The 283349-nt window shown below is 48.3% G+C and overlaps 7 protein-coding genes across 18 annotated transcripts; 2 read left to right on the top strand and 5 right to left on the bottom strand.

The window, feature by feature from the left end:
• Positions 1 to 50393: 50393 nt before the first annotated feature.
• SPRING1 (SREBF pathway regulator in golgi 1) lies at positions 50394 to 56926 on the bottom strand. 2 transcript variants are annotated; one of them, XR_012589725.1, is made up of 6 exons: positions 56603 to 56926; positions 55846 to 56002; positions 54444 to 54595; positions 53812 to 53925; positions 52542 to 52763; positions 50394 to 50634 (listed from the first exon to the last, which is right to left on the bottom strand). XR_012589725.1 is itself a non-coding variant. In XM_074605909.1 (5 exons), the coding sequence occupies exons 1-5, from the start codon at positions 56711 to 56713 to the stop codon at positions 52680 to 52682; spliced, it is 618 nt and encodes a 205-aa protein (XP_074462010.1). In that variant the 5' UTR covers positions 56714 to 56923; the 3' UTR covers positions 50394 to 52679. The 2 variants fall into 2 exon arrangements, 1 of the variants encoding a protein (XP_074462010.1); XM_074605909.1 differs by having other exon boundaries at positions 50394 to 52763; positions 56603 to 56923.
• Positions 56927 to 56937: 11 nt separating this feature from the next.
• Positions 56938 to 96560, top strand: RNFT2 (ring finger protein, transmembrane 2). 5 transcript variants are annotated; one of them, XM_074605906.1, is made up of 11 exons: positions 56938 to 57016; positions 57742 to 57929; positions 60140 to 60635; positions 63420 to 63898; positions 65051 to 65127; positions 66695 to 66795; positions 69544 to 69697; positions 80247 to 80396; positions 84841 to 84906; positions 85949 to 86050; positions 94153 to 96560. In XM_074605906.1, exons 3-11 carry the CDS (start codon positions 60553 to 60555, stop codon positions 94192 to 94194), a joined length of 1254 nt encoding a protein of 417 aa, XP_074462007.1. In that variant the 5' UTR covers positions 56938 to 57016; positions 57742 to 57929; positions 60140 to 60552; the 3' UTR covers positions 94195 to 96560. The 5 variants fall into 5 exon arrangements, with proteins under 5 accessions (XP_074462007.1, XP_074462004.1, XP_074462005.1 ...); XM_074605903.1 differs by lacking the exon at positions 94153 to 96560 and adding an exon at positions 90718 to 92124 and having other exon boundaries at positions 56945 to 57016; XM_074605904.1 differs by lacking the exon at positions 94153 to 96560 and adding an exon at positions 88084 to 92124 and having other exon boundaries at positions 56945 to 57016.
• Positions 96561 to 105716: 9156 nt separating this feature from the next.
• On the bottom strand, positions 105717 to 105893 carry HRK (harakiri, BCL2 interacting protein; the record flags this gene model as incomplete). The annotated part of the gene is made up of 1 exon (XM_074606898.1): positions 105717 to 105893. A coding segment is annotated over exon 1 (177 nt), but the record flags the coding sequence as incomplete, so codon positions are not given.
• A 3131-nt stretch (positions 105894 to 109024) lies between these two features.
• FBXW8 (F-box and WD repeat domain containing 8) lies at positions 109025 to 161319 on the top strand. Its single transcript, XM_074606011.1, has 11 exons — positions 109025 to 109359; positions 112321 to 112425; positions 119176 to 119340; positions 119941 to 120029; positions 133748 to 133905; positions 141306 to 141502; positions 143381 to 143590; positions 153867 to 153994; positions 157703 to 157876; positions 159602 to 159718; positions 160441 to 161319. The coding sequence occupies exons 1-11, from the start codon at positions 109051 to 109053 to the stop codon at positions 160583 to 160585; spliced, it is 1797 nt and encodes a 598-aa protein (XP_074462112.1). The 5' UTR covers positions 109025 to 109050; the 3' UTR covers positions 160586 to 161319.
• Positions 161320 to 168462: 7143 nt separating this feature from the next.
• Positions 168463 to 175912, bottom strand: TESC (tescalcin). Of its 4 annotated transcripts, none has more exons than XM_074605912.1 (9): positions 175406 to 175500; positions 173255 to 173428; positions 171085 to 171154; positions 170033 to 170113; positions 169664 to 169803; positions 169496 to 169557; positions 169317 to 169424; positions 168852 to 168899; positions 168463 to 168742 (listed from the first exon to the last, which is right to left on the bottom strand). In XM_074605912.1, the coding sequence occupies exons 1-9, from the start codon at positions 175461 to 175463 to the stop codon at positions 168665 to 168667; spliced, it is 819 nt and encodes a 272-aa protein (XP_074462013.1). In that variant the 5' UTR covers positions 175464 to 175500; the 3' UTR covers positions 168463 to 168664. The 4 variants fall into 4 exon arrangements, with proteins under 4 accessions (XP_074462013.1, XP_074462014.1, XP_074462015.1 ...); XM_074605913.1 differs by having other exon boundaries at positions 173327 to 173428; positions 175406 to 175498; XM_074605914.1 differs by lacking the exon at positions 173255 to 173428 and having other exon boundaries at positions 175406 to 175912.
• Positions 175913 to 180111: 4199 nt separating this feature from the next.
• Positions 180112 to 200302, bottom strand: FBXO21 (F-box protein 21). 2 transcript variants are annotated; one of them, XR_012589726.1, is made up of 13 exons: positions 200040 to 200300; positions 197074 to 197209; positions 195154 to 195248; positions 192854 to 192975; positions 190889 to 191035; positions 190029 to 190162; positions 189643 to 189779; positions 188637 to 188813; positions 187712 to 187844; positions 184933 to 185123; positions 183760 to 183917; positions 181063 to 181257; positions 180112 to 180770 (listed from the first exon to the last, which is right to left on the bottom strand). XR_012589726.1 is itself a non-coding variant. In XM_074605910.1 (12 exons), the coding sequence occupies exons 1-12, from the start codon at positions 200261 to 200263 to the stop codon at positions 180592 to 180594; spliced, it is 1833 nt and encodes a 610-aa protein (XP_074462011.1). In that variant the 5' UTR covers positions 200264 to 200302; the 3' UTR covers positions 180112 to 180591. The 2 variants fall into 2 exon arrangements, 1 of the variants encoding a protein (XP_074462011.1); XM_074605910.1 differs by lacking the exon at positions 181063 to 181257 and having other exon boundaries at positions 200040 to 200302.
• Positions 200303 to 207036: 6734 nt separating this feature from the next.
• On the bottom strand, positions 207037 to 267382 carry NOS1 (nitric oxide synthase 1). 3 transcript variants are annotated; one of them, XM_074606054.1, is made up of 29 exons: positions 267015 to 267382; positions 252088 to 253220; positions 242181 to 242313; positions 236200 to 236337; positions 235604 to 235749; positions 235091 to 235253; positions 233760 to 233851; positions 233067 to 233208; positions 232340 to 232479; positions 231734 to 231908; positions 229928 to 230029; positions 228954 to 229148; positions 227706 to 227791; positions 224577 to 224721; positions 223668 to 223772; positions 223162 to 223220; positions 219694 to 219810; positions 219283 to 219457; positions 218726 to 218864; positions 217856 to 217934; positions 217138 to 217331; positions 216327 to 216496; positions 215865 to 216075; positions 215011 to 215098; positions 214552 to 214673; positions 213834 to 213982; positions 212399 to 212593; positions 211345 to 211463; positions 207037 to 210356 (listed from the first exon to the last, which is right to left on the bottom strand). In XM_074606054.1, the coding sequence occupies exons 2-29, from the start codon at positions 252813 to 252815 to the stop codon at positions 210341 to 210343; spliced, it is 4323 nt and encodes a 1440-aa protein (XP_074462155.1). In that variant the 5' UTR covers positions 252816 to 253220; positions 267015 to 267382; the 3' UTR covers positions 207037 to 210340. The 3 variants fall into 3 exon arrangements, with proteins under 3 accessions (XP_074462155.1, XP_074462154.1, XP_074462156.1); XM_074606053.1 differs by lacking the exon at positions 267015 to 267382 and adding an exon at positions 264194 to 264423; XM_074606055.1 differs by lacking the exons at positions 252088 to 253220; positions 267015 to 267382 and adding an exon at positions 248803 to 248842.
• Positions 267383 to 283349: the final 15967 nt, after the last annotated feature.

The following is a 283349-nucleotide window of genomic DNA, read 5'->3' as shown; positions in this document are numbered from 1 at the left end:
TTAACCTGAACCGGTTTTAATCATTATGCACCGGGTGACTTTCATCCTACAGTGTGCTTTGTTCACGCCATTGCTAGATTCATTGCTGCCTCAGTACACTGTGGTTCACCTCCTACGTGTGAGACGAACATTAAGACCAAGGACACCACAGCCTCTGGAAAGAGAAGCAAGAGGGCAGCCCTGGGGAAAGAGAGCAGCACTAATAGAAACAACACAAATCTGCACGATCAGAAACACACAAACAAATAAAAGCATGTGCTGTTTCCTTCCCTACAGCCTCTCAGTCCTTTCCTCTCCCTGCCACAGGCACTGCAAATTTTGTGTGTTCACTGGGGAAGGAGGTTACTCCCTTTCCCGAGATCACAAGCGTATTTCACACAGGGCTGAACAAGCTCTTCAGAATAGAAGCCGCTGCCCCCAAATGTTCATCTCCTCCATCTGTACACAAGCCCTTCCTTCCAGCCCCCTTTAAATTTTCCAGTCAGGGAGATCAGGGTTGTTGGGTCTTTAATCTCCTCCTCACAGTTTCACATACAAACCTTGGCTTCAATATTTGGATACATTTCCTGCCTTTTTTTTTTTTTTAAATACTCTTTTGAAGCCAAGTTGCTGAGTGAATCGTAAAGGGAGAGAATTCCAAGAGCGTTAGCTTCTCTGCTGTTCCCAGGGCAGGTCTGGGCCAAAATAAACCCCCGCTGTGCCAGCAGCGGTTACTTACAGCCGAACACCAGGCATCACAGCACTCTGCAGACTCCCAGTCCCAACCAGCTCTCATTTCCCCTCATAGATAAAACCTCCGTAGAGATTTCCCACTTCGTCTCCAACTGCACTCCTTCCCATGTTCTCCTTGAGTCACAAAATAACCATCAGAAAAGAAAGTGGTGAGAAGGTAAATATTCTGTCTTGGATCCAGAAAGTCTCTGCCCAGAACACATCCTGCTTCGCTACAAAGCTTTTCCATTCCCACCCTCATTTCTAGTTCCTAAGAAAGGATTTGTTCCCATTTCAGAAACTAGTGGTTTACATTGTGCCTTCCCCTTCACCACTTCTGTTCACATGGAGAATTTAGATACCTAAATCAAATTCTTGATAAAGAATTCAAGGAACAAATGGCCACTGCTTCACTGATCTCAAGATTTCAGTCAGACAGGACCTTTCAAAACTTGACATCTGGGCAGAGATGTAAGACCAAAGTCAGTCACTAGACAAAAAGGATGGAATTATTTTTGCCTTCTGGAAAGAAACTTAATCTTAAAGCTTAAGCCACAGTAAGAAAGCTGTTTCAATGGCTATTTGATCAAATTAAAAATTATTCCAACTTTAAAGAATTTTATATCATTTTCTCAAAGATTTCACAATAGTTTTAAGAATTTTCACCATGTTTATTTCATTCTTCTACCCAATTTAGGTGAATCTGCACCAGTTGTGTTCACATCCATTTTACATAAGCACTTATACCACAAATTTTGGTAACTATCATGTCTGCAGAAAGTGAATTTCAATTGTTTATGGGCTAAAGCCTGTAGGGGAGATGTCTGAGCATTTGATCAAACAGTAAGCACAAACAATACCATGACAATTACAGTTTGATCATCACATAATAGCATAAAACTGTCCATAAGCAAGTCTGAGAGATCCAAAATTTCACAAATTTGGAAAGAAAAATAAAAAAGTCTTATCATTCATACTGCACAGACAACAAGTCGACCAAAGGAAACTGGATATATTAAAGGGGCAAATTATTCCCATAGTTGCCCACTCATCTTCAGTACAGATGGTGGGGAAGCCCCACACTCTAATTTGCATGAGGTATGCTTGTAAACATTCAGGAAAGTACCACTGTCAAACCTATCCAGAGACACTATTTCCCCATATATTTTCTTTTTTCAACATGCCTTCATACTCCTCTCCAAGACTAATAATTTCCTCCCCGGAAAGGCTGGTCTGAGAAACAAGAGTTGAACTGCTCTAGACTGCGGTGCCCCTTCCTTCGGAAAGAACCATCATTCAGATCATTTTTATTCTGAAACAGCATCTGAAAAACCTCAGGCTTTTACAACATTAAGGCATCAGGGAAAGCATCCTCCCTAGCATCATCAGAAAAACCCGATACTGTTTTGGTGCATTTGGTTGTGGACTGAAGCGTCCAAGCCTGAACAAGGCGGCAAAGCTGTTGACTCCTCGTTCTCTCACATGTATACAGCTCCTCCTTTATGCTTTCCTCTTCTCTGTATTTATTTCTTAGCATGCCTAGCTCCAAATACCAGCCACTGCAGCAAATCCTCCAGTTCTCAACTGCAGTAACAGCAGAAGAGACTTTTTCATTCAATAAAATTTCTAACAAGTCAGAGATTTATTTTTGTTTAATTAGCCTTTTCCATCCATGGTTTTTTTCTCATGGTTGCAGTCCCCTCTCACTTCCACCATGTTCCTTTTTTCTATTAATCTCTCTTCTCTATTTCTATATAAATCTGACTTTTCCTTTTCCTTGTTCACGTTCCAGCTCTCTGTCTCTCTCTCCCTGTGTCTCACAGTGGTGCTGGAACATGCAGCAGGAATATGATGGATGATCACCTGTCACAGCCTGTTTATTATAATTCAGACAATCAATTACACATCCCTAATGCTGGTTGTCCCGCTGGAAATTTACATGCTCGGCACAGACCAATGTGAAAATGGAATCTCATTTGCCAAATGTCTTTCTGTGGGTACAGCATGATGATTACAGTCTGGTTGTTTCAACAGTTGTGTATGTCTGACAATGTCATCACTTACTGCTTGCCACAGGTCACATTGCTCTAAGGCATTATTTATTGGGTTATGCAGGCAAGGCTTTCAGAGGACAAAGATGTTGTTAAAGGCACTATGCTCAAGGCAGGTGGGCAAGGTAGATCACACAGCAGGCACCCAGTTTCAGCACCCACCACCTGCCTTTGCTTCCACTGGTGAGAATGCTTGTACCCTCTCCACCTTCTTTTCTTTTCTTTTCTGGATGACTGCCTTGCGTTAAAGGGCTGGTGAGCTCTCGCACTGACAGGCAGGGCTCTGGCAGGGGGAAATGCTGTTGATGCAGTTAAATAATCCCAGGACAGCTAGTCATTTAACAAGGAGCAAAGAATTGCAGAAAAATGAGACAAGGGGGAAAGCAAGAAGGGCTTGTGTTTAGCTAAAAGGCTATGCAGTAGTAAGGTGCGGCACAGGCTGGAAAAGGGTGAAGTGCATTTTACCAACTAATTGAGCAGTAGGGTTCATTCTTCCATCTACGTAGAAAGGAGGTGGGAGACCCTACAGAAAAGAGGATGTAGAGTATGGACTGAGCAGCCCATCCTGGGCTTCAGACCAAGTACTGGATTTGATCTGAAGTAGCTAGAACTTCAGGAAAAGGAGGGAGGACTTAAATGTCACATGTTAACTGTGTTTATGAGCAGGTTTAAGAACACACAAGTTTCTGCAAATGTAGGTTTTAGAAATCCTATACGCGGGATGCTTCAACAACATGCCCAGCGATGCATAGAGACACCGACACATGAAAACATACGTAAGATATAAAGGAAGATTCCTCTCCCTTAACAGGGGAGAAAGGCAGGGAAAGGAAGACACCTTTCTTGACTAGGAGCCAAGGTTCTAACACCTTGCTGTCAAATGGAGAGAAGAACACAGGAACAGTCCCATTAAATCATCTTGCTGATTTAGACTTGCCGTTCTCTCACCCAGCTGCTTCCCTCCTCCTCTTTCTGCTCAACCCAGACAGACTGGTTTGGGTTTTGTGCCTAAATTGCCTAGGCTCTAAAGCACCCAACAAACTAGTCATTCCTGGAAGACTCAGGTCGCAGACAGAGAGTAAACTTACTAGACTCATTTTCTAAATGCCAGTCTCAGTTGAGGAGGTGGTTGAAATTTTTCAATAATCTGCCAAATTAACCACTTACTTAAAATTATTTTGAAGTATTCAACATCTAAATGGTTAATCTAAAGATCTGTGACCACAAAAATCTGCAGAAAAGCCATGACATTTATGGCATATAAAATAAAAACCTAGATTAAATAACAAGTTTCTACTCCTTCAGTGAACAGGACTAACCTTAAAGAGAGATGGGCCTGTTGGAGATGGAGGACAAGCAGTGAGTCTTCTCAGGCCGTGAAATGGTGTAGTAGTGATGACACTTTTTTAAGATCTTATGAGCCACCTACCAGTGTTTTTTCAGTTCTGTGTATGCATGAGGTCAGAGAAGAGGCCCTTTATTCTTCCTCACAAAATAGGGTAAAATAAAGTATTTAGCTTTCAGATGAGAGTTATGTTCCCTGTGTGAACAGATGTACGAGATGTAGTTGCCTGTGACAGCAGAGGACTGGAGCGGATGAATTGCGAAGACCCTCTGAAACCTTTGTTCTTAATGATACTGTCTGTATATCCGTGGGATAGGGTTCAGCAAGTCTGTGTGTAGCAGATCACATTGGTTATTTATTCATGTGTTAAAATCTCTGTCTCAGCAGCACCGTGAGAAGTAATATTGGTTGCAAATCCCCCTGAGTCAACCCAAATCATGACAAAGCACTCTCACTCTCTCTGCATATATATATACACACATAAGCATACAAACACACACACACACACGGATTGGCTATGGTGGTTTTGTTTTTAAATAACCTGTTTTTCAACAGAGGATCAGCTCACTTAGTACTGAGGCTACATGTGCATCTAATTTCACAAATGATACAAGAGCATGTGAAAGGGCTCAAGTCCTTCTTACATAGCAAAAAGCTTCCGGTGCTCCTGTGAGTTCTGTATGCGTTGGCACAAAAAAAGTCTGCTGAGGGGGTAGGAAGGAAATGGAGCAATCAAGTGTGTAAGGAGTCACTGCTACCCACGGAGGCAAATGTTATTCTGAAACTGGCTAAAGTGAATCATGTTGAACCCTCAACCTCTTTTTTTTTTTTTTTTTTTGCCTGCTCCCTTGTCTTCAGAAAGATGCATTAGTTACAATTAGGAAGAAAAGTAAACAAATATTAGCTCTTATTGCTATGAAATCCTAATTGTTATCAGACAGACAGCCTGGGATAAGGAAGGCCACATCTGTTGTGTTATATGTTGGACATGAAGCTGTGTTGAAACTTTCTGAAGGAGCGCTGCATCATCACCACTACCCGACCTGGCGTAATAGCAGGGCTGTGAGGGTCAAAATAGCGTGAGCTGTCTTCAGGTGCGTAGTGAAGCAAGATCTCAAGATGGACTCTGTAATACAAGGCAAGTTTGCGGACACTTCTAGTGAGGATACAACACTTCCCAGGCCCACTAATAATTGCAGACTGGCTTGAACAACTGCGGGAATATTCACAAACTGGGCTGCTGTCGTAGGCAGCCAACCCTGATGACTCCTGTGCCCGGGTCTGAGGCGAGGCAAGGGAAGACACTCACCAGCTTCAGTGCTTACATTAGGACACACAATGGTCCTTCTGTGCCAGATTCATAATTTGGTCTGTTCTGCCTGGAACGGGAAGTACACCTTGCCTCCAGGACAGGCAGAATACCTGAAGACAAGCACAGCTACATCAGTCAGGGAAGGCTTGTGTGCTCGCAGGGGAGCACTCTTTCTCACTCTTCTCCATCAACTACAAACTCTGGAGCTGCCACGAGACTCAATTCCAAACAGAGGTGCTGCCAGAAAATCCAATCAATTCAAGAACTTTTTCTTCCTAAACAGGCAAATGATAAAACTGTTACCCTGTAAAACAGTCAAATTCTCATGCTTAAAAGGAAAGTTCCTTTCCTGCTGCCCCCAACAACCTCGCTGCAACTGGAATTTTAGTTTGCTTATTGCAGTGGACTCAAATTACACCAGAGGTTTAATTCCTCCTCACTCTAACTGGTATTTTGCTGTTCATGCAAGTCCCACTGTGTTTTATAAAACAGATTCATTTTTACATTATTTTTGTTACTTACTTGTAGCACAGTAGTACTGAAAAGTTCTCCATGAATTCAATTTTTGACTGTTAGACGCTATACAATCACATGAAGCGTGACCACCTTTATATCAAAGAATTACAGTCAAAACAGACAATGCAGACAAAGGGCAGAAAATCGAGAGAGAGGCAGAGAGAGTTTGCTTGTCCAAGGTCAAAAGCAGAGCTGGTAATACAATCTTCCTATTCTTATTCCATTACTCAAACCACTAGGCAAAATTGTCTTCCAAGCCTCCCCTATGACCAGTTCCTATCCAGTCTTTAAAAACCCCCGACTCTGCAGTGTGTAAACATCCTACAAATCAGTAACACATGTGGAGAGGCCAAATGCTACCCCATGCAAAGGAGATAATGAACCTGTCTGGAAAAAGTGACTCAAGGTACGTATGAGACATTGCATATTGTCATCGGACTGAAGTATAAAAATGGCTTGGTTTGTTCTGTAAGGCTAATCTGGCAAGCACCGAATGCTCTCTGCTCCTACTGAAAGAGGCTCTCGTTCCCTACAGCACCCCAGCCTTGTATCAGGTTCTTTCTAGATGATTGAGTACTTCTACAGACATTATCAACTTAAGCACACAATATATTTCTGAAATAAAGACCATGTATTTGTTCCTTCTTTGTGGGCATGCTCCCCAGAGCAAATGACTCGTGTCACTTGAATCTAAACCCCTCTATCCATGCGAACGAGCATCTCTCTCTTCACTGGTCGCAGGGGGTAGCAGAGGGAACCCACTGTTTTGCCCGCAGCATTCCTAGTCTTGCTTGAGTGCACTTTGTGACTGTTAAGGCAGGAGATTTGCTGAGTCAGGCAGCTCCTCCAGCTGCTCACCGGAAACACAGCTGTTATGCAAAAATAACCATGAAGGGAAGGACTTGCACTTTTTAGAGAAAACAAAAACACACTGACCCGCAAACTCAACAACAGACTCCTGCAGCTATTTGATTAGATGCAATCTTACTTCATGCACTTCTCTTATTCTGGGCCAGAGTCTGTGCTGAGTGCTGTCCTGCTCCTTTTAGGCTGTGTCTGGGTGACAGGACAGGAGCCGGAGCCATCTCCCCTCCTGGTTTTGTTGGATCCAAACTGGGAAACCTGAGCTCACTGTTTAATTAGGAAAGGATGGGGGAGGGTGTCAGGCAGGTGGACCGCTAATAAGCACAACCCCATATTGCAGCCCATTGCCTGTATCAGGTTATGGAACAATATCAAACCAGCGCTGAACAAGCTGCTGTTCCCTTGCGCCTGTGTCCATGGCGTCCCCAGTTGTGCAGTGGCACCTGTTCCTCTGAATGCGAGCACAAGCTGTTCCCTCTGCGCTCCAGCACATACGAGTCACGACTCCCAGAGTCAGCAGCTACTTGGATAATGCCCCAGCTTCTTAAAGGGCTCCAGCTCCATTGCTGCTGGTTGACTCAGTATCACCCCACGCAGAAACAGCTCCAATAAAAGCTGAAGTCTGGGAGAAGGCAAAAAGCACAACACAGCAACAGAAAATGGGGGAAGCTGAGAGCTAACGAGGAGAAAGGGAACTGGCTTATTTAGGTAACCCGTGTAAGAACTGCAAAGGTTAGTTGGTCTTGAATGTGACCTGCACTTGGGCATTTACTACATGAAAGCATTTATCAAGGTTCCCCATGTTACAAAAAGGGTAGCAATTTACATGGAAATGCACAGCCCCCTCATCTGTCAGCTGGGGAAGAGGAGGAAGGACAGTGGCTCACCATCTCTTTCCTTAAAAGCAAATGCAGGTAAGTGCCCGCAGTTTGTTTTTTACATGGCATATGCTGGAGATGCACTAAACCCACCAAGCACCTTGGTATCCAGGTAATAGATCTGCAAAGACACCATTCAAGCCCTGGGCGCGCTGTGCTCTCTGCCTTCAAATTGGCCCATTAAAGGTCAGTCCTGAACAACCTTAATCTCATTTCACCTCTCCCCAGCCACTGAGAAGTGAGTTGCCCTTTCCCTCACCGTAAGGCCAGGCTGCCACCCAGGGAATTTCACTTTGCAGTCCCCATACCTTAATTAATTAACAGATTAATTCAGAGAGCCCCAAACTGACAGGCAAACAACGAATGTCCTGTGACAAGGCCCAGAAAGCAACATGTTAATGATGCCAGAAATCAAAAGGAAAGGGATAATTAAACATAGGCTGGGGAGGAGGGAGTAGACAGGAGGCAAAAAAAAAAAAGTTACAGTGGTCAGATCCCAAAAAGGCAGATAGCAGATATCAATTTGCATAATAATTCCGCAAACAACAATGGGTGCCCAGAAATTCTATTTAAAGGCTGTAATATTAATTTAATGGGGAAAATATCTAATACAATTCCCACTGAATTTTTCAATTAAATTAATATGATGGGCTTTAATGGATATCTTAAGCAGAGAGCATGATTAACAGAAATACTGCATAAATTACACTTATATATTTTATAAAAACTGGCACATAGCCTTGCCGTGCAAGGGACCTTATTCTAAACTCTGGCATCCAGTTGTATTTAAAAGAATTTCCCTGCTCAGAAATGCACCGTTTCCTTTGGAGATTTTTATCCTTCCCATAGTCTGGGCTAATAGCAATGTGATTCCAAAGAACCAGAAAGAAATGAAGACAGGAATTGTCCCAGGGTGGTTTTTTTCCCCTCTTTGTACAGTGTCTAGGGAAATCAGGTCTGGTCTGTGCATAGGACTTCAGAGTTGCTGCAATACACCTAACATATTATCACAAGCACTACCTGCAGGAGTAATACACCCTTCCATAGCTGGACACTGGGGAGTCCTGCAGTAACACAAAGCCTGGCAGTGTGGCAAGGAATACACTGCCCATCCCAACCATAGTCCCAGCACCACGAACACAAAACCCAAGGTTTTAAGGATGGTACAAATATAATCCCAGCATCCAACTCATTTCTCCATAGCATAATCTTAACTGACTTTCAGAAAGGCTTCCCAGGTTGTATAGTCCCAAACAAGCCCTGAACTATAAGGAAATAAGCTGTCAGGGCAATATTCCATCACTACCCATATTACATGTTCCCCTTCTCAACATCAGCCACCTCCCTGTTACCATCCATAGAATCACAGGAGGGGTTGGGTCAGAAGGGACCTTTAAAGGCCATCTAGTCCAACCCCCCTGCAGTGAGCAGGGACATCTTCCACTAGGATCAGGTTGCTCAGAGCCTCATCAAGCCTGGCCTTGAACATCTCCAGGGACGGGGCCTCCACCACCTCTCTGGGCAACCTGGGCCAGTGTCTCACCATAGCCCACACAACTGCACCCTCATCCTGAACAGCAGCCTCGGTGCCCGCCATTTCGACCAGCTGTATACACTGATGCTTTAATACAGTGTTGGTGAGGCGTTTCTAAAAATCACACTGTATTTCTTCCCCCTACTTTTTCCACTAGTGCGTAACAGAAAACAACACAGAGGTGTCCAGCTGCAGATGTGGCTATGCATTCTATTTAGTGACTTTTAATTCAGGCAAGAGTTGCAATAGTAGATACGGTCTATATAAGTGCAAGTGTGACGGGGGCATTGCATGCAGTTAGCGTTGATTGCTCAGAAGTAGCTTTGCAGTGTGCCAGAAGAACCATTGCTCTTGTGATTTCAGGTGGCTCAACGCCATATTAATTAGTGAGTGTTGTCATATAACTACATTACACGTTTTAAAATTTGATATGCAGAGGTAGGAAGAATTTTTTGGTGGAAGCTCAAAGTATGAGTTGTTGCAGTACAGCCACTTTTAGAAGCTGGGTATATCATACATCAGATGAGCTCAATGCAGTTGCACCCTTGATCTAATGTTTTTTTAGATTATACCCACACAGCAAGCTAAATTTTATCACAGAGATACCACACATACATTTCATACTTCCTCCCACATAATCCACACAGAGATGTATTCAACAAGCTTTATAAATATTTGAATGAGAAGAGGAACCTGCAAATAAAATAGATCCTAGTTTTACTCTCAGCTTAACTACTATAGAAGCCTGTTGTCCCTTTGATCAATTACTAGACATAAATTTTCTGCAGTAGTGTTTTCTCAGCTCATTCTTAATTTTGGAAAACTGTAGGCCCAACTCTTCAATTTCTTAGCAATTAACCCTTTCTGAAGAAAGTGGGAATGGGTATGCTCTGAACATCAGGACCCATTTCCCTTAAATTAAGCCTTCAAAAATGCTGATACTTTGAATTAATGGTACTTTTGAGTTATTAGACACACAACGATCAGCTTTCTAATTTGTAAACCCAGTTCAGTAAAAATTTACCAATTTCATAGTCATGGATCCTAATAAGCATCTCTCAGAAGCACTTTAAGATTGCTGGACAGCAGGTGTTAGTGAATGCTAGGTGTTATTATTTTCCTTGTGAAAATCCTATCAGCAACTCTGCGCTGTGATATCTGGAAGAACAGCTTCCAATGAAGAAAAATTGCTTGTCACTTGCCACCTCAAGATGCGAGATAGTTAAAGTTAAGCAGAAGCCATATTGCTGTGTTTTCAATTTCTTTCATAAAACACAAATAAAGTACCCTGTGGAAATATGTGAGCTGAAGTGACAGGCATCTTTTGAATGCTTTTAATTGCTGCCAAAAATAGTCTGAAGCGTTCACCAAAGTTAACACAGGCAAAATTTCCATGGAAAGCATCAGTTCCACGTGAAAAGAAGTTAGCTATTTCATCAGTTAAAGTAAAAACAGCTATTACACACTTTACCTCTTCTGTAAATTCCATTTTACCTTACAACAGAGAGATATACAGATAATACTGTGCTCACACCAGTGGAGAATGCAAGAACCTCAGAATGCCGTCTTATAGCACTATATAGTAACATCATCCCCTGCCACTAGTAGGCAGATTTTAATCACCATCTTTTCATTATTGTTACAATAGCGCCTAATAATGCCACTCAAGAACTAGAATCTCATTTGCTAAACTCAGCATAAAGACAAAATGCTCCCAGCATGTTCAACAACAGACATCTTTAAAATCATGCATTCAGAGCTTCTAAAACCTTATACCATTGATAAAAATTCAAGCTGAGTTAGCAGAAGATTCGCTCCCCAGTTACAAAAAAATTAATCCTCCTTCATTATAAATGTAATCAGTAAACGCCTCCCAGGCCAGACAAGAGGATCTCTCACTGACTGTTTGAAGTCGGATGCAGTATGGTGTCAGCCACATACGAGAGCTTTGGCCAAAGACATGAGTACTACTTTGACGGCTCATCTCACCAGTGTTAGCAGATCACAGTGTATCTCATGCTATAGCTAGGCAGAAAACAGCCTTCCTATCTCACAAAAGTTGCAATTACCTATCTCTTCATCTCATTTATCACCAGCTCTCAAAGGATGCATTTTTTTATTATTTCCCACTCTTTCTCTGAAACAGAAAGAGACTAAGATATCCAGGTACTCAAGGCATTCATGTGGAAAATTGTCACTGCCTGCTTCAGACCTGTGACCTGACCTAGATCTCGTAACAGCGCAGGTAAATTCTCCCAACATGCGCCTATTATCATTATGAGACAATATTCTGGGACAGGTCTCTCTTGTTTTAGCTAGAAGGATCTGCACCTGAGGGACTACCCTGACAGTGTTCCCCAACCACATTCTTGACAAAGACGACCCATTAATGGGTGTTTTCTGAAATAAAACTGTTAAAAAAAAGCCCAAACATCCTGACCAGCTGTAGCCTAAAACCTGTATTTCCTGAACACTGACAACTCCCAGTCCAGTCAATGAATCCACAAGTTGCAGGATCAAGCTCCTGCTCCTTGTGGTTAAAATTACTATTTTTCCAGTTTTCTTTATTTAAGTTTTATGTTCCCAGTATCCAGAACAAACATACATCAGTATGAAAAGAACCCATTAATGTGTCTAACGCTTTGCCCCTAAAACTACCATGATCTCACCACTTCCCAAGCCCAAAGGAAATAAAGCACAGCTCAAGAGGATGGGGATGAAGGATACAACTTAAAACCCAAGAAAGCTGGGAAATTTCTGTGCAAAGGCTGCAAATCTGGGCTTGGAAAGGAAAGAAGCTTACAATGAGCTGTAATAAAATTATTCCAGTCCGTAACCTGAAAAGAGAAAGCCTGCCATTCAGCAAACAGGAAATCCCAGAATTTATAGATGACCCTGTTACAAAGCAAATGTTTTGGAACAAATCGTTCTTTCCCTAGCGCCTGTTTTCCACTGTTTTCTCTCCTGTATTTTCCCCTATAACGCAAGGGCCAGAGCAGCACCGTCTGGCTGTCGCTGGTAGTGGCACTCCTCTGGCCTCCACCCACAAACACAAGATGAAGTGAGTAACCACACAAGGGACTCTGAGCCTGAAAGCACGTCTGGTTTTTTTTCAACTGTATCAGTTAGCATAATAAAAGGTATTACCCTCTCCCTATTAAACTTGCCTTTTTTTATTCCCATTGATCATTGTAAATGGAGTACAACTACTTTTCTACTAAAAAAACCCGAAGTTTGGAAAAGCTTGCGCATAGGTGTGTGACAAGTAGAACTTCTGTTCTCAGACAACGTTAAATTTCACACACTCCTTGTACGTATGTCAAAGGTGACTACACAAAGAAAAAAAGAGAAAAAGAAAAAAACAATTAAAACAACCTTACCAGCTTCTCTACTTTTCTTCTGCTCGTTATGTTTCAAAGATTCAAACGTACTGATGAGACAACAGATGCAAAAGAAAAAGGGGGGTGCTCTCATCACAGTAACCAAGGTGGCCAGGAAGGAGAAATGCAGCTGGGTGCCAGGCTAACCAAGACAAGAAAAGGAGGCGCTCATCTGCCCTCTTATCTCCACCACAGCCCTTCTCACTCCTTTGGGAGAGACATACAGAGTCAGGAAATGCTGAAAGAGCCATGAAGCACATCTCACTCAACCTTTGGTATCCACATCCCTGCTCTAGTGATATCAGCGTCATCCAGAAGTTTGCAGGACAGCTGGAGTAGCACTCCAGTATCGCCAAGTGCCATGTCCCCAGATGCCTGTCTTGGGAACTCCTCCTTCCTCACTAGCCTTAATTCAGCAGCTAGCAGGGCAGGCAGATCTTCCCTGCTGACATAGCAAGCATGTGTCCACACTTGTTTCAAGCAACAGGGTCATACAGCGGAGACTTTCTGTGGTATCTGTGGTTTTACAAAAGAGTAGGTGTGCCAAGGAAGGCCGGGCTCAGCTAAACCTGAGAAAGTGAAGCACGTGCTCCCAAAGGACAGTGGTCACTGTTCAGCATGACCTAAGGATTTAACTCCTGGCAAGACGGAAACCATCTATCAGAGAGAATCTTTCTTTTTTGTTCCTTTTCGTTCTCTCATCCTACCCCAGGACTGTTTAAGGTAACAAATAGAATGTAAAAAAAAAAGTATCATTTTTCCTCTGCAGCTATCAAATTGTCTGGATTCCTATACACTTTAAAAAACAGATATTGAATATATCTCTCCTCAGCAAATTTACTCTGTAGCATAAAGCATTCCCCACAGGAAGTCTGTGAGGCTCAATCACTATGACACAGTCAAGGGAAATTTAGACAGTCAAGGAAAATTTAGACTGATGTTTTAGAAGCCAGGACAAAAAGGATCAGCCCTTCTCAGGATGAAGAAAAGGTGCCTCAGCTAAGTGGGGCTGGCAGACCAGCGCTGAAATACTCTTCAGATATGCAATTACAGTTATCCCTAGGGGTTTTGCTTTTGTGGTGTTGTTTTTTAAAACCCTTCTCCAGAGTCAACAATTTGCCTGAATCGCTTCTTATTCATTTCATCTTCATGACTTCTGAAGGCATCTAATGAGGCACTTTGAAGTTTGCCTGAAAACAAAACAGAACAAAAAAAAAATAATAAAAAGCAACCACCCTGAGATGACATTAAACCTTTCTCCTGAAACCATAATCTTCAGGATTACAGCTCAGCTTTGTTTTGTGTTAACACTGTGCTGTTTTTGGATTAATGGGCTTTGTCCTTACTATGTTAAAGTATCTTGGGGACTAAAGTGTGGCACCTATGATATGGTTATGCAGGCTTGATTGGCTGTATAGAGGGTCATTTGACGTAAGCATATTGTTATTTCAGGTTTTGTTCAGAACAATGTCTTAGCCTAGTTAGTTCTTAAAACACTTCAGGTGGGATTGTGTGTAATTTACAGTGCGGCAATCTGGAGTCACTTGTGGTTTTCAGCAAAAGTTTAAAACTTAGAGTAGTTTGAGTATATAATCTGGTCTCACATCTCTTAGCCAAGCCCATATATACACACTCATAAAGCTACAGAAGCAAACACACCTAAAAATGTTATTTAACTTTACTCCCTAACTCCCTCCTGAATATCCCTCCACAAAGACACATAATTTTGTGTATTTTTTTAAAAGATGAAATCAAAGAAGTGGAATATCTACAGAGATGTGGCCAGTCTCTGCTGAGGCTGCAGCTTGCCAGATCAATCAGCTTTGTGATTATTGCCATGAGGTGAAGAATTTCTTTCTTCAAGGTAAAAAAGAAAAAGGAGAAAAAAAAAAAAAGCTTTCCTACTGTACTTTTGAAAAAAGCTATCAACATTTTGTTATACAAAAAAATTTGAGCTGTCTTGTGATGGGCCCAATTGTACTGTGAGCTTGTTCTTCCTGAAGGGAGTCTGCAGGGCTTCAGTCAGTTTATTCAATCATTTGTCCAAAGATTGATAATGTAGATGCGAGTAAGAGGCTGGAATTGTCAGGCTGTCTGAACGCTGACAGCTACAGACAGATTTTCAAAGCAGCTCAGCTCCCACATGTAAATGGCCGCCACTTTAAAACTGCCTTGCACATAAGAGGCCATCAGCATGTTGTTTGTTGAGCAATTTTTGAAATCCAGCCACACAGCGAGTATGCAGAGGTAGCCCGTCTGCACAGAGAGAATCCGTTTCAGATTATCACGTGGTATTGTGCCATCAGCACATCTGTTATGAGAGGAGTTTGTTTTTTCACTCCCTATTTTGCTAAAGCCAAATCCCAGGAAGGAAGCGAGTCTTGGCACGAATCAGAGGGTCCACATTGTTTCAAAATACGGGCAGGAATGGTAACTACTTATCTCACTATTTGCCTACATTTTTCTCTCTGCAACCACACACAGAAGGTAAGTTTGTACATTTTTCTGAGCGTGCCACACGTTCTGCTGTTTTAACTATTGAAGTTTGATAGGAGCAAGAATAGAGCTGATGGTGGGACAGTCTTCCTTCCACACAGGACCTCAACGTGTCTCCAGTCTGACACATGGATGGGATTAAATTTGATTTAGGCTCCTAAAACTGACATTTCTACCCCTTACTTCTACAAAGCAAGAGTCTGAAAGGGTCCTTCTCTTTGGCAGCACTTTCTCTTCTTGCTGAAGGTTAAGACCAAAATTTCTGGGCTCTTCTAGAGCACTTCCTAAATGAAAAAAAACCTTCGCTTCAGAATAGGTCTCATACAGAAGCTGACAGTGAGTTTGCCAGGAACTGGGAGTTTTAGTCAGTGCTGCGTGGTTTCTGTAAGCAGTTCTGATGTGAACAGCAACACATGTAACTGGTGAGTCACATAATGAAGCTTCAGTGCTTGAAGGCAAGGAGGGCACAGCAAGCCACACCTTTGACACTTTGCCCACACCTCTCTGCTCCTCACTCCAAAACATCGCTAGCTGTGCAGTTGCTGTTTGGAAAGATTTTCATAACTCCGTGACCCACCAATGTAATTTTTTGAGACAGCCTGTACCTAGACAGTACATACCTTTTATTCCCCGACGGTAAACTCAAAATTACTATCTGCAACCGCTATTCACCTTCAAGTTTCTCTCTGAATTCGTCTACTCTGAGGAAGCTGTACAGCATTAGGCACAAATCTTATTATAATTAAAATATCTTCCAAGGTATATAGGCCATATTACTGAAAGATGGAATAGGGACAAATGAAAAAAAATCATAAAGTTATTGTTTGCAAATGTGCACAAAAGATAAGTCGCTTTATGACAGCTCTCTCTTACCTGAAAGTAGCATTTTGGGGAGAGAAAAGTTCTTTCTTCTTCAAGACCTTGCTTTTCAAACACATAAATATAAGCTACTAATCCATTATTCTGATGTTGATAAGTAGGAAAACAACCTACGAGATTATTTATGTGCTTTAGATAGCTAATTTTGCTCTAAAAGTCTGCTAGAGAAGTAGCTATTTCATTTTCACAGCTGTTGGAGCCTGTTCTAAGACACACATACACTGAACTCTCTCTTGGGAGTTTTGTTACTATTTAACCTTAGATTTAAAAGGAAGCTTTTTAACAAGAATTTCTGAACCAAAACTGTATGTCTGTCCTTTGCATATTTAAAATAGAGCAACTGATAAACAACACGCACCACACTGCAAAGCAACTTCAGTGACAAGAACAACTGCTCCAGTACTACTAGGAAACTTAGCACAATACTACATTATAAGTTAAGAAACCACATAATAATACTTTCTCTATTGGGTAAAGACGTACTCTGAGCCCTACTTAAGTCCAAAGTGGATGATGGGGTTTGGTGGCCAAGTATCACACAACAGTTAGCAAGTCTACTTTTTTTTTTTTTTTACATTTTACCTGCCTTGGTAAAATGTAAAAGAGATAAAATAGGTAGGTAGTGGACTTGTTCACTACATTTGTGAAGTAGCAACCATTTAATGATCTATCCTAGTTAGGAGCAGCTCAATAGCAAGCTTTAGAACCAAGAAACTACAGGATTCATAGAGGAAATTCATATTTCAGTTGAGTTATTGCAATAAATAATAAATGATAACTTAAGAAGCTGACTGTACTGTGGAAGCCCAAGTCAGAGATAAGACAGAAACTTCTATGAGTGGAAAAGGGTGAAAAAACTCTTTTGTATGTTGATTTAAGCTCGAGAAACAGCAGGTACGTTGACTTTGAAGCTTAAAAGCAGAAGTCTGATTGAACTTTATTATGAAGATGCACTTAACTATTTTTTCTCTTCTTTGCAGTGTTACCAGTGATGCTTATTCAATTCAATACCTCTGCTGCTACCTTGTAAGTTTAATGAAGTGGCAAAATCACCCCAGCCATCAGCTTAAAAAGATTGGGGTAGCCAACAGTGTCTTCCCTTAATAAAATAAAGCCTGGATTTGCATAAAATCATGGTCTTCAAACACTTTCTCTGGCAAAAGATAAAATTAAGATAGTCGTACTTCCCTCAGGCCCATTTTAATTAAGGAAGAATCCTCAAGGATAAATGAACAACCTTAGCTCAGTTTGGAGTAGCTTTTTAATTGTGTACTGAACTCCATTGACAGGTGGGAAATCTCCTTGTCTCTAGTGAGACACTTACAGAGGGGATCACAGCATTGGTCAGAAGAGGTACTTGAGACCTTGAGAAAGATTCATATAGACCTGAAGTATGTCTTCAAGTCAAAACCCATACTCAAAGCATCACAAGATTCACCTGTCAGCACAACCTGAATTCTTAGATGCACTCTTCCTCTCATTTTCTTTTAGCATAGCTGAGAGAAGACTCCCAAAAATCTGAAAGTACAGCTGCATGGCAACTACAACATCCTGTTTATACCGAACATAGACAAACTGTGACCTAACATCATCCATATAAAGTGGTATGTACTTCAGGGAGACTACTAAAATAAATACAAATGCACATAACAATGACATCCTTAATTCCGTGGCATTCGAAACTCAACTTCACTTGCACCCCTGTGCCAGTAACTGAGAACTTGCAGATACATTAATCATGAAAAATGTGCATGATGCCTTTCTTCATGCATTTTGTTGGCACTGTCTTCAAGATAACTGAATGCATTTGGCCTTATTTTCACCCACAGCTGCACTGATTTAAGTGAAGAGTGACTTCAAACCCATTTAGTCAAATGTTGGCAAAAGTCTGTAAGATATATTTATTTTGGTTTAGCTAACATGGACTGGGAATACACAGTAAACGAAAGCTGAACATTAGTAAGACCCTCTTAAATTGAAATAAAGTTGTCGGCATTGTGAATGCTTAAGTAAAGCTAGTTTTAAATTCTGCTCCAACTGAATCAGCCTCACTTTCCCATCTAGATGAGGCCCCTGTTTCAAAGGCAATCTTTTTGCCTGTCAAGTGCAAGAGCAGTTCTGAGACAACTGCAGGCCACTAGATACTTTGGGGAAAAGATTTGTTAAGTACCCAAAAAAAAAGAAACTAACCCTTGTGTTCTGTTTAAAAGAAAAATAGTTTATAAACTGTAGATGAACCTCTTATCTGGTAAATCTCAAAATCCATGAATTGGCTTGGAAAACAGCAGTGCAGGGGAGGAAGGCATTATAAATCATCCAGAAGAAGAAATATAGACCAGAGTCCACCTCATTCTTGATGGGCAGAGCACATACACTTTTTTCCGGCTATTGAGTAATACCTTTTTTTTTTTTTTTTAACTTTTATGTAGGCAGTCACCACTGTATGTACTATATCAATCTAGTATCACTGGAGCAGAGTTGCAAGGGAAAGGGGGGGCAGAGGGAGGAAGAAAGAAGCTGCCAGCATTGGGCTGCAGCTCAGCCAATGCTTGATTGCAGGTATAAACATTACACGCTGTATCAGCAAAGCTGTAGAGAGCGAGCCATAAACCTCCCAGGAGGGGCTTTACAGGGAAGGCTGACAATGCAAGTTCAGAGTCAGCGTGTTATTTGGAGACATCCTGAGCAGCTAAAAATACATAGCAGTCTTTAAGAAGAAAGCAAAAGGGAAATATCTTCCTCTTTCCAGTACAAAGGGGTGGGGGGGAAAGGAAGGAAAGAAAGCATTTTCAAAAAACACACAGAACATCTAGCTTGGGGAAATCCTACATGTGTGTATGTAAGCAGGTAAGCCACCTGTGCTGCCAGTTGCAGCAGTAGGATCCTGAGGCTTGAAATTACTTTAAATGTGGGAAAGACTGTAGCCAGGGGCTTGCTCTAATCATCATTGTACTATCACCTTTAATAACTTGTCTCTGCTTGAGCAGATCCAGCACTCACATAGCAGCTATTAAAACAAAATTGCTTTCATTAATAGAATTTCCACATTTCCTCCATGTATGTATCCCGATGTCCTCTATAAACAAACGCTGAGCTTTACCATAAGAACTGACAGCAGAAAAACATCCCCATTTTATAAGTTGCGACAGAAGCAAGAGACTAGCAATGTTGGGGCTACAACACGTCATCAGGAGTGCTAGCTCATGTTTCATCCTACTATGTTCCTCCCATAAGCCGCCAGTATTTTGTTGAGATCCACAGTCTGAATGTGTAACTGGGCAAAAAATAGCGAAGCAGTTATGAAAGCAAGAACTTCAAAATGGGTCTTAAAACTGGAGCCACATTTTCAAATAATTCTCCTCTTGGTAGGACCCATTCAGAAAAAGTGTTGGCAATGGGCAGCTCTGCAAGCAGCCTGTGCAACTTTAAAATCCTGCCCTAAGGGGTGGGGTCTATGCCTAATTTGGCATCGGACTAGAAATATTCTGTAATGTAATGAATGACTGGCAGAGTGTTTACTGTTGCTAGTGATGAAGAAGCCAGAGGGAACCCACCTTGACTTTCAGATTCCATTTTGAATCTGCAGGACTGGGATTTTTTTGCACCTAGGGACTATTTTTTTTTAACCTGTAAATGAAGTGAAGCTGATCTGCAGTCACTGAAACAGACCTGGAATCTATAATGCTAGCTATCTAGCAAGATATATCTAATGAAATGCAAACTGTTAATTTTCAAAAGAGAAACATCCATTAGGACGAATGTTAAATCATTCACTAAAACAAGAAAGGCAGAAGTGGGATCAGCTGGTATTAGTTCTAAGGGGTTAAATTGCCCCCAGTGTCAGATGCCCTTTAGAAACGCATTTCTAGTTCCATCTGATTAAATAGGAGCTACATTTTCTAACCTTCTTCTAATGCCAATACAGTATGAAGCTGCCCCAAGGAATCTTTATTCTAGAACTGCCCAGTGTAAGACCTCAGTCATGCTGGGAACTCAGGTCAGGACTCAGAAAAGCTTTTTCTCCCCTGTTACCTGAATGAGAGTTACTCTGATCAGTAAAGTCAGGGGCAGGTGTCATAGGTGGCATTTCATATTCACGTGTGTGAATATCTCAGGATGATACTGTGAGAATAGACCTTGATTACACCTAACAATCAAGTGAGATTATGTAAATTCAGACTAAATTATCTGCATTATTTTAAAAGCCCCTACGATGTAGGATGAAGGTAGTGAATAACTAGGCTACAAACATAACCAAGTAAATGGAGTTAGTAATTCCACTGAGTAGAGATTCTGCAATGCCATAACTACTACAGAGAGACAAACTGCAATCTTGATATAAAAGGTAATTTAGAATGTGGCTCATGTTGTAACGTTGTCCTGGAAATAAGTTTAGAGCAGTTCCTAGTGCCAGGAGGAGTTGCTGCCTCTGCCGTAGATGTTATGTGACCCTGAATAAATTACTCAGGCTTCCAGTTTATCAGTCTATACCATAAGGATGACATGCATCTCAAAGGTGTTTAAAGAATTAACTCCTTAATGTTTGTAAAATGATTTCAGATCCCTCTCTAGACGGTGCTGTAGAAGGGCAGACTTATTACCGCAGCCATTATGGTTTTCAATAGATTTTAACTATGATAAGGAAAGCTCCTGCAGGAATGCATTGCTAGGAAGCTTAATGCAGCTATTAATTCTGGAAGGCTCTGATTTGCAGAACTAACTCCAGAATGTGCGGTTGGGCTTTGAATAAAAATGATCTTTTATATACATTCTCAAGCTTTTACTACTGTGAAACTATGGAGCATCACATATATTTCAAGTATAAAAGGAGCATTCATGCTCCCAGATGGCCAGCAGGTCACTCCACCAATTTGCCAGTTTTAGAAACAAGGCAAAAGCAAAAAGAAGGCTAACTGGCAAGCAGGGCTAAGGAAGGACCCAGGATTTGGAGTGCAGAACAAGACTGGGATTACTTAGCATGTGTAATAGCTATCAGAAGGTGAGAGGCCTTGATTTTCAGAAGGAATAAGTTTAATGAAGATCCAAACTAACTATCTGAATATTAATCTATTTTTGCCTTTTCTCCTTCCCGCCTGTATCATTTCCTTGGGGAAGATTTCAGTTCTTGTTCACCTCTGTTGTGATTCCCTTGAAGTCTCAGCTGTTCCAGGGAAAGTAAATAGGGTTCAAAATTAATTATCAATTAAAATGAGGTTAATCAGCACCAGGCTTGTCATCTATTATCCTTGTAAGTGAGACAATCCTGTCCTCCTGCAAAACCCCTACAAGGAACAAGGCCAATAAGACTCAGCAACAAAGCCTGTTCCCTGGTGACCTTTGCTATGTTTAGGAAGAACAGCTAAAATAAGCTCTAATCCTCAGCCAGGCCAAACACTGTTGAGAACAACTATATTTAACCCCTTTGATGCACTGTGTATGCAAAGTGTCTGGACAGCAGAACATGTTTATTATCCTATACAGCTTGTTGCTGTGTTAATTATAATATATTCACTGGATATGGCCTTCCACCATCCTAGCATGGAAGCAGTTAACTTCTCCAAAGCCCTTAGCCACGACATCAGAACACGTCATACTCTGGATTTTTTGGTCCTAATGGGATATGCTGGCTTATACATGCATTTACACAAGGCCTTTGTTTCAAATGCCTTCCACATCTACTATGGTGATCCCCCCATTCACATGAACAGGACTACACAGGCAACTTGCTAGAAAGCCAATTTTAAATCGTTAGAGAAGAAAGAAATCTCACCACTGACACATGCAATCTATGAAGTGTAACACTTTTCCAGACATATAGCAGATATATAGCATGCCTGAGCTCTGGCCTGTGCAAATGACTGATCTGCCTTTATATCCAAAAAAATCTTTTAAGGAACCACAGCATTTTTACCTGTCAGTTTCCATATCCATAAAGCAAGAAAGTATTTAACAAGGTAAAAAATTATATATATATATATATAATTAAGGAGAAAATATCTATGAATGCAGGATATACCTGCATTCATATTTACACATATTTCTATTAACCAGGGCATAGGCATAGACATGTGACAGGATGCCTTGTGTAGTGCCAGTGCTGCCTCAGAGGCATCCTCGTCTAATAACCCCTCTGAGTCCCCAAAGCTTTTCTTAGAATTGTATTGCTTGCTACAAACACGGAGAAGGAGACTTTCAGAGGCACAAGTGAGAGTTGAAAGAACTCAAATCCTGCTGAGTTGAAAAGACAACATGAGCACTTTGCTCCCCTTTGCACGTTTAAAATCTCCCAGAACCAGTTTTGGACTTTGGACCTTTAACACTGGATTAGAAAAGAACAATGATTTTTCTGAATCTGGGCATTGCCTGCTCTTCCTTACATTCAAGGCCACGAAACAGAACAGAAAGCTATGTGTCCCTTCTTTAGCCTCTCTCTGACCTCTATTTTCATCTGTTTTTTTTCTGTTCCTATTTTAAAGTAATTCAGTAGTGAGTATGTGTGTGCATGCACCAAACTTTACTCTCAAAATACGTATTTTTTAAAAACAAACAAACCACAAGAACAATTTGTTCCAATCTGCTTCTGCAAGTTGTTAAGGGGGAAGCTCAGCTGTCGCTGCCCTAATAGGCTTTATGCAAAGAGCTTCCTGCCAAGAACTGCCACAGAGCTCCAGCCTTTGCCTTTCCTAAGGCCTGCTGTGGGTCTTGAAATAAATGGAGTCGATCTATACGATCCGGAGAACAGCGTACCAGAGGATGCAAAAGCAATAGATTCCAAGACCCAGAAACCTCAATGCTCAGCTATGCAAAGGTGGACCTGGCCTCTATTTGTGACTAGGAGATGATACAGAGAAGCCCCGAGGAACAGAGCGCAAACAGAGGGGGCACACAATGGATATGGAGTCAATTAACAGGATAGGAAAGCAACAAGTTCTCTAGATTCCTTCAGTACAGTCCTTCAACCCTGACATAAAGAAGGCAAAGGCAGAAATGAAAGAAAGCAAACACGGTTGTGGCGAAGCTTCATGTGAGAACCAAACCTGTGTGAAGCCTCACATGAAAACATGTTTGCCTGCTGCAATTTTTTCTCTAAGGGAAACCTTTGATGTGATGTAGATATTTATACATGACTATAGGAAAATGGCCTTGCTGTTTGGCTATAATTTGTTAAAAGGAAACTTAAAAGAAACCTTGGCATGATAACATACAGTTACATGGTAGGAAAGAAAATAATTAGACTTTGCAGGGATTTACAGCAAAGAAATTCTGTAGAGCCCAGGATATCAGTGTCAATGGTTTCCCACAGGCAGGTTACTCAACTAACAGATTCCAGTCTAAGACCAGCTCATGGATAAGTTTTCCTGGGCCTGAGTGGGACACGTAAAGCATGTTGTTTCATGAATTTCTGCTGAAGATCCTCTATTCTTAGAATTTTTTCACTGACTAGCCACTGGGCCTGACCTGGCTGTCTCACTGGAGCCAGAGCTGTACACTGCTTCTTTGTAGACCATGCCTTAGTAAAATTATGTGGTAAAAGTTAATTCAGTATCTCTCTTCTCAGAAAACAGTGAGATATGGAAATGGGTCTATATTGTAGGGTAGTCTGCTCAATATCAGCAAATAGATATTACATTCATCATCTTTTGGGCACCCAAAAGCGGACCTCAAAATCTGCCTTTGGAGACAGACGCATATAACCACCTTCTAAAGATCTCAGCTAACCACCACTGCTCTGGGAAACACGAGGGCTGGGAGGCAGATGTGCACTCTCGGAATCCCACTGTGACTTGGATTTCTGTATCCAGTTACTGTCTCAACAAAGACATTTGTAAAATGAAGCTGTTTTCACCCTCCCCCTTCTCTCTTGCTGCATACTGGTATCTATTTTTGGTTGGGTTTTTTTTAAGTGTTCCACTTAGAACATTTCGCTATGTTCTTTGCCACAGTGCTTGAGACCTCAGGACATCCTGCACTCAGGATGCAGGCAGCATGTACCTGACTTCTTTCACGGAAAGCTGGAATCAGAAAAGGGCCCTCCTTGACTTACAAATTTCAGTCTTTTAAGTCTTAGTAAACTGAATAAAAGCACAGGAGAAAACCCCTGCTGATCTGGATGCTTTTATTTTGTGCAGTCTTTTGTACATACCAAATACGATATTGCTTTATTTATCTAGTCTAGTTAAAATGGTAACGTTCCCACCTGTTTATGTGTACATGTACACAGATCTATTTCCATTGGTATAATACTGAAGATTTATAATAACAACTGTTCCTGAACAGAAATGCTCTGTAATACTTTGGTACTGGTACAATAGTATTTACAGTACAGGCTGGATACATGTATTAGTATTTTATAAGGAAAATCACATCCTTATTCAATCAGTTTTACATACAGAAAACCTCCATGCAGAAAAAGCCCAGGGAGCAGAATGGAGTTGAGGGACCCTGCCTGCCTGCCCCTCCACCACCCTGGGATTTGCTGCTGGCTGTGGCCGTGTTGAGGTGTGGGATGCCCTCTAGTGATGCAATGGTCCCATCTTTGGAAATACATTTTTGCTTCCCGTGTGGCTTTTGAGGTCTCTGGACGAAATAGGGGCTTGTGGCCTAAGCAAAGCAAAGCAGTTAAAACCATTAGTGATAACACTACCACATCCTCGGCCTTGGGCAAAAAGAGGCACCGTACACATGTCACTTGGCTGCTGCGAGTCCCGCTTTTCTGACAGGACTGCGTGGATAGGGGTTGGCAGGCTGCAGAAGGAGCCTCACACGGAGCACCTCTGTCAGAAGGAATATCTCTGTTGACAGCTACTTAGCAGGAAGAAGGGAGACTGCATCCTCTTAACCTTTGGTTAATGACTGTCTCTGGTAGAAAGTCTTGTCTGGGAAGGTAAATTTTAAAGATGGGCCTCTGATGGGCAAGAATGTAAGAACAGAACCACGAGGTACAGGTAAGAAGGCCGGAGACAATATTACAAGAGAGAGGAAGCAGTGGCCCAGTGCTTGTGTGGTCAGTGGGGCACAGGCTCTAACTTCAAATCAGTCTTCAGTCTGTGGGGAGTATATGTGTACAAGGCTGTAATTTCTATTTGTTTATCATGTCTCTAGCTTCCACTAGACAGGTGATACTTACATGCACTGACAACTGCCAATCTAAGGACTTGGCTCATGTTGAAACCCATTTTCCTACTTCTTACGAATCCCCGGATCAGACCCTCCACCTGAGCTTGGAAAAGCAGTAGCTGTTAAGACAAGCCTCTCATCATTCTGCAGGCACAGAATGCAAACGACATTGATATATAATGGAAAGCAAGTACGAAGCATACTCCAGAGACTTTCTGCAGCATACTGACATCTGTGAGGATGCTGTCATTTCCCAGCAGCTAAGCAGGTATTCTTCAACAGAATCCCCTAAGGATACTAAGGCACTCCCAAACTGAGCTGTTGCTGTCAGTAGCAACTTCAGTAAATCCTAATTTCTTCTAATTGTTAAGGATCACAGGGTACTTGCCATACTGGAAGTGTGGTAAACCTGGCCAAATTAGAGGTAATGTACCTATCTTCATTTTCAGCTGAATATTTTCTTTTCAAGAGGTTTTAGAACAGCTTAGAAGAGCCAGGGCCAAGGCGGATGGAGCGTGCCCTTGTATGACTGGATCAGCTCCACCGCAATTATTTGATTCCACAAGAGGTCACTAACAATCTGTGCCCTGTACCTCTGCCAGGACACAGCAGAGAGCGGCCGCTGCCTCCTCTTTGGCACCAGAAGCAGCATCATGGTGCCAGACACAAAACAGAAGATCACTTCCTGAAAGGCAAGCTATAGCCAAGCGTCCAGCTGCACTGCCTTCAAAATGTATGAAAAACATGTAGCATTAGAAAAGCACTGTGGAAGATGGCAATTAAAGCTCCTCTAAGCACTAAGTAGGATTAAGTCAGTTTTAAGATACTACAGCCGAAGGAGATATGTACGCACAGACTTGCACTGAAATAATTATCAGAATAAATCAAAACAGATTTTTGTTAATTCCGTTCAAGGTGTAAGTAGACAAGCCCTTGCTTTTGGAACCACAGTAGAAGAAACAAATTAAACTTGCCTCCAAGTAAGATAAGCGGTAAATATTTTATATGCTCAGGATCCCACTAAACTAAGAGAACTGGAATTCACTAGGCAAACTCTTTTACATCATACAAATAATGGCAAAAAACTTGGTGACATTCATCATTTTCTTTTAAAATGTCAAACGAGTGCAAGACTGATAGCCCGGCAGCGCTGATGCTGCTGTCAGCAACTCATTTAATCAATGGAGATGTTAATTCTAATAATGTCCTGGACTCCATTTACTTTTGATTACATCATTGTTTTTTCTCAGTCAAATTGTGCACAGGTTTACAAATAAGTGCTTTATATTTGATATTGTCTTTCTCCATCTTGAATCTTCTTTGCCACTTAGACTTTCGCTTAGCTTATATATTACTTGGCTGAGATTTGAAAAGCTAAAGCCTCATATGCTCTGATACTGAAGATCCAACAGTATATTTAATTTTGAATAGCCATTTGCCCCAGATTCTTGGTTAAGATTTTGCCCATGGATAATATTCACGGCATGCTAGTTCCACTATCACCCTCTATCCCCTAGACATTGGTGCATTTCAGTGACACTGTCAAATATGAAATACTGCTATTCTTGACACATCTTCTATTCTTATTCTTTCAGGTCTTTTGATGCCCTACCATTTACATAGCTTCCTTACTTTAACACCATTAATCCAAACTAAACTACAGTGCAAGCCAATAAGGAAAACAGCTCCAGACCTTGTATAATAAGAAAAAATAAATTATTTGGTATCTTAGCTGTTCAGTGGCTTATCTGAAAGCAAATAAAACAATGTTACTCATTATTTGAAGCATAGCTGGCAATTCTTTTCAGAAGACAAGTTGCGAGTTATTGCTAGTGAAACGATAACTCTTCTTTAAGGGTCAGCAGCTCTTTCAGGGCCCTTCCCACCCCTCTCCACCCTGAATTAAACGGATTTTAAAACAGAAGATATAAAAATCTAATAATTCGTCTTGCTTGTATGAGTGAAATTATCCTCCAACATGAACACACAAATATGCTACAAACAAGTAGAATGTGGCCAGAAGGGATGAAAAACAAACGAAGAATTAAAATAAAAGCAAATGGAAAAAATGGGAAACTAGCAAATGTAACTTTTAAAATAGCTCCTGTGGTGATTGCAGGGCTTGAAAACCACTTGAATACAGCCAGAATGTTTATTACCTCTGAAGAAGCAATCTTGTGAAATGCAGGCCTGGTAGTTTTTTAATAGCAGATTGCTGAGTTTTTTAAATACCACTTCAGTAATTAAAAGTCCAGTTGTTTTATATAGGAGCAGATTAAGAGCGTTTCCATACTTGCTGCTTTGCTTCTAAAGCCAGAAGAATGACAACACTGTCAAAAACAGGTGTTACTGCAACAGTCTTCCTAGATTTCACTTGGACTTAAAAATTTATAGCTATTTACATTAATATTATGTTAATAATTTATCAGTTTTGCTAAAGACACATAAAACTTATACGTTATTTCCCAACACACATGAATATGTGGAAGTGGTCCCAAGGCTGAAATTCTGTATAATTGCCTTTGCGGCAGAGTTCATCCTTCTTACTCAGGTACTATAACTAATTTATTACATGCGTCTTATGTCTGAGCTTGTCAGCACTTAATTATATCCTAGAGAACCAGCTCATCTGTCCTGCCAAACTACTGCTCTCCATGTTGCTGTTGTTATTAAGACATGGAACACTCCTAGCTTAACATTATACAACCAGTAATGCAACAGCAAATAGCTCAGGATGGACTGCAGCCTCCTGGAAGCCAGAGCTGTGCCATCTAAATGGAGCGTAAGGTTTGGTCTCTGCAATGAGGTTCCCAAGAAACAGGAGCAGCTGGGACCCAAACCTTCATGTTAGGCAACCATCCAACGAGCAGGCAAACTCACTCACCAACCGTCAGGCTGGAAACTGTATTCACACAGGTACTTATATACTTACATACACATACTTACATACTCTCACGTTTAAAAACGTTCAGTCTCACCAAAACTCATGTAGTTTAAGGCCACTATGTACCTTTAAGTAACTTTATCTGACTTTTTAAAATAAGACAGTTGTGTTTCAGCCACTTATCTTACATATTTGATCCCAGTAACTTGTGTCTGGCTAAAGCATGTCTTTCCAGAAAGACTTGTAGTTTAGATTGATAACAAAGTGCCAGCTTTGGGACCCTGAGAATCAGTACAAGGCAACTTCATCTGAACAATGTTAAATTTTCAGTGGCTGCAACAATGCAATTGAAAACATACATGCCACTTTGCAAAATTATTCCGGTTTGTTTTGTTTAAGCTTTTCAACAGTAACTATTTTACTTCACTTTCAGCAGAGTTTTGTATTATGCAAGGATAGGGTCAATCTGTCCATTTTAAATTAGACAGAGTAAAGCCCTCAGTCCAGGGACGAATTACTTAAATTACTATTTGCTAAATATATTTTCTCCCACTCGTCCTTTTTTTTAAGCATCTAGTAATTTATTTTCTAACAATGTCATGCCACTGCCACTATGGACACCCCACTTTTCCATTTTCATCAGAATCAGACCCACCCTTTCCTTGAAGAGCTCCTCCCTGTAATGCCACATTTTCTGTGCCCCCCTCTTCCAAGGAAGCACTGAGATAGTAGGGAGGATCTACATGTTTGGGTTTCAGTGCTGTGACTTACTGGGAAAAAAGAAAGTGGACGTTCCTGCTTTGTGTGAAAACTTCCAGGCAGGCCACATACATGCAGGACCAGACACCAGAATATGCTTTGTCACATAAACTTCTATACACACAGCAGCACTGAAACTTTGAATAGTTCACACAGCCTGAAAGTGGCTTAGGGAAAGCACTTCTGGATAGCTTAACGTCTATGCCAATAAAGCCATTGGTTGAGCTGGACTTTTTAATGCTTTGTGTGCCTTGGAACACACTTTTACTACATGCAGTAGTGTATCTTTGAAAGCAGCAAAGCTTTGGGATTGGCACAGTTATAGCGCTGGGTGAATTGTAACATCCTGGAAAATCCCTTTTAAATGCCAGACTAGGACTTGGAACATACCCAAGCATTTGCAGCAGGCACAGCAAAACAGCTTTTGGAATTTAGCCTCCGCACTATGCAGACACTTAAAACGGTATAGACACATTCAGTAAAGCTAAGAGCACTTGAAGTAAAGCAGCACAAAATAACCCAGGACACTGGATTAACTGGTGTAAGATTCTGTATGGGGAAATTATGTGCTTGCCTGCTGTGTGAACAGGGGAGAGGGAGATTGCTTAGGAAGCTAAACCTCAGATTTATAATAAACACACTTACAGCAATATCAATTCTGCTGCAGTGGCTGGATAGGGATTTCTGGAGGAAGACTTTTCAACTAGGAGATGTTCCAGCTGTTTGCAGGGACTAGTGGTCTGAGTATCCCAAGTGCTAATTGATAATGAGAGCAGATCTCATCCCACAATGTGCTGCTTCTCATGCTAGTGTGAGAGCCCTCCTTTCTGGCTGCAGTCAGCTGGCTGCTCAACAGAAGGGCTGTTTCAGCTTCAGGCTGCCAGCTGGGAGGAAACTTTCGGATGATACCCTGCCATCAGCCATGGCCTGAGCAGGAACCCCTACAGCTATGAACTCATTTAGGATCTTCCCCAAAAATCAATAAGCCTGTAGCTAAACCTATAGCTACAGATCTCCAAATCTCTAAACCAGATCTGACTGGCTTACTGAAATTAAAACTAATGATATTTTACATTATGTTTCTGGCCCCTGCAAACAAACGATCAAGCTGCGGGCATTGCAAAGCAAGCTCAGTTTTTGTTAAGAACAGCTATATACCTTTAAAGCAGTCTTTGCTTTGGGAATACCTCACCCTTGCTGTTACACACTGTGTTATGCCATCATTAGCTAGCTCATTACTTTGAAGGGATATTGTCTGGTACACGTGGGCAACACTGGCAGGTTTTACCAGTATCTTGCATGCTAGTTTTTATAAGTATTTCTGAATCTCACTGTTTGAAGAATTGTCTTTGTAAGCGCTAAGCTACGGGTTTATAACAAATAGTGAGTCTGAATTAATAGCACTACTACTGCCATGCTCATTGTAATGCGAGTTTAGGGATAAGAATGTGTGCTCTGGTTTTAGACTCTTTCCTGATCTTCTGATGTCTCCTTTATTTGATGTTATCTTTGCAAGATGAGCCAATATTAAAGTGAATCCATACCCTTTACTTTTCTTTCCAGCATCCACACCTCAACGGGTATAGCAATAGCTTTAGGCACACGTCAATCACTTCTCATGGGTTCCTTTTTGTGACTTAAGGTAGTCATTACAGATCTTTTTCCAAGTGATCATATAAAAACTTGCTTTTCTTCTCTCCTTTGATTAAACTACAAAATAATAGAGAGGCCTGGAAATATTTCAGAGAGTTTTCTTCTCTAGATGGCACAGATCATAGCTGTTTGGTGATTTGAGCCCTTCCCATGCTTATGACTTTAGTATAGCTCAGTGCCTGTTACCCTGGGGCACTGTTATCACTGCTCATCTGAGATGCCACCAAAAAAGACAGACTGCTTTAAGCCAGCGCAGCACAAACTAATGGAAACAAGGAAGGCACAAACGCTTTTGCAGAGCTTTGAGAGCTTTACTTAAGAAAATTCACAAGAAGTAGATCACTAGTTATGGAGCCTTGGTGGTCTGTGATATTGGTACACAAATACAATCTTTCAAACATATATTTCATCATCCATGACTAAGTAACCTAAGAATAACACTAGAGAGAAAAGGAAGTTATTATATAAAGGACACTTCTGTGCTCACTAGAAGTTTTATACAAACTGTCTATGGAACATCTAGTATGATGCAAGCTTGTATTTAATGCAGTGTTAAGTGATTTAGGGTTGCATCTTGTGCAAGTCTCATGTCCCTAAAAGGCTAGGACGCCAGGGTTTCAGCAGCATATAAGGGAAAATGAGAAAAGCAAGCATGGATGTGACAGTGTGGATGAGCAACTGATGACAAACTGAGCAGCGTAAACCAGTTTTTTTACTGTGTTCTAAAAAAATCAAAAGTTCAGAGTCATCATCTCACCAGGAACAAATCTGGTTTTCCCCAGCTCCAAGGAAAGCTTGTTTTCCTATTTAATTCTACAACAGCTGTATCCCACTGGGACCATGAGATTCTATGATCCTATACAGGTGACATGCAGTGGGTGAGGCCTAACATAAGCCACAGTGAATATGAGGAAAAGACTCTGCTAGTGATCCTGGGAAATCAACATGGTGAGGCAGTGAGACACTATGTTGGTAGATGAACGGCTGCTTTTTATACACAAGGCAGGAACTGAAGGTCACAAATGCACGTGTCAAACCTCCATTTGTTGTGATACATCTTTTTGCCCACTTGCAACTGAATTTTTTGTGGCATTTATAACTATTCAGGTGCCAAAAGCACCTGTGATGTAAAAGATGAGATAGTAGCCACAGCAATAATACACAGGTTGAATAGGACACGAGACAAATCCCAGACTTACAGGAAACCATAGGTTGCAGAAGATGAAAATGAAAACTTGATGTGAAGAACCAGTATCCACCTGTTCTCTTTCACCCTGTCTGGTGTACAATGCTCCTAGGCATCCTAACCGTTCTGCTACAATTTCTGCTCATTGGTTAGACATATTTTTGAATTAAATATTTATACAGCCTGCTTAATATTTCCTTAGAGGATATGGGAAGCTTGAAGTCCATCAGCTTACTACATAGAATACTACTACTAGATTATTTTTTCCTGCATGTAGTACTTGATGCAAAGCCAAATGAATTTCATTTACTGTAATAATCATTGTCCCAGTGATTTACTTTGCATGGACATTACAAGCTCCATAGCTTTTATCCACAAATTTTGAAAGCTTATGGTTCATTTTTTCCAGGTCATTAATAAATTTAAGATGTCAATCTCAACAGCAAACCCTAGAATGCTCAATTATTATTTTTGTTTCACTGCAAGATGCTGTCATTCCTAACAATTATTTTCATTAATACTGCATTTTGTGTTGAAACCACACATTTAATCTCCTGTTCTAATTGTTATCATATAGGTGTTACCTTTGTGTCAAACAGTGAACATCCCAGAAAACGTGTAAATTCACACTACAGAATCCTCCTCAGTATTTGTTGAGGTTCTGGCTCCAAGAGGTCATCTGAAGATGCATTCACAAAAAAATACTGTTGGTCAAAATCAGAAATCATTCAAGAAAGAAAGCCCTGATATACTGGGGGTTTTATCTAGCAAGGGAGGATTAGCAGGAAATTTTCTATGGAAAATAATATATGGAGTGGTCTGCTGCAGCATTCTTACATCAGAGCGTCTTCAATGCCTGTGGTTGGAAATAGGATGTTTGCAATTGCTTATGTGACATACAAACTCCAAACGAATCCCAGTGGCTGCTTAGCATTTTCTGTGAAACTTGTAAAGGAGCCCTGAACAGAATGTCTGCTGGGGTCAGCCCATGCTGCAAAGTCAGAATTATAGACCTAGTTGGCAGTGGAAGAGACAACCTTCCAGACTGGCAGTCTCTCTCGGGTTTATGCCACTATGCAACCAAGTTGACAAAGTCACTTTATGGGGTTTGGGGCTTTAAATGGAAGCGTTTACTTTTGAAGTAACATAAAAGAAAGCCTCCAGAGTTTTTCCACTTTCCCTCCAAGAGGATTTTTAGGTCTTGACTAGCATATACAAACAAAAGATGATTGATGAGAATATTCATCCTCTGCTGCTTGTTTCATTTACTAAGCACTTGGGAAGCAGAGAAAAAATGTAAACCAAAACCAATTCCTAATATTTCATGAGCAGGAGAGGAAATTTTTTTCTGTAGAATGCTCTGATAGTCCTATAAAAATTTTATATCTGGAAAAATAACAGCAGCTCTTTGGGAAAGGGATTTGTTGTAGAAATGACTGATTTCCCAAATACTTCCTCAGAGTTCATGATTTGTATCTGTGAGCCCTCAGTCAGAAACTGAAGACATTCAGACAACTCATTACATTACAAGCACACCACTAGCAGGATATTACCAAGGTGTTTCATAGAGCACTCTTGGTCTGTTAATGGCAGAGGTTAGCACATGCTGACAGACAGTACTTCACTTCTCCTTCTTCACAGCACTAAAAGAGATTCCCACCAGGAAACCCTTAATACCTGATGCCATGAAGACACAAGTAAATGGACAATTTTTATAACCAAAAAAATAAATTTATTTCTCTTACACTCCATCCTAAGCTGCCAATGCTGCTTCATGCACAGGTACTCCACAACCACCCACTCACACAGAAGAGCAGCATGTAAGGTACAGTTTTTGCTGATGGACAGTTAGCTACCTCAGCAATGGGACAAGATTAAAACTTATTTATGCCAAATACTATGTCATTCTGAAAGATGCAATCCTGTTTACTCTTACTGCACTGGCAGCCAAGCTCCAACTGCCCCAGATAGAGCAGATTAATTTTGATGCGTTCCTCCTCTCAGAATGTCATTCACTGACCATGGCTCTGCAGTCCAAAAGCTTCACTTGTAACTCTATCAAGTCTCAGAAATTATGGTATTTATTAAATCTCATTCTACATTTGAGATTGGTAATAACTTAAAGAGTAGTGTTATATATATATTACAAGGTCAAAGAGAGTCATAAAACAATACAATAAACAAGGCTGGCTGTGCTCATCTTGAATCACGTGTCACTGGGGAAAAAGTGTCCCCAAGAAGGGAAGAGCAAACCAAGCGTATGGAAGGCAGAATTGGAGAGACCACTGCAAAACAAGCATATTCCATTTTCCCTTTAGAGGCCTCCCATCTGGAACAGTACAGAGAAGAAGAACAGTTCATATTGTTTGTGGCCCATTGCTAGCAGTAGCCTGCCATCTGCTGATCTACGCAGCTGTGTTTATAGCCTTCAAGGTAAAGCAATCATCCATCTTTTCTCACAGCCTGCTCTTATTTCAGTGTACACTGGTACATGAGAATATGAAATGCAGTGTCTAGTCATCTATGCTACAGTCAAGCAGAAGCCAAAGCCAAAACCACAGGATATCAAAGTGCAGCTGACCATTACATTAAGATGCTTGGATCTCTGTCAAAAAGCCATTCCCTAGACTTACAGCTTTGAACCATGACCAAAAAAAAATATAAAAAAAATACTATTTACCCTAAAGTAGCTTCCTGCAACCAACAGAAAGTGGTTCTTGATACAGGCCAGCAAACTGCTGCCTTTCCAAGTATTGCTCAAGCTGCTGAGGAGTTCCATAACCTAGCAGAGTTAACCCCTTCTTCCTATGCAGGCAGTCCCTACATTTGTGATGTGCAAATGTTTACTCTCCTCTGCTCAGAGCCAGCATTCTTCCAGCAATTCTTCCTGTGCACGGGTACTGACAGAGCATGTGGTAACTCCATTCGCTGCATGAGGCCAGCTGCACAATTCCATTATGCAAATGACAATGCTGATAATTAAAAGTGTTTATCAAGTAACCACAGAGGAACAGGGCTCTCCTCCATGACCAAGCCACACTCTTCATCATTGTGGGACTATACAATGTGCCTATCTGTTATCTTTGCTACAATTGTCTTAGCAGTTATCCAAGCCACTGGCTTATAGTCAGTCTTTTCCTAGGATATGACGGACTCTCACAGGATGTTCACAAAATAAAGGGTCTAGCATTTCATTTTGGCATTTAACATCTGGAATTTAGCTTTGAAAATCCAGCCTATTTCTCCCTCCTTTTCTAAAGAAATTCACTTCTGAAAGATGAGAGCTTCAGCTAGAAAAATGGAAGGGTATGCCTCTCCTAGTCATAGGCAGAAGAGAAGTTTCTATGAGATCTATTGCAATGTTGGTGTCTTCTCAGATCTCTGTCAAAAAAAAAGATAGACAAAACCCCACAGAAAATCATAAGTCAAAATGGCTTTTGAGTATCCACCAGTGATGTAAAGTTTTTTAAAAGGAAGAGGGAATAGAATGAATGAAGAACTAAAATTCTGAAACTGTTTGACTTTCACACAGGAATACGGCATCACAGATTTTTCACTGACCACCACTTTCTATAAAGGGAATTTAAGGGCAAAATTATGTGGAATTCATATGAAAGGAAAAATTGGAGAGAAAACAAAAATGGGAGCAAGTTCAGAAATTTTAGAGCAAACAAACCAAAGCAGGTCAACAAGCAGAGAAGTTCTGAGAGAGAAGGACTAGCTGGGGAGACTGGAAAACTTCGTGTCCTGTTTGACCATATTGCTTGTGCAGCCTGAGCAGTAAGTATTCATTCCATCAGCTGAGCTTATAGTTGAGTAACCAGATACCTTTCGAAGGAGATGATGTTCTACTTCACAGATCTATGAGAAATAATTCTAATTTATTTGATTATCCTTAAAGTTCCAGCTGGGATACAACAGCTGTTTCCTGGGGAAGAAAACTTTAACCTGCCAAGTGACCGTCAAGCACACCAAAAAGTTATCAGAGTAAAAAACCTATTATTTGTGACTCGGACTGCATTTAAGCTGGCACCTCTGAAGTTCATCAAAATTACCTTCTCAAAAATTACTAATTAACAATTTTCCAAAACTAAAACAAATTTAGCAATGCTTTTGATAACCCTGATAAGACTTTTCAAAAAAATGTTATGGTCAACATTTTCCAGATATCCTGTCTCTCAGCTGCTAGCACTTTAAAAATAACAAAGATCTAGAATCGATTTTTTTATTGTAAATAAGTTATTTTACTCCTACAAATACGATACACTATTTCCTATATTCATTTTGGGTTTTTTTAGGGGTTAAGAACAGTGACAACATCAGCATAACAACAAATAAGAGGGAACCAGTTGGGAACAGATTTAGAGACAAATTAGGAAAAGGTTCCCTAACCATCAGAGAGACGAGGTTCTCCAACAGCTTTCCAATTCTGCAGTGCTATCAAAATGGCACAACTGTTTGTTAAAAGAAGTCAGTAAATTTACTGAAGACACTGTATGCCCTGACATCAGGTGCCTGAACTTGATGACATTGGGTGACACAGCTAGAGCTAAAAACATGCAACGATTCTTCTTTACAGCCACACCATGGGTCTGATATTTGATCCTAGGCAACTGACTTAACTTTTGTATGGATCTCTCTTTCATAGGGATCTTGGAAAGCTTCACTGGATAATACTATAAGCAGGTTAGGACTCCTCAAGTATAAGTAAGGTGGGAGAAGAACAGATTTACTTACATGTATAAAAATACTTGACTAGTGCTGACAGCTGTTAATTGCCACCTCTATTATTTTTTCCCCTCCCATTAGAAAACACGGTTCTCAACAGAATTTAGTCAGAATTTATTGAATAATATTTTGAGGGGAGAGAGAGAGAAAAGGTGACAGAAAATGTTGCAATCACTTGCAACTGTTAAAATGTGTCTTGCTGGCAGCTTCATTTGGAGGAAAAATATAATCTCCAGTAAAAGTGATTTATCACAATGACACATCTCAACGCAGAGCTCAGCAAGAGATACTTAATACACACACAAAAATGAGAATGAGGCAGAACACAGAAGAGAACAAAAAAACCTGCATTTCTGATACCTTCAGAAATGACAGTCCTCTTCTCCATTTCCCAAAAAAAAGGTAGCCTTCTCACCAGGCTCCCAATCCAATCCTCTGTCAATTCCACATTATCCATTCATCTGATTTTTTTTCATTTCAAAGGACTAATTCTTTTATGTTTGTTTTTTATTCAGAGTAAGTTAAAAAAAAATAAATTGTATCACATAAAAATTTTAAGAAAAAAATACCAAATATTCTAAAGGTTTAGGTTTCTAATTAAATCACAATGGAAACATCTGGCTACCATTTTTTCTCCCGGAAATTAATATTCTTAATCCAAAACTGACTTTTCCCTTTAGCATTTTCATTTCATCAAAAAATCAATTTTCTTTGGAAAGAAAGGATAGACAGCTTTTGATGAGACATTTTTACGTAAAACAAATGTATTAGTAAGTCCTTACGAACTTCCCGGTTAACACTGTATTTGTCATGATGGCAATAACAGAAACACAAGCTTTGCTCTCGCGCGTAACAGCCAGTTTTCACGAGGTGTTAGCAGAGGAGGACCAGACACAGCTGAAGAGGTCTGACGGCACACAGAATGCTGAGGGACGCATACCATCCTTTGCACACCGTCTTCTGGTCACGCAACTCTAGCAACGCTGCTCCTGTCTAAAGACAGCGAGGGTAACGTCGTACAAAAATTACTAACTTTTCTCAGCACCTAGCACTCATACAACCTTTCCTTATGTAAAAGGAAGACACAAAAAGAAAGAACAATCTTTCCTTATGACATTGTCCAGGCTCACAAAAGCTTAGAGGGCGGCACAGTTAATGCAGTATACATCTGATTCTGTGATGCGCTCAGGGCCCAGACAGGACCGTTAGAGTGCTAAAATGAACTAGAAGTGTGAGACGAAAACATACTCACAGCTCCTTTCCCCTCTGTGAATGAGTTCATTAAAATATTTTTCAATGCAAGATGAAAACTGGCCAGATGACAACTCAGATTTAAGTCATCAGATGCTGTCAAGGCTTCTTAAGGGGAAAAAACCTCAGTTGTCATACTTATAAAGCTCAGCATCTTGCCAGGAATAAGATTCACTAGTATCCGACTACCTGCTAAAGAATCGCTCCATTCTCTCACCTGCAGCATAATCCTTACAACAAGGCCAGCTATTCAGTCTTGTGCCCTAAGTAAAATCATATAAAGGAAGACAGTTTTATTTGGCATCAGTTGCTATGGGTATCAGTGCATCTTGCTTTTAAATTAGCTCAGGTGTGGTTTAAACAGTAGAAATAAGGGATGTTGTGGAATTTTAGAAAGCCTGAGGACACAATTCCCTTCAGAGATCAGATTTACAGATGTTATATTCAACAGCATTTCCTAAAAAAGAATTCCTCAATAGACACAAACTCAGTTACTAGTTGCATTGGGATAAAATTACAGTAATTCCACAACCTTAAAAGTCCTTCTCAATTTAAATCACTAAAAAGATTGAGATTTATGCAGCTTGGTTCTAGATTTTCAGTTCTGTCAAAAAAAGCTGGGCAAAGAATAAAAATAGCAGCAAAGCTAAGCAGTGAACACTGTCTTTGTCTACTACTCTACAGGGTGCGCTAGTATAAAACAACAGAACTAGCAATAAGCAATCACAGAGCAGCAGCGTTTGTGGGAATTAAGTAAAACAAAGCACACAAACAAGGAAATCAGTAAAGCGTCAGAAAAAGCTGCTATTTGAATACTGCATAGTAAACACTTTCAATATAGTAATATACATTTATTTCTTCAAATAAATCATAAGTGACCAATAGCAAAATAAAGATCAATGAAGATCTTAATGGTATGCAACTGAAAATGACTGCAGTTGTATCTTTTGCTGCCTTGTATACAAAATACCGAAAGAATTGCCCAACAGATGCAAAAATAAACAAACTAACAAATGATTAAACAGCTCCCTGGCTGGGCTTTGTCTGCCAAATCTCTGCCTGGAGAGGACTTTTATGTCCATGTAATGAACCCTCAAAATTATGGACTTACAAAAGAAACAGCTGCTTAACCATAATGGTAATTACCCTGGTCAGATTGCAGAGCACCCAACCTTGAGGCTGTGGCTCAGGGCACCCGTCTCATGCAACACACGACGACACAGAGATGGGACTGAATTAGTGTCATTGCACAGATCTTGTAGCTGAGTCATCTGTATTGTTTGTCACAAGACAGGTTGAGGAACAGGACGAAGCAGTGTGTTTGGCTGATGGTGCGGCGGACGCTTCCAGGAAGCATTAAAGGCTGAGAGCGTGCTTGATACAGGCCACGTGGCACCATCGTAAGGCAGCGTGGGCTATCTGAAGCGATCTGTTGTGGCCCAACTCACACATTCTACAGCTTGTGGCAGTTTTTAGCTCACACAGAGCTAGTGGGGACCAAGTTCTTCTCCCACTGCCCTCTGAAGCTCACCCAAAAACCACACTGAGACACCACCTTAGGCTCCAGAAGGAAACGTACTCCCTAATACCTGCAGTATTAAGCTTGAAATTATCACTATTGCACTTCTGTCAGCCCAACATCCTATGGATCTTAAAGCAACTCTGGGTGCACTGCTGTTCATCGTACTGAGGAGTCTCATTGACCTCCACAGAAGGCAGTGCAGGCCCATCTGTTTCAGTAGCACTGGTTATTTGAAGAGACTGCAGAATGCGTCCTATCATGTGTACAATATGTCCTTCTCTAGCCAATGTTACAGTTGGGGCAAACCTAGATAAAAACTAGTTGAGTGTCTTTCTCATGGTCATCTGGCAACTTGGGAGTGGTCAAGCCTAGAGAGCATGAATCCTGACTCTCAGTTTTCTATTCAAGCTACCAGAAAAAACACTGCTTCCCACAAGTGCTATTTTCCATATTTATCTTGATTGCCTATATAACTATGAAGAGTCACAAATAGAACATGCCCTAAATTTTTCTTGTGCTCATGTTATGTTATCCAATAGATGGAAGCTGAGACTCCCATTACCACAGATCCTGCTCTAAGCAGTGGAAGCCACCGAACTGAATTGGACAAGTGCTCTGGCTTGCACAGAAATTATCATTTTGACACATATATACCTGAGATAAAATCATCAACTATTTATTCAGCAGCTGACAAAGGGTACCACTTGCTAACAACATCTGCCCTGTAATTCCATACTGGCATGACCATCTTTGGCTCAGTGATCTGCAGTGTTAACTGCACAGCACCACCTATGAAGTGCATCCACGGTGCACAGAAACGTTTACGCATAAACCTCTTATTCCAGCTAAAACAGTACTCAGGCTGTAGAAGTTGCTAAAATACTCATATTCACAATAGGGTGCTTTTAAGCATATCATCTGCCAAATACATTTTCTGACAGAAAGTGATTGCTGATATGATACTAGATAATTTCTGTCTGAATGGAGTTAAGCATGGCTTGTAAGAGACCAGGACAGCAGTATTTCAAGAAGCAGACAACAGATTAGAGACAAGTGACAAGGCTGATCTCTGCAGCTGCAATTAACTGTCTTTCCTTCAGTCTCTCTTGCACAGCTCTAAGAAGGGCTACGTTTTCCTCCTGCTGATGAAGGTTGATTAGCAGTCAGGTGGGGAGAGGCTCTGGGGATGGCATGACGCATTAATTAAATCACTTCTACCAGCTAAGTGATGACACTTTGATTTATAGCAGAGCTCATTCAACTAGACACTGGCATTTCCTGGGCACCAACATGAGGAAAAGCCAAGCTGGGAAGCAGGTGGGAGAAGAAGGGATGTGCACATAGAGGAAAAAGAACAAACTGTGAAGTAAATACCTGCAGCTGATAGAGACTGTTTTTGAAACAGAGTGCTTGCAGGAGCAGTAGGAACGACCATGAAACATGAGCTGAAAATTATTTAATTCACGTGGCTTATACAGAGAGTATTTCATTTTTTCTGCCTCTATAAGAAAAGCTGCTTTAGGATAGAGTCTTGTAAAAATCTCTCAAATCAAACACAATATGAATTATTTCATAAGGCACATTTCAACCTGACATACTCAGTTTGTGACTACAGACATGAGTCAGTGCTATCTTCAGGCATAACAGCAGCAATCTCAGAAAGAGGAGGTAGAAATCTCCAGAAGGCAGAGCAGGACAGCGATCCAGAGGCCAGTTTCAGATGCTGTGGCCCAGCCTGCTCCTGCTGCATCATCTGACAAGACTGATGTCTCCTTAACACTGTGTTTCAATTTCTCCCTCTGCCAAAGGGCAATAATGTTATTTCACCAACCTTTGTAAAGGGTTACCTTTATCCAACTTTATCTATTTTGTTTAGGATTTTGACATTTGAAAAGGCTAACTTGAACAGTCTTCCTATTAGAAAGCTTCTCTTTTGGTGACAAGTCTACATATTCTTCCTTGTGAACTCTGTGGTCAAAATCACAAACCCGCATAAGGGAGAAAATACTTCTGCACCCCTGAACCCAAAAGAGATAAAGCATATTATCATTATTATAATTTTTCACTCCCTCTTCTGAGTCAACCATGCTTTGGTAATTCTTGGATTATTTTTTTCTTTGAAAACCTAAAGCAAGCTTTTTAGAACATCTGGGGTCTAAAACATTCCACTATACGGGTCAGCAGTATTTTTTAGTAAGACATAAATTTATATTTTTTTTAAAACAAAGGAGGTTTGTTTGCTCACAACAGTCTGGGGTGACTTTTTTTTTTTATAAAAGCTTTTTAAAATACATGCAAATTTTCAGCAAGAGTTTCGTACCTCTTAAACTACACCAGGCTCTGTCTAGTTTCATACATGAAGAGGGAACATTTAAGGAAAACATCAAACAATGAGATTGATTCAGAGGATGCATTCCTTTTAGTCCGTATTACTATCTTTCTAGTTAACTTGTGTTGCTACAGCAGACAGTGGCCTCAGACAGGACTGAGGCCACATCATGGCAGCTGTTTATAAGATGATTTAATAAAAAGAGAATTCTTACTCTCTAAGCTTTCACTAATAAACAAACAAAAAAAACCCCACAAACAAACCACCTCTACTGATACAGCTTCCCCAGCAGTACCCAGTAGCAAAATAACTGCTCTTACTGTAAATCCAAATTCTGATCAGTAAGAGATCTCATGAGCCTCTTTGCTTGGTGCATGCATCATGTACACTTGTCTTATCTCATTAACTTTTGCTTATCTAAATTATATTTCTTCTTTCAGCTCAAAGCCTTATGTGTCTTCTATAAACAATTTCCACCTCTCTCTCAATGCTTCATCTCATTTATAGGTGCGATTACTGTTAGACTTGATATCTTGAACTTTCCTAGCACACCCCCTAGGACCTCCAAGTGCTTTATGGATAATTTATCGTGGGAGTCAGATATGACAAAAACCTCTCCAGAAGCAGCAGCAACACAGAAATTTGGGTCATAAAGGAACACTGTAGCACACCAGTACAAAGCTCAGTGTTTAACAAGGACAAATGATATTGGTTAGTGCTGTATAACAAATTTGGGTTTTTTTGCATCTTCAGCTCTTAATAACAAAAGACTTTATTTAACACTGAATTTGGTAGGTAACTAGGTGGGGGTTGGAAAAAAAGCTATCTTGCTTTTAAACAGATCCACATGCATCTCCTTTTCATCATTAGAATAAATTTCCAGAGAGGTGAGCAGAGGTTTAGCTGCATGACTCTCATTAATGTTAACTTTATTTCAGTAATGAGGTGAAAGTACAATCACTGGAGCTAATATAATCAGAGTGATGAGACAAGTCTGCTGCCGTAAATACTGCTGAAAAAGATGACATTGACAATACTGATAGGTAAGGAAAAATAGGTGTCAGCAGCAAAATGATGCAGTGAGGGTAAAGACCTTGCCTTTAGGTATAGCGGTAAAACTTAAAACTGAGAGGAACTGTTGCACTGATGTGGATGCGCTGACACTGCTCAGAAGACTGTCTGGCAAGACACCGAACACGCCAATACTCAGCTTTGCCAGTTCCTAGCAAAAACTGAGGAAGCAGGGGGCTAGACGTCCTGTGCCCTTAAAAGTCATTTAGGAAAGATAAGGAGGATTAATGTAGTAGCAAAAAGGGAACATTGAGATAAAAGAAAACAGCAGGTGCAGAAAATCAAAAGCTATTGGTGACAGCCCCAGAAGACAATCCCAGTAATATATTGCACTAGAAAGACCTAATATAATGAAAAGTGTGAAAAGCCATCATGCCATTGCACTCCATTACTTGTTAGCTAACAGAATGATCTGAACAGAACAAGGCTGGGAAGAATTTTATAGTAATTAGCAAACCTGTTACTGCCCATTTTTCTTCTGCACAACACACGAACAAAAGAAAAGCAGACACAGCTATTAAGGGAAACTCACAGGAAGGAAAAGTGGGAAGACAGACAACGAGTTGGGTACCTCTGCAGAAATGAAAAATAATAATTACTTTTTTTTTTATTACAAAATTGGTATACGAGGATTTTTAGCTTTACACTAGAAAAATACACTGCAATATGAACACTACTAAATATATAGCATGTAATCATCCAAATCCAAGTATTGCTGGTAGAGAATGAACAGAGGAAACATAATGTATTCATCCACTCCATATAATTCTTGCAACATTCAGTACCACTATAAGCAGCTCAGTATAACTTTATCCAGAAACCATAAACACGGGGTTTTTTAAATCATGTGGAACTGATCCATTGCAAGCTGTTTGTACTGAATTCATGATTTTAACCTTATAGCTACAAATGAAGTGTATTTATAATGACATGAACAAGATGTGCCCTTTTCACTTCATTTTGGTATCTTACTGACCCTTTGAAGACCGAAGCAGAATTGCTCTGAAATTGCTGATGCTCAGCAGCAAAGCTAGGTAGTAAGCCCTCTCACATTTTGGATTAAGACAAAGCATATTTGGTTTTGCCATCCTGGTTTGCGGCATTGCCCTCGTCATTGTTATTGCAGATAGCCAACCATAGCAAGAAGAGCCATGATCAATATGTCTTTGTTTTGTAGACCTGAATTAACTACATCTCACTTTCCTTTGACAGCGACACAGATCACATGCAGCTGCTGCTTCCACTATGAGAAACACGAATTCTAGAAAGCATATTCATTATCTGGTTGTTAAAAGCAACGGAGCATGCAAGCCTCACCCTGCCTGGGTTACCTGAGAAATCAACATCTCCATTTGATTAAGTGACTGCCAGCTAGTCACCTTCTCACTCTAACCTTGATGTGGCAGGACTGTGACAAGTGCATATAGTGTAACATCACAAAATGTTTCGCCAATGCTTACAAATAGATAGCTTAATTTGTTTTAATAGCCTGGTCCCTTGCAGCATTTCCACTGCAAACTCTGGTTTTGAGGACAGAATACATCAGCTCTTCACATGGAACCAACCTGAAAGCCAGCTGGGCAAGAAGCCAGGGAGAATCCTGATGAGGTCCAGAGCTCTCAGTCTTTACACAACTTACAGCACTTAATAAATTACAAAGGAATTCCACCTCCCTCACCCCCCCTTTTTTTTTTTTTTTAAGTTTTAGGACTCAGGATCAGAAAAAATGACTTTATAAAAATTACAGTTCCTTAACAGATCTTCTATAGCTGAGCATTAGTTATGTACCAAAAAAACCCCTGAATGAATTTCCATTTTACATACAGAAGCAACTAAATCCTTATAGGGTGAAGTTTGATTTTTATTTCACTCATGCTGCAGAAATAACAGGGCTGTCAGTCACCACAATGTTTTCATAGGTCTCATAATATTTGTTACTTTCTTCCATTTGCAGCTGCTGCAGTTAGGTGACCATATAGAAACCTCAGTCTTTACACGAGAAAGAAAAATGAAACCTCTACAGCTGTAGAGAAGAACTCAGAACTTTGAAACTTCATTAGTCCACCTTCAGATGATAAACAAGCACAGTTCTCACTTATTTTTAAATTTATTATGGTGTTATGAGTGAACCTGGCTCGTGATTGCTGAACACTTGGAGTTAGAACCCTCCACATTCAACACCGCTGTTGGGCTCATGTGTGACCAGTAAATCATCTCACCTCCAACTGCAAAGCTTTTTATAAACAGGAATATGCACGACAGAGATAGAAGCCAGCTTGAATTCACAAACTAGCAGGACAGGAAAAAAGCATGTTGAACACCGAGAACTAGTCTTCCCAGGTGCCACAAACCAAAGAAGGAGATCACTGTTTATATCTTTTTTTTTCAAATTACCTTTAAGCACAGGGCTGGGCTTCCATACAGTGAGATGAAGGTTCATGAGCACAACTCATCTGGGCTCATTTTGAGATAATAACAAAATTTTAAGTAACTACTCAAAAAAAAGTTTAACTGACATCAGAACAAATTCTAAATATAAACTTTTCACAATGAAAGACTGAGATCAAACAGCACGCACACCTTTGTTTTTCATAAGTCATATTTCTCCCGCAGCAAGCCTCATCTGCTGTTGGCAGCAAGCTAGGACATCGTAATTAGGACAAATGCTTTCTTCAACAACCTAGAGATCTTCAGTAACTTTCAAATAGATTTAGAACTCTTGTATGCTTATCAAAGCAAAACCCATATATTTGGGATGCATTTGCGTAACAGGATCCAGGTCCAAGATCTGAGTTCTTAAGGACAAAAACAACATAAATGGGAAGATTCATACTCCGCTCTCTAGCCTGGCTGACAGCGCAGGTACCGAGAAACACTTCTTTTGTCTCCTGAAATGTGGGATGGGTATGCCTTTTAACACGCACTGCAACCACGTTAGCATGAAATTTTGCATAAATATTCAAAGCAAAGGTGGACTGAGATGCTGGAAAGCTACAGCTAGCACCAGATTAAAGTGGGGGTGAAGAGAAACTGAGAAGGGGAGAAGAAGAGTAGAGAGACGTCCTATTACCTCAAAAGCAAGGGTGGCGTGCTACACTACCTCTCTTCACCAAGAAAAGCAAAGTTTCCCTCAAGAGGGTGAATTACTGCTATGCTATTTCAACCTTCAGTAACTGTGGCTGAGACAGATCCAAGGCAAAACAGTGGAAGGGGGTAAAGATATAGGGGCCTGAGGAGAGGAGGGACAAAAAAAAGGAGAAAAAAATAAAAAAAAAAGGAGAAACGAGAGCATTCAGTCACTCAGTGAGCTCAGAGAAGAAAAATGAGAGCAAGTTTAGGGGTGTCGGGAGGTTAAAAAGCAGAACCACAGAGCTCTAGGGGCGGCTGCAGCCTCCCACACGGCCACTCCCCGAGTACCAGGGACACAACAGGTTAAGACTTAATTACACGTTAAAATACGGCCTTGTGCACGTTCAGCAGCACCTCAGCATCGACACCCCCCCCGCCATGAGCCCTTCGCCGCCGGGACGCTGCCTTACCTTGCTTTCCCCTGTCACAGCCGCCACCTAGGAGCCACCAGGCGGGGAGAGGATGCTCCTCCGGCCGCGATCCGGACACGGTTATGGAGCTCCGTGAGCGGCAGGAGCCCGGCCTGAGCGCCCCGTCCCGGGGCCCGGTTCGTTACGACAGCGGCCGCCTCAGGCCGAGGCTCCCCTCGTCCCTAACGGGGGAGCTTCGTGAGGGGAAAAAGGCGGGAAGCGGTGCCGAGGGGCGGCGGCGCGGCCTGGGGGTGGTCGCTCCCCGCCAGCCCTCCTGAGCGAGCCGTGTCGCAGAAGGCCCGGCCTCGATGGCGGAGCCGTCCCTTCACACCTCCGGAGCCCAGCTGGGAGGGAGGAGCCTCGTTCACCGCGTTGTCAGAGCGCAGCTGCCCTGCAGCGTGAGGAAAGCCGCCATGACAGGCCAGCACAGGGCAGATCTCTCCCCCTACCGTGAGGGTCAGAGTTTTTTTAATTAGTATTATTATTTTAATACAACAGTTGTCAACCAGGTCGCCCCAGTACTGCGTCTGTTTTCCTTCATAGCACCTAGGCAGACCTCTGAGGTGAGTTTATTTTGTGGGTTTGGGTGGCCAGGCCAAGGGTGCGGCAGTAATTCCAGACAGACGCTCCACACGTTTTCCGGGAGCACTATAACGACTCGTATTCTGGACTTGCAGCCTTGCCTGCCTTTCGCCAAGTGAAATCCAGCTCTAAGGGCCAGCTGCCAGCCGGGCTCCACGGGGAGGAGCGTTTATCCACCTTTTATCCAAGTGCTGTGGTAACCTCTGCTGGATGATCGTCGCCATTACACGGGCTGAGACAGGCTGCTAGAAGTAAGCTTGCAGGCTGACACAAGAGTTGAGCATACAAAAAGACATCAGAAAAGGTATATTACATTCCCTTACTCATACTTTTCTGTGCATTTGCTACTACAGAGGATTATGTTTTTTTATTTTAATGTGTATTTTTACAGCATTAGCAATTTAGATAAATTAGGCGCCTGTTCATCCATGCATGAACATGTTTATTCTCTCAGCACAACTTCTATTACTAAGCGGGTCTGTAACTGTAGTTTGCAAATAATCTACACTTCTCAGTTTGAAGATGTGGATACAGCATACCCCATGTCATCTTACACAGATGATGGATACATTTTTACGCATATGACAACATCAATAGCCTAGGATGCTGATACAGTAGCTGGTGATACAGTAGCCTTGAACAGCACAAAACGCTGCGGTGGAAGGCTCCTCAGGCCTTACTGATACCCAGTTAAAAGGAACATATAGTTCCCTCCTTACTGGAATAACGTAGCTAACTTCTTTGAAATGCTTTGTAAGCGGATGGGTTAAACGTCTGCTGGGTTTAGTTGGATAAAAGGAAGTCTTGAGACATTGTATCCTTGAGTAGAATAGATAGGGAGAGATGCTAGAATAAGCTAGTTTTGTGAAAACAAGAGTTGTAAACTAAGCCAAAAGACGAAGTGAGTATGCGTGAAGACTGAGTTCCATCAGCAGACATGGTGAGGAAGACTCTCAACAACCACCAGAGGACCCTAGAAGACCACCAATGGACATGGACGCACATGCGTCAAGGACATTTACATATATTAATGAGTTCTAGGTGATAATATGAATATGTTAATCATTTCTGGGAAATGTAACGAATATGTATATTCTGATTGCTTATAACCTTTGTAGTTGAGCAACTCGGCGTGCACACTTGGCGGAGTGATCCCCTGTGCACTCAGTGCTGCAATAAAGAATGCCGGCTTTCTACCACTCCAAAATTGAGTCTTAGAGAGCCCTTATTTGCCGGCTTACAGTAACATGCTACTTTTTGGTGTTAAAGCAAACATGTCATACCTGTGACTTATACCCAACCTTATCCCGCTTCTTCAAATGGTGATATTTCATATCTATGTAAGACAGGTGTTACTCATATCAATAGGTACATTAAAGGCTCCAGGTGACGCCATGGTCAGAAGTAACAGGAACTACAAATGTAGAATTGTCTTTTTGCTCTGAGGAGTTTAAAATCTAAACAGATTTTGTGCAGGACAGGAACAGAGTGCAGACAATTGACATACGATTCCCATTCATCTTGATTCCTATTAGTGTGCCTTACTCTATAGGTGCATGCAGACAGACAGAAAACGCAGGATAAATGAGAGCTGGATTTTATTGGAAGCTTCCATTGAATTGGCAAGAAATCAGGTGCTAGTCCTCATTTCAACCATTGACAGTAGAAACAGATTGATTATAATCTCATCTATGGAAAACCTAACACTTGCCTCCCATTCCATTTGCACCTGTAGCTTGTGGTCTTCTATCCCCTTCATTGAAATACATACTAGAAAAGCTTCCACAAGGCAAGCTTTTCAGCCAGAATTTCTTAATTTTCTCTACTCTGCAACTTTGTGTTATTTTACCAAAACAGCAGACCACAACAACAAACATGCTTCAGTACGAAGGCATCCTGAGAAATCTTGCTTAAGACCTATACTTCTAGCCTACTAAGAGCCATGATTTCTAAGAAAAATCTGTGGCCATATGACTGCCTTGAAAATGAAAAACATCATATAGACAATATGCATGTTGCTACAAGTCAGACTTTATTTGACCAAAAACATTAGATAGGACTGCCTGTTTAATTAGACATGGATCAAAAATTAAGAACTAAGTACTTTCCCATCATTCCCTGCACGTTTTGAAGTTGGCATTTTTCCCCCTCTGCATATCGTTAGTTGTTTGCCTCAGGTTGTAAAGCAACGCAGAGCACTCTTCGTAAAGCACCAATAATTTGCTGAACTCCCATCTGTTGTGGAACTTGCTGAGTTAGAAAATTCCTTTTCACCTCCTACCCCCCATCTCTCCTTGACTAGAATAACTGAAGAAGAAATATCACAGTATGGTGCTAGGTTAAAGGATCTGGTGTGTTTGCAATTTAAGGGACTAGCACAAGACAGAGCAAATCCTAAAGCTCAAGCCTGTCCACCTAAAGGACAAGGGAACTTTAAAAAGCATTTGCTTATTAAGAGCGTATCAGAACAAAGACTCATGTTCAGGATTTTCATGCTCTAGTGAGAGATTGTAGGGTGTTTTGTTTTTTTTGTGTGTATGGTTGGACTCGGTGCTCTCAAAGGTCCTTTCCAACCATGAAGATTCTATGATTCGCAGTGCTTAATGCTTTATATTCTGAAAATTGACTACTAACATAGTTTCTTAGTTCTCCAGCAATTAGAGCCTGAACACATACATGAGATGTGTTTATGGGCCCCCACCTTCGCTGTGGGAGCAATCCCTGGACATTTGCAATTTTTGTGCCCAGCACCACAGTGAGTGGGGTAGGTGGGTTTGAGGCTGACGTGGCTAGGAAAGCCTGGTGCCCCACGGCTTGTGGGGCAAGGAAAGTGGTTCCCAGAAAGCTTGAGAACAAGCCACGGTTTTCGCTCCCAGAACCTTTGCTGGTGGAGCAATCCCTGGACGTTTGCAATTTTTGAGACTGGCCATAGGGAAAGAATTGCCACTACAATAAGTGAGATTCTGAGAATGCAGAAACCATGATCCCAACTCATCAACTGTCTAGTGTTGTCCTGAAGCCAGAAGGCTGCTTTTGCTTTTTCAGAACTCCAGCCCATTACAGTAAGAATTTTTATCCAATTCTCCATGTACCATCCCAATGGAGCAGCAGAGCAAGCCAAGTTGAAATCAAGCTAAGATTGCAGTTACTGCTTTGTCCTTCTGCCATAAATTACTCTTTCCAAATTGGTACAGCCAAATACTGTACCTGTTCCTCATTAGATGTCAGCTGCTGTCATTTTTCACTAGCATAATATTCTTGTAAACTACAGAAAGCAAGGAGCACAGAACCCCTTCAATTATCCCCAGCATTGACCTCAGTGCAGATAAGCAGAGATAGTTGCTCCATTGAGTGCTCTCATTAAATCTGCTGCCAAACAGAAGTCAACAACCTGAATCTCTTAGCTGACAAATAGAAAGGAGATGTTGGACAGCCACTAAGAACCACAGAATCACCAGGCTTTTTTGCTAGAGGGATGGACATCACTTAAACCACACAGAAGTATTACCAGCAAGCACAGATTTGGCATTCTCACTGTATCTTCACAACATGAAGCAATCATTTACTTTCCTTTCCCTGCTCAATCCACTTTTGCAAAGGGCCAGATCTTTCCATGCACCATTGATAGAAGCATGCGTTTTTTCTTAGATTGACATGAAATAGATCTCCTGTTTGCCTCTACTTGCTTGCCTTTATTACGCATATTCAAGTTAGTGTCCCTCTATGCTCCACTGCATTCTTCAAACTTACATTTTGGTACAGTTGTCTTGTAGTTCAAGGAAAGACATGAGAACAGGCAATATTTTGGAACACAGATAAGTTTTTAATGATTTAACATACAGTATAGGCACTAGTTGAACAGCTCAGCAACCACGGAAGGAGGATACAGTTTCTGTCCCATTGAATGGGCAGCGGTCACAATGCACTTCTGATCACATCCCATTTTTCTAGGGGAGAAAGGGGCCAAGAATTCCCACTAATGTTGTCCGAATTAGGTTGGTTCTTATGATTTCTTACAATTACTGCTTCAAGTGGTGGTATCACCTGCTAAGGAATTAATACCAAGTTGAAAAAGAAAGCAAGGGCAAGCTATCAGTATCTTGATCTCAGCAGTTGTGCAAAACCATGAAATGCTAGAATACATCTCAGCAGGAATGATATAATAGACCAGCCTGATGGCCTTCCCTGAGGAAAACAGTTATAAAGTGCTGGAACAGGGGTGAAGAATCTGTTAAACACTGAAAAGAGAAGTAACCTCTGCTACCCTCTGAAGACAGCGTTTCACACTGCATCTTCACGCTGTATCATGTCTGCTGCAGCAAGTTGCCATAGGATGGCAGCAAAGGGGAGACAGATTTTCAGCTGGATAAACTACTAACACTAAAGCTTTTAAGCTTTTGGAAAAAAAACAAGATTTTCAAGAGAATCTGCTGATGGAACCATTATCTCACTTGATGACTTCTGGGAAAGAACAATGAAAACAATGCAAGTGGATTTTAACAGATGGCTGATAACACTACTTTTTTTTATATCATATGTAATTCCAATAGCATTCTACAGATCTTTTGCACCAAGATACTCCACCACCGTGCTTGTTTGTTTTTATTAAAGCCTCTGTAGATTGTTTTATTTGAGTCAGGGAACAGGAAGTATCAGTTTAAACAAGGATACACAAAGTCAAAATCATGGAGGAGATGGATGGAGTTAAAAACAAGAGAAGTGAGGCTCTGTATATAGAAAAGAACAGCCCAGTTTTGTCTAGCGCTTGGACTTTGCCCAGCGACTTGCAGGACGAGCACAAATTCGGTCAGCATTTCACAGGTTCTCTACCCATCTTTGTTCAGTGGCCTTAAGAGGGAGACAGTTTAAATTGCCACTTTAGAGAGCTAGGAGAAATTGTTGGAGAACCAACCCTGTTCTAGTGCCGTTCTGATCAGACCAAAATTCCAGAGTAGCAAGTATGTCGAACAGCAAATCAAAAACATCATGGCTGTTTAACTGAACTCATGCAACACAGTTGTCCTCAGAGGAGGCTTGCACCATGTTCTGACATTCTAATTACTTCATACACAAGGACATCATTAAACTGAAATCCTAGAACAACTCCACCCTTCTGCCTCCTGCACAACCAGGAGTGAAGTACATTTGAATTACAGAAGGCCTGAACAAGTTCAAGCAAACAAATCTCCAGTGCTCCCTGTCAGAAAGGGGACAAGCAGAGAGCTGGCTGCAAGACTATGACTCCTCTTTGAGGAAACGGTTGCAGAGTAACAAGGAAAGAGTTTACAGACAATAAACATCCCATCCTAGGCAGATCCCTGCTCTTTTCTCGTGCTATGGGACTTAAAAAGAATAACAACTCCATTGGAGTTCTGAATGCTTTAAACTCACTAAGAGGAACATAAGCACTATAGTGACAAATCCCAATATAATTCCTTTAGACTAAGGAGGAAAACAAACAACCAATTTTAGTCAGGATCTAAAATATCCTTTCTACCTGACATAACAAAACAGGGACTGAAAGGCATCAACAACTAGCTATGCAAAGCATCAATAGTTTCAGCTAGTAATCCATATAAAATGAATAAATAATTCATAATTACATATGTAGCGTACACCATGCATGTCAAGAAGCGCTCCAGAGAGAGAAGCGCAACAGGCATGCTTTACTCTCTAAAAGCAAAAATCCTCCAATTATTACTGTCACTCTGGAAAGTCTTGCAGTCCAGAGACACAACTGAACCTCCGGGTAGAACTGCAAAGCTACATTAGATATTTTTCCTATGATGTTTTATAGCCTAGATCAACTCCATGCATCCTAAAATTTAGAGGAAGTATTCAAAGAACGTACTAGTACTCCAGTACAGTACTAGTACTCTAGTACTCCCAAGCAGGTGCATAACAAACTGAAGAAAGCAAGATTCAATCCCACAGAACTTAAGTCCCCCACTTACACTGTGCGCCTCTGGGTTTGTCCCCAGAAAGAACAAAAGCCATTTACACTGAGGCTCTTGTAAAGCAACAGCCGTCGTCTTGCTCTTTTGGTTTCTAGTCTCCAGTTCCTTCCCTTTGTTGCTTAGATCATGCAGCTTTCAAACAGGCAGAAGCTCGGGGGGATATTCGCCATAGCAGTATTTTGCAATTGGATCCCTATAGGTGTTTTCATGCTGCACACTCTGTCAGAAAGAGAAGGAGAAGCTTTAACAATACACACATAGTGAAACAATATAGCCCTTCCCTGAAGGCCAAAACACAAAGTGTTTATACATACGCAAAAAATTTCACAAGTTCTTCTACACATTAGAATATCATCTGTAATTAAACACCGCTGCACTCCCAATGTATAAAAGACAGTTGCTATGTAATAGCACTTTAATGTCGAACAATACCCAGAACCTCCTTTTCCAGAGACTACCCGAGAAGGTAGGAACAGATCCAATAGTTAAAAAAAAAAATAATATATATATATGCTTAGGCAGTATTGTCAAATGTGCTAAGCAAGCAAGGCATAATAAGTTGGTACTTGAGATGTGTGCATTTTTCTTGATAAAGCTAGAGTTCAGATACTATGGGGAAATTTAAAAAAAAAGAAACAAAACTAATTTTGGAGACATTTGGAACTATGTCCTTTGTTTGCAATCCATTCCTATTGCTATATTAAATACTTGAGCTGCATGACATCTCCAACAGCACTTTCTGAGAGGGACAACGCTTGCTTAGAACAAAACTTCTAATAAAATCGCACAGGTAACAGAAGTTCTCCTCTGTTCTTAAAAAGCAAAAAAAATTACAACATACTTTTTGAGTTACTATGCAGATGATTGTCAGCATATGGTAAGTCTAAAACTGTACCATAAAGTAAATAGCATTCTGAAGCTACTGGGGAAAACTCTCACTATTCTCATCTTTACAAGATCTTCACCGGTCATTGAACTCAGTTAATCTCCTTTTAGTTAAGTACCTCTTTTCTAAAGAGAGCGTACAACTCATCCTGCTCTAAATAGGCACTTTGCCTTTCATTTACTGCTGATGTTACAATTTCACCTTAGAAACCAGAGAATTGCCTTCAGATTACCTCTCAGCCATAGCTTGAGCATTTATGAAAATGCCGGTGTGCGTGCAAGCATAACAGACCAGCCATTCTTAGGACCAAGTTCCATTTTCCAAGGGCACATTTTGGGCATTTTTACATTTTTGAGTCCTGGACATATACTCGTGTCTTACCTGTGATGAAGTCCTACATTTCGCCAGACACAATTCAAAGCGATCTTCCACTGCCATAAAGAGGTTTTGGAAAGCAATAGCTGCCCGGTTCAAGAAACGTTCCAGAAGATGTTGCTAGAGTGGTTAACAAAAAAAATGACGAAACAAAAACAACACAAACGCCATCATTCAACAAGGAGTAATCGAAGCCCACCTTAACCTACACAGCTCAAGTATCAGAGGAACAGTTAGTAACTCCACTTTGAATTCCTAGCAAGCACTGAAAGGATAACACATCACAGAACCCCGGCAGTAGGAAGAGAATCCAGAGAAGCTAACAGAACACAAGGAAGTGTTAATTGCAAAACTGATACTGGCTGGAACAGCTTTTCTGCAACCATTTCCCTTCAGCAAATGCAATTCCCCTGAAGCTGAAACATTTTGCAAGGCTCCCAGTATTTCCTCTCAAAGGTGGGATGGATAAATATTTTTGAAGCTTTATTTATAGCTTGCCATGTGGTCCTTGCAGGCTTTCCTCATTCTTTCAAGAAAATGAACTATCCCCTCTTAAGGGAAAAAACTCCTCACAAACAAGCGCTATTAGCCACAGAGGAACCTGAGAACACCTGGAAAGCAGGAGGAAGTGTACACACCTTGCTGGGCTGCAGGCAACAGGAGACACAGTATTCGTACACACTGCAGCAGCCATTGGGAAGGCAGCTGTCACAGCTGTACAGCTTTGTGCTGGGCACATTGACATTACAACAGCCATTTACCAGTAGGTCCTTCCTCTCACAGACGTAGCCTGAAAAAACAAAACCAGTAGTAACAACTGGCAAGACATACTCCTTTTTATGTTCTATAGAAATCTATAGTAAGAATCACATAACTTCAGAACAGGTTTATTTACCATTTAGTAGATTATTATCCCCTCAATTCTTTGAAATAACACTTGCACGTAGAGTTGAGTTTCACAACAGGCTGCTGTTACCTGCACAACGATTATGTACCTACTCTAATATGCTGTATATACAGCATGAGTACTTAAACGCAGAATATTTGAGTTCTGATTTCCTTTTGGCATAATTCATTGTTGTGATTGGAAGGGGGAAAGGCAACTGGTGATGGACTTCACTGGAAAAAACTACAACATATGTTCTTTCAACTGGTCTACATCTAAATAACTCTCTTTACAGTTCAATATGAAGAGACGTAGATTTATCCATGCAGGATAGCTGCAATATTTATTGTTGAGTGGAGTCCTTCATAGTATAGAAGCACAGTGTATGTCCTTCTGGAAGCTGTACTACCACAGTGTTAGACTGGGAAGGATATCTGTGATTTTAGAGACCTTAGTGAATCAGCAGGAAGCATAATTCAGGCAGTGCCAAATTTAACATTGATGCAAATCACAGAGGACATGGTGGCTTTTCTACAGCCTTGATTTCTGGTCAAGAAACATACAGAGCCTGAGCAACAAGCACACTGGGGAAAAAGGCTCCATATGCTTAAAACAAGTGGATAATTTCTAAACCTGCAAGAAATATCCTTGGGTTTACAAGGGTCAGATGAGCTTGTTAACTGTGACTGAGCACGAATTATGCCAGTCCCGAGCTGCCTCCACAAAAGGCCAATCAGTTTTCCCCAATTACTCTCCCTAGCATACCTGGACAGTAGGAATATACTGCAGGGAGGTACAAATACCTCTGCAAGCAACCACACAAAATTGAGCAGGACTCAATGTTTGAGCTCTATGCAAAGGTAACTGGAGGTTTTTTTCCATCTAAAGTGGTCCTGGAAACAATACAGCTGCATTCATAAGGTTCTGTGCCTGAGCTGAGCCCAGCTGGACCCAAGCCCGCTGTGCGCAGAAATCAGATCAGCAGTGTCTGCAGCCACAGCAACATTCAGGACAGAATGCCAGCAGCTGAGGTTGTGCAGTAAGAATGCCTTAAAAAGGAGCAGTCGTTACTTGGAAGTGCCATCAACAATCAGACAGGCAAAGCAGCATTCAGCACTGCAATACGCAGAATAAATTCTTAGCATCAAGTATACCCAGTTCATCTGTAATGAGGAGCTTCCCCTGCACAGAATTCCTGCACTGGTTACTCAGCTGACTGCTGTTTCCCGAACTGAACTTCACCTTCCACATGATCGGCTGCTCATGCTCTTGCACTTGAAGGAGATTCCGATCTCTCACTGTCCGCTCTTCCTGCGAGGAAAGACAGCATTGCCGCCGTTAAACACACAGGTTCCTTCTGCCATCCCAACCCACCATTAAAAATGCCCAGTAGTTGTAAACTCCACAGTGCTGGAAACACAAGTGTGAACCGAGTGAGCAACACACTACTTGTGGGAGTTTGCTTTTTGCCATAGACAGCATGAAAACAACATAATCCAGTAAAATGAGGGCATGCAAGTTCACCACAGGATCAGCTAATGCAGCCGAATGCGGTTATTACAACCACAGAAGTAGCATATATATTACATTAAATACCCATAGATACACGTATTTCTCTTTTGTAAGTTCTTTCCTAATGGAATTATAGTTCACAAGAGACATTTCAGATCCCTTCAAGGCTTTTGTTCCCAGTTTTGGCTCAAAACACTGTTGCTATCGAATACAGTATCAGACATGGCACTTTTTCACACTTATCTTTATTTAATAATTATAATGCAATTCTCGCCCAGGAGTTCAGCAACAGCAGTTGAGGAACAGAAGTCACCCCGGGACAGGGGATGTTTTAACCCGCCCCGCAGCGAGCCGGCCCCGGGCCCGCACCTCCCGGGGACTCGGGGGGAGGCCACTGACCTGCTTGAAGGTGCTGGTGAGGAAGTAGACGAGGGAGAGCCCGAAGACGACGCCGAGGACCCAGCGCTTCCTCAGCAGCCGCCGCCACAGCACCGCTCCCCAGAGCACCATGGCGGCGCGGCGGGCGGCCCGGCCCTGGGACCCGAGACCTCAGCCCCCCGCCGCCGCCGCGCTCGCCCGCCGCAGGGAGGGAGAGGAACGGCGGGGGCAGCGCTGATCCGGGACCGGCATCACCGGCTCCGGCACAGAGCCTCGGCGCGGCCGCCCCGGTTGCTGCCAGCGGGCCGCAGGGAGCGCGGCCCACCCGCTTCCGCCGGCGGCGGGGCGGGGGAGGCGGCGGCCGCGGATGTGCGTGCGCGGAGGGGGCGCGGCCGCGGCGGGAGAGGGCGGTGCTGGGCACCGCGGCCCGCACGGGTAGGTACGGGGGACCGCGGCCGTCGGGACGGGCTGGGCCGGGCCAAGCCAAGCCGGGCTTGGTGCTCCCTACAGCCGGCTAGCTCCCGCCCCCGCTGGGGCTTTTGGCCTCTTTACAATGAGGGTGGTGAGACACTGGCCCAGGTTGCCCAGAGAGGTGGTGGAGGCCCCGTCCCTGGAGACGTTCAAGGCCAGGCTTGATGAGGCTCTGAGCGACCTGATCCTAGTGGAAGATGTCCCTGCTCACTGCAGGGGGGTTGGACTAGATGGCCTTTAAAGGTCCCTTCTGACCCAACACATTCTGTGATTCTGTGAATCTCCTTCCCCCACCTAACTGTGGGAGAAAAGGCCTCGTTTCTATCTCTCTGTGTGTGTATGTATATGTGTGTGTACGTATATAACTGTATTTATAGATATATATCTGTATACATATGCCTGTATATGTAAATACATTTATGTATATATTTATTTATCACACACACACGTGTCTGTGTGTATACACCATGACGGCAAAGTACAGCCCAGCAGGCACCCAGGGGATTGCCTGTGCAATGAGCAGGGCTGCAGGTGCCAGTCCCAGAGCAAAAAGACTGTGTGGGGCTGTGCACACATACTGGGGTTGAAGCACTAAGCGTTCCTGCTCCTCTCTGTCTTCCCCAAGGAGATGGAGAGGTGAAACTCACAGTGCTCTGGTGAAAATGACTCTGTACATGTGCTTCTTACAGATGCGCCAGTTTGAGCACTGTGATCCAGGTGCCTTACAGTAATCCAGCTTGGAGGACCTGTGATGAGTTTGAAATTTGGACCATCTTGTATTATCTGAAGGACTCCTTGTATGAGATGTCTGCACCCTCTTGAGCTTCCCTCTCTCCCACCGTGGCACCTTGCACCTCTGGTTAAACCTGTTGTTCAGGTACTGTTAAAAAATGTCCAAGTGTTGCAAGATGAAAACCCTTAATCTGGAAGAGGCAAGACCAATCAGTATTGAAGCTGAGTGCCTTTTGGAGCAAAGCCCATTTAAATTCTGTCTGATATTAAATCTGTAGGACTCTGGGCAGAACAGGTGATTACATCTCACAACGTCCTGCATCTGCAGTACTTTGCATTCATGTCACTGTCCCCTTCCTGGCTGATGCCAGAGGAAAAAGGGAGTCCCCATAGAGCTGCGTGTCATTTTGGAATGTGATTTCACCCCACATTACAGTCTAGATTGCAATCTAATGACAGTCATTAGAATAGTCTAGAAGAGAGTGAAGCACTTTCCAAGCTTCAGAGTTACCTCCACACTGACTCTAGCTCTCAGCTTGTAGCATGGGAAGACGGGCAGATTTCTTTATTAGCAGTGACCCCAAAGCTGTTCACAGGTAGGACAGCTCTGCCTGCATGGGTCAGCCTGTCTTGGCCTTTTCATCACACCTTAATTACTGTTTTGGTTAAAAAGAGGTTAATATTATGTATTAAGTCAACAGAGATACTGTCCGGTTAGGATTAAACAACATTTACTGCAGGGAAAGCATAAAAGATTCCTGGAGTACTAAGTGTTGTTACTACAAATGCGGCTTTAAAAAATTTGGAAAAAAAAATCTTTAGTATGTATTTTTTACTGTTTAAAACTTACAGATCCTTTTAAAACAAATTTTGGCCCTGAAAGCACAACACAAATTGAAATGTATAGCTAGAGATTAAAAAACTGCTGGGAGTTACAAGATCAAAATTTGTAGTTAAGAGAGTGTTAGAGTGTCAGAAAACTGGTTAGAATTAGATTTCTGGTACTCGTAATGTCTTCCTGCATCCTCTCCATAAAATCTGTTGAAAGCTGTGTTTTCCCTTCCTTATGTGGTTATGCCAAATTTTATTTACATAGATATGTGTGTATTTATATTAACTGTCAAGGGGATGTCCAAAGTTGGCATCTCATTTTAAAACCTCCGTGTTCTCTGTCAGTGGTGACTCAAATCCAGTGTTGTCTCAGTTCCGCCCACTCAATGGCGTTCTTCAAGACTGGATGTTATAAACCAAGAGTCTTTCTCTTTTTTGTAAATGTAAATATTTGGGTTTGTTTCATCCCTTTGGAAATTCAGTACAGTTCCCTGTGTGATTTAACTGAAATACCCTTTCTTCTTTCACTGTTCTGTAACTTATCTTCAGGACTGAGCAAACTACATGCACTGTTACTGCAGGTGCACGTGGTAAACACAACTTTCTGTTTATGCACCGAGAACTGCACAATTTGGGCATAAAGCCCATAAAATTTGTATTGAATGCAATTTTGCATGGGTTAGTGGGTCACTGAAAGTAAAGAGTATGAATGAAAAGGTGAAAGTATAGGGGAAAAAAAAATATTCCAGATTTGCTACTTCTCAGCTTCCATTCCTCTGCTTACAGATAGGTAGGAAATGTTCTCAGAACTATTGTGCCTGTACAGGATACAGATAACAGAGCTCCACATTTATTTACATGTATTCATACCATTTGAAATGTTATAAATAATGTTATAACTTTCAATAGTCAAGAGTATTTACAGCCTTTTACATTTTATTCAGTAGCTATTGTAGTCTAACGCTGAGTACACAGAGTGTCTCTCTAAATCTTCTATGAAAAGCATGTGTGAACCTGGACAAATCACTTGCAAAAATAGCCCATTCCTTGGGTTTTCTATAACAAATACAACATTAACCAGTGTAAAACTATTTGCCAGGTACTCTGTGCTTGCCTTGATGATGATGGTTCTGTGGTCTTTGCTTTTGAATTAACTTTATTTTTAAAAGGTGTGATGTGTTTGAGGCTGTTCCCTTAAAATTAAGACGCTTGAGGGCAGAGATTTAGATAACTAAATAAAGAACTTCTCTCCTTGTTCTAGAAAAAATTCCTGAAGTTAATAGGGTTTCAAAGCCATTTCCCATTCTGGATCTTACTTATGCAGACAATTCCCGAATGAGTGGAGCAGGAACATGTGATCTTCTGCATATGTGCATATTATTTATGACCATTGTGCAGAGTCTGCTAATGGCATTTTTGTGGTTTAAAAGGAATGGGTTACTTATTTAAAAGAATATTGTCATGAATTGGTTGTATTTTTTCATTCAAAATGCTTACACATTTTCTTTTTTTCCTCCCTCTCAGTTTTGCCTTACAGAGCAAGTTTCTTCAGAAGAGGAAGAAGGGATTTCATTTCCAGAGAGCATATGTCGATTCACGTGTCGCGTCGAGAGCTGCTCTGTTAGTTGTCCTCAAGATCTTTATCAGAACATGTCACCACACAGCTGTACGCTCCTTGTGACTGCCACATACTGCAAAAAGGGATCTGACTAGTGCCTGCCCTGCTTGGAGATCTGTCTGTGTGCGCTTCCATTTGCCTGTTGAAAGTTGTTTCTTTACAAGTGTACTAAGAACCAAATGCAATCCTGAGGTGATTTGCTTTCAGAGAAGCAAATGATTTATGCCAGCCATGTCTCTAGCTGGATGGGTTTCACAACCCTCTGACTCTGTGGGCCTTTGTTAGTAGTCACACTGTGAATTGTTGACCTACGACGTTAATGTTGAGCGTGTTGTGTTTTAAGGTTTTGAGGAAAATGCAGAGACGGCATAGCAGCAACACTGACAACGTTCCTCCTGAAAGGTAAATCTTTTTCCTTTTTTTTTCCTTCATTTTCCCCTCCAGAGGAAAATATTCTTACTTAAGTGTATGGTGTGTTTTAGCAGATGAAATCTCAAAATTGAGAAAGACGTATACTTCCTGTGCATGTAGTGTGGCCAAGTTTTCTGCTCAAGTTTAGAGAGTTTAAAGATGGATTTACTTTTCTTCTTCATGTCCGTTATTGACTACTACCAGCTAGAGTGTTTCAGGTTTCATGATCCAGTATGGCACACATGGAAACAGTTGGCTTTGCATAGGCAGGACATTTTGGAGCTCTAGAAGAGCGATTCATGGCACAGTCCTGTGGGGCTCCTGAGCGCTATCAATCTGAAAGGATTGCTCTGCATGAACAGAGGCTATTTATACTTCTGTTATGAAGGTGTTTAAAACGTCTGCTCGTCTGAAGCTCCCAACTAATATGACTTAGTATTTTATAAAGATTTTGGGTGGCCCTTCACGTCGTCCCAGAATCTGTATCTAGCTTCATGTGTGTGAATATACAGAAGAATACCTCTAATTCATTTCTGTAATTATAACATCAGCAAGGGAGGCTTACCACTGTTGTTGTTCTGGTACTAAATGTTCCCTTGTGCTTTCCCAGGGCTAGAGCTTGACTTTTTTTTTTTTTTCTCTCTAAAGAAGAAACTAATCTAATTACTCTAAGACAAAGATGGAACTAGCGATTTTCATTGCTCTGAGCTGCGATTGTAAGTGAAAGATCGTGATCACAAGCAGTCGCTAAGTATTTCTTAGTTTTGCAGGCAGAGGTGCAGCTTGATGTCATGACCACTTCTAGCGTGGTACCATTCCTAATTTCAGGGGAAAAGAAAGGCACCTTCAACAACTTCTGCATGATGCTGCCCAAGCCTCAGTGCAGTCTGTGGGTTTGTTACCAGCAGGCAAGCCTGGAGCTTGAGAGGCACAGAAGATGGTGTATGGGCCCTCTCATCTGCAGTGTAGAGCTCTCTGACTCTACAAACTTGTAAGGCACTTTAGGATCTGTTTGAATGGTTAAAATATATTCAGAATAAGTGTCTATTATTGAGTGCAGAAGATAAGCAGGGTAATGTTGATTGGTTTTTACAAATGCTTCTGTTTTTTAACAAGGTAAATACATTTTGTCAGTAACATAGACTGAGGGATTTCTAACTGTAAAATGAAATGTTGTTGCCACTGGTCTTCACTTCTGCAGCAGACTTGGAATTTCGTCCTTGTTTATTTATTTTTAAGTATGTCCCTGATTAATTCCTTCCTGCTGAAAGCATAGTCGTGTCTCCTGGTAGTATTGTTCTAAACAATACATGTGTCTTTAACGCTGGGTTCCACCCAATTTGCTTGTTACATTCCCAGACGTAAGTACTGTCACATTATGTCCCTGTCTTGTGTACACATCCCTGAATTGTAATGCTAGGTGTAAAATTGAAGATCTGGTTGATGAGTATTTTGAACCAAAAAGAGGTGTGCAATATCTTGTTGACTTAATTCCTTGCTGGAGCCTGTGGAGAGACATTGGGAATGGGGTGTAGCTATAAAAAGCCTTATTAGGAGTTTACTTAGTGGGAAGGTATGCCCAGAGGGGTTTGAAGCTATCTCCAGGGTGAGATGAAAGGCAGTGCTCTGTGCCCTGTAAGATGCCTGGTGAGGATTTTGAACCCATGGGAGAGAGAGGGTTAAGGGCCCTGTATGTGCCTGCAAGTGCTGTCTCAGCTTGTGACCACTATTTCTAAAGTTAGAGATCTCCAAGGGTTAAAATCAAGAGAGACTGAAGCTCTGCAACGTGCCTTATTTGTGGGCTTTGCCTCTTGCTGAGCTTTATTTATTCTTTACTCTCCTTTTGCAAGTTAGGGAGGTATTTGCTCTCTGCCAGGCATTTTCTGCCTAATGATTGTTCTGCCTGTTACCTGTATTGTTCCCTGTCATCTAAACTTTCCATGCATTCATTTCAGTACCACAGTACTGAGTACAGGTGAAGAAAGCCTATTTTCTTTTGGTATTAGGATGAAGATATTTAAGACTTTCTTTTTGGAATCTGGCTATAATCCAACGAGCTCAGGAAAGAATCAGGGCCAGATCTAATTCTGTCCAGTGCCCAGTAATTTGGGTACAACCATATACAATTTTCTAAGAATATCAAAATAAAACAATTTCTCTTGACCCATGAGCACATCCTTCACTTGTAATATTTGTTGTGTCAGGGACACACAAGCAGCTCTCAGCGCTTCTCTTCCCCAATTGACTCTGTCTCTTTTTTGTGTTATTCATCAGTAGGCAGGTAGATCATCCCTAAATAATCCCTAGGTTATCCCTAAATAGCGACAGAAGAATTTGGGGGTAGGTCATTTCTTCGAGTTAGCTTGATAATTTGCATATAATGTGACCTGTCTTGGTTGTGCTGTGTAAAGTTTTGTATGTTTTTCTTTAAATATTAAAATCGTTATAGAAGATGTTGAATTTGGTATCGGAGGTAAAGTAAAGGGGGTATTTGGGAACCCTGTTCTTTAGATGAAAGAACTGGTGCATTTTGATCAGTTCTTTAGAAGTACTCTGATTTTATCTTAGCAGTTTGGTTACTGGCCTCTAATTCTGCAACTGTGACTTTCCAACAGCAAATAGAGGGAAAAGCATCTGTCATCTAGAGACTTATGTATTCTGATAGTGGTTGAGGAACTCTTAAATGACTACAGTCAGGACTGGGCTAAAAGGCTGAGAAGTTCTGTGGCACTCATTTTTGTTTAATCACTTTTTTCTAATCTTCGTCCACTGCAGAAACCGGAGCCAAACAGTCAGTTCTGAAACCAGCGTGGATGAAAGTGGAGTTTTTGAAAGTCTGAAGGCTGAAGCTTCCTCACCACAACAGCTGTTCTCAGGCCTGGCAGGTATCCCGTCAGGCACCATCACAGCCACGCCGTTCCAGTCAGGTTTGGTTCTGGGGTCTTCAGCAGGAGGTGGGGAAGTATTCATTCAGATGCCAGCCCCGAGGGAGGAAGGGACCAGTCGTACAGAAGGAGCCCCATTTCACCACCGGCAGTCGTCCCATCACTTCCACCATGGCCATCACCGGGGTTCATCTCTACTGCACATGGCAGGAGGGGACCGCCATGGGCATGCTGAGGAAGGCAGTGACGAACAAGCTGGAACGCCAGCCCCGGCTCTTTCAGAGTTAAAAGCTGTGATCGGTTGGCTGCAGAAGGGACTTCCCTTCATCTTGATCCTCCTCGCTAAAGTTTGTTTCCAGCATAAGCTTGGTAAGCATCTATCCTTTTTGGATTGTAAGTGTATTAGGGGGTGGTTAGGAAGCTTTATCGTTCTGTGGTGTCTGATACGCTTATCCCCATGACAGTATCTACAGGTAGTCTAGCATGAAGGGGACATATTCAAATGCATGGGATAATGCATTTGATAAATTCATCCTACTCTCAGTCCAAGCTGTTTTCATCTGTGTCAGTCCTGTCTGTTTTCTGTCCTGACTTGTGGGAGATCAGTTCTGTACTTTTCCCTAATCTCTCCTTGACATTTCTGTAGGGGCTGAGGATGTTACTGAGGCTTCTCCCTCAGACCTCTTTTGAGGAGAGATGGGGAGAGCTTCCATTAGTGATTAGCAAAGACCCCCATGTAGCACGGAAGGGCTCAGAGGGATGAGACACTTGTATAGCTAGGAGGAGGGTAGTTGTGAAATCAAGCCAAAGAGCATCAGCAATTACACACTGCAGTCCTGATCTTCAAAGTGCCCTAAAAATATGTCTATCCAGGTTTCTTTAATGGTACCTGAGTTTTTCAGCCCTTCAGTGGTCATGCAAAACCTATTCATCTAATCCTTCTCTTATTACAAAATTGCATGTGTGGCATGTCTGAGGATCCTTACTCATTCTGGGAGTAGTATGCTGAGTTTATTATCCCAGGGAAGCCAGTAATGCTTGAGTTTAGTCCACTTACAGCTCTGCCAGTGTTCCCAAAACCAGGTATTGATTCACGTCTGCAACATCTCGCTCTTTGGACCTGATATACTGTATGGTTTGGATAGTGTGCCCTGTCTTCCATAAGCTGATGAACTACTATTGTAATAGTGTCATGTAGCTGAGTTGTTTGCATAATGCAGCCACAACTTGCAGCGCTTCTGTTCTGCGTCAGCACAGAACCTGCCATTAGGACAGAGTGTTGGTATTGGGCTGGGTGGCAAGTGCTCACTGCAGTAGCTTCATTTTCATTTAACTTAAATTTTAACTTTATATGAGTCCAGACTGCCCTGTTTTAGTTGGCTATATATTTTAATTTTCAGTGCATCCAGAATATCACCCAGGAAATTTTTTTCTAAGCTTGAAAATGCCGATAACAAATGGCTTGGGACTGCAGATCCTCCTGCCCAGCCATATATACTTTGACAGTGTCTTTTCCCACAGGGATTGCTGTGTGCATTGGTATGGCCAGCACATTCGCATACGCCAACTCAACGCTCCGAGAACAGGTTGCTCTGAAGGTGAATACAACATCTTACTCTCTTACGTTCCTAAGCAACGTTGCTCTTTGTATACAAAACAATGTCTATGTTGAACCTTCTTTTGCAATGTAGGGATGAATGCCATTATATGGATACAGATCTGTCAGAATAAGAGTACCGTGCTGTAATCCTCACTTCCTTTTCCTGCTTTTCCCCATTGATGCTCTCCCACAGTTTCCAACCTGCTCTTTTGTGAAAAAGTGCAATAGTAAAATGAAGAGAGGGAAAATCAGGGAGACGTAATCTGCTTCTGGTTCTGCCACGGACTGGCAGTGCATCTTCAAGCACTTCTTTGTGCCTTAGTTTCCCATTAATTACAGCAGAGGTGCTGAAACCTATTTCACTACTTACTTAATGATGAGATTTAATTGATTAGCATTTAGATTATGTTTTGAGATGTTCAGCTGAAGGATTTGTAGATGTATAGCTTATTAATATCTTCATCATGCTCTGTAGATAATATGCTTAGAATATAAAGAAACCAGGAGATCTTTTCAGGCCTTATGATCTTCAGTGCCAGGAAAATACTTCAACAGCACTAAAAGCACAAGACTAGAATGGGTTTTATTGTAAAAATTACATGGGTGGCCCAAGTGTATACTTATATCTACCAGAAGCTGTGGAATAAATGTGATACAATGCTGAATGAACAGATAAATTGCACAATCACGTAATAGATTGCTGTTGCCTTGCACTTTGCACCTCTGTCTTTCCAGCAGTGTGCCCCTTAATCTGCCTGCTTTAAATCTCACCCTAACATCCCTGGCTGGTGAAGAGCTGTTTTCTTAATAAATCAGCTCACAAGAAAAATGCTGGGGTTTGTTTTTTTCCTCCCAGGAGTAAAATTTACTTGCCAAAATTACGCTGGGCCAAGACCCAGGACAAGGTCTTCTGCCATCCAGCTTCTGTCTGTAATGTTCCTTGTCTTTTGAAATGCAAAATTTGCACTTCTTTTGACCTTTAATTATTTCTTCAATCAAAAATTCACGTTCTAGAACCTCCATGCATTCAGATAACATTAGTATCTGCTGCATGTAGTGATGGGCTGTGTTATATTTGATTTAGCTAAGCCTTCTTGTAAGTGGCTTTGGATCAATTTATAAAATACCTCTTTCAGGAAGGGTCATTCCAGAGAGGTGGCAACTCAGAATTACAGTACAATATATGGAACTGACTTTTTTTTAATCTGCCTGTCAAACTGCATTTTAAATATTAGGAGAATTTAGGTATCCCAAGAAAGATCCCAACTTTGAAAACTGTGTCCTGCAAGTAAGGCAGTCGTTTTCAGCAGTGTATTTTGAGTAATTTTTCTGAAGTTACTTTATTTGTGAAGGTTAGGTGAGTGAGAGCCATTTCTGCTTGTGTTTATATATGTCTTTACCTAGCAGCCTATTTTTGAGTCTTAGTCCAATGTTAATAAAGTAATTACTGAACACTTAGTTGCATATTTGTGTCCGCTGTGTTAGTCTTGCATTTTTTCAGCAGTTGAAAGCTCAGTGCAATGCTTGAGACTTTGATTTTATCATTGTTTCTTTTTCTTGCACAGGAGAAGAGATCAGTGTTGGTTGTCTTCTGGGTCCTGGCCTTTCTCACTGGAAACACCTTATACTTGCTTTACACATTCAGCTCTCAGCAGCTGTACAACAGGTGGGCAAAATTTACATTATACATGATAGAAGCAGGTGATAATTGCACACTTTTCCCCGCACTTTGAGAGGAAGTGTGCATACTTAAGGTATCTGCCGTCTTTGTCACACCTTTGTAATACCTTTCAATGGACGAAGAGAATGTGTGCATTGCTTCTACCAGTGGACTATGCTCCGATCAATAAATGACATAACCGGGGTCTAAATGGGCCAGGGTGTGATGATATACTACAGTGTTACTGCTTGAAACATAAACATTTGCAATTTTCCTATGTATTGAAGCAGGGTGAATACTTTTTTATAGTGGCACTTCTGAGTTTCCATTTTGACCAGCAGCGGAACATAAACAGCAGGTGTTGGAAGCAAATAAGAAATTGACCCACTGATTTTCCTCTTTCTGTAATGTTTTCTTTTCGCTCTGTCAAGCTTGGAGTCTACAGGAGATAAACCGGAGGTGAAATAGTAGCGTTTTACCTCAGTGTCCTCAGGGCTTAGAGGCATTTGGATCTGAGGTAATTAAGATAGCCTCCACTTTCAAATTCTGACTGAAGCGGTTCTCAAATACAGAAAAGTTAGTACCTGTGGATTTGGTTCAGTACTAAATGACAGATAGGAAGCAAAGATACAGAACTTAAGCAAGGGAATGTTAGTAGAATAAATAGGAAGAAATGGAGCCATATCAAACGTGGTTACTTGAGAAAGTATTTTTGATATTAGTAGCTAAAAGTGCGTGAATTATCTTCCCAATTAAAATGTTATTTCTCCTACTGAAGGGCACTTAGAACTTCACACTGAAAACACAATGTGTGTAACGTGCATCTGTTGGATTATGGCTAGATGGCTCTTGGGTATGTTTTTTCCGTCATTTATTGCCCCAAATGTATTTGGATCATGGGAAAGCTGTATAGGTAAATGCTTCTAGAAAAGGAGAGAGATGAGAAGGCTTGTATGTGTGGGTCCGAATGAGAGGTGGCAAGCCATGGGATATTCTGTATAGGCCTTGTGGGAGGGAATGGAAGAGAAGAAACATGTATGGCATAAAGGTGTGAAAGCATTAGTCACAGAATCACAGAATGGTTCGGGTTAGAAGTGACCTTAAAGACCATCTAGTTCCAACCCCCCTGCCCTGGGCAGGGACACCTCCCACCAGCCCAGGTTGCTCCAAGCCCCGTCCAACCTGGCCTTGAACCCCTCCAGGGATGGGGCAGCCACAGCTTCTCTGGGCAACCTGGGCCAGGGGCTCACCGCCCTCACAGTCAAGAATTTCTTCCTCACATCTCGTCTAAATCTGACCTTTCTCAGTGTAAAACTGTTCCCCCTTGTCCCATGGCTCCCCTCCCTGCTCCAGAGTCCCTCCCCAGCTTTCCTGGAGCCCCTTTAGGGACTGGAAGGGGCTCCAAGGTCTCCGCGGAGCCTTCTCTTCTCCAGGCTGAACCCCCCCAGCTCTCTCAGCCTGTCCTCACAGCAGAGGGGCTCCAGCCCTCTGATCATCTTTGTGGCCCTCTGCTGGACCCGTTCCAACAGGTCCATGTCCTTGCGCTGAGAACTCCAGAGACTCAGGAGCTTCAGATTAAGAACTTTGTTTGTACAACAGGGCAACAGTGTGTCCCCAAGAAGAAGGTTAAGGTTAAAAGCATGAATGCGACAGGTTTAAAATAAAGGATAGATCATCTGAAATAAAAGGGTTTCAGCAAATTGAGGCCAGCCTACACACGCTGTTCAGGGCATGGTTTATTAACAGTGAACAGACTGGGCAACAGCTTCACCGAAAAGCCCTGTGCCTGCGGGTGTCACGCTTGGTATCTGTGGCTTGCTGTGTGGGGACCTGTGACTATTCATGAGGCAGGCCTGTGAAATCAGAAGTAGGTGCTTCAGTTTTGTTTCTTTCTGACTTATTTTTCATTTCCTGATTTATTTACTTTTTGCTTGTTTCTAGTGCATGAATAGTAGTAAAGTCTCTGATTCTGTTTCTGTTTTTAGGGTATAATTTTACCTGTTGTGCTGTACCAGTGTTGTGAGTATTTTAAATTCATGTTCAGGCTTTTCATTCTGGGTTGGTTATTTTACTTTTGCCTTTTTTTTTGTTGTTTTGTTTTTGTTAAGTTTTTGCTTTCTACCATGAAGCTTTAGTAGGTAAATATCCTGAAGAGGAGTCCTGTTTTTTCAGTCTGAGCAGGGTCCAGTCCTCATTGCTGCTTAGGTCAGTAGCTCCTGCCCATTGCTACATGAAGTTCTGCTGTCCTGGACTTCCCTTCTTTAAAGGGCAAGTGTTCAGCCCATTCAATAACATTATGTAAAGGGCACTACCTTTTTGGATCTTTGGTTCAGGTAAGAGTTGCTAATTAACACAGCTCAGCTCTTGGTCTGCTTCAGAGAGGGGCGAGCTATTGTGAGAGCACGAGGCACCTGAATTTCTGACCTTTCTGCCATGTTTAATACAGTCCTTCCTTTGTCACCACTTTGTTTCACATGCACAAGTAGCTTTAGAGACTGCTGTTTGGGTCCTGTGTTCTGGCAGTGGGCAAACCTGCTGACCTCAGTAGAAATGGGCAAGAACAGCCAAAGCCAAGAGGCCCAGAGGAACCATGGGACTAATTTGCATGTCTTATTCCTGTTGCCCTTGAGAACTTCACTGAAGTTCAGTGGAGTTTCTAGGCTTTCTCTGGCTAGCAGTGGATACAGCTGGTATCAAGAAGCTTAAGTGAGGTTCTCCTCATTGGTATTTGACCCTTGTTATCCTGCCTTTCAGCCTCATATTTCTCAAACCCAACCTTGAGAGGCTGGACTTCTTTGACCTGATGTGGATTGTGGGGATCGCAGACTTTGTACTGAAGTACCTCACCATCGCATTGAAATGCCTAATTGTTGCCCTGCCTAAGATCATCCTAGCTGTCAAATCAAAGGTAAGAGTCTCTTTCCTTCTTGATATACAGATGATTGTCTTTGATAATGTAATACCTTTGTGACATGTTTGCAGCATGAAATATGGATGGAAAAAAAAAATAAAATCTCTGATAAAAATTTGGCAGAAAGTCACCTGGGTAGTGAGTTTTGGTTTTTGAGCCATCGCAGACCTGAGCAAGGGTTTGGTAATGCCAGCAAGTAATTAAAGTCCAGAGAGAGAGGGGTAGGCATTGCTCAAGAAGGAATAGGTATTAGCAGTGAGATAACTGCTTTTCTGGTTGACTTTGTTCTAAGTCTTATTTTCTGAGTAATCTCTGTAAATAGATATTTCTGAAGCAAGGAAGGAAATTGCAAGTACTTGTCTCTTTGGCTTTCCACTTGGGCCAAAGAAGTAACAGTATTAAATTGAAGCTACTGATGCCACAAAAGACAGCACTAGTTCTAACCATGGGTGAAGAAATATTTTAACTACGTGGTTAACATACTTAAATGTTTATAAAATCCTATGTAGACTAGGCCTAACTACTGAAACTTTCTCACTACATTCTTTCTCTTGAAATACTTCTTCATGTTTTTTCACTTGCACAGATCTGTCAGAGCGCTCCTTCCTCCACTTAGTAGTGTCTACATTTCAGTGGCAAATGTAGCAGTGTGTATTATTTGCATTTGGTAAAGAAACTTTCTGGCAGCTAAAGGGATGAAAGGCACTATATAGATGGAAGATATTCATCGCTGAAAGTCTCAGGCAGGGCACTTAGAGGGATATCTAAACTGGGAATAGTTTTGCTTACAAATGACATGGGTGGCAGGGGAGTTGAGCAGTTTGTTCCTGCACAGCAGGGCTATTCGAGATGGTTATTAATTTATTTCTGGCAATTGTCCAGCTCCTTTTTTTTTTCCCCCTTCTTCCTCTATTATTATTATTTTATTTTGGGAGATTAATGTGCTAGGTCAGAGCATAATCCAGCCTGGGGAGGGAGGGAAAAGTGATGTGAATAGTCTTCCCAAGATAAATTGCAGCGTTGGAAAAGGTTCACAGCCTTTGCTTGCTTGTCTGAGAGCTATCCCAAGTACTCATTAATCCTTGTCGGGAGAGAAGAAAGAGAAGGGGTCCTTATTTGCAGCTACAGTGGGAGGCTGGTAAAATCACATCTGTCAAGGGCCTATAATGACTCAGAGCACAGATGCTTCATTTTTAATACCTTTTTCTGGATAGCAATATTTCTCACTTTTTTTAGGTCCCTTTTTGTCTTAGGACGTTGTTGACGGTCTCACTGTCCCTTGACATCTGAGACTGCTGTTACCTACCACTATGGATCTGGATTTATTTTTATCCCCTTCTCTACACTGTATCCATTAAGCCAACCAAGGATGAGATCTGGTGTAACAAATTAAGCAAGATCAAACAGGGATGGGTGAGCTCCAAGAGAACCCCAGGATGCCATAGAAATTGTAATTGGTAACCACATAGCTGAGCTCTTGCCCTGAGCCTGATGACCTAGCTTACTTCTACAGGCCAGCTCAACGCTACACATCTTATTTTTCAGATGACTTTAAGATGTAAGATTTTTCTGATAGGCACATTAACTTTGACCAAATTCTTACCAAGTTAATTGCAATCTTAATACTTGCTAGAAACAAAGTTATTCTCTTCCTCCCCATAGGCTTATAGTAGTGTTTCTGCTTGTAAGCCTAGCTTGTAGTTTAGGAACTTCTAGATGGCTGTCACTTAACAGTAGCAAGCTGCTGGAGAAACACAAATTAAACTCACAGAGTAGAGCTAGGAGATTTATTCAAGATGCATTTACTGAGAATTTTTCTGCCAATGTAACTAGTCGGAACAGTAGCCTCTAGCTCCCCATAATACAAGGCCTGAAGTGGAGATTGCTCCACTGTCAGGGGTAGAGTTCAGCACAGCTGTGAATGGGATAGAGGTATTTAATCTTGAGCTTCCTTGCAGTACCTTCTTGCTGGCAGTCAGTAATAGATGATAAAACTTGCCCATGGATGGTATATCAGGGACTTTGATCAGTCTGTGTTCAACCTCTGAGCAGGCTCTTCAGATTTTCCTTATTTTGGAAGTTCAAAGACACTTCCAAAGCTAGTCTGGCTTTTCATGCTGCTCCTTGAGATTCTGGTCTTCTCTGAATACTGTGTGGTTTTCACTGATACTTGCATAGCCTTTCGGGTATGAGGCATCTGCTCCTTTTAAGTCTCTTACCTCTCCATATCCACTGTGATTGGAGCAAGACCAGATTCTTTTATTTTTCTTTTACACATCAAAGTCTCCATATCTCCCCTCAGTCTTCTCTGTAGACTGAACAACACCAATTTTTTGAGTCTTTTCTCAGAGATCGCTCATTCCAAATGTTATTATTCTCTTCTGGACTGTCTTCAGTCCCCCCTGTTTTCCAGACCATTTCTCCAGTCTGTCAAGACGAGTTTGGATTATAATCCTTTCCAGTGTGGTTAGTCTTTCCCAGTTTAGTGTCACTGCGTATTTCATAAGACTGCCCTGTTCCATCAAGATTGTTAATGAAAATGGGGAGTAGTACTAAACTCTGCTTATTTCAGTTAGATGCATCTTTTCATTTTGGCAGTGAATACATTAAAAATTTGGGGTAGAGCCCAAGCGGAGCCTTCCAAACTCTGGAAGACTCAGTTCTCCCAGTCTAAAGTACTTGGGTCATGTATTCGCAGCATGGCCCCATCACAGGAAGGGCGACATTTGGTTTAAGATGACATCAAGAGCCATCTTGGATTTATAGCATCAGTTTATGCTTTGACTGAAAAAAAAGCAAACTAAAATTAGTTTTGTCTTTGCAATCGGAATACAGAGAAGAGCAAACACGATAATGAGTGCTTGAAGTGTGAAGCATGAAGACTGCTATATTATCAGGATGCAACTAGACAAGAATTCTCAAAGCTTCAATACCTCAGAAATGGAACATCTCTGCAAGCAACTCCTCCAAAGAATGAGGGAAGATTGAGAGTTTGACAAAAAAATCCCAGACTTTCCCAAGTTCCAAACCAGCCTGGAAAACAGGGATGTCAAGAGAGGCTGAGAGACTACAGTCAGGCTGGAAGGCAGGGAAAGAAGAGCTTGCGAATAGGGGAGAAAAGCAGAAAACTGACGGTAACCCCAACTATGAGATTCCAATCTTACACCTCTGCAATCGGTGGGAGTCTGTGGGAGAAGGAGCATACCTGTGGCTAAAGGTGTCCCTTCCTCCCTCGTGAGCTGTGATCGGCACATCAAGCTGGGTACAGGTTCTAATAGCAGCTGGGCTCATAATTTCTTTGGAAGGGGGGCTTGGCTCCCACCCTGCATGCTGAAGGCTCTCCATTAAAAAAGGCAAATAAGATCATTTGGTTCAATATAAAATGAATTAAAGTAAATTAAACTGCAGGAGCCATGTGGCCTGCAGAGGCCTCCATTGTTGTACACACATAAATGGCAGCTTTTCATTTTCACTGCTAAGGAATGACAGCTTGAGGGGGGTGGAATTAAAAATAAGGAAATAAATAATAAAAAGACACAGTTGCCAAAGATTTCCTTTAGGAAATCCCAGGTGCCTGCAAGTCTCCCATCCCCTCCTCATGCTGTTGTCAGCAATCTAAGCTGATATCCTGGAGAATGGAGTGAAGCATGGCAGGGTGGAGGAGGGGAAAAGAAAACCAAACCAAAAGAACTGTAAGAAACTGGTATCCCAGGTCCTTTTATATATATATGGGGATAAATATATGTATATCCCTATCTCTACAGGGGAGAAAAATACCAGGGACACACTTTTTTCCATCAGTCTTAATGGTTGGTATATAAAAAAGGCTCTAAGTAAGAATTTTCTTTGCACGCTCAATACAGACATGCAAACAAGTTGCAAGGGGCTGCATTTCCAGAAGACTGAAAATTCAAAAGGAAAACACTAACATTTGTTTGTTGAAAACATAGTATGAAACTAGCATTGAATAAATATTTGTCAGTTTTGTTTGAAAGCTGGATCTAGACATTGAAAATGAGTTTTTTTGGCAAGACTGGCATTACTCATATGAAATTTTTTCTTTATGCTGTGTCAGGGGCAAGTGTACTAGCCCACGCTAGTACTGTGGACTCCTCACTGCACTCACTGCATCTTTGAACATATTTGCTTGCATGGGTTTTTTTTCCTGGTGCCCTTTTTTTTTTCCCCCGGTGCCCTTTTTTTTTTTCCCCTTTAAAAGTACCATCTCATCAAATCTGGTTGGAGAAAGCTTGGCCTGTGTGTGGCTATTCTTTACACAGCTTTTCACTCGGACTTTGAGCCAGATGCCTTTTTCAGGTCCATCCCATGTTTCCTGGCATAGATGGTTACAGCTCTGCCATGTAAACTGGCATATTAAACTTTCCATACTCCTTCTGAAGCTACACCTTGGATATGATAGAAATATAAGAATGTCTTTTGCACAAAATAGTATGATTTGGATCATTCAGCCGAAGAAAGCTATCTTAAGGCAATGTATTATAGTGTCAGCTAATCTGTGATAACTGCGTATTCTGTGAGCCTGAAGCTACTAACACTTGATTTTGAGTGGCCCCAGTGCTCTTCCATGTTCCAATGGAGCACAAGCATGTTCTTTACCGTATCACCACCTGTTTCTGTGCGCAGCCTTGTATAATTAGAGAGTTACTGTAAGGAAAATGAGCACTTACCTTATAATGATTAGAATTGTTCTGCAGCCTGCCACCATCTTGTGTCAGAGCTCAGCTCCATGGGATACCGTGGTCCAAAATCCTAGTGCCCAGCCTTTCTCACTGGGCAGACTGACCCTCCATTACGTGACTAATTGCACAAACGACTTGCATGTGCAGAAGTTCTGTGTTCCTTGAGCAACAAGCTCTTCTTGCAGTGGGGATTCGTGTAGAACAGACCGTGACATAGAACAAAGTCCATCCTGCTGGACTTTCCACTGGGGGAAAGAGGACAAGCTGGAGCAGTTTGCTGCTGCCAAAGTGCTTTCTCTAGGCCCCAGCCTCTTCCAGAAGGCTCACGTTAGGAGAGTTTCCAGAGGAAAGTTGTGTTAATTGTGGCGGTGTTGGCAGCAGCCTTCTTTTGTCATGGGGCCAGATGTCTATCAATCATTTAACATGAAGTTTACATATGTTTTCTTTCATCCTGAGAAAAACAAGGCCTCTTGGAGCATTTGAGTCCTCTAGATGCTGATCAAAAAATACAGAAGCATTAAAACAAGCACTGTCGCAGACACATAGATGATATATTACAAAAAATAACTGGGTGAAGATCTTCCTTGTCTGTGCCCTCTTGTACTGTGCGATATGCAAGTTAATCCTCGTCTTCTCTAATAGTGGGGCTAAAGTGGTGTTTCAAGATAGATGATAGCCTATCCTCTCATTACCCTCTCCTTGATGGTCTTGGATGCTATTTGGGGGAACTCACTCAGAAATAGATTCACTCTTCTTGGACCACAGTCTGAGCTTTGATCCTCTAGAGCCATGGGAGCTACGTGATGGTTCTGCAAAGACTTTCCCCCAATGCAGCCTGGGATAGATGTGGTGTCCCAGAGTCAGAAATGTGGGATTTATCACTTACGAAAGAAAAAGATTAACTGTAGCGTAAGACTAGGTACTGAGGAACTGGGACTTTTTTCAGTCACTCTGCCTAACACACTTTGAAAGGAAATGCTACTAAATTTTTTAAAGGAATCATTGCTCATAGGTGCCTTCCAAGTTTAACTTCCCAGTTCAAGATACCCAAGATGTGACTTTCAGAAGTGCTGTGCACTAACTAAAAAGCTCATTTTCCCCTCTAGTCTCACCTTGGAATTACTCCTCATTAGTCTGCATGAATTTTCACCAGCGTCCTCTGTGCCACAATCCTGTTTACTGCTCCTACCCAATACCTTCTTATACTGGCAATATGACCTGAAATCTCAGCAGAGCCTGCTCTCCTCCGATCCAAATTGCCAGCAGGTCTCAAAAGTTTTTTCTAGCATCTTCCTGTTTCAGAATATGTCCTAATGCTGCTGGCAACAGAACAAGTGAGACTTGGAACTTCCCTTGAGTGCTAATCACAACTTACAGTTGCCTCATTGCAACTTCTCTCACTTCTCTTACATCCCATTTTAATTCCACTGTGTAAAATTGTGGCGTGCCTTTCTGTTTCCTTCCATGGAGGCCACATGCACACTTACCCAAAGCCTTATGTCAAAAGAGACTACAGAGTTGATGCTTGGTTAGGCTATGTGGGAATTAGCATTGCAGCTGCAGTTGTAATTTGCCCCCTTTGGTGTGTATATATTGTGATTCAATTTTTAATTATGTGATTCCGTGTTATTTTTCTGTACGACTTCTCCCGTCCATCACCAGCGTATACTGTGCCCCATGGATGAAGCAAGGTGAGGTATTGGAAGAAGCTGTTGTAGAAACTGGAAAGTTCATAGAGAACAAAGAGACCACTGGAAGAAGAAGGATGTTCTACAAGTTAAAGTTGAATGCTACACTGGAGAATTAAATTCCATCCTTTTCTTTGCCAAATAATTCGTATGTGGTTTTAGAAAAGCCATGTACATCTACAAACTCAAGTCAGTGGTTTAGCTTTTAATGGTAATGTGATCTATAAAAATTAAGTGCTTTATAAAAAGTCTAGTCTCAGACATTTCAGCTCGGACACCAAAACAACGTTACCTTAACCTTAGTCTTTCCATGTCTCAAGTTTTTGTTTAGAAAATGCAGAGAATAGCTGTCCCTTAGGTCATCAGCAATGTGAAAATAAGTTGTTTGTGTTTTTGTTTTTTTGTTTTTTTTTTTTTTTTAATCTTTTACTGTAGTGGTGATACCATAAAAAGACTGAAAACATTTTAGTAGTTTTCTACTCTGAGCAGAGCTCAAATAGCATGAAGTGATAGGATGCAGATCTACCATCAAGTAGTAAGGGTATAACACAATACCACATGCTCAATGAGTACCATTCACCCTCTGTGAAAAAATAGTGTGTGTTCATATCGTTACAGGCTGTATTATACTGCAAGGAAAACTGCAATTGTATGCAAATCCTGAATTCTGCTCTTCCAAAATAAGTGCTTGATTTAAAATATAGAAATTGTCTATGCGGTGAAAGAAGGTAGAGCAAATGGGAGGATTATACGCGAGTCATTGACTTAGTTTTCAACAAAGCATTCTGGAAAAAAAAAAAAAGTATCAAAATTTCACCGTGTGCTATCACAAGGCTCATCAGCAGAGTGGCTACAATTAGATCCACAGCACAGTCCTTTGCTGCTTGTGCTAATGAAGTGTTTGATAACGGGAGTGGTATTCTGTCAGCTTTTACAGTAACTCACCCTACAGACCAAGCAGGGTAAGCGGTGCGCTGCTTCGTTTTAGTCAGGCTTAACTCCAGCCTGTTGCAGGGGCTTGATGAGAGCAGAGGCTCTTTTCTGGAATCAGACTCTACCCTAACCAGGGGCTGTAATTTCCTGTAATATCCAATTTAATTTAATCTCTGCAGTCCAGAAAGGTGATATACTTGCTCTGGAGGGCTGGCTCCTGCACAGTGCTGTCCTGTATTGGGGCTGGTTCACAGGCTCTCCAGAAATGGCTTTTGCTGATCTTAGAGAGCTGTTCAGTCTCTATAGAGTGTATTCAGGAGAAGATTCCCAGATTTACATGGATTTTTTAGAAAATAGGAAAAGTCACCTAACAGAGGCGGGCCTTGCCTTATCTCAAGCTGTTGTTCCAAGCCAGATGCACAGGAGAAATAATTGTATTTGTGCTTGATATAACACACTGTTCTCCCTAATCTTGATGAGAAATAGCTGAAGTACTTTAGCTAAAGTTTTCAGAGAAAATGCAGATTGAGACAAAGATTTGGCTTTGAAAACTTCAGCCTAGACAGACAAGATGTAACAAAGCTGAAAAGCAGAAGACAAAAGTATATTGAGTGGACTTACAAATGATGGGTGCCACCTGCAATAAGTCACTGCTATGAGAAGGCTAAATTTTGCTGCTGAAATTATAGGGAACAACCCTTGTTTTCTAAGCTTCTGGCTCAGAAAGAAGACCCCGCTTCTGATGCAGTCCTTTGTAGAATTAATTCTGATTTTCTAGGCACTTTTCCTCATTTAAAAAAGGGCTGGTGTGTTGCACTGAGATGCCTGACAAACCTTCCATTTCTGTAAGCGTTTACTGTAGCACTAGTTCTCTTCTAAACGATGCTCAGCTGTCTGTATTGCCTCCCTCCTCCTAGCTGTAATCACTCTAAGCTTATCAACAGACCTCTTTTAAATGGTCAAGTGGGTGGTGTTAATGGGCTGGATGGAGAGATGCATCCATTTAAAACTTAACTTCACTCTTGTGAGGATGTTAACAAGCATCTAGCTGCTAAGAAATCCTGATACCCTGCAGATACCATTGAAAACTGAAGATTTGCATTAGATAAAGGCATTATAAAAGCTCTGTGAAGGGTGGAGATTTTTTTGGTTAGAAAATTGAAATTTGTTACTTGCTGCATGATCATTTTACAGCCACGCTCTGCCACTTCCAATTCCGCAGCCTGTCTGGACCTCTAGGGCTGCCTGTGACCCATCTTTCCTTACGTCTTTGCTGGGGGCTCTAGTGTGTTTTAGTGCCTCAAAAACTTCTGTTGTAGAAGAATTTCAGCTTTGATGCCCCAAACGCTGAATCCAGAAGTTCCATCTGATGCAATGAGAAGGAAAGCAGTGACCAGCCCAGCCTGCTAGGGAAGCAAGGCTAAATAAAAGAAGATGACTGTGAGCCTGGTGGGAGGAACAAACCAGAGAAAGCAGTTTGCTGCCTTTAGCTTGCTGGTAGCTTTCATCAGAGCTGGCTGAGGAGGGGAGGGGGGGCGGAGAACTGCCTGTGTGAAGGGAAGGAAGTGACAGCGTAGTCATTAGCAGACTGCGACCCTCTGTCACGGGGGCTCCCGAAATAAACGATGATTGTATTGAAGCACGAGGCTGGATAGAGACCTCTGTGCTAATTTAATAAATTGCTTGCATTTAGGACCCCAGATTGTTGCTGTTACATTTTTGCTATGTGATGCCACCTGGGATTAACAAGAAGGAAGGGATGGGGCGGGGGGGGGGGGAAGAGGAAGAAAGCAGCCCAGGTCCGTTAGCAACCGCTGGTGTGACCTCACTCCTTGTCCCGGGGGGGATATGAGATCATGAGAATGCCAGAGCTCTCTGAAGGATTCGATTTGTTCGCTACAGCAGGATGGCCTGCCGAGTGATCTCATCTCTGAGACCCCAGGGAAGGGCACTAGCTGCTGCTGCTAGCCTCGTGGACTGCGGAGGACATAATCCCCACTCCAAATCTCACCAATTAACGATTGACCTGTGATGACATCACTGATGACAAAGCTAACTGGGACAACACAGCAAGATTCCTGGGGAATTTCCCCTTCTCCGTGATCTTATCAAACAAAAGAATTTTGACATGTCAAAAGCAAATCTTTCGGTCCAGATAATGTCATTGCAGATTAAGCATAGTTCTGGGCTCACAGCTTGCCCTGACCTAGTGCCCTGTCACCAGTTGTCCCTTTTAAGTAGTGTGGGACAGAACATAAACAGGTCCTCATTAGGCTGGGGGGACCTAAATTAGGTAGCCTTATTTAGCCAGCTTCTCAGCCCTAGTCTTAGGTGCTTTAAAAAAGAAATTACATGGTAAGAAAAATCTGTTTCAGTTGTTGCACGTCATGATTGTAGTAAGCCAGGAGGGAGTTTTTGTTACCTTGCAGGTGTCCTTCAAGGAAGGAAAGCTCTGTAGTTGAAGTAAACACCAGAATGCTAAAGAAAGCTTTGGTGAAGGTTTGTAAGGATGTTGCCCATTCTGAGTGAAGTGTTTCAACCAGCATGCTTCCCCCCGCTCTCTTCCTTAAGGTCCTCAGGAAGGTTTGGTATCTCCGAGTTTAAAAATGCCTTAAGGGTGTTTTTTTGAGAGACTGCCTTTTTATCTGTGTACTGTACAAGACCCAACACACACACGAGTGGAAGGGGAAGGATGATAGCAAATAGGTAATTAGTTTGATTCTTTGGGATGATCTAGAAAGCTGTCAGGAAGACTGATGTCACCCTACATTTAAATCCTTGTCCCTTCAGAAGGGGGTATAGGATCAGAGACTTACCTTTCATTCTTTTCTTTGTTAATAGTATCTACAATTTACATCGTATTCATCCCTGTAAGTTTTAACCTCTGCTGCTAGCATTCTGTAGCATTGCACAGATATGCAATAAGCTGTATACCTATAACCTGCGCTAAAAGTTTAAGATTCAAAAGGGTAGAATAGCTGGATAAATGACAGAGCAAGAGGAACACTAAGAAACAATGAAGTAATAGTTATCCTTTCTAGGCACAGAATTGAATGGCTGCAAAGCAAGCTGCATCTCACGAATACTGGTCTTTGCGCCATTTAACAGAGCGTATAGGTGGGCAGTGAACACAAGTCCTATAAGCTTCAAGCCCTGCACCTGTTAAGTGCTGCTCTTTTCACCTCCTGATAGTAATCATATCTGACTTGTTTTTTTGTTTTACAGGGAAAGTTTTATCTGGTTATTGAGGAGCTGAGCCAGCTGTTCCGCTCCCTTGTCCCCATCCAGCTATGGTATAAATACATCATGGGAGATGATCCATCCAGCAGCTACTTCCTAGGTGGGATCCTGATCATCCTGTACAGCCTCTGCAAGGCGAGTACCACCTCATTAATAACCTCTATGGGAACTGTAGCAAGAGCAGAGAAAGAAGCACAGCTGAGGGGAACAAATATACCTTTTGATTGTTGCTGTCACTTGCCAGGAAGGAAAGCTGCAGCAGCTGGGGGCACCATGTGCTTTAGTTGCTAAAAGCATTTTGCTTCACCAGTATGTGGGCATTGCTGAGCTAGAGGAAGATCTGCGACTGCTCGTGTAGTGTTGCATCAGGCTGATGAAGTCATTGCTGCTCTCTAATACCTTTCTGTAAAGGCTAGAGGAGAATGGGAGTGGAGTCTTGTGGAACCAGTACTGGAAGAGAGGTTAGCTGTCTCCAGACTTCTAAATGCAACACTGAAAGGAAGGTTGCAGACAGTTACATGTTTCTCTCTAAGCTTTCCTCTGTCTTTCAAGGCATGGTAGGTACTCTGTCACCCGTAGTACTGAATACAGCAGGGAGAGAGAGGGTCAACCAAGTCCTGCCTAGATAAAACAGGCACACTGTGAATAGGTGCGGCGTATTTAGAAGAGTCCCAAGTCTGCCCAGGGACAGAGCAGGACCTGAAGCAAACAATGATACACCTTTTTTAGCCCTTGAGAAAGGCCAAGTGAGTCAAGCTTGCTGCAGCCCTGATGCTTGACTCTGCCTAGGAGAAAGGGGCTATGGCTTTGCAGAGGCAGACTGAAGAACAGAGACTATATACAAGCTGAAAACAGCTCCAAGGGGCTACCGGGGCTAATCATACTATAACTCTTATGTGAGATGTGGCTGCAGTTGCAGCTATATGTTGCATAGGAATGGGGCAACGCAACCCCTGGTGTCCAGGAATTTACAATTTTTGTAGGCAAGATAGGCAGAGAAGGTCATGGGAAGTGAAGTGACTTGGTCACAGCAGGTCCGTGATCAAGCCAGAAACAGAGCAAACAGTGCCAGGATGAAAGGCACGTGAAACCAGCATAGCTCCCTGCACGCTCATCCATTCTCTCAGCTGTATGTTTCCTGCTCTTTGTGCTGTGGGAGAGGATTGTTGTCCTTTTCAAAGATTCCATTTTCTGGATCCCCTCTAGACTACAGCATCCAGCCAAGGACAGATTTCAAGCGATCTTTCTGGTATCCCATCTTGCAAAAGTTATTCAACACCTGGAGAAGAGACACTTACCTGCAGTTCCACATGTTATTCCTTACATCTGGAGAAATCATCATAGTGTGAAGAAGCAGCGGGGGCCATCTGCTCCTTGGAGAAAGGGGAGCCAAGCACAAAACCACAGCTGGCAGGGCAAGGGCCTCACCGGCCCCACAGCACCCAAACAAGGCAGGCAGGGCAGGCCTGGAGGTGATAGCCAGGTTCAAAGAGTCAGGATCTTCAGGTGGTGAGGCAGGTCCAAGATAAAGCCAGAATATCAGTTCACAAGTCAAGATCAGGTCTGGTGAAGGCAGCCAGGGTCAGGCACAGTCCAACAATTGTAGGGCATAACCATTGTGACAAGACGGGCTTCAGCACAGGGTGGGAAATCACACCATGTGCTAGGGCGTCTAGATCAGTGGGATTTTTAGCTAGGTGCAGACATGGCTACAGTTGAGCTAAAAACTAGCAGATACAACACAGATCAAACACAAAGTAAGGTCTCCAGGGCTGAGCTTAAATAGAGCTCCTGGTCCTATGGGCAGGGATTGGGAGTGGAGACCCCAGGTGAAGCTCATGGGGGCCATGAAGGTCTATTAATGCACTCAGGGCACTGACACGTAGGTGCAAGCAGTTCTATATGGGCTGGCTTGATCTTTCTCTACTATGAAGCTTTTCTAGGTGATAGCGTGATAATCTAGATGGGAAAAGCAACCTCATTTTGAAAAGTTCTGCCCATCTATTATTTAGGATCTCTGTGAGGAGAGAAGGACAGTTATTTATTAGCCTTGACTATAACTTAGGACCAGGGCTGTGGGGCACACTTGTGTGAAAGTGCCTTGGCTACAGCCTATGCCTTTAATATGCGTGTTTCTTCCTTTAATTTGTCTAGTTCATTGGAGGTGTAAATGGATGGATAGGCCAGCTGAAGGGTAATAAGTCCAGGAACATGTCCCAGGTCACTGTGTGGCAACTACGTAGTACCACAGATGTGTCCTGGTTAGGATTAGACCTCTGTGTGTTAGAGACACTGCTTGGAAGCGAACTAAAAGTGTGAGCACACTTTTCCAATACAGATCATGAAATACTAGGTGCGTGCATCCCATTTACAATCAGAAGAGTCGCAGGTCTAATTCCTTGCCTAAGATACTGAAAATATACCCAAAGGAGTCCACATTAGCAAAGCCACAAACCGCATTAGAAAAACCACAGAAGCCAATTTGGCACTCAGACCTTCTGTGCTCCTGGCAAAAATCCAGGGCTCAGCTAGGGCCGCATCCCCTTTCCCTACACAAAGGACAGGCTCGACTTTCAGAAGGTTGTATACAGTGCAGCTGATGGGAGCTGTCTCCATGTCGCTGGACTGTGTAAACACGAACCTCTGATTTTGGCCTCCAGGTCTTATTTTTTCCCTATCCTGAACAGAAGCACTCACCGGCCACGAACCCGATTGTTCCAATCCTATTGCTAGAAAGTTGACTGGTGCAACATAGACCTCAGTGCATGGGGTGATAAATGCATGTTAAGGAGACTACTGAAAGATGCATTTTTAGGGGTATAGGAAACTCCAGAGGAAAAAAAAATTGAAGGGAGCAAATGGACTGGGAGAAGAGGAGACATCAGAGCCAGAGCAAAGGCATTGAAGTCACGCTATAAGCAAAGCAACCAGAAAAAGCTGTGAAGTGGACTGTGGGAAAGAGCTGATCCCTATCCTTATTAGAAGATAAAAAGTCTGTAGTAGTCGGCAGCCTCAAGTGCTCGTTGCTGACTGGAAGCATTACTGGAAGGACCCTGGGAGCCTTTTTACGTGCTGACTGGAAGCATTATTGGTGCCTTCATTTGATTCCGCATGTATTGCATGATGATCTCATTGGCATTCCCTGCAGTGAGCCCACTTAATCATGATAACAAAAAAAAAACCAAACCAAAAAAACAAAAAAAAGGCAAGCCAACTCCAGGCATTCTGGTGCCTTTGTACTGCTAGTCCCCTACGGCACTGCATGTTCTGCATCACATCTTCCCCTGCCCTCCTAGCCGCTTCTCACTCAGGCAGGTTAGAAATGGAAAGGTCCTGTTATATCATGCCCTTCTCCCGACAAATGCAGGGCTGTTCTTTGCACAATCACTTCTCCGTATCTTGTCTAGTTCATTGTGTCTTTTTCCCTGTGTTGTGCCAGCGGATAGGGAAGATGAAGCTGGCATTCCAGATTAGGTTTTCAAGCTGTTTTCCCTTTCAGTAGTAGTATCTTATCTTCACTTTAAGAATGCTGAGTGTCTCCTCTCTTGCTCAGCCCCTTGATATTTGTAGGCAGTTTATCGATAGTCTTTTGGCCCCACTTTGGTACCGCTCAGACAAACTGTAAATATTTGTGTCTTTTAGTCTCTTTTCAGAAGTCATTTTCTGCAGGCTCATTTTCTGCCCTTCTCTGAACTGCTTTTAGTGTTTAATGAGGAGCCCAGAATGAGCACTGCTCTCCAGATGCAGTTACATCATGTTTGCCGGGCAATGGAGGGAGGGGGGAAGAAAAGAACCTCGTGTTGCCCCTGCTGCTGGCCATCTTTGGGAGCCTGCAAAGTACCAAGGTGCTGGAAACTCACTCCTTTCCTGGCTTTTTAAGTTTCTCACTCTTTAGGTGGGTGGGAGCAACTCAGCCTCAGTCTTTCTCGTTCCTCAGGCCATTCTTCTCTTGGTAGCACTTAATCACTGCACTCCACTAAATCCCTCTCTGCAGCAGGACAGGCAATTCCCACTCCTTCTTTCATAATATCATCTGGGCCTTGAGATGTGAAGCTGTGTGGCTCTGCCTGCCCTGGAAATCCCCCTTTTCCCCAGAGGCTGAGGAAAGCGGTTTTCTGCCTCTTCCATGTGGAAAAGACTGCCCTTCCTTCCCTCTTCCTCGAGCTAGCTGCAGTGTTTTCTAACCTCATTTCTGGGCTTTTCAGGTGCTCACTTCTCCGGGTGGGAATTTTCGACCTTTCCTACCTAGTGGGGCTGGGCAATTTATCCTACCGTAACCCTCTAGTGTCTGCTCCTCTTTCTGTCCTGGAAAGTCCCCCTGAAGTGCAGTCCATTGTTACCAGAGCTTTTTGGGCTACCCTTCTGCACTGTGAATTCACATTTACTACATATTTCATGACCATTATAAAATCTTTTTTGGCACCATCGTTACTTAGGATTTTTGTTCCTTCCAAGCATCCCTTTGGAGACACTGTACCACATCTTTCCGGAGCTTCTGGACTGTACACATGCATGGACGCGCACACACGCGCACGCACATTTTGAGAAAAGTATCTGAAATGGCATGTCTTTATTGCAGTCTTTTGACATCTGTGGTCGCCTGGGAAGTGTCCGGAAGGCACTGAAGGTCCTTTGCACCCCACAGGTAAGTAGTCATACATATTAGACCAATTTCAGAGGTTACTTGTTACTGTTGAATGATGGAGTTGAAAATTGCTCAGTGTATCAGGTTCATAAAATAAAATAATTTGTTGTCCCATGGCTGGATAAGCTGCTATCCCTCGTCAGGGACGTTAGGAAGCTTTTCTCCTTTCTGCCCTGTCCCAGCTGGGGTAAGAGACTGTTGCTGATCTGGCCTGTTTTGTCCGATTGAAAGCCCTGTGTAATATGGATTAATCCACTGAGGCCAAAACTGCAAGAAACTGATGAAACTTTGTAGTGCAGAGTGTGAGAAAGACTTTAAATAGAGGTACGTAGTGCCTGCTGTGCAGTGACATTAAAGAGGCGCTGCAGTACACCGGAGTTATCCCATAGCATTACACAGTGCTGGCATTGGGATCTCTTGCAGTGAAATACTCTGGCTTATATTTTAAAATGGTAAAATCAAAGACTGTAGAGGAAAAGAACATAACATTGTAGAACTTTGTTAGAGCTTGCCTTGCTTATTCTGTGGGCTTGGGCTGGTCATTCTTCCTCAGCATTTTCCCTTTTCCGCTATTACTGTTACAAGAAGAGAAGCAACATTTACCTTTCACATATTTAAAAAGAAAAGTGGGAAGCCTGTGGGTGCTGCTCCTGTTATTCTTTCTGCTATTGTCTAACTTGCTAATAATAATACCTCCCACTAACTAAACACCTCTGCAAATGATGCTGAATTAATCCTCTCAGCTCCCTGTTGAGCTCATTAAATTTCATTATCATTGCTCCGCAAGTGGAAGCACTAAAAGATGGAGTCAGCTCGAGGGGAAAACAAAAAACAGAGAACACAGAGCTCCAGACTCCCTGTGTTCTGTGTGCTGGTGCCCAAATCTCCCTTCCCCATACACGGTGACATAACACCGCTGTCCTTCCCAGGGCATGCAGGGAATGGGGGTGTGAAAAACAGTGTCTATGTGTATGCTTAGCCGCAAACCAGATTATCTTCAAACCCTTTAACATTGGGACTTTTTCCCACCTCTCCCTAACAGACCTATGGAGTTCGTGCTACCAGCCAGCAGTGCAGTGAGGCTGGTGACATCTGTGCCATTTGCCAAGCAGAATTCAGGGAACCTTTGATCCTTATGTGCCAGGTAAGACCCCCAAGCTTCTCGCGTCAGGTTCACCCGTTGGCATTCATGTGGTTAACTTCTGCAGCTGGGGAGAGGCACAGTTAGCCTAGGTACTTCTAAAATCATTTGCTGGGTCTTGATCTAGGTCCTAGTGGATATTTATTGCCCTCTTCCGGATAGAATCATAGAATCACAGAATGGTTTGGGTTGGAAGGGACCTTAAAGCCCACCCAGTGCCACCCCCTGCCCTGGGCAGGGACATCTCCCACCAGCCCAGGTTGCTCCAAGCCCCGTCCAACCTGGCCTTGAACCCCTCCAGGGATGGGGCAGCCACAGCTTCTCTGGGCAACCTGCGCCAGGGGCTCACCGCCCTCACAGCAAAGAATTGTTTCCTCACATCTCATCTCAATCTCCCCTCTTCCAGTTTAAAACCGTTACCCTTTGTCCTGTGTCTCCCCTCCCTGATCCAGAGTCCCTCCCCATCCTTCCTGTAAGCCCCAGTGATTCATGATAGCTGAGCCACTCTTTAGAGGCTGATCATGGCTACTGAGATGGAAAAGGGCAGCCTTGTAGTCCAGGGGCTGCCAGTTGGCACTCCAGACCTTGCATGTGGAATGCAAGCCATTTTTATCTGACCCGTGGGGAGACCGGCTAGTCGGTACGCCAGCTGAATTACGAGCAAGTGCTACGAGAGGGGCATAGATCCAGAATGAGCCCGAAGACTGGTGCAGCACCGTGTAATCGTGGTCTGGCCTCTGAACACCTGGCCAGGAATAAAAGTAGTTCTGCATATAGAAGTTGGTCACCACTGCCAGTAACTGGGAATTGTTTTGTTTCTCATTTGGTAAACACTGGCAAAACCTAGAACTTAAGAATGGCGTGCTCTGAGTAATGCAGTAGTCCTCATCTGATGCGAGTAAAACCCTTTGAACACACCACGCTGCCATGGGTTCTGTTAATGTGTCAGAGGCCAGCTGAAGGCATTGCCTTGTGGCAAGACTGGTGATGCTTCCCCAAGATGTTCTCTTCGGGTGCTTGTAACTCAGTCAGACTTTGCCTGTTGGGGCTGAAATTCTGCATGCTGGAGGCTGTCTCTGGCTCATGTGTGGCTGCCTGCAGGAAAACCTTAGGCAGGATTCAGCCATTTCTGGGAATGGAATTGGTGGGATATAAGCTCTCTTGTGATATCAAAATAAAGCTCAAGAGGCTTTTTCTGAAGAGCTTTCACATTCCCGTACTTTGTAACAGGATTGTCAAATTAAAGTAGGTCACCTGTGCATCAAAAGTGTCTCTTACTATTCCTGTGAACATCTGTGCAGATGTTACCAAGCTGTAAGCCCCAGAGAACCTATCTTTGTATGTGCTTATCAGAGTTAAGATTTTGATGAGTAACGTTTCTGCTGACTCCCCGTGTGTTGAGGAGCTCTCAGCTTCTTACAGCTTCTAATGCTCCGTCCTTGCCCTATTCCTGCTCTTCCTCTCCGGGGCTAGGTGGGGTTGTGTGCTGAACAGCCGTCCCTCCTGATCCTCGGCTGTACCCAAGGCGGGCTGGAGGGACGGTCCTGCTGGGGGTTAGGGGAAGACACGGGAGAGGATAAGGTTGAAAACTGACATTTCTAGAGAAAGGGAAAGTGGGACTGCAAAGCTACTGACTAGGACTGGGTGATGTGAGCAGGAAAAAACAAGTGCAACAAGGAGTAGGGGGAAGAAAGGGAGTTGTTTGAGCTCAGTGGAGACTTGTAAAATAACCCAAGAAATTGAGGATGGAAACAGGGCAGAGAAAACCCTCTCAACTCCTTTGGTAGCCCAAATGCCGTAGGCCTTTTTAATGTTTCTTTCTATTGCTATATTGAGAGAGTAATAGATCATTAGCTTTGGCAAACGGAGGGACTAGTAATCCATTTTTCATACCACATGAGTACTGCTAATCAGCTGCACTGTCCCCCTGAACGTGCCTCGTTACCTGCTCCTGTGGCTGCCCTATTGAGCGTGACACTTAGGGACAAGACCGGACCTCCTGCCCTCATCGTGATGACGCCCTTTTGTCTCCACAGCATGTGTTTTGTGAAGAGTGCCTCTGCCTCTGGTTTGACAGGGAAAAGACCTGCCCTCTTTGTCGTTCTGTCACCGTAGAAACCCTGCGTTGCTGGAAAGATGGCACCACCTCTGCTCATTTCCAGGTGTATTAAAACCAAAACATACCGACAAATGGAATAACACGTGCGGAGAGAAGAAAAAGCTGGAACATAAACGTGGTGATGCCATGCCCCTGTTTAGCTGCCTGTGGATTTGTTGTCTTAGTCTTTCTTCCAGCTCTGTTTCTCCAGGAGCCTCAGAACAACAATTGTTGGTAGCCAGAAACTTTATTCTCAAAGGCAAGAAAGATGTGGTTTATGTTACGGCAAACACCGTGGCTAAGCTACAGCCAAGGATTTTTCTTGAACATACATGGTTAGAAACTGCCTGGGATGTTTCCTTTTTTATTGTCCTTTTAGTATAGATAAATATTGCATGTATAAAGCAAGCATACATGAATTGCATGTGTATAACCTGGTACACTGGAAAAAAGCTGTCCTCCTCTGGCTCGGACCACTGGTGAGATTTTTCGCATTAAACGGCCCTAGCTTCCCTGAATCTGTAACTTCATAGAATTACGCTGTTGCTGTTACATTACCTTTGAGAACTCTTCCAACACAGTGCTTCAGAACCACGTGCCCAGAGTTTACTCGGCATTGGAGAAACATCATTTCCCAGCAGCCGTGTTTTTGCAGTTGATTCCACAAATTGTCATCTTAATAAAATCTCAAGGAACCTGGGAAAGCCCATATGCTGGTGAGCTGGAAATGACACTTGGTTTTCTTGGGAGTGTTTTTCCTCTTTAATTTTCACGATCAGGCTCTCTGATTTCCTAGCGTATGGGGAGAACAGCGGGAGGCAGGGAGAGATTAAAGTCAAGTTTGATTTTGAGGTGAAAAGTTAAGGTCCTAACCAAGAGCGTCTCAGGAGTTCAGGTGTCTCTGCGCTGTGCTCCTCAGCACAGCCACGTGCGGCGAGGCTTTGAAAACCAGCGCCACTCAGCCTCCAGAACATGCCTGGGTCCGAGACCGGAATAAACGTGCTCACACAGCCCGGAGCCCATAGAGCACTGTCGATACCAGAAATGCCGGGGCGTCAGCATATGCGGCCCCCTGGAGAGACCGGGTTTAGTGAGATTTAGCAGCTTGAGGGCAGAATTACAGAGAAGTGGCTGCATGGCTTCAGGAGCCAGCCTGGTTATACACAAGCTGGATAATCCACCTGTGGTGGTGGTGGAGACTTGGTTGTAACACCTCCGCTTCGGAAAAAATGCTCTTCGAGGAGATACCTTGTGTTGTTAACAGGCGAATTGACGTTCTTTATGTTGCTGCGATTTCCCTCTCTGCGGAGGGCGCTGCGGTGGCACTCGCGTGCAAATGGAGTTGCTGTTTGTTCGCTGGAGCTTTCTCTTTGGCTAAACAACCTCTGCTTTTTGCTGCGCGCCCGGGAGAAAAGTGCCTCATTAGGCAACTGTGGCATCTTCCACGCTCATTACTATGGAAATGGCCGTAAGGTTACAATCCCACTTGAGTGGATAATCAGGAAGAACTGTACCTGGGGGAAATGAGCCTGTATGTGTGTACCGACTGCTGCCTTCCCCTCCCGCTGGGAAACTCCACAGGGAGAATTAAAGCAAACAGGAGCTCACAGTAACGGGATTAAGGCTCAACATTTCTTTGGAAATAATAGTTCAGCACGGCTAGAGGAGAAACGATGAGAGGCAGAGCCTGAGCAAGGAAGACAGTCCACATCTGGCTTGAGAGATACAGGGAAGTAGAGGAGGAAAAGCTTTACTTGCCAAAACAAAGCGATTTGATTCTTGTCAAATGGATCCTGTGGAAGTGGAGAACTAAGCAGAGGAATCCAGTCTCTATCTCTAATGGGAATAGCCTTTCTGGGATGGGGGAAGAGAGTTCATTAAGGAAGGAAGCAAGGTTTTCAGTGGGCATAAAAGTGTTGTTAAGTACGATGGTACATTCAGCAGGAAAAGGGAAAATTACTCATTCTGTGGGCAGGCAATTTATGAAAGGTTTCAGCATCAATTTTCAGTGCAATGCCAGTTAATTAAAGGGTTGGTGGTATCTGCTTTCAAAATGTTTGAAAAGCCATTTCTAATTCAGATTTTCTTCCTAAATGCTCCTGGAAAATGCATTTGCGGAAGCGTATGAAAAGGTCGGTGTCAGCCTAACACTACAGACAGCATTTGATACACTTTTTCAAAATTACTATTTTTTTATTTGGTGATAAAGAATGAAGGCAATCAAAGGGAAAGCAGGGGGAATATTTTTTGCCATTCTTGCAGTCCTTCTTTTTCTTTTTTTTTTTTAATTTACTGAATGATCTTTCCCTGTTGTCAATGTAAGAAAGGGGGGACTGTCCTCATCATCATCCACTTGAACCACTTTGCTAAAGCCCAAGGACTCGGAAAGATCGCGCAGTCAAGGCTTCATACCAGCACATGGAAGAATTGCCCCTACCTCGGATGGTTTGGGTACCCGTCTAAGAACCCCTGCACCAGCATCATCATTTTCTAAACAACTTCTAATGATTAATTTTTCTTTTGCTTCATCTCAAGTGATCCCTTCTTGATGTTTGCTTTCCCTCCCTACAAGGCAGCATTCCGGTCCCTCTGCAGGACTCTGGCTCCTCTGGTGATGTGCTCCCGTGGTACCCGACGCCCGTGTGCTGGTGCCCCGCTGCCATTCTCCTCTATCGCAACGCAAATCCAGGGCGGTTCTCGTCTGGGCCACCTTTGGGACAGAAGGCTGCTTCTGTTGCTACTCAGATACCGCGGTGACAAAAGGCAGCACTGCGACCTGGGCGTCAGGCCTTCGTTAAGGGGAGAGGCTATGTCTGGGAGGGCGGGGGGGGTTCTCCTTCTCCTCTCTCCACAGAGAAGTGGAAGGTTCCACTTCTCTGTTCAAATTAATTAGTGCTAAATAAGAGGTGAAGTTTAATGCTGTGGATATTTATCCTACTGGATGCATAACAAAGATCAGCTTAGTTCCTGAGAGATAAAGAACTTACTACAGGCCTTTTATAGCTGTTAAATTAAACAAACATCCGTATTCTTCTGGCCTGGAGGCCACGGAAGAATCAGACCTGTGCTGTTAGCTGTGCTGTCAAACCCTCCCGCCTCGGGTGAGCTACGGTGACAGTTCTGTCAGGCAGGACAATTCTACCCTCTCCTAGAACGTGACATTTGGACCAGAAAACAGAGGGGAAACCTCAGCTCTAAGGACAACTGATGAGAAACTTCTGTTGATTGCCATGGGAAAACAGTTAGGGTTGTGAAAAGAAATTATCCACTCAAAATTCAGAGGAAATAAAAACTGGAGCCTTTTTTTTGCCATTGAACAGTTATTTTTCTTTTTTTTTTTTTAATAAAGTCATTATAAATATGTACAAAGAGTCTCAGCATATGAAATTCCTTTTACAAAAGAGAGAAGCCACATCTACCATAAACAGGAGCCTTCATGAACTCGTATCAGCCGCGAGCGGACGCTTTGCTCTTGCTTTGGTGAGGGCGGAAACTTGCACAGTGACTCCGCAAGAGTTTACGTCCAAAGGGTACTAAATCGGGAATGTGCCAGGAATTGAGTATTCACTACATCTCGTCCGTTTTGTTCTGGGAGCAATGCAGCTGGGAGCAGACTGGGAAATCTGCAGGTGTCCAAAGGACTACAGATGATGGGAAGATTTTTGCTTGTGGTAAACCACGGTCTTCAAATTGATTGGAAAGGTTACGCTGTGAATACCCACGAAAACTAAGTCCTGTTGGACTTGGTTTTGCTCTCTACATAGGTGGCATCTATAACTAATAATGGATGTAATTAATAATGGCAGTTCGATACCCAGATGCTTTCAGTGACTGTTTGTCAAGCTCCAAAGTCACTTTCTGTAAATATTAAAAAACTTGTGAAATTCAAGTACTCAAGTATTCACGCAGAGTGAACACTGGAGAAGTCTGATCAGAGTTACATGAAAATTCACCCTGGTATTCAAATAAATATTGTCAGAAAAAAAATATTCACTTGTTTTGTATTTTGTAACTTTAAATTTCTCTTGGAGATGGGGAAATGGAAATTCTGCAGCTTTGACTGGCAGAGTCAGCTTTTCCCCACAGCCGCCGAGGGCAGCGCTGCCGCGTGGAAGACCAGAGAGCGCGGGAGTGCGTTTGGGGCACACGCTGATGGAGACTCTCGGGATGCAGATGGCGCGTGGGTCGAGCCAGTAGGATCGGCAGAGGGAAGGAGCGCGCAGTCTCTCATGGCGGGGACAGGGCTGCACCCGCACTGAGAGCAGAGAGAGCCTGACGAGGGCTGGCACGTTCGGACCAGGACACGTTCGGACCAGGACCAGGACCTTGGGAAGACCAAGGCAGGAGCAGCACGTGAGGATTCCTCTCCTGCATTCAGACGAGCTGATACACTAGTGTTTTCCCGAGGATGATCAGATCCCACATTATTTAGACTTCCCTAGGCTTTTTGGATTTTGAATTAACACGGCCAGTGTCTCCTCCCCTTTTGTACTGAGAGAGACACGTTTTGCTCAGCGTACAGCAAGCCGTGCCTTGCAAAGCATTCTACAAGAGTGAGGCTGGGTTGGAAGCTTGGATCCAAAATCAAATTTGCCTAAGAATTTGCCCTAAGAAAAGCTGTGAAGATATTGTTCGCCTCTTGCGGTGGCAGAATATAGCCAGAAAGTTTTGACATGGAGAAAAAATGTGGGTCCAGGATTTAATCTGGAGCCACAGGTAGTTTGTTACGTGTCTCAGACTTCGGTCAAGATCACGGACAGATGTTTTAAAACCATTTGTGGGAAAATTAAATATTAAGATAGATGTACTATTCTGTCCTCATCATGAACCCTTTCCATAGAATCACAGCATGGTTTGGGTTGGAAGGGACCTTAAAGAGCACCCAGTGCCACCCCCTGCCCTGGGCAGGGACACCTCCCACCAGCCCAGGTTGCTCCAAGCCCCGTCCAACCTGGCCTTGAACCCCTCCAGGGATGGGGCAGCCACAGCTTCTCTGGGCAACCTGCGCCAGGGGCTCACCCCCCTCACAGCCAAGAATTGCTTCCTCACATCTCATCTCAATCTCCCCTCTCCCAGTGTAAAACCATTCCCTGTGATCCTGTGGCTCCCCTCCCTGCTCCAGAGTAGCAGGACTACAGCGACACCGGTATTTAACCGCATTGTTTCGTCTTAGGAGGCAGCAGGGAAAAGCGCCTGGTTCCAAGGTGCACGTGGACATAGAAACTGCCCCAGTTCAGCCCAATCTGTTTATAACCAATGTCATTAGAAGGTACCGCTTCTGCTTCTGCAGTGGAGGGAAGACCCTTATAATTTTAGCGTGATATAGAAACAAAAATTCACAAATGAGATTAAACTGATTTAAGAAGTGCTTCTGATTTAAGTAAATTGCTTTAGTAATGGGCTCAGCTAAATGAGGGTAATTTCTGCATGCCTCCATGCTCTAAACCAGAAGCAGGATGGGTTTCTCATTCCTCATCACTGGCAACTCACTGATTTTGCTGATTTGCTGTATGTTTTTATTGGGTGATGCCTCTCCTGGGCACAGGAAAGTGTATGACACAGGAGGCACTGCTGTACGATAGCAGAGGTAGAACCGGTGTCACTCCATTATTTTTTTACCTACTGAAAATAATTCTAAGAGAGAAGAAGGAGGAATCTGGAATTAATGGGCTAAATTCTGTCCTGGGTGTAAGTAACCCAGCTGTCTGCAAGCAGACAGCAGTGCTATCTTACAATTAATTTGGCCAAAGGACTTATTTTCACAGGCAGGGGGAGAGGAGCTGATTAGTAGTCCGCACTAGCCTGCTTTTTTAACTTGAAATATGATGTTTCAATGTGTGATGGGAGCTCTGTCGGTGGAGTGCTGCTTTAAAAATTAATAAAGACTTTCCTCACAGCCACATTATGCGGCGTTCTATATAGACTATGATCTCATAACCTCCTCCTCTGGCTCGCTCACGCACCGGCTGCTGAAACCTAAGATGAGGTCTTTTTTTTTTTCATTTAGAGACACTCCCCAGTCTTCACAGAGGCGCAACTGCGAAGCTAATCAAACTCAATGGCTTCTTGGCTGCTGTAGGAAAAAAAAACCAAACCAAAACACACCAAAAAAACCGAGGAGCGCAAGAGGAACTGTGCTGGTTTCCGACCCGGGAGTACGGTGTAGAAACCCCCCACCGTCACCCAGCTGTTGCAATACAGCACGAACTGCACTAGGGGAGTACACAGCATGCTTGCTTTTCCAATACAAACATCAACCAGGGTGAAATCAGGTATTTTAAAAAGGATAAAAACACCCCTTGTCAAAAAATGGAGGCATTCAAGAATAACAATTAGACCAGAAAATGTAAGGCTTTGACAAATACATACCCTCTAGTAAGTAATTCGACTTATGTACAGTGAATGCTGGCTATAAAGTGCTGGTCAGCTGTTTCTCTAGCAAAGCTTGCTTGACCCAGCAACTAATAGATGAAAGTCTCCAAAACTTAACCCTTGGTTCACGCTAAACATCCAATTCAGAACTACAAAAGTGAAGCAAATCAGGATTAACGCAGCATTTGGGGTACCGGACCTGCTCTTGTTTGCACTTGGGAAGCACCACAGATTTGGTTGTTGTTTCACGAGAAGAACAACAGGCAGCACGTGTCTCCTAATGTTTTTTGCTGAACGTTGGGAACCACCAAGGAGGAGATTGTTCCCCTGGAAGTTCTGGGTTTTTGGTTTTTTTACAGAAAAGCCCGTCCACGGAGGGTGAGGACTGAGGGAGATGAGCCAATCGCTTTGTTACTGAGGTTGATCGCTGATTTACGGGGCTTTCCCAAAGTGGGGCCTCTCTGGTAAGAACAGCAGAACTTTCCCTTCCCTTTGCTGTAACCTTGCAGGGGAATTGCCTCTTTGGGAAAAATGCTACAAGAAGTCTCACGGCTGCAGCCCCAACTGGGCAGCGCGGCAGGAAAACCAACGGCCACGCGCGCCGGAGGCACAGAAGATGCAAGGGAAAATGGAATAATGCATATTCCGGGTGAGAAGTTTGGTAAACATTGAGAACTCGGGAGCTGGTAACTGTTAAAGGTGAGGAATCTGTGGCAGAGCCCTCTCTCTCTTGCACTGAGAAATAAATGCAGGGCAGCCCCTGCGGCCGGCGGGCAATGGCGGGGGGCTGCCTCCGCACAGGGGGTGCACACGCAGGGCCAGGGGGGACCCGCTGCCTGTCCTGTATAGCACAGAGACGCCTCCCCTCCTCCTCATCAATTATTTTCTGCTCAAATTGGACGCGTGTGATACCGCCCACACAAATTTCACTTCCTCCTTTGAGTGATTGGCAGAAAGCTGTATTTTTAAGGCTCTGCCCGGATCCGGCAGTCACTAATCCAGCCCTTGCAACGCTGCTGACATCGGCTGAGGCTCCTCCTTTTGCTAGAAGAATTCTTACTTATCTCAGTAGGAGACCGAGCCGGTAAGGAGTACAGGATGCATTATCGAGGATGACTAGGAAAATGTTTTATCGGTCTCTGTGGTTCTCAGACCATCCAAACTCTATCAACAGACAAACTAGACTTAGCTACACGGTGCCCCCCAACGCTGCACGCAGTACAACGCAGGGCAAGGTTATTCGTTAGGAACAATCCGCTCTCTCAGCACAGCCCCTTCTGCTCTGTGTGAAGTGACTCGGATCAATAACACCCGTGAACGCGTGCGCAGGGGCCCAAAACACATCGGTGAATATTTGATAAAGGGAGAATTTAGCTTTTAGATTGCTTAGAAACATTTCTCCTGCAGTAGTGGAAAATGCAAGGTTTGACTGGGCTTGTTCCTCGACTGGGCGAGGGTCGGGAAGCATTTTTAAAAGCCAAGGAGCCAAACGTCCTTTGCAAATTGGGTTCTTAACGTTCCTTTTTGCCTTTGAAAAGTCCCCCCCTGCCAGGAGAGGGACAACTTTCTGGTGCAAATACCTGAAGCTGGGAAAAACGTTTCTAAAAAACTGCGCATAATAATTCCTATAAATAGCGTCTGGAAGGTATCCTGAATCTGACAGGTAGTTTTGGCAGCAAGAAAAAAAAAGCGCTCAGTACTAGACTGAAAAAAGCCCTTTGACTACTAAAGACAAGTTCTCCTGTTAACCCCTAGTCTATTGATTAGTCTAGATATAACTCTCTGCCCTGGTTCAGAGGATTTGAGACTGCTGCAGTCACCAGCCAGGAGAATTAGCAGCTCCGGAGCCGCGGGAGATGCTGCACTCGGAGGCTTTGAGGCATACGCTGCAGGGAAAAAGAGCTGGGCTGGCTTTGCCACCTCGGTGAATGCTGCTTCCCAAGCTCCGAACCGTCAAAAGAAAAAGAACTGCCCCAAAGAAAATCAAGTTTTATAAAGTTCTGGGCTAGATTATTTGTTTTGTCTTCATTTATGCAGAGATTGAAAGAAAGAAAGAAAGAAAGAAAGAAAGAAAGAAAGAAAGAAAGAAAGAAAGAAAGAAAGAAAGAAAGAAAAAGAAAGAAAGAAAGAAAGAAAGAAAGAAAGAAAGAAAGAAAGAAAGAAAGAAAGAAAGAAAGAAAGAAAGAAAGAAAGAAAGAAAGAAAGAAAGAAAGAAAGAAAGAAAGAAAGAAAAAATAGCACCTTCTCAACAAGTAGTATTTTTTGCTATCTTGTGTATAAATATTAATAACCAAAATAGATTTCTCCTTGTCCCGTGTTTCAGAACATCCTCTTGGGGAAACTGTAGCACCACAGAGAGGCAGTTTAGCCCCAGACAAATATTAAATGTAGCACCAGAGAAACTAAAGTCATAAGAAAAGCTTATCTCACCTGGTGCTATAGCGCTTAATATATACACACACAAACTGTCTGTCGTCCAAGCTGCGAAGCGCCTGTCCCCCACCACCACGGCTACGACATGCCCCTTCCGCAGCAAGTTTGGTCTCTCAAGACATGATTTAACTCGGGATGTATGGATTACGTTTCAGCCTGCTGCACTGGAAGGAGCGTTTACCTTGCCATGAACAGGCGCGGTGGAGAAAATGCTAGCGTTACAGCAAGGACATCACTAATCTTTTGACTCAGACTGCAGGAGCATGAACGCTCAGACCACCATCATCTACAAGGAATGTTGCTTACGTTCTCAACAAGGCATGCACGTTTTAACGTATGCATACAGGAGGGTTTACATTCTTCTATATATAAGCATGTATGTGTCTCTGGTTTGCTGCTGGGCCCTTGAACAGCTCCTTCCGCGCAAATCCTTCTTCACGTTGCCCAAAGCACTTCCAACATCTTCCACGTCTTTCTTTATCTCCACTCTTCACAGCTGCTGCTCAGGCTCTGGATTCCCTGTAGGAAAAGGGGAAACATCTTTCTCCAAGGGCACAGGGTTTTCTCCAGCCTAAGAAAGCAAAAGAATTGTGTTTGGTTTTAATTATATTGATGCATCGGTTACAATAAAAGCTTCTTTTAAATTTATGTTTGAACCCTCCTGCTAAATTTACTGACGAGAAGAGGTATATAATTTATGGGGAGGATGGTTTTGTGGTTCAACACAAGAGATGACGCCTTTATTCCCATGCTACTGCAGGATTCCTGGCGCGCCCTCTTTTGCAAGGCTCGTTCTTTTGGGTGCTCCGTCTTCGTTTACATCACGTTAACAAAAATGTTAACTTTTAGGGAAGCCATTAATTTTGTTACAGGTAGGCAACGGGGCGCGTTGGGTATCACAAGAGACTGGAAGAACTCACTCGTTCCTGGTTCTGCCACTGATTAGATTTGTGGCCTTGGGCAAACCACTTCTTTCAGTTGCTGCTGTAAAATGAGGGCAGTAATAACTTATTTGCCTCATAGGTGGGCTGCAAGCCTTAATTAATAAAGTGCTCAGAGAAAGGCACCCATCTAAGTGCAAATTAGCAGGAGAGGTGCCCAAGGGGCATCTACTCTAAAATTCCCATTTCCCACATTTATACCTAGGTTTGTGGGTACCGGCAGTCGCTGGGGCGGATCCCCGCTGTCAGACGGCGCTGTCTCGCTCGCAGAGACGGGGACAAGGAGTGATCTTATAAAAACCTCAGCGGAGAAATCTCTGCCGGCCTCCTGGATGAGGTGATTTCACCCGGGTGGGAGAAAGGAGGGGGGAGCAGCTGACTATGCAACTGCATCAGCTATGAAGTCAGAGTGTAATTAGGGCTGGCAAACAGCTTTGGGGCAGACTCTGAGCGGCGTTACTCCCCTGTAAACCCGCAATCGCTTCCCTTCCGTTACCACAACTCAGTGGCGCTGCCTCTGCGCTGCCCCGAAAGCTCCGCTGTGAGGACAGCGGGCAGATCCGGGTGCTGCAGCGGGCTCTGGGTAACCCAGAACCTCCCTGGCTCAGCCTCCAAAGATTTAACCGGCTCTGCTTTATCCCAGCTCCAGCTGCTGCCGCGCACGGGATGCGGCAGTTACAGCCTCTCCCTCCCCCGGTTTACAGCCTTGCTTTCCAGTTTCAAGGAATCTGAAGCAACAGTGAAAATCGCTTCAAGGACTAATGCCAGAATGAGTCGTCTAGACTTGAAGCACACTTTGATTTGTCTTGCCGTGATCAAGGCTAGCAGCTAGCCACGCCGTTCTTAAGGCTTCTCTATCTGCACGCACACAGACTTAATGCACCCGCTCTCTGGAAGTACTGGAGGTATTTTTAAAGGTTTTTTTGCAGAGCTACTTAGCTTTTTTGGCAGAAGGTAAACAGGAAAGGCGTTCACTACTTGAGAAAGTGCGAACATGGTACTACTGCCTACACAAAAACAGCCAAGAGAGCACAGACCCTCAATAAACAGCTGGCAGCACGTAGCCCGGAGGCTGAAACGCGTCCCCGCTGGGTCTCCTGGCTGCGCGGGTGGGAGAGAGCCCCCCTGCAGCCCCCCGATCTCCGCCCGCCCTTGCAGGACCCCACACGCAGGCCTGGGGCAACGTGGAGCACGGACAGACAGACAGACAGAGCCACAGACTTCTCTAGATTTGTGAAACGTGGCAAGGAGGAGATTCTGGGCACCTGCCCTTCTCACAGGAGGTGTCTCCATAGGCAGGTCTTCTCCATTAACCCCACCGGCTCTGCTGGGGTGGGGAAGCGGGGGCGCAGCCGCAGCTGACAGCGGGGTCCTGAGAAACGGGGCTGGCGATACAGGGGAATATAATATAATATAATATAATATAATATAATATAATATAATATAATATAATATAATATAATACCCACGATGTGGTTGCTTACATTCAAGGGGGCGAGATAGTTACTCAAGTTACATTGGAGTGAAGACTTCAGGAGTTGATTAAAGGTTTTCCTCCAAAGCAAAACCGTTTAATCCTTATTTATTATTTCTCCTGTAGCAGCACTTCCAAATGCCAGCTATGAACCCTTGTCCTACTGTGCCATCTGCGGCCCGCAACAGATCATCCTTGCTGTCATTATATTTTACAAACTGTCTCTCTGTGTCACTTAACGTATAGAAAATCTATAAAAACCTGTAAAAGTTGATAAATCCTCAGACATCTTGAACTCTCAGTGATAAATCTGCTCTGGGGCAGGCAAAGAGCTCCGCACAATGTTTATGCATCTCACAAGCCCCATTCTAAGAGCTTAAATGGCTCTTAAGTTTTGCATCAGCCTCGTGCCGGCCTCCTGCATAAAGGTGAATTTCATGGAAAGAATAAAAGAGAACCCCAGAATCCTGGCCTTCGGCCCATCTTTCAATAAAACAATTTTGAATATCCTAAACTGTGTTAAAGCCATTTCTGGGTGCATATTGGCTGCATTGCCAGTATCTGACTCATTAATGGAATATACTTTGAGCCAAATTCTGATCTCATTTACAGCACTGTAAATCCAGGGCAACCCAATTGACTTCAGTGGAGTTACTCCAAATTTCCCACAATAGGCACTCAGCAGATAGATAGATCAAAATTCGGTACTTTGGGTCTGAAAAAGGCTGAGGAAAGCCAAACTACATCCCATTTCCAATCCTGGGGTGGATAGTAAGTGGGAAAGAGTGCCAGCATATCCCCTCTGCAGAGCTGCCGAAAAATTGTTTGGTTTATGTGTCATTTGTACAGTGTTGAAACTTCGCGGGGGGACTGTCCGCTACTATCAAAATTTTTCATTTACTTGCACAGAAAGGAATTATAGCTGTCTTCCTATAGGAAAAATGTGGTGTCTATTGAAGACATGGATTGACGTGAAAAAGAAAGACATCACTTGCTTTGAAATTTTTCATGGGAACCACCATTCCCTTTGGTGATGTATCCCCCCCTCTTCCTGGTCATTTAGGGAGATGTGGACCCTGCTCAGGAAGTTGCCCTTATTCATTGCACCTATTAAGCGATAAGGTTGTGAGGTGACAAATCATGTTGGCTGCTATTTGCAAGACCATCTCAGCCAGCCTTGACACATCCCATTGCTTTTAATAGATACGGGCGTCTCGACTTCTCAATTAATTTGGACTCTCCAGCCTTAAATCCTACAGTTTTATCACACAGTTTGCTAAGCTGGTGTTTACCAAAAAAACCCACACAAGCAGCTTTTTCTCGGGGCTGCTGAGTCGGATGGGCACGAAATGACTCAGGTAGGGGGTCTCTAGTCTCATCTCAGCATTTCTTTGACTAATCTTTATTCAGAGACAGGACACAAAGCCGTGCTTTGGTACCACCTGCATAAAGCCATAGGAGAATCTGAGCTCCTGTCCCCTAAAGCACTTGGCAAAGGGAGTTCTGCTCACGGCTAACGTGTCAGCGTGTAACTTCTTGATTTAAATGGATTACACAGGCAATTCGGTTGGCGCACGTTCCACTCCTAATAAACAAATAACAGTTATTGATATATTTAAACAACAACAAAATATTCAAGGGCTTGGATTGCTCAGGGAAAGCTTGAGACAGGGACAAAACGAGGCGCTCTCGCTTCCTTCCTCACCCAGCAGCAGGTTAATGAGAAAACAAGGGCTGGGCAAGAGCCCTGTCAAATTCCCAAGCAGCCTGCATCCATGTGCACTCACACTTCATTAGCATCTCTGCGGGAGATGGAAGGGGAACTTGGAAGACCAAAAAATAATTAGGAGGGGGTTCAAGAGGTAAGACGAAAGAAAAGTAGAACTACTGGGGAAGAACTCGGAAGAATGGTGTGTCCGGGAGATCCCAGCACAGGAAGATCAGACGGGGTAAAGAAATATGTTGGGGCTCCAACCTTTCCACAAAGAAGTGGCCTGCTTGGCCACAGCCCACCTGCGGAAAGAGGCATTTCTGGACTGCTGTTTATTTTTGAAAACTCTGCTGCTTGTTTCTTACGAAAGTTAATGCTGAAGATTTTCCTTGTGCAACTTAATTGTGAAGTTGGGGCAAGGGCGGCGGGGACCTTTGGCATTTTTGGAGTAGGATGCTTGCCACCAGCAAGAGCAGGCTCCTTCTTCCTTATTTATCCAGGAGGATAAACAACAGCGCTCGCCTCTTTGTGTCAGGGATGCACACAGGGCGCAACACGCTGAATGTTTGTCCTCGTGCAGAACTGCAGCGCACTGCTGAGCTCGTCGGCTTAGTCCTGCGCCAGCCGTACTGCCTCTGGTCCTTAATTTTCTTTGCACTCCTGCACAGCTCAGTGTGACATCTCCAGAAATCTTATCAACCCAATTTTAATACAGATAATTAACTGCACTGAGACTTTGGACAGAGCAGCTCCGCATGAACCTCGCAGCAAACAGTGGGGGGAATTACTGGCAACACAGTGGGCACAGAACCAGGCTGGTGAAGCTGGCAGGGACAAGTAGGGTTTGATTTTAATACACAGCCACTTCTGAACTAATAGAGCGAAATACAAGTGACATCGTATGCCAAACTGGCACATGACAACTATACTTCATGCCCTGGCTGGGTATTTCAAGGTGATGTCAGATTATGTATTATAAACCCACCATTTGCAAAGCATTCATCCCCAAATCCCAAGCACGGTCCACAGATACGAGTTGGTCACACGCAGAGGCCCTAATCCTGCTGTCACTGGCATCACCTGGGGGCTGTGAGAGCGGCAGAAGTTCCCTGGAGCACAGGATTATTCCCTGAGCTGCGCTGTTGTGTAAAGCCACGAGGACCTAAGGGAACAACTACCAACCTTCTTCCTCAGAAACACTACGTACGCTCACGGCAGCCAACGCAAAACACCGCTACCACTTGAAAAAGCAGGAGCGGAGCTCAAGTAGTCAGCCAAGCTGAAACTGGCCTTTTCCTCTAACTTCTCTATTCCTTCTGCAACCACTGGAATCACGAGACCAACGCTGACTTTGCAGCGCGTTTATTAAGCGTTCAAGTTATTCTCCTCTGATGAGCCGTTCCATGAAATCCCAAGATCACAAGTGCTCAGAGCCTGGACTTCCCATCTTGTTGCAGAACAATGTCATTATCGCTGCAGAGTGTCTCTGGGGGTGGCAGAAAAATACGTATTCTGTTCAGAAATACTCTGCTGAGTTAATAAAACTCTGCTCTCTTACCACATCTCAGAGTCTAACCCAGCTCGCTGCACTATCACTGGGCTCTGAGACACTGCAGATAATCAGATACCTCCACTGGTGTGAGCAAATTACTGTTTGGGATGAACAGAAAAGATTCTTAACGGCGAAAATAACCCAGAAACTGAGGTGTAGATGATATATTTAATTATTCTGGAGTTGCATTGTATTTTCAGCTGCAGCTTGGTCACTTGCGCCTTAACAGCTTGCCAGGAGTCAGACGGGTCAGTCCACTGTGCATAGGGGCAACCAGGAGACTGCTACTGGCTTGTTATTCTCCCACATCTGGCCTCTTTATCCCTGAAACTGCTTCACGTCACACACAAGGATCTTCTTTTCAGAGACTTACATTTGTATTTGTGTCCATGAAGCCCCAGAGCATTTGGAGGCAGCTCAGCACGTCCTGTCTGCGGCAGCCTTTGAAGCTGCGAGGAAGGACTGTGCATGCTGAAGGAGCTCGCCTCCGTCGCGTTGAGGATAATGCTTTGCTTTTCCATTGCGTCTTTATCAAAGCAATTTCTAAGCAACTGGTTATTGTTGGGCCTGAAGTGCAGAAAGCCAGACAGAGGTGAGGGCAGAGTCAACAGCAGAAGAGGCTGGGAAAGAAAACACTATCTGCCGAACCAAAGCTATGCAAACCTTCCCAAAAACTAAAAATCCAAATAGCCTTGGCCTCGTGGGACTGCCGGGACGTGTGGGCTGAGTGTGTGCACGGCACACGGGCTTTCTCTGCCAGCCCTTCTCACCTGCTGCCTTCTCTACACGGGATGAAGGCCCAGACTGGGCAGGGAGGAATTTCCCCGGGTTCTTTAGAAAGAAAAGGACACTTGAGACACTCGATAAGGGAGATCACTGCAGTCTCCCCCTTGGATTTCCACTTTTTTTGAGCTCAGAGGCGCACTCAAATCAGACGGGTGGGTTTGCTTCCGAACGCTCGAACCAAACTTGCCCCACGCTGACGGGATGGGAAAGAAGATGTCTAAGCTCTGCTCCTGACCGCAGTCCCAGTCTCTAACCCCTGTCCCACCACCAGCACTGCCTCTTGAAGGGCTTTGCTGGCCACAGCTCCGCAGACACCATCCCAGAACCTCTACGCTGATGATGTTACAGGAATTGAGGCTTTGATTAATCCAAAAAAACAGTTTTGTTCTGGCTTTGTTTTCAAAGAAAGCTTTCCAAAGGTAACCAGCTCAACCTGCTGACAGACGCAGCGGTTGTGGCTCAGACAGACAGAGGACAACAATGTCCCCCCACGCACACACCAGTGCACACACACACACACAGTGCTGCTGGAAAACCTTATTTTTAAACTCTCTCAACAACCATACTTTTTCTCCACACTATTTAATGGTATTTCATGCACCTAAAAAGCATGCAAGACATTCTGCAATAGAAGACCTGATTCCTGACAACTAAGGTCCGGCCCGAGAGTTGCAAACAGTTAAGCTAAAATAGTACCAGGTCAGCCACAGAATTGGTGGCATTTTTCAACTGATTTCAAGCTCTTGTCTGAACCCTGTCTCAGCTGGTGGGATACGAGCGTACGCTGAAAGTTAGCCATGCACTTAAGGTCTTTCCTGAACACAGACAGACATTCACAGGTACCACTTAAAGCACCCAAAACAGGAGCCCTTGCTCCTCATGTCTGTGAGGAGAAATCCACGTCCCAAAAAGCACTTCAGAGCTCCCAAAATCCCTGAGGTGACCCCACGTATGCTCAGGTATTGCCTTAGGCTGGTGCCTTACAGTTTAAGGTACTTAGGACAATTACCGTCCCCCCCTCTTACAAGGGCTGTGAGCAGCTTTCCTCCCCAAGTCTTGTGAGATGCCTGGTGCTCCCAGGGCAGAGCTGTCCCCACCAGCCCAGGAGGTGTCACCGGGATGACAACAAGGGTTACAGGACCAGGTATGTCCCACTTCCCTGCTGCTGGTTTGCTAGGTGGCTCTGGAGCACAGTGGGGGCTCTAGGAACCAGAGTAACTGGACTTGGACGCGTTTCCCTGGGGCTTGGGACTGCCCTTGGGGAAAGCCTCTGGCACTGAACACCACATTATCCGAAGCACAGAGCCAGGCACACACAGCCAAAGTCCCAGGCTGTCCTGCTGGATTGTCCCGTGGTGACATCCCGCCACCCAGGGACCTTAGCAATGGGTGCCCCGCAGCACTCGCGGGTCTGAAGCCCAAGGGGGGATGGCAGGACCCGAGGGAAGTTCCTCCACTCACAAGAGGGCTGGAGGTTTGCAGGCACGGGTGTGCTGCCGGGCCAGGAGCCTGCCAGCATCCTCCACCGCCCAATGGCCAGCAGTCCGGGTGCTGCTGGCCCGCTTGGGGCCACAAGTTTAGAGGCAAAACTGGCCCGTGAGAGCACAGATGACCCGGGCTGGGGGAGGCGCAGTGCTGGAAGCCAGGAAAGTTTCAGGAAGGGAAAAGGGGGTGTTTGGGGAGTCCTGGGAAAGGGGGGAAAGGAGAGAGGAGCCAGAGGAGAGGGAGAGGGAGAGGGAGAGGGAGAGGGAGAGGGAGAGGGAGAGGAGAGGAGAGGAGAGGAGAGGAGAGGAGAGGAGAGGAGAGGAGAGGAGAGGAGAGGAGAGGAGAGGAGAGGAGAGGAGAGGAGAGGAGAGGAGAGGAGAGGAGAGGAGGAGAAGGGGCGAGGAGACAGGAGAGGTCGGTGCGACCTGTCAGTGCCGGCACCGGCAGCCCGGGGCTCCGTGCGCTGCCACGGCCGCCATCCGCCGCCGCCGCCCGGCGGGTACCGCGGACAGCGCGCTCCGCCGGCCGGGCCCTCCCCTCCCCGCCCGTCCCGGGCCCCCGCGGCCGGATCCTGCCCCACCGGACCCCCCGGGCCACGGCACAGCGGGCCGCCCCGCGCCCAGCCCGTCCCCGCCGCCGCCTCGCCGCGCCCCCGTCCCCGTCCCCCGGCGCGGTGCCGACCTGTTGCGCGTCCCGCCTGCTCCCCGCTCCGGCCAGCGCCCCTCTGGCCTCAGAGGCTCCTCCTGCGGATCAGCCAGGCCAGCGCGGCGGCGGGCGTGAGGGCGCACAGCAGGCACACCACGGCGGCCAGCCGACGGCCGGCCGAGGGGCCGCGGCCCCGCGCCTTGCGCCGCGCCGCCCGCTGCTCCAGCTCATCGCCCAGGCGGCGCAGGCGGGCGGCGACCAGGCGGGCGGCGGCGGAGGGCCGGGCGGCGCGGCCGGGGCTGCAGGGGCAGGGCGCGGGGGGGCCGCCGTGCAGCGCGCAGGGGCACATGGCTGCGCCGCCGCTCGCCGCCGAGTGCCGCGGCGTGTGCGGGCGGGCGGCAGGGCCGGGGCGGCGGCGGGCGGGGGACGGGGGGGTTACATCATCCCCCGCGGGGCGGCGCTCGGCCGCGGGGAGCGGGCGGGGGGGACGGGGCGGCGGGGAGCGGGAGGGGGGCTGAGGGGGTGAGGGGGCGGTGTGGGGATGGTGGGACGGTGTGGGATGGGGGGACATTGTGGGGATGGGGGGACAGTGTGGGATGGGGGGGACAGTGTGGGATGGGGGACAGTGTGGGGATGGGGGAAAAGTGTGGGGATGGGGGAAAAGTGTGGGGATGGGGGGACGGTGTGGGGATGGGGGGGTGGTATGGGAATGGTGGGACAGTGTTGGATGGGGAGCGGTGCAGGGGTGGAGGGAAAGCGTGGGGATGGGGGACGGTGTGGGATGGGGGGACTGTGGGGATGGAGGGGACTGTGGGAATTGGGGGTGGCATGTGGGGATGGGGGGACAGTGTGGGATCGAGGGGACAGTGTGGGATATGGGGACTGTGGGGATGGAGGGGAGAAGGGGGGATGGAGAGGACGGAGTGGGGATGGGGGGACAGTGTGGGATAGGGGGAAAGTGTGGGGATGGAGGGGACAGCGGGAGATGGAGAGGACAGTGTGGGATGGGGGGACTGTGGGAATGGGGAGGGACAGTGTGGGATGGGGGGCAGTGTGGGGACGGAGGGGACAGTATGGGAATGGGGAGGGGCCGTGTGGGGATGGAGGGACAGTGTGGGATGGAGAGGACAGTGTGGGATGGAGGGGACAAGGGGGGATGGAGGGGACAGCGGGAGATGGAGAGGACAGTGTGGGATGGGGGGGACAGTGTGGGAGGGGAGGACTGTGAGGATGGGGGGGACTGTGGGGATGGGGGGACAGCGTGGGGATGAGGGGACTGTGTGGCGATGGGGGGACAGTGTGGGGATGGAGGGGACAGTGTGAGATGAAGGGGATGCGGGTGGGCAGTGAGGGTATTACATAGAGCTGGAGGGGATTTCATCACCCAAAGTGTTACTCATTCTGATCACATTTCGGGTGGCCAAAGAAGGAGTGCACACCGTCCCTACCAGCCCCCAGGCACTGGCCCAGGGGGATGTGGAGCCCCCCCCAGCCATCAGTGTGCAGGAGCAGGGCTGGGACCCCCCAGGCACGACTTCCCATCGCATGGCAGCCCTGGGATGGCAGCGAGGGCTCTCTGTGGGGTGGGAATCACCCCAAACTCACCTCTCTCTTTTCCACCTGGCAGGGGGGCTGCTGCCACCTCCTTAGCAGATCACCCTGGCATTGCAAAGGGGTCTAAGGGGACCCTCCTGGGGCTCCTTTTCTTCCCAACCTGCCTACCCTCCCCAGAGCAGCCCTGCATCCCGCTACAGGGGCAGCTCCTGCTCTGCAGCCCCTCTGTTCGCAGGGTATGCACCTGGGGAGAGCCTCCTCCAAGTTCAAATGATTTGTTTTGTGGGGAAAACCCAGTCTTTCATGGGGTTTCTACATACAGGAATTCCTCCTCCAAATGAGGCAGTCCAGGTTTTTCCTGAAATCCAAAATGCCGGTTTGTGTTCATGAAGTTGGGTTTTGTGAACTGCACGGGCAGGAACACGCTGCGAAGGGGAAAAACCAGCAAGTGACTGCTGAGGATGCTTGATGGCGGCAGCTGGAGGTGGACATGAGGGTGGAGGTACATTGGCACAAGCTGCTGCCGAGAGCAAGTGTTTTAGCATGTTAGCGAGGACCAGCTGTTTGATGTACATGTATAAGTATCGCTTACCTGTTTTATTTTCCCAAGCGCCCCACGGTTGTGCTGAAGACGTGAATGCTCGTGGCCTTTCCACTCCTCTGGGCGGCTGGGCTGGCTGAAGCAGCATTAGCTCCGTGGTCGTGTTCAGTGGTTGGGGTTAGCCATTGTTTGGAACGCAGCCTTTAAGCAATGAGGTGGGTGGATACCGGCGAGGCATGGAGCAAATGCACTTTCCTCCCCAAAGCACCATGAAAGCAGCAGCTCTGGGGACAGCAGAAGGAGGCGGGGGTGATTCGGGGCGCCTGGAGCAGCATCTTCCCCGGGAAGTGTGATGGACACGCTGCAGGGCAGGACCACCCCTGCACACAGGCTCCACTTCAGACTTGGCCAACAAAATGGGTGGAAGAGATGGGCCGACCTGGCCCCGTCAGCCGGTGGCAGAGCAACATGCTGCCATGCCTCCTCCATTGGCAATGGTCCCACTTGGCGGCATCTCTTTTGCTCTTCTGGGAGCAGCTTTTCCCCCGTGGGGACAGACGGTGGCCCTGGCTGGCCCGCAGCTGAGGGCTTCCTAGCAGAGCCCAGGGTGCCCACACAGGACACAACACATGACACCAACAGCAGAAGGACACGGACCTGTTGGAGCGGGGCCGGAGGAGGCCCCGGAGCTGCTGGGAGGGCTGGAGCCCCTCTGCTGGGAGGACAGGCTGAGAGAGCTGGGGGGGTTCAGCCTGGAGAAGAGAAGGCTCCGGGGAGACCTTGGAGCCCCTTCCAGTCCCTAAAGGGGCTCCAGGAAAGCTGGGGAGGGACTCTGGAGCAGGGAGGGGAGCCACAGGATCACAGGGAATGGTTTTATACTGGGAGAGGGGAGATTGAGATGAGATGTGAGGCAGCAATTCTTTGCTGTGAGGGTGGTGAGCCCCTGGCGCAGGTTGCCCAGAGAAGCTGTGGCTGCCCCATCCCTGGAGGGGTTCAAGGCCAGGTTGGACGGGGCTTGGAGCAACCTGGGCTGGTGGGAGGTGTCCCTGCCCAGGGCAGGGGGTGGCACTGGGTGCTCTTTAAGGTCCCTTCCAACCCAAACCATGCTGTGATTCCATGACACCACCCTCACTCCAGCCCTTGTTCAGCTGCCAACAGCTTTCCAAGACCGGGCCGTGGCCGCTGGGCCAGCAGGCCCCTCAGCCCCACGCCGCCCCCTCGTGTGTGGGCAGCCCCGCACTAACCCCCGGCCGGGGCACACAAAATGGCGGCCGGCAGCCCCCCTCAGCCGGGCCCTGGCGAGCCCCGGCGGCAGTAGGAACCTTCGCGCGGCGGAACGCGCGGGCGTGGGGGGCGGTTTCCGGGCCGGGCCGGCGGGAGGCTGGGCTGGGCCCGGCCCGGCCCCGCCGCCATGGCCGAGGGCTCGGCGGAGCTGGAGCTGTTCCGCCGCCGCTGGCGGGAGGAGCTGGCGGGGGGCGCGAAGCGGCGGCGGCGGGAGGAGGAGGAGGAAGGGGCGGCGGCGGCGGCGGCGGAGCAGCAACCCGAGAGCCGCCGCAGCGCGGAGCCGGGCGAGCCGGGCTACCTGGCGCTGGCCCGCGGCCTGCTGGACGGCGGCGCCCCGGCCTGCCGCAGCCCGTCGCCCGCCCGCCCCGCCGAGCAGTCCGCGGGGGACGGAGGCAGCGATGGCGACGACCTGCTGGGGCAGCTCATCCGGGACCTGGTAGGGCTGCGCTCGGGGGGCCGGTGGCGGCCCTGGGGCCCGGCCTCGGGGCGGAGGCCGGGCCAGGCGGGGAAGCGGCCGGGGGTGCTCCTCGGTGGGGCCGCTCTGAGGGGAGCAGAGCAGGGCCCGTCCGTGGGATGAGGCAGGAAAGGGGGGTGCTGAGTTTGGGGCTCTCCTGAGCTTGTTTAAAATCTTAGCTTAGACTCACAGAATGGTTCGGGTTGGAAGGGACCTTAAAGAGCACCCAGTGCCACCCCCTGCCCTGGGCAGGGACACCTCCCACCAGCCCAGGTTGCTCCAAGCCCCGTCCAACCTGGCCTTGAACCCCTCCAGGGATGGGGCAGCCACAGCTTCTCTGGGCAACCAAAAAGCTTCTGAATATACTCCATCTTACAAGGGTTTAACCCTGCCAAATCTACTTTTCTTTTTCTTTTTAAGAGGAAAAAAAGGATTTTGTTGCTTATTCAGGCTATTTGGTGCAGGTGCAGTAATTAAGGATATTCTGCAGTGTAGTAAGAAAACAAGTATTAATTCTTTGAACAAAGGAGTTAATTTGGAAATAGTTTTAAATACAGTTCTGAAGCAGATAAAAGTTATTTTGATAACTCCTCTAAATGCAATAGAGATTTTATTTACAGCGTAGAAAAACTAGGGGGGAAACCCATTTTCTTTCTTCTCACTAACCTAACTGTGACTAATTACTCTTTGCTTAAAAAAATTAAAAGGAGCAGATTAAATTTCTGTCTGCAAGGCACAAATTAATCCATTTACAGAATTAGTGCTCCATTAGCACACAGGAGCCCAAATCTGTCTCAGAGGGGATGGTAGTATTTGAGTTTTGGATTCATTCCAGTAGACTTTTAGACAGGCTGGTGCTGACTTAACATTACTGCTTCGTTTGCAGCAGCGAGCGCTGTGCTGAAGAGAAGCTGCATGAATTTTTGGGAGGGAGGAAGACCTTGATCTGCCTGTAATGTTAAGGTTGCATTAGGATGGAATTAGCGTGAGCTGTTGCTTGTGCTTTGTTGCAAACTCGTGCGTACAGTTTGGCTGTAAATACTCTCGTAGATTAGTTTTAAAAAGATATCGGTATAGCTGTTTTTTCCTCTTTCTCCCCCCTTTTTAGTGAGAGAGCTGTCGGCCTTGACTGTTGTGTCTGTACTGGTCTGTCTGTAGGCAGCCTGTCCTTCCGACGATACCTTTGGGTACGTGCAGACAGACCAGGTTCTGCTGGTTGGACATGAGTCAGCTCCAATTTGGAAGCAATATATTCATGGTGGTGATGTGCCTGAGCTCATAAGCCTAGAGCTAATAAGCCTTGCCGAATGGCTCATCTTATTTGTTTGGGCAGCGTGTTGCTCTGAAATGGTTATGCGGCTCCTGGATCCAAGCTGGTTCACATCTGGCCAGCTTGAGGTCTGTCTGCATGTGGCCATGGAGATGTGCTCTCAGAGCTCCTTTTATTATTTTTTTTTTTAATTATTTTTTTTGCCGTCTCTTTTGGAAATAGACGCAATTTAAATTGCATGAAAGCAAACGATCGTCTTGCAAATCCACAGCAGGGAGTGGAGCCAGTGGTCCTCGTGCAGAGGGCACGGAGTGGGGAAAGGAGACAAAAAGGGGCCGTTTGTGCAGGGGAGCTGTGGACGAGAAGGGAGAGGAGCAGGAGGGTTGGCCGCAGGTTCTAGTTTAAGTAACTTTAGAACAAATGCAAGGTTCCAGCGCTTGGAGACTCTTGCTTAAAAGGCCTAATGGGAACATTGTCTATCTTTGTGTTGTCTGAACATTTTTATCTGATGCGGAATACCATTTGCATTAAAAACGTCCATGCAGCCGTATTATACAATAGTTTTCCTGTGTGACTACTTTAAATAAACCCAGCATTGCCTGTTTTGCCACCTCATTGGCACTGCAGGTTTAAATGAGCAAGGAGTAGTTGTAGAAGACACCTGCAAAGAAACAAAGGTATCGGGGCTAAGAGAGGTGCCAAGAGGCTGGGGCTGAGCCTGATCTCCTGACAGCAAACCATGGAGACAGGCTTTAGCTGAGCAGCTGATTTTGGGCAGGGGGATTGATGGAGAGTGATCAGGTGTTCGGGAGTACCAGGGGAAAACAGTAGATAGCAAAACTTCAGAATGGGTGATGCAGAAATGGTCAGAACGGGCTATTTTGCTCTCTCTAGTAGGTATAACATATAAAAATCTGAAATATCCAGACAGAAATGAGGGAGAGGACAAACTGTGATGTGGTAACTGCAGGAAGAAGACTTAATAATTATGTCATTAAAACAAACAAAAAAACCCTCTAGGAAAAAATATATGTGCAGCATTTAGCTGTTAGTTAAGTAGTGGATTCTTTGCTTTTACATTTTTTTGGAGATACTTAATCAGTTAAAGCAGCAATTCTTGCAGCACATTTCTTATTAAAAAGACAGTTTTATGTTACTAACGAAAGGCAGAAACAAACGGTAATGTCTTCTCCATTCAGTTTTATATCAAAATAGCCATTCATTTTCCATCATCTGTGTTTGAAATCTTGTAAGTGAAATTAATAATGGGCATATGTCTACGAAGTGCTTACTTGTTTGCTCTTTTTGATGCTGAAACCTTAGAGAAACTTTTCTACCGGAACTTGTGTCTTGCCTTTCTGTGCCGGCAGACTACAGATAAGCCTTACAGGTCTCCTCAATTTGTTTTTTAGCTCCATTGAGCCATGAAATATTCCTTACCTGATATGACCCAGAGAGAACAAAGAGTAGCTGGGGTACCTTCATGCCAGGGTGGTCTGTCTGATGTTGTGCCGTTATGGGGCGGAGAGGCAGAATTACTTCTGCCTTTTTTTATGGAACTGTGATGGTACTGAGGATACAACATCCTTTCTTTGTACTATGGTAACTTTTGCTATGACCTAGCTGTGCATTAAAGAAGCCTAACAAACTATTTTATCTTTTTTTCTTTTCAGAATGAAATAAATGAGGTTCCTTTCTTTGATATCCAGCTGCCTTATGAACTGGCACTGAAGATATTTCAGTACCTGGGCAAGACTGAATTGGGAAGGTGTGCTCAGGTAAGCGCTGCTGACAGTTTGCTTCTCTGATACCACGTAAAATTGGCAGAAATAGTCAAGAAACAGTCAGGCATCTTGATGCAAGGGAGATGTGTGGCAGCCCTCGTAGATGTGCTGATTGTGCTTTTGCTTATTGAAAATAATTCCAAAGCTGCATCGAAAAAATAATAGTGAATGAGCTGAATTTATAGCTTGCAGTTGAGTAGAGTTAAATAAAACATTGGTGACTTGGACAAAAGTGAAACCTTAAAATTTAAATAAATACTTGCAAAGATCTTTTGATTCAAGTGAATGTGTTTAGAAACGAGTGTCTTGCTGCAATATTTGGAACTTAACACTTTTCTGTGCTAAGGGCATGGCAAAAAAGCTGTTCCCTCCATTTTTCAGTGTGTGACTTGAACCATAAAAATTGTAGTAGTAACTTTTGTCTGTAGTAACTTCATGTGAGGCTAAATTCTTAAATGACACTGGTTTCTTCCTTCCCTCCCTCCCTGCCCTGGCAAGGGATTTATATTTTTCTTCGGTGGGTGATACTTTAGATAATGCTTTCACCAGTCTGTAGTCAGACATGGTCCATAATTTATGTGTCGTTATAAACTGCCCATCTCTTCAAGTATCTTTATGAACTTAAACACTCATACGCACCTGACTATACTTAGGGCTGTTCAGCCCATGCTATTGAGCCTCTTTATTCAGGAGCTTGAATGATGAACCTCCTCACTCAGTGAGTCTCCAGTGTGAACTTAATTGGGAAGCACTGATTACCTTGTGAGGCAGAGTAGAATATTGTGGATATTCATTGCCAGCTTCTCCCGTGGCCACTCTTTAGTGTTTCAGGTTGGTCTTCATTGAATTCTTACGTACAAAGCACATCTTGCAATTCCACAAAAATCCAACCAAAACCATTCTTTGTGTTACATTCAAACCATGCCCTGGGCTGTTTGTCAGAGAAAGGAATATTACCGTGTAAAAACTGAAAAGTGACAGACAGGGAATGGCTTTGTTGTGGATGGTAAACGAGACACAAGTATTATCCGAATGGCACACGCATTGAAATGAAATTGGGTTTGTAATGTTCAGTATGAGCAAGTGATAGTATTAAATAGCTACAGGTGGTTATTGCTTAAATCTTTGTCTTGCTAATGCCTTTTAGGAGTAAGGGCTGTTAGAAGAAAAATAACTCCTCTTGCAGGGTTTCTGTTGCAGAGGGGTGAAAAAAATCTCTAGGATAACTTTTTGGTGCTGTCCAGGAGACTGAAGCTTTCAGATATGCTCGAGTTTCTGTCGTTTGAGGTAGAGATACATGATCAATAAAGGCCACATCCCATGAAATGGAAGAGGGTTGCATTTTTGATTTTTGAAGTGGATTACTTAAGGTGATTCTTTCTGTATCTCTTTTTTTTTTTTTTTTTTTTTTGTTGGGCATGATCAGTTGATCATTCACTGGCTGATGAATGGCTGCGTCTTTTCCTCTGTGCTTGGGCTGCATTTGACTTCTCTCTTGCTTTGGTTTTTAATTCGAACCTATTCTCATAAGATGTGTTTAACACAGAGAAAATTTTCCACTTTTCTCATTCGTTGTCTGAGTCAGTTGATCCTACGTGGCAGCTGACAGGTAGCTGAGCAAATGCCCAGAGTTTTACAAGCCTTTCCGAATGAGATGAATATCCAATGCTTTTACTGCAGAACTGGCTTCTTTTTAAGTGTTCAAATAAAAAGCAAAGCAATAAAAATAAATACCATTTTCATTTTTCTCTTGGTGATTTTGTTTTTTGCAGGGGGGAGGAAAGCCCTCCTCCGTTAAATGGAAAGCCCTGCTGCTTTACAGTGTTACCGTAGAAAGGTTTTTTTATTAAGGCGCCTTGGGATTTTAGTGAAATTGGGCCAGTTAGTGGAATTGGCATCAGGAACTACGTGAGTGCCTTTGGAGAAAACCTGTTTGCTTAGTTCTTTATGCCAAATTGGTAACCGACTAACAGTAAAGTAGCCTGACTGCGGAGCCTCTTTGAGATTTAATCACACCACAGACTGCTCTGGAGAACTTTAATTTCACCCTGATATTTCCCCCTCCCCTTCTTCCCCACGGCTTTTCTTTGATTTTTTGAAATTAGTACTATAAAACAACAACTATCCGTATGGCACTTGAAATACGAGAGCCATGTGCAGCATGTAAATTAATGGTGTCATCAGTTCCTGAGCTCTGGTGGGTTCGCTGTAGCTGTGCAATATTCAGTAGCATCCAGCAGACCCGTCCCTGTTGATATTCCATGTTTAGAATTCAAGGAGAAAGGTATCCAGGACTTAAAGTGTCAGCACAACAGTCCAGAGTAATGGCAAAATTTCCTCTCTGCTTTGTGCCAGCCCTGTGAGTAATTTTTGATTCTGTTCTGACCATTAAAAGAAATATCTACGCTATGAGCAACTCTCTTGTGACTTCTGTGATGTTTGAGAACAGCCAGTTCTTCCTCCTCGTCGTGACGTAAAGGGAAAAGAAAAGGAATCACTTGGGACACCACAAGTGTGACAGATTGAAACACATCAGAAGTTCTTGTGTTATTTGGGGCTGATACTGCAGATACCTGCAATTACCTTCACTCATGGCCTCAGGACCTGGCCTTTAAACTCTCAGCTTTGTGACAAGGTCTAATCTATGAACTCCTCTATATACCTACAGTTGTTACCAGAGACTGCATAAACTGCATTCTGGGGTGTGAAATGCTTCTCAACAGCATGTACTGAACTTTGGCAATGCTGTGGCAGTTTTATTTCTGAACGGATCAGTGGGAAATTGCCTTGAACTGTTAGCATTTTCAGCTGGGAGATGGTTTAGAGATGTCTACCAACACGACAATTGTGTATGTATCTAGGACAAGGGAGTCTGTTTCTAGGAATTTAAGAATTAATTGTCTTGCATAGATCAAGAATTTCAGATGCTTTCCTCTAGAGCTTATGAAATTGTCAAACTGTTAGGCCTTTAGTGTTTATACATTTTAAGGAAGAAAATCTCATGTTGTTTTTTTTTTTTTGAGCATACTTTTGCGTCAAGGTGGTATATGGGTAAAAGTAATCATCCATCCTCCTCGTCGTTTAGAAAGAGAGCAGTAAAACAGATGGATAAGGATATTCTGGGCTCAAGATGAGACTTAAAATAACATTATGGCTGTGAATTGAAAAGATGAGCAGCTTCCACCTGGTAAACGTGCATCTGGATGGCTTTGGATTAAATGCTACTTGGCGCTACGTGTTGTACTGAATTGAAAGTCCAGATACTTCTAATTGAGGCCCCTGGCTTCAGCGAATGAACCTTGAATATGTCTTTGTGTGACCAGGGAAGAAAATAAACCTAATGAAACAAAGACAGTTATCAGATGGAGAGCGATGAATAAACCTTCATTAGGATTTGAGCCAGTTGATTTAGACAGGATTAGACGAAACGTAGTATTTGATGGAAGAGGTGGGTTTTTTAGTTCTGTTTTCTTTTTTCTGGGGAAAAAAAATCCCCCAAAGACAAAAACAAATAGCAAAACCTATGTCAACGAAGGCCTTTGAAGTCCTTCAGAACATTATTACTTGCTGAACTATAAGATATAAAACTGCTCCTGCATGGAGCTCAGGGGAAACCAAAGTTCCTTTGCTGATAACAGTCGAGAACTGTGGTAAAAATATAATAGGAGCACTCGAGACAAAATGAAATTGGGGACCCAAAATTTATAAACAACTCTGTAAGATGTTGTCATTGATCGTTGCTGGAGTTTTTATGTAGTGTAGATTTGGAAATAATTATGTTTGTAGTTTAATAAGAGCCTTGTGTGTCTCCGCTACTCTCCAACAAGCGGAACGTATGGGTGCGTATAAATAAAGCCGTAACGCTCTGGCTTTCGGGGCCTCACCTGAAACTCTAAGTCAAGCAGATCTAATAAAGCTGACTTCAAGCCAATGGCTGGTTTTAATGCGGCAGCTCACAGTGGTGCTGTAAAGTGAAATGCTTGAGACACTTTTATTAGAGATTTCTTGCAGCTGAGGCTCACTCAGTGGGGCTTTTACAAGGGATTGTCGTGCCAGTTTTGGTGCATTAAGAAAAGGCTGCGTTAGGGACCCTTTGGAAACTCACGCTTGTAAAGCAGCGGGATTCGATGTAATTTGATTTAAAAAAATCATAATAGGATAGGATCTTTATTCCCCTTGAATGTTTGTTCCTGAAAGTTGAAAGGGCAGTCTAAATTTTATGTAGTGCCCCCCCTCCCTTTTTTTTTTTTTACTGTCTTTATAAAATGCTTTTAAGACCTTGAAACTAGAAAGGTCTGTGCAACATTGTCTATTTTGGCAAACTCCAAAGGGGGGTGTGTGTTTTGTTTTGGATTGTTTTTTGTTTTTTTTTTCCTTTCTCTTTAAAAGCAAGGCGAAAGTTGGTGTAGTTGGGCTTTGTTTACTTCTGCTTCTGTGTTAGCCTGTCCCTCCGTGTCAGCAGAAATGTGCTGCTGTTACGGGAGGGGGGGCAGAGGTGCCCTTACTGTCAACTGCTCAACTCCTGCAGAACAGCTGCTTTTTCAGTGTGTCAGCAAAAAGCTGGCGGTTTTTTTTTCTTTTTTTCCCTTCCCCCCCCCCCCCTTTTTTTTCTTGACCAATAATATGTGGATTTATATTACTTTAAAATCAAATTGAGAGCAAATTCCCCACTAAACTGTAATGGTTTGAAATTTGGATTGCCCCCCCCTTTTTTTTTTCCTTTTGCTTTTGAACTTCCTGAGCATGTCCCTGTAGGGACAGGAGCATTAAGCCCTGCATTTTTATTGCAGGATGATGTATATTCTTCTGTCTTCTAGGGAAGACTCGGTGCCATTTCTGTCATTTTTAAGGCATTATGATTGCCTTATCCAGGTTGTTTTCTTTGTCTGATGATGGAAGGGGATTGTGTGTGTCTGCTAGTTTGAACTGAGGACTAACTAGAATATTATTTCTGCCGTTCTTGGATATTCCTGTTTGAGAGCTGCTCTTGTATGTGGGTATCAAATCTTAAAAACATCCACAGGTTACTCAGTCCACCCCCCTTTTTTTCATATTAAACTTTTTTTTTTTTCTTTTCCCTGGAAGAAACAGGTCACGAGAGATGTCTTGTGATGCAATTCTTGATTCCTAGTGGGATGTTGGTTTTTTGAGAGGAGTAAGGATAAACGTGTGTCTTCACAGCAAGACCAACCGGCCATACCATGTACATGATGACCAGCAGCTTCACAAAGCTTTCGTGGGGAGATCTGTGCTGCTTTTTGCGGAAGATGCCGTCCTGCTGTTTGGGGGCTAAATAGTATGCAGGCAGCTTTGGGACCACGTGAGTTGGTTTTGCACTTGCTGTGACCCAAGGAGACCTGTAAGACATCGTGTTGATGGGTCTGACCTCCTCTCTGGACCTTAGTTGCTGTCTCCCTGCCACGTTGTGGGTATTTCTGACTAGTCAGTCTGGTCTGATGCAGACTAAGGCACGCTCTTCCAAGCCATCACACGTAAAATTTTACAGATCGCGTTACAAACTCTGAGATGGCTTGATTTATTTAAGGGAGAGGGGTTTGGGTTTTTTTTCCTAACCTCTGTAAGCCTCACCGCATGCTTTGTTGCTCCAGTGGCTTGTCTTCTGCAGGGACTTCTTGCAAATCTCTAGCAGCCAAAAAGATCTCATACTTCCAGTAATTCTCAGGATATATAATTTTGTGAAGCTACGCTTTGTATTTGAAAGCTGTGGTTTTAAGAAATCCGAAGCAAGATGTGCATGGCAGTGGTAAAATACAAAGGAAACTAATCTTATAAAACAATGAACAAGTAATATTCATCTTTCACCCCGCTGTGCCGTGTTGTATCTGTGTGTAAATGTGTAACAAATGGCAAGTAAACATGAAGAGATGGTTCTGTGAGAGTTTGTATCAATGGGAGACCTGGATTCTTGGTGTAATCTTGGGACTGAAATGGACATTAGATGCTTAATTGTAAGTTGTTAAAAATGATGTCAGTCTGAGAAGGTTTTTTTTAATCTTTTGGAAGCAGCGTACAATTGATTGCTGCTTTCACCAGCAGCAGTTTTCATTGGTTACATCTGTTTTTTTAAATTAAGAATTACAGGGAACAAACGCTACTTAAGTTGGCTCTTACCTCTTGAATCTTTAATTCGAAGCCCACAATTGATTATGATGAAGCTGTTCTCTCTGAAATGGACAGCAACTAGAGGCTACTTGAAAAACTTAATAATTCATTCCTATTTATGCATACTGTAATACAATAGGTTATAAATCACTAATGTCATACACCTAATCAGGCATTGTCAGTAGGACTTTGGAGATACTGTGGTGTGATCTGAGAGGTTTCCTTAGCTACAAATATGAAGATAAATTAATATTTTTGCTCTAAACTTTCCATGCTGTCTTAATTGCTTTCTTGCTGCTTTTCCCTTCAAAAATTTCTAATACGCTGATATTTCAGGTTGGCAGTGTGGCCACTAAACACTGGTATCCGTGTTGCGTGGAGTCTTAGTGGAGTAGAAACTCAGTTATTTTCAAAAGAATCCACGGAAAACAAGCGTTTTGTGAAAGGCGTTCTTTTGCACGCTGTCAGTAGTATATTTGTTTAGATAAGAATTTAGTCTCAGCGCAGGCCTGTGTTGTTTTATATGTGTATATTTCAGGCCTTATTTAAATAATTTTAGAAGAAATCTAATTTTTACTTATAACTTTATGCTATATATATATATAAAAATTTGATTTCTAGGTCAGCAGGACATGGAAGGTACTTGCAGAAGATGAAGTGTTGTGGTACCGGTTGTGCCAACAGGAAGGATACCTATTAGATACGAGCATCTCCGATCATTCCTGCTGGAAGCTCGCCCTCAAGAACTGCCGTGCCAGAGAGCGCACTTTGAAAACCAACTGGAAGGTAAAAGGGAATTTCTTTAATGTGAGCCAGATGCTGTAGAAAAATGGGAACCTGGTTCAAGCAAGTGGTAGTGAAAAGTTGGATCTTTTGTATTGCAACTTCAAGTTAAAAGGGGAAAGCTGCTGAAGGATTTATGAGACTGCCCTAGCTGTAATACCGTTTTTTCTCAGTGACCGATTACTTTTCGGAGTGAGTCTTTCTGTTTGCCATGCTGCTCCATTGACTTTGGTGAGAGAGAGATATTTTCACTTCGAGCATCCCTTGATAATGAGATGATCAGCCTTAAAGATGAAGGCTCCTTCCCCTGCTCATTACATATCCTGGCTAAAAGAAATCTATCTTTTTTTTTTTTTTTTTAACGATACTTGGTTTTCTACCTAAAGATTATGAATGATAATGAAGAGTGATAGCTTCTTTCTCCTTCGTTTCTGTCTGTAGAAATTCCAGGAGGCAAGCATAAAATAGATGGGTCTTCCCTCTCAGCTGCACTGCGACTTGTCAGTAGCAATAGCAAAGCTCGGAGTTTTCCATGAAGCAGCAGATTAACTTGTTTGATGAGTGTATTGCAGTCCCAACACCGTGTCTCGTCTTTCTGTGCAGAACCGCATCGGTGCTGTGAGCCAGCTGCAATATGAGCTGGGGAAGATTCTGTGCGATGTACATTCTTGCGATGGCGTTGTTATTGCTGGGTGAGTATGAGGTTGTGTCACGCTCGTTTAATATTCGCTGTTTGAGATCTCGTTCAAAAGAAGCAGACATTTGAGGCAACAGGAATGAATTTTTCTGACTGCAGTTCCTTTGTGGGTGAGGTAGATTGTCCTTAAAGTGACTGATAATGACGGTTATCTACAAGTAATTTCAGCAGTACAAATTTTTATTGTACTATTCAAAAAGCGCTCTCATGTGAATGTAGTCCCTGTAAAGACTGCGGTACTTTCTGATGAACTGTATTTTTGCTGTGGAAGCATCCAGAATGTATTAAATATTGTACACATCTACTAAAAAATGCTCTTTTTATTATTTTTTTCCATAAAAATCTCTTAATCACAAGGATATTTTTATGTGCTGTGGCAAGAAAACTTTAGGACTGCTACTCTTTTCCGTGGTTATTTAAAAGACAATCTGTGGGGAAAACAAAAACCACCCAAAAACCGGGGACGCTCGAACTTCTCTTTTCCTAATATAAAGCTTTGTCAGGACCTCGATTTATTCAGTTTACACTCTTAAATACAATTTTGAGAACCTCCCGAACTCTTAGAAGAGGTTACCATGACGGTCCCAGTAGATGTAAGGCTTTACTGTGTCCTGCTTGAATTTTACAGGTTCAGGAATTAGCAGCCCTCCAGAAGTAGTCACATGAGTAAATAAAAATGATATCATCTGGGGGCAGTCAGAGGACATCGTCCTCTAACATACCCGAGTTCCATCTTTTATGGTAGGACTTCACGTTAATGGTATGCTTATGCATGGCAGGATTACAGAAAACTACTATATAAAATTCGCACACTCATTAGAAAGGTGCTTTGAAATGCATTGCGCGTAAATAACTCCATGTACGGGGAAATGCTTTTGAATGCTCTTGGGGAACTGAGAGCAGCAATCTAAACCAGAAGATGTCAGGAGTGAAAGGGGAATTTTAATCTTTGATTGGTTTGGTTTGCTTGTCTTTTTTACTAGATGCTCTTCCGCTTGTTTTATTTCTGCGTTTGGAGGTCTCCCTTTCTATTCTTTTCCATCCAGTTCATTGACTGTCGCTTCTCTTTCTCTGCTTCTCGTGCCATGTTTTTGCTGCTGCGGAGTCTGTGACCTCTAGAGGGGCAGTGCCACACAGTGGTTAACCTGAACAGCGGCCGTGGGAAGAGCCTTGAAGAATTCCTGTGGCTGGGGTACCACAGGTTTTACCTGGACTCCTGCCTGATGCTGCGGCTTCCTCGGGCCACCAACAAGTCACCCCAGCTCCCAGTCCACTGTGGTCCGCAGCTGGGCTCCGGCTCTGCAGCCTGACTTCTTTGTGCCCTTCAGCTTGGGCAGTGTGCTTCCTGGCCTTGGCTGGGGATCGGCACTACTGTATCTGTTCCACTCTCTCTAATGAAACCTCCTGGACTTTTCTGGGAGCCAGAAACCCCAGTTGTCTCCATGCTGCTGCCAAAACCTCCAGCTCTTCTTTTTCTTCATTTTCTCCATTGTATTCGTATCCAAACGTGCAATATGTAGACAGTAGGCAGAATAAATTAAATTTCTAAAGAATTATTAACTAAAGGATATTAATCCTGCATATTAAACTCAAATAGTCCATATTTTCGCTTGGTGTATTACAGAAGTTGGGTTTATGCACTTTTCAGACAGTCTTTTCATATTGGTTCCCCAGTTCCTCCAGTATCTCTTGATTCTTTTGGTGAGTTTGCATCAGCTGGTGTGGTGAAGGGAGGTGGTGCCATTAAATTATTTAGGTTCCTGAAACATTGATGAAAATAGATGGGCAGGTAAGGGACCACCGAGGGAAGAGCTGCACATGCGTATCCATTAGGAAAAGCGATGTTACCTGTTTCACTCAAATTGCTTTTCAGTAATTTCCCTTCTCTGAGAAAATGAATTTTAGTAATGAAGTATCTTTTGATGAAGCTACGAGCATGTATTTGATAAAACAACAGGGGGAAATCAGTATTCGGCTGTTTCACTTGACCTGGTTAGTAAATGAGATGTTTAGAATACAACACAAAATAGAATACAAACGTTATATTATTTCCTTTGCTGTTTAGTACTTGCCCTTCACTCTGCTTTGGTAGCTCGAGATCTCTGAAATCATCTCTTAAATTGCTGCAAGTAGAAAACGATTCTGTGAATCTTGCCCCAAAGAAGAAGAATTTGTTGTTTTCCCAGTGATGATCAAAGTCTGCAAGGCAGCAGCACATTGTCACGCTGCCCAATAATATCTCATGGTAAATATCAAACAAAACAGACTTAAAGTTATAACTAGAACTTCCAAGGACGTTAGCAAATTCTGCAGGGAAATACTTTGTTCGTTATGTGCGTTTGGTAAGTATTCAGGATAGGTAGATTGAGGAATTTGCTGGGGTTTTGTTGTTTGTTTTTGTGTTGTTTTTTTTTTTTTTAATCCAAACATAACCCTCTCCTTTCTCTCCCAGCTTATAGTATTGTACTTAATGGCATTGTGCTTTCAAATTTGTCATAAAAGTGTAATGAATCTGGTGATCAATAGCTAGCTATTGCATTCTTTCAGTGCTGAAGAAGTAATTTAATAGCTGAGGTTAACAGAAGTCAATTTTCTTCTCAGTATAAATATCAATTATCTGTTACATTTAATGATTATATCTCCAGTTTCGCAAACACTTAGGTGCTTAGCTTTACATGTGAATAATCATAGATTACAGCGAGACTTGCCGCGTGCGTGAAGCTAAACTGATGCGTGACTGCAGGACTGGAGAAGTTGGCGAAGACCTTAAAGCTAATTTTGTGTGTGGCATTTTGCAGGGTTTTCTAAGCGGTGGCTCATGGCATCATTTACCTTTCTTTTTTCTCTAGGCAGGTTGTTGTGCCGGAGAAAAATAGGGCGACTCGTTTTTTAGCAGGTTTTTTTTGCTGTCTGCCTTCGGGGAGCAGCTGCAGCGCTCTGGCTCGGCTCGGTCAGCCCAGCCAGGCATTATGCGCTGTCTCTGTAGCTGGAAACTGTGGCACTGCGTAGCAGCTGCTCCCTGGTTTCAGGAGGTTCAACTCAGGATCTTGGGAGATCAGAGAGGGCTTAGAAAAATTTAAAAAGGGATGGAGAGAGAAGTTCTCAGCAGAAATGCTGGGGCTGTGGTGTATTTGAGGTCTTGGAGCAAGCCGGAGAGCGGTCTTGCTTGATTTGAGCTTGCGCTGTGATAGACCCAGTCTTGTGGTCTTCACTCTACTGCTTCAAACTCTGGGAAGCGGAGTAATTTTTATTTTGGCTGCTGTAGAGCTTTTTTTAATCTTTCTGAAAAGGAATTTGTACTGGTTGCGGGCAGGGCAACTTAAAACAGCAGCTGCGAGTATAACACACAGAGGCATCATTTGGCTGAACTGGTTCAGGAGCGGATCTCTGTTACCTGTGTGTAAGGATGCAAAGATAAACTATCCAGGCTTAGCTCTCCCTTCGAGAAACGTACCTATTTCGTGCACTCGCCTCGATTTTTCTCCACGCTGCTGCCAAAGCTCAAGCCAGAAGATGGCAGAATATCAAGGATTGATTAAGTGCAACCTGAGCTGCGCGCTGAAGGTGGCTGCTCGCGGCTCCTCTTTCTCCCAGCGCCTTGCATTTACTGCCTGACATCAGATAATTCAATCTGGCCTGCGTGCAGAGCATCTTGTGTTTATCATTAAAATTTCATCCCAGCGGTTACGATGCTTGTTTTCTGGGTCAGACCTCGAATCCCTTTTCATTTGAGACAGCGGTGTTTGTGGTTACCTCACTCCCAATCAATGTTGTATTCGCCAGCCTTTCTACAGTTACATGTCTCGAAGGATCTTCTTTATAGGGATGTTGTCCTTCCCCCCCTTCATATTCAATTCAAATGGAGTTTCTTCTTTAAGTCAGGGTTTACTTAAAGCAATTATACATCTGCTCGCTTGGCTTTTATAAATTACTACTGATGATTAGGTTCCTCTGTACCTAAGAACGTCGTATGTTTGGTTTCAGTACAGAATGCCTGCATTTCTTCACCTTCTGTTAATAAACAAATCTCCCTTTACTTTTTTTTTTAATTTTATTTTTTTAAGCACGTTCAGACAGTAAAATTGCTACTTTCTTTTCTTCTCGGCAGTGTTGACAGCTGCACTGATGGGCGTTTGTAGTCAGAGGTTAGGTTCCCCCTGCAGATACCGGTCTCGGAGCATGCATCTGGTACTTGTTTGCGCCGTGGTGTCGTTACGCAGTGGATCCCGTGGTGTCGTTACGCAGTGGATCCCGTGGTGTCGTTACGCAGTGGATCCCGTGGTGCGACATGTCCCTAACGTGTTGTGAGGCTGTTTTGCTGTCAGACCAGCCCTGTGTGAAATGCCAAACGTGTGGCTGTCCTTGAGACCGTGCGGTAAACTTGCCTTGTGTCGGTGGTCATCATCTCGCCTCACAACTCGCCCTGTAAAACCACACCAAGTGTGCTGTGAGTCAGGGTGATGTTTTATTGTGCGTTGTGTTAACATTTTTATGCTTGTGGAAAAGGCACTGTGGTTTTGCTGCTGCTGTTCGTAGCTCTGAAAGCTTCCCAAGTAAAAATAAACAGAAGAGATTCGGAGTCAGACTACCCTTCCAAAGGCCTAGAAGTATAAAGGTATCTACTTTTTCTTTCTTCAGTTTTCTTTGACAGAAAAAACAGTGGTAGACTGCTAGTTAAGAGCTTGCATAAGTGGAAATTTAAGGTCATGCGTCTGCTGTGCCATGGGGATGGGTCCAGCAGATGCCACATGGAGTCCTGCACCCCTTGCAGACTCGTCTGGGAATCAGCCCTCCGTTCTTCTCTTTACATTTTAACTTCCGAGGTTTCCTCCCTCCCCCAGTAAGTACTGTCTTCTTTCCTGGAGATTTTATTTTCTTGAGTTAGGGCTGGTGAGATTCATAGGCTGTGAGTGCCTCCATAAATCTGCAGATTAATGCTTTCTCCCCTTTCAGGGTGGAGCGCACCTGGCGCAGGTGGTATTTCTCCGAGTGATGCTTGATAAAGGCAATGAGAAACAAAAGAGCTTTCTAAATACCCTGCACGGTAGAGGAATCATCTGTTTTAGAGATAGAGATACATTTTCATTCTTTCATACGGAGAAACTAAATGCACTGAAATAATTTTCACACAGTTGTCGTCGTTCTGAAGGAGTCTTACGGCAGCACTCTCGAACAATTTGGGCCTTCCAGTTTAAGTCATTATGAGCAATGTACAGACATAAAAGTAGCTGCTACTATATGGGAGACTTCTTTGTTCTCTAAAATCACCTCCCACACTGCTTTCCTCTTGCTCAAAGGTGACCTGCAAATGACTTTTTTTAAAAAAATATGGGCTTGCCACTCTTTTTAACTTTGTAATGATGTGTGAAACTCGCCCGAAAGGCTTGAAAACACTTTTCTGCACTTTTTAAAACTTCATGTCAACTCTCATCTAATTTGGGTTTTTGTGCTGAAGGGCTTGTGGGCTATTCTCAAGGTATTTATTATTAGCTCTTGCATCTTAATTCACTGTGCAGACCTGAGGAAACCAAAATATTAATTAGTAATGAAAATGAAGAAAAGTTAACAAACTGAACTCTTAAACAGCCTGAATCGACCCCTGCCTTATTTAATTGCTGTAATTTACTTGTATAATGGCACAGCTTTGATAGGTTTCTCCCTCCCCTCCCAGTGATTGAGAACCTGGATGTAAAACAAAGCAGTAAAGCAGAAGGTGAAAATACTTGCCTTTTTTCCTTCAACCTCCCCGGACCCTTTGTGTTCTCTTTGCACATTCTTGTCATTGTTAAGAAGTAATAAGTGTCAGACCTCCTTTTTTTTTTATTTTTTTAATTTTTTTTTTATTTGAAGTGAGTCACCTTTAGGAGGGTTGCAAACCGGATGACTTCATGAGTTCAGAGGGGTCGGATGACAAACTACAGGAGTTAGGTGAGGTTGTGTTAAGTGACAAACACCTTGGCTTTGCTGTCGGCTTGTGAAAAAGAGCCTTTCAGGTGAAACCAATAGTAGCAGCTTGATACTGACTCCTTCTGAAAGCCGCTTTTCCAGCCTGCCTGACCATTAAGCTATTGGTTTAGCTGCAGGTTTTGCTGGATGCAGGGGAAGGCGTTGCTGCAGGGAGATGTGCTGTGTGTATAGTGATGCCCGGTGTTCCGAAGTCGCAGTAGTTATTTTTGAGCTTGTAAAGCCTAACTTTCTGCTGAGGCCGGACAAACCCGTCCTTCTTTCTAACCTCAAACTTCTTGAACGTTTCATTTTTACTGTTTTCACAACCTACCAGCCTCTGGGCTGTTGCCCTCAGTGCCTAGAGTTCAGGGGATACTTTTCCTCTCTGCTGTTCGCAGTGTGTTGCAGTTTGTGTTCCTTCCAACGTGTAAACATATCCATTTACGTCATCTTCCAATGGTGTCTTCTCGCCTGTATCTGGAGCCGTTGTTTTATTTGTTGCACTGTTTGTCCTTTATGAAATAATAGGGCTGATGGACCAGATCCTTCCCAAATTGCATCATAATTCCTCTTGATTTCTTTTGAAAAAATACTTTTTTTTTTTTTTTTTTTTCCCCCCCTCCTGCCATGGCATTGCCTTAGGCGATACTCACACTAATATGTTTCCTTGGTCAGAGCAGCTGGTTTAATTAATGGGCCTGGGCTGATGCAAGCCACTGGAACCTTGATCTAAATGATGGGAGATTCTTGGCCTTAAAAAAGAAATTACTAGAGAGAGTTTGGCTTTCTCTAACTTCTGCTTTTGTAAGTGTTCATTAAAATGTTTTGCCTACCATATAACCCTTTGGCTTGTTTCTGTTCCCTTGGTATGACATTTGCATGTGCTTAAAATTAATAAGAAGGTGAGGCACGCAGAAGTACTCAGGATGGCAAAATGTTAATTTTGTTACAGAGAACAATGATAAGCTGCAGAAGAACTGCACGCTATCTCCGGCAGCTTAACCCACTTTCCAGAGCTACGATTTCCTAAATGAGGCCTGAAGAACGAAGGTAGAAGCTTTCAGCAGCTCACTTTCTGTGAGCATCGTCCACAGATGGACGTGGGATGATGCATTGGAAAGTCGAGTTCCCAGCAGAAGAGTTTGGGAACCGATCACAGGGATGCTCAGAATGCATTTCCTACATGTTAAATCTTAAAGTGTTTCTAGATCGGTACAGATTAGTCACTTTTTTCATAGCTGCACTCCTTTAGGAAGCAACCCAACATAATGTTTGGATGGAATCAGGGATATTACTTTCCTACTTCACATTCTTCTGTCAGTGCTAGGATTGCTTCAAACGCCGGTTTTGATTTACCCTCATCAGGGTGGGTTTTTTTTGTATTTTACGGTGTAGCTTTCTGCCATGCTGTGTAATAGGAAGGATTTTTCTTTTTTCTGTTCCATTTATATGTAATTTTTTTGTCATTGTATTCTATTTATATTCCTTTCTGCCATATAAAGTAGTTCTTTACACCATCGTTGCTACTGGACTGTTGTTTCCTGATTATTTCCCTTAAGGAATCCCTTAGCCAAGCTACCTGTTGGTTATGTATGTAATGGCAAAATCGGTGTCTCTAAATAACTGTAAATGAGAATACAGGAAGGCTCGGGAGCTTCCACCTCTTTCATCCAGCTTTACTCTGTGAGGCATCCAACACTGCGGTAAATGGATCTAAGCTCTCCATTATCCCTCACTTAAGAGAAAAGTCGTGGGTCTTAACATTGAGTATAAAGATGGTCATAGAATCCATTGAATTTCAGTAGTGTGGGTTGCCATTGAGGTATCTTCCAACTTGCAGTGTTGTTGATGAAGAAGAGGTTTTGAAATTGAACATTATGAATTACCACTGTTTTACTTGAGCCTTACGGAGAAGATGAAGCTTAGGAGCAATTGGAACCAGCGTTCAAAGGCGTTTGGGCTTGGGTTTGCATGTTTAATTGGACCTTATTCTTAAGCCTACTGAGGGGGTCTCTGACTAGATACCTTAATTAGCCACATGAAGGACTGGTTAGTTGCTTTTGGTGGAATAAGGATGAAAGGTCTGAGATGCTTCTTGCAGCAAGACAATGCAAAATACTCATTATTTTACTTGCTTATCAACAGGCATCCATTTAAACAGAGCTATAGCTAGAGACTGTTACTTGAGCAAAATTCCTACTGACTTCAATAAAATGCATTGACATTGTAAGGACTTCATAATAAGATCTTTTGAGTATTAACAGATGGTCACTGACTGCCTGAAACAAAGTTGTTGGGGTTTTTTTTTTTTGTTTTGTTGGTCACCGCAGGTATCTGGAAACTGAACAGACTTTGCCTTCTGGAAATCAAACCTGACTGTGAAACAAAGGTTTTTCTTTCTCCTTCCTTTTTGATTTTCTTGCTACAAATTCTTTAGAGAAAAATAGGCAAAATGTAAACTGGTTTCTGAAGTGTCTGATCCGAAGTCTTTGGTGTTCAGACCAACGGAGCGTAGTAAGACTTGCCCTGGAGTGGTGTGCTTGAGGCAGCCCACAAAATGGACCGAGCCCGGCGTCCTGTTTCAGCAGAAACCCAGCAACGCTCTGGTCGACCCGCTCGTTTGAAGTGCAATTCTACAGTGCCAGCAGTGAGCAAGCCATGAAGGAAAGCAGTTTGTCTTTGCTGCTGCCATGGACTGAATGAACAGAGTCTCGACTGTTTTGAAAATGTTCCTGTTAACAGTTTTTCTTTTGTGTATTTGTCAGTTTATATATTAGTTGCAGTTGTACTTTGCACAAACACTAATTAGACAGCCATCAACACTCAGGGCCAAAGGCTTACTAACAATGCAACTGTGATAGCAGTGTCTTAATTGGTTGAGTATAATTGTCATTAGGCAACGATAAAGACATCTGGGGCTCTGGAGAGAGATCAGCCTCCCCCTCCTCCTCTTCCCCAAATTTGTTCTGGCTATTGCCATCCAACACAGTTGAGCTTTTTCAGATGAGATTCTGTGTTTTTTGACCAGTTTCCTGATGTTTTTCTCCTTATGAAATCGTCTGCCTCTTCAGCACCACTTCATTAGAGCTGTGCCCAGCCTCCATCCCTGCTTCCTCCCACATGTGCTCTGCACTTCACCACCTGCTTCCCAGCCATCGTGGGACATCAGCAGCTTTTAACCCCCGGCTCCTTCTCCTTCCCTCTTCTGCTTTCACTCATGTGAGAGGGCACCAGGAAATTGTTCATCTCATTATGACATTACTGCCAATAAAAAGTAGTTGAAATGCTTTTAATTAGTGAGTAGATATTTTTATTATAATATGTTTGTAGGTACCATGTGAATTTAATTTTTTTTTCAGTTTCTCTATACCTTTCCTATTGTTCCTATTCCTAGGGACCTATTCCTATTTCCTGTTCCACCTATTGTTCCTCCATTTCAGCAAATTTTTTGTGTTATCTGTAAAGCTTAAGCTGAATTTGCTGACTAATTTTTACAGATGTAAAATATCTACCCAGAATTGGAGAACTGGCTTGTCAAGGAGAAGTATAGTTAGGAAAAAATACAGCTCTTGTCTTTCTCCTGCCGCTACTTCTGATGTGTGTACGCTGAAATGTTCAGAAGAACGAGAGCAGAGTGAAATATAAGTCCCTCAAAGAAGCTGAGTTACTTGGGTGGAGAGTCTCTGTTGGCCACCAAGAGGAGGGTGGCTTTGTCTGGTGGATGGTGAGAGAAACACGTGGATCCAGAGCCGAAAGCCAGGCACCGCGTGGACCAAACACCTTGGGAGGCAGCAGGGCAGGGGTGTCTGGAGAGGAGGAACTTGGGGGGTGATAGCAACAGACTCTTTCTTGTTGCTCCCTGTTGTGTTCGGGAAGGCAAGACTTTGAACAGCCTTTCTAAATGAAGTAAATCACGTATGGTCTCTAAATTTTTGCTTTTTTTTGCTTTGAACTGGAAAACTCGGAATTTGTAAGTTTTGGGGTTGGGTTGGGTTTTCTTTGCGCAAGTGGCTTATATTGGATGTTGGAGTATTTACCCGCCACTGCAATAATCATCTCAATGAGGGGGAAAAAAGCAGCTGCTGAACGCTCTTGGTATTACAGCAAATAGAATTTATTTGTTGTTATATTAAACACTTGTTTTTCTTTCGCTCCAGCAGAAAGCTATGTGGGCTTCTCGTGGCCTGCTCGATAGAAAATTCAGTAACTGAATGAGGTTGGAGGACTGTGCCTGTTCTGGGGCAGAAGACTTAAATCTTGGGTTCTTTCATTCAGGAGCCGGTTATCCAAACAAATTTTCATGGCCAAGTATAAAGGCTGCCATAGGAAATGAATAGAAATACTGAAATTATCTAGAAATAGGTTCTGTACAGTGCAGGGTGTTCGTCTCCTCAGCCATCTATATTGATATGGCAGATTTGCCAATTATCTGCAATAAAGCAGCCTTTTTATTTTTTTATAGCAAGGCAGTGCTTTAATAGTTTAAAAGCCTTTTGTTGTGGTTACAAATTGAAAGTGTTTTGCTCTTTACAACAGCATTAAAAGCAGGGAGTTGAACCATTAAATTTTTTAGTTCTGAATTGGCTTTGTCTGTGTTTGAAATTCTTCCAGTTCAGTTCTGGTACAGTCCCAGTGTATGCTGGAAATGGGCACGCGATGGTGATGGCCAACGGAGTGTGTTGTCAGCTGAGGAGACGGTTTATATTTCCCATTTCCCTGTGCTGGTTCCCTGCCCAAACCTGGACCTCCGCTTATGTTTCCAGCATGGTCTTGTAACATCTCTCCAAACCCTTCAGGTTTGCCGCGTGGCACCGAGATGCTGTCGTGCCGCTCTGGGAAGGATGCGGGTGGTGGTGCTGAGTGAGAAGTGGGGTAGGAGGGATATGGAAGGGATGGGGGCAAAGATGCCCTACTGCCCTACTCCCTCCTCTTCGCAATCAGCGTAAAGCACTTGTCCTATCTTGCGGTGCACTGGTGGGATTTCTGGACAGACATGAATGAAAGTAGGGTTTGGTAGGTGCTCGCAGGGTTGTCCAATGACAGAACTGGAATGAGCACTATGACCAGGATCCTCTTGCGGATTATTCTGTAGCATCTGTGTGAACCCACTAGAGCGTACCTGAGCTACAAGTAACCAGCTCTTGTGTTCCAGCAGGGGTTGGTTTCCTTGCTAGGGGCGGGAGAACAGCACGGCTTCGTGGTTTGGAAGTGAAAGCTCTTCAGCACGTATCTGTCCATCGTTGGAGAGGAAGGGGGCGAGGATGAGGAGACTGCAGGCTGGTCTGATGCAGAGCCTACCAAGCAGAGACAGTACAGGTCCCACCACAAACACATTGGAATTTGAGTCAAATTTATTTCCAACTAAGGGTCAGAAACGTTTGGTGGTTCTGTTCCAGTTTGAGCTTAGCCATAGAGGTGGTTCAGGCTCTTCTTCATGAATAAAGAATGGTTCAAACTAAATTTTGATTTGGTTGAATTCAACCAATGACTTGGTTAAAGCATTTACTGTGGTGTTGGATCTTTAATTCCAAGGCTGCGGTCCATGTTATTTTTTATGGATGGTAGCATGTCTTGAGCCCTGGTTCTCTTGTATTTCGTGCTGTGTAGAAAACCCAGAAGCAGTGCACTTGGAGAATTAGACAGCCCTGTGGTTTTTCTCTGTTCCTGTCATCCTGTTTTCTCCGTCTATTACTCTTTCTTTTTACAGTCCTGGACTGGACTACGTGAGAGCGAGTATATATATGCACTAGGAGGAGATGCTGTTCTTCCTCGCTTATTTGGGGATGAAAGTGAATTTTCTGTCACTTAGTTCTGTCAGTTCTACCGGTATTTTATGTCTCCCTTGAAACTCACTTTTCAAGGTCGCTTAGTGACAAGAGAATTTCGGCTTCCCTCTGGAGAATAAATAATGTGCTACTCTTTGCAGTCAGAAGTTTGAAAACGTGACCCCAGCCAACCCAGACATACAGGGAAACGAAGAGCAGCTCAAAATTAAAATGCTTCCCAAACTTATGTCTGTTTTGAATGGGGCTGCAACAGATCTGTACAGTTACCTGTCCCGTTGTGTTTTATCTCCAAATTTTAAAATGTATCCAAAATGAGCACTTTTCAGTTTCATAAACTGAAGATGTTTGTTGTGGACTGATCTGGACTGTTTGCTGAGTCCAACGTGAAACGTTTTGCTTTGGGGGAAGCTTCTGTCTCGATCTGTTCTTTTTAAATAGTGCTGCTGTAAATTGGAAAGTAAAGCAAGATTCCTGGAGGGATTTGGGGCTCACTGGCAGAAGGAGGAAAAGGAAGAAGTGCTGTTCCCACCCTATTCTCTCCCATTTTCTTCTGTTTTGCCGTGTAAAGCACTGCAGAGGAAGCCAGGTGACAAGGACATGGTTTTCCTTTCTTTCTGATTCAGTACAGAGAACTAATGTGCATCTCTTTCTGCTTGACAGGTCTCACCGCCCACTCAGGCACTTTAATTAGTTGTAGAAAGTGGAGCATTTTCACTCGGAGATGTTGGAAGTAATCGGCCCCGGAGTACCTGTAGCCCAGTTGCACGGTACTCCCCAGAGACCAGGGCAACCTGGGTCGAAGTCCAACATCTTCTGAACCTTTATTAAGCACTTTCCTTTGCTGCCTTTGTAAATAATTATTTTCTTATTTTCCTCATAAACGTGGGACAGCCAGATTTCTAACCGTTAGACCTTTGAGGCTTATGACAACCATTCTTTTGAAATACCTTTCCCCTAAAAGTCACGATATGACCACAAAGCTGCCAGAGCGGGAAGCATCCTTCATTTTCCAACAGAATCCAAGTCTTGGGTATGGATATCTGAGACTGCTTGACAGTGTTAATTGTCACAGGTCTGTCAAAATGTATCTTAAATAATTATTGAACTGTTCCAAGTAACTATTGAACTGTGTTCTTTGACCAGTCGTAGAGGGAGCTTCTCCTCTACTTTGCCTGCAGTGTTTTTTCCTTCAATAGTGTGTTGTGTGCCCCAGCATAGATGGCACTGAACAGTTTCTGTGTCGCTTGCTGTGTTACAACCTTTGTTAATTCAGATGTATTCAGTATTATCTGAGATGTTTAGTTCTATTATTTTATTTTCTCATTGGCAAACTGTAGTTTGATGTTAAACTCTAGTTTTTCTGATGTTTCAGTGAGAGAGCCTTCTGCAAAGAAGGCAGCACTGCCTTAATTCTAAAGACAACACTTAATGGCATTAATTAATTGTGTTAAGTCTTCAGAGATGTAGGCAAATCTGATCTGTTGATGAGGCAGTAAGAAGCTTATTTCTATACAGAGCAATAGGTGTATGTGTGTGAGCTCTGGTATGTATGTACATAAACGCTCTTGTTGAACAGTCTGTCTTTGGCACAACCACATGTTTTTAAAAACCGCAAGGAAACGCTTTGAAGTTTTGCCATGATGTAGTTTAGGCTTATTACTGATTACCTTTTTTCCCTTGAGCCCTTGCATTCTAGTTGTAAAGCTAATATCGATAGCTGGTAACCTGCGATAGCGCGGTCGTGTCGTTCCTGTAGCTCCAGTTTACCTGCTGTCTTAGTAGATTTGATGCTACAGCCAATCAATGGGAATAAAATAAGCAAAGTTGGTGGGCTTGTACACAGAGTTTGTGAACAGAAGGAGAATCACTCTAGGAGCCGTAAATGGTGTTAGGTTTTAAGACGCTTTTTGTTTCTTCCTGCCCTCTTCTGCAGCTACCTCTTTTCAGATGTTTCGGGATGAATAATAGCCTTCTTTTCCAGATATACATCAGGAGAAGTGAGGTTGTGGGACACTCGCACCTGGGACTACACAGCCCCCATCCTGGAACCAATGCACGGTCCTGGTGATGCTGGACCTCAGCCACATGTCTCCTTTGTGAGGATAAACAGCTCTCTGGCTGTAGCAGCTTACGAGGATGGTAAGTAACCACAAGTCTCCTCCCTATTTTAAAAAAAAAAAAAAAAAAGGCTTTACAAAAATGAAGCAGCTGTGCTCAGCTTTTTGTGTGTCTGTAATCCTGTATATACACACACATGCACACACTTGCTTTTATGTGCGAAAGTTGGCCAATAACCCTAAATGCATTAGGAGGCATTGGAACATAGCACCCATTAAAACTGATGTTTAATTCCTACTGGAACTGCTACACAAAGCTTGAGTGCCAGGCTGTAGTCCAGCCAAACTATCTTAAGCAAATAACTTGTTTTGCTATAAAAATATTAAATATTCTTCCACCAGCCTTCTCCTCTGTCCAAAACTCCCTTGGGGTGCTGTGAAGCTTTGTTATGGGAATACTGGTAAACTTGCATGTCTGATTAATCTGTGTCCTCTCTTGCTCTTGGCATCGTGTACGGATACACGTTTCCTTAACTGAAGCATTGGTTTGCAACGGTGGATTATTATGTACTTTGATATAGAGAAATAAAAACTGTGACCTAATATTTAATGAAACCCTAATAAAATCCTGGTTATATGCATTGTTTTAAATGTACTTAGATGTTTTATGTAATGGGAAACAAGAGCCAGAGACCAACCGTACATCTACTGGACGTGGGAACAGCAATTAAAAAAAGTCAGGTTTGGATAGCGCTAGCCGATTGGGATTGGGATCCTAAGCCGAGCTGCTCAGGCAGAACTCGGCTCCTATCATCTTTCTTTAAAATGTATGATTTGACACTTAAAAACCTCTCCTCGGGTATGAATAAAGAGCGTTTTTAAAGTTAGGGAGCTTTGTACACGTACCATCTTTGATCCTGGCATTTCTGCGTGTGAAAACAATTGAAGATGAGTAATCCAAACAAGAATTGTCTAATCCATATATTTTATTTTAGAAATAAATTAAATCCTTTATATATGAAAACAACTGTTTTAAGGTGATCAACATCCTTAGCTGATTTTCTAGCGTGGATCACGCTAGTACGGTTTTCTGTGGCTAAAATTTGTCGATAGGCAATGTTTTCTGACAGCAGCAAGATGGTATTACAGAATACTTATTAATACTATTTACTTGAGTCATAGGAAATTATAACACGGTGATAGTTTTAAGTGTTGGCTTTTTGTCCAGTGTGCCAAACAATGCCTAGCAGAGGGTCTTTGTTTGTTTTCTAGTCTCCGGTTGACTAATCTAATAATTTGTCTAGGGTTGGTTTTTTTTCTGTCATATTCCTTGTTGTCAGTCCTGTGTGTGCTGTGACTAAACTAGTTTGCATAAAGCTCGGCGTCTTTTATTCTTTTGGGTAGAAATTTTAATGGGCTCTGTGATATGGCAGTTACTCTGATTTGAGAAGCCCGGTCAGAATAGATTAGTTTCTATGTGAATAGGGAATTATAAAGACTGATTTTAGAAATGTTTACTAACTGGAATCTGAAAGTGTGTATTTACAGTTTGGTGGAGAGAATTATATTAAACTTGGGAAGGGAGAGGACAACTTTGAAGATAACATGTTTGATTGTTCTTTGTTGTACTTTTCCAGCTCCCTTTTCTCTTTGTTTGTAAGTTTGACTAACACAGAGAAACCATCTGCTAGTGTTGGAGGTGGTGCTGTCAGGCAAAGAGTCTAGACTTCTCTGTCGAATCCCTGGCTAGCAGGCTCGTTCAGATAACATCAGTTTCTCCCAGTTCAACAGAGCTCACGCAGCGATGTCCTTGGCATCCGATCACAGGGAAGAGCTAACAGGCAGATCCTGCTCGCGCCGTGCCTGCCTTACAGCGCTGTTTTGCTGGGTCGGTAGTAGCAAACGCTTCCCAAGGCATACGAAATACAGCAAGGAGAAAGGTTTGTCTTACTGGGATGCCTGCATCCAAGGTGAATTGTAACTCCACGGTGCCACTGAAGAAAAATTGAATTGTGACTTCTGGTGAATGTTTCCGACGGTGTCAGCCTCTGAGAAACAAGCTGCAAGGAGAGGTAAATGAGAGAAAAAAATGTATGGAGAGAAAATGAAGTTCCCTCCGCCCATGCCAGTGCTCAGTGGGGGCACTGTATGTACACCTGGGGCAACGGGACTTGGCAACTTGATCCACAGTTGTGATTTTTGAATTCCAACCCACTGGCCTCATATTTCTTCTGCCTTGTTTCCTATTGTCAGCACTGGCAGTCCTCCAGTTTGATTTTACCACTAATTGTGTTGCACGTTACCGAACTGAAATGAATCAAATCAAAATGCTTTTCCTGGAGCATTAGATAAAGCAGGCGAGGGTTCTGGGTAATGAGCAGATGCTGCTAATGCAGGGACAGGAGAGGCCTTGCCAGGACTCCATCTGCTCCATGCTTGCCTTGCTTTGGCTGTGAGCCACAGCTTTGGGGAAACAGCAGTCTACTTTAGCCATCCCTCTCCCCCCCTCCATCCTCCGGAGTCTCATAGTTTGACTTGAAAACAATGTGCTGCAACAAGAGAACATACTTTTTTTGGTGTTTTCTTTTTTTTTTTTTTAAATGCTGTGCCTCATACTCATGTAGGCATGGTGGGGAGATGCCGCACTGTGCCCATTCGTGGCTTTAAGACCCGTTGAGAAGAGTTAGTGGTACTTCACAAGTTGCAGAGTAACAACTTGGAGCAAAGGAAGGTGGTTTCTGCAGGGATCAGAAGCGCTCTTGCTTGTTGGCAGGCTCCAGGAAGGGAATTTTGGCAGCGCTACTTTCTGGGACTGGAAATCTGCTGTCTTGTCCATTCTGATGCCCTTAAAGCTGCTCACAGGTATTGTTGTCCCTTCTGTGCCCTCTTTGCAAAGACAGACACGGAGTAACGTGTTGGGTGCTTTCCCTGAAGTGCCAGGACATGCTGTAAGATAGCAAGAGCAGGGAGACAGGCTGGCTCGAACAAAGTTTTTGAAGAAAACCGCGTGTAGCGGGCGGTAGTATATTTATTCCCATCAGATTCAAGTGGCTGTGGATGCAAAACTTGCTTTGGGTAAGTGGTGTGTGATTTTCCCATCACGGGCAGGGAGGTTTGCCTCCTGACTCCCCAAGTTGGGAACGAAATACAGAGCTCCCTGTCTGGCCTTTTCTGAGGGCGCTGTACAGGAACGGTGGATTTGGAAATCTCTATAAGAAGAGTGGTGGAGATAAAACCTGACAACGCTTGGTGGAAACTGCAGTGATAATGGCAACGTAAAGGCATGACTCTTACGACTGAGGTTTAGTCTCTCGCTGTTTGCTATGGTAAGTAACTTGCCGTACCCGCTGAAAGTTGAGAAACAGCATTGCAGTGGAAACAAAATGCAAAATTTTAGTTAATAAGCACCAAGCATCTTCTTAGGGTCAAGCTGGCTGTGTGTCGGTGGTCCCTGCGACTACAAGTGTTTTTGGAAGAAACTCAAAAATCAAGATAAGCAGCTTTTGAGACTTCAGACCGGTGCTCGTTTCCACCTGTGTGGTATGTTAACTGTCTGTACTTCATGGAAGCATGATGTTCCCTGAAAATTGTAAGGAAATAAATTAATGTTCCCAGCTTAGAAGAGAAAAATACACGTAAGAAGCATTTTCAAAAGGTGAAAAAGAATTTTGTTTTGTTTAAATCGAGGTAGGAAGCGGCAGGACTGTGACCCACAAACAGGAAAAACGTCATGTAGATGGTGTGAGCTGAGCAGCTCCTGGCCTTCCTGCGCAACGGTGTTGTAGAAGCTGAGATGGGCGAGCATGAAAACCACAAGCAGGTCCAGATTCCCTGCTCTTGCATATACAAAATTCTGTCTTTGCTTCCCCCCACCCGCCCCCCCCAGATAATGCACGTGTAGATTGCTCTACATCTTTTCTAAAGCTGACAGCAACTGCTAGCTGTCCCCTCTTAACGTGGAAGTGCCGATATAATGATCACTACGATCTGAGTGTAGGATCTTCTGTGCCGAAACACAGCCCGAGGGTTCCCTGTTAGCAGAGATGGTTTTTTGCCTCTGTGTTTATGCTGCTTTTCCCTGTTACAGAATCAGAGCATTTTATAGGAAGATAGATATTTTTATTTTTTTTTTGTGGCATAAGCGTTGCCTTTTATACCAGAGAGAAACCTACGTGAAAACAGATGTAAAAACCAGCTGCTTTTGCAGGGTGGGTTTTGTGCTTCCAGCTGCAAAGAAGGCAATATGCTAGAGACAGGACTTTTAATGGAGAACGGCTTCCAGCCACCCACCTTTGATAGAGCAAGAGGTGTGTCAGACTGGCTGATGCTCACGAGAATTGGAGTACAGTCAGGATCAGCAGCGCACCGTGCAAGGCACAGTAGTCTCAGAGTTAAATGTTTTATCCAAATCCCTTACAATCCAGGGTGAGTTGCAACAAACGGACCTGTCGTCGGGCCACGCTTCACCAGTATGTTGGGTTAGAAGTTACAAACCTAAATTCTTTGTACGACCTGGGCCCAAGTGATAAACAAGAAGACGGGTGCAGTGATTGTAATGTCAAGTGTCAGCAATTATACCATCGTCATCAGCTTCGTGCGCTTCACTCGTTTCCCTGAGCCAAGATCGAATACAAGCAAGCTGTAAAGTCTAAATCGATTTGAGGAGTTCTTGTTAGAGTTCAATTGGAATAATCACAATTGTGGTGCAGATTTTAGCATGCTGTGAAAGTATTGCTTATAATTTTGATTTAGTGACTTTCTAACACTTTTAAGATTACAGTATTAAAAAAAAAAAATAAAATACTGTATGCTTGCAACCTTAACTTCACCTTAGCGAAGATATGGCTTTGGAAATGAAGTACTTGGTCACTGCTGGAGGCAGGAAGATAGAGTGTGTAAAGCAGTGATCTCATCTGTACTGGTAAATCTTACGCTTAATATTTTTTTTTTTTTTACGTTGCCATACTAATAACTTTAACTGTAACGGTGGCTTTTTTTCTTTGCTCTTACACAAACATGATTGACTGTTGCAAAGGCTTGCACACTAATAAATCCGTTTTGCTGTTTCTGCAACGAAATGCAGCGTATTCTGAGCGGCGCTTCTAGCCATAGTAGGTGAATAAATGGATATATGGATAAATACAGTGGAGTGTGCTTTTTCTGTGTAAAATTTGGTAACGTTTTCCTGCTGTCGTGCATGGATGGATACACCTGGCTTTGACAGAAGGTCCGTGCGTGCAGTGATTGAAGTTTCTGAGTGGTGGCAAGTAGCAGATGATGGAGGATGTACATCGGGAATCGTACGCTCTTTTGGAGGAAGGGAGAAGCCAGGGGGACAAGCAATCCTTTGGCGAGCAAATAGTTGTTCATCCTGTTGAAAGAAAATAGTATTTCTCTTGCTCTTTACGTTCCTTTTAACTCTTCTTTTTACTCCTTACATTGTGCTTCTTCGTTAAACAGATGTTAACTTGTGACCTTACAAATCGCTTGTGGGTTGGATATTACCGGGGATGTTTTCACGCCGTATTGTGCATCAGGTGTTGCACACACTGTATTTGCCTGGTAATTTAGATAGCAAAATCTGTTCAAACTATTGAACAGCTGGTAAAAAAAAAAAAAAGTACCTGTCTCGAACTGACTGTACGATTGCATGAGCCATTTTCACTGTCGTCTTATTTTGTGGTGTTTGAGATGCAATAACAACAACACTGGCATTTTTGCCCAGATTTGGAGGGCAGAACTCTGAATTCTGGGTTCCCTGATTTGCTCGTGTGGACAGAAGAAGGTTGTTTGACTTGAATATTATTTTTTTGTGTGTGTGTTTTGCAGAACTTTCATACACTAGTACATTCTGTTAAAACAGTGAAATGTTGATGTATGTTTGTTTGCCCGTTTAAATCGGGCGTCCTGGAGGTGCTGCTGCTGAGCCTTGGCACGGGGGGAATTGGAGCCTGTGCTGTCCATTTGTATTTGTTAACTTGTTTTAAGCGTAAGTGTGTGTGATGTGAGCTAGCATTCTGTTTTTCAAAACCAGTTCAGCAGTTATTTACCTTTTAAGCAATTAACATAATTACCATTATGCTAAGAAGTAATTTTGGGAAGTTCTGCTCTGAGCCCTTATGTCTCCATCGGGACAGTTTTAGTCGGGACTTATCTTTTTGATGGAAGCCTAATTGCAGTTTTGGCTTTGTGTAAACAAACAGAGGCGGCTAATTGTTTAGGCAAATAGCAGATTAATTTAAATATGCATCCCTAATAAAACAAAAATGGTCCCCATTATGGTACTCATTCCCATGGCGAGGAATATAAATATTCAGTGGGAGTGCCATTAGACAGGGATCTTAAGGATTATCTGCATTATTTCACATTGGTAGCACTTTCCAGATACCAAATAATCTTTACAAAAGCAAACATAAATCAATTTAAACTCATTTAGATACCATTTCACTATGTGCAGTTTCATTACCACACTCTTGCTTCACCTCCTTTGGGACGCGGGAGGAGTGTTTGCAGACTGGCATTGGTGCCCGTCCACAGCTGTCTGTCAGAGCTTTTATGTCTCCTTTTGAAGGAATAGCTACCATTAATCATTTCATCATTAATGGCCACGCTCGAGTAGAAGGAAGGCTCCTCCAGCCCTGCCTATCACGTCTGAAGATTGCTTCTCCGTTAATTCAGTGCAAAGGTGGCCCAGAAGTCTCCGATTCCGTCTGGCCCTTCTGTTCTGCAATACACTCCTGATTGCTTCAGGTTGCTCTTATTCAGATTATTGCTTTAATGTACCAGGCTTTTAAATAGAGTATCGGTGATCTATGCCGGCAAAATACGCGATTGCAGATGTATCATCTTTTGACTTAGACTCCTGTATTCTTTGGGATTTGCGGTCTTCATCTTCTTCGTTTTCTGTTTATCCAGAGCGTCAGGATTAGGAGCGTGGTTGCTGGCTGTAAACTGTTAAGAATGCTATTGAACCCCCTCACCTGATCGCTGGGTGCGCGGAGCTTCGGATTCTTCGCTTTAAAACTTTGCTGTGTGCGGCAGAGGGACTGAAATTTGAACGTGGGTTCTTCCTCGCTATTTTTTGTGGTAATTGAGGGCAAGCACGTAGTAGAACAAGGATTTACGTAGTGGTTTAAGTCTGATCTTCTCCAGGCATGGAAATGTGAGCAAAGTCAAGCAGTCTTCCTCAAGGTAGATACCAATGCTATCTGAAAGTCAAAAATTAGGAATTACTTAGGGAGCAACAGAGCCTTTAATGCCAGAGCAAGTAATTTTGGAAAGTTTGCTTTGAACCTGTTCTGCGGCACTTTGCAGTGTCCTGAAGTTCTGTTTTCCTGCCCTGCGGTCTCTTTTCTGTATATTAACTTTCTCCATTAGAAGGCTTTTTAAGCTTGCATCTTCAAGTGCTCTCTTTACAGTTTTGTTAAATTCTAAGGTAAAGCATAGTGGTTTGATATTTTTTTTTTTTTTTTTTTTATGCAGGAACGGTCAGTGTGTGGAGCCTGATGTTCGGGCGGGAGCCGATCCATCGGTACCAGCACAATCAGAGGATACAGGCTTTAGCTCTCGGTTCAGAGGGTGCGACGGTAGCAACGGCATCTGGCTTCGAGGTCAAAGTGGAAAGCCCTAATGACAGAGGATTCTGGCAAACTACACAAACATTTGAAATCCAGAAATTGGTGAGTCTCCAGGCTACTCAGCTTCATTCCAAGAGCTCCCGATCCACTAATTATTTTTGGTACAGTTAAGAGGCATCTTATAAAAATCTTACAAGAGTGTTGCCTGAACTAGATAACAGCATTATCAGCTCGAGGCTATGATTTTGAGGCAGGTTAATGGATGAGCCTTTCATCACTGAAGAGCAAGGGTGAAATGCTGGCTTTAGCTACAAGTGAAAATGAATAGGAGTCCATATGGTGCAGGAGGTTGGCTGTTTTTAATTATTTTTTTTTGTCAACATTAAACTAAGTTGGCTCATTTTGTAAATCAGTTTTCTCGCGCAGAATTGGAGCTCAAACTCAAGGTCTCATTCCAGATCAACGCTATCTGATTAATTCTGAGGCAGGATATTGCAGACGAGCTAATAGTGTCACTTGTGAAGCGGTGACTAGTGGTGTAGCTTCTCTAGGTTGCACCTTCTGTCACTGAAGTTTTGAGACTATTTTAATTAAAAATCAAAAGCTGTCCCATTCTCTGAAGTTTCATTATGTCTCAGAATATCAGCATTTTTTTTTTTTTTGAAGGGGTAAGGAAGTGCGTAGGAAGAAATTGAGTCTTGCAGCTTCTCTCCTATTGCAGGAAGCTACTGGGCATGCAGTTGTGATTTGAACCACTCCCGATTAATCCCCTCTTTCAAAGCTAAGTCAGTCTTACAGTATTTAAATGCTTGGGGATTTTGTTTATTTTTATGAGGCTTCTCAATAAAAATACTAAAACAACACCACCCACTCCATTGTAGTTGGATCCGTTTTACTCTTGCATCTTGCTTGCTGTGAAATGTCACTTTGCCACATGTGAAAGACACTCAAGACACCACGTTCTCTTCTAGGGCTGGGTTAGAAATCAGCTCTGCTGTTAAGGAGTTTAAACCCTTCCTGTGGTGAGACTTCTCAGCAGCACCCTGGGGTTGTTCAGCCTGGAGAAGAGAAGGCTCTGGGGAGACCTTCGAGCCCCTTCCAGTCCCTAAAGGAGCTCCAGGAAAGCTGGGGAGGGACTCTGGAGCAGGGAGGGGAGCCATGGGACGAGGGGGAAGGGTTTTAAACTGAAAGAGGGGAGATTTAGATTGGATATTGAGAAGAAATTTTTCACTCTGAGGGTGGTGAGCCCCTGGCCCAGGTTGCCCAGAGAAGCTGTGGCTGCCCCATCCCTGGAGGGGTTCAAGGCCAGGTTGGACGGGGCTTGGAGCAACCTGGGCTGGTGGGAGGTGTCCCTGCCCAGGGCAGGGGGGTTGGAACTAGATGGTCTTTAAGGTCCCTTCCAACCCAAACCATTCTGTAAGTCTGTGATGATTCTATGAAATGGAAGAGCAATGTCATTCTGGTCTTGTGACAGAAGACAGGGGAGCTGATACTTGGGCTGTGCTGACCTTTCTGTTAATTTAGGGTACATACACATGATTGCAGGGTGAGCATCGACTATTCCATGTTAATTGTATGAATGCGTTGCCTCTTCTGGAACACTGTGTTCACATTCTAGCCACCATTTTTGCTTTTTGTGCTTTAACCTTATGGCTTTCTGTTCTTCATCTGAATGAGTCCATTTAAGCCTTCCTCCTTTCTTTGAGATTACATTTGGGTGTGTTCTGTTATAATGTGTTCTGATAATTTTTTTAACTGGTTTCATTCCAAAGACTGAGCTAGATTTCATCATAGGAGCTAAACTTGCAAAAGGTCAGAAATAAAGTTGATACTTGGCCTTTGTCTGAAATTAATCCATAATTGGGGTGATTCAAGATAGCTGATAAGCACACATCAGTAGTTTGCTCAGTTTAGTGTGTGGCAGTAGTGACGTAAAAGAATTTTTGGCTGTAATAACAATAAAAAGTCTGCTCTTTTTAGGTCAACTTCCTTAAGCTGGTTCCAGATGTTACGGGGAGTCCAGTGACAGTGGCAGCTGCAGAAGACATTGTCTATCTCCTGAAAGCAGAAGATCCTGGCAAAGTTCTCCATTCTGTCTATGGTCAGCCTGTCACATGTCTCGATGTGTCTGCTCACGAAGCAGCCTTTGGGGTCAAAACCTTTGGCTGGTTATTGAATGAGCCCAACCAGGTATTTAATTTTTTTTTTTGGTAATATTTTTACACCTTCATAATTAACAGAGGGGAAAAAAGAGTTCCTGCCACTGGCCATTTCATTACCTGCTAGTCAGCTTTTGACAGGAGAGGGAAGATGTTCTTTTAATGCAATAATCTGATGCTTGTATTAGCGTTCTTCTAGTAGGCTGAAGTGAGGCGTTATTGTTCAGCCAACTGGGTTCACTATAAACGCTTCGCATTTTCTGCTCCTCGGCCAGTCCCAGCTCATTCAGTGGGATGCTGTGTCAGCGGCTCTCTAGGGGGAACCCGTCTCAAAAAACCAAAACCAACCCAAAAACCCCAATAGACAACCCCTGCCCCAAAAAACCCAAAACGTCCATCAGCCTTTCTACTGAGCAGCGTGTCAAGCCTTGTACGTGCAAATGTGCAGTCTTGGGAGGATGCTTCTTCTTTTTGTCCACTTGAGTATTTGAACTAAATCTCTTCCAGGTTGGTGAGGATGGTGTGACTGTTGTGTTAAGGGAAGCTAAATGATAATCACAGGTTTGAAGCCCCGTGTGACACAATCTGCTGCTTTTATCAGTACATCTTAGCGGTGGCAGGGTAGATCCAAACCAGAGTGGTTTTGTAACCCTGCTGAAGCTGAGGCATGCTTCTAATGCAGCTATTCTTAAACTTCTCTGCTTGCAAGAGGGGCTTTTTTGGGCTTGCAAACCCAAACAGGGAGCATAAATAATAGTATTTTGGGGAGGCTCAGAATCCTACCAGAGATCCCAGATAGCTGGTGGCAGTGTTCTGCTCCTGGACGCAGCCCCACCTGCTCCAGGGCAGGGACCAAGCTGCGGAAAGGCCCGTTTCCAGATGCCTTGAGAAGAGTTTCTGTCCCATTCCTGCATCTTTCTTAACTTTTCCACTGATTTCATTGCGTTTTTTGTGGTTATACTTCAGGCATGTGATGGGCTATCAGCAAAGAGGGAAGGAGGAGAGTGCTTCAGGCAGGTGGAGAAAGAAGCAGGAGGTGAGCACCCAGATGAAAGGAGCTGTGGTCTGTAATGTAAAAATGCAGCATTTTCTTTGGCAAGCGACTAGGACAGGAAAGCTTTATTTAGGACTGCCTCTGTGTTAGGAATAAATGTGTCCAGCTGTATCTAATTTCCCCTTAAAATTCACGTTCACCAGGGAAATGCTGAGGCCACCATAAATACCTCTAGGGTTGAGAGATGCTGCGAGGCCGTGCTGTCTTTATTAATTCCTTTGCTGTTCTAATCCAATTCTTTTCCCTACAGAGGTGGGAGGTTAGAAGGTAAGATTGCCTCATTCAGGGGCATTACATCGGTGATCGCCTTTGTGCCTCGTAAAGGAATAGAGAAATCTACTTAGGCCCCCGAGCGTCACTCCGTAAAGCCGGACATATTTCCTAATTTAGTTCTGAACTATTTGGCATTTGATGGCAGATTGTATTAAGCGGTGCATCAACGCGCATCCTAATCAGGGAGATGGGACTGAAGTCGTCCAGACGGCTGGGGTGTGTTTGACAAGGACGCTTGCTTGGCATTGCCGCACCAGCTGACATCACGCCGGAAATTAATTACTAATGTCTATTATGATAATTATTCGCCTCGCGCAGACGTGAAGGGACTTTGCATTGGCTGATTACACTGGTCACAAGTTGACAATCTGTCTTTAGGAGAGCTTTCGGTCTTGGAAACGTAATGAGGAAGAATTCCAGCCCTGCTTATGGCTGGCTGTGCTGCCGTAGCGGGAAAGCTGTGGTTCTTCTCAGTTTGGGATCTTCTTTTTTTCCTAAGGGATATTTCTTTTTTCTTTAGTGCAAGCTCACAGTGCTAATGCTACTGACTAGTAGCCTGCTTTCTGATGAAAATATGGTTAGGGAAGCCATCTATTTCCCCCTCACTTTTTTTAGTCATTATCTAATTTTAACCAAATTTGACAGCAGAGTGGAGATCTGAGGCATAAATTTTGTAGGAACTTTTATGTCGGAGAGGAGAAGAACATCAAATCTGTGGCATAGACTTGCCTACTGTTCGATGACAGACATCCGTGCAGGAGAGAGGGGAGCGTATAAATACTTCAATTGCAAAAAGTTCAACTTTCACATCATTAAGCATCAGACAACCCAAGTATGATGCTGTTTCTGGAAAGTTGGTCGGTTTAGGGCTTCTGGAGCTCTTTGTTTTATGTTAAGCTGAGAGAAATTTCTTTAGTTAGGGTTATTTCCGCTGTATTAACTCAACATGGAATGTACTATTTTCTTCAAATTCCAAATCCTTGTAATACTGAGATCTGTGTTGCCATCCGGGCTCGTACGTGGGTAATTATATAGACCAGATAATGAACCATAGGGAAAACCCTAGTCCTGGCTTTCCCCTTCCACCCGAAGCGGTGCTCGTGACATCCAGTGGACGTGCCTTGAAGGATGGTGTCTAGCGAATAACACGTTGCCCTGTGCCATGCGGTTTGGAGACCTGTGATCTCGACACTGCAGCGGCATCACAAAGTCTTGGCATTCATGCGTTTGAATTTGGCGTTTGAGCATTGTATCTAAGACGAAATCCACGGATTTAAACTAGAGCTGCCTTTGGCCACGTCAGGATATATACCTCTTAAACAGGTGGCCCTATAACCGTCAGGATTAACATCATCTGATTTCTGATGCAATTATCTTGCTGATTGTGGGATCTAACTGAAGCCTTTCTCGTAGTCGGTATATTTATAAGCTTCCCTGAGTGGACAGCCTGCTGTCAAATAAGTCTGGTCTCCTGCTGTAGCTTCAGGTGAGCACTCTGCTGCTTGTGGATTATTTCTATGAAATGTATAGGTGCTGTATTCTCTTGGAGGTGGAAGAATTGCTCAAACCCAGCTTTCTCCTGTATTTAAAATTTAGTTGAAATTTTTTAACGTATTCAGCAGTTCTTAGTGATAGAAGATAATCAACATGGGAGGATTTGGGGTGTCTTTATCCTAGAATGGTTTGGGTTGGAAGGGACCTTTAAAGGTCATCTAGTCCAACCTCCCCTGCGGGGACATCTTCAACTAGATCAGGTTGCTCAGAGCCCCGTCCAACCTGACTTTTCTCTTTCCACTGAAGACACTTCAGATAACAGGCAAGAGAATTTTGTTTTAAACTCACACAGCCGAAGAACTCTTTTTATGTTACGTGCATTATAATGCACAGGTCAAAGTACGTCTGTGGTTTTGGTTGCTTTGTGCACGCGCGTGAACCTTGTTTCAGAACAGGTAGTTGGGGAAAAGACGAGTGAAGGGAGGACAGCGATGATTTTAGAGCCTCCAACGTAGAAGCAGAAGGCTGGATATGTTGAGATCAGATGTCTGGGGAGTTGTTTGTTATGCTGCCGCTTTTTCATCTGTTTGGAGCTGGTGATTGGCTTGTACTTGATGAATGGTGTTCAACATCACCTGTCTCTTCTCATCAGCGATTGAAACACTGCCTAGTTTTGCTCCTGTATCTAATGTTTCCACAGGGTTCTTCAGCTGCTTGCAAATGTGAGTGTATCCAGTAGAATTAACCACTTGAAATGGATGCTATGAACTAATATTAACTGAAAAAAATAAATGACATTTTTAAAAATAATCCTTTAAATTGAATTTCATACTCTACAGTCTCTCTTGGATGACGTTTTTAGGTCACAGCTGTTTTATATAAGCCGTTACATCTTTCTTGCACCTTATTTTAACCAAAATTCTTGTCTTTGTGAGCTGGTAAGCTTGCATTTCCTCTTCTGGTGGTGTAATGTCTCCGTTTCTCCTTGAGTTCCAAAGACTTCGATTTTGTATGTTGTCTTTTTATCAGTTAAAAAATGTGCTTTTCATTTTTTTAACTACTGTGACCCTTTAAACAGTCTAATATTCAATACATTGATTTTTGTAAACTCTTGTTTATGAACATTGTTTATATTATAAAATATATAAAATTATCTATAAAATTATTTATATTTATGAAAATTGTTTATACCAGTAGAAGGGCAGGTGGCTGAATTTGAATGTACGGGACTTGCCCAAACGTTTCTCTTTGGGGAGCTCTAGGACTGTAGGGTGTTAGCAGATCTTTGAAGGTGAAAGGTGTTTTAAAGACCTTTTTCTTTATAAATCCTTGGGTACCATGTAGGAGCGACAGAACTCTTTCTGAGGATCTGAACTGTGTAACTTTTCAAGTGAGGCACTGCAAGAAATACAGTCCAGCAGAGAGACCAGAAGTTTTTCCTTGCCTAAATTTTTGCATGATGTTATCAATTAACCTGTTTCTTGCTGAAAAGTAACAATCATCCATCTTGGTTTTTCTGTGTTTGTAAATGACCAGAAATAATTTTGCAAATTAAAAAAAAAAATAAAAAAAAAAAATCCCTTTTGTATTGGCTAATGTTAATGACATTCTGTGCTTTTTGTTTCCCCTGTTTGTACATTGATGTGAATAGCTCAAAATCGGCATAGCTGCTTAGGTAAGTGGCTCAGGTTTGGAAAATAGAGCTGTTAGGATGTGCCGTGAGTATTCGAAGTGATAATCTATGAAACTAAGATAATTCGTTCAGTTTTTAAGAATGCCTTTGCCTGCCTTTTGCCTGTGCTGTCCTTAGGTTAGGGAAGAGGTGTTTCTGGGCTAGGGCTTGGTTTTGAGTGAGCGGGCGGTTCGGTGGGTAAACGTCACATCCTTTCCTCTCTGCCTACCTCAACTCTTCCATCCGTCTCCAGCCACCAGTCGAATGAGCCTGGTGACCTCCTTCCAGGTCCACATCAGAAGCCCGCGGAGGCTGGCAGAGCCGCGGGCAGTGTCCAGAGCTGGAACATGGGGGGCTGCAGGTGCCTTGGCAGAACCCCGTTGCCCAAGCTCGTGTGCTGCCCGCACAATGCTTGGCTCCGCTTCTTCCTACCAGCTTGGAGCCTTGCTTTGGAACTCCAGGCAGATGAACACTGAAAAGGAAAAACCAAACTACACTCGTTTTTAGCTTCGCGTGTAACTTTTATGGCAGGTGTAGATGTTTGGAGGACCGTGTAGTGTGTGCGGCTGGCTCTTTTTAGCTGCTGGATTTGCTGCAAGCCGTTTAGAGTCTCATTTTCGCAGTCCTCTGTGTGGGTCTTTAAGCATTGCTCGAGGCTGCTTGGTGCAGCTCAGCGCATGCGAAACAAGAGCTCTCATTTGCCAGCGTAAAGTCACCTTTCGGATGGCATGAAAGTCAATTTTCCACATGCTCGGAGAAAACGGTTGTGTTACCAGCTTTACACAATGACTTATATCTGGCAAGAACTTGCAAAATAGTCTCTCTGGCTGATTGTCAAAAATTACATCATATTGGAGTAAACTGCTTTTAAATCAAACATCCATTATTCATGTATATTAACTGCTTTTTTTATTTATTTTTTTTTTTACTGGCTGTTTTGTGTGTGATTTACTCTTTTTTTTTTCTTTCTCTCTGATTGTCTGTCTGTCTCCCTCAGCTGCTCCTTTTAAATCTTAGCTCATCTTTAAATTTATGGAGCCAGCACACTTATCTCTGTGTACAAGTACCAATATGCTGACCTTGCATTTGTTAATAGTCAAATTTTTTGTTGTTGTTGTTGCAGTGTTACGTGCCATATTTACAGTAGGCAATTCAATACATTTGCACTGGGAAACTGTGCCCCTGAGGCTTGTAAACCTCGAAAATATGGGGTTTTTTTCCACATCCTTTTAGGAATAAAATTCAAACTTGCAGCATATGTTGTACTTAATTTGATGACTCCTGCCGCAAATGCATATGAAATAGCCTTATCCCTTTTATAGATACCCTTTGAATTGAATGGTTTTGACCTGAGCAAAAACCAGATCCCCTTTTATTCACGGTGGACTCGAAATTTCACGACCCTTTCTTTTGTTGGCAATATTTGTGTGTATTTAGGCAATGTTTTTTCTGGTTGGCAGAGGGATGGGCGGAAGGAAAGGTGGAGAAACATCATCTGAAATTAAATGCAAATTCTGTTCTCAATCTTGCTGCTTGTTCCTCTGCATCTTTGAGCAACTCAGATTTTTTTGGTTTGATCTTCCGTCTCTAAAATGACAATTAGAAACCTCTATCCTAGATGGTTCTTTCAGAGAAAGTGGTTCTTTAATGCACCCTGTGTGTTACTCGATGAGGAAAAGGATGTAGGTTTTGAGTGTGGTTTTACGATATACTTTTTTGCTAATATTTATCATACTCCATTCGATACTTGGTCTAAATAAGGATTATATATTCCGTATATACGGAGTGCTTCGCCCAGTTCGGAGAGACAGCTCAGTTTTTCCTGGGCGTGCGGTGGGGTGACTTCTGACAAGCAGCAGAAATGCGATTGCGGAGGGGGAACGAGCTATTTCAGAAAGCAGTTGTCTGCTGGCGTTCAGCCAGGACAGTGGGTTGAACACCCCTGCTCTTGTTGAAAGTACCACAGGCTCTTTGATAATAAGTGCTTGGGGATTTGTTGTTTTAATGTTCCATCCAAAAAAGACATCTCCAACAACACAGGATCCCAAAACACCTGCTGGGCTATTGGACATGCATGGAAGAGTTCCATCAACAGCATTTCCTTCAGTTCCTTGGTTTTTCTTGGAAGTATCTCAACCAGAGTACATCGACCATGCTTGACCTCACTTAGCTGCGAGATGTAACAAAGCTCACAGCTTAGCTATTCTGGCTACAGAGACTTTAATTCTTTGTGAATTAATTTAGTCTTCTTTCTTGAGTTCCTGGACAGCATTTAAAGAGAATTCCCCGTACCCGCCGCTCTGCAGTTTCCTGAAGTACAGTAACTTTTCCTTTCTTCCCCTGCCTGGACTCCTGACTTTGCCAGCTTCTCGGCGCATCTATCCGAGAACGGTGGCCACAGGTTGAGACTTGCCCAACTCGCCCAGTAAAGAGGGGAAATTAGTCTAATGCATTGCCTTAACAAAAGAGAGAGTATGAGCATGAATAATTAATACCACTAGTCTGTGGCAATCGGATAAAATGAAGTCCCATTTGCTCAGCCTTATTAAAAGAGAGAGAGAGAGGGGGAGAGATGCTAAAGGTCGTTAAGGGACTTGTAACATGGAAAGAATCGCCTCTGAGATGGATAATGTGTTTTCTAATCTCTGTGGTCTTTAACTAAACATAATGGTAAAGGTACTCTGGCTATTTCTGGCTTGTTGAATTATTAAGCATTCTGGGAGATTGCTTGGCTCTTATCCAATAACTTAGACTTTTTCATTGGAACAATGTTAATAGGTAACACTTTTTATTTTGTGCGTTAGCTCCTGATACATCTGCGCAGAGTATTTAATGCTTTTCCTCCCTTGTGTCCCCAGGTCCCCCTGGGGAAAGGGATGCTCGTTAGCGTGTTGCCCCAGGGGACTTCATTTCACACCCAAATGCTCTTGCTTCGCTTAACCTTCAGCTTGGTACCTATTAGGTCACTGGTCTTGGGTGTCCATTATAGGATTATAAATATCTTTAAAAGGGTAATCCCTTTGCAGCGTGCATTATAGGATTATAAACCTCCTAAAGATCTTATGCTTTATCTGCCCTTTAACATACAGGCCCTTATTTCAAGTCCCTGTTGACCAGGTATTTTCATTCTTTCTCCTTGGCCTTTCTAAAGAAAATCCTTGTTGCCTTGGGATATTATGGGAGAGCTCATCAGAAGTGTTCTAGCGACTTCAAAGTTGTCATCAGTATGCTTTTTAAACCCTCTGTCTTTAAGAAATTATTATTCAGACTTAAAAAAGCGTTATGAGTTCTTTTTGTTGCTTTACCTATCAAGTTTGGCAGGATAAGGTTTTGAAATTCATTTGCAGACCGTAAAATTGCTCAAGACAGAAGTTGAATTTAAAGATGGGTAAAACCTGGAATCTTTCTTCCAGCGATAGGGCTAATTGGCTAGAAATACACACGTGCATTATAAAACTTAAAAAAAACCAAAACAGGATAACAATCTTTAAAAGAATGGAGGCTGATGTAAAAAGAGAAGGATCTAGAGGGGGTAGGAGAAGATAAGCAAAAGCTTTTCTCCCAGTTCTGTGCATCTGAACCTTTATTTTTTTACAGGTTCTCTCTTAGATGCAAACACATTAAATCAGTGGACATCTACAAGTTATGTGAGGAGAAATAAATTTTTTGGCTGGTGTTACCCACATGTGAGGATTGCCACATGTCTAAAATTGAGACTGCGAGCGGGAGAATATGTAATATTTGCTCCGGTGTAAAACAGGGGAATCATTAAATGCTACGTGGAAGCAATTTTTCATTATAGTCTTTCATGGCCATAACTGAATTTTCAAGTATGTCTCGTATGTTTATAGGATAGATGGGAGCTATGGTCATTTAGATAAATTAATAGTTTATGGATGTTCGCTTTAAGTATTAGCCCCAGGGGACTTTTGAGAAAGCAGCGTTTGGCCCTCTCCTCTCCGGAGTGTTACCGTGCAGCTGGGAAACTGAGCCTCAACTGGGAGCTGGAATACGTTGCTGTTGACCCGATTGTTTATTGTTCGTAAGTTGAATTCAGCAGTTTATTGACTTTGTCTTTTGTTCAGAACTTTCCAAGGAGAAACTTGGTTGCCAGGCCACAGATATTAATTTCCTTTGCGCTGAAAACCTTGCAAAGTACCTTTGCCAGAATGTCATTATCTCTGGGTTTGGTTAGTGAGCTCTTGGAAGCGGTGCCGCAAGTGAGAACAGGCTCTAAATTGGTCTTTACCTTGAAGACTAACGTTTTCGTGCAGTTTGTAACAACTTTTTCGTAGGTATGGAAGCTTAAATTAATTTTTTAGCAACTATTATGTCCTAAGTCACCCCATGCAAACGTAGCGCCTTTCTTGCTTTACAGAGCTCGGGTAAAATTGCTTTTGGGTCTTAAGGATGCAAAATTTCCCGCTAAAGACTGGGATTTGAGGCAGATAGCTTCACAGAGACAAGGCTGGGAAAGGGAACTGGTTGGGAGATGATAAATATTATAAGCAACTGAGGAAGTTGGGTCTGAATGTGTCGATTCTAATCAGGAGCTGCTGATATGTCTGAATAAAACCATGCCTGCCCTTCAGTCAGGAGAAATGGCAGGCGGAAGAAACCCGCAGTCTCTGATCTCCTTTGCAGTATCCCTAGAGGTTTTTAAAAGTTCATTTTGTTGCCTGGAGGCATCCATCACAAAATGGTCCTTTCCTCTCTTAATTCAGCCTTTCAGCTGTTTACTCAAATTGCACAGATAGGAAGTAAAAGGCCAGGCGGCATCACCATGGCTGTTTTGGCAAATGTTGAAGTAATAGGTACAGATAGTGTAATATTTATTAAACTGCATGTGGATATAATCAGGAAAGTAGAAATTAAGAATATTGATGCGATGTCGACATAGCCATGCTGATGTTGCCATGGAAGCCGTAAATTTTTTTCCGATGTTTGAACTACCGTTACTCTTGTCATGGTCATAAGTTTCTTTTAAATTAAAGGAGCATCACCATGAAATTTAATAATGTTTATGAAGTTACATAAAACCAGGCACTGCGCTGAGCTCCACTGGGCTTTGACCAGTGTGTTTTTCTGCTTCTAAAAATACTTGCTCTCTTAAATGGAAAGGTCCAAATAGGTAAATCTCATCTGGCCCCACAGGAAAGCGAGCGAACGTGATTAAACTGGTTCCTGCGCGGAGGAGAGGAGGGTGAACAGACGGGAAACAGCTCGTACCTCTCTTCCAGTCTCTGGTTGAATCATCTTGGATGTGGCTTAAAATCAGAGTTGTTTTCATTCCTTTCCCATCTGAACTGCCACTTCAGATGTAATATTTCTCTTAATCTATTTCTGCCGCGTGATCGGTACAGAAGCTATCAGCAGGGCCTGTCAGCGCTGAGTCAGTGCGCAGTTCTGCTCTGCGGCTTTTGCTGAGTTTGATTGAATCTTTCTTGCACGGTCCATCTGTCTAAACATTCTTAATATTTCCTTTCCCGTGTAAGCCTTAAAAACTTGACGTGGAGAAAATCTGTATGGCTTGCTTTGCCTGCCTGAGCACTATACCCATACTGGTTGGCAAGAGCCTGACGTCCCTGCTTCTCGATGGATTCCATGTGAAACTATATTTCCTGATTTTTGAGGCCGTGTTGTTGGCCTTCTTGATGGGGATAGACCTGTATCTTGGTGATGCATTGGAATATCGAGAAACAAGTCCTGCAGACCATCTCTGGTGGTAACAACTCTGCTCTGCTTTATGCTGCAGCAAAACGCAGCTGTTGTGCCCATGCTACGTTTAGCCGGTGTTTGTTCTCTTTCTGCCAGATTCTTCTTTACAATCTGGAAACAAGTCAGTGTCTGAAGAAGATGGGCAACTCGATGGGTGACTTTACGTGTGTCAACCTCCAGAACAGTCCTCCAAACATGCTTGTGACAGGCAATAAAGACAGAAGGTAGGTACTACCAGGAGCTGTAACCCATCTCAAATGAGCTGACTTCCCATCCTGCTGTCCTACATCTGGACCTGCTAGAATTTGTTTCTCCTCTAATGTTTCAAATGCAGCCTGCGTGAACTTCAGGAACAAAATATTAGGTAATAGTTGGATGTGGCTGCCAGCTTGCTTTTGTTTCAGAAAGCTCCATGGGAAGACTTTCTTTGTAAGCCATTTGGTGGACGCAGTTGGTGTACAGCCCAGCGAGACCACTTGGAATATCTTCCACTTCCCCACCACCACCCGCAAAATTAGTTTGGCATTTAAAAGCTCACTTTCTGATATTAAAAAAATAACCTAAGGGATGAATCATGTAGGATGAGATGGGTCCGTCTGCCAAATGATGTCAAGAGTGTATTTCGGAACACTGTGTTGTCCCTCAGGTGACAAAAAAAAGAGACTTTCATATGAACAGATTCCAGCTTCTATTTAGCTGATTAGCAGCTTTCTCTTTAACTCCTTGGCTTGGGGAGTAGGATTTTCCCTGCACAATATCTGGTGCCAGGAATGGACGCGCTGGGAACAGTCAGTGCGAAAGGATTAAAGTGCTTAAAAAGACCCTTTGAGTCCAATTTTTAGGTTTTCTTTTTTTGGCTAGTTATTTGTGGGGTCTGATCCAGTGCACCAAAGGAGATGTGGGATGGCGAGGAGCCAGTCTCTAATGGCTCCCTCTTCCTTCCCTCCTCCTTTCCGCGCTGGGCATCAGGCTGCAGGTGGTGGTCTGGTGTGGTGGTGGGTATCAGATTGTAAGGCGGATACTTCCCTTTGCCAAATCCCAGACCTCTGTCCCGCCAGTGCAGCAGCTTGCAAAAATGATTATTTTGTCAAACAGCTTTTTTTCCTTCTCAGTGAATAGGCAACGCAAGCAAACCTCATACTTTCTCAGCAAAGAAGATAAAGGAAATATCTGAAGTTTGACACGTGTAATTGAATCCTTGGGAGGTTTGTTTGGTTTGTTTTTTTTCTCTAAAAGCAGATACTTGATTTTCCAAAGCACCTCAGTAAAACTACCTCCAATTTTGATCTCTCGCAGAACGATGGGAGAGTAGACAAAGCTGATATCCCTTAAGTGAGATTGAAATTTACTCCCTTCATACTAGAGTAAATGTCTGCGCCCTTTCCCCTCCAGAAAGCTTTTCAGTGTTTCAGCTCAAGTGTTGACTGAGTTCAGGGGTTGGCCATCACTAAATAGCAAGAAGTTAGGAATCAATAGTTCAGCAAATAAGTCTGGCATCCAGGAGACGAGTGCGTGTGTGTCTCAGAGGTCAGTTCCTCGCGTGGTGCTGCCTGAACGGTTTTAATAGGTGCTGGGCGTCCGCAGGTGGGATGTGGCTGGAGCCTCCATAGCCCTATTAGAAAGCAAGAGTACAAAACAGCGACCTTGCCGTGGGAGTTCAAACTGCTCTGATGGCCAGCGGGGAAATGTATTGCTGGAATTAAATATAGCACTTCCACATTTTTACTAGTATATGCTATTCTTTTATTTAAAGCAGTGATTTTGAAAAGTGACGCAGACCACCCTGTTGAATTGAAATGTTTTTGGTAGGGCTTATAAAATCTCTTTCCGTCGAAAAATACTGCAGAAGTGTTGCTGATGTGTTTGATTACTGAGCTGTGCTTCACACTGGCGAGAGATACGATACCAGGGAGCGTGTGCTGATGCTCTGCACAACAACCACCCTTTTTTTGGTCAACCTGAGATGGTGCATAGCCTTCGGAAAGCAAACGTATGGCAAGCCCAGTGTATACTGTCACTGAAAGATGTGGATCAAAACGTGTATTCCATGCTTCCCTAAAGGCAAGTGAGCTTCTAAGATAGTCTAACAGGAGAATCAAAGCCTGGTCATGACAATACCTTCCTTACGGCTCCCTTGAGCTGCGATGAATCTGATGTGCTCCCACTGAGCCCAGCTGTTGAGGCAGGAGATGGCGGGCCATGCCAGATCTGCATTAGAACATCACATTAGATTTGCAAAATGCTTTTCCTTTTTTTTTTTTTTTTTTTTTTTTTTCTAAAGCACATCTAAACAACTCAAGTGTGCCTCTGATTCTTCCAAGGGTGTGCCAGAATGGACACCTGCCTGCAACCTGGGCCCTTGCTAATGAAATAACCAGGACACAATCAGATCTTTGGTTCCAACTGTGCTTACCAAACAGAAGAAGCTTTGATTGCCATGCAGAACACATGCAGCAAGACAGGGAGAGCGCTGGGTGTGAACACTTCCAAAATACCCCATCCTTTCCCAAAGCACAGATCTAATATGTAGCCAAAGCTTCTCTCTGCTGGAGCTGGAGAAAGCCAGGAGTCCTTTTTGCCATCAGCAACTGTTGTGATGGGGTTTTCCTAAGGGTGACTGCGGAGCCACACAAAGCGTGCTCCTCGCTCTGTTCCAGCATGTTTTTCTCCATGTCAGATGGATGTTGCTCTGTTGGAGTTTTGGACTGTTCTGTTGCCTTTTATTTCAGTTGCTGCAATGTGTTATTTGTAAAATCATATGATGCAATCTCCATTTGAGAAAGGAAAAGGAAAGACTTGCAACACCATTAGGATCGTAGCAGGGGTATGGAATAAAGTACAGTTAATGTGTTGGAACAAGTGTGTTTTGGCCTTTTCTGGAATTAATGTGTACCTGATGGTTTCATTCTTGATAGCCATCAGCTGGGAGGAACTTTCTCTGGCTTCTTTTCAAATCTGAGATCAGTATTTCCCCTTTACTTCTGTTTTCACTTGCATTTTTTTTTTATTCACTTACATCCTTTGCTTTATCTCTTAATCTTGATCTATAAGGATCAAAAAACATACTTCTTTGTGATGTGTGCTGGATTTAAACTTAACGCCGTTAGCTTTAGCTGGTGTTGTGGACTTGTGGCAGTGGTTGAAATCTAAGCTCTTTTTCTACAGTTCTGCGTCGTTACCCGTAGCCTAGTCTTCGGTATGTTTCTCTTCAAAATGCCTTGTCTGAGTGATCAGTAATTTCTGAAAAATCAGACGTGCCTAAAAGCTGCCCACGGCCGCTGGTGGCGTTTTTGAAATCATTTCAGAAGAGATACTGGTTGGGTGCTCGTGGGTAGCAATATTGGTGAATAACTCGGGCGTATAAACCTTTGATTCCCTTGACTTGTCTCTTAAATTGTCACGTTTAGTCCCTTCCTCAGTCTTTGTAATAATAGTTCTTCCCTTGATCCTCATAATAATATTAGCCCATGGCCATAGTGGGTGTGGGTTAGGTACCAAGGGGCAGGAGGTGTTAGCACTATGCCCAAAACAGGGTACTTTATGCCTCGTGGAATTGCTGACGCTTTGGGAGGCGCAGATAGAGGAGCTTTCTCCAAATTTCCCTTACGTTTCATGTCACCTAGGACTTGTAAAGAGACAGAGACGCCCTTTATGGTGGGAGTAGTCTGCCTCAAAAAAGTCTTTGGTAACAGGGTGAAAACTCAGCGGTGAAAAGTGTCATCCGTGTTGGGTTTCTGGCCCTGTCGTGGCCGTGGGACTGCTGCTGTCCTGTGAAAGCAGCGTAGCCGTCCTGGGCGTACTTTCATAACCCTGAAGTACTTGTGCTCTCAGAACTCCCAGGCTGCAGATCCACAGCTGTTTTTATCTCTGTTCTTGGTTATGGATTAGAATAACCATTGCGATAACCAAATTCTTTATTTGCTTTTGTTTAGGGTCAGGGTATTCGATCTCCGCAAAAGCGAATCTTTGTGCTCCTTCTATGCCCACCAGTTAGGAGTGTCTGCGGTCCAGATGGACGACTGGAAGATCGTCAGCGGAGGAGAAGAGGGCTTGGTCTGTGTGTGGGACCAACGGATGGGCACCAAACTCTGGGAAATGCACGCCAGGTAATTTTCTCTGCCTAGGGTCCTGTTGCAAGGGTGTTTGTGGGAATGGGATGATCCAGGACCAAAATGATAAGATGCCCATGTCTAAAGCTTCTGAGAGTTCTGTTAGTTTTCATGTGATTTGGGAACAGATTGCCTCCCCACCTGGAGTCTTGTGCGTGTTTTGGTGTGTGCCCTTTAGCTGTCGTAGGCTTTTTACTCATTAGTTAAAGAGAATGCTTCAGTCGGCGTAAGGGAGCGTGGAAATTGTTTTCCCTGGATTTTCTGTGAAGTTCAGTTAGTGTCTTCTCCCTGCCCCATGCCGAAGCAGTATTTGCTTCATTGAACCTCGGGTTTGAAATGCTGGACTCCTGGCTGTTGTCTTCGCACTGACTGGTTCTGGCTGTCTCTCTCCGCTATATCCTTACACAATACCTGCGTTTCTGCTCACCTCGTTAAGGCGTTCCCTCAGCAGTAAGAATCAAAGCCAAGCTGGTATTTGAACTCATTTAAATATTAAAATACCAGTTTGTACTGAAAGCACAAGAAGTACAGTACTGAAAGTACAAGCAGAGATCAGTATCCTGGAGATGACAGAAGGCTGTTAGTTGCTACAGCCAAATTCTGATTTCCTGATCAAGGCACAGCTCCCAGGGAGTGAGCTTTGTCTGAAGGAAGGCCTCAAGGATTTAGCCCCTTGTAAGTCTGAGTGATACCCTTAATAAAATGAACAGATAAATCCTGACTTTTTTTTTTTTTTTTGATGCATCTTCCCTAAAGAGGAGCAAGATGAGGTATTTACAGTCAGAGAAGTTCAAGTTGGAGTTGTCATTGATTAATAGCATTTATCTCCTCCTCTGTTGACCCTGTGAATTATAAAGCCCGTTGCGATGGGGCTGATGCATTAAGGACAATATTGCATTGATTGGAGCAGCGCTAATGAGCGTGCCAAGGAGGAGGGCAGGCAGTGCAGATCGGCTGAGCTTTGGGGGTGTAGTAAAAGTGAAACCATTAGATTAAACAGTTTTAAATACTGTTTATATAGGAATCGGAAGGGATCGCTTCAATCCAAAAGGCCTCCCTAGGTAAGAAGGTGCGCGTGGTGTTATCCATCCCAGCAGCCCGGTGTCATGAATGGAAACCAAGGGCAGAAGCTAAGGGAGATGACAGGAGATGCTTTAGGGTCATGGAGATGAGCCGTTTTAATCTGAGAAGTTACTCCTACTTGAACAGTAAATGCTGATAAAGTGGCTCAGGGTTAGTTTACTCACCAGTGAGAGGAAAGGGAAAGAAGACCAGACCTCAGCTTGTGCCACACAGCACACTTCTCAAGCGACCGTAGCTCAACTCAGGGCTTCGGGATGGGGGCGCAGGGTCCTGGCTGTCCCCCATCCTTCACTTTGGGAACATCCTGCTCTTCCCAGGAACGTGCTGCTGCCGTCCTTAAAGCAGCGAAGCAAGCAGGCAGCCCCGATCCCTTGCAGCTTGTGTGCTGCCAAGTGTCTCAGATCTTTTCTGGCCTCCACGTGTGTTCTGGTAAGAGCCCACTAGATGGGGATAAAAGCTGTGTTTATTTGCTCCAGACAGGAGAAGAGCCAAAGGTGCAGGTTCCCAGCCTCTGGCCATAGAGAGGCCGTTGATTTAAATGAGGAGTTCATTAATCCAGAGCGATTCCTTTACTGCACTTGGATTTTAGCAGCCTAATGCAGGTGGCATCTCACACAGTGCTGTGGGTTATTTTTTCAGGCATCCGGTCCGCCACGTGTGGTTTAATTCTCATAGCCTCATCACTGCAAACATCCCCGATGACAAAACTCCCCGAGGCGCCAGCATCACGGATGATGACCTTACCGCGCACCGCAAGTGAGTAACCGGGCTCTGAAGGGTAGGGTTTTTGGCACGGCGAAGGTCTGCTGTATCATATATTTTTAAAACGACACACTAAGCACCTGAGTCACGATCCAGAGCAGTAATAGAGAAGGTAGAGCATCTAAAAAAAATAAAATGAAAGAAGCTTTAAGAGAAGGCTTTCCAAAGTGTTGATGAATTGGCTCTTTATTTACTTCTGAGCACAAAAAATAAAAAAGCGTTTCTCTTTCAGCAAGGGAAAATAAAGGCCACTGAAGCCAGGCAGGGAATGCAGCCCTTGCCTTGCTCTAAATATTAGTAAAGATATCTCCTCCTAAAGGAAAACTACTGGTATTTAAACTCCAGGTTTTGGTATTTGCATCTCAGGCGGCTGTTAGCATGTCTAATTGAACTACCAAACTACAATGTACTTATCTTCCGCCTTCCTGAATAGATGAGAAACGTTTCAGCAGATGACAGTCACATCTCTGCATTGCTAAAGTGAATGATTCACCGCTCGCTTCCAGGGCTCAGTGGGGTCCCTGGCAGGAGGTAGGAGGCGGTTTTTTCTGTTAAAACCTCACAGACAGCCCTAGTGCGGAAGGGGCTGGGGTTTTATATTCAGCTTTTGAAGCATCGAATTTTGATCCTTTATGGCAATCTCCAACTTTGTTCCTTTCCCCTGTTGAGATATATAATTAAGGTAAAATGGTGGCTCCTGGTTGTGTTTTGTACAGGCATCGAGGAATCATTTATGCCTACGAGTTCTCAGTGGACCAGTTGGCAGTAGAAAGCGTCCTTCCTATTTGCCGCTCCTCCTACGATGAAGTGACTGGTTACAACTACAACATTGGCCTTGCAGTTCCCTACGATAACATTTAGGTAACTCGCTTTACTTGGCTTCTGTGGTCCGGCCCTCTGCCAAGTACATGGCCAAAGGCAAAAAGGAGATCCAGAAGGATCCAAGCGCCAAAAAGATGGCGTGGGCCGTAGGCGCATCAAACCGGCTGAGCGATTGCCGAAAACCTGGGGGTATGGACCAGAAGAGAGAGGATGGCTGCCCTCGAGCGTATCGCTAAAATACGTTGCTGCGCAAATGTTCGAAGGTCCACTGTGGTGGAAGGGAGAGTCTGAAGAGTGAAGGGGAGCAGTACGCTTCCGTGGAAACGAAAATGTTCCTTTCTGCTGCTTGTGGGAAAAACGCTGCTGACCCCATCTTGGCAGGGGTCACGGTCAGGGAGCGAGAGCCCCGGGTGGCAAACTGCTGAAGTGGTGGGAGGCTGGGGAGTTCATGCCTGTCCCGAGAGGGAAAGGAAAAACACCAAGGACTTGGGAAAAGCATCTTGCTGAGCCACATGTTTGAAATTTGTTTCCTTGTAATGAGCTGCTCATTCTTCTTTTCCTGGGAGCGCATCGGAATGTGTCTAGGAGCAGGACCCTGCACAAAAGGTTACGGCGGTTGGGAGAGGAGGAGTATGGTGGAGAGAGGGAGGGGAAGGTTGGCCTTGGCCAGGCCGGATGCTTGGAAACACAGCAGGCCACACGCATCAAAATTATTTTTAAATAAATTATTTTTTTAAGTCTCTAAAATTCTGTATTAAATGTTTTTAATTGTATACGTACGTGTTTGTGGGGGTTTTTTTGTTCGTAAGCCTTTTAGGGTGAACTAACCCCTGTGCACTGAGACAAGAGGCTGTTGTGTCTCGGGTGAGTTGTCGGGTATGTTCTCTGCTGGGTCGTGGCCCTCCACGGCACCCGGAGGCTTTCCCCGCTGTCTGCGACTTGGGTTTCTGACACCGTCCTCACTTCTGAGCTGGGAATTCATCATCTTGGTTTAGTGAAGCAGAAGGCACGAACTGGCCGCAATCCCTCTGCTGTGGAGAAGCACCAAGGCTGAAAGAGATGGTGTAGAACCCCAGGTGAAAGGAGGAGTAAGAGGAGTAAGGCTTTCTCTTAAATCCGAGCTGCGCTGACATAGGTAGAATCAGTTTGGCGAACAAGAGCTCGAGTCCTGCGTGGGTATCTTTTACTTTTTTAAAACTATTTTGTGGTTGTGATTTGCCCTTGTAAACTTACTGGTGCAAGGCAAAGCCACGTAAATCAAGTTTAAATTGAGATTAGGTTTTAATTTAACACCTTTTCGCTGGCTTAACGGAATCCATTTAAATGTACCGTGCTGGAGCGGTGCAGGAAATGTGTCCGGACCTGCTGGAGAGGGGCTGCAGGGCTGTCACTTCAGCCCTCGACCAGTCACCGAGGCACCCCTGGAGAGCTTGGTGCTGGCCTCCTCCTGCCTGGAGATGGGCAGATTTCACAGCTCTTCCTTGGCTTTGGCTTGGGGTAATTTTCCGTGGCCCCTAGGCCACCTTTCACTTGTGGGTTTGGGTTTTAACAGTTCCTCGTGATGGCCTGATACAAGAAGTGCAAGGGGCAAAGTTATTCTGTCTGCCCAATAAATTTTATCTTTTTATAAAGGTTTGGTCTCTTTTTTTTTTTTTTTCCTTTTTTTCTTTCTCTGGGAAGCCAGCTCCTTTCCTTCATTCCTGGAAGTGCAAGAAGTGTTACGGATACATAGTCTGGACAAGAGCTCGGCTGAAACCTGTCAAATAAATAGTAGTTCCTGTAGCACGAATGATTTTGTGGGTTGCTGCAGCCCCTGTGTCTTCTGGTGTAGCTGAACACAGAGAACTTCCACCGTTGTCGTTCTCTTCCCCTCCCTGCTGTGACCTGCTGCCCCAACTTGCTTAATGCACCCTTGGCTTGTTCCCACTTTGACTCTCCTTATCTTGCCTTGTTATCTCAGGGCAGCTTTGTTCTTTTTTCATCTCCCTGCAGCAAGTAGCAGAGAAGTTGGTCTTGTGGCCGGTGTGTTGAGTCCACCTCCGCATTTCCCCTCTGCTTCCGCACTGCCGGCAGTAAGAATTCCTCCTTGACCGTGGTAGTCACCGAGCTGTTAGAAAACCAGTGCTTTGCAGCACCTGCGTTTGTAGAGGTGTTTGCTTTCTTGCGCAGGGAAGACCTGCAAGCCATGAATTCATTGGGGACCGAACATCAACCCATCCAGATACCAGAAGGCTCAGGTCACCTCCAGTGAAGAAAAATCCTCTGTCCCCACAGGCATTTCCTTGGCTCACGGTCTGGATGCAGCTCCTCCGGGTGGGTTGGAGGGTGGTCCTTTTGCTCTATTTATCCTGTCACTGGAATTCGTTCAGGAAGGTTGTACCACAGCAGAAGACTCTGTGCATATTTAACTGGCATTCATAATGCAAATGAGGGCACTTAGGCCGTTGGAGAGTATCCATGTTGGGAGTTTTGATTTTTGTTTCTGAAGGGGGATGTTGTCCTACTTCACTGGGTAGTCATTAATACTGCGCTGAAGTGGGTGCTGGGGCGTAACGAATGCAGTCGGGACTGTCCACATCGTTGCCAGGGTTAGGTGATATTTAAATGGAGCCTCTTCCCTAATAACAAGCAAGAATGGAGTCACCATCCAATCTATCTCCAGATAGATGCCACCTTTGGATTTCGGGTCTGGGCGCTCCCTAGGACTTGTTAGTGCTACTAGTTGGTGGTAGGTAGGGGTGAAGGTGGACTCTTGTCTCACAGACCCCCGTTGTGTGCCACAGGCAAAGGTTAGCACTCAAGAAGGGGACATCTCTTCTGTGTTGGGTGGTGCCCGGGGCTGATGGCAGAGATTCGAGTTGAGGAGCTGCAGTCAGGACACGTTGGACCGGTGTCGTGGATTGACCAGGCAGGGGTTAGACTGAAGGTGGAGGCTCAGACAGGGTGCAGTGTGCCTGGGGCTGACCACCAGACGGGCTGAGTAGTTGGGGAAAGCTAAAGAAGTGATCAGAAGGCACCAAAGGAGCAAGTAGTGAAGAGCCTCAAGAATGACTGACTTCTGGTTCCTATTGGTGACGGTGATCCTTAGCAAAAAGAGGTGTCTGTTGTCTTCGTGGGAAGGATCCCTGGATATAAGTTTCTTCCCTACTATTCTCTAAAGAGAATATATGATCAAAGGGGGAGGCCGTCTCTCTACCACAGCCTCCAGCTCAGCTCTGGAGCTCTGACTTCAATGAGAAGCGATGGGTGGTGCACAGCAAAGCGGTCTTGATGCACAGGCCGTGGTAGGACATGCTCAGCTGTAGTGCCCTACTGGAAAAACCCCAGCTGTCCCTCCACCTATTTTGGTTCCAAGCCACCGGGAAAGTGCCTTTCGCCTCTGTTTTGTGTCCTTGACCACCTTGGCAGTGGGGGAAGAGCGATTCCAGCATTTTGTGGTCTGCCATCCCCTCTCTTGATGCTGAGGAGCCGGGGAAAGAGGAACAGCGGGTGCTCTTTGTGCAGAGAGGGTCTGGGGGGAGGTGTCTCTGACACCCCTTCCCTGGAGCTCAGCTCCACAGAGCAGAGCCGTCCCCTCCCGCCCTCCTCCTCTCAGCCTCTGCTGTCGTGCCCCTGGCCAGAGGGGAAGATTCCTCTCTCATTCCCCATCCTAGTTGCTGTCAGAGTGGGGTGAGCAGGTGGTATCGATGACCCACAGTGCTGCAAAAAACAATTCTTTACGCCCTTTCTGCCCCTTCTTTTCTTTCAGTGACGTTTGGCAGCTCATTTGACCTTTCTGTGGGTGGTTCTAAAGCCTTCAGCTACGTCCCTGAGGGACGGGATGCCTTTCAGGGGGACCTGGAGAGGTGGGCCTGTGTGAACCTCCTGAGGTTCAACAAGGCCAAGTGCAGGGTCCTGCCCCTCAGTCGCAGGCAATCCCTGGTACCAGACAGGCTGGGGATGGAGGGATGGAGAGCAGCCCTGCTGAGGAGGACTCGGGGGTGCTGGGGGGTGAGAAGCTCCACACGCCCCGGCAACGTGCGCTGGCAGCCCAGAAACCCCCCGCAGCCCGGGCTGCATCCCCAGCAGCGTGGGCAGCAGGGCGAGGGGGGGGATTCTGCCCCTCTGCTCCGCTCTGGGAGACCCCCCTGCAGTGCTGCCTCCAGCGCTGGGGCACCAACAGCAGAAGGACACGGAGCTGTTGGAGCGGGGCCAGAGGAGGCCCCGGAGCTGCTGGGAGGGCTGGAGCCCCTCTGCTGTGGGGACAGGCTGAGAGAGCTGGGGGCGTTCAGCCTGGAGAAGAGAAGGCTCCGGGGAGACCTTACTGTGGCCTTTCAGTACCTGAAGGGGCTTATAAGAAAGGTGGGGACAGAGTTTTTAGCAGGGCCTGTGGCAGTAGGACAAGGGGTAATGGCTTTAAACTCAAAAGAGATTCAAACTAGAGAGAAGGAAGAAACGTTTTACACTGGGAGTGGTGAGACCCTGGCCCAGGTTGCCCAGAGGGGTGCGAGATGCTCCATCCCTGGAAACATCGAAGGTCAGGTTGGATGGGACTCTGAGCAACCAGTGATGTGCCCTGGTGGCCAAGGAGGCCAATGGCATCCTGGGGGGCATCAAGAAGAGCGTGGCCAGCAGGTGGAGGGAGGTCATCCTCCCCCTCTGCTCTGCCCTGGGGAGGCCACACCTGGAGTGCTGGGTCCAGTTCTGGGCTTCCTGGGTCAAGAAGGACAGGGAACTGCTGGAGAGAGGGCAGCAGACATTATGGAGATGATCAGGGCCTGGAGCATCTCTGTGCTGAGGAAAGGCTGGGAGCCCTGGGGCTGCTCAGCTGGAGAAGAGCAGGCTGAGAGGGGATCTCCTCAGTGCTCAGCAATAGCCAAAGGGTGGGTGTCAGGAGGATGGGGCCAGGCTCTTCTCAGTGCTGCCCGGGGACAGGACAAGGGGTAACGGGCACAAACTTGACCATGGGAAGCTCCATCTCAACACGAGGAGGAACTTCTTTGCTGTGAGGGTGGCAGAGCCCTGGCACAGGCTGCCCAGAGAGGTGGTGGAGTCTCCGTCTCTGGAGACATTCCAACCCCGCCTGGACGCGTTCCTGTGCCACCTGCTGTGGGTGACCCTGCTCTGGCAGGGGTTGGACTGGGTGATCTCCAGAGGGCCCTTCCCCCCCCTGCCAGTCTGGGGTTCTGTGGAAACCACGAGTCACCGCTCTCGCCATACACTGCTCAGCCTTTATTGGCCTTCCCTGAGTTTTCCAACACGCAGCAAAGCTGCTTCAATTTTCCAGTTATCCTCTCGTGACGCTGCTGGGTTTGGCAACACCAGCCGCGTGCCACATCCTGGCTCTCAGCGCCTTGGCACCTCTCACCGTGCCCCGTACCAGAACTGCCCTCCTTTACCGAGCGCTCCGGGTTTTGCAGGATTTTCCTGTGGTCTGCGACAGAAACGTTACCCTTGCCGGCTTTCCCAGCGCTCCGCCAGTTTTTCCCGCCCTTTGCAGAATGATTCCCCTGGGTCTCGCTGGGTTTTGCTGTGCGTCGCGTTCAGCGTTGCATGGCCCAGCCCTGGCTTTCCGCTGCCCGTGGGAGCGATGCTCCTGCCCCCCCCGGGGAACGGCGGCTGTGGGCAGGGCTGGTCCCAGCCTTGGGGCCTCTGCCCTTCATCATCGGCCCTTTGCGGCGGGGACAATGGGGTTTATCTTCCCCAGCCCCCCCGTTCCACTCTCCCTCTCATCTGCTCCCTGCGTCCCTCCCTCCCGCTCTCGCCTTCATCCCCTTTCCCGCAGGGAAGACAAACACCGGCGAAGGCAGAACACGCCGCAGCCCCTTTGCTTTGGGTCCTGCCTCCGCTTGCCCGCAGCCCCTGCTCCCGCGCCTTCCTCGCCACGTGGCGAAATAGCTGGGGGACAGCTAATTAGCTCAAGGGATAATTATTATTGGCCCCCTATTTCCCTGCATTGCGTGGTGTATCCAGCCCTTGCTGGCTGCGGGAAGCACTGATGTCTCCTCCAAGAAAGCCGTGGTTCAGAGGGGGAGTGGGACCATCATTTTATGTCACCTCCTGAAACAGCAGCAGCAAAGGGCTTTGCTCGGGAGGGGCAGCCCCGCCGGGCAATTTTGGGGTGGAAAAGGGCCCTTTCAAACACTCACCCCCGCTGCTCCGGGGAGTGGGATGGTTCTGCAGCGTCTGCCGGGTAATTCCTGTGAGAGGACGGGGAAAGGAGCCCGGGGCTGCTCCTGAAACCTGGGGATGGCGGGAGGAGCTGGGTGTCGCGCTCTGGTGTGCGTGGGGAGGAGGGAAGGGAGCGCCGAGGGTCTGGCACAGGGAGGAGGATGAGGAGGTTCAGGAGGAGGAGGTTCGGTCTCAGCCAGCTCTGACCCTCTGCACCAGTTGGTGCCGATGCGGATGGAGCTGGGGGGGAGCCCAGGAGATGGAGGCGTCCGGAGGAGCAATAGAACAGGACTGACGAGTCCCACAGCCCTGCAAACACAGACGAGGCTGTGGTTGCCATCGGGCGACCCTCAGGGCCGGAACGGCTGCGCTGGCCAAACTGGGGGCTCCATCGCCACCATCCCCTCCCAGCCCCGGCGCTCAGCCCTGCCCGCGGCACGGGCACCATCGCTGGCTCCTGCCACCCAGCCCAGCTCGAGCCCCGTGTGCCGGCACCATCATGGCTCAACCAACGCCACGACGGCGGCCGCGCTGTCCCACGGCTTTGCGGCATGTCCCACCTCGCCGTGGATGGCATCCCCGCGCGCGGAGCCGCGACACGGGATGGGCTCCGTCCCTGCGGCTCCCTGCGAAGCCGGGTGAGCCCAGTGCGCCCCGAGTGCCGTCGAGCAGCACAGGTCTCTCCAGGACAGGGCTGCAATGCAGGGAAGGGCTGTCCTTCGCCGGGGTGGCGCGGCCGCTCGCGGTCCGGGCTTTGAGGAGCTCTCGGGTCCAGCAGCTCTGAAGGAGAGCAGGGACCTCCTCGACTCCGCCAGGGGCAAGACGGGGGTTTTTCGGAGGGGCAAAGCTGCAGAAGCCTGTGAGGGCGAGCCCTTACCTGTGCCTGCAGCACAGGGATGCCTGGGCAGTGCAGAAACCCCCCGCTAATGCGGAAGAGAAGGAAAAACTGTGCCCTGAGCCGGGGGGACGGCGGAGGGGGCCGTCCGTGGCTCCGCAGCCCCCGCTCCCTGCAGCCCTCACTCACCCGCTGCCGGCTGCTCGCTCTGCCGGGGGCTATTTTTCCGTGGAGCGTACATGTCACCGGGGGAAGCTATTTTTGACAAAACAAACAAATCTTTCCAGCTTTTCTAAAAATAGCCATTGCCCTTTTTTCTTTCTTTTTTTTTTTTTTTTCTTCCCTCCCCCCTCCCTTCCCGGCTCCGGCTGCCTTAGAGACAGAAATCCGCCTGGAGCCATCCAGTTATTAATACCAGTAAACAAACCCTTATCTCCGGTGCCTTGTTCTAGCGGGAACATGTGGGGGTGGCAGCCGCCCGGCTGCCAGGAGCCCCACGCCCCCCCCGTCCCCGCATCCCGGCTGCCTGCCTCCCCGCGGGCCCACGCTGCCGCTCCTGCCGGCGGACGCAGCCCAGGTGGCCGGGCTGGCTTTGCTTTGGGGTCACGACTTGGTGCCGCTGCCACCTTCGCTGGCTCGAGCATCTCCTGGGCTGCGGCGAGGGGTGCGATGCCCTTCCAGGTGCCGAGGACTCTGCCTTCACCTCCTGCCCCGCGGCATCCCCATCCCTGCCCGCATACGGCGCCCACGGGTGGGGGTCAGGGCGGGGGGCGGGGGGCTCACGGCACAAAGGGGGCCGCTCCTTCCCCGTGGCAGAGGCTAAAAATGCAGGTTTAAGGGGAAACCAGGATTGACGGCGGCTTTTCTGCACAGGGAGAGACCCCGCCAGGCCCTGGGCGATGGGATGGATGAAGTATTTTTCAGCAAGGAGTAAAAAGAGAAGTACCTTTTTATTACAGATAAAAGCCTCTTATGTTTCTAGAGAGCAGAAGGCAGCCCCACTGCGGGACAGGCACGCGGGCGGGTACAAAGCGCTTGGTGCCAGGAACATGGAGCTGCTGCAGATCCTCTTCTTCCTCCCCCTCCTCCTCCCCCTCCTCCTCCTCCTCTGGCTCCCAGGAGGGAGCCGGAGGTCAGTAGCAGTGCGCGATGGTCTCCATGTTGAGGAAGCGAACGTGCATCTTGGTTTCGATGTCGATCCCCTGCCACATCTGCAAAGGGGAAGGGGGAGAGCGGGGCCGGGCGGGGGCTCGGCTCGGTGCCAACGCCGGACACCCAGCTCCCTGCGACCACCCGGAGGCGAGCAGAGATGCCACCAACCTTAAGGAAGTCCTCAAAGGTGATGCCCTCGTACACCTGGTCCGGCCCCTGTGGGGAAGCGAGAGAGAAAACATTACGGCTGCCCCACGCCAATGGGGCAGGGGCCTCGGGGCACGGCGTCACCAGGGGGTTGGGTCCCTTGGGGCTGTGGGTCATGGCTCCCATGGGCGCACTGTGCCCCACGGCCAGCCCAAAACTGGTTCTCAGAACCACCACGGCTGCAAGAAGCTGAAGGCCCAAACACTGAGGGTGGTGCTTTGCGGGGTGCTGTTTGCTCACCCCCCCCTTGGCCTCTATAATGGAAAAGAAAAACCCTGAAAGCTGCTGCCCGCGAAAAAAACCTCTCTGCCCAAAGCAGCCCGGGGACAGGGGAGATGCCCCGGGCAGGACGGACACACTCCAGCCCCATTTTCGATACCATCACAGCGCCGTTGTGCCACGATAGAGCAAGGAACCGGCTCCCACCATTTGTCCCACACAGATGCTGGCTGCCTCCATCATGGCCCCGTCGGCGATGGACCGCGCCGACTCCTTCTCCAGGTGGGGGTTCCCCGACAGCAGCTCCTCCACCACCTACGAGGCAGCGGGGTCAAAGCCGGGGCCGGGAATTCGGTGGTGACGGGACGGGAGGGACCATACGTTACATTTCTGTACTCCTGCAGCGTGATCTTCCCGTCGTGGTCTGAGTCGTACATGTGGAAGAGGACTGGGAGGGAGGAGAGGAGCGCGGCAGGGTCAGGGGAGCCCCGTCCCGCCGTGTGTGTCCCCCCCCCCCCCGCCTTCCCCGGCCCTGGGCTTTGGACAAGGCTCACATTTGAGTTTCTCTTTGCGGAAGCGATCGAGCTGCTCCTCGTCCATGTTCATCTCGATGGGTCTGAAGTAGGACATGATGGTCAGGAAGTCTTCGAAGTTTATCTCATCCGCCAGCCCGTCCGACTCCTGCCGCAGGTTCCTGCCGAGAGCGGAGCCACCGCTGACGGGCAGCGAGACACACACCCCTCCCCGGCCGCCTGCTTCCCCCCCGCCGTGCATCCCTCAGCAAAGCTTTAGGACTGGGGTTTCCTCCCCCGGCTCCATCCCAGCCTTTAGGGAGAAGATCTTTGCCCCGCCACGTCCCGCTTTCAGAGGATAACCCCGTTTTACCTCCCCCTCCCCCATCATGGTGCCGGGGGTGTCCTCACCGCTTGTCGAAAAAGGCATGGACGATTTTCCCCCTAATTGGGTTGAACTCCAGGTCGGGGATGCTGTCGAAATTCTCCTTGCTGCAAAGGAACCAGAGAGAGAGCCCGAGGCGCGAGGGAGGAGGGAGACGCTCGGGCGCTCAGCGAAGGGCTGCGACAGAAGCCCCAGCCCCATTCTTGCAAAGCAAGCATGGAAAAAAAAAAAAACAACAACCCCAAAAAAGAGACGTTTTCACATGAAAACCCCTATTTGCCTCAATTCAGCCTGAAAGCCAGCTGTGCTGCCGCCCGGCTCTGTGCTTGGTGCCGCAACAGGGGATTTTTTTTTTATTATTATTTTTTTTTTTTTTGTCCCTGCTAAAATGGGGTTTGGGGAAGCTTTGGGACACGGCGGCTCAACCTGCAAACAGCTACCATGGTTTTCAGAGCCTTTTCCCAGGAATAACGTCCCGCACAGGGCTCGACGAGGCGAGGGAAAGGAGCTTCCGCCGTCCACCCTCCCCTCAGCTTCCCCTGCCCTGCGCCGTCCCGCGTTGTGCTGCGCCGGCACCGGGCTCGGCCTCTGCCCGTCGCTTGCTATCGACTCTTTATTACAGCAAAGAAATAATCTCCTGGGGTGGGGGGGTCAGAGGGCAGCTGGGCTCCTTGGCCCCTGCTGGCTTCTCGTGTGGCTGGTGAAGCCGGCGGGACGTGCCGGAGCTTTCCCGAGGACGCAGAATTCGGTGCGCGGTTGCCCGCACAGACGCCGAGGAAGGGGATGAGGACAAACGCCACCGTAGCTGCTATGTAGGGGCATCTCCCCCCTCCCCCCCCCGCCCCCAGCCCCCAAAACTCATCTTAAAGCCAGGGGGAAATGGGATGCTTGGCAGGAGCGACCCTGCTCTCAGGTCGCTGCTTCACCGCTCCTTTCCCCTCGTTTCTCCGCGCCGCCACGCTGCAGAGCCCCAGGCCAGCACGGCCCGGGGACGGCCGGGAAGGACACGCGCGTCCCCACAGCCCGGGGACCCCCCCAGCCCCCCCAGTCCCCGGCATTGGGAATGGACGGGCCGTACCGGATCGTCAGCTGGTCCCGGCTCAGCTGCTTGAATCGCCGGTGTAAGTGCTCGATCTGCTCGGAGGTGACTGTCGGGGGGGGGGAAAAAGAGGGAGGTGACAGGGGTCCCTGGGCACAGGGTAGCCCCCGGGACACCCCCCTGCAGAGCTCACGTCCTGCCCAGGGACACGAGGAGACTGGTGGGCACCGAAAACTGTTGCAAAACTCATTCCCTGGGGACACCACCGAAGCCCACCCCATCCAGCAACAGCCAAAAGGCCCCCACATCCCCACCCCCCCACCCCCCCACCCCCCCCCAGCAGCAGGGCAGGGCCTTGGGCACTTCTTGACACGGTTGTCCCCATCCCCGGTCCCCTTTGGTGGCTCTGTGCAGCCCCCCAAGGGCCATCTGGCTGCGTCGGGCCCTTGGTCACAGCAGGGGGGTGACACCAAGGGCTGGTTCATCACCGTTCCTGGTCTACAGAAACTCCCATGGTCCAGACTGCAGGGGATGGCACGGCACGGCACAGGATGGCATGGGATGGCACGGGATGGCATGGGATGGCACAGCACAACAGGATTCTACCCCCCCCCCCCCAGTTTAGGCTCCTCAGTAGCAGAGCCTTCAAACAGGCTTGACCGTTTCATTTGGGGTTTCTTGGTGCAGGTGCAGGGAACGCCTCTGGACATCTCTCCTTGCAGCAGGTTCATGCGCTCATGCCCACAGCCGTGCCAGGCCATAGAAAATAACATTAAAACCCCAAAAAAACCCAAAAAAACCCACAATGCCAAAAGCCACCTGTGTCTTGCCACCAGGGGCAAGGAAAGGCTTAACATGGAGGAGACGCATCGGCACCCGAAAAGCAAAGCCGGGCTTTGCAATCGCTGCAGGGAAGCCCCAGACCACGGGGGTGGACGCTGCCTCCCCCAGGGAAGGGGCAAGGGCTGGAAGCGGGGTGCCCATCAGCCTTGCTTGGAGCCCCACGAGGTTACAGCATGAGGCTCAGCAGCATCTTTTCACCTCCTTAATCCCGAACCTGGTTATTTTATAAGGATGGTGAGCCCCTGGCCCAGGTTGCCCAGAGAAGCTGTGGCTGCCCCATCCCTGGAGGGGTTCAAGGCCAGGTTGGCCGGGGCTTGGGGCAACCTGGGCTGGTGGGAGGTGTCCCTGCCCAGGGCAGGGGGTGGAACCAGATGATCTTTAAGGTCCCTTCCAACACAAACCATTCTGTGATTCTATATTTTCCCCCCCCCGCTATTCTCTATAGGCTGTATCCAAGCTCCACAAACCCCTGAAGATGCACCGAGCCCGACGCTCCGGTGCAAACACTGAGAGCAGCCATTCCCAGGAGCCAGGGAAGCTGCTTTCGGCTCTGTTTGCAGGAGCTGGTGGCGTCTGTCAGGCACCAGCTGGACCCACACCCTCGCTGGAGCCACGGCCGGAGCCGGGCACGGGGCAGGGCCGCGCCAGCCTCCGCTCATCAGCCCTTCCCGGTGGCACGGAGAAAGATAAAAGCACGATAAAGTCTAATTGAGGGGTTGCAAATGGTGAATCGCCGCGGCTGAAAGACAACAGGCCAATGTCGAGCTCTGGTGCTGGCTCCCTCGCTCGCTTTTATGATGTTTAAATAATGTCCTTTGGTTGTGAGCGCTGTTTCACAGCCTCGAAATAGCAGCTGTATGGATGAGCCCGGCTGAGCAGTCACAGACCTCTAGTAATGGACTGGAAAACCCATCTGGGCTCGCTGCTGGGGCTCGGTGTCTGCCCCGCGGCTCGCTCGCTCTCTGTGCTGGCAGCCGCCAGCCCCTTCGCAGGATGAGGCCGTCTAAGCCCCCGCACTAACTTTTGGGGTGCCCCCTCCGAACCCGCAGGCTCTCAGGCGGCGATGCCCGGCTGCACGGGCACCACGACTCACCCCTATGACGTTCTGGCTCGTGCCCTGCTGCTGACACACACACACACACACACACACACAAACTTTCTCTGGACTTTGCTTTCCAATTTCGGCCACAGAGAAGTGACCTTTCGCTTTTTCCCTTGACGACATCGCCCGTCACCATGGGAGCCGCTGGGCCACCGAGCCTTCAGCATCTGGGACTCGGTCGCGCGCCAAAAATCTTGGATCGCTCAGAAAAACGTCCCCAACACTGACATGGCGAAAAACTGGGGTCACTGGCTGGATGCTCACGGTCGGTCCAGCCCCGCTCCCCATCCGGCTGCCAGGCAAAGAGAAAGGCTCTTCCTCCCTCTTTCCCCAAACCCGAGTCTTCCTCCCCCGGGGTGGGCTGGGGTGCAGGCAGGTCTCCTGATGCTGCGAAGGGCGGCAGCGCTCGGCTGCTTTCCAGGAATACAAAAGCTGCACCTGCACAAAGGGCAAAGGCTTTCCTGCGAGAAGGGTTGGCTCAAGGGCGGCAGCGGCTGCTCGCGTGGCTGAGACACAGCCTCAGCGCTCTGATGCTGCAGGGCCCGTGTCCAAGCCCGGCGACCTACGCTATAGGGGAAAAAAAAAAATAAAAATGAGTATTTAAACCCAAGGGCGCTGGGTTTGCTCTTTCTCAGCCTGCGGCGGTTTGTGCTGCTTGAGCAAAGGGCATCCCCCGGGGAAGGGACGCACCGGAGGGGCTCAGCCCCCCCACCGCTGCCCTCCCTGTGCCGCGGTTCCCCGCGCTGGACCGGCCGGGAAAAGACCACACCGTCCCGGGAAGAGCCACCTCAGCACCAGGCACACGCCGCTGCTGCAGCTTGGCGACCAAACACGTGGCAGCAGGGATGGGAACTGGTCCCGATGGCCCTGAGCAGGCAGTTTGGGGGTGCCCTTGCGGTTTTTTGGGGTTTCAAGCACTGGGGAGAAGGCAAAGGACCGTGCCATGGACACATCTCGGGAGCCCTGCCCTGTCCCTGCTCCTCCCAAGGGACCAAGGGTGACTGCGATGCCCCCCACGAGCTTGTACCGCAGCAGCAAGCCTGGAAAAACAAAATTGCCTTCCCCCCAGCAGCCACAGCACGGTGGGAGCCCCGCGTGCACCCCGGTCGTGGCAGGGGGGGCACTGCCCCCTGAAATCTGGTCTCAATGAGACACTTTTTGAGTGTTGCCTTTGCAAACCCTTCCGCGGGACTGATTCACGGGCGCAGTTGGGCGCGAGGCCGGTGCCTCCCACGGGCAGGTGCCAGAGAAGGGCCCCCGGGCAGCGCGCCCCAGGCCAAGGCGGTCCCCAAAAACCTCCTCCCACCCCCTGGGCTCCTGCCTGTGGCGTGGCGGGGCTGAGTCCACCCCTGGGTGCCCGGGGAGGAGGAGGAGCGGGTCAGTGGCAGCGTGGGGAGGTTTGCTGGACCCGCCCCCCCCCGACCCTGAGCTGGGGCAGGTGGCAGGTCCCCAGAGCTGCCTCCCTCCATCCCAGCCCGCTCTTGGTACCGCAGGAGCCGGAGGAAGCCGGCAGGAGCACCCCCATCTCCGTGCCCACGTCCTGGGGCGTCCCGGAACAATGACATTTCCCAGGAGGGACACGACCACCCCGTGTCCTGCGCACCAAGCCCTGCTCGGAGCCCTGGGTCACATCCCTGCTGCAAAGCCCTGTCCCCGGCACCGCTGGGTGTTCGTTACGGGCCGTACCGGCCCCAAGAGCATCGCCGGGAGAGGGGAGACGGTGGGGAGACGGTGGCTAACGGGCAAAACAGTGACACGGGGACAATGTCGTGCAGCAGCGGCGTGGGAGGGCAAAGCCTGGCTGGGGGCTCACACGTGTGTGCGCTCGACGCCCCGGCTGCCAGTGGTGCGGCAGCGGGGGGGTGCGCGGGAGCATCCCTGCGGGTGACATGGCTGCATCCCCCCTCCGTAACCCCTGGCGACATGCCAGCACCCCTGGGTGACAGGCCTACCGTCCTCCCCCATCACCTCCATCCCCCAGTGACATGCCAGCACCTCTGGGTGACATGCCTACATCCCGCCCCCCCCTTCCCTGGTGACATGCCAGCACCCCCGGGTGACATGTCTACACCCCCCCCTCCCCCCCCCCCCTTTTCAGCCCTCCGTGCCTCGGTGACATGCCAGCACCCCCAGGTGACATGCCTACGTGTCCCCCCCCCCCCCCCCGCCCCCTTTCAGCCCTCCATCGCCCGGTGACATGCCTGCAGCCCCCGGGTGACATGTCCTGCCTCCCCCCCCCCCCCGAGTGACATGTCCCCTGCAGCCCGTGTCCCCCACCGGGAGGGGGGTGGGTGCCCGGCGGTGGGGCAGGAGCGCTCCGGGGGGGGGGACGGGACGGGAGGCAGCGGGCAGGGCCCGGCCAAGGTGCCCCCGGTGCGGGCTGCCCCGGTCCCGGGGAGGGGGGGCGGTACTCACAGCCGGTCCTGTCCGCCAGCTCCCGCATCTCGGCGGGCACGGAGTGCGCGGAGCCCATGCCGGGCCGCTGCACCGGCCGCCGCCGCCGCCGCCGCTTATAAGGGCGGGCGAGGCGGGGAGGGAGGCGGCGGCGGCGGCGGCGGGGCTCCCCCGGGTCCCTGAGCTCCCCGCCGCCGCGCCGTCCTTAGGTTCCAGAGTGAACAGCCCCGCCAGCGGGCCGGCGTGCAGGGGACACCCTCCCCTTCGGAGCGGGGGCGGCTCCCCGCTGTGCTGGTGGCACTTGAAGGCACTCGTGGCCCTGCTGGACGCAGACAGACCCAGGTAAAAGGCAGAGAGAGGCCCCCGTGTCCACCCCCCCCCCCCAGCCTGGGGTCTCCCTCCAGCAGAACCTCCGCTCCCACAGGAGCCCTGCGGCTTCCCCCCTCCCTGGCTCTGCCCAGGGACAGCGGAGGCGGGGAAGAAAAAAAGCAGGGAGAGAGAGGGGTGGAAGTAACACCGCATCCCCCCAAAAGAAACCCAGCCCTCCTCAGGGCCAGAGGCGGTGTCTGGCACCCCAGGTGGTGCCGAGGGGGTGTTTGTGGCACCCCCTCTCTCGCTGCCAGCCCATAGTCGGACGCTGGCAGGGACACATCCACCTCCCCCCAGGGCAGGGGAAGAGCAAAACGCTTCCAAGAGACACCGCAGCGGTTCCGCAAGAGACAGGCAGCTCAGGAAGCAGAGCGCGCTACGGCAGCAGGGAGCAAGTCAGTGTCATTTATTTTTTTAAAGCTGAATAGAAACAGGAAAGGAACCGAATAATTTCCAAGCTCCAGCTGTCCCAGATCCAACAAAATACCTGCTTTAAAAGAAATAAAATAAAAATAAAAAAAAAAGAGAAAGATGTCCCCATCCTGCAACCTCCGCTGTCAGTGTCAGGGTGACCCTGGGGCTCAGGGACCCTTTGGGCCTGGGACAGATAATTTTTCATCTGCTGTGTCGTTTTGCCCAGCCCAGGCAAGAGGAGGTGGGTGGGAGAGAGGAGTAACACAAGCACCGCTCTGTCCTTGCCCAAGCAGCCAGTCCCTGGCTCCTTGTGCAGGGAAGAGCAAGGAGGCAGGCCCATGGAACTGTGACATCCCTTGGATGCTCGAAACAATACCCTGAGCAACCTGGCGTGAATGTGATGGTGGCCTGGAAGGGACGAGAAGAGGCCCAGGGGTCCTTTCCTCCCCTCGCCCTCCTGCGCTCGGTGGCAGAGCCCTGGAGGATGCAGCTCTCTGGCTGGCGCACAGGGCTTCGGGGGTCTCTCTTTTTCCTGTAAAAGTTGGTGACAAACTGCCACGGTTCATCACCAAGGCCTCAGGCCCTGCCCTGGGGACTGTCAGGACACTGTGCCTGTGTCGGGATGGGTGCAGAGGGGATGGAAGATATCCCAAGGGGCTGCCGCACCGTTACCTGTCCCTCCCCTGCCCCAGGGAACAGCCCCCTTGCTGATCAACTCTTCAGCCTCCCTCAGGAACAGCAGCACATCAAGACATGGTCCCATAAGGGAGGACAAACCTCCCCGAGGAGGCTGCTGCCCACAGCCCTCACTCCCTGCTCGGGGGAGTCTGGGAACGGAACTTTATAGCCCACCGGAGCCCCCAAACCCCGTGGCACTGCTCAAAACCAGCCCGTGCCTGCTGCTCGGCTCTCCCAGCCATTTCCCCCAACGACCCAGGCAGCGCCGACCGACCCAGGCAGCGCCGACCGACCCAGGCAGCGCCGACCGCTTCTCCTTGCCCCCTCCCAGCCTCCTCTTTCCCCCAACTCCGTATTTTTTTTTCCCCTTCGCCCTCCAGAAAGCCATTTTAACGTGAGAGCACCCTGGCTGTTCGGTCCACAGGACTCTGCCCCCAGGTGACTCGGGACCAGAGGACTTTGGTAGTGCACCAGACCACCCAGGACAGCCCTGCTCGGTGGGATGGCAGGGGACTAAAGGCGGACAAGAGAAGGGCAGCAATTCCACCTTCTCCAGAAAGAACGACATCCCTTCTCCCTGCACAGATACGACAGGACAAATTGCGATGTATACGCATATGTATATGTATCATCTTTAACATACGTACATCCACACAGACCTGGACATTACTCACGGACACAAGGAATGTTTGGGATCCACTGCTGTCTTCTTGGGCAAATGGTGACTGCAGAGATGCCTGTGCTGCCAGGAGGGACAAGGGGGGACAGAAGAGCCGCCTGAGGCACAGGGAAACTGCCGATGTGACCTCCATCAACCCAAAGAGGTGTTTCCCATCTCTGCTGGACCCGGGAACTGATGTGCATCTCAAGAGGTTGCTCAAGCAGGGACAGAGAGGCATCCTTGTGGGGTTCTGAGTTTTCCCTGGCCATCCTGGATACTTGGAACGAGGCCTCCCAGAGCGGCAGGTACTTAATGTGGGAATTCCTCCCCCCTGAGACCAAAGATTTGACCCATAGCATGCGACAGAGCCTGCCCCACAGGCAGCAGCAGGACACAGAAGGAGGTGGCCAGCACGCCTAAGCAAACAGGATAAAAAGGGGGAGCTTTTACACACCATTTCCTTTGGTTTGGTCTCACGCCCCAAAATGGGACTGATGTCCTACTGAAATGCTTCCAGTCTCTTTCAAATTTGGCACGTACAAGGCTGTGTCTGTGCTCCCCGGGCGACACCAACACCCACAGAACCATGCGCTGACATGGTCTGCACAGCAAAGCAGACAGGCAGACCTGCCCGAGGACACGGCTCCTCTATAAAATGTTTGCCGAAGGGATGAGAGGTTTTAGTTACAGGGCTGGCTGGGCGGCCTCGCGTACTGAAGTCACTTGCAGCGCGTCTGTCCCCTTATTGCACAGTAACGCTCCCCTTATTGCACCCCACGCAAAAAGGGAAATGGGTAAGAGTCCGTGGGTGGGGGGGGAAGCCTGCGTGAACCACAGCTCCCACGCTTCCTCCTTGGCCAGACTCTTTGCAGGGTACAAACATAGGGTGGCCCCCGAAAGATGGGTGTAACAGGCTCTGCTCACTACTCTGGCACCCCGTCTTAAAAGTACACAGCACTTTTTCAAGGGGGTTAGATATACATTGTCCAGCACCAGTTTTCAGAGAAACTTTGGAAAGCTTTCTGTTGACTTTTTTTTTTTATGGCACAATCCTACCTGGCATTAGAGTACCCGTTTGGCAGGGGGGGAGCATAAAGCCCCAAGAGGCTGACCGGTATCCATGCTGTCACAAAACCAGCCTCAAAGCCGAGGCTGGGAACGGGGAGCCCAGGCACTGCTCCTGCACACCTCATCTCAGCTACAAGCATTCACCTTGAGATTCAACAGTCCCATTCCCAACCTTCCAGACCTGCTAGGAATCTTGGGATCTGCTTTCAACCCTCAAAAAGGGTTGGAGGGTTGGGGTCTACTCCAACCCTCAGAACCAAGAGATGGATTTTAAGATTTTTGCCTGACGATTCCCTGCCCTGCTTCCACTCGCATCCATTCTGCTTCCGTAGAAATTCTTCAGTCTCTTCCTCCTTCCCGCCCTCCAAGTTCATTTCAGTAGAGACTTCTTGAAAGACATAGTTCTAGGTGGAGTACAGCACCTTCACCATTCCTCAGCACTAACCACGCCAGGCCGTTCTCCCTAAAGCACCGAGATTCCTGCAGACCACCACCACTCCGCTGGCAAAAGGGCTGGGCTTTCAGTATTTATTTCTCATATTCAATCAGTGCTCAATATTTCAATAGGATGGCATGCAGTTCAAGCATTCTTTTAAGAAGAGGGCTGTGTGATTTCACGTGGCAGTACCCGAAGTGCTATAATAGGCTAAGAGCATCCACCTAACTCTACGGTACCTAATGCTCATCTCTGACATAACTACTGTATTGCAACTGGACAGTGAGAGGAGACTCTAGAGACATCTACAGAGATGTTGCTTCGGAAACTCACTCAGGTATGCAGGCTCTGTGTATGCACAAACACCGTGTCACACTGCACCCCATAATACCTGAACGCAAGGAAAACCTTTTCTGCAGTGGTTCTGTCCGGGTTTTTAAGTCATGGTGAAATTCATATGCCTTGAGCTGCTAAAGCTCTTCCCTTCTGGGCAGCGGAGTATGCGCTCCCCCAAAATCCGTCCTCTTTTGGCAAAAAGGAAGAAGGCCTCAAGCTGCAGGAATTAACATCTCTCTTCCGTACACAGTTTGGCTGCCTTCAGGGTTGGCCAGTTTCCAGTCACGATCCCACTGTATTGCATAAATACCTATAGGTTGGAGATGACAGTGAGTGGAAGCTCCCCATACATCAAAGTCATACCGGCACTGACCTCAAGGCTTCCATGAAACAGAGCCACAAGGTTCAAAATCCTCCTGGGAGCACTCACGGCTGTGCCGCAGATCCTGCCTTGGACATACACAATGAACAGACCAAAAAACAAGGTAAGAACATGGACTGAGTGTGTTTAGCAGGCATGAAGAAGCACTAGAAGCTCATCTTCTGCATTAGGAGAGTTTGTACCATCAGCGAGGTGGCCAACCGGACCGCAGTGTTACCACTGCGCTTGCCACCCCTGGAAGCCTAGCTGGTTTGGGTTTTGCTGCCAGGGCTCTTTCCCAGGCCCATAAGGATATTCAGAATCGGAATGGTAGCTCTGTGAACAATCAGACTACAGAGGTGAAGCAAAATCTGACCAAAAATTCAGACTGGAGAAGACAACAGTGAAACATAAGAGACTTTAAAAACTATCACCTGCATGAGATATACATTAAAAAAAACAAACCACCAACCCCACAACCAAACAAAAAACCCACAACACTGCAAGGACAAGCAACTTCCTTCTCTGGAAGAGGGGGTTCTTCCATGTTCCACACCAGGGATCTCAGTGTGTCGACCTTCTAGGCAAGACAATCACAGAACAAGTAGTATGCGCAAATCCTTCCGAAGGACAACGCGCTTCCTAGCACGACTGTCCCTGCAAGATCCTTACGCTTGGCCTCAACTACCAACGTGTCCCTGTGCCTTTGGGCCAGAATGGGCAGGCAGGCAACGGAAAGATGCTATAGCACCAGTTACAAAGTTCAATGCAGTTTTCAATGCATTAAGCCAAAGGATTGTCACCAAACTTGCCTTCCAGGCAAGTTTTGCGAAGAGGGTAAAGCTACACTCCAGCTGCTTCTGTCCTCACGACGCCTTCTGCGCTCACTCCTTGCCTGAACTGTAGATCTTCTGAACTGTGGCACGTGTGAGCTCCAAATCCTCCGGGTACCGAATTTCTAGCTCGGTATTTGCTAGGTAGTGAATGCCAGTAAACTCTGAAAAATAGCGGCCAATGTCAGGGTGAGGGATCTCCCGAGGCTCAGAGTTATATTCCAGATTCTCTGTTAGGAAAGGAAAGAAGCAAGTTATCACCACATGAAACGACCTGCCACAAGGCAATAAATCCTGCGCCTCCCTCAAGTCTTGTTAGTGTCTCTAGAAACACCACCTCCTGAGGCTTTTTAAAGAAAAAACACCCCTACTTCAGGAAAATACATACAGAGTATGCCAGTACGATTGCTCACGGAGTCTCATCTCCTAAGCGATGCTGACCCCGTTTCTTAGTGGCAAGAAAACTACTTTATGCCCGAGACCATGCTGTCTGACATGAGGTCAGAGTAGCAGGATGCTGACCCGCTCCCATGCTGCTGGTCACAGGTCTTGGTCGTAAGTGCAGGGAGAAGCTGCGGTGCTGAGCTCTGATCCCTCAAGTCCCATGGGAGATCAGTTTCTAGGAGAGATCCTGCTCAAACACTCCCGAGGTGAGGCCGACTGCACAAGGTTGTCCTGGCAGAGGAGTCCAGCGCTTTCTTGTTTGAAGTCATCAGCCTGTGTTTCAACCATGGTCAAGTCACCAGCCTGGTTTTTCAAGCACTTCTCACACTGCAAAAGTAACTTTTCTAAATCCAAACTTCCCAAAGTTAAGAGAAAGTCCCTAAGAAGAGCATGTTGATTCTTTTCCAGGGCACCTCCTTTCCTCCTTTGTACTAAAAGATAACCTGATTAAGCACAACAGTCAAACAACACAGAAGCACTGGCATAAAATGCAAAGGCGACCCAGGCTGAGGGCCCCTGTGCTCCCGCAGTATTTGTATAAAGCGGCGTGACTGGGAGGCAGCCCAGCAGTAAATCACATGCGCAGGTGCCCTGCAGCAGGCCCCAAATGATGTCATTTTTTCCAGCACAGTGCCAGATGTACAGGTAGAAACAAAAGCTGCCTAAATCCTAAAGTCTGACTTATCTACAAGGCAAGGCAGGAACAAGATGGGATGCAGAGAGCATCATTCGGGAATAATTCATCTGTCTCTGAAACCATCCCGTTCACTAGAGTGCACAAAAGTCGTATTAATCCACACAGGCTCTCTGAAGCTACTGTATGTCAGTGTGTGCAGCCAAAACCACAAAAGCTTTCTACACCTCAGCAGGCTGGTGCAGTCCTACAGCCTTGCAAAGTACCTTTCTCGTATACTGCACCACTGCGGAAAACAATTTACACTCCAATATGCCCTGCAGAAGCATGGCTGAGCAGTGAGCTGTGTACGAAGGGAAAAAACACAGTGACGAAACAGAAGCTGGCAGCGGGGAAGAGACTGAGACAAGCGAGTTGGGCACTAGGTGGGGAGCCTGAGAAACATGCCGACTGGCAGTTTTGAGACACAAATGTCTAACCTGTGCTGCTACAAAACAAACAAAGGAAAGACAAGAGCAGACAGGTAGATAGATACCAAACTCACTGTACGAAGCAGGTGTTTTGCAGTTAGCTACAGCTCAACCCATGAATTTACAGGAAGGACTCAAACTGAGGTACAATCTGTGTGGTGTTTTTTTCTGAGCTGGTTAGATAAAACTCTGCATGCAGATTTGTCTAAGATTCTTTCAGTAAAAAACTATCATCTTCTCCCCAGTCTGGTCAGTAAGTTATGAAACAATCCCTTCCCAAATGATGTGAAGATGTATTTGAGAGGGGATGCTCGGGCAGCAAGATTTCAGCAGCAAGGACCAACCCGTCTATTTTCCCTAGCAATATCAAAACACTTGGACGCCGCAGAGATGACAGCGTCAACCTACAGCTTGGCTAAAATACCCTGCACTCTGGAACCAGCCAGCATTATACTTGTTTATAAACAATTAGACAACAGATGTAAAAGATGACTCAGCCCCAGAAGCACTGTGGACAATTATCTGATTAGTTTTCACTGAGATGCATATTTTGATATCAACCCACGGCACACAAGAATTTCTGGTTTTTAAGACTCTCGGAGAGGCCAAGTACTGCCTAACATGAGCCATGAAGCTGAGCTGCAATATCCCTGGTCCCAACTTCATCTTTTTGGACTACTGAATATAAAGTAACTCTCAGAGCAGTGAGAAACACCTGCACTTTAAAACTACAAAGGTAGGAGCTTCCAGTCCGGTAAAACCACCTCTTGCTCTCATCTACAGGAGCAGAACGTGCTTGGGAGCACCCCCTGGCGAAAGAGCTGAACTGCGTTTTGTTCAGCATTTCCCCTCCAGCAGCTTCCACACCTTGTCTTAGCAAACAGCCAGGCTGTGCAACCAGCTCCCCGCCAGCTGGACGGGATGCCTCTGTATCACAGGGAGAACAACAAACACGAGGCAAAGAAATGTTCTGTTCACACAGTACAAAGTTATAGATATATACATATAGGGTTTTTTTTTTCCCTTTTGAGGCTCAGTTCAACATTTCTTGTATCCTAACCTCATAATCTGACCATCAGACAAGAATTTCCTTTCTTACGGTATGTTGCATAAAGAATGGGTGATAGAGACTTCACAAATGCAAAGAGGTTTAGCAGAGACATTCACTTTTGTCCCATTCATATCAGATGTGGCATTAGCATGTTCTCTGGGATCCTGGCACATACCGTCTCTTGATAAAAGCTGCTCAGAGCCATGCCCTGACAAGCAAAGTTTGCGTTCTCTCTCACTAGAATCTATTTTGAGGTCCTGCCCAAAGCACAGCTATAATTTCAAAGAGTGAGAGTGTGACAGAACTTCAGACTTCAGCAAAAGCTGAATTACCTCTTTTAAAAGCAGCCATCATGGTCTACACCATAAACCCAATCATGTCCAAAACACATTTCTAAGGCAAAAGGAGATTATACCAGAGTGGTCCTTAACATTCATTCCTAGCAGTACTCATTTCACGGTGCGCAAACAACACAGGCCACGAATTCAAGATCCCTTTCCTTCCTACCTCAACCTTAACTAACAGTTTATGTTTCATAATTAAGAGAGTTAATCACTTAAGCATCTCTTTCTCCTAAGGTACTTCTAAACAGATAGTAAACAGAGGAGAGTCCTGCTCACCTTGAGCAGCATATCTGCAAGAGCCATCTTCTACTAGCACATTATAGAAAGGCTGGTGGGGCCCATGTGGAAGGCTGTGGACGTTCATATTCCGGATCCATTCATGCCCCATCATGCAGGCGGGATCCCAGCCATAAATCACGCAGTTATAGCCATATCTAATTAAAAAAAAAATGCACATCAAAGACTGTGAAAACTCCGGAGCCCAGCTCTTTTTCCTCAAGATTAATACAGTGCAAACAGGACAGGAACCTCCTGTGAGCTGGCACAAGGAGGAGAGGGCAAAAAAAAAATCAATTCAAAAAAGATTGTGTGCGTATGTGTGTGTACTTTGAGGTGGGGGGAAATGACTAGGAGTACCTGGATAAACAGACAGGAATAAACAGCTGAGGACAAAGGAAAACCAAATGTGAGCAAGAAATGAAAATGGGAAAGAGACTGGAAGTCAGCAACCAGGAGAACAGGAAACAAGAAACAGGGAGAGACTCAACCGTCCTACTGTGTTGTGCAATTACTTCTGTGCCCATCACACAGACGTGGCAATCCCAATACTGAACTCCCAGAAACAAAGCCATTATTATTTTCAGATTTTTTTTTTTCATGCGATTAATCACAAGGTGTAACTGTCACTGCTGCACCCTTAAAATACACTCCAGATGTCTTGATGAGTTGGAGGAGTGGCCGAAGCAAAACAGTGCTGGCCTGTCATTCTGGCAGAGCGGCACAGGCAGGAACACAAAGCCTCTGTGCAATGCAGGAAAAGGGGGTAATAACAGCACAAGGAGAGATTCATAGGCTGTCTTGGGAATCTTACAATCTTTTTTGAAGTTGATTCTGTTCCACAGTCCCTCATTAACTGGTTACTGATGTTTCTTCAAGAGCTCTGGGCTGTGCAAATTTTAGCCGTGTGATATATGATGACTTGGACAAGTCACCTCACAAACTTCTCTCTGCAAGCAAGCAGCAGTGAAGACACTCGCTCTCTCAAAGGATAGACAGAGCCGCCCCCATTTTTCTACAAGGTACATGGCATAGACGTACGTGCCTGGCATTTTCCATTCCAGATACCTCCTTGGCAGATAAACCCACGTCTCATTACTTTCAGAACAAACACTTCTGCACCTGTCGTTACAGTACAGCCTGCTAATGCAGGGAAGGTTTTGAAGAGCTCACCTCTTGTGTTTCATAATCAGCCCGATGGAAAAGCAGACCTCTTTGTGCTTCTCATCTGAACGGTGCTTCACCTCCGGTCCCACCTCCTCCTTCCGGCGCTCAATGTGCTCTAGGGTATGTTGAACTAAGTACCCGACAGCCCCATGCTGGGATGGGTCCAAAGCCTGAATGTGCTGCAAGATGTCCAGAACCTTCAGCGACCAAAACAAAGAGAATCAGAACAAGTCTCTACAGCAGTCCAACGCTTACAGATATATACAGTCACAATTCGCAAGTCAGCTGGGTCTAATTGCCCAGGCCTAGAGGTCTGCCACCCGAGTTTTCCACACAGACTGAGAACCTTTGCTCTAGCTACACACTCCCAAGGAGTTTTTCCCACTTGCTTAGCCTGCAGAAATTGCAAACAGTCCTCCCCTTTTCTATTTGCAAAGCTCCCTGCTTCCAAGGAAGGGCACTGTCAAGCACACTCCTTAAAACTAAGTCATACAAGTTAATCGCGTCACATTTTGTGACCGCAAGGCATTGATGAGACCGTCTGAAGGTTTATGAAATGTTAAGAGAATACTGTTGCTAGTCTCCCAAACTGCTGCTGGGAAGTAATTCCAGATGACTTCTGCTGCACTAGAGAACAAACATTTTAGTTTAAATGAGATCCTCAGCCTGTCTGTGGGAGCCTGGCAGAGGAAAAATAGGGCAGCACAGAATGAAACGCAAATAACCTTTATGATGCTACACCACGTAATAGCGAACGAGAGACAGAGAACCTGCTTGTCTCAGGATGACTAAAGAACACTAACTTCAAAAGCGCTCTCAAAGCGGCAAAGCCTGTAGATCCAGAACACCAGCCTACCAACACTCTCTGGCACACTATCAGAGCATCTGCCGCTAAGTTAGTTAGAGGCAGGAAATCCAAGTTTTACCCTTTTCTTTTTTCTTCCCCTTGCTCTTACCAAAACTGTTGTCTAAACAGGCTGGGAAAAGACAGATACACCCATCACAACATCAAATACCTCAGGTGCTGCCACAGTTTCAAAATCTGACACACTTTAGCACCTGGTGAAAGGATTGTCTCCTCCATCATATGCTGGAAGTTTTGGTCACTCTAAGTTCAGAGCAGCAGAAGAGGAACAGAAATCTCGGGCTATTGAGAGTATGAACATCAGCCAAGAGATGAAGAAAAGAAATTTCAGAAAAAGAACAGGTGAGTAATTAAATATGAGAAGAAGAAACACAGCTCGGGCTTCTTGACCACCTTAATTCTCTGGCTGGCATCTTAAGAAGGATGTGAAAATCCTGAAAAATCCTACAGAAACGGGAAGGCCTAGCACAGTGACCATAGCTGCCAGAGATTCTCGGCAATTTCATTTACTGTTATTTGCAAACATTTAGGGCAACATTCTGTGTAGCTCTGCCTGACTTTTAAGTTTTTGTACCACTTTCCATAAATCTGCCAGGTTTCCATTAAATCTGCGATCTTCTGTTCTGTCAGACATAGAGCGTTCTCTCTGGCTAGCCACAAAACGACCCAACAGACTGGAACCACTGGATGCCTATGAGGATGCAATACTGAAAACACCTAAATTTGCACACTACCATTTGCATCTGGCAACGCGGTGCAGAGAAACTACATGTAAAACTCATCCATGGGGTAGTATGATTTGTTCTGAGGGGCAGCAAAACACAAGTATGTAAAGCCTTGGTGCTTTACAAACACATCGCTGAGTGCCAGAAAGGGGAAAGAAGATCTTTCGGTGTTTCATTTTGCTGTCCCCTATTTACGTACGGTTGCCATTTTAGCTCTGCGAGTGTCCCCCCTCCCCCCCACCAATTTTTTAGTTTGTGCTGTTTTCTTTTCCGTGGCGACCCTAAAACTTGCTGCCCTAAGAAAGGAATGATAAGCTTAGCAAAGGTTGTTCTTCAAAAGACAGCTTTTCCAGCAGTCCTATGCTTCAGTTAACTTGGTGGAAAGAGCTTTGTTTTCTGCTCAGCTGCCCAGCCAATACTTCTGCCCCCTCACCCAAACCTCACATTAGTAAATGGCACAGGCATTGCCCAAGAGCGTGAGCTTCACTGTAGTAGTACGGGAAATTTTGAAAAGGGAACACCTCTTTGCTGTAGTGACACATTAAAGAAATCAGACTTTTGAGTTACTTGCTTCTTCCCTGTGCCTTCCCCTGACTCAGTGAAAGGCACAGACGATCCAGATGACTTGTAAGTCTCGGTACCTTCTTTCCCATGTTCACAAGATAGCAAGACTCAAGTTGCTATGCTAAAGGCGATATTAAAGAAGAATCCCAAGAACAGGAATATTAAGTTGCTTTTTCACAAGAGCCACTGACTGTGTGGCTAAGGTTTCAGAGAAAGGCTTTGGTTGTATTCATAAAAGATAACTTCCTAAGGTTTTCTGACTCCTTTTACACGAGTCCAGTAAGAGTTCTACCACCACTACCACAATCTAGGCATAAACCAAACAGGATGCTCTTCTAACTTACACCTGGAAGTCCACAGTACGGGTTGCAAGACAAGCTGTTAGACTTGGGCAGTAAATCATGAATTACGACTCAGACTTGAGGCTGCTCGCAAGTCTCCCCTAGGGCCAGCAAGCACGAATCATTCTCTTTTCTCTGCTTCTCCAAAATGTGATAACTCATTCAATTGCATTTATAACAGAAACAACTTGTGGCAGACTGTAACGCAAGCTGACGTAGTCTAAAAATCAACAGACTAGTGTTAATAGCGCTTAGTCTACCAGAAAACATACGACCGAGTGGCGAGGTACCTTTTCTGGCCAGATTCCCAGGTGGAAGTATAACCTAGCCTGGAGCATTAGATGCTGCACATTGTCCGGATACATGGCCAGGTAAAGATCCAACGAGTCTCTCAAGAGCTGGTAAGACTGATCAGTGCTTTCTCTGCCAGCAAAAAAGAAACTCAATTGTAAGGCTAGCTCTTCAACCCCTATCCCCAGTACTCCGATCTACAGGGGTAGTCACCAAAAATGATGCTACAGGTACAGGCATCAGTAAGAGCGACTCTGGCACTGACCGTCACTCATCACATCCAACAGCCTACTCAGAAGGAAAAATGCTACACAACTGATGACTGGACTCTACCCTCCCACTTCGCTGGTATTCTGCTTGGTCAATATAACATAATCCTACACAGTGAATTCACTCTCCAAGCCATTTCCCTTTTGAAATCCGTTTTTCTTTCCCTAGCTTAATCACACCTAAAGCAATCCTTTCACTCTGATTTCTCTCTATGGCTACCTGGGAAAGTGATTAGCAAGGGTATTTGAAAAGAAAACCAGATTTTTTTTACAAGCCAACAGTACCTTTGAAAATGCTCATGTGAACAAATGGGCTGTGCTTACCAGATTATAACGAAGGTCTCTGTTCTTAAGGGAATGGTGGAACAGTCCCTATCAGCTTTTCACGAAGAAAAGAGTGATCTGTCCATTTTCTAGAGGGGAACTAGTTTTACTAAATATTTTTGTTTCCACACAACACTGCTGCAGGTGATTAAAAACAACTAGACAATGCAATGTGACATACAGAATTTTCAAGATCCCCTGGAGCAACTGACACTTTTTAAAGCACTCACTCAAATACCGTGAAGAAGCAGTATCAGATACACAGACAGTATACTCTGGGCCCTTTTCGCTCCCCCTACAGGCCTTACAGGCCAGACAATCCTCAACTCACCGCTTGCCAAGGTTTAAGAGATTTCCCACCATACGCTGCAAGACCTCTTTTGAAGTCACCACTCCATAGAACTCCTCTGTCACGTGGTGGCCGATGAGGTACTCGCACTCCTTCACCGTCAGCTGCTTCCCCTTGCCAAAGGCGTCAATGTAGGTGTAGTCAAAAATATCTGTGCTTCTAATGAAACAACAAGGAAACTGAATTGTGATGATGGGTCTCGTGGTAAAGCAAGGCTATCTATTTCTGTTCTTCCCTCAGCACCTTCAAGCTTGTTCGTAAAACAAGCGTCATTCATACCTCAGGTCCCTCCTAAAAAGATATTATCTTGTACCTTCTCTCTCCCCCTAGCTGCTTCTTCAGATAAACACATATGGGAAAAGACGGTGAAACCAAGGGGACTTTTTGCTCCATCGTGTCAGCTCTTTCCTTCAGGTATTTTCAGATTTGCTGCATCTATTGCTAGATTATATTATAACACCGCCCTGGAAAGTGTAACAGAGCCCACGCATATAGCATCTGAAGCCTAGTGCCAAAAGGGGTATATATAGACAAAACCATTGCTCTGAATTGGACTGCTGATGTCATTCACAAAATACAGATTTCTGTAAATTGATCACGATCTGGTCAAAGACGTATCCTGCACTGACTCAGAGTATTAATTTGAGTGCACAGAACAGCAGCAATGGACTCTTAGCAACTGCTCTGTATGAAAGGTTATGTGAAATCAGCACCTTTCCCCCCCACCACCCCCAGTTTTTCATAGTTTTCTTAAATAAGATAAACATTACCTCATGGTTACTATTATTTCACACTCAAGAAATCTGTTACCATTCATCAACAGCAGAGAGGAATTCTGGGAAAACTTTAGAGATCTGATCTTTTCACCCATATAGATAGTAATTACAGATGGAAGACAATCAAACGTTCAGGTAGAAGTCTGCAGCTGTAAATGCTTTCTGGCTTTTATTCCTGTGGACGCAACTTTGAAATTCAGCAGATCACTTACCCTTCTTTTCCTTGACACCATCGCAGCAGAAAATGGCTAGGGAAGTTGACTGGTTCAAGCTTGACTCCTAGCTGCCTGGCAATTGTTAAATAAAGCACAGACAAACTGATGGGAATTCCTGTCCTGCGGATCAAAACCTGGGGGATAAAAACGTGGTAAGAACATGTGGGATATTAAGAAAAAACACAAAACCTCAAGGTTTGATTTCACAAATAAAAATACACCAATTTGACAGAATATGCAACGAAAGATGACATTGCGCTGACTTTACAGCAAGTTGTTCTTCAGAAAGAGTTATTTGGCTGACTACATACAGACAAATAAACACCACAAATAGAATGCCTCAAGCCTCGCAGCCTCCTAGTTTTGGCCTAACATATACATACCTGGTGAATGTATGAATTCAGGGAGTTATAGTAATCCAGCTCGTTTCCTTTGTATTTTAACTGCTCATATAGGACACAATTCATAGCATCAAGCACCTGCCGCTGAAGTTCCACTTCTGGAATCACAATCTCTCCTAAAAAACACATGCAATGAAATAAATACTGAGCAAACAAGGGTTCTCAACCTTTACGCAATGAACCTTAGACCAAAATTCTTCATATGGACTAAGAACACAAGAGACTCATCTCAATTCAGACAGTCAAGAGACACAGCACTGCAGCTGGACATGTCACACCGCCCAGGCATGCCTGGGAAGTGGCTTTCACCGCCTGAGCGTCCCAGCTTGGCCACTCCAGATACACAGATACAGGCAGACCGCTCATTCTCTCTTTGAAAGACAGCAAACATTAGATAGCGCTTATACAAACCAAGGAGCAAGATATTGCCTGACCTTTGGAGATGTTAAAGCATGTACCTTTTCTATTGCTGCTGACTTTGAGACTTGCAGAGGAAAAGAGGTCGATCCCCTGTCCCACAGCTCTGCTACAGATATCAGGACTACTTAAGACTTCAGGGACGAATGGGAAAAAAAAAGAAGAAACTCCCTAATTCCTTCCCAATTCTTTTTTTTCTTAGACAGCATCATATGGACTGACAGCCCTGGGCTTTTGAGTCCCTGTGGCTCACCAAACGGCTGTTGCCTCAATGGTGTTTTAAGCAAATGTCAGAATATGCTTGCCAGGGGATGAAGAACAACAGCTCTTTAAGCTGCAATAATTCAACAGCTGTTTCACCTTGCCTGCCTGTACCGAGACTTGCAGAAATGCTCTGCAGTAACACATATGTTTCTGTACAGTACCTGCCTTGGAAGCCAAGCTGGGGTGCCTTGGATTTTTCGTCCGCAGGACTTTACGCACTTTATCTGTGATATCATCCACCTGCGCCTGGACGCTTTTTAAGCAGATGTCTGACAATGGGTTACAGTATTGATCAATTAAAACAGCACCTGGAAAAAACAAACTACATAAGAAACAGGGCTTCAGTTTTTTCTTTGCTTGGTTTTACCTACTGTAAATTCCAGGCATGCAGCAAGCAATTGCAGCAGAACACAAGAGCTTTCCTTTTAAAATCTGCACTCATATGTTGGATTTACCACAAAAAATGCAAAGAATAAGCTGACATGACAAATACCAGTTAAATTAACTATTCTCCTCTCCGTCATCCTGAAAGGGAAAGCAACAGACAGTACACTGAGCAGGTAGGCTGCTAGACCAAGCTTAACTAGCCAACTGGTCACAATGCACCTCCTGGCATCCTCCCAGCTTACAATGTTTTTTATTCAGAGCCTGAAAGAATCTCAACTTCACTTATGCTTCAGTTCTGACTTCTTCCTGCCATATCCTCCATAGCTATCACTCTTGTTCATCGTTCCCTCTTCTGCTACATTCACCTTTCTCTTCCACGCCTGCTCTCCATCTTCATGTCAGAAAACCATCAGAACAGATTTCCATTTTATTTTCCTGCTGCCCAAGCCTCTTCTGTCAGACTTCTGCAGGAGAAAAACAGCCCTTTCTCAGAATCTTCTGCTTGTCATTTTGTCACCACTGCTCTTTCCAAAGCCTCCCTACTGTTCTGTCTTTGGAATTAACTGTATTCACCTGTAAGAATTTTGCATGGATCATACCTCTTCCAGCCTCCTACATTGCTTCGTTAGCACACCCATGACAGGCCTGCATTCAAGGACTTCAGCAGGGCACCAAGCCGTGTCTTCTTCCTCTCCCCCCGCCCAAGTGTTCCCCATGCTGACCACGTGAAACTTCACAAAAAACTACTTGTTGGTGCTCTAATAATATCTCCGTGGCAGACAAATGCATCTATTTGTGAGCCACATGATTAAGTCACATAATCAACTGTCTCGCTTGTTTCCAGCAAAAGCCACTTTCCTTTCCCTTCTTGCCCTAATACAATCCCTTCTTCAAAGTCTATTGCCACTAACAAGAACCAGCTTCGGTGTTAGAGACTTTTTCGTATGACATTTTTGAGGTCTATACCAAGAGCGAGAGACTCTTCTACAGATACTGGTAGCTTTCGGTGCATTCAGAAGACCATCTTCTCCACAGGAAGCTTGAAGAAAAGAATAATCCACCAGATTGAGGACGTGAACTGCAGAAGAGCCTCTTCTTTCTTCATATCAGGTGCATGTGCCTTCCCACCGTGTAACTGGACTTCCATCGGCTCCCCAGCTCTAGACTGCACTGCTTCAATGGTCCAGCAGTCAGGCAGCTCTTGAAAGAAAGCCATAGCACATGGGCTACGAGCTGCAACAACAATTCCCCCTGCCTGCAGCTCGCTCCTCACCCTTATCTGAGCAGCTCTTGGAAAAGGAGATAGCAGGAAGCTGACTTGAAATCAGGTAAGTTGGTCTGTTAGGCCATATTCAGCCCATGGGCCACAGTTAAAATGCTTCTGCAGTGTCAGATAATTAGGACGCTGAGCTACTGCTGATTTCCTGAATACACTGTTAAGATTCAAATGCAAATGTTTCAACATTTTGTCCATTGCTTTTCAGCTCATCTGTCCACGGGCAATTATTCAAGCATACAGCACTGACAGAAACTAACATAATCCTGACATTCTGATGCAACACTATGCAACTACTGCAAGATTTTAGGGATTTCAGGTACATCAAAAAACCAAACTTAATTCTGAGTCGTTTTCCGAGGGCTATTTGAAATACAAGCAAAGGCGGCTCTTTCCAAGTAAGACAAGAATGATGGAAAGCTGTGACGAGGTGCTCTACGTGGGATTTCTGCCAAAGACTTACCCTCCAAAAATGACTGCCGGTCAGCTGGGCGTTGAAGATACTCCTTCAGATTTTTTAATATATTCTGTTGCCGTAGGAAGTATAGAATTTTCTTTGCATAGTACTTCCAGGTGAGACCTTTCCTGCATATTTAAATACAAAAAGTAGTATTGCCCTAAACAAGCACTTTAAGAGTGAACATTTGATTTAACTTTTCCAGTGAATATAGGTTTACAATTTAGACTGTCGCTTTTCAAAACACGTCTGACAACACCACTACCACTGAAGAGTCAACCAAAAAGGTAAACGTTAAGAAGAAATTTGTCATCAAAAAGCCACAGGATGAGACACTTGCAAAACATTGCTCCTATCATCTCTGATTTTTATCTTATCACCAATATATAATTTTGAGAAGATACAGTATCATGGGAAACAACACAGATCCTAATTAAACTAGCTCAGGAACATCCAATTAAAATCCTCTATTTTTTGTCATAAAACGTTACCTTCTGTCTGACTGGATCCCTCCAGAATCAATCTTAAAGCATCCTCTCACCATTAAAAATAAACTGATGTGGGACATGAATGTAGGTCCAATAGCATCCAGAAGACAAAAAAAAAAAAAAAAAAAAAAAAAGAGGTCCCTAGAAGAAAAACACCTCTGTTGCTCTGAAAAGGCAGGAACAGATCAACTGCTGGTCTGTAGATCACACAATCCAAAACCTTACATTTTTTATAGTAAAGCCCCTTCATTTTCTAAATTAACAAGCGAAGGCGAGGCACCCAAGAAGCAGCAATAGAGAGCTGGTTACTATCCAGACAAGGTTTGAAGAGGTCACCTGAAATACAACACACCAACTCAGAGCCATCCAAATCACACGCATCTAAGCAAGCCCTGGCCTTTAGCAATGGGTTACCCTGTGCCTCACTGAGCACTTTTACACAAAAGTTAGGAATGGCACAAAACCCTGCGCGTCCCCTGCCCGCCCCCCCCCCCCCCAAAAAAAAAAAAAAAACAAAAGGAGAATTCTACTGATTCCCAGACTCTGCCTTCACCATGTGTTTAAAAGAAGTCCAGTTTCCTTCTTCAAAAAAAACCCCTCTTTCCCTGCTTATGTTTCCTCTCCTCCAGATTGCAGGTGAAATCAGCCTTCTCCATCCCACTGGACAGAAGAACAATCAAACCTCATAACACTTTATCCTCTTCCAATAAACTGGGATGCTCAATAGGGACAACTGCTTTATTGGGATATCTTCCAGGGAAATGATTTAGCCTAATGCTCCTGAATGGCAATGACTACAGCTTAATCAGGGTGTAATTAGCATCAATTCTGCTTTATGGGGAGGCATTTGGCCAGTGCAAAGGCTCAAAAGCTTTTTAACCAGTTGTCAAATGAGAGATGTTTAGTCCCAGTTCAAATAGGGAAGGTAATAAAATGGATGTGAAAAAGCAAAAATGAGATGATTGCCATTCCAGTTATGTTTTTTCAAGCTCTACTAACAGTCCCTTTAATCAAGGCTATTAGACCCCATTAAGAGCAATCTATCCCTGCTTTGTACCACAGCAAAATCAGCATGGCTTATATGCTACCAGCAGAAAAAGCGTCAAGTAAAGCAGTGACTTATTCATCCTGCCCAGCATTAACCATGGTGATGAGAATACCCAGGCACATGCTAAACAGAAGTTTTATTTACCCGCCTGGCATTTCACCTGTCTGAATAATTTACAGAACTGCAAGTTTTGCAGTGGCTGGATTAAACTCAGTTCTTTATTTGGGGACAAAAATTGTACCAACCTACTACAGCTAAGAAAAGCACCAAGAGGTGGGGGTGGGGGGGAGAAAGCTGTAGTTTCATGATACAGGGATTCATGGTGGCAATCCTCACTGAGTATTCCTGCTTCCCTCCAGTGCTGTGGCCTCATCCTGCAAATCAGTTCAGCAAACTGATCCAGGTTTCAATTTAAAAGGGAACATGAGGATGGGAACTCGTTAAGCCAAAACTACTGCAGAGCAGAGGGTACACAGAACACATCCCAAGAGATGTTGTGAACTGGCAAGGAAATAAGCAACAAACAGCAACACAAAGCCAGGGGACTTCCTTCTTACAGAATAGTTTACATGATTTCTTTTGGGAATATTAATTTTTTTCTGAAATTAAACACACAGCAACACCTCCTGGCCTTGGTAAGCCTGAGGATGTTGTTTTATGAGAGTGACAAAAGGATGGAAGCTGAGGTCAGGCATTCACCACAGAACCATTCTCCTTTACCCAGTGAAAGGGGAAAAATCCCTTCTGTTTCTAATCCCCCTCTTTCTTACCTTCCTTCCATGTTAAGGATACACATCAGCTCATCCTCAAAAAAATGACTCGGGCACCCGAGAGTCTCAATGTCACTGAATCCATTGCAGGGGACCTGTCAAACCAGACAATGAATTATGGAGAGCACAGCGGATTCTTCCCAAAAGAACAGAATTTCATAAAAAGTCTCAAAAGCAATTCTGTTCTATTTTTTAAAAAATTATGTAAGATCTTAAAAACGTCCAGCTCACCAAGTACTCATGGTCTCTACTCCATGGATTTATCACAAGGACCCACTGAGAGCCCCAGTAGCCCCCTACGGCAATTTGAGCTAACTACTACAGCACTGGGGGCTCCTACGGTGGGTGTACAGATGAGCACAAACATACCAGATCTTATGCGGGCTGGGCCCAAGCTAAAAGTAATTTTTAAGGTGGAATTAACTTTTGCCTGTGGTTGACTGAACCTCTACAAATCCTCCCTAGTGTAGCAGATTGCAGCTGGGGGAAGGAATGAAGGAGCAGGAGCCTTCATCTCAGCCTCAAACTTACACTTTACCTCACCTGATTAAGTACGAGCACTAACCCAGCGTTATCAGCTTCTTGATGGAACAGATTTTTTTTAAACAATCACTTAGGTATCTATATTCAGAAGAGTTATTTTCTTCCAAAATTCAGAATTATTTTTTTAAGCTTTGATTGAACTGTAGCAAATCTTTTTACTTTCAAGCTTTTCAGTAAAAGACACGGGCTAACAGAGTAAGGAAAAAGCGATTCCCGTTATACTGTATCTTAGCAGGCACTCCACAGGATCTAGAAGAACTGGGTTAAATGCCTCTTCCCCTCAATTCTATGGAGGGAATTCAAGTTGCAGTTCCTAGCCCGACCAGAGATGATCTTCGTTATTAGGCCTCTGGGTATTGCTGAATGGTCTCTCAGTAGGCTTTGCATACATGATTAAAACAGCGGGAATACATGAGCCTCTGCCCCCGGATAATGCCCCGACACACATTTCTCCATGGTCAAATGTCTACCTGCTGCAACTGCAATGGAATAGTTCAAAAAGAACAGCTAAGAGATATGCGACTCCAAATACCCTACTGGCCCCACAGCCTGTATCTCCAGGGTGAAAATCTAGGTGCAAACCCTTGCTTAAAATCATTAAGAGGATTTCAAGAAAGGTCTCCTATCCCTTAGGGGAATTCTCTACTGGACCACAAGATATTTGCAGAGCAGACACACAGGGGTGGCAGTTTAATGGCTCTTGTGTGAAATTTTAACTCAGCTGAAGTTACGGGCAGCATTTACACCTATTCCACAGAATTTCAGGTTGACCCAAACTGTACAGCCAGCCAAAACCCACAGGCATCAACTACGCAAACAGACAATGAAATTACTGTTGTTTCACATGCAAGCCAGTCTCTCCAAGAGACTACATTTTCACCTTTTTCACACTGAACGCAAAAGCATCTTGGTGTCATGGTTGGGTAAAGAAATTAAGTAATATACTTTCCAATTCAGTGAACCTATTGCGTCTTGATCCTGTTTTCAAATGACTTCTGACAACTCACAGAACATATCCTTGCACAAGGTTTGCAGTGAGATAAATTAATAGGCTGTGGTATGTGTCAACAAACTACCAGTCCTTCAGAAGTTCCCAGAGCCGGGTCTGAACATGCAGCAGTGAACAAAGAGCTTTTAAAGCTGCAGCGGCAACAGCTGAATGTGATATGCAGAGTGTGCTTTGGACTGTAAGCACCTTTGGACTTTGAATTGTTTCTCCCCTTTTGGCTGGTGATCTAGCATTTTCACACAAAGTGAGGAAATAGGAAATTTCTGTCTGCATAATTGAAAAGACACGAAGAGAGAGGAAAGACAAACTAATAAGAAATACTAAACAAGTAGCTAGGCTGTTGCACATACATAGAGCAGATGACTTACGTGTTCTGAAAAGAACCTTTTGGAGAATGAAGCTACAATTCTCTGGGCTTCTAGACCAGCATTGTGTCGTGCTTTGTATTCTTCAAGCCAGCTAACACCGTCTGTGTGGCTATAGTATTTCAGCAGCGATGGCCATCTACACAACAAGAAACAAGTGAACAGGTTCATTAGTATTTCAACTTCACTGAGAAGCTCCAGAACCATAAGTTGCTCCTTATTGTAACCACATGACTTGTGGAGCTGCGACACTGCCAAGACACAGTACAACTTTAAGTGTCATTGTATAAATTAATCCAATGATTGACTCAAGCATCAAAGCATAAATCCAACTGATTTCATCTGCATAGTAATGGTTATTTAAAAGTAAGTTCTCCTGAAGCTTGCCAACAAGAAACCTTCAAAAAATTCATACTCCAGGTACTTCAATATCTAAATATCCTAAATACTTTTGATATTTCCTCTAGAGCTTTGCAAAATAAGCATACGTACCATATTAGTAGAAGAGAGGCAGAGTTTTATAACAGAAAAAAGAAGTTTGCCATTCTGAAGATGTATCACATGTAAGCTAACTTGTCATCGAATAGAATGAGAATTCATTGACCCATGTTCCTCCTATTACCTTGTGGGTCTAACTGAAAGGATGCACAAAACAGAGCTCCCTCTGTTGCCCTTGCTGGTGGCAACATCTACTGGAGGAAAACAGAATTCTGAAGTCAAACTGTGACAGTTAAATTCTCTTGCAGTTCATTTTTAATACAAGAAATAATTATTTTTAAAAAACGCGACACCTTTCTCATAAAAGAAAGCCGTACCTGCTTTACTGAGTCTGAAAGTCCAAAAGCTAAAATACACTCCACAGCTTAATAAGAAGCTTTTCAAGGCTCAACTGGAAAACTTCAGATAATATTTTGAGGGCTATTAGCAGCACCACCTTTTCTAATGAAAAGACACCAAGATCATTTGTGTATGAAACACAAAGAAGAATCAGCGTAGACAGAAATATTTTGGACAGCATGGGAAAGAAAGCTGAGAGAAAGGCCCCTCGTAAATTTACAGGGGCATTTATTTCCCATTTTGAAATTCTGCTAATTATTACTGGGTTTTACAAAACATCTTCCTTCAACTACAAGGATGCCTTCGGTTCTTTTCAGGTTATATGTGTATATATATATATACACATACACACGCTTTTATATATTGATGTATTTTTACTTTTAATAGTAAGGAAGGCCAAATGCTTAAATCACTACTTCTGTATAATAATTACTACCAACTGACCAAAAGGCAAAGTTGTGTCCGTCCACACATGCAAGATGCTTTACTACCAGTTAATAATAAAGCCACACTGCAACTGCAGTTACAAAATAAAGTCAAAGACTAAGCAAATAACTTCACATTATATAACAACCTCTCCCCTGATGGATCCCTAGCCATTCATCTACTGCTGAAACGCAGCCACATTGTAATAACAATTACAATCATTTATTTTAGGATGAGAAAGAGTAATTTCTTGGGTTGAAATTATATTGAAAATTTCAGGAAGGTAAAGTGCAATTACTCAGGGTGGATTCCAGCCAGGATGACAAGGTCAATGTGCAAACTCCTGCCAAAAGTTCTATTATCAAAGGCAGAGGAGGGCAGCAGCTTGTGCTAATCACCTACCACATTTCAGCTGTTGGATGTGAACCATTTTTAAACTTTCAGGTTCGCTTCAGAAATTAGAGCCGCTGAATTGGTGAAAGGATGTGGCCAGCCATCCCAAGCCATAGCTCAGTGAATTGGGGAAGCTGTAATTGTTTAGCAGCCTTTTTCACTGGTGGGAAGAGAATAATCCTCTTGTTCAAGCTATGCTAAATTTTAGAAGCCAACTGGCAATTAGAGAAAGCAATATTGCTACCTTTCCGGTGCCAAAACACAGACAAAAACAGGTAGCAGATGAGTGTGCCCTATTCTAGATAGGTTGGCAAGCCCAGTGAAGGAGTGGTGTTTCTAGAACCGCTGAAACCACCGAGGCATAAGCAATATCAACAATAACACTCATACTTTATTCCCAGATAAAGCGTAACCAGTTAAAACGTTAATAACACAGCTATGTCCTCATCAGGTACCCTGCACCTGCCTTCGGGGGTAACTAAATTCACAAGCAGCAAAAGTTACTCCAAAGGATTTGGCTTTCTGTGAAAACGGCTCTCCCAAAAGCACTACAAATAAAGTCCTCTCTCTGCTGTAAAACATTAGTCCTGTGACAGGACAAGTCTTGGCAGTTGTTTTAGAAGCTGCTTGCTAACACTGCCTACCTTAGTGGGATGAGGGAGGCCAGCTGACAACCCCAATACGCATGTGGCCCTGTGTCTGCACCAATGCCGGCCCCCAGGTTGGATCTGGGGCCTGCAGGTAATCCAAGTGCCTGGCTGTGGAAGAGGCTGCAAAGACACTCCCCTCCTCCGAGCAGCGTGGGGCGGGGGAGCTGCAAAACCCCCATCCTCTGAGCACGGGGTGCTTCCAAAGACATCCCCCCCCCCCCCTCCGAGCAGTGTGTGTGTGTGTGAGCTGCAAAGACCCCCCCTCCTCCAAGTGGCAGGCTCCCGTGGTCCCCTCCTGGCGGATTTCGGAGGGGAAGCAGCCTTGCGACAGTCCCTGCCACCCCTGCTTGGGAGGGCCTTCTCCTTACCCGTTATAACACAACGGAAAGCCAGCTCGTCCCACCCGTCATGGGCTCCGTATGCACCTTGCAGAGCCGGCCAGAGAAGAAAGACACAGATGGCGTTATGTGGGGTGCACTCTCCCCACCCCAGGCGCACCCCGGCCCTCCCAGGCCCAGGGGACCGAGGGCAGCTGAACACCCCCAGCAAGGCCCGGCCTGCGCTGACCGCGCCTGCCCGGCCCCGAGGAGAGGCCCGGTCACCCCTCGCCCTCCCTCGCAGCTCCCCCCGGAGCGCCGTGCCGTGACAGTCGGCGGTGCCCACCTGAGGCGAAAGCGCTCCCGCCACACCTTGCCGCGGGGCTGGCAGGCCTCACGCAGCCGGCGGCAGGTGCAGGACACCCGCCCGATGTCGGCGGCCCCCAGCACGTCGCAGCAGAGGATCAGCTCCAGCAGCTCGCCCGGCAGGTCCGTCAGGCCCATCCCGTCGGCCTCGGCCTCCGCCGGGCCCCGCGACCCCGCCGGACCCGCGCCCTCCGCCGCCGCCATCTTGGATGTTTACCTGGGCGCACCCCCCCCCGCCTCCCCGCGGGCGGGGTTAGGGAGCATCTCACGCTTCCGGCGCACAGGGAAGGCGGAGGAACGGCGCGGGGAGCGTCTGCCAAGTGCCGCCGCCCCGCAAAGCGCAGAGGCGCCTTGCCCGTGCCGGCGCGCTAGGGAGCGTCTGCCAAGTGTGGCGGCGCGGGGCGGGGCGGGACGGGCCGCCTCGCCAGGTCAAGGGCAGCCGAGGGGCTTAGGGAGCGTCTGCAAAGTTTGTACCCCCCTCGGGGAGAGGCGTCCGCCCCGAGGGAGAGTGGGGACGCGGGGCTGGGGACACCCGGCTCCCCAAAGGCCTCCGGCCGCCCCGGCAGTCGGTAAGAGACTATGGCCGACCCCGAGGCCCCGGGAGGTTGCGGGGAGCCAGGCAGGTGCAAGTGGTTTGTGCCTGTCTGCCCTGGGCTAACAGGGCCTGGGGAGCAGAGGGGAGGCCTTGTCTGAGGTGATGCTGCCGCCATGTCTGTGGCAGCGCCTGAGGTAACACCACTTCCATGTCTGTGATAGCACCTGAGGGAATGCGGCCGCCGTGTCTCCACTAACACCTGAGGTAACGCCACCTCCATAATCTGAGGTAGCACCTGAGGTAATGCTGCTGCCATGTCTGCGGTAGCACCACTGTGAGGACGGAGGTAACACCAGCATGGTGTGTGTCGTGACACCAAGGTGTCTGCTGCTGTGTGGGGGGTGACAACATGGCAATGTCTGAAGCAACACCACTGCCATGTCCAAGTTCAGACTACTGCTGTGTCTGAGGTCCCGCTGTTGCCATCCCCCAGGTAATGCCACCACAGTGTCTGAGGTCACACACATGCCTCAAGTAACACCATCACAGTGACTGAGGTCAGGCCACTGCCATGTCTGAGGTCACACCATGGTGGTCTCTGAGGCTACACCACTCCATGTCTGAGGTCACACCACTGCCATACCTGAGGTCACACCATGATGGTGCCTGAGGTCACACCACTGCTATGTCTGAGGTCACACCAGTGCCATGTATGAGGCCACACAACTGCCATGTATGAGGTCACACCATGGCGGTCTCTGAGGTCACACCAGTGCCATGTGTGAGGTCATGCCATGATGGTGTCTGAGGTCACACAACTGCCACGTATGAGGTCACACCATGGTGGTCTCTGAGGCCACACCACTCCATGTCTGAGGTCACACCACTGCCATGTCTGAGGTCACACCACTGCCATGTCTGAGGTCACACCATGGCGGTCTCTGAGGTCACACCAGTGCCATGTATGAGGTCAACCATGGTGGTGTCTGAGGCCACGACTGCCATGTCTGAGGTCACACCACTGCCATACCTGAGGTCACACCACGATGGTGCCTGAGGTCACACCATGATGGTGCCTGAGGTCACACCACTGCTGTGTCTGAGGTCACACCAGTGCCATGTATGAGGTCACACCACGATGGTGCCTGAGGTCACACCACTGCTGTGTCTGAGGTCACACCAGTGCCATGTATGAGGTCACACCACGATGGTGCCTGAGGTCACACCACTGCTGTGTCTGAGGTCACACCAGTGCCATGTATGAGGTCACACCGCCGCTGTGTCTGAGGTCACACCAGTGCCATGTATGAGGTCACACCATGCTGTGTCTGAGGTACACCTGCAGCAGTGCCCAAGGTAAAACTGCCGCCATGCCCCAGGAAAAACAGCAGCCCCCTTACCCTCCGGCCAGCCTGGGGAGCTGCCCCCCTGCACGCCAATGCCTGTCATCCTCTCGCCTGCTCCTTGCAGACATCTTTGGGTCTTTCTGCCCTGATCACACCCATGTCCTGGTGCTCCTCAGCGAGCGCTATGAAGTGTTCTACTTAAACAAAGGCCCATTAGTACCCCCTTGCAACAGCACGCTGCATTCCCGTGTAAAAAGCCCTACTTCTGGCTCATTCCCCTGGCCACATGCAGCCATTCTTTTTTTCTCAGGTCTCCCAGGTCCTGTCTGGAGTACCGCTGCTGTCTTCCTGGGGCTACGGCATCCAAAGTTGCCCTGGATTGTGTGCAAACAGACCTCCTTGCTCGACTGTGGCATTTTCCCAGTGGACGTGGTGTAAATGATGTGGAACGTGTAATGCTGTGACTCAAGCAACCTTACAAGAAAGCGTTTCTGTCTCGCAGACAAATAGATACTGCTGGTTGACGCCTATTTATAGCGCTCCGGCACTGCAGGTAGCAAACCAGAGCAAGGCTGAGCGATCAGGAGAGGCCTTTCAGGGTTAAAAACAGAGAGATAAGAGAAAAACGGGGCCCGCTAGGTTTTAGTTCACTTTTTTTTTATTTTGACTGTAATGCAAACAGGCATAAGTATTCCATAAAATCAGAAGATCGGAACTATACAGAGAGAGGTGCATGCTTTAGAACAATGTGGATATCTTGCAAACAGAGCCAGAGTCAGTCCGAGAGAGGGGGCTGGAGTACATTGGACGAATGGCAGAGATTTTTAGCAGCATCGAGAGCTCAGAGGTAGGGGAAAACCATGTTTCTGACCGCTTAAAGCACTGGTATGATCAAATACAACACCGGCTCATCCCTGCTCCCACCGTCCCCACCCCTTTACTCCTCAGAAGAAACCTACCGTAGGATCACACGAAAAGCTACAAAATAAGCTAATCCCCCCCCCCACTTCCCCCTCCACACATACCTGTTTTATGGGATGCAAAGTGAGAGTAAAGACAACGTGCCAGTCTTAAATCACGGCATCATTTCCTAAACCAAATGAAGGCACAGTGACATGAGGAGGTGCGGAGGGGAGGGAGGGAGGAGTGGGAGGAACGGAGAGCAGCGAGAGGTTGGAGTCCCATCAAGCAGAGCAGAATTTACCCGCGTCCGAAGAGTTTAGAAAAACCTCTGCAACGGAAAGTTTGGGAGATGCCTGCCCCAAAGCTGCTATCCTTCACGGACCAGTCCCCTTTCTCGTCTCGGCACCGCTGCTCTTCAGGAAAAAGGCCACCAGAAAAAAAAATAATAAATCCAAGCCAACCTTTGAGGCTTATGCTTTTCAAAGGTGCCTAAGGGAATCGAGGGGATAAATCCCTGTTCCTATTAACAAAAATTAATTGGCACTGAATATCAAATTCCCTGGGCGGCTGGCAGAACTCATGTTTCTAACTACATGCAATCTAAAAAGCAATGAGTCCTGGCTGAAAGTCATCTGACTCCATTCATCTACTGCCTGGGGAATTGCGTACACTCCACAAGAGCCGGGGATGTTGCTGCGGACCAGGGAACCTATTCTCAAGCTCTTTTCAGCACACAGATCCCAGGGTTTTTTTTTTTGAAGGCATCTCAAGGCACCAGAGCATGTTTAACCTCGGGAATTGCGGGCGTTTGCCTATTTTGTAGAATTCTAGCAAAGCAGAAATTTTGCATCGAATTTCATTGGCTTCAAAGCCATCACTTCAATGCCGGGCACGGGGAGATTCTGAAACACTGTCTTCTGTTTCTGGAAATCCTGTTGAGTACTGTAAAGTGTGTTTTATTAAGACGTGATTCCATGCCACGATCACACAGAGACACAAATAAAAAAGCAGGTTCAGAAGCGAGTAGCGCTGATGCCTCTTGGTGGCATTGAATACATATTAAGGCAGTTTTGTTGCCCTTGGAAAATTTTAAAATCTCCAATAGCAATTATTGTGGGGGACAAAATATTCGTTTTCATCCAAAATGTTTTGATACACCTGTCTTTTTTTTTTTTTTTTTCCTGCTTTTCCGCACCCAAAGCCACCGCATGAAAACAAAGCAACAAAAACGGAGCCCCAAATCGGTTGCTCTTCCAGATCAACTCTTTCGGCATTTAGCCTTGACATTTTTAAAGTATTGAGAATGCCCCCAGAAGAAATACACTTTGCCCGGTGTTATTCACCAGCAGGTTGCTGAGCCAGCCCTACGGAGCCGTGTGTAATTCCTGCAGGCAGGAGTCTACCCGCAGCCCGGCCCCGCGCTCCTGCTCTTCCACCGCCCCACAACAGCTCCTCAAGCTTTGGCCCCGCGGACACGAGAGGAGCTCCCCGGTGTCCTGCCCACTTCCCCGCCGTGGTAATGAGGGGTAGCATCAAAGCCTTGGCCTGTAGGCTCCCGTCGAAGGAGGGATTCTCAGGGCAAGGCTCGCAGGTTCAATTTTCTTGCTTTTGAAGTGTTTCCTCCCTCCTCCCTCCCCGAAATCCGGCCATGAATGAGTAAGGCAGGAAAGCAGCAGCTCTCTCGCTGCTAAACAAGCTGCGGCTGCTCAGCTACGAACTCACAATCTGTGGGTTTTTTTATGTTTTGGTTTTTTTTTTTTTTTCCTGTGATTTCGGTGGCTCAAACTTCCATCGCAGCCAAACATCCGTAGGGGTGGAGGCCAAGAGTTTCTAGTCTACTTTGTTCCCGGCGCGGCAGGAAAAAGGTATATCTGCATTACAATGGTTAAACATTTCATGACTTGCCCTTGTACCCATGCTAAAATCAAGCCAATTTCGAACTCTGGTACTTGGGGAACCAAGTGCTTTAAAGCAGCAATCCCATTAGCTTTCTCCGGCTCCCCTGATTTCCCGTTAAATACACACGGCCATATGGAAGAAGCTAGAGCTCAGATCTCCCCGTGGAGGGTAGATTGCGAATGGATTACTGGAGTCATGCGTTGCAGGCAAGTGCAAGTGCAGATCGACACACGCAAAAATACTGCCATCGCGCAACTGCCGCTGCTGCCGTGAAAGCCTGATCCTGCAAGCTGCTGAAATCCCCGACGCCACCGAAGCCAGCGGGTGTGGAAGGCATTTTGTATCTGAGAGGACTCGGATCCTAAGACTAATTTTGTCCAAGTTTGGGAACGCAGTTTTCACGAGCCTTCAGCACTGGCCAAATTTTGCTCCCCCTGTTAGAGCAGAAGAAATTATTATAACCAAGCCAGAGTTACAGCGAAGTTGAATGGTCCTGAAAACGCGTCTCCATCTGTTCTGCAAAGGGACTGCGCTCCCCTCTGGAACTATCAAAGCAATTGCAAAGTTACCAGAGCAATTCTGAAGCTGAGAACGGGTCCCCAGTGAAGGCAGGAACGAAATTTAGTTTTGAGCATAAAATTCGCCTCCCACAAAACGCTGGGAACTCTCTGCAGCTTCCCCAGGGGTACCAGTCAGAGGACTGTAATGGCTTCAGTGGTCGTTAAGTCGGGAGGCAGCAGCTTGGGCCTGGTGCAAGTCCACGAGGCTTCAGCACAAACGCGCCCTCTCCCCCAAAACAGCGTAATAAAAACGTGGGCTCCAGTCGGTGGTAGGTGTTCGCAAACCCGTGGCGCTCGCAGAAGGTGGTGTCCAGTTTGCACCCGCGCTCTAACCCTGCACGGGCTCCATACCCCTATAAAACCCCATCGCCGGGAGATTAACGGCAGAGCACGGCGGAGCAGGGCTGTAAGTTTGCCCTCACCTATCCCAGGGGGAATTTGCCCACCGAGAATTTCACTTGTCAAACGAAGCCGTCGGCTCCCCTCCCCCCAAGTCTGTGTGCCAGGAGCATCTCTGGAGAGAGCAGGAGCGGGGAGGGCAACCCCGCTGCAATAGTCTCTTCCCGGCACAAGGCACTGTAAGTCCGTTGCCACCCCCCGGGCCCACCCTGGCTGAGCTGCACCTTTTGGCTGGGCAGACGGGGCCGGGAAGGAGAAAGGAGGGCTCTCCAGAGGGAAGCGGTGGAGGGAGACTGGGACGGGGCGGGAGGTGTCGCGTACTAACAGTAAAGGAACTATCGGAGCGATGACAGTTAGACTGGACACAGGTTCATGCAGCTCCTGTCTCTTGCCATCTCCTCTTCTGCACAAGTCAGGACACAAGTTTGCCGGGCGTGCACGGCCGCGTTGGCTCGCACTGCTCTGGGTGTGGGCACAGTCCCCTGCTCGCCCCTGGGGACGTGGAGGCACAGGATAGGGGACGGGCACCGTGGACAGCCCAAACTCAAACCCCATTTCTCTGGCCAGTATGAATGCAACCGGCTCGGTTCCTCTCGTGCGACGAGCTCAGGCCTACCCAGCAACGATCGTGGAGGTGTTGTCTTTGCGAGTCTACTCCTGATGGCAGAAGTCTCATTATTTTCCCGCTGTCTCTCATAAATTGAAGAACAACAAACTCCCAGGCAGTCCTTCTGGGGAGATGAAACCTTTGAAGTCATCAACAACACAGGCAGTAGATACCCTTGCACTGAATGAACAAATTATTTTTCCCTGCTAGTGGACACAGCAGGTTGGGAAAACAGAGAACCGTTTTCCCATGAGTTTTCAAGTTCATATATAACTTCCTGTGGACATTTGAAAAACCTACGAATTAAAATCTTTGAGAAAAAACCACCTCACTTCGCAGTGTCTTGAAAAATCAAACCCCCTGGGGAGCGAAAAGGAGCTGAGCTGCTGCAAAGCAGGCAGTGGTGGACATCCTCCAGGAGAGGGACTGGGACATTGGATCAGGCTGGGTGTCCATCAGGTCCAGGAGGCAGGAGCCACGTGGGGCTGGACAGGAGCCTGGACGGGCGGTGGGGACCCGGAGGTGACAGATTCGTGACCCGAGTGCCCGAGAGGCACAACCCCCTCCATGCATGACACCCCCGAGCAGCTGATGGCACCGGTCTGCGGCAGACCCCACCTCACTCTCTGCCGTTTATGCATGCTGGAGATATTGTAGCTACACCCACGCGTCAGAAATGTCACACCGAGATGAGCAGAGTCTAGACAACTGGTGGAAGAGCCGCATTTGTGGAATGATAAAGCAGATCCGCAAGTTTATTTCCCCCTTAGCTGTGGAAGAAAATTAAGCTCGAGGGGAGTGCGAAGCCCCTGCAGGTAAGGGGGATGAAGGAGAAGTTAAGACGTCTGAGGCTGACTCAACAAAAACCCAATGAATCAGAATTCCCAGTGGTGCGGCTTGCGAGGAGCGAACGGTCCAGGCAGAGGGAGCAGAGAGGCAGCCGGAGCTCTGGGGACATATTCACTTCATGGACCTTCACGGCAGGGAGGGTTTTTCTTCTCCAGGGCCAGACAGGCTGGCCTTAGACCAGCATTTCTCTTCCAAAGGGCTCTGAAGGACTCACCTACCCTCATGCCTGTTGAACTTGAGGCAGCTTTGGCTGCCTGCCCTGCACAGACACCCCCTGGAGATCCCACCAAAGGCAAGGCACACACCTTGTTCCTTTCTCCACTGCTTTCACTGGTGGCTCAGGTGGAACGGGGAGACAGAGGTGGGAAGCTTTGGGGTGCGGGAGAAGCAAAGGCAATCCATCTCAGACACAGGCTGCAGCAGCAACATGATTTCCAGATGGGAGATGTTACAGCGATACAGGCAGAAGGCAGGACAGGAGAAAACTAATTGCCAGCAACGCAGGATGAGCTGGAAAGAGGACGAAGACAAGGGCATTTCTTTGGGCACTACCTCCTCTTCAGGTTGTATTGCCCCTTCTACTTAAAGGAGGACCAGAGCACTGAGTCTAGAGACAGAATAAAATTTCCCCCAAAGGAGGGATGAGTTTGAATTCGTTTTTCAGCTCTGTTTCTGCAGCCACAGCACTGCGGGGTGGGTAGGACCAGGCTTGCTGGATGTTGCCGGCTCTAGGGCCAGGGAGCTGGCTCCAAGGACAGGACCTCTGCCCAAATTCACACATCCGCAGCAAAGGGACTCAGCTCCCCCATCCCACTGCCTGCCCCGGGGACTAGGGCACAACCCGCAGAGGTGGACCAGGGGCTGCCCTTTTCCCTGGCCCGTCCTCTTTCACCACCAGGTCACAAAAGTCCCCAGGCGGTGACGCAAACCTGGCCTTCCACCTGGCTCCAAACCCTGCTGCGGCCGCCCCGCCAGCCCAGCGAGCTCGGCTCTGGCCACACCGTGGCAGCATTCATTCGCATTGTACGCCACGCTGGATGCTCTGCTGGGACCAGCAAAACTGGATCTCAAATTCTCCCACCACCTGGGAGGCCTCGTGCTCCTGGATTTTGGGCTGGGGCTGCTTCAAGAATTCAAGGAGTCGAAGTTGCGGAAGACGGTCACAGCACACGGAGACGTGGCCAGCCAAGCAGCAGGAAAGGGCAGGAGGTCCTGGCTGAGGGTGGGGATAACGGCACAGCCTGGGGGCAGGGGAGCCAGCACGGCTTGTACCACGGACTGGGAGAGCAGCAAACCTCCTGCAGCTCTTTTTTTGTTCCAACTTTAGCTTAGGGCAGACAATCTTAGCCCTCTGAAAGCGAAGCTCACCATTGCACCTGCTGGACAAACCCTCTGCCGTCGCCGGCGCAGGTGCTTCGCTCCACACGAGCATCGGTGCACAGCGCGGCAGAGCGGGGCGGGAGGGAAGGGTCAGCATCCCCCAGCTCAAAACGTCAACCCCCTATCCCTGCTTCCAGCAAGAGCTGCAGCCATGCCCTGCTGTCCTCCTCCTGGCAGTGAGGGAGGACAAACCTTCTTCGGGGTGAGGAAGGGAGGAGAGGGAGGAAGGACGCGCAAGGTGACGCACGCTTTACCTTGCAGACAGCTTTTCTCTGTTAAAGGGACTGCCACCTTTCTGTGATCCTGTCAACAGATTGCTTTTGGGGCCGGATTTTTGCAGCAGGGCTGAGGTGCGAGCCTGTCAGAGCCCAGCATCACGCCGCATCTTTGCAGCCGATCTCACCTCCCTTCTCACATGAGATGTCCCGGCAGAGACAGCTCGTGCCGCTGGCAGGTGGCGCAGAGCCTACGGAGGGGACTGGCTTGCCACCGAGATGCCACATGTATTCCTTTTGGCAGGCAGGTCGCTCCGTGCTGGCCCTTTCTGCTCCCGAAGGTGTGGAAGTGGCTGGGGTCTGCTGTCCCAGAACGGCTCATAGGACCGCGCTGAGGTGGAGCTGACGCTTCCTGGGCTTTCAAGAGTCCTCGGTCAGCAGATCCTCACCAAGGACACCGTAACCCTCCAAGCGATGCCTTCCAAATGGGCTTTTTTACCAGGAGGTGCCTCTTGCAGCCGGGGTTGGAGCCGCTTCTCTCCCATCCTCGTGGCTTTCCAGCCTCACCCGGGAGAGGGTTCACGCGTTCACAGCATGCAAAGCGCTGGGATGCAGCCGGGCCCGGAATGTCTCCCACCAGCATCGTGGCTGCAGATCACATACCTCCTGTAAAGCCTTCAGGAGGACAGCCTGGCCAAGCAGCAGTCATTGCCAGGAGTTTTTCCCTAGAATACACATCAGCCTGTGCGTTCAGTGCTCGGCTCCCCCGTGGGAGGACTTTCATGCCGGCAAAGTGGGGATTGAGCAAAAGGAGAGGGTCACGGGGAACAGGGAGCAGAGAAGGAGGCAAACATAGCACAGCATCCGTTTAGGAGAAATCATGACACACGAATCAGAGACATCCCACCCTTTGGATCAAAACAGACACATTTGGACCCACGCTGCTTGGGGCGGGGCGGGGGATGAACAAAGTTCACAGGCACGAGGGCATCGCACATCATCTGCCCCCAGCCTCAGGCATGTGCCCAGGTCTGTACAAGTCCAAAGGAAAGCCACGAAAACGCAAGGATTCAGCCAAGCCCCGAGCTGGAGAAAGGGGGAGCCTGGGGGGAACAACCCCCAGGCCTGGTCAAGCGGCAACACCTAGCTATCGCCCAGCCCCTGCCACCTCTGCTCTCCCCCGAAACACCAAAACCGCGGATGATCACAAAGGTGGTGGTTTCATGCAGCTGCAGAATGCCCTCATGAGAAGAAGGAGAAACGTGAAGTTCTGTTAAGAGCCACTGCGGGTTATAAAGCCATCGTACTTCAGTGGGGAAACCCAGGGGAGGGAAAGGGGGTGAAAAGAAACCTCCACAGGACAAGAGAGAGCGCAAGAGAAAGAGGAAGAAAAGGAAATGAAAATCATCATCATCATCATCATCATCAGGACACAACAACAGGACGAGAGACAGAGCGCTTTCCATGGGCAGTTCCCCGCGGAAAAGGAGCCACCGTGTCCATGAAATACAAAACCCAGTGCCCTCCGGCTGGAGGGGGCAGCAGGTGCTGGGACTGGTTTGGCATCCCCTTGGGGCGAAGGGTCCGGTTAGGAGCAGAAAACCCTGCAAGGGAAAGGGGAGAAAGGCTGGCCTTAGACGGAGCCGTGAGGAGCGTCTGGGACTACGGACTTCCCGAGGGACGGTGTTGTAGATGGGAATTTACAGAGCCCTTTGCAGCGGGGTGAGTTGGGCAGGTATAAACCCCTGATCCCTACCTAGAGATGGGAAACTGAGGCGCTCTGTATACAGTGCAGACCCCAGAGTATGTCCCGCGTTGGAGAAAACCTCCTACCAAACCTCAGGGATGTTGGGAAACCCCCTGCGGGTCAGCGGGGCCCTACACGGCACAGCCAGGAGCGCAGGGAAGGGGTCGCACCCCCGGCTGCCGAGAGCCAGGACGAGGAGCAAGATCCATGCAGCCGCTCATCCTTTATCCTAAATAATCCTCCTGCTCAGGCAGGGAAAATCCCACCGAGGCAGAGCTGAGCAAATGGCAGGACATGGTGGAGCAGAAACAAACACAGCAAATGTCAAGGTTTTTTTACTTCTTATAGTTGCTTTTACAACAGCGGAAAGAAAAGTCTCCAGATCTTTCCTAAACGGGCACGCAGCGGCCTGGAGACCTCTCCCACCACTGGGTACCAGCCACCTGGAGCCAGCCAGGTCCCCCCCACCGCCGGCTCTGGAGCTGGGGACACAGCCACCCCTCGCCACGGATCCTCCAAACCTTCCAGCCCGGCATCCGCTGGGGGAGCAGAGGCGGGCGGCGGGCAGGGCTTTTGCTTCCCATTGCCGTTTGGATGGGACCGTCAGCTCCGAGCACCTTGGTATGGTGGGTGCGATAACCCGGGAAGGCTGGGGGGGATTTGTCCTAGCGAGGTGACAGCTATTTCAGAGCCTCTGCTTCCAGTGCAAAAATCCAATGTCTTTTTCTCCGCCCTCTGCTATAAGAAGGACCGCACGTGCGCAGAAGTTAAAACTCCCGTCCCCATCCCGCAGCCCACGCCCTTGGGAGACGATTGCAGGGGTTAAAATACACATCTCAACTCACTCATCCGTATCTTTTTTGCTCTCCTCAATGAATGCAATGGACTCGGATCTAAGGCGGTTAGTCACTTCGTACGTACGCAGGGTGACTCCAAAAATATCCTCGTGGTACCGGCTGTCATCCTGGAACAGAGGACGGGAGAGGGGCAGCGGGGAAAAAGGAGTATTTTACAAACGGTCGGGGTTGCTGCGGCACCAGAAAGCTCCTGTAGGTACCAAATACGCAGCAAGTCTTCTGGGGCCTGTCACAAGAGCTGGTGGGACAGGCAGGACAGAGGGGCAGGAAGGAGCAGGGAGGAGAAATGACCTCCCCAAGGTCACACCGTGGGGCTGCTCGGTGCATTCGAGCTCCTCAACTGCTGGCAACCCAGGGACTCGCCCAGCCATCAGGGGCACAAGTAGCCCAAGGACAGACCGCGCATGAGAGCGTTCGCTTGGAAACCAGCTAAAAATGTGGCTCTGGGCTCCCTCGGTGTGTGGGGAGATGGTTCGGGAGGGGTAGTCCCGCAGGAATGGGGCCGAGTTGTCCTCCTGGGCAGAAGCAGAGCTGTTCGAGCATCCGTCCTCAGGCTTGTGCCCCAAACCCAGCTCAATTCTGCTTCAGCTGCAACATCTGCAGCAACGTGTGTTTGCCCAGGGGCAGCATCCCCCAGCCCCCCAGGCAGCGGAGGGGGACGCTGTTAGCTTGCTGTGATGACGGAGGGACAGCGGGGACTTAACCAGGTGAAAAAGCCCTGTCTGGGCCACCAGATGCTGCCAAAAGAGCTTGTGTCAGTGCTCAGCACAGCACCAGGCTCATCGCAGGAGCCCGGCACTGGCTGCAGCCTGGAGCAGAGCCCCTGCAAAGCGAGGTCACATCCACTGCGCACCCAACGCCGCGGAAGATCACGCTCCCGACCTTGCCCGGGTGCAGGCAGTGTAGCGGGGAGGGGGGGGGACTGCGTTTACCCCCCCCGGCACCCGTCTCCTGGGTGCTGCCCCTCCTGCAGGAGGAGGCACCAGGTGCGGTGCCGGTGGCAGGAGCTCGCCCGGTGTCTGGTGGCGCGGACGCCACTCACCCGCAGCTTGCTGATGAAAGCGCCTGCCTCCTCCACCGACAGCTGGCCCTGCTGCCTCACGATGCGCTGAACGGTCTTGAGGACGTCCCCGGCCATGGTGACATCCCCGCAGACGTAGATGTGGCCTCCCTGCTCCTTCAGCGCTTTGAACACCGTGTGGGCCAGCTGCTCCTGTAACACGTCCTGCACGTATTTCTAGAGGGAGGAGGAGGAGGTGGAAGCTGAGGTTAACTGCGGCTTCTCAGCCCATCCACCTGCGTGCTCTGGCCAGCTTTGTGTGCAGCCGCTGCCGTGGGGGCAGCAGTGCGACGTGACCCCCGCTTTGAGGGAGCATGCCTGCGCCTTGCAGCACCCGCGACGATGGAACAGAGATGGGGAAAGCAGCAAAGCATCATTTTGCTCTTGCATTTTCACGCCTTCGCCATCTATCTCATTGCCAGGCCTGCTCGGGTGGCGGTGGAGATTTAGACCAAATGAGCCGGCAACGAGCGCTGGCAGCCCAGAAACCCCCCGCAGCCCGGGCTGCATCCCCAGCAGCGTGGGCAGCAGGGCGAGGGGGGGATTCTGCCCCTCTGCTCCGCTCTGGGAGACCCCCCTGCAGTGCTGCCTCCAGCGCTGGGGCACCAACAGCAGAAGGACACGGAGCTGTTGGAGCGGGGCCAGAGGAGGCCCCGGAGCTGCTGGGAGGGCTGGAGCCCCTCTGCTGGGAGGACAGGCTGAGAGAGCTGGGGGGGTTCAGCCTGGAGAAGAGAAGGCTCCGGGGAGACCTTCCAGCCCCTTCCAGTCCCTAAAGGGGCTCCAGGAAAGCTGGGGAGGGACTCTGGAGCAGGGAGGGGAGCCACAGGGTCACAGGGAATGGTTTTACACTGGGAGAGGGGAGATTGAGATGAGATGTGAGGAAGCAATTCTTGGCTGTGAGGGGGGTGAGCCCCTGGCCCAGGTTGCCCAGAGAAGCTGTGGCTGCCCCATCCCTGGAGGGGTTCAAGGCCAGGTTGGACGGGGCTTGGAGCAACCTGGGCTGGTGGGAGGTGTCCCTGCCCAGGGCAGGGGGTGGCACTGGGTGGGCTTTAAGGTCCCTTCCAACACAAACTGTTCTATGATTCTGTTTGCGGTGACATCCCTCCTTTCCCGCCTGCTTGGGAGGCTGTGCCTTTCCCCTCCTCATCTGCTCCTACCTGGTGAGGATGGCTGCAGCCCTCCAGGGCCCAGCGTGAGCAACGTGGGCACACATTCAGGCTGGCGCAGGGATGGGGATGTGCCCTGGGAACGGGGTTGCACGGGGAATGGCACGATCCTGCGCACACTTACGCAACCAGAGCCTCCCAGGACATGAACCGCCATGGCTGTGCCAAGGAACCGGCATCTCCACACCGTGCCGGCTGGCCATGGCCACCCAGGGCTGCACACCAGGACCGGAGCTGTGCCCGCCACGCACCTTTGGTTTGTCCGGTTCCCGGGAGTAGGCTGTGTACAGCTCTCTGAAGACACCTTGGGTTTTGGCAAAGAGCGTCTCCTCTTTGTAAATGTGGTCGATCCTGGACTGCCGGCAGCCAAATACCAGGACCATAGGACAAGGCTTCAGACCTGGGGGGGAGATGGGGAAAGCAGTTAGTCCGGGGACCCCCCAACACCCACTTTTTGCAAGCCATCTCCCTCCAGATCTGCCAGCAGCCCCAGCGCCCTGTACAAGACTGCCAGGAGCCTTCCCTGGCCAAACTGGGAGGGAGGGAAAACCAGCAAGGAGAGGGAAAACCAACTGCCTGAGCCAGTGCATGGCCTGGGGTCACACGGCAGGGGCGCTTCTGCCAGGTTTTGAGGAGAAATTAAACTTTTTTTCTTCCTAAATGGTCAAACTGATCAGTGAAAAAATGTATATTTTACATGAATCTACATTAAATGACCTTTAAAACCCAACGCCAGCACTACAGTACTGCCATAAATAACTCGCAAAGTTTTCCAGGAGGATATTCATGGAGTTTGTTTTGGGGGTTTGGGCTGACCTCTGCGCCTGCACTTGGGACAGCTGCTGCGTCGAGAAGCCCTTTGGCTCTGCTGGGGCAGCCCAGGCAGGAGGCTGGACCCCCATCCCCACCAGCCCAGCGCTCCCGAGCTCCGTTTGAGATGAGAAGCAGGAGGAACGAGCATTGACCCACCTTTGTGCTGGATTTCAAAAAGCCGCTGCTGCCAGAAACTCCGGAAAGGGGCGATGCCGGTGCCGGGACCGATGAGGATGCAGGGCACCTGGGGATCCTGCGGCAGGTGGAACCCGGGCGCACTGCACACACCGGAGACACCAGTTAGACCCAAGGATGGGTCTAACTGGTGTCTAGCAGTTAGCAGTCTAGCAGGATGCTCCCTCCCTCACCTCTGCCCACAGCAAGCTGGGACACCGCCCAGAGAGGGAAGGGGGAAAAAATGAGGTGAAATCCCACAAAGTGACATTTTAGCGCAGAACTGCACCTGAGAGGGACCCGTTTGCTCACAAATCCAGCCCTGTTTTCTTGGCACCTTTAGTGCTTTGCAAAGAGGAATCGAGGGCAAAGAGCTTGTCCTGCAAGGGTGGGGGGAGTCACCCCATCTTTTTCACCCCTTGCCTTGTGTGGACCACTTACCCTCTTACAAAACAGGGCACTACTTCATCGGTCTGTATCCGATTGAGCCAAGAGGAGCAGACTCCGTGGTGGATTGGTCCTTCTCCGTCTAGGAGGGGAGGGAAGGAGGTCTGTACTTGACATACCAACAAATTACTCCAGTCGCCTTCCTTTCTGCAACCCTCCCCGCCACATCCCACACGAACATCTCACTGAAATGGTTAGTATGCCTGCATACATTCTCCATGAACTTGGTAGAAGTTTGGCGCTTGGATCCCTCTGTGGAGCTATCCAGGTTCACCCAGGACCCATCCCTGGGATAGCTGCACCTCCACAATACTTAGGAAACACCCAACTTCTCTTTGGTCCTTTTTGGCAGAAGCAACACCATGCTGTGGTGCTACCAGACACAAGGCCTCCATGGCAGCCCCAGATGAATGGCCAGCGTCTCCCCCTGTGTCCTGCCTGCTGCAGGGATGGTGGGGCTGTGTCCATTGATGCCATGACCAGGGCTGCGTGGACACACCAGCGTTTGCACAGGTACAGAAATCTGGCTGGTTGTGTCAATGTGGACTTTGGTTTGGGCAAACAAATGATCCCACATGGAGCTTGGAGCCACCATGGCTGGTGTGTTGCTGGTACCTGACCCAGATCTGCCATCTCTGCAATACACTGCCCTTTGATGGATGGCCATTCTTCACAACCTGGGGACAGCAGTGTTATGGGTTGAAGGAAACTAGTTACTGCAGCAGGTAGTAAGGCTTTAAAATAACATCTCTCTGCCAAAGACCTTGTGGTGCTGCTCATCTGCCAAAGCTTTTCCTCTGCTCCCCACACCAAGCCTGTCTCCTCTGACCCCTGCGTGAGCACGGTACCTCTCGTGCGGTAGGAGACCACTGCCACGGTGAGGTGGACCTCGCCTGGGTACATCTCTGGGGAGGAACTGATGGAGTAGTAGCGTGGTTGGAGGAGGGGGAGCTGTGTGAGCAGCAGCGTGGAGGGCATCTGCACTGAGGGGAACTCCTCCAGCACCTCCACGATGGTGGGGTTCTTGGACCACTTCCATTCCTCGTACTCCTGCAAGCCCTGCAGCCAGGGAAAGAGGGAGGGAGGGAGGAGAGCGTTGCAGCATCAATCTTTTCCAAGCCAGGTGCCTTTACCGATATCCCACCAGGCCTGTGGTGACGCTGGGGTGGGTGGCAGTGAAGGTAGGCAGGAGGAGCCCTGCTGCCATGAGCAGAGACTCAGCCTAACCACAGCGTGCCATAAAAATGCCCTGGGGTTGTGGCTGTCCTCAGGGCTTTGAGGAACGTGGATCTTGGGGCCTGAGGCTTTACCTTGCTAAGAACCTGCAGGCGTTTCTTCTCTTTGTCACTGGTGGCCAACAAAGCGAACTGCTGCAGCAGCAAGGGTGTGGGAGGGGTGGTGATGTCCAAATAGTATTTAAAAGCCTGGAAGATGGTGCATGGTGGGACACGGTTCTCGTCTGTCCAGTTACTGATGACACCTGCCAGGAGGTAATTCAGCACAACCATAGGATCAGCTGAGCATGACAGCCAAGGTGGACAAATCCTTGCTTTCATTCCCCCTTATCAGCTCTGAGACAGTGAATGATGAAGAGCTGGAAAGAAGAGTCAAAGAGATATCCTCACGCTACAAGTGAGATGCTGTACAATGAGCACAAATATGAGTTTGATATTCCACCACCTCCAGCATCGGTCACTCTGAGTTAATACTGTTTTCCATCTCCTGTAACACTGTGCATAGCGGTAGGGCCTCAGACTTATCCATGAAGTACAGTGTTGGGATGGTCCATCAAGGTCCCTTAACTCTTCTTTCCAGTCCTAGATGTTGTTCTTTCTATGTGAATATAAACACTTTTAATTTTTCTGAAGAACAAGGAAATATCTTCTCCCCAGGGCCCTGCTCATCCTTTGAACCCTTGCTCTACACCGCAAATGCAGATAAGCAATGGCTCTGGGCAGAAAAAAGCTGAAGGAGGTGCTCCCAGTCCAGGAAAATGCATCAGTGAGGTGGGAAATGATTTCTCCTGGGGGCCACCTACCTCCCCGAGGAGCTACAAGAACCACTACGAGGGACAGGTGAGGAGGAGAGAGGCCACGTCTATGTAGAGGTGACCCTGGTTACCTAGAGCCGTGTTCCTCTCCTCCAGGAGCTCCACCTTCACCAGCTGGTTGGCCGGAGGAGCATCCTCAAGCCTGTCGATCAGGGCATTGACCAAGTCTTCATGGTTCCCTGGAAACACGCCCAAGTGGTCCCCGGGCAGGTACTGCAGCTCCTGGTGTCCGTTGGTGTGGAGGCGCAGGAAAATTGTCAAGCGACTACAGGGAAAGGAGAAAAAGCAGGATGTGCTTTGGGGGAGTCCTTCGGGGAGTCGCTGAGCTCCGGCCTCAAGAGCCGCTGGCTGAGCTGGGCCGTGGTGGCATGTCCAAGCCCTGGAGCCCTGCTGAGCACGTCAGCAAAGTAAGAGCAGGGAGCTTAGAAAGGACACTGCAGTGTCCGCCTCCCCTCAGGGACTTTTGAAAAGGGGAAAATCGGTTTAACCTCTTGCTTCAGCAATTTTATCCTGTCTATGCATGCACCCTGCTGCTCCACAAGTGCAGCCACCCACCTCCTCATCCCTACGGGCAGGAGGTTAATTTATGGAGCGGCAGAGATTTCACTCTCTAAGGAGGCAGGAAACGCCCTTCCCTGGGTTAACGTGGCTTCCAGCCTCGGTGATGACTTGCACAAAGGTGGTACCCATGGGACATTCAGGGGCCAAGGGGCATGTGCAGCACCGCACGCACGGATGCCTGGGTGCCTTCAGCTCCCGCAGGTCCCGCAGGGCAGCTACGTCTCCTACCTGGACTTTGGGCTCTGCAGGTTCTGGCGTGTGATAAGCCGGGCTGCATAGACGCGTTTTTTGTGGATGCTGTAGAGTCCTGCGGAGGAGAAGAGTCAGTGAAGCAACGCACAGCAGAGCACGGCCAAGGCAGGCGGCTTCTGGCTTTTGCAGGGCTGTTGGCCATCGCTGCGGGTTCAGCCCGTCAGAGCGGAGCAGGCTGACACCAACAGCAGCGAGGGGACTGTGGGCTCCACCACTCTCCTGCCCCCATCTCCTGCAGATCTTCATAGAGCCTGGAGGGGTCAGAAACCCCAGCGGGGGGGAACCAGACACGTGTCCCTTTTGTCAGTGACTGAGGAGGACTCGGAAACCACCTGCGGGAGGCGCGGGGACGTGCCCTCCCGTGCAGGCATGCACCTCTCGCTGCCAGTACCACCTGGCTGGTAGCAAAGCGCCTGAATTTGGGAAGAGCAAAGCCAGTGCGGCAGATCATCAGCTGCAGGAGCCGTGCTGAGGGGCCAGGTGTCGGTGGGCTGGACCTGCCGTTGCACCGCAACGCTCGGCGGAGCAGCATTTGGACAAAGCGAGCTTGGAAAGCTCCCAGGTTTCCAGCTCTCTGCTTCAAAAAATGGGGTCAGGAGGAGGGAGATCAGACCATAGCCCAACATCTCCGTTACAGATACAGACAGGGACCAGCCAGAGGGGCCTGAGACCATCACAAACTGCTCCTTGGGCGTGCGATGGAGGGGAAAGGCAAGACTGAAACGCTGGGAATTTAACACGAATAAGTAAGGAGGTTTGCCCCCTTTTCCCCCACTTGAGCCCACTATGTCTTCTCCTCCGCCTGCCCCACACCTAGAGCTCTCTGGGGTGATCCTGTCTTTGTACCTTGTGTGAGTTCCGGGGCTTCAGCCACGTAGGTCAGGCGAAACTTGCTCCTCTTCCAGCTCCGGTCATTGCTGATGAGGGAGTTGTTTGCTTTCTCGATGTTGACGTCGTCCCCCACGCAGAACACGTCGCACGCTGCCTGCAGCACGCACGAGGCTCTCAGGCTTCTCCCCGCTACACCTGGGCTTTCCCACCGAACCCCACGACCCTCCTTGTCCCACCCCACCTCAGCCAACACACGGAGGACATACACACCCCAATGGTGTAGGGCTATACCAGTGGCCATGGGCATTTCTTGTGGTGCCCTCCTCCCCCAGACATCTGGGATAATGCAGGAATTCACTGTAGTGCTCACCTTCTGGCACTCAGCAACAACCAGAGCATCAGCTCCACCAAATCATGGAGAACCTCTTTATTGTGGGCCAGGGTGATGGACGGGTGTCCCGGTGTAGGGAAGGAGAGGCTGGGTTTCGATCCAGCTCCAACCAGGAGCTTTGCTCTTTCCCTGTGTCCTTCTCCCCCCTGCTCCTCCCTGGAGCACAAGGGAGGCGGGTTACCTTGAAGACCTTCTTGGCCCAGGTCCTGAAGGACTCCTCCTGGCCACAGAGCTCATCCCCTTCTCCCATGCGGAGGATCCTCTCTCCGCCCAGCTCCTCCAGGAGGGTGTCCACTGCCCGGGCAAAGGCGCAGAAATGGGGGTAAGCACGCGATCCCAGCCCAAACACGGAGAACCTGTGGAGAGGTGGCACAGCTGTGGCTACCGAGCTGGAAGGGATGCCAACATCTCCCTCCCTGCACCACCACAGCCAACATCAGCATGAAGGAGCGTGGAAGGATCTGCATGTTGCAAAAATACACCATGTTTTAGGTAAGAGCGGTGGTAGGAGAAAGGGGCTCTGTGCACCACCAGCTCTTGCTCTGTCCCTTCTGCAGCAAGAAGCTGCTGCCTCCCTCCCCAGCCTATTTACCTGACGTTGGCCAAGGGCCCCGTGCTTTCAAAGTTGTCCCTGGAGTCGGGACCATCGCTTGAGGACTTCCGTGCATCCGAGTAAGAGGAGACGCTGTTGAAACGGACCTTGTAGCTCCTGTGAACAGCAACAGCATCAAGGATTAATGGTGGTGGCAAATGCACCTGTGGTTCCCACAGGGCTGCGTGCCCAGAGGGGACCAGACTGTGGAGGAGACCAAACCAGAGCGGGCTCAAGCGCAGGGCTCAATATTTCATGAGCAGGTCCTGTGATCAGAGAAACGTGCTCCTTCCTAGGGGTAAGCCACAGAAGCCCATATATCGTGTCCCCCCAGCTGGACCTGGTTTGCTCCCTGAGGTCCTCCAGTCACCTCCCAGGGGGTTGACCCAGGTGTTGGCCACACTGTCCCCAGTGCAGAGCTGGCAGGACCTTTGGCTTTACCTGTCCTTCCCTGGTTGCACACAAGGTCGAGTATACATCTGAACAGATATTCTAAAGGTTTTTTTCATTCACAGGAAGTTAAAAAAAACCCGACAAACCAAAGGAGTCAGAGCAGAGAGGATGAGGAGGGGGAAGGGGAGCGGAGAAAAAAATCTGACACCAGCAGAAGTATTTCTGAATTGAACCATCTTCAAAAATTGCTCTACACAAGAGTTTCTAAATATACTGCCAGAGCAATGAAGCAGTAGTGTGTGGATGAGTCACAGCAGACCTCCCGCACCCGCACGCCACGCAGAGGAGACGACCCCTCAGCAAAAGAACAGCCAGGGTCAGACATCCCTGTGCTCCACCTCTGCTCCAGAGCCTCCTCCTTTCTGCCCAGACCTCTCATGCTCTTCTGCTTCCCTCCAGCTGGACGGACCCACTTCTTTCTCCGCTGCCTCTGGGCCGTGTCCTCACCCCAGGTTACATGGCGAAGGTAGGGCAGCACAGCCCACTGGTTTAGATGGGCATGAAGCCCAAATTCCACACCTGGGTGCTGGGACCAAGGTCGGGGCACCAGCGGTTTTTCCTGAAATGTGTAGGTCTCTGTGGCAGGGGATGACTGTTGAAGGATGGGCTGCGTTTGAACACCTTACATAGGAAAGGCTTATGAATGCCTCTTAAAACCCTTGGAAAACCCTTGCTGTAAGACAGAAGGAACCAAATTGGACCTGTTGAAATGGATCCAGAGGAGGGTCATGAAGATGATCAGGGGGCTGGAGCCCCTCTGCTGTGAGGACAGGCTGAGAGAGCTGGGGGGGTTCAGCCTGGAGAAGAGAAGGCTCTGGGGAGACCTTGGAGCCCCTTCCAGTCCCTAAAGGGGCTCCAGGAAAGCTGGGGAGGGACTCTGGATCAGGGAGGGGAGCCACGGGATGAAGGCTAATTGTTTTACACTGGAAGAGGGGAGATTGAGATGAGATGTGAGGAAGCAATTCTTTGCTGTGAGGGGGGTGAGCCCCTGGCCCAGGTTGCCCAGAGAAGCTGTGGCTGCCCCATCCCTGGAGGGGTTCAAGGCCAGGTTGGACGGAGCTTGGAGCAACGTGGTCTGGTGGGAGGTGTCCCTGCCCAGGGCAGGGGGGTTGGAATGAGATGATCTTTAAGGTCTCTTCCAACCCGAACTGTTCCATGATTCTCTGAAATTTACAACCACAGCAAAACCCCTGGGCTGTGGTCAGAGAGCTGCGGCCGCAAGCACCTGGCAGGCTCCTCGAGACACTGTGTCTTAGAGAGGCCACCGATCCCCACCCTGCAGGGTCTCGGCCACCCTCAGTATCCCCTGGTGGACATGGAGCTGGGAGTCCATGGGGTGCACGGGCAGGAGCTGCTCTATCCAGCCCTTTCCTACAGACGCCAGGCTGATGCTGCATTTCTTCCCTGGACGGTCTCCTCCAGGGCTGTCTTTTCTCACTGCAAAAGCTTTTTTTCATGCTTAACGTCAGCATCTCTTCCTACCATCCAAAGCTGTGACCCCTTGGCCTGCCCTGGGGGCGGCCACGGGGAGCAATTTCTTCCCTCTGCCTCTGCAGTCACCTTTTCTGTATGTGAAGTCTGCTACCCCACCGCCTTTCTCTCTCCTCTCCAGATAAAACAGCTCTCACCCTTTTGATCTGCCCCCGCAGGTCACTGTTTCCAGCCCTCTGACCACTTTTGCTGTCAGATAACCAAGCCACAGGCTGTCCTGGCTCTTAGAAACTCCTGCCAGCCCCTCAAATTACATTTCCAGGTGACTGGGACAGCCAGCACCCAGCTCAGGTGCTTTTGTCCTCCTCAAAACCTGCCTGGCTTGCCACGGGTGGCACCCAACCCAACGTCGCACCAACCCAGACCCCAAAAGCGAAGGTCCTTGGAGTGGGAATGATGTGTGAACGCCCCTTCTCCATCCAGACACCTCCAGGTTTTGTCAGCCGTCCCCCCGTTAAGGTGCGAGGCCATTAGAAACCTAAGGGGGTTTTCGGCTCGCGAGCCCTGCGGGGGATCCATCAGATGACTTGGCTGCACAGCAAGGAGATCGCTTCAGGGCTGCCGCGTCCCCAGCAGCGGAGAGGCACAAAATGGGTACAAAATGGGTGCCTGTCCTGCCCGGTGGTGTTCCCCACCCCCCTGCAGCCCCACCGGCACCGCTGGAGCAGAAAGTCAGGGTGGTTGAATTGCACCACACCAGCGGCCAGCGCTAATTCTGCTTTAATTAAGGAGCAGCCTTTTGCCAGCTGCGAGCTTGGCTGTGTTCACTCAGGAGAGACTCCAGAGCAGAGCAGTGTCCCAGTTAAGCAAAATATATTGTACTTAAAAGCTAAAATAAGAGGAGGCCCCAAATGATTAACACTTTCCCAGCTGCCCCCACGTCCCAGCCTCTGGGATGTGCGACGAGATGCTGGAGGCTCATCTTCCACCGATGGGGGATTTTCTAAAACCTCTAGACCCTGTCTCCAAGGTACCGGTTCCAGACTCACTGTTACAAACATCACAGCCAGAATTTATAACAGCCCTTATTTTCCCTAGACATATTTTCGCATGATGCAAGAAATTAAATTTGGTTCTTAAACCTTCCCCCACCTACACTCACATAGCTGGGAACTCCCTTCTACCTCCAAGTCTTACTATTTTGGTGTCTCCTGGACAGCCTTGGCTCTCAGATTTGATGATTTGGGTGGAATTCCTGCTTTTATTTGGATTTTTTTTTCATAAACGCCTGCCTCTTACAGCTGAAGAGCGAAGCTTTAAAATGCCAGCCCAGGGAATGACAAGCTGGAGTCCACAGTCACGCCTGACTCTGTGCTTTTGTCCTGCCTGGGACCTCTGCCCCCTCCGTCCCCCGGTTCTCCAGGCAGGTCCCATCCCTCGGACCTTTGCGAAGCTGAAACCTGTGTGAGGATTTCACACTCTCTTCTGAGAGGAGGAAAGTAGAGAAGCAGGCTGTACGGGCTACGGGGCTGCCTGCTTGCCAGGGTCGTGAGCGGGAAGGGAAGGTTTTGGGGGTGCTCTTACTTCCTCTCCTCCAGGTTGGAGTTGGGATTCTTCATCTCCATTAACGCGCAGCCAAATTTCTACAGAGAAGAAAGAAAGAAAAAAAAAAAAAAACGCCATCAGTTTTGCCGGTCTCGGCAGCAAACGAAGCCGTGACCAAAGCCTGGATGGTGGCTCTGCTCTCTGCCCGCCGTTCCCAGCAGCCTGCGACGCTGTTGTACTGGGCTGGATGAGGTTGTAGCTCCCCAGCCAAGGGACTGGCACCTTTTGTGTGACACCGACGTCAGTTGTACAGGAGGAATTTAGCAACAGATTAGTTAGTTGTCTCACAGCAGGGAATAAGTAGATACCCCTATTTCAGAGCAGGCTGGAGGCAGGCAGGCACGGCACCAGGTATCACACAGCACTGGGACCTGTTTTGGGCTATTCCAGCTCTGGCTGAGCGAAAAGAGGACACTCTTCCATGTTCCCACCTCCATCCTGCCTGTGTCCCTGCCCCAGTCACCCGTCCCTGTACTCTGTCCTACCTCTCCGTTCTCCGGTGGGTCTCCATTGCCAAATGTACTTGTGACCACCAGGACCATGGTTTCATGCTCTAGGTGCACGATGTCGTACTCATCCATGGACATCACCTGGGAGCGAGAGAGGTGTTAGCAAGAGGCCCCTGGTGGGGAGCTCTACTTGGGATAGACCTGGGATAGACCACAGTCCACCTCGATGGGAGCAGTATCTTCTTGCTGACTCCATGCCAGTGCACTGGCAGAGATCTCAGCCTGGAGAAGAGAAGGCCTCCAGGAAGAGACCCTTCTAGTCCCTAAAGGGGCTCCAGAAAAGCTGGGGAGGGACTCTGGAGCAGGGAGGGGAGCCATGGGACGAGGGGGAAGGGTTTTAAACTGAAAGAGGGGAGATTGAGATGAGATGTGAGGAAGCAATTCTTTGCTGTGAGGGTGGTGAGCCCCTGGCCCAGGTTGCCCAGAGAAGCTGTGGCTGCCCCATCCCTGGAGGGGTTCAAGGCCAGGTTGGACGGGGCTTGGAGCAACCTGGGCTGGTGGGAGGTGTCCCTGCCCAGGGCAGGGGGTGGCACTGGGTGGGCTTTAAGGTCCCTTCCAACTCAAACCATTCTGTGATTCTATGATCTCCACACAGGGAGTATGAGAACAAGAGCCTCAAGGGACATGGACAAACCATGGGGCTACTCCCTAAGGTGCAGAAGACAAACGTATGCCATGATGCCTGCAGGAGCATTAGCTGGAAATACTATTCATGTGCAGGCTTCAATCCAGACCCACAAGGTCACACCCTGGGCTCTTTTGAAGACCCTTGACAACTGGGAAGCTCCATGTGCATTGAACCATCTATTTTCCAACAGCCAGGTATTTCCTTGGGCCACCCAGTTGCACAGATAATCTTGCAGGGGCTGGGAGCTAGAACAGTACCTTGGCATCGAAAGCGTGCTTGAAGATTTCACACAGAGTTTTTGCATAGACCTGCGACTTCCCCGTTTCGGTGGCGTACAGGATGGTCGCTTTGACCCTCTTGGCCATGGCCTGTCCCATCAGCTTGGCTGAGAACTTCACAGCCCTAGGAAGCAAGAATAAATCCCGGTAAGAGAGCTTGCTTGCCTGTCGGTGCCTCTAGCCTGGACTATTCACACCATTTTATTTACTATTAAATGAACAGGCTGCCTTAAAAACTTGCAGCATCTCTTTTTTTTGCTGTTATAGGCCAAACAGGGAAACTATGGAAGAGCGTGTTCGCCTTGACATGTCCAAGAGGAAGATTGGATGGGTGAGCTTGAACACAGAGCTGAAATAACTGAATGGGTATAAGGAGGAAAATGCTAAACCATTTGGAGGTGGAGGTGGAGGTGGTCTTTCTGCAGGGACAGAGGAGGAGAAGAAGAAGGAGGAGCAGTTGTTGCTGAAAGCAGCAACCAGATAATCTCAAAGGAAAAGCTGGACACCAACCAGAGCCTACGCTACAGGAGCGACAGTGGCTTCTCCATCTCTTCGTGCCTTTAAACCCTACCTGGCTGCCTTTCTGCAGGAGATGTCCTAGCTGAGCAGAAGCGCCCAGGCTCCACATGTCACACACAAAGCCCCGAGACACTGAGAAGGTCAGACAAGGCTGTCTGTAGTCCCTTTGATTTGCACTCTGGCGACGCTATGAACTTTACTCAGAGGAACAGCCCTCCTGAGGCTGAGAGGTTGCGCATCTATTTGAGCGTTTGCAGGGCTGTGTCTAGCCGGCTGCCTCCTGTGGCTGCAATCGTGACTGGATGCATTTCCTCCAGTTTTCACCACTGGCTCAGCGCCGGCAGCAGGGCAAAGGGGCCCTGAGAGGTCACCGGCCTCTTCAATCCTGGCCAAGGTGATGCAGCACTAGAAACACCAGCTCCTTATCTACGCTAACGCTGCTGGATGGGTTGGCATCCGTGGGAGCGCAGCCACGGGGGACGAGGGAGGCTGTCATCAGCCAGCTTTAGGTTGCACGTTGGGGGACCGAGGCCGGTGTGACCAGTTTATTATTTTAATAATACTACTTTAAGGCTATTTGTAATCACAGAATTTGGACAACGAGATTATCTTTCCTAAGTGCAGAATATCTTCACCTTTTCTAAAGGGACCATCAAGCCTTTAAATGGGGCCGCCAGAAAGGCAGGTCTGGATTTAGCCTGGTGTGTTGCAGTAGGGAAGGGGCAGTTTTTGGGAGGCCGAGGGAACACAAAGCATCTCTGTGACAAGCATAAGGGCTGCTTGATTCGCTTCGACGGGGTGATCAGCCCCTGCCCTGGGTGATCAAGCTCAGCAGGACTCCCGCATCCCCTACGGGGAATGGAGATTGCAGCTGGACTGGTTACACTGGGAGGAGAAGAGAAGCCCCAAGAGAAGCCCAGCTTCGCCCTGCCTGTCCTGCCGAGGAGGGAAGAAATGCTCTAGGTGTGGAAAATCCCTTGGGGAAAAAAAAAAAAGGGAGGAAAGAAGAGGTAGAAACCCCACCAGGCTGGTATGTCCTGCCTCCTCCGGGCAGCTCTCCTCCACGTAGAAGTCAGCCCCAGGAGCGTTTATATTCGCTGCGATACAACCACCCCTCAGCGTAGTTCTGCATATTAACGTCATCCCTATACTTCCCTGTGACGGTGGTGTCCCCTGGCCCCAGGGCTTACACTGGCCCCGGGGAGGGGAGGGAAGGGGCAGGACGGGCAGGGACGGCAGGTTTGAAGGCTGTGATGTGGCCAGAACCAGCGCAGCCCGTCTGAACAGGCGTCAAGATCATGCTGCGACCGGTGCCAAGCCCCAGCTCGGGACTGCTGGGCTCGGTCCACTGCTTGTTCAGATGATTAGCTCAGATCCAGGCAGGATTAATGGTGAATTACAGAAATAATTCCTCCCCCCTCCATCAGGAACAATGGAGATTATTTTTTTTTTAAGTTACCTGCCATGCTCACATTTTTATAAAATCATTTATCAATCGCACACACACGAATAAAAGCATTGTTTCTTCTAACTCAATGGCTCCATTAATCTTCCTTGCGCTCTCCTCCAGCCCTGGGCTCCAGCCCAGACCCAGGCACCCGTGTCCGCCCAAGGAGCACATTCATCAGCTGCTGATCGTGTTTATGGATGCGCCGTGGAAAATAGCTCGCAGGAGGTGACAGCTGAAGAGTGGGAACAAACTGATAGTAGGAACTCGGGGAAACTGAAGCGTGGGGAGATGCTGTGAACAGCACAAGGCCACCTGGCAGCCTGGCCACAGATACCGGGGCAGACCCAGCCCTCCCCAGTCTTGGTCCAGTGCTCTGCTGCCGTGGAGCCAGCAGCTCTTCCAAGAACCTCTCTGCCAATGGCCCACGGGGGAGGAATTCAGTCCAAGAGCAGCCAAAGGGTCCAAATTACCCTTCATTCCTACACCCCTGCTGACTAGGAGCTTTGGCAGGGGAGAATGGCTCATGTGGCCCATTACTAGGGGTCAAGTGGCCATGAAGTGCAAACCTCAGCTCGGCCCTGATCCATCTGCTACCTGTAGGGAGATTCCTCATTCCTATCTCCCCCTTCCTTGCAAAGTGGGTGTTTGGAGGTTTAGACATGCGCTGGAGACACGTGCTCCTCAAGTAGCTAAGAGTCGCTGAGAAATACGGACACGAGTTTCATCTCGCTTGTGCCGGCACAGCCTTGAACAGTGACAGGTGATGTCTCTGCCCCAGGAGGCTGTGAAAGGAGAAACAGGCAGTATAACCCCAAGAAGTGAGAAAGCCATGTCTGAGCATCGAAGATAACCTTACTGGAGAATGAGCCAGTTTGGGAGAAGAGACAATACGCAACATCCAGTACTCCCCCGGTCACCCACCTTTTGGTGGTCTAGTGGGGTGTTCAAAGGTCTGCCTGTTTCTCCAAATGCCCGTCTTGGCAGTTAAAGCCTTCAGAGGCCGGAGATCCAGGCTCCCAACCCATCAGTTTGCACACATCCATAGGGTGGTGTCATCAAACAATACAGCAAACAGCGCTGCCCAAAATCAGGACCAGCCCTAAGCGTTCCGAGGCTTTTCAGAGCCCACTGGCACTTACTTTGCTAACTTCTTAAAGCCAATGGCCCTCTTCTTGGTAGGCGTCCCGTTGACCCCTTTCCAGACGTGGGTGTTCCAGGGGTCCGGCTAGGAGAGAGAAGAGCGGCAGTGGTGGGTGGGAAGTACTCGGAGCTTCTAGAAATGCTGTATCCGCAGCTCTGAGCATTGAATTCCTCTAGTCACCATGGGGAGGCCCAGCTGACCTCTTCCCAGCTCTTGATCTCTGGTATAGGTCCCCGATCCTCGGAGGCCTGCGGGTTTCTTGGGGCGGTTGGGCAATGGAGTACGCACAGAAAAAAATGCAATATAATAAAACCTTGCCGGCTTGTAACGAGCACCTGGCCAAATGCCTTCTCACCTCTGAGCTGGGTGTTAATAGACCACGAGCAAAAAGAAGGCAGGCAATGCCAGAAGGGGAGGGGTGGTTCAAACACATCCTTTCTCCTCCCCAGCCCACAGGGTTTTTTTTTTCCCCTAAGAAGCCCTTTGGGAAGGGGAGGCAGCTGAAACAAGGAATTAGCGCACAGAAGCTAATTCAGTGCCCTCACAGGCGGCTGTCTGTAATCAGGGCCAGGAAGCATCGGGGTTCCTGGTGGATTGGTTATAGAAACGAACAGACTGCTCCTGGCTTGTGATTGTTCCTTAAGGGCTCTTGACTAAAGGTCACATTGTGTGAAAACCAGCGGAGCAGGGATGGTTGGCTAATGAGGACGTGTTTGCTTAGGGCCCTTTTTCCCATGGTCTGAAGTGTTAAACACTCCAGCACCGGCATTTCGGCCCGCTGCTTGGCCTGCTGGGGAGGAGCACCCCCCTCCCCATCAAATTGTTGGATCCCCAAGCTGGCAGGAGCCATCCACTCAAACCTGCAGGCTGGAGGGAGGAGGGCTACCATGACTACCAGGCCATTTCCTCACCTAGCTATCAAAGTGCGAGGTTAGGCACTTCCAAAGGGAGGAGCTCTGCCTAGTTCCGCTTCCAAGGGTAAAAGCTGGGGCCTCAGCATGTCCCATGGAGGGGCAAAAAGCCATTGCCCTGGGAAAAGGTGGAACATCCAAGGGGTTATTAACCCACATTAGGGGGAATCATGAATTATACTTGTTCAAGGACTTCACTGCCTCGAGGGACAGCTTGTTGAAGGGATTAGATGGTGCCCCTCTCCTTCCTGCATCTTCTGAGCTCAGCTCCCACCATGCTCTTGGCTATACCTTTGGGTACACAGCCCTGGTGGAAGGTAAGGTGCAGACAGTACCTGGTACTCAAAGGAGGGTGTGAGACGGTAGTTGAGCATTTCCTGATGGAAAACTGGGGTGATGCTGCCGGACATTGGTGGGACAATCCACACCCAGTCAGCAGGACAGCCTCCACGGCATCGGTACTCATTCTCCATGTGCTTGATGAAGGACTCAGTGGCTGAGTGGTGATCCACAATGGTCACCTTGTCGCTCTGTTGGAGGGAGAAGAGAGCAGAGCCAACAACTCTGGCTTAGTACTTCCCAGAAGGTGAAAGCCAAAATTTTACATTTGCAGCTGTTTGACCCAAATATGCCTCACTCCATGGTCTTACAGGACTGCACCTTTGGAGATGGCAGGGGGTGGCTGCCGACCTTGGTCTTCCCAAGGAGCACAGTCACCGAGCAATGCTGTTCTCCAGGGCTGAGAAGCTGCCCTTGTCCTTCCTGAGTAGATGCACTATGGGATGCCTGTTCCTCCTGTTATTTTTCATAGGCCAAGCAAAGACTAAGATGGCATGAAGGGGATGGAGCATTCCCTGCTCAGCACCTTGGGGAACTCTTTCATGGCTTGCACAACTCAAGGAGAAGTCCTGATCCAGCGCTGGGAAGGAATTCCACGCTCTGAAGTTGGGTTGCCAAGGACTGGTTTTGCTACTCAACCTTTAAGTGCAAGTGGGAGGAGAACCTGGGCCAATTCTTGCCTCATGGGCGGGACAGAATATCTGGATCTTGCCCCCTCGGGGCAATCCCTCTGGACAGGCAGAGCTCAGGCACTGGTAGCAATGCCTTTGCAACATCCAGGGCACAGAAATTATTAAATTTCACTGCAGGCTCCCAGAACAGCCCAAAACTAGGAAGGCACAGCACAATTTCAGCTGAGTGTATCAGCTGCTGCCATTGTCCTTGGGCAGATGTCTCCGTCCTTGTCCCATCCAATACTTGTGTCCCTCAAGCCTGACTCAAACACAAGGGAGTCCTGTTACTCAGGTACCTGGAAGCTGTACAGCACAGCAATGTTGATCTCCACCAGGGCCTGGTCCTTCCACAGCGAGGAGGTTTTCCTCATATCCAGATTCATTTTCTTGGCCACTTGCTGTAACAAAACATGGGAGAAGGTGAACGATTTTAATGGCCAAGGACCAAAGACTGAGGACCTCTGCTTGGGGACAGGAACCCAGAGGAGAGACCCAAGGGCAGGGCAGCACACTTGCAACGAAGGGCTGACGTTTTGCCTTCCTCTGAGAAGATATGGCCCAGGCTTTTCCTTTCCATGACAGCAGCAAGGCCAGCCTGGCCTCCCTTCCTCCCCCCCAGCACAGGAAGGTGACTAAATGCTGCTGAAAAGGGCCATCAAGAGCATTTGCTCTTTGTGGGAGGAGAGGAAATGGGTGGGTCCGTGGGACAGCAGGAGATGGTGGTGATCCATGTGCTGGGAGGAACAGACCCTTGCACCCCTGCCCATGCCAGAAACCCTGCTGCTCCCAAACCCTGTTCTTTCTCAGCCTGTTTCTTCTACCTGGAGTCCTTCCCCCAGACACTATCACAGACAGGCATGTCCACGCACACGCACTCGCTCTCACCCCTCTGGTTGTCAAGCGATCAGGGAGGGAGGCAGCCCCTCCAAGGAACAGCGTGTCTCTTGGAAGGGCGAAGGAGTCACCCTTGGCAGGTGCAGATCCCCTGCACCAGCACCTCCCCATGGCTTGGCTTTGTCTCTCACTCGCCCTGTCCCCAGTGTGGGAAGTCCTTGAGCCATGGCAGAGTGCTCCAGAGGGGCCAGCTGGAGGGTCCCCATAAGCAGGCATGTTCCTGGGGAGTTCCAGGTGCCTCAGCATCCTCTCAGCCCCACTACATTTTCGCATTTGACCTCAATCAAGCACATGACCAGGTGCCTTCTGATATGTAAGATGCTTTGAGAAGTCTATGGGGAGCTCAACAGGCATCACACTTGCTGTGTTCGATATCAGCTGGCCCCACAGGACACAAAAGTGTGTCCAATGGCAATTGGATGCCAATGGCATCCTGGGGTGCATCAAGAAGAGTGTCGAGAGAGGTCATCCTCCCCCTCTGCTCTGCCCCGAGGAGGCCGCACCTGCAGTACTGTGTCTAGTTCTGGGCTCCTTGGGTCAAGGACAGGGAACTGCTGGAGAGGGGACAGCAAAGGGCTACCAAGATGATGAGGGGACTCAAACACCTCTCTTATGAAGAAAGGCTGAGGGATTTGGGACTCTTCAGCCTGGAAAAAAGACAACCGAGGGGGGATCTTATCAACGCTTACAAATACTTCCAGGGTGGGTGTCAGGAGGATGGGGCCAGGCTCTTCTCAGTGGTGCCCAGGGACAGGACAAGGGGTAACGGGCACAAACTTGACCATGGGAAGTTCCATCCCAACATGAGGAGGAACTTCTTTGCTGTGAGGGTGGCAGAGCCCTGGCACAGGCTGCCCAGAGAGGTGGTGGAGTCTCCGTCTCTGGAGACATTCCAACCCCGCCTGGATGCGTTCCTGTGCCACCTGCTGTGCGTGACCCTGCTCTGGCAGGGGGTTGGACTAGATGATCTCCAGAGGGCCCTTCTAACCCGACCATTCTGTGATTCTGTGAAAAAACTTGCCAGACCATCACACCCTTGTCCATGTGGCTCCAAGAGAATGTAACTGCCCTATCTAAGGGACACTTGGAGCTCCTGCACTCTCCCACTCAAGGCAACACTCTCCCAGTGTCCTGCCTGCTCCCCAGTGACTTTGCACACCCCCACTGCATCCCAGGAGCGCCCAGCCTCCTCGAGGAGGGGGAATTACCTCCAGTATGTTGTAGCGAGAGTTGTCACAGTAGTCCCGGACCCCAATCTCTGTGCCCATGTACCAGCCACTGAAGGGGCAGGCGGAAAACTCCAAGCCACCAATCTCAAGGAGCATGTTGGAAACTGCTGGCAAACCATACCACTTCAAGCCCAGGTCCTTAAACCATTCAAACCTGCAGGGATACAACAGGGTTAGGCAATCAGCTGGACCTCCCCTGCCCAATGCAGGCAGGGGAAGGGAGGAGGTTACTTCGCTCCCAGCCACCAGGCTGAAGGACACATGGGCAGAACAGTTCCTGGAGGCAATATCTCCCTTAGGGGCTGTTTGTGGGGAGAAAGCGATATATCAGGAGCATTACAGAGTGACGTCAGTCTTGGGAGACTTCAAGGAAAGGGAAACCAGCCCTGAGACAAGGACACGACTTGCTTTCCACCCCCAGGCTCTGCCAGCTTTACATCAGAGTGGAGGGAAGATCTGGAAGAAGGTCTTGAGTAAAGCACCCAAGCCATGGCAAGGAAAGGCCAAGCACACGGGGCGGCTTAGGGTGAAACCAGAGTTGCTGAGTTCTGCCAACGCCCTCGAGCACTTTCGGGGCTTACTTACTTGGGATGACGGATGGGCACTTCCAGCACAAGCTCTGGGGGGATTTCAAATAGCTCTGGATCGTTGCCATTGGCCTGGAGGAGCAGAGGCAGGATATCGAAGCGCCCGTGCGGTGCCTTCCACCCTTGCTGAATGCAGATCTACAGGTGAAGCAAAGGTGGGGTTTAGAAGTCCCAGCAGACCATTCGCTCTTCAAGCGTTATGGGCAGGGAGTTGCAAGGCACTGAGCAGTGTCTCCTAACAGCATCTCTGCTCGGCCCTTACGGTCAAGTAATAACCTCCGTGCAAGGGAGCTACGAGAGGGATTGCCTCTCCCAGCCAACTCATGGCCGTGTAAGAGGCATTTGGGCTGAGAAGGAGCCTAGAACCCCAGGTCCTACCCCAGGTAGGAATTTCCGATTCCCACTGACCCAGGTCAGCCCTGAGCACACACGTCCTCCTGCTACAGGTCCCTCAGCACCACTAAGTGACCCCTTCTCAGCAAAAGCAAAAGGAGATAAGAGCCTTTTGGTGCAGCTATGGCCACCAACTCCTGCATGCGAGGAAACAGCTTTTATTCTTGGGAAAATACCCAAAGGTGAGACAAATCCAGCTTCACTTTGTGGCACTGCAGCCATAAACCCTGCCTGACCCAGCACCCTCCTCGCTCCTGGGGTGGTCAGAGCTTCTGTGTGCCCCCACCAGCCCCGTGCCCATGATGCCCGGGAAGGACGGCTTCAGCCGGTACCTCTGTCAGCTCCACGTTTGCGGGGTCTCCCAGGACAGTGCCGTCGGGCTGCTTGTAGCCAGCGTAGCGGATGAGCTGGGCGTTCCAGATGCGGAAGTCGTGCTTGCTGTCTGTCCGCTGCGGGAAGATGGTAATAGCAGATCTGGAAGGAAGAGGCAGCGCTGGTGAATGCCGAGGATGTTGCAAGAGCACAGGACAGGGCTCATCAGAGGAACGGCAAAGGCGCTGCCCCTGTCTGCCACCACCCTGGGCACCACCTCTGCTTGTGCCCTGGACAAGCCCCAAATGTTTATTATATTTCCTTCCCCAAAAGAAGTCACGGCCAGGTGCACTCCAGCTCTGGAATTTGGGGTGTTTCCAGCCATGCAGCTCCAGGCAGAAGCTGGCTGCTAATGTGGGGTTTCTGATAGGTCTGGAGAGCAGTCCATGCTCTGCATTTGATGCAGAATATAGGAAAGCAGAAATAATTGGAAAACCTGCCCTTTGAGGTCCCACAGAGAGATATACTTGGACCGGCAGGACACCTTCCCCCAATATCAGGTCCCTCTAATGCTCCCCAGGACAGGTGCTGGCTACAACCATCCGATTGTGCAGCGGCTGCTAAAGGAGACAACGTCAGCAGGGCCCAGAGCTGGGCTGACACATATCCAGAGACCTTCGGATACAAACCCTGGTCACTCCCTGGTGGCTCACCTGAGGTTCCCTTTGTTGGTGGCGTATTTAATGTGGTTGCAAATGTAATTGAACATCCCATGGGCTGTGGTGCAGTCACGGGCGTCAAACACCTGAAACAGTGGAAGCAATTGTGGTGATGCTACAGGATGCTCCAATTCCTAGGGCAGAGCCAAGCAGAAGAAACACAGCACAGGGAAAGCCCTGGAGGTCACTGTGACTTGTTAGGTATCTAAAGCTCCCTAATTATATGTTCCCTGCCTTTACAACACATGGATGTCTAATCCAGCTGCTCCTTCTGTTTTGGAGAGGTGAGTCATCTGCTGTTCAGGCAAAAAACTCCTCAATCCAGTGCTCTCAACCTGCTGCTGTTCCTGGCTTAGCCACTAACAGTTCTGGTTTCTGCTCTTTCTGTCCTGTAGATCAAGGCAAAGCTGAAATAGGACAGGTATCAGTCAGGCCTGGGATCCACTGAAAGGATGGGGACTCATAGAATCATAGCATGGTTTGGGTTGGAAGGGACCTTTAAAGGCCATCTAGTCCAACCCTTCTGCCATCAGCAGGGACATCTTCAGCTAGATCAGGCTGCTCAGAGCCCCATCCAACCTGGCCTTCAATGTTTCCAGGGATGGGACATCTACAAAAGAATGGGGAAACCAGGAAAGAGAGTCAACAGGAGGCTTGAAGACAACTTCTTGCAGGAATGGTTCTTCCCAAGGTTCAGATATGCCAAAAGAAACAGTGGAAGAGAAGAACTGAAAGCTGAGCTGGGAGCGAAGGAGGCCCAGCCTCCTGGCCCCGGGCAGTGCCTGTACCCTGTGTGAAGCAGCCACAAGAATTGCTCAGCAGCACTTGAGCTGTGCTCCAGGTTACAGAGGGAGATGTCATCTCCGTACCAAGGGATTCCACTAGACATGACTGATTCAGATCCTACCCTACGCTTCCAGCTAGTCAAAAGGGCACTGAGCCAAAACTTCTCCTGCCATAGCATCTCTCTACCAAGCATGAGTGCGTCCTGCTGCCTCTCTCCAGGCAGAGCAATAGTTTTAGAAGCAGCATGTAAGATATTGGAGAAGTATCTGGTTTTGGAAAAACTTCTCTAGAGCGCCAGCTCCCAGTTGGCCCGGTTTCTGACACAGACACCTTGGCTACACCTACTCCACAGATGCTTTTCCAGCTCCTGCTGACTTCCCAGCCTGTGCATCCCCAAAGCTGTCAAGGAGAACGTAGCTGCTGTGTGCTGAACACAAACTGTACTTGTGCTGTGCTTCCCTGGCTGTTTGAAGAGCAAGTTTTGCCCCTCCAAAACTCCAGTGCATCCTGCCAGCGTCTCCAGCTGTGCTGGTGCTCACCTGCAGCTTGGACCACTGAATCCTGCCCACGCAGCGGGCTGCGTTTCTCCAGGCATGCTTGGCTCCGTAGATCAGCTCTGTGTCCCGCAGCTGGTAGGTGTCAGTGGCTTCAATCTCCTTGGTCACTTCCTCCAGCCTTTCCATGTGGGCCTTGGAGCCAGATCTGCATGTGTGGGGAACGGAGGAGATGGCAGTCACCACCCCAGGTGGAGGGCAGGGAATCCTGCTGCCCTCCACCTGGGCATGAGCTCTTTCTTTCTTAAGCACACGTGTGCACATACACATGTGTGCTTTCAGGTAACAGATGACCCAAGTGTAAATGGGAGAGGTCAGTAATTTGCGCAGAGGCACACAAAAAATGTTTAGGAATGACACTCCCCTGGAGAAGCCGCTGAATGTGGAGCGCCACAGTCTCACCCTGCTTTGACTCTCAAGTGTGAAAGATCAGATCATATGTGACACCTCAGCACGAGCAGCAGCCAGGACCTGCGGCATTCTCCAGCCAATACTTACCTCTTTATGGAGGAGTAGTACTGGTCAATGAAGTCCTTAGCCAACAGGAGCACCTCCTCTTTTGTCCTGGTATCTTCTGACTTGCGGACGTGCTGGCTAGGGGTCATGACTGAGCCCATGCAGATCTGCTCGGTGCACGCGGTGGCCTGATGGGACAGACGGAGACAAGCGTGTCTTGGGTTACTGCAGCGCTTTTGGAGGGAAGTCAACAGTCAGCTACGCAGAAGTTGGTGGCATCTTCGACAAACAGGGACATTTCCAACTTATTTGTTTTCACACCTATAGGTAATGTTGTGTAAGACAGCTTGAGCATGTGCAGTCATCTCTTGTCCCACCTGGTTCGGACAGCTGGAGTTCGCTAGATTCTTGACGCAGCTTAGCATGAAATTGTATGCTTTTCCTGATTTGTCCCACATGGGCTTCCCTGTCACCCAGCTTATTGCACCAGAGGTTTGAAATTCAGACACCACCAGAGACAAGAAGACTGACCTGAGTTCATCCAGTTGTGCATTTCCAGGCAAAGCCATCTTGGAAACACTGCGATCCACTCAATTATGCTCAGACAAGTTTTGGCCAGTCCTATCAACTCTACTCACCATCGCCGTCTTGAGGTGCAGAGTGTCGTGTAGCACGGAGCCTGTCTCCCAGTTCTTGATTTTGACAAACCGCGGGCATTTGGAAGGACTTCCATTCACTGTGTTCTTAGTTGGGGACTGCCGCCCAGATGGCGGTGGCTGGAGAACAGAGAAGACCAGGCACGAGATTAGCATTCATCAACGAGATACAGGAAAAAAGCCACAAAAACAAGTAGCATCTTGTATTAGTGGATGCCTGTGCTTAAATCCTAGTGATAATGTAGCAAGACAAGGTATATGATCCAAATACTGGCAGCATTTGGGATCCGACAATGGAGCAACCAACTCTCAATGCAGTTGAGAAGTCACCTCTGTTTACAAAGCAGCCAAACCTGTAGAAAAGGAGCTAAGAAACACAGACAGAAGTGACTTAGGAAAACATTGTGTTCAAGGTTCCCAGTGGAAGACTTGCCTCTCTAAAATATATTAGATATTTCTTTTTAAGGAGCGTCACCTGCTCAGGTTTTACCCGTGCCAAGCTCTGCCTCATTAATATGAGCACTGTGAGACAGAGCTAACAGCCGATCGGTCCTCCGAGCAAGCCAAAGGCACATCTCCTTTGATATCAATGCTGGTAGATGGTAGGAATAAGGATGGATAAATTATGCAAGTGGAAGGGCTGCTGAATTACGCATAGTTGCATTACTTTGGTCTCAGCTCTGAACCTCCAGCCCTCCCTGATGTTCCGTGTCAGGGCGTGCTCATCCGGCGCATCTTGAGTTAGATGCCAACATAAGGAAGAGCCTCCGCCAGCAGAGAGCTTGTAACGAGAAGAGCTGGCTGCGAGTGCTTGTATTTGTACATGTTTTCACAAATAACATCTAGTATTTCTACTGTCACCCTTATTCTCCCCTAGCGCTTAATAACTTGAAGAGCAATCAGCGCCTGCCAGCGTAGCGTGGGACAGTGAGATCTGCAGTGGCTCTGGAAAGCTGAGATGTTTCTTCTAGGAATCAGATCTTATAGTAGGGTGTGATTCAGTCACCGCAATCACAACAGTGCTGCTGCAGGTTTCAAGGGGAGATCTGGTCCCTCACCAGAGTGTCCTGTCAAAACCTGTTTATATTTAGCACCACTTCAAGGCTTGCATCTCTGCAAGGTAGGGCTTGGACTGAGTTTTGATGTAGCCTTCCTAAACGAATCCTGTAGCTTGCGTCCCTTTCTCATCCATGTGCAAGGGTGGTTGTCTAAAGACGGGGCACTGCCTTCGGCAGAGCTGTGCGGAGCCTCACCCTCCTTTTTGGTGGTTCTGGGCTCATGTCCCAGTCGCAGCTCGTGACCAGCAGCGAGAGTAGAAATCCACCATTCCAGCCTGAAGGACCAACTGAAGAAGACCGGCGCATGGTAGAAGAAGCTCTCGTTTCAGGACGAGCAATTTTGCTGATGAGCAAACCCAGGAGGGACGGCAAGAGGGGCCAGAAGGATGACAAAAGCCGATGAGACTCCAAATCTAACTTGTTCTTATGTTGCCAGACAGAGGATTGCTCTGCTTTTCCGAAGCAGAGAGAGACTGATGCCTGATTATTGCGAGACTGATGCCTGGGCTGAGCAGGAACCACTGCATTGCCCTGGTGGCAATGTTGGCCATATTTTTTGCCCGGTGTTTGTTTTTACTATATTCTCCGCTTGTTTGTTGTTTTTTTCCCCTGGAAAGCAGGGATTTTGCTGTCGAGCAGCCCGAGGCTCACAGTGTAATACCATGCACTGAAAGCATATGCTGGGAGCCAGAGGCAGAGGATGGAGGGGAAGGGAGAGCTTTACAACCTCACCCTTCGATAGGACCATCTTTGGTCCTCGTGGTTTCCGAAAGCTGGTCCCTGCGCGTCCCCAGGCTGTGCTGTCGTGGGTCTCTCTGACATGCTCATGTCACAAATCCTGTGATCTTCCCAAGGAGCCCTTTGAAGTCCTCGCCCCTGAAGCCCAACGGCCACGCAGGGGATCATACGTGGTCTGGTGGGAGGTGTCCCTGCCCAGGGCAGGGGGGTGGGAACTAAATGGTCTTTAAGGTCCCTTCCAACCCAAACCATTCTATGATTCTGTCTCAGCTTCTCCTTTCCGTGCCGCAGAAAACAAATATAAGACTTCATATAGAGCTCATAACTAGTAGTAAATAAAAAGAACTTCCTAAGGTTAGTCCTGGAAACGGACTATCTTTAATTTATTTTCTTTTTCTTCCCCCCCCCGCCCCAGTTTTGGGGACTCTGACCTGAATTATGGCAGTGGCGGTTCCTGGTCATTTTTTTTTTCCTGCTTGTTTTACTCTTTCAAGAGAATTAACCCATTCCTGAGCCACTAACAGCATCCCGTGCTCTCTGAACCAACCTGGACCACCCTTAGGACCAAGGGGGACAATTTGCCACCTTCCTTCTGAGCCCGATGGCTCATGAGCTTGGTAAAACACGGCTGAAAACTGCTGCTCAAAAATGCAAACCAAACCCGATCCTCGGCTGTAGCTCCGCTTGCCAGACAGAAATCGGAAGTCCCAAGTAGAAGCTGTTGGTTGTATCCAGCACCACTTTTTTGTTCTGAGGTAGTTTTGATCTGCTGATGGGGCTTTCGTGCATTTTAGGAGGTGTGCAGCTGAACAAGATCTCGCTAGAGCAGGTATGGCCCAAGAGCGTGTTCTGAATCCAGATGTAGCGGTGACCCCCGTCCTTGGAGTGAGCAAGCTCATGGTCCAAGCTGGTGGACATCACCTGCTTAACATCCACCTACAGATGTTCTACCATAAGCTGTTCCCTTTCCTTTTTGTCTTTTCCCTGCAAGAACAGGCAAAGTTTGAATCTTTGCTGAAAGAGGGCCACGGTGCAGGGGTACGATGAACCCCTGGGATGCCAGCCGGGCTGGAGCAGCCGAGGAGACACCGCCAACAAGAAGCAAGAGGTCTTGCAACCCCATCGCAGAGCAGCTGGAGAGAGAGCGGCACCCAGAAAAGACTGGGAAAGAGCTCTGTGTGTGTGTGTGCGTGCGCGTGCCTTCCCCGCACAGCAAAGCTGAAGCCAAATATTACCCCTGGTTCTGTCAGGGAGGTTGTGTGAGATCCTTTCATGTTTTAATTAGGCAGCTGCAATATTAGTGACTCAAGAGCGGGACAAACGGAGAGACGAGCGTAGCAGTCGGGGCGCAGATGCATTATGCAAACATCTTTTGCAGGGAGCGCGTCGGCACTTATCGTCAGGGCGCAGCTTGCGAGCTGTCTGCAGCTCGCACAGACGCGGGGCAGAAACGCACCCGGCCCTGGGGCGATTCCCGGGGCCGGGACAGCAGGGACCATCTCCCTTTTTGCAGACCCGAGTGGGGTCTACAAGATCCTCAGCCTTCCTCCTGCATCCCAGCAGGGCTTCGGGAGTCCCTGCGATGCCGCACACAGGCACTGCCCTGCCGAAACGCCTGGACTGCGGGAGGACGAGGGCTGCAGCGTTAGCCCAGGTCACAGATATATTGGCATGCTGACATTTCCTTCCAGACTGCATTAACCCCGCCAGCTGAAAGTGTGTTTTTCGCTTTTATAAAGCCGTAAATCACCCGTACAAGCGTGGAGCTGATATGACTCCCTTCCTCTGCTAGCTCCGCGGACACACACTCCCCGCGGTTACCCTGGAGCTCCTAACAAATCAATCCGTGCGGACTGAAATACGGCTCATGCAGGACCCGGGCTGGGGCACTCACAGCATCTTTCCATCGGTCGGGTTTAGGGCCAGGAGGATTGGGCTCCTGGGAAACAAGCAAAAAACCACACTGCGTGATTTTGTAAAAAGAGAGGGATAAGGATCGATGCCTAATGGGTCTTTCAGCACCTTATTACAAGCCTCAGTGAGCATTCCCCACCTGGCCAAGTGAATCCACCAACTCCAGCTTTAAAGCATAAGGCGTATAAAAAGCTCACACTTGGCTTGACTTGCCCCTGTGTTAACAGTATTTATTGCAGCTTGCAAGAAGTTTGGTTGCCTTGACCGCATCCAGCCCGGGGGGAACGGCCGCAGGGAGCACGGGGGGGGGGTGGGGGGGAAGCCAAGCTGCCTCCAGAAGAGCAGGTGTACCCAACTGGGGATAAGAAGGATAAAAAGAAAGCTGCACATCTAGTAAAAAAAAAAAAAAAAGAAAAAAAAATTAAAGAGTTTAATAACAGCTTAAGACTGGGGGTTTTGGCAGCCCTAACACGGAGAGAAATTAAGCTCTGAACACAGAAGGTTATAAAGTGCTTATAGTAACAGACACGCACATGGCAAGGAGCTTAGCAAAGGAGGCAGAAAGACACTGTCTGTCCAGAGCCGGGGCAAAGGGACCAGAGCAGTGACCTGTCCTTGGGCGAGACGGGCTCGTGATACCTGCCACACTGCATTAACCGCACGGTGGGACATGGGGCTGCCCAGGAACATCTCTCCAGCGTGAGAAAAAAAGTGTGTCGCAGCTCTTGGATGCACCCATTGGTGTGTGCCGATGTAGAACGATACCCACCGTAAGGTTGTCTATGCTGCTGGGAGACCCGGCCGCAACCCTGAGCTGCAGCCAGGAAAGGGGAGGATGGAAATGGCTCCCAAATGCATCTGAGCACCCAACCAGGTTGGTTAAAACCATGCAGCAAGTCCAGCATGGTCAGCAGCACCTCAGCCACCCTGCGTGTGCATCAGCACCCGCACAGCGGGTCTCACATGTCCCCTGAGCTTCCGACATTGCGTGCTGCAAAAGCACACGTGAATGTCGTTCTGCTCAGGACTCCCAGGAGAAACGGTGGTGCTCCTGGCATGGGCAGCCCTCATTCCCCAGCCCCCAAGACCACGGGCACGAAGGGACCTCGTCACCTCATGTGACCTCACCCCCTGCTTCTGGCTTTGCATCTGGCAAAACACCCGTGAAACAAGAAAGCATCCACTGGGCGAGCCACGGCCTGGGAGGTGCTGCTGGACACTGCTGGGTGCCAAGGCCAGGCTCTACATCTGGGTGCCAACCACACCACCAGTGGTGCCCACCCTGTGGCGGTCTGCGGGTGGCCTGAGCTAGTTGAAGATGTCCCTGCTCACTGCAGGGGGGGTCGGACTAGGTGGCTTTTAAAGGTCCCTTCCGACCCAACACGTTCTGTGATTCTATGATTCTATGTCAGCCAGGAACATTGCATTGCACCTCGTTGGAGCTGGGAAGAGGCATCTGCTGAGGACATTCCTGAGCTGAGGAAATACTGATTTTCTCGGAAGCCTTCATGTGACCACTAAACCACTTTCCCGCCCCCGCCTTGTAAAACACTCCTTCGTATGTCACCCTGAGAAATACGGTGGGGCCAGGAGAGCAAATGGTCCCCCGACTGGTCCCCCGTGTCCTGTCCTGCTGCTGGTTAATCCCATCAGGGAGACACGTTTGCCCGAACAGGCTTGGCACTGCTCACGCACGTCATGTTTTCCCCAAGGTGATCTTTCTGGCCTGGCGGGGTCTGCCTTACGTCTCTGGCTTTGCTACAAACGTGGACTTAATCCACTTTTGGCAAGGAAGCCTGAGGATTTATGTCCGTGGAGTGTGAGGAGATGAAAAGGCACCGTACAACATATTCTCTGAAGTGCTCTATTGAATTACCATCATATGAATCAAACCGACTTTAACGATGCGACTCGGCTTTTTGCCACGAAAAGGGACGATGGTCCCGAGGGAGGTTTCAGAGTCCTGGTGTCTGGCTGCGTTCCCATCCCGCTCTGGGCCCTTGGATAAAGAGCATCGTTCTCCAGTGACTTTTACAGGGCCCGAACCACGGGGAGTCTGGCTTCTGGACCAAATGGGCTCTACGCCCCATCAACTCCAGCTCTTGGGATCTAAGGTCTTCAGGGTGGTGCATGTAGAACTTGCAGGTTCTCTGTGGTGTGAAAGCCCACCAGGGTAGGTCATGTACCCATCAGGTAGTATCCCACCCAAGTACCCCTTCCCACCCAAAGCATCATGGAGCCATGGGCTCTTACCTGCTCCGCTTCGGAGTAGGGGTTGTTCAGGACCACGGGCACGTTGCTCTTCCCCCACAGATCACCGAAGACACGGTCGTTCTCCATCCGAGCCGGTAAGGCTTTCTGCGGCTTGCTTTCCCCTTCCCTGAAACTGAAGGATTAAAAACCGTTTGGGTCAGGGAGCTGGAAGGGCAGCTGGGTGCTGGGACCAAGGGGCCAGATCCCGGAGTGATGTCTCCAGGACCTGCTCCGGCTGCTTCCTGCAGGAGCGAAAACTCACGCGTCACCCTGCGGGAGGGGAGAAAACGCTCTGCCTCGGCCGAGGCCATGAATCACCACGGCGAGGACAACCCCAACGCAACAGAAATTTGGCCGCGTGGGTGAGCGCTGTGCCTGCAAAACAACAGGAACCCCCTGCCCCGACACCGGCTCCGGCGGGGTTACAGGCCAGACCCTCTGCACCCCAAAAACCAAGCTGGAGCCCTGCAAAAACAAGCCCAGAGCTGGGGAAAAGGAGATCTGCATGCAATTCCAGCTGCAGAACCTCACCTTATAGCAAAACCAGTGAGTTTGCAGAGCAGCTTGGTGTTTATGAGCAGAGGAGAAAGAAAAAAAAAAAACTCAAGAAAAAATAGGTGGCTCCCAGGAGGGAGAGACAGCTCTCTTTCCTCTTCCTGACCTTTCCAGATGCTGCAAATGCTGGCGAGTTCAAGCGATTTTACTCAAGCAAACTGACGGATTGCCTCCGCGGAGCTGGGGACGTTGGAAGGCTGGGGACTGAGGGTGTCCCCGGCGTCGCTGCCCTGGCCCGCGCGGCGAGGCTGGGGTAACTCTCAGCGCACACGTGTTTTGCCTGGGGACCGTGCCCGCGGGGTGTCGGCAAGGCTGTTAAATGCCATCCGAGCAGGTGGTAGGAAACCGCTGCCGAAGGAGCCCTCGCGAAGGAGAAAAACAAATGGGGTTTAGAGACGCGATGTTCGGAGAAGGCAGGTTGCGGCACCCGCACCGAAGGCACCGACCGCCCCGGGGAGGCCACGGGTGGGAAGGAGATCCACGGGTTGAGCTGCGCGGGACCACGGGCCGGGACTGGCAGCCACGCTGCCTTCGCCCTTGCTCAACAGACCGTGGAGGTAATGCGCTCTGGCACTTGTTTTTCTCCTGCTGTCAGTTCTTAAAAGTCTTCCAGATGCCCACTAAAGTCAATAATGAGCCTTCCCATTAATGACGGCGGGCTTTGGGCACCGACCAAAGTAGGACACTCGCTCTCAGGACATAATTCACACCAACACAGTGATCTTGACACCGTCTCGGGAAGATGTGTACACACAAACAAATCCAGTTTCACAGTCCTCCTTGCCCCCCAGCTCGTATCTTTAGGTACAGCTTAAGGAAAATGCTTCACTTCGAGATGCTCTCCCCGTGCTCTGAGTTTTTCGGTAATTTTTCTGCCTTTACAGAGCAACGTTTAGCTGCCAAAATATGACACCAGGCTCCTGGACACCTTCCAAACGTTGGCTGCCTTAGGGCGACAGTGGCCAGCTTGGTGCAAGCGAGGAGGTACAGGTGCCGTAGGGGCAGTTTTTCCTGGCTTTTCTATGCACACTCCCCTCCCCCCCCAAGAACAGAAAGCTGTTCTTTTGTGACTTGGCTCCTACGAGTACATGAGAGGGTTTCAATCAGATAACACACAAGAAACCCCACCCGCCGCGCAGCCCCAGCCAAAGACAACAGGTCCCGGATCTCTGCTGCATGGTGGCGGCGCTGCCGGGAGCACTCGGCAGCCACGCAGGTCCCAGGGCTGGGGACAACCACGAACCATACAGTACCTGCGCTCTGCCTCTACCAGCCCACCCCCAGGGCAAGCTCAGGGTCTCTTGACACGTCCAGCCTCCCTCCACCTAGAGAATTCCCAGCAGCAAAGGCAGAGAACGAGCAGGATGAAAAATTCAGCAAATCTGGCTCTCCCCCCTAAGTCAAGGCCAGCTATTAAACCTCCCGGAGAATACTCATTTCCTCGGCTGCGCATCCCTGCCCTCTTGGCCCCAGACCCATCACATCAGGGAGGATGGAGGCAGGTCCGACACAGAGCCACCGACCACGTGAAACGACGGGCAAACACAAGCCCTCTCTCGTAGCTGATGAGCCCCTACGTGCGACTCCCCGCAGCTGGCCCAAAATCAAGGCACAAGCACTCATTCTGCAAAGCGATGGAAGAAATCCCTTGGCTTTACTGGTGTGCGGCGTTCAGCAGGGGGAACCTGCCTGCTGGGGGCACCACGGTGCCTCCCCAGGGGCGCAGACTTTCCCCCTCTGCAGACAGGAGAGGCTTGGGCAGACGGATCCCGGCGTGCCAGATATCCCACAGGCACCTCCAAAATGACGCCGAGCACACGCCTGCAGGCGCCTGGCGCGACCCGCTGCTTCCATGAAGGTGTTTGTTTGCGAGCCTGTCTAAACGGGCGTCTGCCGGCATGAGGGAACCTCGGAGAGGAATCCATCAATCGGCAGCAGCAGCTGGCGGTCTCGGCCGGGAGGCTGGACGCGTAATCTCATTGTCTGCACACCAGCAACGCCATAAATGCTGCTACCTGTGCCAACGGCAGGGGAAAAGACCAGATGCTTGAATTAAGTTGTCGGTGCTGTTGGCTACTTTGTGTGTTACGCATATCGCTGGAGCGGGGGGTCCCGCTCCCGCTCACTGGCCTCGAGCATCACCCGACAGCCAGATGCACCGTCCTGAGGAACAGCGAAGCCCAGGTGGGCATTAAGGGTTGGATGCTCAGCAGCAAACGCTCCACGTCCCGTTGCGTGTTGGCAACTGGGGTGGAAACGGGTCGCGTGTTGCTGTTCTTGATGGCCGTACGGCCGGGTGGACAAGGCGGCGAGGTGCTGCCCTCACCCTTAGCCTCCGCTATAAAAAGCCCAGTCCAGCGCTGTTTTGCTTGTTGCCGCTTGCTTAATAAACTAATTTGATTAATTGGACTGGTTCCTGTCAATTATTGGGCCACAATCTATAACAAAGCGCAGCTGCAGCAAAGCCGTTAGGCTGGAGTCGTGGTCGTACCCCTGGCCCCCGGGCTGGTGGTGTGCTGCAGTTCGCTCGGTGTGGGTCCGTCCCCCGCCGGGCCACGGGTGCGTGTCCCTGCCCTCGGCCAGCGCAGACCTCTCCCGGATGAGGCTGCCCAGAAGTATCCGGCTCTGTCTTTCGGAGAGGGGCAAGGGAGAGAAAAGCCCATTCAGAGCAGCCACAGCCTCACCCCAGATGGGAGGAAAAAAAAATAAATGAAAAAAACCCCACAATCGCTTCATTTTACAAATATTTCCTGCCCATTTCTTGCGACTGCCTTGTTTGTGAGCTCCGGACAGGAACAGGGTCTTTTGGGTCAGTTATTTTCCGCTCTTGACTTGGCTCCCCCAGCCACCAGCAGAGCCGCGGGGTGACCTGCCACGTTGACACGAGGATGCCGCTCGCACACTTGAGGGGACCAGCGGGATGGCCAGAACACCGTGCCCCAGCTTCCAAAAGCACTTCACCGCCAGGAGAGCCCAAAGGGCCGTTCTCAGGGGTTCCCGGTGGACGATGGGGAGGGCGCAGGTCCCCTGAGGGGGGTTCGAGGCAGCCAGGTTGGGCACCTCCAGGGAGCTGCCGTGGGAGCAGGGGGAAGGGGGGCCTTTCCCTCGGTTCCTGGCAGCCTTCGGAGAAATCCTCAGGACTCACCATCAGACCCAACGTGGGTGCTTCGGGACACTGAACAGGAGGATTTTAAAAATCACCACTTTAGCGTCTTTGAAGAGCTGGAAGCGATGCTGGAGACCCGTCCTCGCAGGCACTTGTTTGGCTGAACTCCCCCAAAGGCCAGGTCCGGGATCCGGCCATCCTTCTGACCTGGGTCCCACTGCCAGATCCATTAAATACTATTTCAGCACTTAACAAAATCTTTCGGATACAGAGTGAGTTTTGGGGAAGGGGCCCTGTTTGAGGTCATCTTTTGTCCTGAAAGCAAAATTTGTTCCTTAAAAAAAAAGAAAGAGGAATCCTGCCCTCCCCCACCGGCACGCAGGCAGAGCCCGGGATGCTGCCTCACCTCGGGAAGAGCATCTGGCTGTTTGGAGAAATGAGAGGCACCACTGTTTTCTTTTGACTAATTTGATGATGTTGCAGTGCTCGGAGTGATGAAGCAGAAGGGAAGCTGCTGAGACAGCCCTTTGAGAAATTTCTCCAAAGCTTTTCCAAAAAGAGAGAGGGGGAAAAAAAAAAAAAAAAAAAAAAAAAAAAAAAAAAGAGCAAAAAGAAAGTTTGTCACTTGGCTCCTTTGAATTTGCTTGGCAGAAGGATCTCTCTGATTTCCCGGGCGGGGATGAGAGCTACCACTAGCTGCTGCCATCCGCAGGGGCCGATTTGGATGAACCGATAAGGACATGGATGTCCACGCTCCCGACAGTGGCTCTTGCGCTGAGATGCTGATAGCAGCGACCGCGGGGGATGGACTCCTTCCAGATCCTTGTCCCAGCAGCTGGAAGCCCTACGCTGGCACCTGGGACCTGCGTGGGAAGCTCACACGTGCGCACACCGCTTGCTCTGAGCCGCGGGAGAGAAATACCTTCGTTTTCCCTTCTTCCCCTCTCCTGGCGCGTCCTTGGGGATGGCGGCAACCTGCGCTGCGCTTTGCTCCTCCTTCCAGCGCTCAAGGTTGAGATAAACGGCTCTTTCCTCATGGAAAACCATACTCCAGAGGGCATTGCACCCTCAGAAGTGAATATTTCCTTGCTATCACGCCCTTGGGGCAGCTCGGAGTCTGAAACAGTGGAAAAGTCTGACTTCAGACTCCTCGCCTCGAGGTTTAGGGCTGGCACGTGTTAGAGGGAGAGGCAGGAGCAGGGATCGGATGGGGCTGGGATCTGCAGGGTGCGGAGGGTGAAGCAGAGCTCAGGAAGGAAGCGGGAATGTTGGAAGCAGAAGGAATCACCCCAGAAGGTGGGATACTCTCCCTGGAGAGGCAGCGTGCCGGGGGCGGGTGACTGCGGAACGATCAAAGCAAGAAACCACTTCCTAAATGAGGAAGGGGAGCTTGGAGGGCACTGAAGGAAGGAGACAAAAGCCTCATCGACAAGCGCGCGGCATGGCTCGAAGAAGGTGTTGCACCCTCAGAAGGTCAGAGCATCGCTGGGCTTATCCCAGTGCTGGGATTAGGGACTAATGAGCCCAGCGAGCTGCATGGAGCAGCGTCGGAGAGAGGCCGACGAAACATGAAGTTGGTAAATGCCGTTGAGTAGGCATTGACAGACAAAGACCTGGGAACAGATCCAAATGATCCCAAAGTCCCGCCGGCATCGCTGGAGATTCAGCCAACGTCGGACGCAACCTGCAACTGCCACGCTCGTCCCTTCCCAGCCGTGCCCAAAGAGCACCCGGCGGCTTCCAGCCGGAGCATCTCATTCAGAGCCCAAACGCAGTTTGGGTCTGCCGGGAGAGCCCAGGCTCCTACGTGAGCCATGGGTTTGTCCGCTGGGACCACGTACAAGGAGAACGGCCATCCTGTGGGATGCGAGAAGCAGCACCAGCGCAGGGGGCTGAGCGGGCGAAGGGTGCTTCGGAGCCTGGTCCGAGAGGGCTCCCCGGGGGTATATTTGGGTGGAATTTGTTATTTTTGCAGGCACAAAATGCCTCTCCGGGTTAGACTGATGTAGTCAGAGTGAGGAGGAAGAAGCCACCGAGGGAGGAGGGGAGGGTTGTTCACTGCCAAATCTTCCTACCTCACCATTTTGCAGAACGGCAATAACATGATAGTTTCAGGGAACCTTTTCATTTCAAAGGTTTTTAAAGTTTCGTGTCCAAGTACAGAATAATGAAGACATCAGAAATGCAAATGAAATGTTTTGAGCAACACAAAGAGATTTTGGCGGCAGCGAAGGAGGTGGGAGGAAGAGAATTTTCTCTTCGAGAACCGCAAAATTATGGGGTTTGTTCCAATGCAGGATGGAGCCTGAAACCTTGAAACCCTTCATAAACAGAACTCCTGCTCTCAGCACACTTCTCCCTGTCAGGGCTGCTGATGCTGCTTTTTGGACCGAAACTGCCATGTTTCCGTCATGCCGTTCATGTTATGGAATAGACCCCAGAAGAAAAATAAACACTGGCAACTCGATGGGGGGAAGACGGGACATGACAATCTTCCTAGAGCTCAGAGGGAAAAAACAGACCTAGGTTAGCTGGCAGAGGGTGAAGCAAACTCTATTTTTGTTTCCTAGCCCACGGTGAGCCTCATGGCAGAAATGCCAGCTCTCATCATACCTTGGGCCCCACTTCCATGCTCTGTTTTACGATCGACTTCACCGCAGATGGCTCGAGCCGAGTCGCAGACGTTCAGCCGTGGTCGCAGCCCATCGCACGGGCATGCGCCATGGATCCAGGGCACCTTGCAGCTGGAAATCAGCAGGGGGCAAAAGCCAGGTCATCGCAGGGACAACTCCCCCATGGCGTGCAGACCATGGGTACGGGGGATAGAGACGAACTGATTTCTTCCCCCCCCCCAAGCGCAAACTTCACAGTTTCCAGTTTTCCTGGCAAGCAATATCAGAGACCCAGGCTGGAAACCCACAGCATCAGGTGTAATTGGAATCGCTTTTTGGCAAAGCCCACCTTGAACAAGAAGCGTTTGGCTGCTTATGAATAACCTCCAACTCGTACCATTCCTTTTTCGCCCGAGGAAAGCTGTCACAGCTCTGCCAGCCGATCCGGCTTTGACGGAGAGCTGCAGGCTGTGAAGGTCAGCACCAGGCGAAGAGGGAGACAGAACAGGATTGGTCCCAAGATCCGTGTCTCCAGCTGGATCAACAGTCAAGCGGTCCAGGCTGCCGGTGTCGAGCTCAACCTTGAGCGAGGTTTTGCACCCTCCTGGTGTCTAGGTAGAGCTCTATTCTTGTTTTGACTACCGCCAGTTTTCCTTGTTCTCCCCCAGCCCGGAGAAGTCGTAGCCTACAGCACGAGAGCTGCATCAATCTGATAAGACTTGTTTGGTTTTTTGGAGGCGTTTCTTTGGCATCGATCAACAGAGTCTCCACAGTTAGCCGCTCCCCATCGCTCCCTGACCTTTCTGCGCTTCTCCTCCAGACCAAGAAAACTCTCAGTGTAGAAGACCTTCAGCATGCCCCGGCTCTGTCTGAGACCAAGCAGAGGAGATGAATCATCTCCTGCACATCACAGGAGTGGGAGGAGAGGCGGCGGAGAAATGCCCTTTAGCCGGCAGAGCGGCTCCCGACGAGTTTTCCCTGCGGTATATCTCCTTCCCCCCTTCTCTGCGCGAGCCCAGGTCTTCTCGCTCATACAGAGTCCTACCGCAAGAGTGAGGCTGCAGCTTCTCATCAAGCAGAAGATTGAAGACTAATTTGGAACAAAGAGTGGATTTTCAGTCCCAGGGTAGATAGATTACAAAGATTTTTTTTTTTTTTTTTTAAAAGGATATTGAAAAATAAAGCGAGTGGAGTTTTGGTGGAGTACCCACTTCACTAATATTCTTGCTGGTTTGAGGTCCTTCAGTTTAAGTGAATTCCAAGTGTTTCGGTTTAATCTCTTTATGAGGAGAAGAGACTTCTCGAAGAAAAAAAATTAATCACATTTTTCATCCCTTCCCCCAGCCGGAGCAGAATTTTCTCGGAGAACCTGCAGCTGGTGGGACAGGATGGGGACACTGGGGGACAAGGTTTGAAGGGTGAAGCCGTACCTTGATCAGTGCTGGGGATTATGCCCTTGGGGGGCTCCACCAGATCATGACCCGTCCCCCCCCCAGCTCCATCGCAGCAGTCTTAGCAAAACCAGAGGGACGGAAGGGATTTTGAAGCGCCCTGGCACATTTTGTTGGACCTGTGGTCAAGTACAACCCCTTCAAGGTCTTAATTCTTTGGTTTCTGAAACCGGGTTCCCCCAGGGATGGGTTGATGACGGATGAGAAGATGCACAGTCCGGACAGGTAGCCCTCAGCCTTCCAGGGAGAACGCTGGGCTCAGGGGGTTAAATTATCTCCGGTGGCACAGCAGAGACCAAACCCAACGGTTTCTGAAAGCAGCCAAAGGAAAAAGCAGTGTCCCGAGACCTGGGGGGGGGTGCGTGGGGAGGGGGGCGGCAGGGAAGGATGTCCCCGAGCGCGCCCTGTCCCACCGCTCTCCCCCAGACGTCTGCCACCCGCCGCCGGCGCCGAGCTGATTGTTTTTGTTTTAATTTCCCTCTGACTCAGTGTGACCACCCTAACGGGCTTTGAGTAACCGTGTCCTCCGCGGGGGAGAAAAAAAAAAAAATAAAAAAAAAAATGCATGATTTGGGAGAGAGCAGAAACAACGGCACCGAAAACAACCGAAAATAAAAAAAATAATTAAAAAAAAAAAACAAACCACCAAATAGGAGATGATGGAAAACACAGGGCGTGGGTGTCGGTTTGCGATGGGAGCGAGCGGGAGCTCAGCCTGGGATCCCACCGCAGGGATCCCGCTCCTCCGCAGCCAACAGCTCTACCTTACATCTCTCGTTGCTTCTGCTGAAACAAATAAATACCATTTTCCTTCCCCCCCCCGCCCCGCCTCCCGCCTCCTCCCTAAAGAAGCAGGTGCAGCAAAGGAACTTGGAGTTACAAATCCCTCTGTCGCTGAGCCCGAGATCGCCGGCTTCAGCGAACGCTCCTGAAAAAGCCTCTTGGCTTTTTACAGCCAGTTGATAACCGAGGGCAGCCGCGACCTGCTGCGGCGCTTGACACCGGCTAAAACGCGTTCGGGGACTCGGGGAACAGGAAAAGGCAACCTATCACTGCTAATAAACGGCCAGGAGGCGAGAGAGCTGGGACCGAAAAAAAAAAAAACAAAACCAAACCCATAACTAAAAATAGCTACTAACAACATATTTGCAAAGCATGAAGGGCCACAGGGAGCTGCTTCGGCTCCGGAGCGATGCTCTACATCGCAGGGAAGTGCCGTGGAAGATCAGGAGGGCAACGCCACCCACATGGCCCCTCGTGCAGAAGCAGATACCAGAAATGAAGCTGTTCCACCCGCACGATGGGACTTCACCCTCCTCAAGAGGCCACGGGGCATGGATCCGTATGTCCCCACCCTTGTTATACATGCAGGCGCATATTGAAATAATTAGCTTGATCTAGAAAGAGCCGAGGGGATGAACGGGGCAGCTCCGCTGCCGCGTTCCAACAAGGAACGGCCATTTCTCTTGATGGGAAACATTTCCCCCCTTCCCAGAAGACGGGAGCGCCCCAGGCAGGTCCCCCTGCCTCTGCACGCAGGTCCCCTTGGCTTCAGCTGGAGCTGGACTGGGGGTCCCCTCTCCCCTCCCCAAAGCCAGAGCCTGTCTGCCAAAAGCACAGAAGGTTTTGAAACTCGTTTCTCCGGGGAAGCACCGTACTCTGTCGGTCTGACCTTCCGTCTCCCTCTCCGGCAGTTAATCAATAGCAGACCTCAAGGGGAGCGCTCCAAAGCAGAAGAGCAAGGACAGACAATACCATGAATCTTATTTGGCAGATGGGGAAACTGAGGCACGGGATTTTTTTTTAAAGCTTGCAGTCAATTAGATCGAGAACACAGAACAGAAACAAATCCCAGCCCGGCCCCTGATCCATGACATCGCACAGCTCGGCTTTCCGTGACACATTACTCCCACTGTCTCCCCCGTTTCCCACGCTCACATCTTTCTCCCTGTCTGCCGCCACCTATTCCCAGTTTTTCATTCCTTTCATCTTCCTCTCGTCAACCGCTTCCCCCTTTTTTTTTTTTTTTGCATCCCTTCCTCTCCACCTCCACCCTGCCGTGTCAGACAGCAGCCGTTTCTGGAGAGGTGCCCACAGTCACCGAAGCTGGCCTTGTCGGGTAGCCAAACCCAGCACATTTCACCAAATGTAAAAAAAAAAAAAATATGTATTTAGGGACCTACCAGTCCACCTGGACTTCTATATCTCTTGTCTCTACCTTGGAGGGTGCATCTCCGTCGCTGCCCTTACTGCTGCTCTTCAGGAGATCCAGGACGGGCTCGATTTCTTTGAGCAGTTCGTTGTCTTCCACACCACCGTTGATGCAAGAGTGACCACAAGCACCCTCCTTCCCCTTCCCAGCGTCCTGCCCTTTGCTGCCGGTAACGACGCCGTTAACGTGGACCATCGGCTCCACCTCTCGCCCGATCTCTCTTGTCCACAGGGAGCCCATGGTGCGGTCGGCTGCTGGCAGCGGCTGCTCTTTGCCGTGCGGGCTTGGGTTGGACAAGTCAACCGCCTTCGGAGCCGGGCAGAGGGGTCTGGTGACACGGGTGGTTTTTGGCGTCCCGTCACCTGCAAAAGTGGTCTCCAGGTGAGTGGTGAAGCCCTCGGGGCCCCGCAGGATGAGGACCACGTAGGTCTCGGAGGCGATGCTTCTTAGTATCTCCAGCGCGGTCTCATAGCTCATGTCCACCAGGGGCTTGCCATTGACGGCTAAAATGATGTCCCCAGCCTGGATGAGGCCACTCTGCTCTGCAGCCCCTCCCCGGATCAGGTCTGAGATGATGACGGGCGGCTTGCTGACGCGCTCCTTCACCAGAAAGCCGAGGCCGCCCACCTTGCGTTTGAAGAGCCTCACCGAGATGACGTTGGGCTGTATCTGCTGCACGCTGAACACATTCTCTTCCATGGCAGCCCCCCCTCTTCGAGCCTGCAGACCAGGACCTCGACACCCGCTGAGCGCAGAGAAACTCACCGCCCGAGCGAAGGGCAGGGAAGGGGCAACTCTTCGGCTTTTCAGCAAGTGGCCTCAAGGCAAAACTCCGCTGGGCTTGGGCGGCAGGCTGGCTTTCTGCAGCATACTCGTTGCCACCTCTCTCCCGAAGCGATGTCCTGGGGAAAGCAGGGCGTATCACCGCTGGAAGGGAAGGCTAGGGGCAGGGCGGGCAGGGCTGGGCATCGCGTGGGCGAGCAGGGGCTGGAGGGGGCAACATGCCAGCTTCCAGTCAGCCTCTGGTCCTGCGCTGGGCAGAGAGGGGGAGGCAGCCCACTTGCTTCAGCGACATCCCTGCGAACGGTCCGTGAGCTTCTTTATCTAGAAAGGAGAAAAAAAAAACAAAAAAACAAACCAAACCAAAAAACACGAAACAAAACAAAAAACAAAAAAAAGGAGAAAGAAAAGTGAGGCAGGGCAGGCGTAAGTGGAGGCTCGGCACGGGGCTCGGCACGCCACAGACACCCACATGCATCAGCCCGTCCCCACAGATGTCATCCCCCGGGCTGCGTTCGGGAGACAGGCTGCAGCCTCCCATCGCTCTGGGCTTTGTTTCCTCCGCTCCCCCTGCGAAAATCGGCACCATCTGTTCGGCGGGGGCCGGGAAAGCGCCGGGGGGGGAGTGGGGGAGCCCTGGGAAGGGGCCGCTGGGCAGCCATGCTGGGACCCTCCCCGCTTCGCCCTCGGCTTGCGAGGAGAAAACCCCACGTGCGAGCGAGCGGTGCAAACGGGTCGAGCCGCACGGAGCTTGGCGGCGATTTCTGCCGGCTGCGGATCGTGTCGCCGTGCGTTTTCCGGGGTAGCCAACAACCCGATGGTCAAAATGGATCGGGGTGACCAGACGGGGGACGTATGGCCCTGCCCAGGGTGAAACGCGTCCCAGAGGTGCTGTCGCACCCAAGGCGGTTTCGATGTTTCAGGAGAAAGAGCGGCAGCCACATGCAAAACGAGGAGTAGAAGAGGACATTCAGCTCCCCTTACCCTGAGTTACAGCAGAGCACTGACGACGGCAAGCGCTTTTAAGCCTGGCTACAGGGATCACAGCCTCAGCCCCCCTCGGCTCCTCCTCTCCCCATATCTCACGGGGATCCAGGAGGCAAAGCTAGGACTCCCCCGTGCCCAGCCCTGCCATCAGTTCCCAACCAAACTGCTTTAGCTGATGGAAAACCATCGAGAGGAGAACGTGCAATGAGTTTTCCCAGCTCTCGGGGGAACCTCATGCAGCTGGGCATGACTCTTCTACAGCCCGCGCGTGGCGCGGGGAGCCATGTCTCATTGACTCCTGATGGGACCCTGGTTCTTACATCCCTGCGCTCGCAGTCGATAACTTCAGCTCCCAAACCCTCTCCGCCTTCCCCTCCCATTTCTTAGATGCTCTAGAGAACGTTTCCCTCCGTGACTGTGCCCTGACATTTAGCAGCAAGCTGAAACGCGGATGCCGCCTTTTCTTTTTTAAATCTGAATTTCTGGGGGAGAGAACAGAGGGTACTAGATCTGCAGGCTGGAGGCATTGACGTGCCAAGGCAAACACTCTCCCATCTCCCAGAGGCGGCACATCCAGGGCAGCGCTTGCACCTTCCGACAGCACGCACCGACCCCCCGCCACCCGCCTCTGCCAGGAGCTCCCTCCAGCACCCGGATGGGAAAAACAGGGATCTGAGGAGCAGGACAGTGACACGAGCCCTGGCATGAACTCACTTGAGTGTTTTAATCCTCATGTGATGAAGGCCACCGACCCCAGACTGGCTTTTTACAGGCAAGTTAAAGAATAAAGCAATTAGAGCCCAATAACCGGAGCTGATGGATTTAACCCCTATTGCCCTTCTCCTGCCCTTGCGCTGCCCTGCGGAGCAGTAACGGCACACAAAGGGTTAAACGCCACCCGAGTAGGTCAGTGGGGAGTCACCTCCTCAAGGGCTATTAACCCAGGTGACTTCAGCCCTAATTGCTGGGTGACTTCCCGCAAGTGGCCCTGGCCAGGCATCACTGGAGCGGGACCTCGGCCAGCCGTGCTGGGCTGTGCCACCGCGCAGGGCTCGGGGCGGCACAGCAGGACATCCCCTCCCGCTCCTTGGCCACAGAGAGAGGGAAGGTCAGGTATTCGGGGAGGATGGAAGGAAGCAGAGATCTGCTTCTACAGGGAAGGTCCTGCCCCCTCCTCCTTCCCTTCCAGTCCCTCCGTCCCTTCCCCAGCCAGATCCTGCTCTCTCCGGCAGCGCTGGACACAGCGGGATCCCGGATGAGTCTTCCCCTTTTTCCACAGGCTCTTTGGTGCTGGTGTCAAACCACGGGACCGGCCTCCTTCTCCCTGCACAGGGTCTGTCTTGTCCTCAGCCCAGCAGCCCACCAGCACGGACCCTGCCTCCCTTCAGCTGGTCCCCTGACAAAAAGGTCACCGTCACCCTGACATCGCCACCGATTCACGCCGGGCTCATGTCTAATGCATTAGCTGACACCTTAAGGATGAACGAGGCTTTGAAATCAGTGTTAAGTACCGCTGTCGGCTTCCCTGGCCAGGGGACAACCCCGTTATTTGCTCTGGATCAGTCACCGGCCACGCGGTGCTCATGGACTCCTCGCAGCCGCTGAAGGCCGCGTTTGCATCGTGCCTGTCTCGGCAGGGCCAAGGCCACCTCGGGGACTGCCCGCCACGAGCCCCTGTCACCACCGGGCATCCCCGGCAGCTCCGATGGGCAGATCCTCGACAGCCGGAGGAGATGATGCCTTTCAGCCCGGCTGGACCGCTTACCGCGGCACTTGCAGGGGAGCGGGGCGATGCTGAGCTCACTGGAAAGGGCCCTCACCCACCCCGAAAAGCTGTCTATAGTCCCTCCCTCTTCTCCCACCAGGTCGATTTCCAGTTCTTTCCTCCAAAAAGCTTATAGCGAAGCTTATAATTTGTTACATGTGTGCACCTCCGGCCTGCAAGGCCCCAGGGGATCTGCTGGGTGTGCATCCTTCCCCATCCCCAAAACCCGCCAGTGCCTCGGCGTTCCTTACGAGAGGAAAGAGAAGAAAAAAGTAGATTACAGGAGATACCTAAGCGCCCAACCAGGGATTTCTTCAAGACAAGGGTGAGCACCGGCGTGTCCCCTACAGACAAGAGGGTGACTCGCTCCTGGACCTTGCACCCACTCGCCCCTGGGTGATCGGTGGCCGGTATCTCCCCCCGCTTCAGCTGTGGGCTCTGCTGGGGACCGGCCGGAAGACAAGGAATGGCACTATTTGCCTGTTCAGGATTTTTTTGCCCTCCCTCAAACTCGAGCCTTTTCTTTCCTATTTCTCAGCTGCTCCCCAGAGTAAGGAGGGTCAGAAAACAGCCGGAAAACAGAGGGACAGGCAAGGAGACCGAGGGAAACCTGTCTCTAAGCCCCTGACCCTCTGTTCCTTTGGAGAAGAGGTGGACAAGCATTTTCACAGAATCCTAGAATCATTTAGGTTGGAAAATAACCTTAAGGTCGTGGAGTCCAACCGTTTTCCAGCTACGGAATCTTGCACAAACTCAGACTGAAGATGGGAGGGAGAAGTTCAGGGCATGAGCAGGCGGCAGGAGACACCTGGAAGACTTCCCCAGGCACCCAGCACGGGTCAGGGTTTTCCCCACACCCAGCTCCCAGGGTATCCCGGGACATCTGCAAGTCTGTTCCCGGAGGGGGACACATTTCAGATGAAACCTGAAGCGTTTAAACCCCTTGCAAAGCGACGGGGAGACGCCGGCCGCAGCGTGGATGGCTGAGCTGTGCTCGGCTCTGCCGAGTTCAGTTCTCCCTGCGAGCATCATTAGCAGCCTGATTTACGAACCCGAGAGCAGGAACACGTCCGCCAGGTCGTACATCTAAAACTACGGGAGGCAGTTTTAGGCATGTCCTAACTATAAAACCAGCAAGGGCGGCGGGGTGAGCGGGGTTTCGCCGGGGTGAGGGCTGCTCGGGTGGAAACACTCGGTTCACCCTTGAAGGCCAGCCGGGAGATGGCCGATGCCGCGGGCAAAGCCGGGCTCAGCTCCCCGCCGGGCCACCCGGCATGGATAAACACCCCCGGCCGGTGCCCTCCCGCTCCCTGCCTGGCTTGCTCTCCCCTTTCCAAAGCCTAAAAAGCAACCCAAATTACAAAAGAGCAACAAACCCCGCAGAGCCGCAAGCCTCTAGCCCTCCAGACAAGCGTTAGGAAAAGCGTTAACTCTGCTCTCGACGCCGATCCACGCTGACACGGCTCGTTTGGAGGCTTTAATCGGCGGAGGGAAGAGCAGCAGAACAGCCTTCCCTACGGCAGCATTCGCTTACCAAACAACCCCTGCGAAAAGCAGCAAGGAAAAAGCTTTTAGAGTCGCCGGAGAACAGTTCAAGCAACAAACTCCAGCCCATGTGTTGTTAATTGGGTGATTTGATTTAGGCAGCAAAGCAGAGGAGAGATAAATCTTAGGAGCTTAACACAATCTCCGGACTCTCCCGGCCAATGGCTGGAGGCTACGGTGAGCTCGCACCTACCGACACCAGCCCTTCGGCGCGGGCACTCGGGCTGCCCTCGCAAATCCACTTTGAGTCTTGTCTTCGCGGCCGTAATGGCTTACATTTCTACGTGCCAGCTTTAAATGGACACCATTGTCTTATTTAATTAGTTTCTTGTGGGATTTATAGCGTTCAACGAAGAACCCCAGGGCTGATGGATTTATGCCCGTTTAATTTTTACGACCCGTGGAGCGTCAGCGAATCTGATGAGGAGCAATGGGATGCAACATATGCACAGTTACTGTAAACCTGCGTGTTTGTGCATCTGAAAATGGAGCATTAAAGTGATTCACTGGCAGCCAGCTCGCTCGTGCCAGCAGTTCCGCGCTCAACTCCCGTTCGGCTCAGCCCAACGCCACGCTGTATCTATGTACGTGGCCTTTTAATCCTGAGAATATACAGACAACGCTCCCCCAGCTATCTCTCATTATCCACCTCCCACCAACCCTGCCAAAATCCACCCAGGAAGGAGCGAGCCTGTTTTCTGTCCGCAGCCAAACGACGCGCGCCGCTTCTCCCTTCCCATCCCCAGCTCACGAGGGGCTATTTCGCCCGGGCCATGACATTTTCTTCACCCCCGCTAAACCTGATTTGTACCTAGGAGTGAAAGAAACAAGAGGCACTTGGCCATCTGTCCCACATCCCGGTGCCCGGTGATGCTGCGGAGCTGCTGAACCACTCCGGGCAACCACAAGAACCAGCGGGCTCCGGGAGGATGCTGCCGAAGGGATGAAGTGCCGAGGTCTCAGCCCTGGAGATCCCCCCCCGCCTTGCCTCCCCCACGTCAGCAGGGCATGAGTGTTTGGCCTGAAAACATACCTATCGCTGCTAAAAGAACACTTAATAAAATAAACGCTTGCTTTCCGATGTAAATAAATCTACGCCCATTCCCGGAGAGGGTTCGTTTGCCTCTAATCAGGGGGTTGTTTTTCTGGAAAGCGAAACAATACGCGTTTGCTCTCGGCCATACTGTCAGGCTGAAGCTGCCCCAAAGCCCCGCGACCTGCGCGTTTATCCGGCTCCTAGCACTTGCTTTTGTGTTCACCCCAACCGTCCCTCCCCGGGGAATTAAACATCCGAGGAAAGCCCGGACCTGCCGGAGCAAGCCGCCATCGGCACTTCTTTCAGGCAGTTGGACTAGATGATCATTGTAGGTCCCTTCCAACTGCAATTATTCTATTCCATTCCATTCCATTCCCTGAACACTCCTAATCCCGGAGCAGCAACGCTGGAAGAGGCAGAACCCCAGAGTGACTTCGCTGTGATTGAATGAGGTCCCTCATCCCTCTCCCCTTCGCCCCATCCAAGACAAACCCCACCGCTCCCAGCCGACCGCAGGCAACACATTTTAACGTTGCCAAGACAACTGTGTTGACAAAACTCCCCCCCCCGCTTTTTTTTTTTTTTCTCTTCTTTAGATGACAGAAACAAGGTTTTGTTTTAATTTGGAGTTCAAGGCTTGGCATATTTCAGTAACATGCCTGCCATTTCTCTTTTGTTGTTTCGTACAATATTTTCTTGGCGCCCGTGGTGTGCGGCTGAAACGGGGTTTAGATAAAACCGTCAATTCTGCCGCTAACCCCAGCTAAAACTGATGTTCTTATTAGGGCTTGGCCCATCTGTAAAACATAAATTTCACCACCACCAATTCGCCGAGAGGACTGGAATTACACCAGCGACTCCGGTTTGACAAATGGGACCCGTGTTAACACAACACCGCTTTGTCCTAAATGACAAAATAGGTAGATAGGAAATAAATGAGAAAATGCCACTTGATGGATGGCCTCGAAATCCAATCGCAGCACGAGAGGGGAATCGTGGCTCTGTTTAGGATGAAAAAAAAAAAAAAAAAAGAAGAAAAAGGGAATTTAAAAATTGCAGCAGGTTGGCTGGAGCTGTAATAGCTCCAGAGCCGCCAGCCGGCATCAATAAAGTCAGCGGCGGAGCTCTCGGCTCAGAGTCGGTCCGGGAATCAGACTCCCGGCTCGTTTCAGCCGCTCACGTTCTCGTCCCCTCCTTTGCTGCTGACTCCTCCAAACCCTTCTAGCGCGGCGTTAAATTCCCCTACTCTATCAAGCCAGTGGAAGAAGTAGCCCAATTAGAACAGTAAATAGCAATAAACCTAATTGTCGCTGACTTGCAGAAGGAGTGACTCATATCACTATTTAAAAACCTTGGGAACACATCACGGCACAAGCCTGGGTTCCTCGGTCCGGGGGCACGAGCCTCCTGCCGGGTGCCCGTGCAAGCCCGCCGCTGGAAAGGCTGCGGGATTTTCCCTGCCCGCCCTGAGCATCGCTACCGCCTCTCTTCAACACCGAGAGGCGCGGGAGGGCTGGAGGTGCGATTCCCAACCCACCGATCCCATAGCCGGAGTCAAAGCAGAGCTCTCGCCCTCTTCGCACCGGCGTCCTCGCTGACTGCGCAAGGCAAAAAGCGAAGATAATTTGTTCCCCTGAGTCTCTGGCCGTGCTTTTCTTAGGGTTTTGCATTAGCACTTGTTGCCATAGTATCAACAGCGGCAGCAAAGTTCTCTGGGGACCCGTTCCTTGTCCCACAGAGGGCTCTGGCTCTAATTTGGGCAGGATTGGGGTGGGGGGAATGTGGAATTTTCTGCTCCCTAATTATTGCTCAAGGTGCTGCCGGCAAGAGTGAGGCTGTTCCTCAGAAGCAGCATCAGCCACATCATCCTCACTCTGCCACCCTCGAACGTGGGGCTGGGCGCGGGGACACCGTGGCGAGAAAGCCACGAGAGAGAGGAATGGAAACAGGCCCCGACGCTCATCGGTTCCGGAAGCTTTTCCCCTTTCCCTGTGGGACAGCCCCATGCTGGTGATGCTGCCTTTGGCCGACACATCCCCAGCCCCTATCTTGAAAACAGACAGTTTTTCCCTGTGCCAGAGGAGAGGATTTGGGCTTCCCAAGACCCTCTTCCTCAATACTGGCATCGTGGGGGGAAGCAGCAGTGGGGCAAAGCTGTCACACCGGGGCCACGGGTCCCGCTGCACCCGAGTGGGACCGAAACCCTTGGCCGAGAAGTGCCACTGATATTTCCAAGGCCACGTTCATTTTGATGGCGTTTTGGGATGAAGGATGCGTCCTGCTCTGAAAAGGCTGAGCTTTCAGGACTTTCAAGGCACGGAAGAGCGGCACGTTTTCAGCGGGTCTGAAAACATAAGCCCGAGACTCTGCAAAATGGGATTAAGACCAGCCTGCCCTAGAAGGGCATTGCAAGATCTCCTTAAGCATTTCTGAATTGTGATGTGAAAGAAAGGCTGTGGAAAGAGTTGCCTGAGCATAAATACCTCCGGTTTTGTACATAACACACGCAGAACTTGCAGGTCTCCGCGCTCTGCGTATAGAACCGCCATCCTGATCCCATATGGGCTTTCCAGACGGCGGGTTTCTCGCGCCCACAGCCCCATCCCGAGCACTTGCTTGGCATCACCTTGGAAGTTGGGTACTTTGCTCCGCTTGCTGCCGTGTAGGGTGGCTGCCCGGGGCGCGTCGGGCCGGGTACCGCATGCAGCCCCATCGCTCAGTTAATTTGGAATAAGCAGCTGGAATTAAACACGCTTTCATCCGCCTTCAGCCAGACAGATCCTTACAGATCCGTCCCCTCTTTGGGACACAATATGGTTATTTTTCGCTACGTACGAGATATCAGATCGCCTGTATAGATTTGATTTAAATGCACAGATACGATCAGAACAGCGCGAGTAGAGCAAAGGCATTTTAGCTTCATTTGGAGCCTTCTTTCAAAACCAGTCCCTTGCTGTCGGGGTTGTATTTCTTTAGTAAAAATTGATGGTATCAACAAGTATCAAACAATATTCTCGTTACTCAGGAAAGGTAAATGCTAATCTATGTGAGCCGAGCTCATGTGACTTATCGGTTACTATATATAGTTGTTTTCAGGCACTGATTTAGGCAATCTGGCAGATTTCCTAAGCCTTTGTACAGATACACTACTGAAATGGAAAATACAAAATACACGAGCAAAGCAGGGGGTAAAAAAAAAAACCCAAACCCAACCCAAAAAACATCTGCCAGGGCCAAAATGTCCCCGGGAGCGAGGGAGGACCAAGCCCTCCCCATCGGCAGACACACAAGATTAATTGCGAGTGAGGATTCAGCCCAAACCCCTCTAAAATGGCCTCTCCGGTACTCGCTCCCGATCGCCGTGCTGCCAGAGGGAATTAACAGAATTCAAAGGGCACAAGGACTTGTCACTCTCCTTCGCTCACGAGGGGATGTAACGCTGCTCCCAGTGCGGGTATCTCATTAGAGAAATATCCCCCCCCTGCAAAAAAAAAAAAAAAAAACCAAACCCAAACCCACGTCTGCGTAAGAAAAGACTTTGTACCGGGAGTTTGTTTGCAAACATACGCACATTTTAAAACCGGAGAGCGTATGACTGAGTTTGTAGCATCTTTAAGAAAATATTCTGGGTAATACAAGCTAGAAGAAAACAGAGGGAGGAAGAAATTGCTGATGCAAACCCAAACTCTTTAAAATAAGACTTCCTCACCTGAGACCTTTAACAGAAAAGGCAGAGGCAGGTGAGACGTGCAGGTAGAAATCTCCGGGAGAGTGCTATTTTGAACAGTCCCCCCCCCGCCCCAAAAGCTTCCCCACGGCTTTTGTGTGATGCCCTGCAGATCCCGTTCTGCTGTCTGCCTCAGCCATTGGCATTTGGGGACGTAGAAGAGGAAGAGGATCTGGTGTTGAAAGCATTTAAAGCAGTCGAGCCCCCCCGACCACTGCAACTGCCCCCCGCTATCTCCCCCACCTCCCGCTCCAGCCAGCTCGGGCTCCCACGGGAAGGAAGGAGACACTTCCCCTCCATTTCGGTGAGAGGCGGATCAGCTCCTCGGGGACTCGGCAGCTAATTGTCAAGTTGCCTGCCAGAATTTCCTCCTGACAAGTCATAACTTGGAAACGTTGGAAGAAAATGTCTGCACCTGGGCTGCGGAGTCAGCGCGCTCAGGGAGCGCAGAGCTGAGGCAGGGAAAGGCTCTGGGGGACTGGGGCTGGATGGGGTGACGCACACCCACCCCAGCACCAGATGCTCCAGATGTGCGTGGACAAAGGTCTCTTTTCCTCTGCTTTGCCAGTAAAAAATGAAAGCTTTCTACTATCTATCTCAAACCAAGACCACCGGCAGTGCAAGGAGGGTTCATCTCCTTTGATCCCTGCGGCAACAACTCCCTTCTGCGTTTCAGGCGCCTCCGGAGGGGACTGTCGAGGTTCTCGGTGCGCGGTTGGGGAGATGGAAGGGGCACGATCCGGCTTGACCCCGGCTCTCCCTGAAGGACAGGAGCCGGCCGTGAGCGGGACATCCCGGGGCTTCACTCGGAGGCTGGAGCCACATCGGCGTGTCTCTTCCCCACCCCGGTACCCCGAGGACGGCAGGGACACCCCGACCCCAGGGGACAGGGGGAGCAGCAGGGATCACAGGGGTCACCTCCCAAGCCTAGCACTGGGGGGGGGGGGGGTGGGTGGCATCTCCTGCAGACCCGAGCCCTCCCCGCCGGTGCCCGGGCTGTCGCGGCGGGGGGGGCGCCGGGGCTGCGGTCGGGCGATGTTCAGCACCCGGGACAGCTCCGGCACCGCCCGCCGCCGGAAGAGGGGGGGACACACAGCGAGCCCTGTCCTGTCCTGCCGACCCCCCCGGGAAACTGTCCCCCACCCCCGGGAAAAACTGCCTTCCCCCCGGGAAAACTGCACCCTTACCTTCCCCAGAAACTGCCCCCTCCGCGGGCAAACCGCCCCCCTGCCCCAGGCAGGTCGGTCCCCCGCCCCTACCCTCCCCGGACAGATCTCATTCGTCCCCCTCGACACCCCCCCGGCCCCTCTCCCTTCCCTCCCCGGGCAAACTGCCGGCTGTCCCGGGCAAGCTGCCCGCCTGCCTTCCCCGGCCAAATTGGCCCCCTGCCCTCCCGGCGCACACCGTCCACCTGCCCCTGCCCCGCCTCCCCGGGCAAATTCCACCCCCCTCCTCCCGCACGCTGTTCCCCCCCAACCCCGGTAAACTGCCCGCCCGTGCAAGCGGCCCCCCCACCTCGCCCCATACAAACTTACTGCAAAGAGTTGCGGGGGAGGGAGATAAGAGCCAGCTTCGCTCCGCTCCCCGCAGCTGGCTCAGCTCCCCCCCCCTCCCCGCCCCAGCCCGAGGGACGCGGGGGGGAGCCGAGCACGGAGGCGGCGGAGGAAGTTTGCAGCGGAGCCCCGGGGTGCGGAGCCCCGGGTGGAGCGGGGTCGGGGCGGGGGGGGACGGGACCACACACCGACCGCGGCGGCTCGGCGGACAGCACGGCCCGGGGGGGTGGGACGGGGACACCGGGTGGGAGCCGCGGCCACCCACGGCCTCGCTGGCCGGTCCAGCAAAGCGGCTTTAGCCGGGCGGATCCCACGCGTCCCCTCCGCTCCCCGCCCCGCTCGGGCACCTCCGCCGAGCCCGGGGCTCCGGCCGCCGGGAGGAGATGGGAGTCAGGAGAGAGACCCGCCGCTGCTGCTGTGTCGTCCTCCCCCCGCAACCCCGCCGCGGCCAAGGGCACGGCGGAGCGGCTCAGCCCCGGTGCCCCGAGGCGGGGAGCGCTTCCGACGGGCTCCCGAGGGAGCTCACGGTCCCGCGGGGCTCCGCGCTCGGCGGCCGGTCCCGCACCCCCTTGCCCCGCCGCAAAGTTTCCCGGAGAAGCGGGGCTCGGGGGGAGAGGGAGGTGAGTCGCGGGGGGGGGGGGGAGGGGAGACACCCGCACACAACCCGCCCGCCGCCTCACCTACCGTGCGGCGGAGAGGAGCCGTCCCCGTCCCTGTCCCCATCCCTGCCGGCGGCGGCGGGGGGCTCGGCTGGGCTGGCAGGGAGGGAGCCAGTCCTCGCTGCGCCCCTTTATCCCAGCATCACCGAAACGAATCCGCTTTGACGTCCAACCAGGGTTTTTATGGGTGTGGAGCGAGCCGGTGCAGCCCTCATTAGGAGACACTCTGCTCTCCAAATCATACATCTTTTATATAACCTCATTTCCAGCCTGGCTTTTCTTCCCCCTCCCTCCCTTTGCCGGGGAGCATCACCCACCCCCCCCCGCCTTCCCCAGCTCCCCCACCAATTAAAAAGCCGAGAGATACCCCCCCCCCACACCCCTCCCCTCTCCCGGCCCCCACTTGTTGCCGGGAAGCTCCTCAGCTTGTCCCGAGGGAGCGGGGGCTCTGCCTGCCCTCCCAGCCCTGCTCCACCGGCACCTGCCCCTGTACCCCTGGAAAGCTGCAGCCCCCCACCTTCCGGCTCCCAGCCAGGTTGTGCTCCGGGGGCTGCAGAAAAGCCCCCTTCTTTCCCTGACAGCAGGCAGCCCCCTCCTACCAGGTCTACCCCTGCCCTCTCTGTGCCCAGAACGGACGGCACCAGCCCTGCCGGGTACCCCCCAGTGCCCCCAGCATCCCCCAGTCAGGCAATGCTGGGGCAGCCCTGTCCCTCTCCCAGCTGCCCGTACCTCCGCTGCCAGAGCTGAGCCTGGGCTGCCCAGCGGGGAGAGGGCGAAGGGGCTCCTCCTCACCCCGCTTCCCCTTCTGACTCTTTACTTGCCCCCGGTAAGGCCCAGTGCAGACCGAGGCTTGACATCAGTCCCCAGGCTTTGCAATTGTGCTCATTCCCATGGCAACAACAAACACACAATTATAGATATATAATATTATATAAAGCCAAGCGGGCTCTCGGGCAGGAGCACGAGGTTCACCTGCTTGTAGCTTCCTCCGCAGCCCGGGAGGCAGCTCCCACCGGAGCACGGAGCGGTGGCTTCAGCCTGCTGAGGATGCACAGCCCGTGGATGCCCAGCAGCTCCGGGAGCCAGCCCCGGCCGCCTGCCCCACTGCCTCTCCAGAGGCAGGCAAGTAAAGCACAGCACAGCAGGTGATTCAATTACAAAACTTCCCACAGGGAAGAGGAAACGGAGCAGCCCTGTTCCTCCCCGGCACGCGGGGAGTTCCGCAGAGGCGGCGAAGGGGAGAGGACAGGCAAACGCAACAGCAGAATTGGGGCCGGGGCTGCTTTTAACACACTCCCCCCTCCTCACGCTACCCATACATCAAGCTGTATCGCACTGTCTGGGGCTAATGAAAACATAAATATGCCTATTTAGATGCAGAAGGACTAATCTAACAGTAAGCCACATCTGCTGGGATCCATTGGGCAGGGAAACCTGCCCCGCGGAGGGATGAGGGGTGCACACCGGCAAAAAAGGACTTCGTGACCCAGCCGCAGGCTGAAAATTGTCTGCGCTAAGGAAAGTCCAAACCCTTCTCCTGTCAGGGCTCACGTCTTTGAGCACGGCCTCGGGTGCTGCAGGGCTGTGCGTGCTAGTGATTATCAGGGAAACTGGCCCGGTCCCCCTTGGATGGGGGCGCAGGCAGACGGGGGTTAGCTGGAGGTCCAGCTTGCACAAGGCTGGTGGGTGTGATGGCACTGGCTTGGTGTTCGAGGGGACGCCGCAGTGCCAAAGCCACCCTGACACACGACATGAGCTCCGGCCGCCAGCACCTCACCGCTTTTCTGCCCTCCTACCGGCCAGGCAGGTCTGCAGGAGGCGAAATCACGCTGGGGGAGCCAAGCCCTGACTGGGGGGGGTGCTGGGATCCAGGCGAGCGGGGCTCCCTCTGCGCGGCTCTGGGACCACCACTCCACCAGCCCACCCTGCCACCGCACCCTTGGCAGGATCCCAGCCCTCTCCACTAGCCCAGAGCTTAAGAAAACCCGATGAGCTCTAGCATCCGCGGGCCACATCCTCACCAGGGCACAGCAGCACCTCCCTCACCTGCAGAAAACTTAACGGGACAACGCTCCTTTTGCCCGTAAATCCAGGCAAGCCAGGACAAATTGTTGGTGTGAGAAGGGAGCTGCTGGCCTGCACGTGTCCTGTGCACCCCCCCTGAGCCCCAGGTAGCCTTTCCCTCCCGTTGGTAGCCATGAGTCAGGCAGAAAGGAAGGCTCGGATGTTCATAAACAACTAACGAGGCAGATGTTGGTCTGTGAGGGGAGAAGGTGGAGTGAGACCCATTCCAGCCCATCCGCACCCAGGGAGCCCCTTCCCGCACAGCTCTTGGTGTGACAGCAAACGTTTGCACCACTCCTCCCGCAAAGAGCATTTGTGGACAGGATTTCTCCATAGGGACCACATTCCCTTAATCCTGCCTTATCCACTCAGGTAGCCGAGAGCCCCGGAGAAGAAACCCCAGCTCCGGAGGAACCCCCCCGCACCCAGCCCTGCTGAGCCAGCCTCGTCCATGGAAATTGCTTCCCCCCCCCCCGGCTCCACTTCTCACAGCCGGGAGCAGATGCAAGCGGCGCTACCGAGCAAGTTATCCCCCAAAACTGCTCAGGAGAGGGGACAGCCTCCTCCCTGCCCCTCGCCCAGCTGCTCCCCGGTTCTCCTTTCTCCTCTGAAATCAGCTCAGCGCCGCTTGCTCCCGGCCATATGCTGCCAGCGCTTGGAGAAGCCAAATATAAACACAGCAGCTAATGCTTGCCCAAGTTTCCTTTCCCTCCCCCCCCACCCTTCCTGGCCCCAAAGCTGGGTTCTTTTCCCCTCTCCTGCTGCCCTTCATCCTCACCCACCTCTCTTTGGGGAGCCGGCGGCTCCGTGGGCTCCAGCGGGGAGGTCGGGGGCTGGCAATGGGTCTCTCACGAGGGGCGGGGGGCCGGTAGCCAGCTCGGCTGCCGGGGCTCGCAACCCGCCGGTGGGAACGTGCCGCTCAGGATGCTCGGCTCTCTAAGATCCTTAGGAAACCGCGGCCTCGGCACGGATCACACACACACGCACACACACAATATCCCCGGCAGCCGCGGCTCGGGAGTTATTCGGCTGCTATTTCTATGCAACTCGAAATGTGTTCGAGGGATTACCGCCCCGGGGGAATAAAGAAACGGCTAAACATATTTATACTAAAGCTTAAGGAGGCTATGTAACTGCACACACACACACACACACACACACACCAGCTGATAGGGGGGTCTGGCACCGAGACTGCAGCGATTTGGGACAAATCCCAGGATTGTCTGTCTGTGCTCCAGTTTAGAGCAAGTGCCTATGCTGGTGCTTGCCTAGAGGTGGCAGTGAGCCTTCGCTCTCCTCCTCTCCCCCAGCACAGGAGGGCCTGGGAAGTCCCCAGCCGAGCCGGAGCTTCGCGCACTCTCTCGGCTGGGTTGGCCGCAGGTGAAGTGTTTGCTGGGGGGCATAAATACAGGGGGACCTGTGCCCCCATGGCAGACCCCAGGCGGGACCTGCAAGGAGTCTCCCTTGCCTCCGTCCCCGCTGCGTGGCGGGCGCACCCACGCCATGGGCTCAGGGGGGGTTCTTTGGCGTCCTCCCCTCTGCCAGGTGCTCGGGGGGGAAAAGTCTGGGGTTTGATCAAGTCCAGGCTGCCCTGAAAGCTGGGGAGGACACGGCCAAGGGGAGCTGGTTTTCACAAACACCCCTCTGCCGGCTCCGCCAGCCCACGGGCTGCAGGACACGGCTGGGGCGAAACACTTTGCTTCAGGAGCTGTAACGAGTCCTGAGCTACCGGGCAGAGACGTGGCGAAGCGAAGTCTTCCATCACATCGGCGCCTTTTCCTCCCGAAACCACCCTCCCTTCCACCAAGACGCCTGTAAACCCCACCGAAAGCCAACTACGCGTCTTAAACCTCCCTGCGCTGGGGGTTAGGGTTCGAGACGTGCTGCTGGAAACGTTCTTTCAGAGCGCACCTCGCGGCCTCCGAGGGCATAAAGTGGGTTATAAAGGGTGATCTCTCCCTCTCACACGTACGCGCGGGCGCGCGCACACACACACACACACAAAATCTAATAAAAAGATATTAGTCGAAGAGTATTTGGCTGCTGGCATTCAACTAACTCAAGCTTCATACAGACACCAAAGAAATGAAATTATGGGAGCACACAAACAAGAAATTCCAGGGGGATGAATTAATGTTTCATCGCTATTACAGGGCAGAGAAGTACCGGTCTGTCTTCCCTTGCAAGTCTTTTTCCTCATGCTTCCAAATGCGACCCCCCCCCCCACCTTTAAAAGGCACGGTAGCACGTTTCCCCCAGCCCAAAACCCTACCGGCCTTTCCATCCAAATCAAAACTGCTTTCATTATCGTTTTAAGGTCAGGTTGCAGAGCTAAGAAACACACCAAAGTTCAAGGACTTTTCGCAAATCCGGGCTCTAATTGAGCCAGATTTTTAAAAAAAAAAGAAAAACAAAAAAAAAAAAAACAAAAGCTGCTTTAAGACCTTGCTTCCCAAGCTGAAAGAGTTACTTCTGGGTTATTCAGATGCAAACGCTGTTTTGCGACGCCAGTGCCTGAGCCACCCCCCCCCCAGCAGCTGTAAGTTTGGGGGCAGATGCTCAGCAGCGGCAGAGCTCCGCGACTCCACTGAAATCAGCAGAATCGAGATCATTAAAACCAGCTAAAACCAGCCAGTTCCCAGTATTTTATGCCATTTGAGTCCCTGTTTCAAGCCCGCTCCTCTCTAGCGGGATCCGGCCCCCGCATGGTACCTTTTAACCTCTGGATCAATTATTGGGGTAATTACAAACTAGGGAAAAAAAAAATAAAATAAAATCACTTTTGTGTCAACCTTAAACAGCGCGTTTAGAGATTTGGGTTATTTTATTTCCCCCCCCCCCGCCCATTAAGCAACGCATTTCAGAGCGCTGTAGGTTAAAGGCTCTTTCTGAAAGACCAGAATCCCTAATCTTAAATGAAAAGTTATCACCGGAGGACCTTGGGGTGGGTGGTGACAAACGCAGGAAAGGGCCCTGCGTCAGCCAGCGCCCTGGGTAAATAGGGACGGGGAGGAGAGCGGAGGGCTCGGAGCAGGCTGAGAAGCCTGATAAGGCAAATCTGCAAAGCATTCACTGCGAAAAAGAACACAAAGCAAACCCAAAAGCAGAGAGAAACAGCTGCTGTCGAGCTCTTAATTTCTAAAAAAGAGCAAAATGAAACAAAAAAACCAAAAAAAACCAAAAAAACCCAAAAATCCACACGCCAGAAATACTCCGCAACCCACCCTCCCCCCGCTCCCCGCAGGATGGGTGGGGAGGGAAGCTCCAGCCTCCCTGGTCCCCCCCCCCCCCCCCAACACACCAAACCCACTTAAGTGAATATTTGGGGCACCCCCCCATTGCATCCACCCCGGCTTCTTCCAGCCTGGAAGGAGCAGCAAAGCGACGCAGCCCCAGCTGCAAAGACCAAGGGGAAGGCGCTAACGCGAAAGGCTGATCCCGGCCCCCAAATTCCTCACAGCAAAAAAAAAAAATACACCTCCCTCTTCCCGCCCCCCCCCCCCCAAAAAAAAAAACCAAACAACAAACCAACCCCTGGGGGGATGCGCAAGCACAGGGGGACACAAAGATATTGGTCACCCACCTCTGAAAACCACGACCCAGGATCTCTCCCAGCCCAAAGGCGTGAGTCAGCAGCTCCCCCCCACACCCCAAAAAAAAAAAAGGGAGAAAAACCAAGTCGAGAGACAGAACTGTGGGGTTCCCCCCCCCTTTTCTTCCCCCAACCAAACAAAAGAAAGGCGGCGCTCGGCCTCCCCACCGAAGTTTGCAGAGGCTATGCCAGGAATTTAGATTTATTTCTGGAGTGACTTTAATGGGATATTGAAAGGCTGCTGTGATTTAAAGGTATTAAACAGCTTCTCCTGCCTAAACCACGATGAAGCAAACCCTTCCCCGAACCACTTTGTTCGGAGCTGACGAGTACGGCCGGGGCTGGGAGAGCTCGGCGGCCCCACGCAGGATTGAACATGCCAAGCCCCAAATTCACAGCAATTTACAGCTTTTTGGCTACCTCTAGACACAGCTCGGCCTCGGTGATTCACCTACCTCCAGGCTGCAAGAGGCTCCCCACGGCCGAATCCTGGCTCGCAGGCAGGCCCTCTGGGTTCAGGCTGCTGGAAGCAGGGCCGACCCCACTAACGAGAGGGAACTGGGGCTGAGCAGCTCACTGGTGTCACCTGTGAGAGCTTCGTTAGCACCCAGGACCCCATCCCCGAGCAGGGCTGAGGTCAGCTCTAACAAGGGTTGATGGAAACCTTGCCTGGGGTTTGAGAACGTCCCTGACGTTTCTTTGCGGGATGACCGGTTCCGCATGGATTTCAGCCCAAATCCCAGCCCCTTGCTCGGCATCCCGCTCATTCCAGCCGCCTGGGACCCATTTTCACGCACCTCACAAAAGCACCCGAATTTTTGAGGTCTCAGCCCTCCCATTAAGTTTGCCCGAAATCGGCTGGATTTGTTCGGAAAAGGCGGGCGGATAAACCAGAGCCCAGCTGGGTGAACCCTGTTTCCTTAGGAAAGCGGTGCCAAAGGTACCCCCCCACCCCGAAAAAAAGAAAACCAACCCCCTAAACCTTCTAGCGGTGGTGTTGGAGAAGGGAAACGGGTGGTGCTGGAGAAGGGAAATGGGTGGTGTTGGAGAAGGGAAGTCATGCCTGTGTTCAAAAGCTGGAGGATTTCCACTTCTCGGTACCTCCGGCGGGTGATGGTGACTCCACCACAAGGGTGGCATCGCAGCCCACAAACCCCAACCCAGCTGCTTTGGAGGCTAAAATATGTTTTCCTCGCTCTCCAGCTGGAGTTCCCCTCCCAGGCTGGGCTGCGGTTAAGTCCCAGTCAAGGAGAAGTTGCCTTGTCCGGTCCCACCGCCCAGCCCTGGGATCCTGCCCGGTTTTGTAGAGGGAGGAGGCGAAATCCCGGGAAATCCTGTCTCTCCACGCCAGGAAAAAGCTGGAGAGGCCCCAACTGCTTTTATTTCCAGGCTCCTGCATTCCCTGCTGCATCTTAACGCGCTTCGGCTCTTATGAGATGACTCGGTTAAGTCTGGATTAAATTGATCGCCGCGACATTAACATCTGACCTAGGGTTTTGCCATAGCTGTGCGCTTTCGGGCTTTGCCTAACAAGCTTGCAGAGATCCTTGCCTTTCCGTAATGCCTCGTGCAGGGCTGGTGGGTGATCTATCTGCCGGCCCCGGGGGCCACGGCTGTAGGACTCGCCGTTCCGCAGCTCTCCAGCTCCATCTGGTTGAGCTTCTGCTCCCAGCCCGGCTCGGGACCCGCGGGTGATGGGTCCCACCTGGCGAGGTGGGAAGTGAGGTCCCAGCAGGAGCAGCACCACCATCACCCTCGGGATCCTTCGCCGGCCATTTCAGCACAGGGGACGGTCCCTTTGCCATCGGGCCACCGGCAGAAGCCCTTTAGGAGGTGGAAGTTGGGTTGCGGCTGTGACTCCTCCAAACTCCCTCAGCGTCCCCCAGACAAGGCTGTCACCGCTGTCAGATGGGTTGGATCCCCCTCTCACCTCACCAGTAGATACTGGAGAAGAGCCCAGGTGGGAGGATGGAGACCCAGGGGCATCGCCCCCACACCGGCCAAGCACCATGGCTGGTGGAGCAGGACGGACCCAGCCCCATTGCACCCATCTCCTGAGACCAGTATGGAATGGTCGTGGGCCAGGAGGGAGGAGAGGTGCTCAGAAGATGCCAGGAGAGCTGGCATCCAAACCACTCAGGTTTTTATTTTGTTTTATTTTTTTAGCAATGTGATTTTACCCATCCTCATTTGAGGGTGTTTGCAGCAAGAGCAGCTGATGGCCTGGAAACAGGCTGCGAGTGAGGAGCGGGAGGCATCCATCCACGCAGCCCGAGGGAGAGCTTTGAGGCTAAAAACACAGTAAACAGGAAAAACAGCCCAATGAATACAGAGGCCACCTTGGCCCTGTGAAGCCCTACCCCGTGAAACGCTGGAAAACCACCACCCGTCTCGCCAATCCCCATTTATACAAACGGGGAAACTGAGGCACAGAAGGGGCCAGGACCAGCCAACACATTTGCAGCACCCCTGGGACCAAATTTCAAAGTAAAAATTAAAAAAAATAAAAAAAACAGATCAAAGCACTTTTCTTTTTCCTGCTGGATGAGAGACAGGGCTCGGGGTTTTCAGCCGTCGGGAATCCGTCCAGCAGGGGAAAGGCTGGAAAACGCTTGCCCCAAAGTACCAGCCGCAGCCGGAGAAGCCCATCCCGGCACTTGGCAAACAAAAACCTTCTGTTTGCCATTTAGGCAGAAATAAATTAGAGAAAGAGACGCTTAAAAAGAAAGACCAGAAAGAAAAGGAAAAAAAAAACAACAAAACAACAACAAAAAAAAAAAACCCCAAACAAAACCCCAAGCAAGATCGAGCAAGAAAAAAGCTGTTGTGAAACACCACGTCGCAGCAGGCGGATCTCTCCCTGCTCCTTGGGCTGCCGCAGAAGCTCCCAGTCCCAAGCCGCTCCCCAGCAGAGAGACCATGCTGGGACAAGCACTGGAGCAAAGAGCCCAGCCCTTCCCCGGGGGGGGGAGGTTTGGGGGGTGGTGGTGGGGTTGGCTTCTCGTCCCGGCGTGAAACGAGGCCGGTTTGGGAAATTTGGGAAGACCTGCAAGCAAGTTGACGGAGGAGGAGGGGAGGGATGAGGCGTTAGCAGAGGCTGCGATTGCAGTCAGCGCATTACCCGCGGTTGAGGCGCGTTACCCTGCGTCCGAGGTGGCCCCGGGGATGTGTCCCCCCCCCCCGGTGTGACCCAAATGTCACTCCTGCCACCGACGCCGCCCCTCGGGGCTCAGCAGCCGGGAGACCTGCCGTGTGGGGGAGTCACGCCAGTCCTCTCCAAAGCCCCTCGCCGGGAGCAAGAGGAGCTGTTTGAATCAGAAACGCTTTGTCTCATGGATTTTGGGGGGGGGGCGAGGAGGTGTTTAATGCAGCCGTCCCTGCCGGGCTGCCCCGGGGTCAGCAGCCGTCCCCACGGGGCTGATGGTCCAGCACGAACGGTGGATGGCCTTTGCGCTAACGGCAGCTTCCACCGCAGGTTTACACCCCCAAACCCCTGGCGTTTTGCACAGACCGTGGGGCCAGACCCATCTCTGCCCTGATTTCACCCCAGCCAAAGCAGTGGGGCCGCGGTGACGCTGCCGAAGCGGGACGGGACCGGCGCTGAGCTGCCCCCAGCCCAAAGCATCCCTCGCCTGCTGCCTCCGCCGCCACATAGACCCCAGAGACCTCCTGGGGCAGAGCAGGGGGCTGCTGCCTTCCCCTCCTTGTAGCCAGAAGTCAGGGCCAAACACACCTTGGAGGCTTCTTGGTGTAACTCAGCTTCCCTACAAAGAAATCGCTGTCTTTCTAGGGCGTGTTTTCTCCTCGCTAGCCCCGCAGCCCGTTTGCCCTTCCCCTCTCCGGCATCCTGCTGCTTCGCCAAGAAGCCTCTCTTCGCCTTCTCTGAATTTTGGAGCGATATCACAACTTCGAATGTGTTTTTCTTGCTCTCGGGGTCCTATCAACCCCCCGCAGAGGAGGACAGGGCAGCCTGTTGCCCTGAGCTGCACCCGCGGGGCGCAGGAGCGAGCTGCAAGAACCGGGCACGTCTTGAGAGCTCTTCAGATCTTTGATACAGTCGAGAGGGAGACGGAGCCTGAGACAGGCTTCCCCCTCCCCTTTTTCTTTCTCTCACTTGATTTTTTTCTTCTTCCCTACCCCCCCTACCCCCCCTCCCCGCGCCGACCTTTTATTCCCAGTGCCCAAGAACATTTAGTCTGGCCGGGAAAAGGAAATCTCATTACAGAATTATGGTTCATTTAGCAAGTCCCACTGGAAGCCCTGCAATAACCACTGGCTTCCTAACAGGATTAGCCAGTGTCTGAACCTCCCCATCTCGCCGCAGTCGTCTCCACTCCCCACAACAGGCTCGAGGACCCCAGAAAACCCCGAGGAGCAGCCACAGAAACCCAAGGTGCAGGTGGGCCCGAAGAAGGAAAGGTTGATGGGAGCCGAAGATTGAGGCTTCGTTTGTGCGAACGTGGGCACATGCTGGCAGAGGTTCCAGCAGACGCTCTCCCAGGCTCTCCACCTACAAATCCCACTTGGCTTCGCTGTGGCCAGCAGGGCGAGGGGGGGGATTCTGCCCCTCTGCTCCGCTCTGTGAGACCTCCCTGCGGTGCTGCCTCCAGCGCTGGGGCACCAACAGCAGAAGGACACGGAGCTGTTGGAGCGGGGCCAGAGGAGGCCCCGGAGCTGCTGGGAGGGCTGGAGCCCCTCTGCTGTGGGGACAGGCTGAGAGAGCTGGGGGGGTTCAGCCTGGAGAAGAGAAGGCTCCGCGGAGACCTTGGAGCCCCTTCCAGTCCCTAAAGGGGCTCCAGGAAAGCTGGGGAGGGACTCTGGAGCAGGGAGGGGAGCCATGGGACAAGGGGGGACGGTTTTACACTGAGAAAGGTCAGATTTAGACTAGATCTCAGGAAGAAATTCTTCATTTTGAGAGTGGTGAGCCCCTGGCCCAGGTTGCCCAGAGAAGCTGTGGCTGCCCCATCCCTGGAGGGATTCAAGGCCAGGTTGGACGGGGCTTGGAGCAACGTGGTCTGGTGGGAGGTGTCCCTGCCCAGGGCAGGGGGGTTGGAACTAGATGATCTTTAAGGTCCCTTCCAACCCAAACCATTCTGTGATTCTATGATTCTTGGCCTCTTCCAGCCTGATTCATTCTCACTCAACGGTGCATGACGGTTCCCACAAGGGGACTGAGGATATTAACTCAGAAACACAAGCGAGATGCTGGAGTGATGCAAGTTCTGCTACAGCGTTAGTCAAATGGGACGTACGCTGTCTGCTGCACCTGAACCACTACCGAGATGTTCATGTAAGTTTGTTGAGGGTCCTCCTGACATCTGTCTTGGAGTCTACACGAACGTGGAGGTTTTAGGTTGGCACCACATTACATGGCAACATGTTTTGTGGGGTCGTTAAGATCCCAGAAGAGCTAAGACCATATTTTTGCCTTCAGTGATGCTGAAATCTTGTAGCTTTTTCCATCCCTGTCCCCACTCAGTACAAGGAAGGGTGAAAGGGCACTCAATTGGGTGCAGCCATGTGTATGAATCCACCTCTATGAACCACGGATGAACATCTGCCTCTTGCCACAAATCCACTCCCAGCCTTTCATTGCCGCAGCGGTTTATACATGGAGAGAAAGCAAATGCTGTCCCCACAGCAGCCGGCAGAGATGTCAGGCTGAGAAGGGCCAAGCCAGCTTTTCCAACACCGCCTGGAGCTGGCAGCATGCTTGGCATGACAGCCCGGCCCCGGGCAGGGAGGCAGCAGCGGGAGCATCGCAGAGTACACCGCCTCCAGCCGTCGATGAAGAAGACGGACATTGTCCCAGTGGCAACCCTCCGGGTGTCACCTCGGAAAGAAGGAGTGCGAAACCCGGGCAGGAGTTGCCTGGTGTGCTTTCCTTTAGAGCGGGGAGAGGCGGCACAGCTTTGCTTTAACCAAAAGCAAGGAGCAGGAAACTTGGTTAAGTTTGGCAAGACCGTGCTCTCACCACTACCTTACTCCATCACCCATCTTCTCCTCGACCTTGCTCCATCACACATCATCTCCTCGACCTTAGTTCATCACACATCATCTACTCCACCTTGCTCCACCACACATCTGCTACAAGGCATTTTTGCCCTGGCAGAGCCCACACCAACCCCCGTAGGGTGCAGCCCTGCAGATGTCCAGGTGCCCCATGGTCCCCTGGGATCATAGCCCACTACGGTCCTTCTCCAGAGAGGGGTGGGATCCCTAGAAGGTGCTGGATCCCACCCGCAGCCCCGTGTCCAGACATGCCTCTTCTCTCTGACAACACGAAGAGCCCAGAGCTCTTGACTTTGATGCTCCAAGTGAGCCGGGATGACTGCAAAACATCATTAGCGCTGGAGGAAATAAAAGGCCACGGAGAGTTATTTTTTCAAGAGTGAGCACTGCAGCCCTGTCCCTGCAGCTCCCATGACATTCCAGCTCCACCAGCAGATGTTTCCATCATTAACAAGACTTTTGTCTGAAGGTGAAGGGATGCGGTGGCCTTTGCACCGCTGCTAACGAAGCTGCGTGGGCAGGGGTTAAGTGCCGGGGGGTCAGCCCGGTGCTCAGGTAGCAGCGGCAAGTGGGGGTTTGTGCTCACAGGGTGAGAGGGACGTTCCCGCAAAGGCGATGGGGACCTCGTGGGTTTTGCACGGCCGGTCCTCGGGGACGAAGCAGGGGGTGAAGAGAGAAGCTGTGGGAGGAGAGAAGGGAGGGATGATGCAGAGCCGAGAGTAGGAAAAGTTTCGCTCCCGCCCGCGCCGTGTAATTGGGTTTGCCGCATCTCGCTCAAGCCAAGAATCGAGTAAGAGGCCGAAAGGGATGAAGCGTTTATGCGGCTAATGAGAACACACGGGCTGTAATCATCCCTGCTGGTGAGAGCCCCCGAGGAGGGTGTGAACCCCCGCTTCTGGCCTCCCACCAACCTCAGGTCATCGGGAACACAAGCGGATCCTTCCTGGGGATGACAGATGATGTGTGTCCGGCAGTCCGTCTGTCCTGGGTACCGGCAGTGAGATGCCAGAGGGTGGGCAGGGGAAGGGACTTCTGGTGCCTTGCCCAGGCAAGGATGTTCTTGCTCCCTCCGTGCAGAAGTTGCCGTTGTACCAGTCACCTTGGCTTTTGGGAGGATTTTTTAGCCCCTTTTGGCTGCAGACTGAGCTGGCACAGAGGTGCGAGCGCTCTGCCTCCCTCTAGCCCTTCTGCAGGGAACCCCTGAGCACCGTCACCCTTCCCAGCACTGCTCCTTAGCACCGCTGAGCAGGACAGAAATGTTACTCGGTGAGCCGGGAATGAAGAAATCCGACCTTCTAACACAGCCACGTACAACATCCAAGAGCATCCAAGAGCATCCAAGAGCATTCCCATCCAAGAGCTGGGAATGAAGAAATCCGACCTTCTAACACAGCCATGTACAACATCCAAGAGCATCAGAGGAGGGGATACGGGCCCTGAGCCGGGAAACCTGGCTGGCAGTGAGTCTTGATACAGCTCCACACCATACGCTGCCCAAAGCGGCTGTGCAGCTTCCCCCCCTCCCCGCCCCCCTTTTTCCATTTTGTCTCTCCTCTTGTTTGTTTGTTTGGCCATCCAAGCATTTATCAGCAGCAACGGGGTCTGGCAGCCCAAAACTATCCCCAGGGAAGAAGTTCTGGCATCCAGCGGCCAAGTCAGGAGACTCTGGAAAGTTGTTCTGAGCCTGTCTCATCTCACGACTTGACATATCACCGCTGTCCATTTCCCTTCCCAAGGAAATCTGATTTGTTCCAAAGTTTATAGTTTCAGTGACCTAATCCCAGCATAGTTGTTCCTGTTTCCCTTTAATTTACTGCCGCAGCTTGTATTAATTGATGTATTGCAGAGGGCTTGAGCCAAGCTAATTGTTTTAGACAAAGAAAAAAAAGAAGAAAGAAAGGGAGATGTGAGGTCCCTTAGTGGATTACGAAGGTATTTGACTGGGGAAACGGCAGCCACCAGAAAATAGCAATATCTCCAAACAGAAGAGAGGTGGAGGCTCTCCAAGATGCCGTTCGCAACATGCCGTCATGCTCCCTGCAAACAGAAGTATCTTCCCTGGGACGACCTTGAGGAGAAAGGCAAAGTGAGGGAGAGAAGGGCTGTGATGTCCTCTCTTCTCTGCCGGGGCCGCCTTCGCCCCTTCGGCTCTGCCCTCGCCCAAGGCTGCTTCTGCCGCTGAATGATAGCGGGGATCAGGGGAGCTTCCTGAGGACAGGAAAAAAGGCAAACGTCACCCATCATCCAGCAAGGACAATCTAGGGAACCACAGGCTGCTCAGCTTGCCTGAGAAAGGGATGGAGCGAATCCTCCTGGAAGCTGTTTCCACCCGTGATGGGCAAGAAAGTAATTGGGAACTGCCAGCAAGGATTTATCAGGTGTAAATCACGGCCAATGGCCCACATCACCTTCCAGGGTGAGAAGATTGGCTCTGTAGACCAAGGCAGAGCAGTGCAAGCTGTATAACACACTTGAGGGAGGCCTTTGACAGAGTCTCCTGTAGCATCCTTGTGGACAAATTGTAGGTAAGGAGATAAATACAGGTCAGGGCGCACTCTCAGCTCATTTTCAGATGACAGCAGAGAGGGGGGAGCAGTTGACGTGCTGGAAGGCAGAGCCGCCTTCCAGAGGGACCAGGATGGGCCGGAGAAACAGCCCAACGGGAGCTCAGGGAATTCAAAGGCAAACACCGAGTCCCGTCCCTGGAATGGGATAACCCCAAGTAACAGGACAGGCTGGGTCCAAGTGGCTGGAAAGCAGCTTTGGAGAAAAGGGTCTGAAGATCCTGGTGGACAAGAAGAACCATGGCTCAAATTGCCTAAAGCCAGCTGCTACCCTGGGCTGTATTATACCCCTCTATTTGGTACTTGCAGGTCTGGAGGGTGTCCAGTTCTGGGCTCCCCAGGGTAAGACAGACATGGACACACACGGAAGTCCAGCAGAGACCACCAACCTGATCAAGGACTGGAGCAGGAGCACACAAGGCACAAGGGGAGGCTGCAGGATCTGGGCTCCTTCTCCCCAAAGAAGAAGAGGGGAAGAAGAGACCTAATGGCTAACTGGAAGCCCAGTCAGCTCCCCAACTTCACCTAACTGGAAGCTGGGGAGAAGACAGCGGGAGGTCACCAGAGGCAGGATGAGATGCAACAGCACGAGCTGGAACATGTGAAATTCCAACTTGCTGTTAGGGGGGGAAATATGTGCCCCATAAAGGTGGTCAAACACGAGGGATCTTTTTCATCCTTGGAGTTATTTGAAACTCGGCTGGGTCACGGCCCTGAGCAACCACCTCTGAGCGGCCCTGCCTTGAGGAGGAACGGCCGTGGTGCAGGGCAGAGCAGAGAGGTTGCTTGTGCGGGGCAGGTTTGGAGACCTCAGGCTTAGTTTTGCTGCTTGGTTTGGAGCAGAAGCCGACAGAGAACAAGGCAGAGGAGGAAGAGGCCTCACCTCCACCAGCTCCACCTGATGGGACCACGCAGTGTTTCTCCTACTTGACGTTCAACGCGGTGGTAAGCCAGGTCCCGTCCCATGGGAGTGGGCAGCAAGGGAGGAAGCCGGGGTGTGTGTGTGTCTCCTCTCCCCTCCCTCATCTCCCTGCCCCCCGTCCCTACCCCCATCTCCCCTGGGAGAGACAAGGCCAGAAGCAAAACCCCAGCGCCGGGTCGAAGCGAGACCTTTCCGTGGAGCACCGCAGGGTTGAGCACGGCTGCTGGCAGAGAAGCGTTTTGGAGATGGGGATGCACGGAGGGGCATCCCGGAACGCTGGCAGACCCCGGGAGCAAAGCCCAGCTCCCACAAATCCCCGACACCCCCTGAACCGCACCGCCATCCTATTAAATTATTAAAGTTTTTCCAGGCAAGCAACTTGCTCCTTGTTGTTTTCCTGGCCGAAAGCCCCCCTCCCTCCCCTTTTACATAAATCAGCCCAGGCTCTTTCAGCACGGCTCTCACGGAGAGGTTGATTTATTCGGGAGCAACACAGGGAGTTTCCAGATTAACACTAATTGCTCTCCCAAATTACTTAATAGTTTAAATTGCAGTCCTCTCTTTGGAAATCATCTCAGACAGTTCAATAAAAAACTATCATCGAAGAGACAACTGCAAATTGATAAAGTCTTTGAGACGAGGCTAATATCATTGCTGTCTGGCAAATTTATTCATCTGAAGTAACACGGGGAGGATAAACACCCTCGCTCGGTGAGGAAGACACTGCCTGCTACCGAGTTGCTCAATTTGCTCTTCCAGAGATGCTTTTATTACTTGGAGAGAGCCGCAACACTACCGAAACAAGGCGACCGGCTGCAACTCCTGCGAATAAATAGCACCGGCCTTTTCCTCGCAGAGAGGAAAAAAACAAAACAAAACAAAAAACAAGTTAAAAAAAATATAATAGTAGCGATAACAATAACAATAATAAGGGGACCGCTTGCGCTAGTTATAATGGGCTGCAGGGGCTGGTGCTCCCCTCCGGTGGGGGCGGGGGGGGGCTGCTGGGGGCCGGTGTGGACGCAGGAGCTGGCTGGCAGCCAGCGAGCTCCTGCGGGGTTGAAATTGTCACCCGGGAGGGGAGGGGAGAACTTGTTTCATTTTGGCCATTTCCCAATTTCCCAGCCCCTCCGGGGGCAGGAGATGGGATGATGTGGCTGGAGGGGGGAAGGCAGGGAGGGCGGAGGGGAGGCCAGGGCAGGGCTGGGAGGTGCAGGGGGGTGGGGGGGGTCAAGCAGATTGGCGCGGGGGTGGCTCAGCATCCTCCCGCTGCAGGGAAAGGGGGCACAGCTGGAGTCACCGGTGGGGACACGACCCTGTCCAGGAGCCCCAAAACAGCCTAAAGGTGCAGGACCAAGAGTACGGGTGCAAAGGAAGGACCAGGGTGGTCTGGGGAGATGCTGACCAGGACAGGCACCTCCATCACACTGGGAGCAGCCCCTCTGCCGTGGAATATTTGGGGCTCACTGGGAGCATCCCCTCTGCTGTGGAATATCTGGGGGCTCAGTAGGAGCATCCCCTCTGCCGTGGAATATTTGGGGCTCACTGGGGGCATCCCCTCCACTGTGCAATGTTTGGGGGCTCACTGGGAGCATCCCCACTGCCGTGGGATATTTGGGGCTCACTGGGAGCATCCCTTGTGCTGTGCAGTATTTGGGGCTCACTGGGAGCATCCCCTCTGCCCTGCAATATCTGGGGCTCACGGTGCAGCCCAGGAAGGCGCATGCCCAAGGTCAGGCAAGACCTCAGCACCGCGGTGGCCAGGCCCACCGTCCCCAGGTGACTCCACTCCCCGACAGCCCCCCGGGACCCCGCACCCCCTGCTCCCACCCAGCCAAGCCCCCTCCTCCCCGCAGCACCCTCCGCTCCCCGCGGCCAAGCGAGTTGCTCATTTCCTCTGTTTTTAAAACCATTTCTGGAGGGTTTGGCCGGAGGGTGGTGGCGGGGAACAGGGTGTTTGCTGACATCGGCTGATGGGCAGCAGCTCAGACCCATCTGCCTGTAACACAACCCCCCAACCCACGCCAGGTCCCCTCCGGCCCCCGACGCAGGGCATCACACCAAAAACCACAGCAAGAAGCTCCCTGGCGGGTCAAGGAGGGGGCTTACATGCGATGTGCTCAACGAAGAGGCAAAAAAAAACAAACCCCAAGCTCTTTCCCCGGAGAGCGGTGCGGGACCGAGGGGGTTACCGTGAGTCGTTGCCCAGCACGGTGCCAGGAGCCACAGGGATTTGAGAGAAAGCCCGGCCGATGGCTGCCATCTGCTCCTGGCACCTCGTGCCGCTGCCGGAGCCCGAAAGCAGGCGAGTGCACGGAGAAAACAAACCGCAGCCAGCCCTCCTCCCCGCTGCGGCCAGCCGAGAGCAGCCGGGGGGGCCATGGTCTTCTCCAGCCAAGCTGCCAAGGCTCTTTGGGGTGTTTAAAGGGCCGTGAAACGCTGCCCGCATCGGCGGTTTCACAGCCGGAGACGTGTCCCCCTGTCCCTCGTGGGACGGCTGGAGGTGGCGACGCCGGCGGAGGCAGCAGGAGGGACGGGGAGCAGCTTGTGGGACGCTGTGGGGTCCCCAAGGATGCACTGACAGCATCGGTTCTCTGCGCCACGGCGGTGGGAGCACCGCTGCTGAGAGAGAACCTCGGGCAGGGGCTCATCCTCCCGAGAACACGCGGATGCTCCTGGGGCTGCAGCTGATGGAGGGATGCGGCGGCAGAGCCCGCGCTAAAGGGCACTCGCGCGGCGACCCGCAGGGCCACGGCTTTGATGCTCCCCCGGCCGCGGGTGGCAGCGGCGCGGAGATCCATCCCCATCCCTCCGGGAAGGCGTCCAAGGGAGCCGGCTTGGCAAAGAAGCCAATTAAAGCAAGAATCGGGCAAACGGCAAGCGCCGGCACACGGGCTGCAGCGGCTGGGCGGCCTCCGAGCCGCAGGGGGAAAGCGGCCGAGTTTCCTGACCCGCATCCCAACCGCCCCCCCCCGCACTCGGGGCTCGGTGAAAGAAAAACCCTTAAAAAAAAAAAGAAAAAAAAAGAAAAAAGAAAAGTCTCATTCATCATTCAGCTTCTGTTTGTTTTCTGCACTCCGCTAAGCTCAAACAAGCAAAACAGATTAGCTGGGCTCATTTGTTTCCTACTTAATTACACCTCTTCGGCGCTGATGTAATATTTCAAGATTTGGGTTGCTAAGGCTGAAAATCCACCTGCCCCCCTCCCACACCCACCTTGGCTTTTCATTCCCATAATGAAAAAGCCCAGATGGGGATTTTTTTTTTTGGAAAAAAAAAAAAAAAAAAAAGGAGAAAAAAAAAAAAAACCACCCCGAAAAAAACCCACCCAAAACAACCCTCTAATTATTGAGGAATTCAACGCTCTGAATTCAGAAGCTGCCAGCCAGCGCTCAGGTTGTCAGAAGCAGATGGACGGCAGCTCCAGCTTTTGATCACGGTCCCCAAAAAAACAAGGAGGAGGGTTGGGGCGGGTTTGGCGGGAGGGGGGGGGTAAGGACCCTGCATCTGCAGCCCCGGATAACTTCAGTCGTGTGTGTCGTTCCCTACCCTCCTCCCCTTCCCCCCACCCCAGGATTGCTTTGGCATCAATAGGACTTCCCAGGAAGCCGGAGCAGCTGCGTGCCGATGCCGTTTGCAGGATGAGGTCCTTGCCGGAGGAAGGAGCCGCACGCCTCCCCGCAGAAGCTGCTGCGCCGGCTGGAGGTGCCTCCCTTCCCCCTTGGGCTGCTCTTCTTCCTCCCTTCCCCCTTGGGCTGCTCTTCTTCCTCCCCTCCCCAGCACCCACGGCCGCCCCTCCGTGCCCAGCGTGGCTTGGCCCATGCTAAGATGTGCCAAAAATTTGCGGCGGCTAATGAAGGCGGGAGCGCGTGGCACGTAAGAGAAGCTAAAGGTCCCAAAAAGCGCAAGGGGATGCACACGGGAGGGATTTTTTTTTCAGGCTTCCAGTGCATAAAATGGTCCTGTGGACCCCAGACCCTCGACCTGCTGACCCAGGAGGGAGCTGCCGACCTCCTGCCCCGGCCAA

Source organism: Larus michahellis, chromosome 13 (genome assembly GCF_964199755.1).
Source record: "Larus michahellis chromosome 13, bLarMic1.1, whole genome shotgun sequence".
NCBI lineage: Eukaryota > Metazoa > Chordata > Aves > Charadriiformes > Laridae > Larus > Larus michahellis.
The sequence above is the reverse complement of the archived record's forward strand: the minus strand, read 5'-3'. Positions and strand labels throughout refer to the sequence as shown.

Coding starts and splice junctions, on each gene's coding strand:
- SPRING1 (XM_074605909.1), bottom strand. CDS start 56,713: ATGGTGCTCTGGGGAGCGGTGCTGTGGCGGCGGCTGCTGAGGAAGCGC. Junction 54,596..55,845: donor CCTCATTACAGATGAACTGG/GTATACTTGATG, acceptor TTGTTTTTTCAG/GCTACGTCTGTGAGAGGAAG. Junction 53,926..54,443: donor GTTGCCTGCAGCCCAGCAAG/GTGTGTACACTT, acceptor TAACCACTCTAG/CAACATCTTCTGGAACGTTT.
- RNFT2 (XM_074605903.1), top strand. CDS start 60,553: ATGTTGAGCGTGTTGTGTTTTAAGGTTTTGAGGAAAATGCAGAGACGG. Junction 63,899..65,050: donor TTGTTTCCAGCATAAGCTTG/GTAAGCATCTAT, acceptor CTTTTCCCACAG/GGATTGCTGTGTGCATTGGT. Junction 80,397..84,840: donor TCCTGTACAGCCTCTGCAAG/GCGAGTACCACC, acceptor TCTTTATTGCAG/TCTTTTGACATCTGTGGTCG.
- FBXW8 (XM_074606011.1), top strand. CDS start 109,051: ATGGCCGAGGGCTCGGCGGAGCTGGAGCTGTTCCGCCGCCGCTGGCGG. Junction 112,426..119,175: donor AATTGGGAAGGTGTGCTCAG/GTAAGCGCTGCT, acceptor TTTGATTTCTAG/GTCAGCAGGACATGGAAGGT. Junction 119,341..119,940: donor CTTTGAAAACCAACTGGAAG/GTAAAAGGGAAT, acceptor CTTTCTGTGCAG/AACCGCATCGGTGCTGTGAG.
- TESC (XM_074605911.1), bottom strand. CDS start 171,623: ATGCCATCCCGTGCCATCCCATGCCATCCTGTGCCGTGCCGTGCCATC. Junction 170,114..171,084: donor CGGGACCAGCTGACGATCCG/GTACGGCCCGTC, acceptor GTTCCTTTGCAG/CAAGGAGAATTTCGACAGCA. Junction 168,900..169,316: donor GCATCTGTGTGGGACAAATG/GTGGGAGCCGGT, acceptor GCTTCCCCACAG/GGGCCGGACCAGGTGTACGA.
- FBXO21 (XM_074605910.1), bottom strand. CDS start 200,263: ATGGCGGCGGCGGAGGGCGCGGGTCCGGCGGGGTCGCGGGGCCCGGCG. Junction 191,036..192,853: donor CCGGCAGTCATTTTTGGAGG/GTAAGTCTTTGG, acceptor TGTTTTTTCCAG/GTGCTGTTTTAATTGATCAA. Junction 188,814..189,642: donor TGGTGTCAAGGAAAAGAAGG/GTAAGTGATCTG, acceptor TTGTTTCATTAG/AAGCACAGATATTTTTGACT.
- NOS1 (XM_074606054.1), bottom strand. CDS start 252,815: ATGGAAGAGAATGTGTTCAGCGTGCAGCAGATACAGCCCAACGTCATC. Junction 217,935..218,725: donor AGCCCCGGAACTCACACAAG/GTACAAAGACAG, acceptor TCTCCTCCGCAG/GACTCTACAGCATCCACAAA. Junction 216,497..217,137: donor GGAGAGGAACACGGCTCTAG/GTAACCAGGGTC, acceptor ACCTCCTGGCAG/GTGTCATCAGTAACTGGACA.